The 232,238-nt window shown below is 52.5% G+C and overlaps 11 protein-coding genes, 2 long non-coding RNA genes, 1 other non-coding gene and 1 pseudogene across 29 annotated transcripts; 5 read left to right on the top strand and 10 right to left on the bottom strand.

Annotated features, from left to right (window-relative positions):
- Positions 1–21,067: 21,067 nt before the first annotated feature.
- SLC25A42 (solute carrier family 25 member 42) lies at positions 21,068–53,832 on the top strand. Of its 7 annotated transcripts, XM_044253807.1 has the most exons (10): positions 21,068–21,102; positions 28,048–28,144; positions 38,004–38,118; positions 41,710–41,815; positions 43,624–43,649; positions 44,503–44,669; positions 45,043–45,159; positions 45,776–45,927; positions 46,797–46,911; positions 47,119–47,144. In XM_044253807.1, exons 2-9 carry the CDS (start codon positions 28,083–28,085, stop codon positions 46,895–46,897), a joined length of 846 nt encoding a protein of 281 aa, XP_044109742.1. In that variant the 5' UTR covers positions 21,068–21,102; positions 28,048–28,082; the 3' UTR covers positions 46,898–46,911; positions 47,119–47,144. The 7 variants fall into 7 exon arrangements, with proteins under 7 accessions (XP_044109742.1, XP_044109743.1, XP_044109737.1 ...); XM_044253808.1 differs by lacking the exons at positions 46,797–46,911; positions 47,119–47,144 and adding an exon at positions 53,403–53,832; XM_044253802.1 differs by lacking the exon at positions 46,797–46,911 and having other exon boundaries at positions 47,119–49,430.
- LOC122909532 lies at positions 22,105–23,834 on the bottom strand. Its single transcript, XR_006385156.1, has 2 exons — positions 23,223–23,834; positions 22,105–22,536 (listed from the first exon to the last, which is right to left on the bottom strand). It is a non-coding gene; the product is annotated as an uncharacterized LOC122909532 (long non-coding RNA).
- Positions 23,200–23,308, top strand: LOC122911052. Its single transcript, XR_006385378.1, has one exon. It is a non-coding gene; the product is annotated as a U8 small nucleolar RNA (small nucleolar RNA).
- Positions 33,554–35,391, bottom strand: LOC122909533. Its single transcript, XR_006385157.1, has 2 exons — positions 35,069–35,391; positions 33,554–34,109 (listed from the first exon to the last, which is right to left on the bottom strand). It is a non-coding gene; the product is annotated as an uncharacterized LOC122909533 (long non-coding RNA).
- Positions 53,833–54,553: 721 nt separating the features above from the next.
- TMEM161A (transmembrane protein 161A) lies at positions 54,554–71,176 on the bottom strand. Of its 3 annotated transcripts, none has more exons than XM_044253799.1 (12): positions 71,146–71,176; positions 68,221–68,324; positions 67,484–67,567; positions 67,027–67,124; positions 66,760–66,916; positions 65,171–65,322; positions 56,506–56,566; positions 56,261–56,404; positions 56,031–56,144; positions 55,689–55,863; positions 55,466–55,562; positions 54,554–55,146 (listed from the first exon to the last, which is right to left on the bottom strand). In XM_044253799.1, exons 1-12 carry the CDS (start codon positions 71,146–71,148, stop codon positions 54,893–54,895), a joined length of 1,443 nt encoding a protein of 480 aa, XP_044109734.1. In that variant the 5' UTR covers positions 71,149–71,176; the 3' UTR covers positions 54,554–54,892. The 3 variants fall into 3 exon arrangements, with proteins under 3 accessions (XP_044109734.1, XP_044109735.1, XP_044109736.1); XM_044253800.1 differs by having other exon boundaries at positions 66,760–66,841; XM_044253801.1 differs by lacking the exon at positions 65,171–65,322 and having other exon boundaries at positions 66,734–66,916.
- A 4,373-nt stretch (positions 71,177–75,549) lies between these two features.
- MEF2B (myocyte enhancer factor 2B) lies at positions 75,550–87,520 on the bottom strand. The gene is made up of 9 exons (XM_044253789.1): positions 87,206–87,520; positions 79,386–79,468; positions 78,642–78,845; positions 77,540–77,674; positions 76,930–77,077; positions 76,627–76,760; positions 76,440–76,533; positions 76,152–76,263; positions 75,550–75,859 (listed from the first exon to the last, which is right to left on the bottom strand). The coding sequence occupies exons 1-9, from the start codon at positions 87,348–87,350 to the stop codon at positions 75,634–75,636; spliced, it is 1,281 nt and encodes a 426-aa protein (XP_044109724.1). The 5' UTR covers positions 87,351–87,520; the 3' UTR covers positions 75,550–75,633.
- On the bottom strand, positions 79,450–109,399 carry BORCS8 (BLOC-1 related complex subunit 8). Of its 6 annotated transcripts, none has more exons than XM_044253797.1 (6): positions 109,310–109,399; positions 106,521–106,633; positions 105,980–106,044; positions 102,287–102,397; positions 100,706–100,781; positions 79,450–79,468 (listed from the first exon to the last, which is right to left on the bottom strand). In XM_044253797.1, the coding sequence occupies exons 1-5, from the start codon at positions 109,344–109,346 to the stop codon at positions 100,748–100,750; spliced, it is 360 nt and encodes a 119-aa protein (XP_044109732.1). In that variant the 5' UTR covers positions 109,347–109,399; the 3' UTR covers positions 79,450–79,468; positions 100,706–100,747. The 6 variants fall into 6 exon arrangements, with proteins under 6 accessions (XP_044109732.1, XP_044109731.1, XP_044109729.1 ...); XM_044253796.1 differs by lacking the exon at positions 79,450–79,468 and adding an exon at positions 98,307–98,325; XM_044253794.1 differs by lacking the exon at positions 79,450–79,468 and adding an exon at positions 99,245–100,471.
- A 39-nt stretch (positions 109,400–109,438) lies between these two features.
- Positions 109,439–115,297, top strand: RFXANK (regulatory factor X associated ankyrin containing protein). 2 transcript variants are annotated; one of them, XM_044253790.1, is made up of 10 exons: positions 109,439–109,506; positions 109,755–110,353; positions 110,797–111,003; positions 112,346–112,429; positions 112,568–112,633; positions 112,843–112,943; positions 113,115–113,240; positions 113,624–113,690; positions 114,068–114,148; positions 115,076–115,297. In XM_044253790.1, exons 3-10 carry the CDS (start codon positions 110,805–110,807, stop codon positions 115,144–115,146), a joined length of 795 nt encoding a protein of 264 aa, XP_044109725.1. In that variant the 5' UTR covers positions 109,439–109,506; positions 109,755–110,353; positions 110,797–110,804; the 3' UTR covers positions 115,147–115,297. The 2 variants fall into 2 exon arrangements, with proteins under 2 accessions (XP_044109725.1, XP_044109726.1); XM_044253791.1 differs by lacking the exon at positions 114,068–114,148 and having other exon boundaries at positions 109,449–110,353.
- Positions 115,288–116,793, bottom strand: LOC122909526 (nuclear receptor 2C2 associated protein). The gene is made up of 5 exons (XM_044253792.1): positions 116,489–116,793; positions 116,225–116,315; positions 115,888–115,993; positions 115,744–115,811; positions 115,288–115,472 (listed from the first exon to the last, which is right to left on the bottom strand). Exons 1-5 carry the CDS (start codon positions 116,524–116,526, stop codon positions 115,356–115,358), a joined length of 420 nt encoding a protein of 139 aa, XP_044109727.1. The 5' UTR covers positions 116,527–116,793; the 3' UTR covers positions 115,288–115,355.
- A 5,384-nt stretch (positions 116,794–122,177) lies between these two features.
- Positions 122,178–147,898, top strand: NCAN (neurocan). The gene is made up of 15 exons (XM_044253788.1): positions 122,178–122,264; positions 127,120–127,199; positions 128,331–128,744; positions 130,689–130,863; positions 130,977–131,104; positions 131,652–131,945; positions 132,404–132,994; positions 133,189–134,664; positions 138,439–138,555; positions 139,594–139,707; positions 141,054–141,212; positions 142,213–142,295; positions 144,213–144,357; positions 145,104–145,286; positions 145,528–147,898. The coding sequence occupies exons 2-15, from the start codon at positions 127,127–127,129 to the stop codon at positions 145,671–145,673; spliced, it is 4,098 nt and encodes a 1,365-aa protein (XP_044109723.1). The 5' UTR covers positions 122,178–122,264; positions 127,120–127,126; the 3' UTR covers positions 145,674–147,898.
- Positions 147,899–152,201: 4,303 nt separating this feature from the next.
- Positions 152,202–157,941, bottom strand: HAPLN4 (hyaluronan and proteoglycan link protein 4). Its single transcript, XM_044254868.1, has 4 exons — positions 157,728–157,941; positions 157,070–157,432; positions 155,162–155,497; positions 152,202–154,752 (listed from the first exon to the last, which is right to left on the bottom strand). Exons 1-4 carry the CDS (start codon positions 157,939–157,941, stop codon positions 154,361–154,363), a joined length of 1,305 nt encoding a protein of 434 aa, XP_044110803.1. The 3' UTR covers positions 152,202–154,360.
- Positions 157,942–159,523: 1,582 nt separating this feature from the next.
- Positions 159,524–159,607, bottom strand: LOC122910929 (annotated as a pseudogene).
- A 318-nt stretch (positions 159,608–159,925) lies between these two features.
- Positions 159,926–166,700, bottom strand: TM6SF2 (transmembrane 6 superfamily member 2). The gene is made up of 10 exons (XM_044255300.1): positions 166,559–166,700; positions 164,830–164,933; positions 164,307–164,404; positions 164,136–164,239; positions 163,434–163,516; positions 162,916–163,040; positions 162,617–162,718; positions 162,213–162,305; positions 161,401–161,520; positions 159,926–160,681 (listed from the first exon to the last, which is right to left on the bottom strand). The coding sequence occupies exons 1-10, from the start codon at positions 166,651–166,653 to the stop codon at positions 160,475–160,477; spliced, it is 1,131 nt and encodes a 376-aa protein (XP_044111235.1). The 5' UTR covers positions 166,654–166,700; the 3' UTR covers positions 159,926–160,474.
- Positions 166,701–169,583: 2,883 nt separating this feature from the next.
- SUGP1 (SURP and G-patch domain containing 1) lies at positions 169,584–201,350 on the bottom strand. Its single transcript, XM_044253787.1, has 14 exons — positions 201,303–201,350; positions 199,301–199,475; positions 193,982–194,082; positions 191,785–191,985; positions 189,584–189,707; positions 188,952–189,052; positions 187,896–188,019; positions 179,650–180,005; positions 172,790–172,896; positions 171,750–171,927; positions 171,232–171,338; positions 170,253–170,398; positions 170,037–170,166; positions 169,584–169,778 (listed from the first exon to the last, which is right to left on the bottom strand). Exons 1-14 carry the CDS (start codon positions 201,334–201,336, stop codon positions 169,752–169,754), a joined length of 1,911 nt encoding a protein of 636 aa, XP_044109722.1. The 5' UTR covers positions 201,337–201,350; the 3' UTR covers positions 169,584–169,751.
- Positions 201,351–201,679: 329 nt separating this feature from the next.
- Positions 201,680–227,540, top strand: MAU2 (MAU2 sister chromatid cohesion factor). 2 transcript variants are annotated; one of them, XM_044253786.1, is made up of 19 exons: positions 201,680–201,971; positions 209,281–209,298; positions 209,702–209,767; positions 210,440–210,535; positions 211,709–211,803; positions 213,508–213,535; positions 213,833–213,988; positions 215,192–215,338; positions 215,425–215,515; positions 216,677–216,780; positions 217,334–217,411; positions 217,901–217,966; positions 219,942–220,025; positions 221,100–221,149; positions 221,324–221,401; positions 221,563–221,674; positions 222,989–223,079; positions 224,149–224,276; positions 224,657–227,540. In XM_044253786.1, the coding sequence occupies exons 1-19, from the start codon at positions 201,696–201,698 to the stop codon at positions 224,729–224,731; spliced, it is 1,839 nt and encodes a 612-aa protein (XP_044109721.1). In that variant the 5' UTR covers positions 201,680–201,695; the 3' UTR covers positions 224,732–227,540. The 2 variants fall into 2 exon arrangements, with proteins under 2 accessions (XP_044109721.1, XP_044109720.1); XM_044253785.1 differs by having other exon boundaries at positions 219,942–220,028.
- Positions 227,541–232,238: the final 4,698 nt, after the last annotated feature.

Genomic DNA, 232,238 nt, shown 5'->3' with positions numbered 1-232,238 from the left:
CCTCTGACACCAGCAAGAGGGCTAGGAGAACAGGCTTGGTGGGAGAGTTCACCAGGGACTGGAAGTATAATGAAGAATCTGCTTCCTTGCCCCTGACCAGCCCTCCCCTCTCTCCAGACACTGACAATTGGGGGAGAGAGGGTGGGGTGGGTCCGAGTTCCCATTCCAGCCAAAATCACCAAGGTGGAGTCCCAGGCCTCAGAGCTGCATGGCAGGGCCCCCTGGTGGGGTTGGACACCACTGCAGCCTAGTGCAAAGCCACCCCCAAGAGCCCAGGTGTCCCCTCACCCCAACCAGACCTGGTGCCTTGACACCCCACCCCAGCTGGGACGGTATAGAGAAGGAAGGGTCTTGGTTTCCTCTCCTACTCCCTTCCTTGGGCTCCTGAATTCATTTCCTTTTAAATCTAGTATTTTTCTCTTTTTTTGGGGGGGGGGGTATTTTGTGTTTGTTTCCCTTGCCTTCCTTTCTGTCTCTACCACTTTCCCTGTGTCTTTCTCACTGTTTCTGTGTTCCTCTTTCACCCTTGATTTTTCTGTGTCCATTCGGGCCTCCTCCCCTCTCCCATCCCTTCCCCGCCCCCTCATCCCTCGGTCTTTTCGATATGCCAAACCAATTTTGGGTCGAGTGCATTTAACGAGAACAAAACAAAAGGCTCATAACAAGAACGTTTCAGAAAAAAACAAAAAGTTTTAAAAAAATTGTTGAGTCAAAAAAACAATAAAGAAATTAAGATTTCTTGGAATGACAAGAGTGGTGTGACTCATTGTGGGGTATGAAGGGGGTGAGTGGATCTGCTTGAAGTATCCCCATGAGGCTGACACAGTGAGGAACCTGCACTGCAGCATTTCGAACCCACAGCAGAGGCCTGGTGAGTCACAGCATCATTAACATTTACAGAGAAACTTCTAAGTTCCTGGGCCTGGCTGAACACTTCAGGGGCAGTTTGTCTTTGAATCCTCATAAATGTTCTAGGGTGAAGGTTATCAGATCTCCATTTTACAGACAAGGAAACTGGTTTATAGTACCTAGATGCATGCCCAAGTCTCCCTGGGCCAGGCCATGAACATGTCAAGTCTCAGAGAAGCCCTTCAAACTGTATTTAGAGCAGAGCACAGGAACTGTATGCTGTGCCTGTCTCCTTCCAACAGCCATTACTAGACTCCCACACGTGGCTGGAATGGTGCATTTTTCTTTTCTTTCTTTCTTTTTTTTAAGATTTTATTTATTTGAAAGACCGAGAGCATGCAAAGGAAGGAGTAGGGGCAGAGAGGGAGAAGCAAACTCCCCACAGGGAGCAGGGAGCCTGATGCAGGGCTGAGAGCTCAATCCCAGGCCTCCAGGGATCGTGACCTGAGCTGGAGGCAGAAGCTTACCCACTTAACCAACTAAGCCACCCAGGCGCCCCTGCAATGTTGCATTTTCAAACACAAGCTGGAATTGCAACCTGTGTATTTCACATTCTCAAATATAGCTGCCAGTGTTCAGAGGAAAGACTTGCGAGCATCTCTCTGCACACCTCTCTGCCTTCAACATCTACATCCTGGATGCCATATTCCCCTAATTATCTTCCCACCTCTCCAGCCACTCCTTCCCAGTCCCTGCAGCTGGTTCCTTCTCATCTCCGCACTTCTTAACATCGGCAAGCCCAGCTACCTACACCCATTCCCTGGGAGATCTCGGCCTTGCAGCATGGTTTTAAATAACTATAAACTGATGGCTCCCAAACAGAGCTCCAGCTGGAACTTTTACTCGAGTTCCAAATTCATACACATCTAACTACCCACTCCACATTTCCCCCCAGGTGTCTGGTAGGACTTCAAACTTAACCTGTCCAAATCTGTCCCCCCACCTCCTCCCATAAGTTCCCCCAACTCAATTAATAGCAAGTCTATCCAGAGACTCAAGAATAATGCCCTTAGAGGTTCCCTCTTACTTTATGTCCTTGTTCAAACCCAATCCAATCTGACAGTAAATGCAATGGTAGTTCTAACTTCAAATATCCACAGCAAACTAGTTTTTACCACCTTCGTTCAAGCCACTATTATCTCACCACTGCAACAGTCCCCTAACTAGTTCCCTTGTCCGTCCTTCAGGCTTTTCTCAACACAGAAACCAGAATGATTTTGGTAAGCATCTCATCCCTCCTCTGCTCAAAATTCTCCAGTACACTCCTCCCTTGCCTAGACAAAAGGCCAAGGTCAGCCCAACATCTTGCGATGACCTGTAACACTCTACAACATCAGATTCTCATCCCCATGGCTTTCCTCTTCCCCTCCACTAGCTCTACTGGGTTCCTCACTGTACACAAACACACAGGCAGCACTGACCTCAGAGCCTTTGCACTGGCCACTCCATAGCATTCATTTATTCTCCTGCAGGGCTTATGAAACTTCGTTTCCCAAGCCACTCCATTTAAACTGTAATTGGCCACTCCAGAACCTCCTACCCCACACATCTTGCTTTTTTTTCCCCCGTAGCACTCCCATCTAGCAAACCAAGAGCTTTTTGGCTTACGTCTAGCTCCCCAACTAGAATGTAAAGTAGAATGGTCTTTTTTTTTCCCCCCTGCTGTTCCCCGGTGTCTAACATAGCATCAGACATACAGTAAGCGATCAATAAATATTTGTTAAAGGATGGAAAGCTGAAATGAGCATAAGACCCAAGTGAACCTGAGACAAGAGTTACAAATGATGGGAACTATGAATCTGCCACTTCCTCCACTGCTCTCAGTTCCCATGTGCCCCTCACTGTGCAATGCTGAGGTTTAATTTAGCAGGGTCCTAAAACCCAAGTTCAATATTTTGGCTGGTACCCAACCCAAGAAAAGGCAACCTGTGCCTATGCTGGAAGAGGAGCTGATTCTCTGGACTTAATGAGAGACACTCTGTGAGCAAGAGTGGGGACTTTAAAGGATAATTAAATGTAACTATATGTGATTTTAACTTCACGTTCTGATTTTGAAATCAAATCCCAGCATGAGAGTCTGCAACATGACCAGCTCTTTCACCTCTATGTCTTCTACTATCCCCAGCACTGCACACATCCTTTCCTGCTAGCACAATCCAGATCTGCCGTGCTGGATGCCTGTGATGCTCAGGTGGTAGCTAGGGGCACCTGTACATACTTGGGGCAACCATTTGAACATGTCTCCAACAGTAACATTTATGCTGAGATTTAGCACTTTAAAGTTCTTTCCTACATTTCATCTCATTTAATTATCATAAGGTATGTATTATTATCCCTATTTATCAAATGAGGAAACTGAAGGTAGAGTGACTAACTGGCTAACTCAAGATTACTAGGCAATTAAAAGGGTCTGCACCCTGTAGGGGCTTTCCATGTCCCAATTCAAACCTTTCAATGACAAGATGAGGCAGGTATTAACTCCATTTTACAGCTGCAGAAGCGGAAGCCCAGGAAGGTTAGAGAATGTCCATACGTTCTCTAACCTGGACCAGGCCTCCACCTTGGGTCTTCTGATCCCGGGGGCTGCTTCTAGGGATGTCCATACTCAGCTGCAATTGCCCGCTCCCCATCACTGTTCACCCATCCCACATGGCACACAATAAAGGAGGCTATCTGGTTCCCCACACCAGAGGAGATGCCCACTAACCATGCCACACTCCAACAGTCCCCATGTAGCTAGTATTAAGGCTGTCCAGAGTGGGAAGGCCTTAAGGCAGAGCAAAAGAAGATTCTCTTCAGACTCCCAAAAGACTAACGGCACTGGGGGCCTCTGTCCTTGAGAAAACTTCCTCTCCCTTATAAACTCCTGGAAAGGTCTGAGGGATCCAGGCTGAGGCTAGTCCTCCAACCCTACAACATCCACTGGCTTATTCTGCCCTTTTCTTACCTGTTCAAACATCAGTCATGGAAACCAGCAGTGAAGACAGGCCCCTGCTGGCTTCTCCTTCTCCCATTTACATCATGTTCACTTCATCAGGACTCTGCTACCAAAGCCTACTGCTACTCTTTTATATCTGTCCTGTCCCACTGTCTCCCATAGTCTTCCACCTCCATCTAAATTGATCACACCTTCTCACAACTGAAGCCCTCACAGTAACCCAACGAGTCCTCTCCTGGGAATCATTCCTAAGGAATCACACGTGCACATGAAGACTTAGCAGCATGAAGGTTCTCTGTGGTCAGGCTTCTGAGAGTGAAACACAATGAATAAAATTGCAGCATAGAAAATCATTACATAAATCATGCACACAAACCGAATGCATGTAGCCATTAAAAACAATGAAGCAGAACATTAAATGACATGGAAATACATTCAAAGGACTGTGTAAAAAGTCAGACATAAAAGACAAGGTAAAGAATGACCCCATCTTTTTTGGGGCGCCTGGGTGGCTCAGTGGGTTAAGCCGCTGCCTTCGGCTCAGGTCATGATCTCAGGGTCCTGGGATCGAGCCCCGCATCGAGCCCCGCATCGGGCTCTCTGCTCAGCAGGGAGCCTGCTTCCTCCTCTCTCTCTGCCTGCCTCTGCCTGCTTGTCATCTCTCTCTGTCAAATAAATAAATAAAATCTTAAAAAAAAAAAAAAGAATGACCCCATCTTTTTAAATATATACATATGCAAAAAGTGTATGTGTAGTTACACAAAACCGTGTGCATATGCATGCATGTGAACACATGTGTGTGTATATTGCAATTCTCTTAATCCCAAATAAACCCATTTTTGCTGGTAAACTGATAGTTTTGAGGTTAACATTACATATGTATATATATACACACATAGAATATAAAGCTATACATCAGAATATTAACGGGGTAATTTTTATTTCCTTGCAATTTTCTATTTAAAAAATTAATTCTTTTCCACAGTGTGGGCTAATAGATCAGGAAAGAAAGAACACACTAGCTCAACTTCCCAAGTAAGAATAATGTCATTGTGTGTATGAAAACATTAATAAAATTGAAGATTTCTTAAAAAAAAAAATTATTTCTTTGAACATACTACTTTATTTTTACTTATTTTTTAAGAGAGAGAGAGAATGGGGGGACAGAGGGAGAGAATCTTTTTTTTTTTTTTTTTGTGGCTTAACCCACTGAGCCACCCAGGTGCCCCGAGGGAGAGAATCTTAAACGGACTTCATACTGAGCATGGAGCCTAACATAGGGCTTGATTTCAAAACCCTGAGATCATGATCTGAGCTGAAATCAGAAGTCTGATGCTTAACTTAACAGTCTTATCAGTTAAGTCTGATGCTTAACTGACTGAGTCACCCCGGTCCCCCTGCCAATATATTACTTTTATAATAGGAAGAAGTATTTGTGTATCCTACTTTCTGTGGAATAACAAAAACCAAGAACAACAGTACCTCTGAAAGAATAAAGAACAAAGTGTTACAACTAGCCTTACAAAGGTTGGTTCTAATGTGGTAGTATTTAAGACAATGTGGTACTGGCATAGAAAGAGATGAACAGTCCTATGGAAGAGACCTGTGACTGGATGGAAACTTGCTCTAAACAGAGGCTACAAATCACTAGGGAAAGGATGGATTCATACAGAGGCTCTCAAGGGTTTTGGTCTTGGGATCCCTTTTAGACTCTTAAAAATTAATGAGCGGAGGTTGGGGTGACTAGGTGGACCACAGAAGATTTGGAGGACAGGAAAAACACTCTGAGACAGTAATGATGGCCATGTGTCACACATTTGTCCAAACCCATAGAATGTACAACACTAAGTGAACCCTAATGTAAACTACAGACTTTGGGTAATAATGATTTGTCAATCAATGACAAATGATTTGTCAAGGTAGGTTCATCAGATATAACAAATGTATACCAGCCTGGTGAGGGATCTTAATGGTGGGGAAGGCTATGCATGACAGAAGGTGGGACAGGGGGCATATGGAAAATTTTGCTATGAACTTATAACTGCTCTTACAAAAATTATTTTTTAATGAAAAAGGAAAAACATTAACTCTTAAAAAAAAAAAAAAAAGAAAGAAAACAACTGATGTCATTGAGCACCAGGGTGGCTCAATCTCTTAAGCCTCTGACTTTGGCTCAGGTCATGATTCCACAGTTCTGGGATCACGCCCCACATTGGGCTCCCCAATTAGCGGGTAGTCTGTTTCCTCTTCCTCTGTCCCTATCCCTGCTCTGCTCTCTCAAATAAATAAATAAAATCTTTTTAAAAAAATTAATGAGGGGCACCTGGGTGGCTCAGTGGGTTAAAGCCTCCGCTTTCGGCTCAGGTCGTGATCTCAGGGTCCTGGGATCGAGCCCTGCATCAGGCTCTCTGCTCGGCAGGGAGCCTGCTTCCCTCTCTCTCTCTCTGCCTGTCTCTCTGTCTACTTGAGATCTCTCTCTCTCTCTCTCTCTCTCTCTGTCAAATAAATAAATAAATAAATAAAATTAATGAGGACCCTAAAGAGCTGCTGTTTAAAGGAATAGGGATAGGGCTACTGGGTGGCTCAGATGGTTAAACATTTGCCTTTGGCTCAGGTCATGATCCCAGGGTCCTGGGATTGAGCCCCACATCGGGCTCCCTTCTTGGTTGGGAGCCTGCTTCTCCCTCTCCTCCTACTGCTCCCCCTGCTTGTGCTCTCTTGCTCTCTCTGTCAAATAAATAAAATATTTTTAAAAATAAATAAATAGATGAAGAGATAAAGATTATATCTATGTATATTTACTAAATTAGAAAATAAAACTGATGATTTTTTAAATATTTAATTCAGCTAATAAATCCATTAGATGTTAATATAAATCACTTATTTCGGGAGAATAACTATATGTTTTTAAAAACAAAGTAGTGAGGGTGCCTGGGTGGCTCAGTTACTCTGACTCTTGATTTCGGCTCAGGTTGTGGTCTCAGGGTCATGGAATTGAGTTCTGTGACAGCTCACACTCCATGCACATTTTACTTGGAATTATCTCCTCTCCCTCTGTCCCTTCCCCCACCCCTCACATGTGCACATGCTCTCTCTCTTAAAAGATTTCTTTTTTTCATTTAAAAAAAATTAAAACAAAACAAAGCAGTGAAAAGAATGGCTTTGTTTTACATTTTGTAAAGTCCCAATTGTCTGACTTAATACAAGAGACCTGGATTCTCACACAAGCTTCTGCAATTAATCTGTTACAATACGCTGTCTTGATGGAAGTACATGAAGAAAATACAGCGGCACACAGACAGATACACAACTGGAAGAGGGAGGAATGCTGTATCCTTTTCAGCTAATTGGAGATATTCTACTTTTTTACTTACACCAAAACTCAAAAACTAGTAGTATGTTCAAGTTAGTTATAATGAAGAATATGAAACTGTATCAATGAACTTTTCACACTGTTACACTGAAACCCATTGGTCTATTGGAAAATACTGATCTACTGAATTACTACATTTCATGATACAGTATTTTTAATACCTTGTTGGTATCACCACTGATCTCCTCAGAAAAATCTTTAGATATTGAGAAGTTGGGGCGCCTGGGTGGCTCAGTGGGTTAAGCCTCTGCCTTCGGCTCAGGTCATGATCCCGGTGTCCTGGGATCGAGCCCCGCTTCGGGCGCTCTGCTCGGCGGGGAGCCTGCTTTCTCCTCTCTCTGCCTGCCTCTCTGCCTACTTGTGATCCCTGTCTGTCAAGTAAATAAAATCTTTAAAAAAACAAACAACAACAACAACAAAATATTGAGACGTTGTCAGGCTTGTGGCGAATGAAAGTTTTCTCAAAGACTATTTTGCTTGAAAGCTCGAATTTTATCACTGGCAACAAACCATCAGTTGTCCTCCAAGTGACCACCTCATTTCATTCATTCTGAGAAAACACCTGTCAAATATCCTAACCGAATAACTGCAGTCTCATCCTTGCAAGTAAAAACGGTGCTCCATGAAAAAAGTCACCAGTTCCACTTCAACTCGAACAACTGTACAAGTGCCTTACCTCAACTACCACCACTCTGCAGCGCGCAATCGAGTGCTCTATGCAAACTTCCCATTTCTCCACACAGAACACTAGAAAGACTGGCTCAGGGGCTAAGTTTTAATACCGATTACTACTTTTCACTGCTTCTTCAAGGACACTCTTAAATGGAACTGTTTTAACACTGAATGTGTGGCAACAGTGAGGCATACAATGACAACTACGACTACTGCGACTACTGTCTGGGGACACCGCATGGACTCCTGCTAAAGCACAAGCAGTTTTACCCAACCGTTGCTTTTTAACAGTAGGGTACAGGACTACACAGTGCAGATGAGAAATAGAAGCAACACTGTAGAATTATTACGAAAAGAGTTTATCTCCTGGATCCACAGGGGATCACATTTCGAAAACTACTTAACGGCTCAGTAAAAGAAACTGGGAGAACTGGTTTCTGTCTGGAAAAAACTAAATCACAGTCCTACTTCACTTCATACACAAAAATGAATTCCAAGTAGATTTTTTAAAAGCTAAATATGAAAAGTAAAACTTCCAGAAGAAAACATAATAGGATGGGGCACCTGGGTGGCGCAGTTGGTTGAGTGCCCAACCTTTAGTTTCAGCTCAGGTGGTGAACTTAGAGTCATGGGATCCAGCCCTGTGTTGGACTCTGTGCTCCATGAGGAGTCTGCTTAAGATTCTCTCTCTCCCGGGTGCCTGGGTGGCTCAGTGGGTTAAGGCCTCTGCCTTCAGCTCGGGTCATGATCCCAGGGTCCTGGGATCGAGCCCTACATCGGGCTCTCTGCTCGGCGGGGAGCCTGCTTCCCCCTCTCTCTCTGCCTGCCTCTCTGCCTACTTGTGATCTCTGTCTGTCAAATAAATAAATAAAATCTTTTAAAAAAATTAAAAAAAAAAAAGATTCTCTCTCTCCCTCTCCTCTGCCTCTCCCGCTTGTACTCTCGCTCTTTCTTTCTTTCTAGAAGAAATCTTTAAAAAACAAAGAAAGAAAAAAGAAAGAAAACACAGTAGGATCTTATCAACCTCAGGGTAAAATTTCTTAAGCAAAGCACAAAAAACACAAACTGTAAGTAGATCGATTACTCTAATGACATTACCATAATAACAATAAATCCTGAACATCAAACAACACCAAACAAATGAAAAGGCAGGTATCAGATGTAAAAAGAACTTCTGCACTAATTAAGATGAAGACAATGCCACAGGAAAATGAGTAAAGATATGAAGAGGCAATTTACAGAAGACAAATGGTCAATAAATAGATACAAATAGCTGAACCTCACTACTAATCAGAAAAATGCTAACTGAAACCCCTCATGTACACCCATCAGAAAAACAAAAATGTAAAAATCTGACAGCACCAAAGGGCACCTGGGTGGCTCAGTTGGTTCTGTTGGCTTCAGCTCAGGTCATGATCCCAGAGTCCTGGGATCGAGTCCCACATGGGGCTCCCAACTCAATGGGGAGTCTTCTTCTCCCTCCTGCCTGCTGCTCTCCCTGCTTGTGCTCACTCGCTCTTAAAAAAAAAAAATTCTGACAGTACCAAGTGTTGATAAGGTCACCGAGCAATAGCAACACTACTGGTGGAGTAAGAACAGCAACCATCACATTGAAGAGCAAACTGGCAGTATCTAGAAAGGTGGATATTTCCATAACCCAGCATTTCAACTCCTAGATATGTATGCTAGGGAAACTCCTACATGTGTGCACAAGGAGACATATACAACAGGGACCGCTGAAGCCCTGTTTGTAACAGTAGAAAATGAGAAACCGCCTAAATATCAAACAAGATGTGAATGGATAAGTAAATACTGTCCAAGGAAACTTGGAGGTGTTGCCTACTCACACTGTCTAATGTGGTAGCCACCAGCCACAGGTGCATATTAAATGCACAAGATGTGACTAAGAGTGACTAGGGAATTGAAATTTCTATTTAATTTTCATTAACTGAAATCTAAATAGCCATATGTCGCTAATGGCTACCACATCAGACAGCATGGCTACAGCAGTAAAAATAAATGAATCAGAGTTACATACATGTAAATGTAGATACACTGCAAAAGCATTACATTAGACAAAAAAAAAAGTTTCAGAAGGCAATGGCTGAGACTAGAGTGCAGCAAGCAGGGTATATAGAGTGAATACTTCAGGAGGCACTCACCCTCAGGGTTGTACAGGGACAAGCTGGGCACTTGGGTGACCCCGAGAGTGAAACCTCCTTAAATTTTGGGCCGTAGATGCCTGATTCACATCACCTTGTAAGTATATATCCAGTATGTCACCATGTCAGGGGTCCCCAAGATCATCCCAGGTTCAGTGATTCACTAGGACTCACAGGATTTAGCATAGAGCCTACACACAGCTATAGCTTCTTATAGTGAAATGGTATAAAGCAAAGTCAGGCAAGGGAAAAAGCACAGGGTGTGAAGTCGAGAGGAAACCAGGCACAAGATTTCAAGAATCTTCACCTAGTGAAGTCACAAGGGATGCACTTAGTTCCTACAGGAAAGTTGTAACCACACGTGTGAACTGTGGCCCACCAGGGAAGCTAATTAGAGACTCTGCCCAGGGTATTTACTGGGAACTGGTCAAGCACCAAAATTCCAGATCCCAGAAGGAAAGGAGTATTCAACATAAATTACATTATACAGTTTAGGTACCATGAGGCACTCAAAATTTACAGGATGACAGGAAACTTCAGGAAATCCAAGTTCCTAGAGACCAGTCAAGGGCCAACCTTGCAAACAGGCCTTTCTAAAGACAGCAGTCTCATGCCTAGAATGGTAACTTTTTTGCACAGATTTCATTTATATAAAATTGTAAAACATGAAAATACTATATATTGTATATAAAGATGTACAAACATGCACAGAAAACAAACACCAGATCTAGGGTTGTGGTTACATTGGAGGAAAAAGGGAAAGGACTAGGTTTGAGACAGGAGTACACAAGACCTTTCAACTGCATCTCTAATGTTTGACTCCTTAAGCTGGGTAATAGGTAAAAATGTATTTTGTTGTAGTATTTCTTCTACCTTTCCAAATGGGTGTGCACCTGAAATATAGTAGGAAGAATAAAGACATCTCCTGCGGCGCCTGGATGGCTGGATGGCTCAGTCGGTTAAGCATCTGCCTATGGCTCAGGTCATAATTCCAGGGTCCTGGGATCCAGCCCTGCATCTGGCTCCCTGCTGAGCAGGGAATCTGCTTCTCCCTCTCCCTGCTACTCCCCCTGCTTGTGTGCCCACATGCTCTCTCTCTCAAATAAATAAATAAATAATCTTAACAACAACAAAAAAAGACTTATCTCCTTATTACTATATACTACTAACGGTTCATGTTATAGAGTGCTTTTCACATTCCAGGCACTATATTAAGCCCTTTATATCAATTTATTTTCTTAAATACACTCAGGTCAATGTGAGGCAGCAGAGATCTCTACCCTCAATCAGCTGTTAATCTACTGACCAATAATGAGAGATGAGCAGTCTAAAACCAAGTTAAGTAGTACTAGATCTGAATGCTACTAAAACAGGATGATATGATTAAGGAAGGGCTGCTTTAAACTAGAGTGGCCCAGGAAGGCTTCTTTGAGGGGATATTTGAGTTGAACCATAAATGATGACAATGAGACAGCCATGCAATTGGCTAAAGGCAGCACATTCTAGGCAGAGGGAACAGCAAGTGCAAAGCCCTGCAGCAGGAATAAACTTGGTATGTTGAAATACACTAAATAAAGCCAGCAAGGCTGGAGAGTGGTGACAAGAGGGAGGCTTGTAGATGAGGCCCCAAGAGGTCGGCTGAGGTTACCATGCAGGGCCTCCTAAGCCACAGTAAAGATCTTAGGTTTCATTCTAAGTATGATAAGCTTTTGAAGGTTTTAAGCAGCGTAATGACATGATCTGGTTTATAACGGAAGATTATTCAGCCCGCTATATGGAGTACTCATTATAGATAGAGAGCCATTTTCTTCATTAGCACCAAAGACATAATGCTTGTGGCTGATGAGCTTCTCAGCGGGTACGAAAAGGTGGGGGGTGGGGGAAAGTTCCACAATGCAAAAAGAAAACTACGAAGTTGGAATGAATAAGTGTTTAATTAAATGTCTAGAAAACATCATAGCAACTTCATCATTAAATTGAGTATTCATATAAACAACCGAATTACATTTGGAAATAATTTGAAAATTAGATTTTTTTCAGTTACAAAAATTTGCAAGTATGCCCAACGACTGCCAAGAAATCATAGCTGATCATAAATGGGGATTTTCTTGCAGCCAAATCATCTCCAAGAAAAAACTGTCAATATTTTTAACCACAAACATTTTTTTAACTTAATGTGAAATGTAGATATACAAAAAGGAAAAAAATGCCTAGCATCAAGGGGCCTTACAATTGTACCAACACTACAGAGGTGGCTGGGTAAGAAATGCTAGTGGCTTGAATAGGTGCTGTTCAGGCCTATAGTCCATGAGTCTGAACAGTGATCAGAGGACCCTTGCAAAGCCTTCTCTGAGAAAAGCATATTTGAATGCAAAGACCTGAATGCCAAGAAGGTGCCAGCCACGCCAAGAGCGGGGGGAGAAGAGGTTCTGGGTAGAGGTTCTGCGCTGGAAATGCCAGGTCAGATTTGTAAGGAACCAAAAGAGAATTTGGCCAAACGAAGCTGGGGTTAGGGCGGGGGAAGGGGGTCTAGTAGGAAACAAAGCATGTAGAGTCTCTAACACGACTTTCTTATCCGGACAACAGAAAACCACTCACATTTAAGAGTGGCTGATCCAAACTGTTTCACACCTACACCGCCCAGGAATACAGCAACCCCTTGTCACAGGGGCTCATGAACACGTGCGCGCAGTTCGTGCCCCGGCGGCAAGGCACTTTCGCCGTCAGGGAATTCTAACTGATCAACGTTTACACTGAAAACCCGACATGAAGTCGAGCTCCTGGAAAACTTGCTAAGTTGGGGACAGACGGCGTGGGCATGTGAACCTCCATTTTCAACTCTCCATTTTATGAAATCTAAAAGCCAGGCCGACTCCTTCCGATGAAAATAGAGGTGCACCCGTAAAACGCATGGGATTTCGAAGCCTTGGTACTTAGTAAAAGAATGCAAGGTACCTCGTTTGTACTTTTTATACCTATCGCATGGGGAAATAAGATCTTGGCTACACTGGGTTAAAGATAACATTAAGATTCATTTCATCGGTTTTGTTACTTTTTTTTTTTTTTTAAACGGGCTTACTAGAAAAATGTGAAGAGAGAAATGGGGCTCGCGTTCATTTTCCACTGGTCGCGGGCAGGAAGCTGAGGATGGGTCCAACGGGCGCCTGGAGTCTCCCAGGCAGGGCGCGACGGCGGGCAGACCCTGGCTACGGGATGCAGAAAAGTCTCTAATTGTATTATGCAGTCACGAGTCAAGTCCGTGAGTTTTCCACGGTCCCGTTCACGCGGCGCGGAGACGTGGCCCAGGGAGCTGAGTGGCAGAGGCCGGACTTCAAGTCCCCATAACGGCGCTGTTCACCTGAAACCTCCCAGCGGCCCTCAAGCAGGAGAGAGCGGGATTCGAACCAGGCCCGACTCCCCGGGCCCGGGCCCCGGCCCCAGCGCGCCGCGTGAGCGCTGCTCCGTCTCCCCTCGGGAGTGTGACCAACGTTCACAACGGACTCCCCCGCCGCTGGGCCTGAGGAGCCCGGAGCCCCTTAAAGAAGGTGCCGGCAACGCTCACCTGATGACAGAGGCCAAGGCGACAAACGCTCCTCCTCTCCCTCTTCACAATTCAAGCACGCCGGCGGCCGACTTCCGCTCCTCTGCGGCGAATCCCTAGCTAAGTATTCGTCTCCTCCCGCCCCGCGACCAACCCAGCCAATCACCTCTCAGAGAATCTGCCTCAGCCGGGCCGCACGCCTGCCTGCCAATCACCGCGGGCGCCAGCACCGCCCCTCCCGCCCTCTTAAGCGGGTGCCGCGCGCCACCACTAGGCGGTTGGCGGCGCTGCCCTCCGCCCGGACGCAGCTCCCGGAAGGGCGGAGCGAAGCGCGGGCCCCGCCGGTGCGGGAACCTTTGGGATTGGTCGAGAGGAGCCCCGCGCTCTGCCTCCGCCCACCCCTGCCCTAGACATCCGAGTCGGAGACGCTGGGGATTGGTTCCCGTTGGGTCCCAAGAAGCCAAGAAATGGTTCCGCCTCCTTCGCGCATCCCGGAGAGGGAGCTCCGTGGATTGGCCCGAGGAGTCCCGGCGCGCGCCGACCCGCGCCCCAGGATTGGCTGAGGGTCTGCTCGCGCCGGCTGAGAGCGTTGACGGTGATTGGCCGGAGGGTGGGGCCGGCTATTTGAAGGAGGCGCGCGGACCAAATACGCACTTCAGTCGGCCGACAGAAGAGGCGGGAGTGGCTGTGGTAACGCTACCGCGCTGACCACAGAGGACTCAGGCGCGGGCTCGGCCCCAGCTGTGGCCTCTGCCGCAGTCCGGCAAGGCGATGGCCAAGGTTTCTGTGCTGAACGTGGCGGTGCTGGAGAATCCGAGCCCTTTCCACAGCCCCTTCCGGTTCGAGATCAGCTTCGAGTGCAGTGAGGCCCTGGCGGACGGTGAGGCTGGGCCTGTGTGGAGATTCCCCCCTCCCCCCGGCCAACCCCGACCTCCCGCGTGAAACAAGCCCTTCCAGCCCTGATCTTTCTCCTTCCTTCCCGTTCAGCCCCAGCCTTTTTGTGGAGATTACCCCGGACACCCTGCGGCCAACCCGATCCCCTCCCCACGGTTATAACCGTTTCCAGCGTGGAGACCACCATCCCGCTGTTTTTTTCTGTGGAACCCCTCCTGGGCACGTATTTCCTATGTAGAGACCCCAGTCTCCATGCTTTAATGTGCAGAGACCTTCAGTCACCCCGTGTTCCCCAGGCTACCTTCCTTTTTCCCCAGCGGAGCCCCTCCGTCACCCTTTATCTCTGAAATCCCAATTCCCCGTGGTAAGACCTTACTCGCCCCGATCTCCCCATTTGTCTCCCGGTAATCCCCTACCCAACCTGCTGATATTTAAAACAATCCCACCCCCACTCACTTCTGATTGTTTTCTACCCCCAAAGCACATACCCTAGAACCTGGCTTCCCACCTCCTTAGCCTGTCCCCAATTTTCCATTCTTGGGCTCCGTCTGGGGAGGCATGACAGGTTTCCAGCTCCGGTCATTCAGGATAACTTGGTTTTCCCAGCTCCCTTTCCTCCTTCCTGTCTGCGCGCTTGGATAAACACATTCATATCTGAAGGGTGGCCTAATCAGGCAAGCATCACCCGGTTCCCACTGTCTGCCCACCAGGTCCAGCTGGCCTACTGCAGAAATTCTTTCAACCTTTTTGATGGTCTGACCCAGTCTGGGGGGTCGGTGGGTCAGGCTGAACCATGACAGTCTCTGGCTTCAAACAGTCGGCTGGGAGGTCAGAACTTTTAGTGCATCTTTTCCAAGGTGCTTTCACAGATGTACTTATTCATCTGTGTGTTATAAAGGCAGACATGGCTCTCATCTCACAGATGAGAAGACAGGACCCACAAAGAATGAAAGACCTTTCAAGTAAAGGTCTATAAAAATCGAAAATTTAAGGTTGCCCGGGGACTCTTGGCATCACTTTCAGGAGGAAGTACCCCATTAGACAGATTCTCCATTTGGTGGTTAAAGAAGAGGCAGCCTCTGAGGAGCTGGAGATTTGTGAGGTCATGGTGTGCTAACTAGCGCCTCTCAGTGGTAGGTGGGTGGTTTGTGGGGAAAAGCCAGCCACTTGGATTAGTTTGGGGTTGCCAGAATTCGAGATGTGTGTGCTTTTGGGCTGGGCCAATAGATCAGTCTCTCTCAGTTTCTCTCCCTTTTAAATTAAGGAATCTACTTGTGACTAACTATAGAATAAGCCCAGTTAAATCCTTTCTGGAACAAGGCAGGGTGTAAATAAATAATTAAAGTGTAGAATGACACTGTGGAATAAGAATTTAATTTTAAAGCCAGGAGGAAATGTAAGGAGCTAATAGGTTAAGGGATTCACAGTTCCCAGAAGGCAGGAGATCAGGTTTCAAATAGCCTGTTTGTGCTCCTTGCATTTAAAAAGGGTTGCATAGTCATTATCTAGTACGTCTATTCCTAGGAAAACCTCTGCCTGTTACTTTACTAATCTGTTTATAGACTCAGAGCAGGAAAGTCAAAAGTCAACCTGCTGGTCATTATTTTTTAATAGAGAGAAATGGAATGACTTCCCCAAGGTCGTAGAAGTAGAAGTCTTTTTTTTTTTTTTAAAGATTTTATTTATTTATTTGACAGAGAGAGATCACAAGTAGGCAGAGAGGCAGGCAGAGAGAGAGAGGGAAGCAGGCTCCCTGCTGAGCAGAGAGCCCGATGTGGGACTCGATCCCAGGACCCTGAGATCATGACCTGAGCCGAAGGCAGCGGCTTAACCCACTGAGCCACCCAGGCGCCCTAGAAGTCTTGATGCTGGGTCTATAGAAGCATTGGCACTAGAGTTTGTCTCTAAGTTGAGTCCAGACTTCTCTACCTGGGCTATGACCTGGGAAAGAAAGATTTCATCCCTTATTTTAGAAGTGGAGCATAAATAAGACTGCCCATGGAATTTATTCCCACATTGGGACACTCTCAAAAGAGAATAAAAGGGTGCTATTATTAATTACACCCAGATAATAAAGCTTTTGCTCAGAGAAATCCAAGTCAGAAAGCAAACTCTGGCCTGGAAATCCAGACTCTGGTTCTGTCCCTAGGGCTGTCCATGACTTTGACCTGCCACCTTGCTTTCTGCCTCTTCCTAGCCTTCTTCCCATGGAGCAGAAAGAATCCATTTCCTGTCTCCCAAACATGGAGGGGGCCTGGTTTTAGGAGTCTTTCAGATTCTGGAAAAATCTCAGTCTTGTTACCTTGACACTGGCAACTGAAGGTGCAACAAAAGACCCAACCCCCAATTAGTGGCTGGCTCTGTTTCCCAAAGGCTCCAAGCCCCTTTGGTTCTTTTTTCTCCTCAGCAACTGGAAATAGATGCTTCCAAGACTTCGGTCCACATTTAATACAGTAGGTGTGTTTTTCCTCTTGTATTGAGAAATTCAGCAGCAACTGTTTGAATAAGTCATGGAACCAGATGTTCTGTCCCACAGCTAACACTGGTCAAGCCAAGATTTATCTATATGATTCTGAACAAGGGCAAATAACAAACAGAAAGAAAGCCTACTAGATAGTTTTTGTTTTGTTTTAAGGCAGGAAATATCCTCCAACTAGTTCAAAACAATGAATTTTTACATGCCTTTTATCAGGTTAGTTTTGGTTTTGTTTTCGTACCTAGTGGAGGAGCATGTTGTCAACTGTTCGACTGTGAAGTTAGGGCATAAAGACAAAATTGAATATTGTCAAGTTACCCTTGAAATTGCCTAAAAAGTTAGGTACACCATGACGTGTGTGCAGCCACCTCCTTCTTCTAAAGGATGGTTATATTAAAAAATGGAGGGGTGACTGGGTGGCTCAGTTCAGCTCAGGTCATGATCTCAGGTCCTGGGATCAAGCCTCGCATCAGGCTTTCTGCTTGGCGGGGAGCCTGCGCGCCAACCACCACACCCCACCCCCCAGCCTCTCTGCCTACTTGTGATCTCTCTCTATCTCTGCCAAACAGATAAATAAAATCTTAAATAAATAAAAGTAAAAATAAGAAATGGAGCAACTTAAGTATGGTTCTGCTTAAAACACCTAACAAGTTTAAGATGATCCAGGTTATAGGTCCTTATTTTCAAGTATCTGCTGTCTTCTGCAGATGACTTTATCATCTCCTCTAACCCCTTGAGTCAGTATTTCTCTATGGTCCTCAGTCATTTGTCAGGTTTCTTTTTGGCCTCTCTTGAGGGAGTCATTGTGGCCCATTTGCCTGGCTGCTGGCCCAGTGCGTTTTCTTGGGGCAGCACCCACACCACTCTTTGTTTGGGTTTTGCCAGTGGTACTGAATACCCAGTGCCTGTGACCCTCACGGGACCTGCTCTCCTTCAGTCTCCTTTTTTTATCTTGCCCCAGCAGATTAGTTAAATGCACACATATAGGACTCCATGTTGGGGGGGGTGGGGCAAGGCTGGGAGGAAAGCTACCAAAATAGAAAGCTATGTTAGAAAGGTAAAGACAGAGTCATCTTGGTTTTTGTTCATCCAGAAACCTGTTCTGTTTAGTCGTATCACTCCTTGTCACAAAGGTAAATCAGTAAATTTAACTGGTCCCTGCAAATATTAAGAGACTGGGGGGTTTGAATCCTGGTGAGCTTTATGGTCACTATGCCACAGACCTGCTAGGGACCCTGAGTAGAAGGCCTAGGTGATGCTGCAATGGGAAAGGAAATCAGTGTATCGAGGAAGAGCATGGGGCTCAAGTGACAAACCTCCATAACTGTGGCTCAGCATAGCAGTGGCTCAGCATAGCAGTGTTTCCCCAGTTGGATGCTGTTGTGGGACACTGAACCAAGAAACAGGGCAACTTCAACAACAGTTTGCTTCCTGTGAAACTCATAGCTTGTGAAATTTCCGCCGGCTGCTGGAGCTGTAGGTTGTGTAATTTCAAAGAACCTAAAATAAGTTGCAGGTCTCCTGCCAAGGTCCCCTGTACTAGCGTGACCTTGCCCCTGATCCACTTGGACCTCCTGCAAGAGGCAGCGGTCACCGGGAATTTCCTGTGCTTGCTGGGCAGGATCCTTAAGCACTTTTCCTTTCACCTTGCTGGAACCTACTCAGGGATGAAATTCCCCCTACTGGATGGGATGCAAGCAAGTTGGGGTTCATAGGATCACCTACAATGCCACATTTGTTGACCAAGTCACTGTCCCCCAAACATCTGAGAGTAGGCATGAGTTAGTGCCGGAACTGGAAGACCTGGGGGCTGGCTGGCTCCCTCAGTGGCCTCGTCTTCCCCCTCCTGCCTGCTGGCTCTCCTACTGGATTGGAATCTGCTGCCCTGCCCCAGTTGTCGAGGGATCTATTCAGTTCGGTGGCACCGGTCCCTGTGTGTGAAAGAGGATGCTGCTTCCTATCCCAGGACCCAGTGGGCAGGGCCCTGAAGTGGCCCAATTCCCTGCTCTTCCCTCCTCAGCACGCCTCTGTCACGTGGCTCCTAATTCTACCTCTGCCATACGGTTCACCCTCAGGCTCTGAGATCTCTGAGTTTCCCCAGAGATGCAGAGTCAAGGTTGTCTGGCAAAGCTAGGCTCACGGGGAAAATTTCCCCATTAGAAGCAGAGTTTCATGCCCACTCCAGTGTTCAGGCTTGTGATGCCTGGCACTCAGTCTCCAGCAGATGTCAGGTATTCTTGAGAATAAAAATCTTTCAGTATATTAAGGATCTGTCTACGACTCACGTGAGAAGACCTTCCCCTGCCTTCATGCTGCCCAGCTATTTAAAATCCTTAATTCCCCATATCCTTACAGATCTGGAGTGGAAGATCATTTATGTTGGCTCAGCTGAGAGTGAAGAGTTTGACCAAATCCTAGACTCCGCGCTAGTTGGGCCCGTCCAAGCAGGGAGACACATGTTCATCTTTCAGGTAAGAAAGACAAGGCCTAAGGCCTTGGCACCTGGAGACATCCTCTTCTACCTGAGAGCATGCAGTGTGGTTCCAGGGTCAAAAGTTGAGGTTCAAATTCTGGCCCTGCTTTCAAGAACTCTCTGACCTCTCAGAAATACTTCACACGTTTCCCTTTTCTCCACTTCTGTGTCATAGTTGTCACCACGAGCCACTGATTCATAGTTGATTCTCATTAGTCGTGGCAGTTACGTTCTATAAGGTCGCTGCAAATGCTGCATTAGCTAATTCGTGAACACCACACCATTGCCCGTGGAAGAATACGGGGTTAGGTTCTTGCAAGTGCTATTGTCGGTATAGTATGTCAGTACATAATCTTATTTCGCGTGTTTATATTGAAAGACACCTTACTTAGTATTGTTGGCTCATTCATATTGAACTCCCTGCCAATAGCACTCTAACTCATGCCTGAACAAAGCTTATCTAACACGTACCTTCTCCATAAGCACACCATCACCTTGCACTAAGCACTATGCTTGATGGCCATTCTGAACAGCAAAGTCACCAGGGCGCCTGGGTGGCACAGTTGGTTGTGCATCTGACTCTTGGTTTTGGCTCAGGTTATGATCTCAAGATCATGGGATCAAGCCCTGCACTGGGCTTCGTGTGGTGTCTGCTTGGGATACTCTTCCCTCCTCCTCCACTTCCCCGTCTCGCTTGCCTTCTCTCTCTCTCTCTAAGATAGATAAATAAATATTTAAAAATAAATGAATATTTAAAGATACTAAAAGCAAAGGCTCTGCTCAGTCCTCACCTGCCTCCCACTCTGCTGCTCCCACCCCAGTCCCAACAACCTCATCCCATCCCCTAGCACCTCACCCACCTGTAACCAGGCCACCAGCAAGGCAAGCCCATCTGCTCTACTCCACAAGCAGGGCTGGCTTCCTGAGCATTCAGCCCATGCAGCCATACAGGGCCCAGCACCCGGTCTAATAGATTCTGCTGTCGCTGGCTAGAACTCAGTAATTTGTGAATTAAGGGATCCCATGTTTCGTTAGGTATTGGTTTCATTTTGTACCAGTTAGGTAGCTGGGCCTATCCATAACAACACACCCCAAATCTGTCTGCCTCTGTTCCTCTCCTTCCTGGTCTAAGATGCTCTCTGTGCTCCAGGGTGACTACTGTAACCGGTCCAATCTCCCTGCTCACACAATGGCCCTACTCCCATCATAACCTCTCACCCTGCCGGTCTTTACAGACCACAAGAGTGATGCAGCACTTACCTCCTGCCAAACATTCCTTCTCTTCCCCAAGCCCTTAACTGGCCCAAAAGGTCCTGGGTGGCCTAGTAGCTCCCTTGCCTTATCCTATGCCACCCTCCCCCCACTCACTAGACTCCTCAGCACCATTTACTTCCTTGTGGCACCTGGGACCGAAAACCTTACCCAATAGCCCGCCTCTACCCATCCATGACTGGCCTTGGGGGCTGCCCTTCTGTTTCATGACAACCAATCGTTGTCTTTTTCGACGCCGATTGGCCATCGTGCAGCCAATCGGGGGGTGGCGTGAACCCCTCCCGCCGCGCGCGCTTGGGAGGGGTGGTGCGCGAGGCGGAGCCGCGGTGGCCGGAGGCGGCGGTGGCGGCGGCGGCGGCGGCGGTGGTGGTGAAGGCGACTCGTCCCAGCCGGTGAGGGGGAGCAGAGGGCGCGGGGTGACGCAGGCGTCCGGGGGCCCGCGCCCCTCGGGCCGAGCCAGGGCGAGGCACTGTCTTGTCGTTGGTCCGGGGGCGGGGGCGGGGGCGGGCGAAACAGGGCGTGACAGCAGCGTCGCAGGGGTAGGGAGAGGTTAAAGCCCCCCGCCCCACACACACCCCGCGTCTGGTGCTCTTTGGGGGCCTTTCTAGCAGGATCTGAACCCTCACAGTCCGCGCACACCTGACACCATGTCCCTTCTTGTTGACACCCCCCCCCATACACCTGAGACTGTCCACCTCGCTGACATCCCCCGCGCCTCTGGGGCCGTGTCTCCAGGCGCTTGGCACAGTTGGATCTTCACACCTATACGCACTTGAGTCCGTGTCCCCACCGATATTCTCCCTCACACACCTGCCACCGCCCCCGTCCTTATGGATACCCCCAGATCACCTAAAATCCTTCCTCTGATGAGACCTCCACACCCAGATCCATGCACCCCCACCTCTGCCACTAGGCCTACACCCCCTCCACTTACGCCTGAGCCTGTGGTGCCCAGCTCGTGGCCCCCCACTCACACCTGGGCCGGTTCATATCCCCTCACTGCTTTTGCTCATGTCCAGGTCTGTGCCCCTCTCTTGCTTGCTTCCTTCCTTCAGCCACTTGGGTCAGGGCCTTCAAGTAATCTCCCCCATTCCTCCACCTGCCCTGTGCGTTTCCAGGCTTTCTCCATCACACAGCCCAGTCTATGTGCCCACCTGTACTTTCTTAAATGTGCATCTGTATTTGTGCCCCTCTCCGTAATCCTTGAACTGCAACCCATCCCACCCCCGCCCCGCACACATCCAGGTCCCCCAACATTCACCCAAGCCTAGCAATCTCAGGATATCACCCTCCCCCACCCAAAAGAAGAGCCCACCCAGATGTTATCTTTTCTTTTTTGACAGTCTGTAAAGTGATTTCCAGGCTTCCAATAATCCCTTCGGCCACGCAAAACCCATAATTATCTCCATTTTATCAGCAACAAACATAAAGAGACTTGAATTGGGGAGGCAGAGCCCATCCCTCCCTGAGCTTTGCTGACCCTTCTTTGTAGACCTTCCCCATTTTTGCCCATCTGTTGTGCTTTTCTCTGAGAGGTTGGTAGGGGAGGGGACCCCCACCTTCTCTGCAGCTGTTCCTCAGGAGTCATGACTTTGAGTCCGGAAAGACTGAGCTGGAAGGGGAGGCCCCTGATCGTTGCTGTAGCACGTGTCTCAGTGTCCCGGGCTGGGTGGGGGCGGGGACACTGCAGGGGCAGGACTTCAGCACCTTGGCTGCCTCCAGCGGCTGGGTCGCCTGGGAGGGAGTTACAGGCTTCCGGCCTCTGACCCCAGCTCTTGCAGTCCAAAGACCCTCAAGAACTCCTTGGGCTCTTAAAGTCGATAAACCTAGAGAGTAGGGAAACACTCTTCAGAGTGAGGAGAGCTAATAATATAACCACTCTGAGCCAAACTGTAAAACTGATGAGGTGCTGGGAGTAATGATCTTTCTGGAACTGTGTAAATTCCCTGGAGTATGATTTGCAAGTGTGCAGCATAGAAGGAGACAGTAGCTTTGTTGTGGAAAAGTCATAACATGGTGTGGTTTCCTGTGAAGTCTGTATAGTGCCTCACCCCCCCTGTCTCTCCTGGCAAAGATGGTGCCAGAATATGCCAGAGGGTCATGTCACCTTCACCTTCAGAAACCGAAGCCAAGGGGGTTTTCTGTCTACATTCCAAAAGTGTCATTTAAGATGTTTGTGTTTATGTATGTGCATGTGTGTGTGTGTATATATGTAGATACATACATACATGTTTATATCTGCATATACATACGTTTTATATACTACAGATGTACATATGTTACATATATACATATGCAAATATATAAACTTGGACAAAGTATTTGATTTATATGGTTAAAAAAATACAAAAGGACATACGGTGAAAACCAGGCGGGTTTGTCTGCACCCTGTACCCTTCTGGAAGCATCCATGGTCAACTTGCCCTGTTTTCTACCAGAGATAATCTATGGCTTGTATATCCCCCACCTCTTTTAAACCCCTGATAGGATCGTCGGGTAGAAAAATCCTTACCTGTTCCTCCTTCGGGAGGGCAGATCGGAACATGATGATTGGAGCTCGCATGATGCGTGATTAAACCCCTGATAGATTTACCTGAGATTCTTACCAAATGGGTGTGCCAGTTTTATAGCCAGTCGCTTGCCAACAACTGTTGGAAGTTGTCACTCATACTTTCTCCTACAAGCTGCGCTGAAATGAATAGATGGACACAGTCATGAGCAGATACGCAACGATCATGTGTGGGTTCCAGCCCAGATGCTTCCGAAACCTCCTGGTCTTCAGGGAGCTTCCTAGGAGAGGCCAGGCCAAAGGGCATGTCTATTGAAATGGTAATGTTCCTCCAGAGACTTTGTGCTGCCCTCAGTTTTCTCTCCGCTGTAAAACTGGATCGCTTGTTTCCTCTCTCAGCAGCCAGAACAGTTAACAATCAAATGTCCTGGTTTCTCCAGTCTGATAGGTAAAGCACAGCCCGAGAGATCCTTTTGAACGCCACTTCTGGGCTTTCTGTCCATCTCTTGGGTGTTCTGGCCCATGCAGTGGTGATTAAACATTATATCTCTATTCCTCTTCCCCAGTTGGACTAAAGTTCAATCCAAGGAATATTTGAGTCCCTCCTCTGTAGAGCTCTGGAGAAAACCTTGGGTTTGGCAGGGGACTGGGTTGGGTGAGGGGGGTGGGTCCATTACTTGCAAGAAAGAGACCTGGGCATTGGCCACAGTCCTGGGAGGGGAGATTTAAGATTTTGGCTGTTACTAAGTTTTTGTTTTTCCCTTTGGATCCAGCAGGAGAACTTGACTGTCAGATGAGATTGAGATAAGTCAGATATTAAATCTTTGGGGGAAAGTTGTCAGCTGTTTCCCGCCGTTAGTACCAGGTGGAGGGCATCATCAGACTGAGGCCAGGCCTTTTCCCACCTGTCCTGTTTTTGTTCTTCGGTTTTGGCAGTTAGACACTAACAAAGCTGACACTCAGCTGAAGAGATAGAACATGGCCCCCCGGCGGCCCCTCCCCGGTCACTGCGCTATTTTTAAAATACGCTTGTCAACGTTTGTTTTCTTCCCTGAGTACCTTTTGCTGCAGCTGAGTGCTTGGATTCTAGGGTCTCAACAAAGGTCAGCAGAAGCCAGGTTTTCTGTCGGAGCTGTGTCAACAGGGCGACCTGAGAGATCCAGGGAGGGGAGGAATGACCTCAGGGCCATGGGCAGGGCACCCACTGGTGCCAGGAGCATTGGCCTTAGACTCCTGTCGTGTCAGCGTCCTGGGGCTGTTGTAACAGATTACCACAAACTGGGTGGCTTCAGACAAGAGGGAGTCATTCCGCCATAGTTGTGGAGGTCAGAAGGCTAAAATCAAGGTGTTGCCAGGCGCTAGAGATGGATGGTGGTCTCCCATCCCACAAAATTCCTGTGTTGAAAGCTTATCCGAACGTGATGGCTTTAGGAGGTGGGGCCTTGAGGAGGTGATTAGGTCATGAGGGTGGAGCCCTGCTGAATGGGATCAGAGGCCTTACAAGCGGGCCCTTGCCTTTTCTGCTTGGTGAGGCACAGCAAGAAGCCATCCGTGGACCAGGGAGAGGGCTCTCAACCAGACACGTAGTCTGCTGGCACCTCGATCATGGACTTCCCAGCCTCCAGAACTGTGAGACATATTGTCTGGAAGCCACCCAGGCTATGGTCTTCTGTCACCGGCCCCAACAGACTAAGACTGCAGGGTCGCTTTCTCCCAGGGGACCTGAGGGAGAATGTCACCAGGCCCCTCTCCTGGCTTGGTGGCTGTTGGCAGTCCTCGGGGCTTTGGCTTACAGCCACGTCAACCCAGTCTCTGCCCCCATCTTCACACATCGCTCTTCCCTTTGTGTTTTTCTTCTTATAAGGAAACCCATCGTGGGATTTAGGGCCCGCCATAAATTCAGTAGGATCTCATCTCAATATCCTTAACTCATTTCACCTGCAGAGACCCTATTTCCAAATATGGTGACTTTCTGAGATTCTGGATGGCCATGAACTTGGGGAGGCACCATTTAACCCCTCCAGCTGCAAAGCCAGAATTTCTGCCAGGATGTTATTCAAAGAAGTGTGTGTTTGGCTGCCTCTGCTGTTTCAGGCAAAACGGGGCTGGGCGGTTGAAGTGGGCAGCCCCTCACTCAACCTGCCTTCTTGCTGGAAGGTGGAGGCATCTGCCCAGAGCTAGCAAGGACGCAGACGAGCGAACGTGTTGCATGTATGTTTTGCTCTTTGCCCGCCCTCAGCTTGTGCTTACTGTACTGTGAGCTTGGTCCTAGATACTCCAGTCTGTAGAAGAGTCACCAAGGGGAGAACGTAACAGGAGCCAAGATGGACGCAGGTTAGCCCGAATCCAGACCCCTGTCCCTTAGGCAAGTCACCGGTGGCACCCATGCTTTATGCTGCTGTTAGACATGGGCGTCTTTAAGACGGCCGAAACGCCACCATGGTGCCCGGAGCCTGGGCTCCAGGAATGGAACGAACTTGAAGCCTGACCATACCATTGTTCTACAGTCTGTAAATACCTGTGAGACAGAGACAGATGCAAGGAGCAGAAACACTGGGGCTCAGAAGGGTAGGGGACGGAGATGTGGATCGGTTCTCACCAAATGACCGGAGCTCTGTAATTGATGAGTTCTAGCAGAGAATTGGGATGCTAACTCAGGGAGCAGAAGGTTCTCAGAGATCTGAAAGCCAGCAGGGAGTTAGCTAGATGGCAAAGCATTGCAAGCAAAGGGAACAAGAGAGCCTGGGTATTTGGGAACACAAGGCAAAGAGTGTGAGAGGAGATTGAGGAACCTGGTCCATGGAGCCCATAACAGGCACAGGAGGGGACTCACCTCGAGGCCACTGCCAACAAGGCACGGTCACCATACCTGAGCTCAGAGCCCTTAGCAGCCCAACCCGTGCCTCCCCAGCACAGGGGACTGGGACCGGGGCAGGAGGTGACAACACCTTGTGACCAGTTGCAAGCCTGCCTTGATGAAATGTGCCCATGAAGTGCTCCCGACAGATGTCATCACCGTTATTCTATCTCTAGGTCATGTGCCTTTGCCATGGGATGAGTGGAAAAAGAGAACATACATGTTTCCATTCAGTGTTAATTAGCCATGCTGACCCAAGTCCCATCCACTCTGTAGTATGTGTCCCTACCATAAGGACAGGTTCCCAGGCCTCACTAAGCAGGCCCCAAATTAAGCCTGAGGAGGAGCTCAGGAATCCTGCACAAGTGTCCTGGGGATTCTGGGACAGGTGTTCTTAGAACTCCCTGGAGTAGCAGCCCAGAGCTGGAGGAAGATCCTCTAGCTGAAGGAGGGGAGGGACGAGGCTGGCGGGCCTGGCTTCCAGCAGACTGGACAGGCAGACAGGACCCATTACTGGTCAGGCCTTAGGCTGATCTAGCCTTGGGCTGGCAAGGGGGCATGTGGGAGCCAGGCCTTGAAGAAGGGATAGGTTTGGGGGCTGTGAGCAGCCCCTTTGGCTTGGAGCTCACGGGTCAAAGCCAAGTGTCAGCTAGCTCTGAATGTCAGTGTGGGAGATGGCGCCGCCCGTTGTGTGGGACAGGGACGCTGGCACTGGCAGAACACGTGCTTCCTAAACCATTGTCATGTGGCGGGCAGCAGGGCCCCACCAGCCAGTTTCTATTTAATGCTTTGGGGAAATGAACCTGGAGAAAGCAGGGGTGGGGCGATGCTGGACACCAGGAACTGATGCTTAGCTCTTTCAGAGGCCCTGGCATGGGGGATGCAGGCTGAATGGTGAGATCTAGGAACTGGGGAGGCCCACTCAGTAGGACCGGGTGGTGTGCAGTGGGCTCCATCCCAGCTCCGTCTGACTCCTTAGTATAAGGCGGAATGATACTTACCCACACCTGTGACCCAGCTGACCAGCGCTACCCCGGGAATAGAGTGACAGATGGAAACGGAGGCCTGGGGAGGTTTGTTTATTTATTTATTTATTTATTAAAGATTTTATTTATTTATTTATTTATTTAACAGAGGGAGAAAGAACACAAGTAGGCAGAGAGGCAGACTCCCCACTGAGCAGGGAGCCTGATGTGGGGCTGGATCCCAGGACCCTGGGATCATGACCTGAGCCAAAGGCAGACGCTTAACCAACTGAGCCACCCAGGCGCCCCCTGGGGAGGTTTAGTTTCATGCCCATGGTCACACGCCGCACCCTATCTTCCCACGACACCAGCGTGGTGTGGCTGGGAACCTATATGGTCCTACTTGGGGAAGGACATGGACAGGATAGAAGAGGTGCATTTCTGCTACCCTGTGAAAGGTACCCAAGGGGCCGGATGACAGATAGCAGAAGCCCCTGTTGGCAGGTATGTGCCTCTGCTTGCTTGCTAAGCAAGGACCCTGAACACAGCCCCAGGCATTGCCTCCCATAGACACGCCCGGAAGCCAGTGGAAAGCAGCCCCGTCTCGTGGCACAGGGAACCACAGAGTGCTCAGCATAGGCCAGAGCAACTAAGTTCTGGGAGGTGAGGCCAGGACATTTAGGAAGGGCTTTGCAGGCTGCGGAGGAGTTTGCCAGGCCCAGGGTGGGGAGAGTACAGCCAAAGCAAAACTTGGTATGTCCAAAAAATCAGTGACTTCAACCAGCAAATAATTGAGTAGATAACAAGCACTGTGCTAGGCTCCCCCTGCGAAAACCCAAGACTTTTCTGGGGATGAGGGCTTTCCACAGCTGAGAGGAGCATGAGTAGCCTTGAGTACCTTGGTTTGTTGTAGGTCATTCAAGTGCAGTTGGTAACAGGTGTCAGCAGCCCTGTGTTGAAGGGACCCAGGACAGTGATTGACAGTGAGATGTTCTGTGTCTTGCAGAGGCCAGTTTGTCTGGAAGACCCAAGTAGAAGCGAATGCAGCAGGGAGAGACGGGCAACAGCTGGTCGGGGCTGGGTCACCAGGGAACAGCCATTATGTAAGATGCTACCGCTCTCTTAACGGCAGAAGTTAATGCCCATTAACTGGAAAAGAAAACAGCCTTTATCAACAGCCAGAGAGGATGTTAATTGGCTTCCGTTTACTGAAAGATTACAGGATCCATTCCGTGATGGCTTGTAAACTCCATCAACTGTGAAGCTGCCCCCCCCACACACACACATACAGCCCAACGACGTTTGCGCAAACATTTTCTTTGTCGCCTGGAGTGGCGCACCACGCACTCACCAACAGGAATGGTGGCCCTGGCCAGGGAGCTGAGGAAGTCAGGCACACGTGTGCGTGCGTGCACATGTACCAGGATGGAGGCACACGTGGAGCTGCTGCGGGGGCGGGGGCGCTCACAGACTGGGCTGCTTAAGATCCCAGAGCCCCGGTTCCCATTTCCTAGACCATGCCATTTAGTATGTTAGCTTGTGGAATTGCACCCCCCACCCCGTCCTGCTTTGCTCTGCTTTTTGATGGGTCGTAAGATTGCTTGAACAGAAATATGATGTGAAAAATGAATTTTTGTTCACTGGGGTTGGTCTGTGACTGCTCTCTGCCCATGGCATGTGGGGTGGAGGTGGCCCCATTGCACTTGACCCCTGGTTCTTAACCCCGCTGCTGGGGAAGACTCTGGCACCTGAACCCAGTTCATGGGTGCCCCATGTGTTCCAGAGAACACACAGGGGCTGGGCCCATTGGGGCCGTTGTCCACGGTTGGACACACAGCACACGGCTGGGAGAATGTATGGGAAACACACAGGTCAGGGCCCTGGGAGGTGCTAGGGACAGAAACCCATCTCAAGCTGGCTGAACTTTGTGGGTTCTGGCACCTTCCATGTTCATTGATAGCTCCCAGGTTCTTTTGGCACCACTGGGCCCCAGGACAGCCCAGCTCAGCAGACATCCATCCCCTCCCTCCCTGAGCTTGGCTCTGTGTCAGCTGCTTTCAGGGCCTGTCTGCTTTGCTTTCCCTCCCAAGAAAAAGGGGACTTCTGACCCAGCGGCTCCCTCGACACTCCCAGTCTGGGTCTGGTGCTCCAAACTGAGGGTCACCTGGGTCACTCTGGAGTCAAGGGAAGGGTCAGCCCTCCCTTCTCCAAGGTAACAGAGGCAAAGTGGGTGGCTGCCCGCTGTGCTGTCTCCAAAAGGAGCCAGATAACCCCCCTGCACATGTGGCCTGCCTTCCAGGAGCTTAGACATCTCTGGGCTTTTGGTCATTGCCAAAATCATCAGCAGGTGTTCTTTGCAGGTGAGGAGGAAGGTGAGCAAGAGCGAGCAGTGAGTGTTGTCCCTCTGGTGCCATTAGCGTCCCCTGGGAGTTGAGAACACAGTACTTGGGCTTGCGGTCAGTTGACCTGGGAGAGGCTGCGCGGCTTGAGGGTTTTTCTTTTTTAGTGTTTAAACTTGTTTTAACTTTCGCACCGTAAAGTGAGTAACTCCTGTGTACAGCTCAAGGCATTTTCCATGCATGTTTACATGTGGAACCAGATCCAGGAGCAGAAGGTTTCAAGCCCCCAGCTGGCTCCTCGCTGAACCTTCCCTGTCCCACCTCCCACAGCCAACCCCAGTGGGATCTTTATCACCGCTGATGCTCCCTTGTCTGTGTTGGATCTTTCCGAATCGTGTCCTAGCACACATAACGTGGAACGTGCGGTCATCGGCTTGCCTTTGTGTGCAGTTGGTTGACAGCGCGTTCTCCTTCGTGTGCACCCATCACCGCCATCCCTCTCCAGAGCTGTTCTGCCTTCCCAGACTGAAACTCGGTGCCCATTAAACCCTGACTCCCCGCACCCCTCCCTCGGCCCTGGCACCCACGGTCCTAGTTTCTGTCTCTATGAATGGGAGGACTCTAGAGACCTATAAGTGGAATTAAGTGTCTGTCCTTCTGTGACTCATTCATTTCACTTCACACGATGTCCTCAAGGTTCATCCGCAGTGTGGCTCGTGTCAGAAGGTCCTTCCTCTTTACAGCTCAGTGACATGCCACTGTTCGGACAGACCACGTTGTGCGACTGTGTTTGGATCGTACTTAGACTCAGTCAGTGCTCAGTCTTTCGCGCTGGCTTCTCGCTCTCCACTGGTATGTCCGAGGTTTGTCCCTGTCGTTGTGACAGCAGCTCAGCCTTCTCTGTCGTGTGGCACCGGAGGCGTGTGACTGTGTTCACAGAAGGTGCTCGACATCCCCGTGAGACAGGCTGTACCAGCGTTCCGAGTCCCCAGATGCCGTCTCAGGGTCGCCCGCACTGAGAGAGGAGCTGGGGGAGGCGTGTGGCGGTCAGCTTGGCTGCCGTCTGGAGGTGGAAGCACCAGCAGGGGTGTTGTGGGGCGTGGGTGTTTGGTGTTCTCCCACGAGCAGAGCCTTCGATAGCCCACGTGCACTCAGCCTGCGCTGCCTCCGGCCTTGGGGAGTCCCATTTCTCACTGCTCCGGCCGCCCTGGGGAGCTCCTTCCACCACTCCCACCCTGCACGTTCCTCAGGAGGCCTTCCCAGACCCCAGGACAGACCCTGCCCTGCAACTCTCCTGCCGCAGAGCCCCACTCAGCAGCATCCCTGTGGGCCATCTGCGCACACTCCCCATGCCATCTCCCCTGCCCACTGTGCTGCCACCTCCCCAGGGTGTACCCTCTGCAGGCACATGGCTCATCGGATTCAACCCCAGAGGGGTGTCCATATTGGACCAGAGCACGCCGGTCTTCCAAGTCTCCCCTTTCTAGGACCATCCCCCCGAGTGTCAGGACAGGAGGATTCTAGAAACGCCAGCCCCCATCACAGGCTCCCAGCCTGGCCAAGGCCTGGCCTGCCCAGCAGCACCATTCCAACTTGCCGGGCTCCTCTTACTGGGAGCAGAGGAGTGAGTTCCCTTCAGTGCCCCCTGCCTGGCCTCTGGGTAACCCACAGTGCCCTGCTGAAGGCCGGGGCGGGGGGGAGGGGTCCCAAAGCCGGGGGAGCACGGTGAGCGAGTGGGGTAGAGGGATGACATGGGAGCAGCGAGGACCAGGGAGATGAGCAGCGGAGCTGGGCCTCAGGCAGAGCTTGCCCTGGTCCCTGCACTGCCCAGCCTCACCTCTGTGTCTGCTGAATCAGGCTCGGGCACCTTCACACCTGTCCTCTAGCGTCCTGGTCCAGCTCCTGCCGCTGCTGGGATCCTCTGGACTACCGCTTGTTATCTGCACAGTGTCAGTCCTCCCACTGCCCTCCTGCCCCCCACCCCCACCCCAAACCTGCCCCTCCACCTCCAGTGGGCAGAAGGGATCTCGGCCTGGGGCCAGCGTTGGAACAGCAGATCAGTAACAGAGCCTAAGTAGCCGTCCACAAGGTCATTGTGATCTGAATAAATGACTGAGGAAGTCGGTCAGTTGGGAAGAAGAGAGCACAGTCTTGGTGTAAGAATTCCTAGTCACGGATGTCGATTCTCCCTCTCCAGGAGGGGAGCTTAACCCCCCACCGACTCCCCATGGGGCGCTGGTTCCAAAGAGAAGAGTCTGGAACAGGGTCACTCAGCAGGGGGACAGATGGCCGCAGGCCCCACCTTGACCAAGAGGTCCAAGTCGGCCTCACCGGGATTAAGTCTTACTCTCAGGTCTAATGTCCTGAGGGAGGCTCAGCTCGCCTCACGGCCGGGGTCCTCCCGAGACCGCACAACCGCAGGCTCATGGGGAGAAAACACCTCAGACAGGTGGGCGTGGGGCATGAGGGAGTGGGAGTCTAAGGCAGAAGAGGGCAGCTGGGGGACTAAATGGCCAGACGGAACAAAGCCCAGAGTTGTGCGGACAGTCGTGTTGGAACAGGAGTTGTGATAGTCTCGCTGACCAGGCCCGCGCGGGCCCCCTTCACGCCCAGCACCTCGGGCCAGGCTCCCTCTTTGGTCGCCCTTCTTGGCTCTTCAGGCCGTGGCACTGGAGGGTCTCAAGAGGCCCCTGCTTCTTCTTTTTCTGTTTTATCAGATACCGCCATGGGCCACTGTCCACTGCCCCTTATTGTCCTCCACTGCCAGGGAACCAGAGCCTCAGAATCCCTGGGCGGTGTTTCACAGGAGGCCCCACGTCCTACCCACGTCCGGAAGGTAGGGCGGCCGGGGTTCCTCCCACTCAGACCTTCGGTCCGTGTTTTCAGATGTCCGTGTTTCAGAATGTGTTTCAAACGCCCAGTCTGCTGTGTGCCTCACGTGCTTAGGTTGTGTCCAGGATATTAGGTTTTTCGAATCATGCAAGGCCCAGGGTATCAACCCCAGACATGATTTCTGCGGGCTGCTTCTAGGCTTGTGGGAGCCGGCAGACCAGGGCTACCTTCCAAGTTCAAGACTGGAAGTTCTCAGGCCTTGGTCCCTCAAGGACCTCTTCCCATTCCTTCCTTCTGCCAGGTGCCAGCCCACAGCAGGGACTGCTTACCCAGTGCCCCACCTTGTCTGTCCCTGCGGGTGGCCTCACCAGCCCTTGTCTGTCTCTTCCAGGCTCCCGTCCCAGGCACAGAGCCTTGGGCCCCTTGGCTTGCAGCCCAGGAACCCATGCTGTCCCTTTAGGTGCACGACACTTCTGTGAACAGGTTGTCCGAGGTCTGGGTACAAGTTGTCCTCAGGGGATGCTTAAGGGGAGCCGGACCTTCACCCCACTTTCCCTCCCCTGCTGTTCCTTCAGGTTAAGCAAAGTCTTAAGGGGCACATGGTTCTCTAGGAGAATCATCAGGTCCTGGGTAAGGGTAAGGGCTGTCCAAGGGTAAGGGCTCCAAGGAGAAGGATATGGCCATTTGACTTTGGCTATATGCCATGTGACTTTGGAATCTGGTGTCAGGGTTGGATTTCCTTATGCCCTTGGTCTGACCCAAGTTTTTCCATGTCTCATCAGCAAGGTGGAGAAAGAAGCCAGTGACCACAACACCCCTAATTGATGGTGGCAGCGGTTACCACCGTAGTTGTCTCCAGCAGGGGAACTCGTGCTGCCTTAGTTTCCCCATCGGTAAAGCAGCACCCCTTTCGGTGGCGGAGGCTGGTCAGATTAAAGAGCACGGGAGCAGAGGGCGTTCCTAAAACTGCTGTCCTGTCATCGTGTGTAGTGTCTGCCTTCGCCCTGTTCTCAGCCCACGTGCAGAGCCACAGGTGGGCCCTGGGTGAAGGCCTCAGCCTGAGGCCCTGCAGCTGTGACCTCCAGCACCCCACTCCCAAGAGAGACCAAGGTCAGGCTCTCCCTGCCAAGAACGGTGCTGGTCTCCCCACAAACTGGGAGCCCCAGTCCCTTGCACGGGGCTCCCGTGGCTGCCAGCGCCCTTCCCCAGCCCAACACACTAAGCCCCTGGCTTGGAGGCCCCAAGTGGACAAGAAGGAGCCAGATCAGCCCCCCAGCCCCTCCACAGCCACAGGCATCTGAAGTGTGTTTCTCTGAAACCTCTGGCACATCCAGAAGCTCATGGTTTTCATAGGGCATTTTTTTCTTTAGTCTTTATTTTAGGGTGACAGAAAAGTAGCAGAAATGCTAAGAGTTCCAGTAGATGCTCCACCCAGCCACCCCCAGTGTTGGTTAGCACCGTACCGGGCACAGTCAGGTGGCAGAAAATAGGCAGCAATGCCACGTGGGAGCTCCCCTCCAGTCTGGCCGCAGGCCTCCCCAGTGCTTCCCCTAAAGGGCTCCTTCCGGTCCAGCCCCCCCCGTCACACTATCTGCTTCCTCTCCCCAACCCGTGACGGGCTCCTTGGTGCCTCCCTCATGTCCACAGACTTTGGACTTGGGCTGAGAACTGCTCGTTCGGGTGTCGCCGAGCGTCCCGTTGGTGTGGTCTGTTTGCTGCTTCCTCATGATCCTTTGGGAGGAATCCCGCCGACGCCACGGGGCATCCTTCCTGGGGCACCACATGGGGGAGGCGAGCTGTCTGTCAGCCCTGTTGGCCCTGTTCACGGGTGGTGTTGACCTTGATCACTTCGTCAAGATGGGGTCTGCTCATGAGTGACAGGCTGGGTGGCCTTCTCCTGTGGGGATGTGAGTCACGCATTCCCTCTGTTCCCCCCCCCCCCCCCGTGTCGCTTCCCTTCCAGGCCTGCACTGGCACTTACCTGTTCACCTTAGTGGCCCCGAGTCCTCATGCTCATGTATTAGGGAGCACACATTCCAAGGCATTTGCCAGACCCCCGCCCCCTCCGCAGAGAAGTGTCCCTCGGGCCTCCTTCCGTGCCCACCCCTATCTCATGCCCGTTGAGTTCCTGGCTCTGTACTTGCATACTGCCTTCACGTGGAGTTCCGTGAGCACGGTCGGGCGCCTTTCTGGTTTTCTTTGTTTTTTGTTTTTACCATATTTTAAAGATTTTAAAGTTGTTTCCTGGTGACCTGGCTGTTTCTTTGCCTTTTTTTTTTTTTCTTTTTTTTTTTTTTGGTCTTGGGTTGGTTTTTTTGTTTCTTACTGACTTGAAAGAGCAAAGAACTCTACTTCTTAGAGAAATTAGCCTTTGGTCCAAGGGACAAACTCTGAGATCTTTCCCCCCCTCGCTTCCCCAGGGCAAGGATCTCCTTTCTACCCTGTGAGCCTTGGAGAGCTGCCAGGAGGCGCTGAACCCTAGGGAGCAGTTAGCAGTCTCAGACTGCCCGCTCTACTGGGGTGGGGTGGGGGGCCAGTACACTCCCCGCTTCCCTAAAAAGGGCCCTCAGTCTTAGTGTCCTGTGGCGGCCTTAACAAGTTGCTACAAACTGGAGGCATGAGATAACACAATTTCGTCTCACCATTCTGAGGTTCAAAGTTCAAAACAGGTGCGTGTCGGAGGGGGGAGTGGGGGGGGGTACTCCCTCCCCCTCCCCCAGTCTCAGAAGGCCCCAGGGCAGGATCTTGTCTCTCCCAGTTCTGGAGACTCCCAGGGGTGCCGGCTTGTGGCCACATCACCCCAGTCTCTGCCCCCAGTCACATGGCCTTCCCATCTGTGTCTCCCCTCTGTCTTACCAGATCACGAAGGTGAGGGGATGATCCGGGATGATCTCCCTTCAAGATCCCTTCCTTAATTACATCTGCAGAGACCTTTTACCCAATCCCTTTGGAATCCAGTCACGAGTCGCAGGTGGAGATGTCTCTGGGGGAGCTCCCGTGACTTGCTTCCGGCGCGCTGTCACCTACGGTGACACAGTCTCGTAGGTCAGCACGATTCTGTGTGGGGACGCTGTTTCTGTCCACAGGCACCACACCAAGGCCCCTTCATGAGTGGTCGGCATTGAGTTTCCGCAGCAGGTCCCGGAGCCAGGCTCCTGAGGGAAGGAAGGTCCCGCGGGCTCGACAGGCAGCCCCCTCTGAGCCTGCCCAGTGAGGAGCCACCCCCACCTCCCGCCCCCACCTTGCTGGATTCTAACCGGCTGTTGCTGCCTGGGTGGCTTGGAGCGGGAGTTGGAGGGAGGGTGAGGCCACAGTGCGGGGCCACTTGAGGCCGAGACCAAAGGGCTGGATCCTTTCTCAGGAAGGCACTTTCACAAAATATGTCCACAGTAACGTGCCCACGTCCCCGACACAGCGCTGAGAAAGGCTGCACTGTCCATCGCATGCCCAGAGGTGGGCATCGTCCCCTGGGGTCCATAGCCTCGGTCCACAGCGGTCCACACCACGGGTCGGGGTGATGCGGTCTCCATGCCCCACACAAGCGGGGATGCCAGCAGCTGGCTTGAGACGTTCGCTAGGGCCTAGTATCTCCCTGTGGGGTCGTGAACAGTTTGGGATTTATATAAAAATTGGCAAAGGTACCAGCTCCCCGAGTCTCCACACACCTAACCCCTCCTACTAATGACATCTTACTTTCCTTTGGCACATCTGTCACAACTAATGAGCAGATACTGACAGGTGACTATTAATTAAAAGCTTTGGTTTATTCAGATTGCCTCGGTTTTCCCTGACGTCCTTTTCTTTTTTTTTTTTTTTTTTTTTTTTTTTTTTTTTTTTCTGACGTCCTTTTCTTGTCCCCAAATCCCACCTGACATCTAGTTGTCATGTCTCCTTGGGCTCTTCTGGGCTGAGACAGTTTCTCAGACTTTCTTGTTTTCAATGACCTTGATCGCTTTTTTTTTTTTCTTTTTCTTAAGATTTTATTTATTAATTTGACAGATAGAGATCACAAGTAGGCAGAGAGGCAGTCAGAGAGCCTGATGCGGGGCTCGATCCCAGAACTCTGAGATCATGACCTGAGCCGAAGGCAGAGGCTTAACCCACTGAGCCACCCAGGTGCCCCGACCTTGATCGCTTTGAGGAGAACTGGTCAGGTGTTTTGTAGGATGCTCCCAGCTGGGATTTGTTTCATGTTTATTTCCTGGCTCACCTGGGGTGATGGTTCAATGAGGACCACACAGATGAAGTGTTCTCCTTGTCACACCGTATCCATGGCACATGCTGTCAGCCTGACTCTTGGTGGCTATTGACCTTGATAACCTGGCCAAGGTGGCCTCTGTCCGATGTCTCTGCTGTAAAGTTACTCTCTTCCCCCTGTGGGTGCTGCACTCCTTGGAAGGAAGTCACCATGTGCAGCCCATACCCAAGGGGTGGGAAGTCACACACACACCCCTCCTCCAGAGCAGAGCAGCTACACAAATTATTTGGGATTCTTCTGCCTGGGAGATTGTCTCTTCCTATGTATTTATGTATTCAATCATCCTTTTCTTTCTTTTTTAAGATTTTATTTTTAAGTAATCTCCGCACACAGCGTGGGGCTCGAACCCACAACCCTGAGCTCAGGAGTCCCATGCTCCACCACTGAGCCAGCCAGGTGCCCCTAATCATTTACTTCTAACTGTGGGCTTGGGTTATCTATTTTATCCCTCGGGCTGTAATCCAGTACTTGTTGCTCAGGGTGTTCCAGCTTTGGTCACCGGCTGCTCTTTCCTTCCCCTCCCTCTCCCATTGTCACACCTGCAAGGGTTCGGTTCCTCCTTAGCAGCTCCGGGCGCTCCGGGCTCATTCCTGCCCGTCTTCCAAGCAGCCATTCCTCCTGGAGCCAGGGCCCATTTTAGGTAAGAATCAGCAGCAGAGGACAAGTGGAGGGGAATCCTATTTGTGCTTTCTAGGACCTTGTCCGTGAACTGCCCCCCCCCCGACTCCGGCATTGATGTAGGGTCCCTGGGAGGACCTAGAAGGCAGGAGAGGCCTTCACAGCCCACTATCGAGATGTCTGCGTCATTTGCAGCATTTTACAGGAAAGTGCCTTGATTTATTGGATAATCTTGAAGCACAGAAACAGAGACCTCAGGAACACCAGTGCAAGGTTGGCATCTTGGTGACATCCGTCCTTCATCCGTTTTTCAGTCTCTTCCTCTCCCTGTGGTTTGCTGAGCTTTGCAGGTACTTCCTCCTCGAGGTTAAATGGAGGTTTCCAGGGACGAATCCTCAAGTATGAGGACTCTTTACTTATAAGCTTGGCCAGAAAGATCAGACAAACTTACAGTAGGAAAAAATAATTTCCTAAGTGTTTCTGTGGAGAGATACTCAGGTCCAAGCTGACGAAAGCCCAGTGGGTGCTCAGGTCTAGGCAGGTGGGACCACCTCTTCCTCCTGCTGTGTGACCTTGCCAGGGTGGCTTCATGTCTCTGAGCCCATCTGCCAGGGTGGTACTAGGTTTAAAAAAAAAAAAAAAAAGCTCAGAGGCTTGTGATGATCAGATCAGAGAGCTGATGAGGAGGGCGCTTGTCAGTGATGAAGCGATCGGCTCCAGGGACCAGGGTTGGCTGGCAGGATTGCAGGTGCCCACATCCTTCCCCCGCAGGGGACGGAAGCCAGGCTGGGACGAGCGCCGAGCGCCTTGCTGGGGCAGTTCTGGCTTCAGGTGACTCAGGGATGAGTCACAGGCCTGAGGCAGGTCGGGTGGGCCTTCGTCTCACCAGGTCTCACCCTGCCGCTTCTGTCCCAGGACCAAGTCTCCTGCCGCCCAGAGCTGGCCTGGAATGGGTAATGGTGTGAAGGAGAGGACGGCGCGTGTGCGTGAGGATGCCGAGGCCATCCTGCCCTCACCCGTCAGTTCCAAGGCAAGTACCCTGCCTCCCTGATGGGCGTCTTCCTGAGGTCCCTCTTCTGTGTTCCTGCACGCCGTGGCAAATCGCACCCCCACACACACACGCGCACACACACACACTCTGAGCCGAGCTGTGTTGTTGGGAGGCCGTGGGCGGAGTGGGGCGCTGGTTGGCCACCTTCTGTTCCATTTCCAGTCCCCTTTGTGATGTGGATTCAGTCTGCCCAGCCACTCCTGGGCAGACTGGAGGCCAGAACCTCACCCAGATTGTGGCTAGGATGCCAGAAGGTGTCCTTGAACTCCTCTCCTTGCTGGGATTTGCGACCAGGAGCATGAGAGAATGAGTCACGGGGAGGGCCCGCTGCAGGGGCAGACGCTCGCACGCAGGGTGTGCTCCCAGCTCCAAGTCTCCTCTCTGAGGTTCATCTCTGAGTCCACCCTTCACTTGAAGAGAAGGGATATTCCCTTTGAAAGAAGTGGGAGCAGCCCTGTCTTTGTTCACCGAAGAGGCCAATAGGGGTTCTTGCGGCTGCACCCGAGCACAGGCTGACCCAGCCCCACGCAGAAACCCGGCTCTGGCACCCATGGGCCATTCTCAAAGTCCATGGGATCCAAGGCCGCAGCAGGGTCATCCTCCACCCACCCCACCCCCCAGCTTTCCCCAGATTCTAGATTGTTCTGGGAAGCACCAAGTGGGCAGGAGGACTGCATTGTAGGATCAGTGTATGGGGCTGGTGTTGCTGTTGCTGGGCATGGTGTGGGGGACCAAGGCCAAACCCCAGAGCAGGCACATCTGTTCCTGGTGTAGCAAAGTCCACAGGCCCTGGCAGGCCGGCTGAATCCCACCAAGCAGATGTGCCCAGCCATAGGCCCAGCATCCATCATGCACTGGGACACCGCTTGCTGGAGCTGGTTTTACTCTGCGCTGGCCAGCACGGCTGTGGTCAGTCTGATTCTCGTGGCCAGCCTGATGGGGGTAGCCTACTCTGTCAAGTCCCATGTCTTACGAAGGAGCTGTGGGGCATTCACAGCCCACATGGCTCCTATCTGGGGCTTGCCTGCTTTCTCTCTGCTGCGCTGTCTGGCTCATTCTTCACTTGAGGGTTCTCTCTGGCGGCAGGTATGAAGCCTGGCCATTCCATGATGCCTGGGCTGAGGTCCTCAAAGAATCAACTGGCTCTGGTCACTTAAGAGTCACCGGGAGCGTTGGCCAAATGCGGCGGCGGCCCCCTCTGCTGAGCACAGGGCTCGCCACATCCCCAGAGCGCCAGACCCTGAGTGAGGGTTTAAGGATGCACATTCCAGGCACGTGACCGTGAGCACCACAGGTGGCCCAGGCACCTGCCTGGTGAAGGCCACGGAAGGGGCACCTTGGCTCTGCCTCTAGTAGCAGCAGGGCACATGGACCGACCATGGATAACCCTCAGCTCACGGCGGCTCACGATGAGAACGGTGCTCACCTTGACTCCTAGAGGAGATTGGGGGCCGGCGGGGCCTCGGAGCCGGTGCAAGGAATACCACCGAACCTTCTGGTGCCTGACACCCACAGTTCACAAAGTGGGTGTAGATAGCCAGACCTCCAGAACCTTGCTGTGTGATCCAGAAAAGGCAGGGGTCCCCCAGTGACAGGCTTCTATCAGCAAGGAGGAGATGGAACCCCACAGTGAAGCTCCACCTCAGAAACTTAGAAGGGAAAACAGTGCCATGGGAAGTTGCTTCTTCCGGGAGGGGAGGTCCTGGGGACATTAAGAGAAAGGAGCTGAAGCCCTCCAGGGACAGGGCTGGGTTGCAGGGTGTCACGGCCCCGGGGAGCACCCAAACCTGGCCCCAGACAGCACGTCGGTGTGTCAGAGGTGAGGAAAGGGGGATCAGAGAGGCATTGGTCACTGAAGGCAATCAGAACAGAGCCCAGGTTCAGGCCAGGTGTGTAGACAGACTTGGAGCCCAGCCCTTTACCCCGATCCACCCACTGAGCCAAGCAAACCTGGGGAGTGGCCCTGGACCCCATCATGCCCACTCAGACCCAGGCTGCCGGTTGTACTCCCCACATGCCCTTTATCTGTGCCCTGGTCTTGCCCCTCATCTTTTCACCCTGAGCTTCTGCAGACAATGCCTCCTCTCTGGTTACAGTTAAAATGGTCTGCCTACCTTCCGTGCATCTCCATTTCTCTTTGGGTAAACACCAGCCTGCTTGCTGAGCCCACAGGCACTGTGGAGTCTAGCCCCAACCTGCCTTTCATCTCCTCCTTCCTGTGCCCCCTCCCTTTCCCTGTGTCAACCACCCTGCCTTTCTTGTGGTCCCCTGGGACCCCCAGCTTCTTCTCAGCAAAGCCCCTGGGTGTTCCATTCCTCCCCCTCTAATACAGTCTCACACACACATCCCGGTTAGCTGCACCTCAGCCCCCTACCCCCACCCCCCATTTTCTCCTGGGACCCTAAGCCCCCTCATTATGGTCATCCTAGATTGGTGACTCCACACATTTTTATTTAATTTTATCTATTTATTTATTTGTGAGAGAGAGAGAAAGAGAGAGAGTGAGCTTTATCAGGAAGATCAGAGGGAGAGGGACAAACAGACTCTGTACGGAGCCCAGAGCCCGATGCAGGGCTTGATCTCAGGACCCTGAGATCATGACCTGAACCGCAGTCAAGAGTTGAGCACCTAACTGCCTGAGCCACCCAGGTGCCCTACACATTTGTCTAAAGCTTCAGTTCATGTCTGACTCTCCCTGTGGATTAGCAGCCCCAGGGACAGTGGGGTGTTGTACACATCCCTACCCCCCATACACACACATGTGTTTCACGGCCCCTCGGGGCACCTGCTTCCTGTCAGACTCCAGGGAGTCCTGGGATCACTGACTGGCCTGCCCCGCACCGTCCTTCCTCACTGCAGAACCACGGAAGATGCGAGCCCCTCCGGTCCCCAGTGCTCCTCATGATTGCTTGGCAAGAGCTCTGTGGCCAAGCCCGCTGGGGGGACGGAGACTCCAAGCTGATGAGGGGACTTCTTGTGCGCCCCCTCGTGGGGAGCTTCGGGAAGGTGCTGCCTCTGAGGCTGGCCCAGTGATGTGGGCTGGCCGCCATCACCATCACCCTCGCCTTGGCTCACCACTGCGGACCTGATGGAACTTTGTGGAAAGGGGTCACATGGACACGGGGTCTGGTTGCCCGACCCCGTGTGGTCCTTATCCCTGGACCATAGGGGCCCTTGTCCAGCACGCACAGGCAGTAGGCACAGCCTGTGTCTCCACTTAGGGTGGAGTGACCCTTCTGTTTGGGGTCAGTCTTACTGTAGGCTGTCCCGAGAAGTTGGAAATTCATGGGACAGCCCCACCAGTGGGTCACCTCTCATGCTGATGGTCCCTGTCCCCCGGAAGCTTTTCACTATGTCCCACCCAGGTTCTGTGGCTGTTAGACTCACGACGCCTTCCTTCTGCCCCACGGTACCCCAGGCCCAGCAGGACTGTGAAGCCTGCACAGCTGTGCCTTTTACAGCCCTTGACTGGGGACAGAAGGAAGATGCTCCTGCTGGGGGAGGTCCCTAGCAGAGTCGACCCCTGTCTGTCCCTCCCTCGTGACAGACTGTGTGTGTGTTTTCTTGCAGAGTGATCACAGGCAAGTTCTCAGCTCCCTCCTGTCTGGGGCCCTGGCGGGTGCTCTTGCCAAAACAGCTGTAGCTCCCCTGGACCGAACCAAAATCATCTTCCAAGGTAATGCTTCCTGTGAGTCTTCCTGTGTGCCAGAGAGGCTTCCTGGCAGCCCCCCTCCTCTGCAGCCCCCAAATTGCACTTACAAATGGGCTTTAAAAATGCTTCTTTAAAATCCACTTAGAAACCCCGTTAGCATCCCAGGGCTGCCATCACAAAGTACCACAAACCAAGGAGCTTCCATTCCAGAGGCCAGAAGTCTGAAATCGGGGTGCCAGCAGGTCGGTTCCTATTGTGGACTCCAGGGGAGGAGCCCTCCCTGCCTCTTCCAGCGCCCCGGGCTCCAGGCATCCCTGGCCTGTGGTCGCAGCACCCCAATCTCTGCTTCCCCCCCATGTCAGTGTCCTCTCCTCTTAAAAGGATACTTGTCATTGGATTTAGGGCTCACTCCACTCCAGTATGACCTCATCTTAATAAAATTGTATCTGCAAAGACCTCGTTTTTAAGCCTTCGGTTGTACTGGGCTTAAGGGCACAGACATATCTTTTGGGGAGGCCCAGTTCAGATGACCATCACCCTCCCTCCTTGGGTTAAGCAGCCATAGGATCCCCTGAGGATGAAGCCTTTCTGTCCCACAGACAGTGACCGGTGCCTACAGGAGGGCAGGCATAAGCCGGGACCCCTGCCGTTCCGCCGTTGGGGAGGAAGAGACTGCAGATTCAAGCCAGGCCATCCCCACTTGTGCGAGCTGGTCCCTTAGCCTCCCCATGCCTCGGTTTCCTCATCCACAAAACAGGACATTCAGGGGCGCCTGGGTGGCTCAGTGGGTTAAGCCGCTGCCTTCGGCTCAGGTCATGATCTCAGGGTCCTGGGATCGAGGCCCACATCGGGCTCTCTGCTCAGCAGGGAGCCTGCTTCCACCTCTCTCTCTCTGCCTGCCTCTCTGCCTGCTTGTGATCTCTCTCTGTCAAATAAATAAATAAAATCTTTAAAAAAAAAAAAACAAAAAAAAACCCAGGACATTCATATCAGCCTCCCGAAGGCGCAAGCTGGCATGGGAAAGGGCCTTCGGCTGGGCGCCCAGCTCCCCTTGCGTCGGCAGCGTTGTTACCTGGAGCGAAGGCACAGCGTTGTGCCCTGCAGGGTTTAACACCGGTCGCATCGGTGTGCACACATGTCTGCACAGATGGGTGTGCGAGGGTGTCCTGGGAGCACAGCAGACACTCGGCAGATGCTCTGGGAGTGAGGAGAGGGAGGCTGCAGGACACGAACCCTTGTGGCCGCAGCGGCTCAGGCCCCTGCCAGCAGGGCACCAGGTGGCGTCGGGGAGCAAGGTGCAAGCGATCGAGGGTGGGAGAGGCTGGTCAGGGGCGCCATGCCCGCCCCCGGAGAAGAAAGGGCCAGCTCTGGGCAGAGAGCACACCAGGGCCTTGTTCTGAGAGGCTCAAGGCCCTCCGTCGCTCTGCACAGCTGGCAGCGAGGAGCCCTTTCCTGAAGGGGTTTGGTTGACTTGGGGTCCAGCCCGGTGCGGGGTGTAGAGTGTCAACCCCAAGAGGCACAGGCATCTGCAGAGACCCTCACTTTTCCCAGGAGTGAGGTGGCAGCTCAGTCCCCCTGCCTAGGGATAAGTCAGCATGTGGGGCTTGGGGGGTGGGGAGGTGGGCTGGGCAGGAGGTGGTGGTGCGTGGCGCAGCAGGTGAGGCGGTTCCCTGGAGGAGGGTGACCCTGCTTGGGCATGCCCCGCCCCTCGGCCCCTGGCGGGGAAGCATCCACACGGGTGGTTCTCGCTCCCTGTGCATTGGGGGTCCCGTAGACCCAGCTTTGCCCTTCACAGCTAATGGTCTCTGTTATGTTTTTGGTTTTTTTTCCAGTGTCTTCAAAGAGATTTTCTGCCAAGGTGAGCCACTAGGTCATCAACTCCTGGCTCTGGGGCCACTACTGTGTTCCCTACTAGGCTGGCAGGAGGTGATGGAGGCACAGGGCCCGGGGGTGGAGGGAGAGGCTTTACAGCGTGTTTTTTCCATCTGGTTCCTCCACAAGCCAGTTCCCCAAGCTACCAGGGGGCCACCTGTCCTGGCACCCCAAGCTCTGCCTGGGTGTAGCCCATTCTGGCAACTAACAGGAGACCCCCCCCATCCTTGGGGCGGTGGGGAGGGGACTTGGAGTTGACATTTTATTCTTTTTTTTTTTTTAATTTTATTTATTTATTAGCGAGAGAGCAAGTACAAATGCAAGAGCAGGGACGGGGGAGGGACAGGGAGAAGCAGGGAGCCCGATGTGGGGCTTGGTCCCAGGACCCCGAGATCATAACCCAAGCCAGAGGCATATGTTTAACCAACTGAGCCACCCAGGCACCCCTCCCCCCATTTAATTAATTTTTAAACAGAGGGGACATTACCTTCTTGGGGAAAGAAAAAGCGTGTCTTTAAAAGCTAGACTACCAGACCAACCGGCCACACACCCTCTGTGGGGCTGCCGTCTGCAAACCTGGCTTGCCCTGGCTCACTTTACTCCTCGTAAGGTCAGGGCAGTAGGGAGAGAGGGGTCCCCGTGCGAGGACCAGAGAATGTGGGGGAGGTAAGACGGTGGGGAGGGTTTCGCTAATGTGGGCCCCTGTCACAGCATCTGCAGAGACCCTCACTTTTCCCAGGAGTGAGGTGGCAGCTCAGTCCCCCTGCCTGGGGATAAGTCAGCATGCGGGACAAAAGAGGGTGCTTATGGGGGAATGCTGACCTTCCCCTCCCCGCCAGGAGGCCTTCCGGCTGCTGTACTTCACCTACCTCAACGAGGGCTTCTTCAGCCTGTGGCGTGGGAACTCGGCCACCATGGTGCGCGTGGTGCCCTACGCCGCCATCCAGTTCAGCGCCCACGAGGAGTACAAGCGGGTCCTGGGCCGCTACTATGGCTTCCGCGGGGAGTGAGTGCCTGCCCCCACCTGTCCCCACCCCCTGAACCCTCTTAACTCTGTCCGGTCACCCTGCCCTCCTGCCCTCCACACACTCGCCATGGCAGAAGTCCTTCCTTGAGAACCCAAGTCCCCAGAGGTCCCATGATTCCAGCTTGCCCCGCAGTGTCTGCAGGAAAGGAACTCTTCCTTCATTCGTCCGCACAAGCCATCGGGAAGGGACAGCAGCCATGGGAACCTCAAAATGACATCCACCCCAGGGACCCCACTACTCAGCCATGAGGAAGCCAGCCACTGCCCTTTGCTTGGTTCTCCCCACTGGCTGAGATCTGTGGGCACCCCGAGTCTTGAGGGGGTCTCACTTTCTCGCCTCCCCCTCTTTCAGAGCCCTGCCCCCATGGCCCCGCCTCCTTGCGGGTGCACTGGCCGGAACGACAGCTGCTTCACTGACCTACCCCCTGGACCTGGTCAGAGCCAGGATGGCCGTGACCCCAAAGGAAATGTGAGTCCGCAGGCCGGGCGGGCCGCCTGCAGCCCCTCTAGAAAGGCAGTAATTGTTCCCCTTGCCCAGGGCTCAGCTTCTGCTTACATCCCGTCTAAAGTCTGCACTTCTTTAAAAGATTTGTCCATCCATTTTTAGAGAAAGAGTAGGGTAGGGATAGGGGCAGAGGGAGAGGGAGAGTACAAGTCCCAAGCAGACTCCACACTTGAGTGTGGGGCCTGACATGGGGCTTGATCCCATGGCCCCGAGATCATGACCAGAACCGAAACCGAGATTCAGACCTTTAACCAACTGCACCACCCGGATGCCCCTGCCCCCCTCAACTCTTCGTTTTGAATTAGCACAGGTAGGTTACACATGGCCACAGTTAAAAGACAAGGGCCGCTCCCTGCAGTGATCTGGCCTGTGAAGGTGGGATATGGCCCGAGGCACCCATTTCCCCCTCCAGTGCCAAAGATTTTGCAGTGCAGTTGTGTTCCTTAAAGAAAGCAAGCACCTACACCCAGCCCCCGGCCCCCCCCCCCGATTCCGGGGGGTGGGCCAGCTGTGCATTAGCGGAGGCCAGCGGCCCCTCTCTGTGCCTGCGAGCCACCCGCCCCGTTCCTCTGTCCTGCAGGTACAGCAACATCTTTCACGTCTTTATCCGCATCTCCCGCGAAGAGGGTCTGAAGACCCTCTACCATGGCTTCACGCCCACCGTACTGGGGGTCATTCCATACGCGGGGCTCAGCTTCTTCACCTACGAGACGCTCAAGAGCCTGCACAGAGGTAAGGGGCTGGTGGGGAGGCTGCACAGGCCACACAGGCCGCGCCTCCCCGGGGCCATGCTTCCCCGGGGCCACGCAGACTCAGAGGCGGGCCACTGAGGTCCCTGCCCTGGGAGGGACAAGCTCCCGGCTAAGGTCCAGATCAGAATGGGACGGACACCAGGCCACCACGGAGGCAGCTGGACTCCCAGCCTTCCTTGCCGAGTTTTAAGACCAGCTTGGTGACATCCTGAGTGCCACCAAGAGCAGTGGCAGTCACTTGTGCCCAAAGTGTCCGGGTACAACCTAGCCAGAAGGGGAAGAGGCCTCTTGGGTGGTGGTAATTTTGGGAATTCAGAAAGCACAGAAGCGTACAGAGAACAGTATACCGCTACCCGGACCGGCTACCCCAGGCAACCAGGTGCTTGGTTTTTGTTAAAGAAAGCAAATGTTCCAGGTGAAGTGAAGGCCCCCTGTACCCGCTCCCAGCTCTGCTCCCTCTGCAGGGCCCCAGGCCGCCTCTGAGTCCATCCTGCAGTACCCGAGGCTCTGTCCCATTGGCTTTGTAAGCCGGCCTCCCCTGTTCCCAGGTTGTCGGGGATCAGCCCAACAGTGATCACAGGTGATCACCCCGGAGTGCCTCCCTGTGTGTTCTGTGTGAGCCCCAGGTTTTGGCATTTACTCCACTCCCCCCTCTACCCAGCCCCATCCCTGCGCACTCACCCACCTCGGGTGCTGGTGGAGTCCCTCACCCTCGGCCAGTGTGTGCGGTGAGGAACGCTGTCTCACGGGGCTTGCTCCTGTTAAATTTATAAGCCCATGTTTTTAAAGAACTCTGTTGTTTGGTTGCTGCCCCCCACTCCATCCTGCCCACATGTCCTGTCCTGGCAGCTGTTCGCCCTGCCTGCCCCTGTACCCTGCGGACAGTGCCCATGGAGCAGGCTGGGGGCGTGGAGAGGGCTGCCAGCCCGAACAAGAGGGATCAGATGTGAGCTCGCTCTGTGCGGTAGGACTTGGCTAAGTGATTATTTGTGCATTTCTGCCTTTCTTAAAAAGTTTTCTTCTCAAAAGGAATGGCTAGAGGGTGAGGGGGCCCGGGGCGGGAAGGCCCTGGGGAGCAGGGGGTCGGATCGTGAGCTCTGAGCTCGTGTGAGTGCCAGCTCGGGGGTCCGGCCCCCACACAATGACGCTGCCCCTCTCTGCCTGCCCGCAGAGTACAGCGGCCGCCCGCAGCCCTACCCCTTTGAGCGCATGATATTCGGGGCCTGTGCCGGCCTCATCGGGCAGTCGGCCTCATACCCGCTGGACGTGGTGCGGCGGCGCATGCAGACGGCTGGGGTCACCGGGCACCCACACTCCTCCATCGTGGGCACGCTGCAGGCTATCGTGCGGGAGGAGGGCGCTGTGCGCGGCCTCTATAAGGGCCTGAGCATGAACTGGCTCAAGGGCCCCATCGCCGTGGGCATCAGCTTCACCACCTTCGACCTCATGCAGATCCTGCTTCGGCACCTGCAGAGCTAGGGACCCGCGCGCCAGGGAGCCGGGCTTCCATGTGCGGTGGACCACCGACCCCTTGTTTCTGAGCCTGTGGGGTGAGGGTGCGCTCGATTCCACCCTGGGAACCGGGACGTCGGAGCACCTTGTAGAACAAGCTGGGGGGCCGTGTCGGGGTCCCAAAGGCAGCGGCCCTTGAAGTGCAATGTTGGGACTGGTGGGCGGGGCCTCTCGCGCTCTCCCCAGCTCTCCTCCCCAGGCGGGAGGCCCTGCTTCCTGGAGGGGTTGCCCTAAATGCCCCGAGCTGGGAGTGACCAGCGCCACCTCCTGGTGCTCTGTGACCTGGGACACAGTCCTGGTTCTAGTGACCCAATGCCCATCGGGCCTGGAGCCAGACTTCGCCTGCCCCTGTTCTTACACAGAGGAGGGAGCCCCAGGATGGACAGAGAGGCGCCAGCCTCCCAGCCCTGGTGAGGTGGGACTGGCCTCGTTTTCAGCTAGGGCTAGAAAAATAGTATCTTACCCCCCAACCCCACCCTCCACCCCCCCAAACCCACTTCCCCCGCCCACCTGTCTTGCCTTTGCCATTACTTCCCAGATGACATGACTCCTCTGTCACCAGAGCCTCCTGATCAGGAACAGGTTTCTCCGGATAGCATTATTTGGGTCTTGGACTCCGTGGCCCAAATAGGACCCCAGGAGTGGGTCATATCCTCTCTTGCCCACCCACCCGGTTTGTAATGTTCCCAGAAGGGTCGTGCATCCTCCAGCCAGCAAGGTTTGTGGAATGTCCATGGCTTTGGGCCTGAGTCCTAACCTGGAGGCATCTGCCAGGACCCAGGTCACCTCCTCTGGGCCAGGAAGCTCCCACCACTGTCCCACAGGCCTCATCACCAGAGGCCAGGCCTCAGGCCCTAACCCTCAGCCCCTAGGCACAGTGGCTCCTGGGAGGCCTGTGGCATCTGACTCGTCCCTGGCTCCCCTCCCCCCCTTAGCAGGCACTTGGCCAGGACTGGGGCAGTTTAAGGCACACAGGGTGGTCTGATTTGCATAAACATAGTGCATGGAGGTGACCCGCAGCCTTGATCCTCCCAAAGTGAGAGCCCCTGAGACATTGTGTGGCCTGGGGGTGGGCAGTCAGGGTACCCCAGGGAACCCCCAGGGAGTGGTCTCGGAGATGTTCCCTGGGGTCTGCCGGGATCACAGATGCAGAAACACCCATTTCTGAATGACCTGTGGAGTTTCTTGGTTTCTTTTGGCTTTGCTTTTCAATCAGGCTGCCCCTGGGTCTAGTCACAGTGAACCCTAACCGGCCTGATCTGGTTCCGGCAGAGAGTGACCAGAGGGTGACCGGATCAATGGGCAGCCACCCTGTGCAAAAGGGTCTGAGAGGGCGTGTTTGCCCCACGCACAGTTCCGGTCATGACTTTAATTTCTCCCTTGTGTTCTGTCCCATTTCTGTTCTTGCCTTGGACCTGCGGGTGTGAAGACCCCTCTCTCTGTCCTTCCTTGCATGTGTCCACCGGCCGGCCTGAGTCTTGTCCCCGGGGCCCACGGCTGATCTGTTGGGGGGCTTCCCACCTCCTCTGCCAGCCTTGCCCCGTGCCCAGGAGAGGCAGGAGAGGCAGGGGCCCCTCTCAGGGAGATGGGGTGGGGACCCAAGGGCCCGCTGGGGTGAGAGAAAGCAGCAGGGGCTGGGGACCACCCCAGGCAGGTGAGACCAAAGGAATGGTTAGGCGGCACCCTTCTCTGAGCCGCAGGCTGGGCCGCAGAGGGAAGGGCCCCCAGGTCCTGCTGACCCCAGTGTGCCTCCCCGAGGTGGCTCTCAGCTGACGGCCTCAGCAGCATCCCCCCAACCCCCAGCCCTGCACACAGCTGGGCCGGTGCCCTCCTCGGCCTCACCCCTCTCACCGGTGTCCATCCTGATCTGGAGTTACATTTTGATGCCATGAAGACACTTTGTTTATATATAATGTTTATATATTTTAAAGATTTGTGCCAAGAGAGTATATTTAATAAAAATTAAAATGATTTTTTTTCCTGACTATATCCTTCTTTTCTGCGACTTTTTTTTTTTAAGATTTTTTATTTATGTATTTGACAGAGATCACAAGTAGGCAGAGAGGCAGGCAGAGGGAGAGGAGGAAGCAGGCTCTGCTGAGCAGAGAGCCCGATGTGGGGCTCGATCCCAGGACCCCGAGACCGTGACCTGAGCCGAAGGCAGCGGCTCAACCCACCGAGCCACCCAGACGCCCCTCTTTTCTGCGACTTTAACCCCCGACCTCCACTCCCTGTGAACCAAAAACGGTTAGAGTTGAGGTTATTTTGACAGATTTTTTTTAATATATTCTTGAATAAACCTTTTTTTTTCCTTCTTTTTTTTTTCTTTAAAGTAGGCCCCACACCCAGTGTGGGGCTTGAACTCAAGACTCTGAAGTCAAGAGTCACATGCTCAGAGCACTCAGTGGGTTAAGCGTCCACTTCTTGGTTTGGGCTCAGGTGGTGACGTCAGGGCGGTGGGGTGGAGCCTGCTTGGGAGTCTGTCTCTACCCCTCCCTCTCCGGGGGGCGGGGGGAGTCAGAGCTCGAAAGATTGAGCCAGCTCGATACCCCTTGAATAACCCTTTTTAATGTGTTTATTATTTGAATCATTACTACATACAGGTCTTCTAGAAAATTCCCAACTGCACAGAGGGTTGCGGTGAGAAGTAGGTCCCCCTGCCAGTTCCCTCCGCTGAGGTGTCTTCTGTTACCAGTTTCTCATGTGTCCTTCCGGAGACAGCCTGTGCATGAACACTTGCCCCTTTTGAGGACAGGTGGCTTGCCACATCCCCGGTCAGCACGGGTTGCGTCCTGCTGAAGCGAGCAGGGCCGCAGAGGCCCGCTGTTTGTCCCCGGTGCCCTGCCAGTGTGCCATGTGCCAGGGGCTCCGCTCTGAAGCTGGTTTAGGAGCGAGATTGGCTGTCTGTGGGGCCCAAGGTCGAGGCCGTCAGAGGTCTCACGTCAGCCACTGAGACTTGCTTCTGCTGCAGCCCAGTTCCTGGACCAACTTGCAGGGCCGGGCCAGCCAGAGGCAGGAAGTAGGAGCCTCCACGTACCAGGGGAGGGGTGACTGGGTGAATATGTGTGCCTGGGTGGGCGCAGTCTGCAGGGTCAGCCTCGGTGGCCTGGAGCCGCTCGGCCCGCTGCTTTCTTCCAGCCGGATTTCTTACACCTTGGTCCCCACTGCGCATGGTTGATCTCATTGTTCAGCCACAGTTTGGTGTTTCCCCCAGGGTGGTGGCCTGTGATGACCTCTACCCATCCTTTATTGATGGCCGTCAGGGTTGTTCGATGACAATGTGGTGGTGGCTCCTGGGGCCCATCCAGCTTGCGTCTCACGTCCTACCGATTTCTGTCAGTCCCACCTCTCGTCCCAGCCCCTGAGCCTCGGAAGATGGGGATCAAATCCCCATTTTCCCCCAACCACCGTTGCATCCCCTAAAATACAGAGGTGGGCACATTACCCCATTTGAGCCCATAACAGCAGGGGAGATGTTTGCTAACCACTTCCAGGAAGAACGTCTAGAGGAAGAAACACCTGCACAGGCAATTGGTGGGAATGTCCTACGATCACAAGATAGGAAGAGACCCCCGGATGAAGGTGACATGCAGAAAACAGAGGAGTGGGATTATTGGTGATGTTGTCTGGGCTGCTGGATCCAGCTCTGCCTGAAGCTCTTGACTACTTCTCAATGTCTAGCTATAGGAGTGGCTTTATCCTGTCTATTGAAGGCAGTTAGGGTTGAGCTTCCTGGCATTTTCTGAAACAAATCTTGTATATGCCTCTTTGCTTCTATGCACTAGTGTGTCTACGGTTTTTCAGGAACAATTTGTTAAGAAAGGTCAGGGGGATATGTTAACTGATGCTGCCAGTGCCCCTCACTAAGTCCAGCGTTCATGGTTGCCAAAACTGCTGTGGGCCGTAAGCCCCTGCAGCCCGGTCTGAGGGCCCCTGTGAAGAAGCCCTGACACCCCAGGAGTGACCCTCAGCCAATGATTGTGGACAGCCTCTCACCAGTGGGGTGGGTCACTCAAGGGAGATCCACTGTCACCTGAGGCCCCCCCACAGGACCAAGCCCAGGTGGCCCACTTCATCACCTGTTCATCAGCACCTCCACAGGGCTCCTCCCTCCCTGTTTCATGTCTCTGGCCCCAGGGAGTCTCCCTGGGGTGGCCTCCCAGGTAAACCATGGGCCCTGAGTCATCTTTGAAGGGAATCTATCCAGGGAAGGATAGAAATGCCAGATACTTCTGCAAGGACGTGGTAGCATATTTTTTTAAAAAAAGATTTATTCATTTATTTTAGAGAGAGAGAACCTTTGCGCGTGATGGGGGGGGGGCAGAGGGAGAGTGAAAATCCCTGAGCGAGAACCCACTGAGTCGAGCCAGATCCCAGGACTCTGAGACCAAGATCTGAGCCAAAACCAAGAGTTGGGCACTTCACTGACTGAGCCACCCAGGCACCCCGATGGGAGCCTTTCTTTGTACCTCATAGCCTCACTGTCTTGAGTTTCCTGTGGCCGCCATAACAAAGTACCCCAGACTGGGGGCTTAAAACCAATTTATTCCCTTCATAGTTCTGGAGACCAGAAGTCCAAAATCAAGATGGCAGCGGGTTTGATTCCTTCGAGGCCATGAGGGAAGGGTCTGTTCAGGCCTCTTGGCTTGCAGCTGACCAGACGGCTGTGTCTTCACCTTGCCTTCCTTCTGGGCATGTCTGTAGCTAATTTTTCTTTCTTTTTTTTTTTTTTAAAGATTTTATTTTATTTAATTGTCAGAGAGAGAGAGAGAGAGAGCGAGCACAGGCAGGCAGAGAGGCAGGCAGAGGCAGAGGGAGAAGCAGGCTCCCCGCTGAGCAAGGAGCCCGACGCGGGACTCGATCCCAGGACGCCGGGATCATGACCCAAGCCGAAGGCAGCTGCCTAACCAACTGAGCCACCCAGGCGTCCCTCTAATTTTTCTTATAATGAAGAAAAGGGGGAAGGAAAAAAGCAAATTTCCTCTTATAAGTCTATCAGTCCTGTTGGATCAGGGCCCATCTTATGACCTTATTTGAACCTGATCACCTCTTTAAAGCCTCAGTAACCACATATAGTCCTATCCTGAGATCCTAGGGGTTAGGACCTGCACATAGAATTTGGGGAGAACATACTTCAGCGCCTCCCCTCGGTAAAAGCCAGCCACCAGCCTTGTGGATCTTTACAATTCTACAGGGAAGCCCCAGGACGTCTAGGGCCTGGGTGTTGACCAGGCAGCAACAGGGATAGAGACAGCAAGGTCAGAAGGCTCGAGGGCTTGACCAGATGGAGGCCGGACCAGGGACCCGGACCAGAGTGGTTCAGAGGTGTGAACTGTGTGAATGCATCTGGGGTTCTGCTTCTGATTTGCTTTGTCATTTCTTTCCACTGGTTTTTTTCCTTTGCTCACTTCCTGGAGTTCAAAGTTTGACTTGTCATTGGGTTTCTTTCTTCTTCTTCTTCTTTTTTTTTTTTTTTTGTAAGATTTTATTTATTTGTTTGAGCCACAGAGAGCACAAGCAGGGAGACCAGCAGAGGGAGAAGCAGACTTCCCACTGAGCAGGGAGCCTGACGAGAGGCTCAATCCCAGGACCCCAGGATCGCGACCTGAGCTCCTCCAGGCACCCCGATACCTTGTTTCTTGTAACACAGGGCTTCTGACATCCGGGCTCCTCAGGGTGCTGAGCAACATCCTTGGCCTCCACCCTGTCCCCTCTTGGTCGTGACAACCAAAACTGTCTCTGGAAAGTCTCCAGACACTGACTAGTGTCCCTTGTGGGCAGACTCATCCCCTCCTTTGCAAAGCGCTGATGTGCGGTGATGACCACTGAAGCCAGGTAACAGTTGTGTAACACTTCTGAAAACAGAATCCTGACCACCCACTTCTAGCTTCCCTATTTTTCCCTGATTGTGGTTCAACTTTCTTTTTTTTTTTTTTTTTTCAGTTGTGAAATGTGTCCCAAAGTCTGTGGTTTAACGCTCGGCGGTGAGAGCCAGTGGCCATCGGGAGTTCTTCCTGCCTTGGCCGGCCTGTGGGCCCCACACCCCTTGTACCTGCTGTCCTTGCTTTTCTCTAGGCCATTCTGCCTTCCTGTGTGTCCCTGATCCATAGGGTGTTGCACTCTGAGGGCAGAGAGCACGCATGGCCCTGGCTGAGCAAGCAAAGGGCTGGGGGGCCAGACGCACCAACGCCGCTGGCTAACGCTGTAGGGATGAGAAAGGACTGTCCCAGTGGGATCCAGGCACCGGTTTCGGGGACTCCTGAGGTGCCGGCCACAGTGCAAAACAGGCAGAACTAGGAGACAAACTCCATCATCTCCTGATTCCAGGTGTGACCTGTCCTGGCACGGAGCTGGTCTTCATTCTGGAACTTTCCAGACACATGCCTTGGGATGGGGCTCTTGTCCCGCAGCACCTGGAAGCTTGTGGTCCTGGGGATTGCCATCGCCTGGTCCCATCAGGGTCTCCCTCTGCTCCAGTGTCTCTTCCCAGAAGTCTCTTTCTTTGGGAGATCTTCTGAGCTGGTTCTCTGATTTCCTTTGTCCCCCATCCTTTGTTTTCCATCTTTTTTTTTTTTAAAGATTTTATTTATTTATCAGAGAGAGAGAGAGGGAGAGAGCGAGCACAGGCAGACAGAATGGCAGCAGAGGCAGAGGGAGAAGCAGGCTCCCTGCCGAGCAAGGAGCCCGATGTGGGACTGGATCCCAGGACGCCGAGATCATGACCCGAGCCGAAGGCAGCTGCTTAACCAACTGAGCCACCCAGGGGTCCCTGTTTTCCATCTTTTATCATTTTGTTCCACCTGCAAGATTTCTAAAGCTTCATCTGTCATCTCCATCTCCCTCCTTTCTCATTCTTGAGTCCCCTCCCTTCACTCTCCCCTGCCGAGGCCCAACCCTTCCCCCCTCCCCGTTCTCCTTCTCTCCTGACTTGTGGCATCTCCTCTCAACTGTGTTGCATTTCTTCTCTCCCCTTCACTTCTTGCTTCCAGGCTTTTGCTTACTGTCAGTGTCGCCCTGTGCTCTCCCCTGTTATCCCCTTCTCTCAGCACCAAATGCCAACACGGAGAAAGCTGCCTTCCAGACCACTCCAATCCTGACAGTAAAAATCAGCCTGTTCTTTTATTTGTTCAGAAGAATGACCCCCCCACACACACCTCTGCCTCAAATTTGGGGGGGGGGCGGAGCATGCAGTCCGAGAACAAAGACCCTGGGATCCTCTGCCCCTGGGCCCAGGGCAATAGTTTTGCGGCAGAAGCACGGGATCCGAGGGGCCAGGGCTCAGGCACTGCGGTGAAGTGGGCGGGCACAGCAGGTGCTGCGGGGACTCCCGGGCCCACCTGGCACCTGAGGACACTGAGGCACACACGGAGGAGGCGGCCCTTAGCCGCTGGCTCAGGCCCGGACCTTGGGGCCCCGGGGGCCTCTGCAGGTGGCTAGGAGCCCGCCAGGTGCCGGTGGAAGTAGAGGCCGAAGAGGCTGGAGAGCAGTTGGCAGGCTGCTGTCCACCAGATGAGGAAGGTGAGGACGGCGCGGAGGAATAGAGGCGTGAGTAAGCTGCCCAGCGCCCCAGCGATCCGGGCCGCGGTCTGCTGAGCCTCGTCCTCCCCGAGGCCCACCAGGCGGTCGCGGGCTGAGGACGCGTTGGGGGACAGCGTGGGGACCGATCCCGGCCCCCAGGAGTAGCCGCCTGTGCGGAGAAGAGGGTGGAGGGAGGGAGGGGTAGAAGTACAGGCGCGGTTTGATTTCTGGGACCCTCCCCCAGCCACAGGCTTCACCTCTTACCCCAGCCCCCAGCCCCAACTCTTTATCTCCTGCCCCCCCACCCCAACTTCGGCCCGCCTCCTACTCGCCCCTCCTCCGGGCCCTCCAGGCTCCGCCCCCGCTTATTGCCAAGTCCCGCCCCGCCGCCACCTTGCTCCCTTTCAGCCGCGCGGTGCTTCGCTCCCCCGCCGCCCGCACCTCCACGCACCCGGCTCCGACCCTACGCGCCCCGAGCCGCTTCTCACCCAGCGTCTTGAGCAGCAGCGTGCAGCTGAGGGTGAGAATGAGCGGCGTCAGGTACTGCAGGCTCACCACCGTCACGTAGCAGTAGACGCGCACCACCTAGGGGGCCGGTAGCAGGGACTACGTGGGGGAGGGGGCTTTCTCGGCTTCCGGTAACCCTAAGCCTCAGGGACCGGGATCCCTGCCCTGAACCCCAGGTCCCCTCCCAACCTTCGGTGCCCATACCCGCCTCTGGATCTCACGGGCCTCTATGCGGCCGGCCTCCCGCCGCAGCTGCTCCACGCGGGCCTTGGCCAGGCACAGGTAGGCCTGCAGGTGAGGCCTGGTCACAGCCAGCCTTAGCAGGCACAAGGCCACCAGCACCCAGAGGCGCAGGGAGTCGAAGGCTGAGTCTGACAGCCTGTGGGGAGGGAAGTGAGGGGACTAGGGAAGCCTCCCCTGCTCCAGGATCACCCCCAGGAACCAAGGCTTCTCCCTGAGCCTCAGAGACTGGGCTACACAGCACTGACGCTACCCCCCTACCCTCACCCCCCCCCACACCCCGTCCAGGCACCACCGGATGCGCACAGGGGGAGGGGCACCTCCCCCAGGGGTGCCTGGTGCAGGAAGTCCCGTGCAATGGGCTTGGTCCAGAGCCACAGGATGATCAGAGGGGACACGAAGCTGGTATGCAGAAGGAACCTAGGGATAAGGGCACAGAGGAGTGAGGCCTGGGCACCCACCATCCCCCAGCCTCTCCTTTAGATTCCCACCTCCACCCGCCCGCCCCACCCCCCAGTCTGGCACTCTGCATTAACTGCAGCATGGGCCTGTCCTCCGACATGGTCAGTGCATCCAGGTGTGTCTGGGCCAGCCGCAGGCCTGGAAAGGTGAGGAAGGCACCCAGCATGGATCCCACGAATGCCAGCCCTATGCGGACGCCCAGCTTGGCCAAAGGGAGCCTGGGGAAGAAGAGAAGGGGCGGGAGGCCCCAAAGCCCGTTAGCACCACCCACCTAAAAGTCCCAGCCAGCCCTTGCCCCACCTCACTTCCCAGGACTCACGCCCAGTCCCAGCCCTGCGTCTTCAGAAGTGGCTCCAAGTTCTGGGTCATACTGGCCAGGCCTGGGGAAGACAAGGAGAGAGCAGTGTCTAGTAGACCCATGGAGACTCACTGTCTGCTCTGCCCCCATCCCAGACAGACTTTTGCTCCACTGGTAGGAATGTATCCATGGGAGCCAGCCCTGGGCCAGGCAAAAGGAAAACTTTATTGTGTTCTGGTTATGTGCATTTTTTGGTTTTGTTTTAAAGAACAAGAAAATGTATCAGGCAGACACCCTTGACTGGACTGGGCGAAAGAATGGTGGGGAGGGGGGACCACTGAGTCTGAGTTTCTGGGACTGTACCAGGAATCTGGAGGTGCATGAAGGACTCCCATAGGAGAAAGCCAAAATCCTTGAAAGAATCCTCAGTTCAGGCCCTCAGATTTTCCGCAGAGTAAAAGCAAATAAAAATGAGCTTACAACCCAAATCACCAAACACACCACTGAACAAATCACCATAAAGCGGCGGGGGGGGGGGTAGTTTAGACCCTACAGACTATAGAATCTTTGCAGGTGTTATTATGTGTGAAATTACTAAGGAAAATAACAGGTGGAATCACAGAACAGGCAACATGAGGCTACCTTAGATGACCAGATATATCTGCCAAGGAACCAGTTAAGCTCATCCAAAGGGAAAATACAATTATTGAAACGATAGGTTGTTAAATGGCATATTCAAAACAGCCAAAGAAAGAATGAATGAATTGGATCTGAAGAAATCACTCAGATTCCAACTCAGAAAGATAAAAAGGTAGGAAATGTGAAGGGAGATTAAGAGATAAAGAAGACAGAATAGAGAGTCCAGCATAAGTCAAATAAGAGCCCCAGAGAGAGAAGGAAGAGAGGATAAAGGAGGAGAGGGGATTTGGAAGTTGGAAAGACTGTGGAATGAATGACACACACAAAGTATATCAAACCAGAGTAATACAAAGAAATCCATACCTAGACACCGTAGTGAAACTGGAATACCAAAAACAAAGAGATCGCAAAGCAGCCAGGGATTTAAGACAGATCACCTATAGAGGAAAGACAATTAGACTGGCAGCCAATGTCAACAGCAACCACAGAAAAAGAACAAAAAGAAGGTGAAATGGTAAGATGGTAGAAACAATGCCAAATATGTCAGTAATCATAATAAATGTAAGCGGATTAAACTTTGAAGTTAAATGACACAGACTGTCAGACTTGAAACTATCTCGCTGTGTGTTTTTTAAGAGACATAACTCAATACAAGATCCCTGTAAGTTGGAAAAAAAAAAAGGATGTTAAAAAGATGTGACAAATACTAATCAAAAGAAAGATGGTGGGCGCCTGGGTGGCTCAGTGGGTTAAGCCGCTGCCTTCGGCTCAGGTCATGATCTCAGGGTCCTGGGATCGAGGCCCGCATTGGGCTCTCTGCTCGGCAGGGAGCCTGCTTCCTCCTCTCTGCCTGCCTCTTTGCCTGCTTGTGATCTCTCTCTGTCAAATAAATAAATAAAATCTTTAAAAAAAAAAAAGAAAGATGGTATTTTATATTTGAGAGTTGCTATGAGTATATCTTAAAAGTTTTCATTGTAAGGAAAAATAGTTGTATGTGTAAAAAAGGAAGTTAAGCAGATTTATTGTGATTGTTTTGTAATACATACAAATATTGAATCATTATATTGTGTATCTGATACTAACAATGTTGTATGTCAATTATATCTCAACTTCAAAAAAAAAAGCTGAAAGACTATATTATTACCAGATAAACTAGTGTAAGACAGAAGTATTAGAATCAGAAGTGGTTAATATACTATGATAAAATGGTTGATTCAGGGACGCCTGGGTGGCGCAGTTGGTTGAACGACTGCCTCCGGCTCAGGGCGTGATCCTGGAGTCCCGGGATCGAGTCCCACATCAGGCTCCCAGCTCCATGGGGAGTCTGCTTCGCTCTCTGACCTTCTCCTCGCTCATTCTCTCTCTCACTGTCTCTCTCTCTCAAATAAATAAAATAAAATCTTTAAAATAAAAAAAAAAATGGTTGATTCACCAGGTATATACAGAAATTCTACACTTGTAAATACCTTGTCAATTAGCCACAAAACATATAAAGAAAACACTGACTGGGGTGCCTGGGTGGCTCAGTCATTTAAGCATCTGACTCTTGATTTCAGCTCAGGTCATGATTTTAGGGTTGTGAGATTGGGCCCTGCACCAGGCTCAGCACTGGGCATGGAGCTTGCTTGGGATTCTCTCTCTTCTTTTGCCCCTTGCCCCCTCTAAAAAAAAAGAGAGAGAGAGAGAGAGAGAAAGGGAAAGAAAGAACGAACGAAAGAAAGAAAAATCATAATGGAAACTTTAAAATACAAAGAACTGTGTGATAATGAAGATTACAAATCAAAACTTAAAGTGGGACTTAGTAAAATATTTATAGCCTTCCATGCTAGAAATGCTAGAAAGAGAAATAGAAGAAGCTGAAAATTAATGAGCTAAATAGCCAACTAAGAAATTGGAAACAAGAAAAAGAAGGCTACCAGAATAATGCTAGAAAATCCAGAGGTCCTAGCCACACAAGAGAGAAAGACTGGAAAAGATAAGAGAAAAACCAAAAGAACCCACAATTCACTAAAAATACAATTGTACAGCAAGGTTGTCCCATGGAAAAACACTCAGTTTCATCCCTATTTCATAAGACAGTAGTGAACTACCAGGAGTTTAAGGGTTTATGCGAGAGGCAAAATTGAAATATCATGTCGGAAAATTTAAAATATCTTTCTGATTGTAGGGAAGAGAGGGGAATATCTTCAAGACAAAAATCAACTAAAATAAGGAACTGCTATTCATCAGAAGAAACCAGAGGTGAGGGCTGCAGCTATATTCAGTGGCTGAGCCCAAAACAGTGGTGTATTCATGTGCAGAGAATAATGCAAATGACGCTAAATGAATCTAGGTCAAGAGCATTAGAGGATTCTTCCTCTAGGAATCCTCATTAGAGGAATCTTCCAATCATTCTGCAGGTTTGGAATTTTTCAAAATAAAACATTTGAGGACAATTTTTTTTAAAAGATTTTATTTATTTGACAGACAGAGATAACAATTAGGCAGAGAGGCAGGCAGAGAGAGAGAGGAAGGGAAGCAGACTCCCTGCCGAGCAGAGAGCCCAATGCAGGGCTCGATCCCAGGACCCTGGGATCATGACCTGAGCTGAAAGCAGAGGCTTTAACCCACAGAGCCACCCAGGCGCCCCTTGAGGACAATTTTTTTAAGATTTTATTTTTAAGCAATCTCTACACCCAACACAGGACTTGAACTCACAACCCCGAGATCAAGAGTTGCATGCTCCACCCACTGAGCCAGACAGGTGCTCCACAATTTTTTTAAGACGAAAAAAAAAAAAAAAAAACCCACAAAGAAAGTAAAAAGCCATGCCACAGATTTGAAGACACACTCCCCATCCCCCACTTTAACTTCTTTAAAATTGAAATACACATGACCATTGATGACATGCACTAGTCTAAGTAACAAGTGTTTTTAATCTTTTTTCTGCGGTTCCAGAAATAATGATGTGTCATATTTCATAGAAGGAAGTATGCGCCACACATGTAACAAAGGATCAATTCCTATGGTATATAAAGAAACTCTACAAATCAACAAGAAAAAAAATAATAAAGATACACAGCCCAGAAAAGCTTCATAAAACATTGGATTCAGTGATGATGTCTTAGATCTGGCACCAAAAGTATGAGCAACAAAAGAAAATATAGACCAGTTGGACTCATGAGAATTAAAACATTTTGTACATCAAAAGATACTACCAATGGAGTGAAAAGGCAACCCACAGAATGGGAAAAATATTTGCAAATCATATATCTGATAAGGGATGAATATCCCAAATATATATACAGAACTCCTAAAACTCATCACCCCCCCAAAAAAAAAAAACAACAAAAAACCCAGGTTCAAAAATAGGCAAAGGGGGCATCTAGCTGGCTTAGTTGGTGGAACGTGTGACTCTTGATCTCAGAGTTGTAAGTTTGAGCCACAAGTTGGGTGTAGAGATTACTTGAAAATAAAATCTTTGAAAAAGAAAAAAAAAATAGACAAAGGAGTTAATAGATAATTTCTCCAAAGAAGATATACAGATGACCAACAAGAATAAGAAGATGGGGGCGCCTAGGTGGCTCAGTGGGTTAAGCCGCTGCTTTCGGCTCAGGTCATGATCTCAGAGTCCTGGGATCGAGTCCCGCATCGGGCTCTCTGCTCAGCAGGGAGCCTGCTTCCTCCTCTCTCTCTCTCTGCCTGCCTCTCTGCCTACTTGTGATCTCTTTCTGTCAAATAAATAAATAAAATCTTTAAAAAAAAAAAATAAGAAGAAGATGGGCTCAGGGGTGCCTGGGTAGCTCAGTGGGTTGAGCCTCTGCCTTCACTTCAGGTCATGATCTCAGGGTCCTGGAATCCAGCCCCACATCGGGCTCTCTGCTCGGTGGGGTGCCTGCTTCCCTTCTCTGCCTGCCTCTCTGCCTACTTGTGATCTCCCTTTCTGTTAAAAAAAAAAAAAGAAAGAAAGAAAGATGTGCTCAACATCACTCATCATTAGGCAAATACAAATAAAAACCACAATGAGATACCACTTCACACCCACTAGGATGGTCACTCTTAAGGAAAAAGAAAAGGAAGATAACACATGTTGTTGAGGATGTGGGGAAGTTGGAAATCTTGTGCACGGCTGGTAGGAATACAAAATGGTGCAGCCACCCAAGAAAACAAATTTGTTGACTCCTCAAAAAATTAAATAGAGAATTACTACATAATCCGGCAATTCCACCTCTGGATCTGTACCCAAAAGAATTAAAAGCGGGGACCTGTACACCCATGTTCATAGCAACACTATTCGCATCAGCTGAAACACAGGAGCAACAAAAATGTCCACCAATACATAAATGGGTGAGCAGAATGGGAAACACTATTCCTGCCAACGGAACACTATTCAGTGTTAAAAAGGGAGGAAATTTGAAGGCAGCGTGGATGAACCTTAAGGATATTATGCTGAATGAAATAAGCCAGGACAGGGCGCCTGGGTGGCTCAGGGAGCCTCTGCCTTCAGCTCAGGTCATGATCCCAAGGTCCTGGGATTGATCCCCATATCAGGCTCTCTGCTTAGCAGGAAGCCTGCTTCCTTCTCTCTCTCTCACTCTCTGCCTGCCTCTCTGTCTACTTGTGATCTCTGTCAAATAAATAAACCAAATCTTAAAAAAAAAAAAAAAAGGAAATAGGCCAGCACTGAAAGACAGCTATTGCATGATTGCCCTCATATGACGTGTCTAGGGTGGCTGGATTCCTAGAGACAGAAAGTAAGATGGCGGGCGCCAGGGGCTGGGGTGGGGGGAAATGGAGAGTCAGTGTTTAATGGGGACAGAGTTTCAGATTCGCAAGATGAAAAGGGTGGGGAACAGATGGTGGTGATGGTCACACGACAAGGTGAATGTGCTTAATGCCACTGAAATGGACTCTTAAAGACAATTAAAATAATAAATGGTATGTGTATTTTACCACAATAAAAAAAAAATGGAGGGAAAAACACATACCACCTCAAAGAAAAATGGGCAACAAACATGAACAGGCTCTTCAAAGAAGAGGAAACGAGAATCTTAACTAGACAGACAGGAAAAGCTGCTCAGCCTCCCAGGTAATCGGAGAAATGCACGTGAAGACCACTAAAGGCATCATTTCCCACCACTAGATGGACGAAAATCAAGCACTTCCCATAGACCTCAACTCACTTACAGCTGACCATGTCCCTGTAAGGTTCACCACCTTACAAGCAGGGAGGTGAGGCAAGGGGCTCGTGCAACTTCACCCATACTTGCCCAGGGTGGCTGGGACTGAGTCCGGGGGTCCACCCTCGGAAGCCCCGGCTGCATGGCTGGTGGGCATGGGAGAGAACTCTGGAAATGCCGAGGCACCATCTTATGAAGGTGAACACATCCCCCTTGTCCCCAGATCCCGTGCCCAAAAGAAATGCCTGCACATGCAGACAAAGAAAGGTACAAGAATGTTCCCTATAGCAACTGTGAAAAAAGCTCAAACCTGGAAACCACCTAGATGTCCAGCAACAGGACACCGGACAAATAAAGACAAGGGGCCTCACAACAGAGCGCCATTCATCTGTGTGAAGAGAGAAACGAAAGCTGCCCAGACCAACAGGGCCTCGTTCTGTAAACAATATCAAAAAGACTGGAAAGCACCAGCTGGCAGGTACATACTGGCTGACGCCACCCCAACAGCAAGCAAACTACGATGAATTCTTTAGGGACAGAAACATATGTGATGAATGGGGAGCCTGGGTGGCTCAGTGGGTTAAGCCGCTGCCTTTGGCTCAGGTCATGATCTCAGGGTCCTGGGATCGAGTCCCGCATCGGGCTCTCTGCTCAGCAGGGAGCCTACTTCCTCCTCTCTCTCTCTGCCTGCCTCTCTGCCTACTTGTCATCTCTGTCAAATAAATAAATAAAATCTTTAAAAAAAAAAAAGAATCCGACTCTTGGTCTCAGCTTGGGTCTTGAGTTCAGGATTGTGAAGTTTAAACCTTCCATTGGGCTCCACACTGGGCATGGAACCTACTTTAAAAAAAAAAAGGCAAAAAATGATAAACACAAGTATTGAGAGACTAGTTGGGGCTGTGAGTAAAAGAGGAAAGTGGGAGGATTGGAAAGAAGCACCAGAGACATGCAAGAACATTGGGAAGGTTCTAGTTCTCATTTAAGAAGTGAGGTTGTGGGATGCCTGGGTGGCTCAGTTGGTTAAGCAACTACCTTCAGTTCAGGTCAAGATCCTGGAATCCCAGGATTGAGTCCTGCAGGGGGCTCCTCCCTGCTCGGGAGAGAGTCTGCTTCTCCCTCTGACCTCTCCCCTCATATTCTCTCTCTTTCTCTCAAATAAATAAGTAAAACCTTAAAAAAATGAGTCTGTTACATTATTATTTTGCTTTGTAATTTACATATACCTGTTCTATACACATGCATATATATCAAACATTATATAATTTTAAAAACTGAAAAGCAGGGAGAATTGGTGAAGATAAAGGTCGAGGAGCACAGCAAGGCTGTGCACAGCAGAGTGAGTATTTTGATCTTTATCCAAAGACCACTAGAGTCTGGCATCAGGCAGAGAAGTGATATGATCCAGATTATATCTTTGAAAGATCATCCAAAGAGTAGAGAAAGTCAAAAGAAAAATGGGAAACTAAGAAAAAATATTTGCAACAACTATCACACACAAAAACTAATGTCTCTAATATATAAAGAGCTCCTACATATCAATAAAAGGGTCACTAGAAAACTGGGCAAAAGAACAGACCTTTCTGGAAGGCAGATAGAAATGACTTTTCCACCTCGGAAAAGATGCTCAACCTCGCCTACGTTTCACCCATCAGGTTACCCAAGACAAAAAAAAGTCCAAGGAAACACATTGGAGAGAATATGGGGAAGTAGGCACTTCGTTAATCTTTTCCTAAATGGCAATTTACAACACTATTGAAATTACAAATGCACTTACTTGCACAGGGTTGCCTTCCCATATGACTATGGGCTATGGGCTACGGGCTATTCCCATATGACACTGTTGTAACACAACATGGTTTTGAACAATAACATTTAATAGTGAAAGACTTAGATGTCCAGAAGTAGGGGACTGGTTAAATAATCATGAAACCTCGGGGCGCCTGGGTGGCTCAGTGGGTTAAGCCTCTGCCATCAGCTCAGTTCATGATCTCAGGGTCCTAGGATCGAGCCCCGCATCAGGCTCTCTGCTCAACGGGGAGCCTGCTTCCTCCTCTCTCTCTGCCTGCCTCTCTGCCTACTTGTGGTCTCTGTCTGTCAAATAAATAAATAAAGTCTTTTAAAAAAATCATGAAACCTCCATAAAATGAAATACTATGCGGGTGTTATAAAAAAAAAACCACACACACCACAAGCCCACCCACACTGTATGTTGTGTCAAGGGACAATCTCCAAATTGATGCTTTTTAAGGAAAAAAGGTGTAGAGCCATCAACACTACTGTTTTATGGGGATAAAGGAAAGTGGCCTCCCAGTTTTCCTCTTGGAAAGAGAGCCAACGTGGGTGATTTTTACTCTATGTATATCCTCTTGTACTTTGTGAACGCTGCGCCATTTACCCATTTCCTTCACCAAATTAAATTAGAATGGGGAAGTATGAAATCATTTCGGCTGCCTTGGAGAAGGGCAGAGGCGGGGAACAGAAGTGCCCTTCGAAGAACTACAGCTACAGGGGGCGCCTGGGGGGCTCAGTGGGTTAAAGCCTCTGCCTTCAGCTCAGGTCATGATCTCAGGGTCCTGGGATCGAGCCCCGCAGGGGGCTCTCTGCTCAGCGGGGAGACTGCTTCCCTTCCTCTCTCTGCCTGCTTCTCTGCCTACTTGTGATCTGTCTGTCAAATAAATAATAAAAAATAAAATAAAATCTTAACTACAGCTACGGGCCGCCATCAGAGGCAGCGAGACTGGACATCCTCTTACCCTAAAGCCCCAGGAGACCCCAGGACAGGAAGCAGCCCTAGAGACTACTCAGGCCCAAGGAGGCCCCCTCCCTTCACCTGTCCTGTGCTTCCTTGAGGGAGTGATGGGCATGGTGACCCCAAACGTTGCGCGTACCTGGCTCCAGGCCCAGCTCGAGAGTCTCCTCCTGGACCACCTGCACCAGCATGGCCAGGAGCAGGAAGAGGAAGGCAAAGGTGAGGCAGACAGAGCGTTCGCCCCCCTCCTCTGCACTGAAGTACAACCGGGTCACCATCAGGAACATCTTGCTGGGGGCAGGGCTAAGGAAGCCCGAAGCAGCTAGGGTGCCCCCTCCCCACTCCCCCACTCCCAGCCAGGGGTTCCCCCAACTGCAGAACCCACACACCAGCACTGGAGTCTGGCGTCTCGGGGAGCAAGGCGGTGACCCAGGAGAAGAGCGAGCCACCGAACAAGTTGAAGACAAGAGGTCCAGTGCGGCTCACGCCTATGTCCGCAGGCTTGGGGTGTGGGTGGGTGGCAGGTGTGCCTGGGCCTCCAGTTCGGCCTCAGCACACGACCTGTGGCCATTTCTTTCTTTCCTTTTTAAAAAACATTTATTTTAGAGAGAGAGAGAGAGCGCACGCGAGTGGTGGGGAGGAGCAGGGGAGGAGGGTGTGGGAGAGGGAAAGAATGTCAGGCAGACTCCATGTCAAGCTTGGAGCCCCAGGCAGGGGCCTCCATCCCAAGACACTGACACCATGATCCCAGCTGAAACCAAGAGTTGGGCACTCAACCAGGCACCCCCCACCCCCACCCCATGGCCATTTTTCCCTGAAAGAGCTAGCAAGTCCGTTTCTTCAGGAGGTCTGGCCTCCCTGACCCACCTAGTCCGGCTGCATTTGCAGCAGGGGAATTTCCGGTTCCTCTGAGAAGCTCTCAGAGATAAAAGGGCTGTCTGTATCCCGAATCTGCCCCGAAAGAGACCCATGGGGCTTTCCAGAACAAGTTTGGGCTTCAAGATGGACTTTTCTGCACAAACCCATTCCATGAGCGCATTTTCTCAGACTTGGGTCCTCAGTGTCACAGGTTTGCCTCTGCTCCCGGAGCAGCTTCATAAAAAAAACACAGCAGAGGGAGGCTGGGTGGCTCTGTGGGGTTAAGATCCCAGGGTCCTGGAATCGAGCCCCACATCGGGCTCCCTGCTCAGCAGGAAGCCAGTTTTTCCCTCTCCTTCTCCCTCTGCCTGCCACTCTCCCTGCTTGTTCTCTCTCTCTCTCAATGTCAAATAAATAAATAAATAAATCTTTTTTTTTTTTTTTAATTTAAAAAAAAAGGGAAAAAAAAAAAAAAGCAGAGGGGACATCTCTTTTCCTGTCCCTGTATCTGGGCCGATGACTTGCTTTGACCAAGAGAAGGGACAGGGATGGGGGTGGGCCAACTTCCTGCAAAGCCTCAGGAGGCTGGCAGCACCCCTTCCTCCTTGCTGGTGTTTCTGCTGCAAGGAGGAAGCCTGGCTTACCCTGCTGGAGGGTGGGACCCCTCAGAGCAGAGATAAGGCTGTGGCCCAGGAGCAGATCAAATAGAATAGTGGCCGTTTTACTCCACCACCCAGCTCTGGGGAGTTTTGTGGGACAGCAGCTGGTAACTGATATACCAATTTCGGGACAGGGGGGAAGGAAAGCTCCAGCCCGGCTCCCACATGCCTCCCGCCTCCCTGACCGTTTCGGCAGCCTGAGGAAGGATACACGGAGAAGGCGACGGTGAGCAGGCACCAGAACACAGCGATGTTGGTCTCTTTGGCCGGGCCCAGCACATAGTAGTAGGCCTCTGTGAAGACATACACGCCGCACGAGTACACGGCGAAGTCCACGAACCACTGGTACTCCAGGAAGAAGCGCAGGACTGCGGGGAGTCTGCGGCTCAGTCCGCAGCCCCGCGCAGGACACCCCCTCACCAATCCCCCCGGGGTGTAGGCTGAGGCTGGGATGCTGGGGACCCAGCTGGACGGTTACCGAGGGCATCAACCGCTGTGAGGGGGCAGGTCTCCAGCTGGAAAGGGGCATCTCGGGGCACAGACAAGGGCTTTTCTTCACTATAGCCATTGGCCCACCTGTTGGGGGAGGGGGGAGGCGGTAAGGAGAGGAGGAGTGTCAGACCAGCATCCTCTGTTCTCTCCTCCCCAGCCAGACATGGCAGCCCTCCCCACACCAGTCTGGAAGGTTCCACTGTGCCATCCTCGGAACACAGGAGGAGCTGACTTGGGAGGTGCCTTCTCCCCAGCCGGGGTCTCGGCACACCTGGGTGCGGAGGCCACCTGCTCACAGGGCTGGCCCAGAGCAAACTGTCAGCTAGAGGCAACCAAGGAATGACACGGACATCTTCTTAACCTGGGGTGTCCACCACTCTCCTCGGTGCCCAGAACTGCACCTGGAAGGGAAGCTGTTCCCCTAAGTCTGGGGCCTCACTCACCGCTCCTTCCTGCCTCTGGGCCTCGGTGGCTTTCCCTCCAGGGCCCGAAGCTCTTCCTCAGTAGGGTGCTTGTATCGGAAGAGACTGAGGGCAAAGACGGGAAGTCAGGAAAGGTCCAGCATGGCAATGAATCCTCAAACCCAGGACTGGTGTCAGGGGGGAGACCTGGACCCAAAATGCATGGGGATAGGATAGGCAGGGGCTATGCAAAACCAGGGGAACGCCTGGGGGAGTGGGCTGGGGGCTTGCTGGGGGGAACGCCGTGAGCAGCTCTGGGGAGATGGCAGGGTGGTGGGGAGTCCCGGACACCCCTGAATCTGCCGGCTATCTCTTCTGGTGGAGCAGGCGTGTGCCTTGTCCTGAAGGGAAAGTTCAGTTTCCACTAGGTCTCAGAAAGGGTCCGAGATCCCAACAGGGACAAAAAGCACTGCAGGAAACAGATCTACAGCGAGAGTAGTGTGGAAGGGGGTTTAGATTCCAGGAAGGCAGGAGTGGGGGAAAGCAGCTGCTCTTCCCAGTGTGGAAATGTGGTCTCGCGGGTGTGGACACCTGTCAAAACGGATCCAACTGTGTGCTTCAAATATCTGCAGTTTATTGTATGTCAGTTATATCTCAATAAGGTTGTTTTTTAAAAACTAAATACACTTTGGAGGGCGCAAGGCAGGGATGGGAGGAAGCCGAGGGGGCGGGGCCCGGTGGGGGCTCCTCCCACCGCCCGGGGCGGGGCTGCGGCTCACCTGCCGTTGCAGAGCAGCCAGCGTGCGAAGGAGCAGTGCGGTGCCAGCCTGTGCATGAGGGTGGCGGTGAGCAGCGTCACCACCAGCTGCACTCCCAGGACCGCCTGGGGGGAGGGGACACGAAGGGCAGTGCCTGCCAGGAGGTCACAAGCTCACTGCCTCAGAACTCAGGCTATTTATAGAGAGGCTGGGGCCAGGTTGGAGAGGGTGGGCGTCCTGGGTTCCAGCTGAGTCTTGAAGGAGGGTCCTATGGTGGACTCAGACTCAACTGGGGGAGCCCCTGCTGTGTGTGGATTCCCGCACTCCCTACCACCCCCACCTAGCTGCGGGGTAGGGTGGTGGAGAGCTCACGCTGGGGTTCGCTTCTGGCCTTTGCTATGGATTTCAGGTATTCATCTCCCTGAGGCCTCAGTTTCCCCATCTGGAAATGAGGTGCTGCCTATTTTGTTTCATGTACTGTCGAGACCACTATCCGGACCTACAAGGAGCACAGCCAGTGAAAGAGGCTCCCCCTCCGTAGTTCCCCCTGGCAGCTCCGCGTCCCTCTTTCCCACCGGAAATTATCCTCATGATTCCATCGCCCTCTCCTTCTCCCTCCCTTTGTAACCAACCTCCTTGAAAAGCCTATTTCTGGCCACTACCAGTCTCAGGACAAAAGACTTACACATATGAAGGGGATGGCTTTTTAAATTAGGAATTTCTCACTAAGTTCTACATAACAAAGTTTTTACCAATTCATAACACGTTTTTGTATATTAATTTTAAAACGTTTTAGAAGAAATGCTTTTGGTAATCAGTCTGAAGCTGGGTTTTCCTGCTTGAATGCAGTAAATACCAATTTGGTATCAGTAATTATGCAATTATATAAAATTATGTGCTCAGGAGTGCTGTCGACTAGTATTATGATATTATAATTAACAACTAAAATGAAATAAAGATTACTTTAATATTAAAATTAATTATTAAAATTATCCTTTTAATCAGGCAAGACTACGCTGACTTCAGTAGGAAAAGCTCTAATGGGATGGGTATCAGGCCAACACAGTAATTCAGAACCACTGCTGAGAAATCCATCATTAAGATAACTAACAGGATATTTTCTCTATGCCTATAACTTGTAAACCAGAAACATTCTCTCAGTAATGAGGTCAGGGCCCCAACTTTCTGGTCATTAAATCTCACTGCCCACTCTCCCTAACTCCCAAGTGCTGGCTGGCTAGGGGTCACTAAAGACCGTGGGGACAAGCACAGTCAGGGAGCCCCAAGATCAGTGAAGCGGGCCTCTCGGAGGGCCGCGGCTCCGCCTACGATCCTCTCCAGTCCTTTCCCGTGCCACCCCCAGCCTCCCATCCCCGACTCTGCAGACATCAGATCCTGGGGCTCCCCTAATGATTTTCCTCTTCCCTCTGTGGCCTCCACCCTGTGACTCAATCTCCTGCTAGGTTTTTAACCACCTACGGCCCTGCACGACCCCAACACAGCGGCACCTCTAGCCTGCACCTCTATGCGTAGCGCGCAGACCATCTAGGTCTCTAAAGGCCCCAGTACCCGCCCCTAACTCCCCGCGGACACAGCACTCGGCCCTTTCCGGCGAGTGGTGAGGTCAGTCAACATCCAAATCCTTTTTGCAGCCTGCAACTCTTGGCGGGCCCAACTCAAGACACCCTGCCTCTCACTGGCCGGCTTTCTCCGTAGCCCTCTCTGCGTCAATTCACTGGGGTCTCAGAGGCCCTCCCAGACCCCTGGCCTCTCCACTGCAGATACCTATCACGCTCTGACACCTCCCAGGGAGGAGACCATTGTTCAAGCTTCCGTCCCAGCACCTGGGACAGGCAGGAGGGAGAGAAGACTTAGGAGAAGCAGGGAGGAAGGGAAGAAGGGAAGGAAGACAAGCTTCCCTTCACCTGAAGCTCCTGAGGTCTGTCCAGGGATATATTTCAAGCCCCGCCCCCCAGCAGCCTCAGGTCTTGTCCCGCCTCTGCAGATTTCCAAAGATACCTGGAGCCTCCCATCAGCTCACGTCCCTTTCCTGCTCAGTCTTTCCCTGGACCTACAATCTGAGAATAGGAGACTCCTGCTACCTGCTAACACCAATAAGGCTTTCCTCCATCCTGTTCTCGAGAACCCTTCCGATTATCTCCCATTCCTTCCCGCACCCAGGCCTGGAACCATGTCCACTTTTCAGGTTCAAGCGCACTTCCAACGCCCCTCCTTGGGGAATCCTCCACGCAGGGTCCGGTCGTCCTCAGGGGCCCCTCCTCTGCCCAGGTCGAACATTTAGGGTTTGGGAGTTCCCGCTCTCGCCCCGCATCAGCCCGACCCACCCACAGTGGCCAGGCTAAGTCTGAAGAATAAACTCAATAGGTTGGACCCAGGACTGCGTGAGACCTGAAGCTTCCGACTGTGCTGTCTCCGATTCTGGGACCCTCGCCCGCCCCAAAGCCACCCAGATCCCCTTGGCTTGGCTTCTCCTCTCAGGGCTCTCCCTGGCCCTTCCACACACCTAAATCCACGCAGCTGCCCTCATGCTTCCGCAGGACCCATGTCGCCAGCCTGGGCTCCAACGGGACCCCCAAATTCCCCAGCGAGGATCTGTGCGTTCCCCAGTCCCCTTCGCGGGGTTGTGATCCCTCGGCAGGACCTCAGGCCCCTAGAGGGCCCTCAGAGATCTTGCAAAATTCCCGAACGCTTGGAAGCCTCCAATTCTTTAGGCAGAATCCCCAACCCCCACATAGGTCCTGCAGGGAGACTGAACCCAGAGAGGGGCACATGGCCCTCAGCGCGACCCAGAGTCCCTCAGAGTTCCCAATCCCCACAAAGGGATCCCAGTCCCCTCGGTGTTTCCCTGGACCCCCTCAGCTGGATCTCCTGCCCCTCAGTCAAGCCCCCCACCCACCCACACCATGCCGCTGGCTGCCGGCTCACCATGTCGCCGGCGGGAGCGCGGTCCGCTGACCTGAAGCTCCGGGCGGCTCTCGGGAATCCAGCCAATCAGAGCCCGACCTTTCTGACAAACAGCCCGTAGGACCAATTGTCAGGCTGTAGCTGGAGCAAACCACGAGGGACACGAGGTCGCTCGCGTTGCATGCTGGAAATTGTAGTTCGAAGACCCAGGGCAAGATCAGGCACCCGTGGAGTCAGGACTCTCTGGTACCCTGTGTGGCTGCCCTCTCTTGAGATTTAGTCTCCGAGCCTCTGCACCCACCTCGCAGGTCTGAGACAAATTCACTCTCCCGCTGGAGAGTTCTGAGTGTGGAACTGTGTGAACTCCCCTGATCAAGAGCATTTGCTGGCTCCCACTGACTGGACTCCCAAGTGCTCATAGTCTCATAGTAAAGTCTCTGCCTGATTTCAGTCGGCCGCCAGCATATTGTATACACTAGAATACAGCTTGCCACTGGCCATGCTATCTGCAAATGCTATCTTTCATCTTAGAATACCTCCTTTCTCAATCTTTCTCATTTAGCAAAGCCTTATTCATTTCTATAAGTCAGGACTCTGAATGAACACACACACACACACGCACACACACACACACACACCCCAACTCAAATGGGCTCCAGCAAAAAAAGGGAAAATTTTGTGACAAAGAACTCTAAAAGCATAGTGAGCTTCAGGCATGGCTAGATCAAGGACAAAAAAAAAGTCAGTCTCTAGAATCCAATATATTGTGTTTTGAGGCTTGGAGGAAAGGGCTTCTAGCATAGGTACTTAAGTTTTTATGGATAAGTGTGTCTACTTGAGTGTGGACATATATGTGGGTATGATGAGATGTCTGAGCTGTTTTTCTTTTTTTAACTTTTTAAAAGTTTTTTTTAAAAGATTTTATTTGACAAAGATAGAGAGATCACAAGTAGGTAGAGCAGCAGGCAGAGAGAGAGGGGGAAGCACGCTCGCCACTGAGCAGCAAGACCAATGCAGGGCTTGATCCCAGGACCCTGAGATCATGACCTGAGTCGAAGGCAGAGGCTTAACCCATTGAGCCACCCAGATGCCCCTCCTTTATTTTATTTTATTTTATTTTATTTTTTTTGAGAGAGAGAGGGAGAGCAAGTGAGAGAGAGAGCTTGAACTGGGGGGAGGGGCAGAGGGAGAGAAACAAGCAGACTCCCCGCTGAGCAGGGAGCCCAATGTGGGGGCTCAACCCCAGGATCCTAGGATCATGACCTGAGCCAAAGGCAGTCACTTAACTGAGTCACCCAGGCACCCTAGATGTCTGAGGATTTTTATGGGGCCTGTGAGAGGGGCCTATATAGTTGATTGCCTTGTCTCTGTGGGTGTTATTGGTTTTTTAGATTTTTTTTTTTTTGACAGGCAGAGATCACAAGTAGGCAGAGGGAGAGTGGGAAGCAGGCTCCCCGTTGAGCAGAGAGCCTGATGCTGGGCTCAATCCCAGGACCCTGGGATCATGACCTGAGCTGAAAGCAGAGGCTTTAACCCACTGAGCCACCCAAGCGCCCCTCTGTGGGCGTTTTTGTCTTTGTTTATGAGCACATGTGGATGTCTGTTTGCAGGGGATTCACTGTAGTTTTGGTCCTGTGAACTCAGAGAGTGTCCTATGGAGAGAAGATGGGTGATAGCTTTGGTGAGGGGCACTGGGATTTCCCTGGACCAACACGGTTCTGTGAGCCAATCTATGAATCCACGAGGGATTCAAGGAAGCTGGGATTTCGGAAGGGTGTCAGAGAAGGGGACCAAGAAAGAAAGGAGGGACATTTGCTGCAGGTCCTCCGAATACCAGGCTGGGAGGGGTTGCTGACACTTGTGCTCCTTCCAGTAGGTTGAAGTGGCAGGACGATTGTCTCCATTTCATTGACGAAGACACTGAGGCTCTGGGAGGCCCGAATCTCTACATGACACCTTGACCTCTCCTCCTGGACCCAGGGCTTACGAGTTTAGGTGTCCCAGAGGCGCCCATGTGGTGAACCACGGGAAATTCACACAGGCCGTCCTGATCTTCCCTCCAGCAGCTCCCCATCCTCCACAAGCTCTGGAGTTGACCTTGACTCCTCTCTCACCCATACGTGATCTGTCAGACCCTCCTGATGATGGTTCCACCTTCCAAGCGTAGCCAGTCTCACCAGCCCCATGACCTCCACCCAATCAACTTATCCCCACCGCAGTCCCCAGCTCCCCGATCTCTGGCTTCCACCCCCACACCTCACCTCACCACCCCCCACAGTCTATTTTTCCCAGAACAGCTTGAGGACACCTCTTAACACTTAAGCCAGACAATGTCCCTCCTTTGTTCTAAAATGGACACTCCTTACTCTCTACTCTACATTGGACGTGCATGTTATCTGTTCCACACTGGACACTCCTTGTTCTCTGTTCTCCACTGGGTGAATACACATTCCCTGTCCTGCACTGGGTACTCCATGTTCCCTGATCCCTCACTAGACACTACCTATGTCTGTCTGTATTAACCTCCCAGCTTCCCTGACTACACTGAAGTCCACACTCTCATTCCACCATCTCTGTGTATGATGCTCTGGAAAATGCATCTCTCAGGTTTCCGATTCCCGTGACTGCATTTGTGCCACAATTCCCATGATGCTTTCAGCCAGTGACTGAGCTCCTGGGAGACTCAGGTTCCCTCTGATGGTGACAATGGCTCCAACTGACATCACCATGGTGTCCTTAGAAAGGCTGGCAGAGGACACTTTCACACAACCCTCACTGTTCCCCACCCTTCTCGGGAAGAGCCAGCAGGTACAGAGCTGGAGTCTGGAAAAAGGTGTTTTCAGAAGCCAGGAGCCTGCTGCTCACTGACCTCTTGTTACCCAGGAGACCCCAAGCTGTACAGTATAATTATACATGTGCAGGCAATATGTGACACAGTCCTTTCTGAGTCCCCAGGCTCAGACCCTGAAAACATGTGGTGAAGCCCCTGGAAGGCAAGAAGGATTTTATCTTTTAATTACTTTTTTTTTTTTTTTAAACTTTTGAGCAGGGAGTACTTTTAAGCAAAGCTCGCTCTTGGGCGCCGCCTAATGGACGATGGCGAAAGTGCACTCTCCCAAGATGGGCATGCAGAACCACACCCACCCGCCCATGCCCCCCAACCCCGAGTCTTTGAAATCAGCCCATATTTTTAGGAACCCGACACGGGGTACTTAACCTGTGGGCACTGACTTCAGGGGCTGGCCTGGCTTCCTGTTCCCCGTGAAGGTGAGATCCAGAGGCTAAGAAGGGACCCTCTCCAGCCTTGCCTCCATTTTATCCAGACAAGGCTTGGGACAGGAAATATTTCTAGGGGTGGGGATCAGAGCAAGAGACATGGTGGTCCACAGGGGCAGACAGAGTGAAGGGGTGGGAGCAGCTCAGGAGCTCGGAAAGGTCAGGGATTAGATCTGAGTGCTATAAACATCCCACGAGACAACCTCGGGGATGACTGGACGGGAGAACTAGACGGAGCTCCTTCTGGTTCCTGGACACCCATCTGCGCTCAGGATACCCGCCAGAGTGGGAGGAGTTTGTGCCCCTCACCCCCCACAAGAGTGGGTAAATAAGCGCCCGGCTCCCTCCTGCCTCTGGCGGATCGAAATTGCTGGGTCCAGGGATCAAGGGATATGCCCATTAAAAGATGAATCGTGGTGGCGGGGGGGAGGGAGGTTGGGGTACCAGGTGGTGGGTATTATAGAGGGCACGGATTGTATGGAGCACTGGGTGTGGTAAAAAAATAATGAATACTGTTTTTCTGAAAATAAATAAATTGAAAAAAAACGATGAATCGTGTGGTGACCGCTCCCAGCCGGCAGGTAGGTAGCGCAACGTTCAAGACTCCCAACTACTTGCTGCAAGCGATCGCAACCCAGCCTGGAAACTTGCCCTTGAGCACACGACTGGACACCCCCAGAGGCTAGTAGCCCAGCCTCTAGCCCGTGGAGTGGAAGCCCTATAGGTGCGCACTCTAAGCGCCCCCCCCCAGCCCCCGCTGCCCAGTGGACCCAGGGACGGAAGAGGCGGGCAGCGATGCCCACGGAGTCACCTGCTCGCTGGCGCCCCCTGCAGGGCTCCTCTCTGTCACATCCCTACCCCTCAACTGCCTTCCTCCGGGATACCCACCTTGGAATCCTAGTCTCAGGATAGGATTCTGGAAGGGGGTACCCCAAACCGAGAAAAGGCAAGACTGAGATTTCTTGGGAACAGATGGGAGGACCCGCATGTGGTGGTGGCTCTGAGCAGCGACAGCTAGTTTCGTCCATGGACACCATGAGCGTTTTATTGGTGGATACACACACAGGAAAGGGAGAAGGGAGCCCCCCGACCGTGGATCCGAACTCCAGGCCCTCACTTTGGAAGGACGTAACTGCTGGCTCTTCTCTAACGAGGCGGGGAGGGAGACTGGGACCCCACGTGCCCTCACCCAGCCCTGCGTGGGAGGAAGGACTGGTGTCATCCCTGGGTCCACTATCGAGCCCAGCCGTCGGCTGTGGGCAGCCGGCGCAGGGGGGGCCCGGGCCGTAGGGGCTCTGCCAGGGGCCGTGACAGGAGCAAGGGATAGGGGAAAGTCTTGGGAAAGTCGCCGGGGCCCCCGGGGGCCGGCGACAGGCGTTCGGACTTGATGCTGACTGGGGGGGTCGGCGGGGAGGCGCCACGGGCGGGGGGACCCTCCTCACTCAGGCTACGGCTCCCACTGCAGGGAGAGACAGAGAAAGAGAAGGAGGGCTGTGAGCTCAGCAAGGAAGGGAGGGAAGCCAGGGAGGTGGTATGGCAAAGGCTCGGCAGGAGGACCTTGGGAAAGGAGGGGGTGGCAGTCCCTCTTGGGGTTTCCAAAATAACCACTCATCCCACCAAGAACAGACGGCAGGGGCTGAGTGTAGAACCATGAGTGGCCACCAGAGGTCAGCAGTGGCTAGGGCTTGGGAAGACTTGGAGGGGCCACACAGCTAGGGAGGGGAGAAAGGAGGGACAGTTGGGGCACTTACCTGGGCTGGGGTGGGGCGGCTGGGGGCCCATCACCCCTCGAATGCTGCCAGGGGGCCAGGGTGGGGGGCTGCAGCAGGCCAGGGGGCGGAGGGGGGTCTCCCAGACCAAATTCTGGAGGGTAGGAGGAAAAAACCGAGGCCTTGACCTCAGGGAGAGCCTTGCCCAAGCTTTTCCCATCCCACCAGCCAGTTTTCAGTTCTGGTGGATGGGGAAATGTTGACCCTTACCCCCAGAAGTCAAGTGTATGGATATCTCCCAGGGCAGGGTACAATTGGGGGGGTGTATACCTGGGGGACCTGCCGGGAGGAAGGGGAAACTCCCGAGTGGGGGTCCTGGAGCTGTGGCGGAGCATGGACTCTGTAGGCTACCGTAGAGGCCTCTCTGTGGGGAGACAGGGTCAAGTGGAAACTGAGGCCCACACCCACGCCATCCTGCCCTCCCCCATCAGCCCTGCCACACTTCCCCCTCACTCACTGAGGTGCTCAGTCCCCCTCGGGCCCCCGCCAGGCTTCCAGGCAGGTCCGGCCTCCGCCCGTCCGCTGCTAAGTACAGGGGCGGTGGTGTCTTGCTGGCAAGGTGGCTCGTTGAGAAGAGAGGGTGTGCCAGGCCTGAGGAGCAGGAAACCCCCGAGAGAGGGCATGTGGCCACGTCATCGAATGAAGTCTGAGGTCCAGAGGTAATACACACAGACAAGCAGGGCCTGAACCAAGATCCCCCTTACAGGCCCCCCTGGGATTCCCGCCCCCTTTTTCCCCAGGGTCTATGATCCATGCTCACCTGGGGGCCCAGCTTTGGGGGCTGCTGGCCGGAAAGGGGATGGGCGGCTCTGGGCAGGAAGGGCCTCCCCAAGCCCACTTGAGTCGCAGCCTGGGGGAGGCAGGGCCCCATATACCATGTCCGGGCTGGGCATCGTAGGGGCTGCAGGCTGAGGGCAGAGAGGATGGGATTGGTTGGAAGAACATGGAGATAAGGACATCAAATCCAAGACAGAAAACCAGGGGCTAGCCTCTGCCTCCTGAAACCCTTGCTATACTTCTTTCTGGCTCCTTCCACAAGATGGAAGGAACCTGTGTTTGGTGCTGTCACTCCTCAACAGCTAGGCCCAGAGCTGAGGCTTCTTATTCAGCATGGTGTTGACACTGAGGGGGCTTCCCAGGGTGTTTGATGAATCAAAGAAATAAAGAAGGAAGGAAACGGCTGTCCACTGAACCCTTATTCATCCTTCAAAGCCCCAACTATAATGCCAACTCCTCCAGGAAGCCTTCCCATTCTACCTAGGCAGAGACCAGCTCCCTAACTCTAGGTCCCTGTCTCAGTCTCAGTCTTGACCATTTGGGCCTAGGAGGTGAGGGAGGGCCCCATCATCGTGGTGCGGGAAGTCACTTACATAGAGCCGGGGCCGGGGCAAGGCTGGGTCACCCCCGTCACCTGCCAACCTCCGCAGCTTCTCTCCTGGCCCGTCAGGCCCTTCATCTGGCTCCAGCTCTGGTCCATCGAGGCCCACACCCCTCCTCTTCAGTGTCTGTAGAGAGGGGAGAAAATACGGTGACCCTCCCCTCCCCCATCCTAGCCAGGGAACCTGGTTCTTTGGGAGAGGGAGGAGACCTACCCCCCCACCTCTGTGGGTGGACCCGCTGGAGTGCAGGCAAATCCCATTGACCAAAAACCCCGGTGAGTTATCATCTAGCAAATTCCAAATGTGTGTGACAAAGGGACTGTCCTGCCCTGGGACCAGAGAGGCCCAGGTCACACAGTGGGGGCCGGGATCCACCAGCCCTGCTGGCGCTGTCCTAACTCTCCTCCTGAATATGACCCTGGTGCCTCCATTCCACGCTTGAGCATAGCCTCCACGCCCCGCGTGCGACAGGTGTTTCGTAAATGTTGGAGGACAACTTTCTAGGCTTTCCTGAGCTGCCTCCCCCTGGACCTGCACACTCCTGGACCCCTGCCTCTTCTCTGACCACTCCTCCCCACCCTCCTGAAACATTAAGGGGGCTCCACGCACAGCCCTAGGCCTGCTGGTCTTTCCGTCTCTGTAACTTCGGCTTCCCATCTTGGGAAAAGATTCCCATTTCCAAAGGGAAGTGATCTCGCCCATCCTGGATGGCGGGTGTGGGGGATGAATCACCTGGCATCAGGCTGCCTCTTTCTCCTGGGGACACAGCAGCTCAGACAAAAATACTCCTGGCCCTCAGTGAGGTCTCCCTTGCTTCGATGTGCCCTTTATTCTGTTTCTGCCCTCGCCAAACAGGGGACAGGATTTAGTGAGATGAGCTGTGTGCAGGGCAGGCCATGGAGCCCTCGATGCCCGGTGGTAGGTGTTTTTATCTCTACAGTGGGGGCAGATGCTCCTTGGAGGGACCCCACATGACCTCAAACCTTTTACCAGCAGCAAAGCTAGATTGCAACACTGGTCTTTTGTGCCAACCCGGAGTCCCTAGGCCCGGAGCTGGACATCAGGGTGCTGGGGAGGAGGGCCCCAGGGGTACCTCGAGGATGTCGGTGTTGGTGCGGCTCTCGTGGGGCTCGCTGTACTCCGTGTACTTCAGGAGCACGCGGTCCATGTCTGTGCTGGCGTACTGGAAGAGGCGATTGGCGCTGTTGAAGATGATGAGGGCGATCTCACAGTCACAGAGCACGCTCAGCTCATACGCCTTCTTCATCAGCCCGAACTTCCGCTTCGTAAATGTCACCTGGAGCCGGGACCCACAGGCAGGGCGGGAGGAGACATGGATTGGGGGTGGCAAGGAGGAGAGGGAGGGGCCAACTGTTCCCCGATCATGCCTCAAGATTCTGTCGGGCTTTGTGCATACTGTCCGTTCTGACTATACTGCTCCCCCACTTTCCACTTCTCAACTGGGAAAACTCCTATTGGTGCTTCAAAACCTAGCCTGAATATCCTCTCCTTTGGGAAGTTTTCCTGGGCCTCCAGGACAGGGCCCACATTCCCTCTTTGGGCTTCCTCCGTTCTGTGCCTCCCTCTGCACCAGCCCTCTGAGTTGGGTGGGTTTGTGTCAAGTGTCATCTCTCCTATGACTGGGGGTCCCGTCATCAGGGAGAATAAATGAATAAATCAGCATGAAAATGAGCAAATGTTATATCTCAAACCCCAGACACCACCTCAAGGCTCCCCATTCCCTCGCAGTTCCCCCAAATGGACAGGCCTTTGCCCAGGCTCGGTCCAGTGCCAAGAACAACTTTCTCCCAGCCGCTTTTCCACCCAGTGAACTCACCTGCCGATTCCTTTGGTCCAGAATGCGTGAGATCTGGATTTTTTTCCTCCCCATTGTGCCAGGCTGGGTGGAGTGACCTTGGCCTTGGGGAGAAGGAAAAGAGAACAGAGTGGGTGGGTGGAAAGTGAGACCAGGTACCCAGCCTCCCTTCTGTCTTCCACCTGCCCCTGCCAAGCACTGAGAAGGGAGATGATGGGGGAATATCAAGGCAGTGTGGCCGTCCCACAGTCCCCACTCAACCAACCCCAGATGCAGCAGATGCTCAGTGAATTCCACATGAAGAGAAGACTAACCGAGGGCAAAGGATCGGGATATAGATGCCCCACACTTGGCCCTAAAATGAAACAAGCTGGTAATTGTGGGACCTTGGGGGACCTTGACCTTCCTAAGCCCCTCGGTGTGTGCAATGGCTTAACAGCGTCACGCACAGCCCAGTGTTGTTGGAAGATGAAATGAGCTAGCCCATGGGAAATATTCACATCCACCCAGCATACAGCAGGTGCCACATATGTGCTGCTATTATGAATACTGGCAACAGCCTAAAAGCCCTTGATGGGCCACGTTGGATGGACATCTGATGCCCATACCTGGTGGCGCTCGGGAAACATTGCTCACTGAATGACTAATCTCGAGCCACTGGAAAAAACAAAAACAAAAACAAAAACAAAAACCCGCATAGCGGACACTGGGAAGCCATTCAATCCTATAACAGCTCCCCAACAAGCAAGATCGAGGGCAGTGGTTCCAAGAAAACGTGTTTAAAAATTGCATCGAGGGGCGCCTGGGTGGCTCGGTGGATTAAAGCCTCTGCCTTCGGCTCAGGTCATGGTCCCAGGGTCCTGGGATCGAGCCCCGCATCGGGCTCTCTGCTCAGTGAGGAGCCTGCTTCCTCCTTTCTCCTCTCTCTCCGCCTGCCTCTCTGCCTGCTTGTGGTCTCTGTCTGTCAAGTGAATAAATAAAATCTTTTAAAAAAAATTGCATCGAGAGTAGAAAAAACACTAGAAGGAAATGAGCAAGATAAGAGTCACTGCTGGGTGGAGATTTATGGGTGAAGTTTCCCCCCTTTTTAAAAAAATTTAGATGCAATTCCCACCACCTGAAATTCACCAGTTTAAAGTGTGCAATTCAGTAGCATGGAGTGTGTTCACAACATTGCACAAACACCACCTCCAGCTAGCTCCTGAAAGTTTCCATCCCCCCAAAAGGAGAACCCATGCATATTAGCAGCCACTCCCTATCCTCCCTCCCCAGCCCCTGGCAACCATGGCTCTGCAGTCTCTATGGACTGGTGCATGCTAGATGTTTCATAAATGAAATCGTACAATGTGTGAACTTTGGCCTTTTTTTCCCTCCCTTTTCGATTACCTGAATTTTCTAACTTTCCCCTCTCAGTGATTATAGATTACATTCATTTAAAAAGAATTGGGGGCACCTGGGTGGCTCAGTGGGTTGAGCCTCTGCCTTCAGCTCAGGTCATGATCTCAGGGTCCTGGGATCGAACCCCACATAGGGCTCTCTGCTCAATGGGGAGCCTGCTTCCCCCTTTCTCTCTGCCTGCCTCTCTGCCTACTTGTGATCTTTCTCTGTTAAGTAAAGAAATAAAAAATCTTAAAAAAAAATAAAATAGAAAGAATTGGGGCCCTGGGTGGCTCAGTCAGTTAAGCATCGCCTTTGGTTCAGGTCATGATCCCAGAGTCCTGGAATCAAGTTCACCTCAGGCTTCCTGCTCAGCAGAAAGCCTGTTTCTCCTTCTGCCCCTCACCCTGCTTGTTCTCTCTCTCAAATAAATTTTAAAAAATATATTTAAAAAAATTAAAAGAATAACAGGAGGATACCTGGGTGGCTCAGTCTGTGGAGCCTCTGAGTCTTTTTCTTTCCCCTCTCTTTTAAAGATTCCATTCATTTATTTGACAGAGAGAGGGAAAGCCCAAGCAGGGTGAGCCGCTGGCAGAGGGAGAGGGAGAAGCAGGCCCTCCACAAAGCGGAGAGCTGGATGGGGGACTCGATCCCAGGCCTCTGGGATCATGACCTGAGCCGAAGGCAGACACTTAACTGACTGAGCCACCCAGGCGCCCTAAGCACCTGACTCTTGATTTCAGCTTGGGTTCTGATCTCAGAGTCCTGGGATCAAGACCTTCGGGGCAGGACAGGGGCGGTAGGTGGGGGGCAGGTGGTTGCGCTTAGCAGGGAGTCTGCTTGAGAATTCTCTCTCCTTCTCCTTCTGCCTCTCCCCTCACAATGGATAAATGAATCTTAAAAAAAAAAAAAAAACATAAACAAGGGGCGCCTGGGTGACTCAGTGGGTTAAAGCCTCTGCCTTAGGCTCTGGTCTTGATCTCAAGGTCTTGGGATCGAGCCCTGTATCGGGCTCTCTGCTCAGCAGGGAGCCTGCTTCCCTTCCTCTCTCTCTGCCTGCCTCTCTGCCTACTTGTGATCTCTGTCTGTCAAATAAATAAATACAATCTTTAAAAAAATACATAAACAAGAATAACAGGTTGGAGTAGGTCCCTAAAAGGACCTCAAGCATAGAGCTCACACTGGAATTTAAACCTGAGGTCGGCTAGAGAGAAATGCTGCACCCTTCTCACGAGGACCTCCCTAGAAGAGTGCTCAAGGGTGAGAAGGGAGAGCTCGTGGAGGGCAACATGTCCCCAGGACAGGCGACATGGTAGGCTCCAGGCCTTCCCCAGCTCTCCCCATGCCGGGCTTCTTGGAATGAAGGAGTCCCATTGCCGGTTGTAGAGCACACCTCCCACCACACGGACAGCCTCCCCAAGACATCCAAGACCCCTTCCACCACGTCTCCGACCACATGACCTCCTGGCACTTCTCCTGTCACAGGTGACTGAGGCTTTAGGCGGGTGGCCTGCTCTGGGTCAGGCGGGCCTGCTGGCAGATCCCAGACAGCCTCTGACCCACGGGGCAATCCTCAGCAAGGCAGGCCTCTCCCTAGGCCTCAGTGTGCTGGTCTGGGTATGAAAGGGGTTGGGTATGAAATACAAAGCACCTGACATGAGGCCTGGGAATGAGCTCTTGGGAAGTGGAGGAAAACATAGGTCCATCTCCAGGAGCAACCATACCTGCTTCCCAGACTCCCCCCAAGGGTCTGCCCCTCACTGTCCCAGAGTCCCAGGCCCAGGCCTGTTAGACACTGTCATATTTGGCTTGCTGTGTGATCCCAGGTGTGCCCTCTACTCTCTCTGGTCTGGGTCTCTGAGCAGTCACAACCAGGCAGAGCCAGGACCCACGGGAACCCCAGCCCTGGCCCCCCAGCTCCAGCTCAACTTGCTAAATTTAACTTCCCAGGCTAATTTTACTCCCTGGCCGGAATCGGGTGCGTTCCCACGGCTGGGACGTGTTGCCCCAGCCCTGACAGGTCCCTGGGGACAGAAGGGGGGCACTGGTCCGGAGGTCCTGGTGCCAAGGTGACTCCGGAAATGCCCCCGTGCCTGGGGTCCCATGGGAACATGGGACTCAGACATGAATCTCCGGGCCTGGCAGATCTGAATCTGGACCTTTCTCAGTCTGTCCCCAGTTTAGACAAGGACATCCTGGCTAGGGCAGGGTTCACATAATGAGGGAGATCCATGAGCCAAAGGCTGGGGCGGTGGGTCTCTTTGAACTGAGACCCAAGAGCCAAGACAGGAAGTGAGTTCCAGGTAGAAGGAGGGGCAGGTGCAAAGGCCCTGAGGAAGGGCGAGACATGGTAATGAGGCTAGAGCAAGGTGGCCAGGGGTAGAGGCCGCAGAGATCACTCTGGGTCCTCTGATCTATGGGGAGGACTATGCGTTTTGGTCTAAGTGACAGAGAACTATGAGAGGATTTTGAGCAAAAAGGGATGGGGTTTTGATTCATCATTTATGAGCTTAGCCACAGCCGCCATGGGGAGCAGGACTGTTGGGGGCCGGTTGAGAGAAGACAGGAGACTTGAGGGGAGACCAGAGCTGTGTCCATCAGTGGTGAGACTAGGGGTGATACCCTCTCTGTTCTAGGCCTACAGCATACACTTTAAGTCACTGTACTCCAGGAGTCTTTGGTTCCTCCTGAAGCCACCAGATCCTCTGCCATCTCTGGGGCCAGGCCTGACAGATGCAGAAGGGCTCATGCAGGGGCTTGACTCTTCTGACCTTCAATGACTTTGGAACCCCAACCCTCACCCAAGAACTGTAGTCATCCCCAGTTCTGGCCCTTGAGTTATCTACCCAACATACAGCTCTGATCATACCCCCTTCCTGCTCACACACGCTTCATGGCTCTCCTCTGTCCTCAGGAGAAGTTTCTAGTCCCCAGCCTGGCATTTGAGGCCCTGCCCCAATCAGCCCCTGCCCATCTTAATCTACCTTCAGCAAAATGACTCTGCCTGGAAAGCTCTTTTATTTTTTTTCACTTGGCCAACTCCTATTCACACTTCAAAACCTGGCTCAAAAAATTCATTCCTCTAGGAATCCTTCCCTGCCTTTACTCTGGACTCCTACAGCTCCCAAACTTCCCCTCCAGTTTTGACCCCATGGGACCAGGGGTGTGTATATCCAGCTCTGTCTCCCTCAGACTGGAAGACCCGCAGGCCCAGATTTAGTGAATGGAGCAGGTCAAGAGAGACTCTGAAGTCCCCCCAGCCTCCCTCAACAACTTCCTCTCAGACTCCCCCAGCTGACTCCCTACCCAGAAATACATGGGCATGCAAATCCAGTCACTCAGCGTTGACCTGTCTCAGGCCCAGGTGTGAAGGGCCAGCCAAGGAATGCGGAGGCGAAGGCCCAGGGTGTGCATATATATTTGTACTCACATGCAAATCCCCACCGAGCCGCAGACAGACCCGGTGGCCTGTTCTCCAGATGTTGGCGTGATCAGAACTGCTGGGGGGAGGTGGCAGCACATGCTGAATGTGCCAGGCACGAGGGGGGAGGCCTCTTCTGTGCACACATCCCCCTCTCCACCCTCATGACAGCCAGCTAGGAGGCAGAGAGCTCGTGGCATCTGCCCAGCAGAAAAGCAAAGAGATGGACCCATTGACCCAAGAAAGGAGCAGCAAAGAAGGGCCAGGAGAAATCCAAGAGGGCATCTCAGAGGAGGAAGCATGTGGTTGGGCCTTGATGGACAGGTTGAATGGGGGTCTGAGCAGATGGGAAGGGGGTGGGCATTTGAAGCCAAGAGTCTGGCACCTGCCTACCCTTTTCTTCATACCCTCATTCTTAGCATGTAGGAAGTATCAACCATGTGCCAACCCCTGCGATAAGCTGATCACAGAAGAAGTAGAAAGTTTAAGTAGACCAATGACCATAGAAGATTAGAAAAGTGACTCAAGACCTACCATTAAAAGGACAGCAGGCAGGCCTACATGGTTTTATGGCTTTTATCAAACCTCAAAGGAGAGGGAAACACAATGTTATTGAAACTAACTCAGACCACTGCAAGCAATGAGAATTGCCCAAGTCATTTTTATGAAAAATCCTGTATGTCAGAATCCAACTAAGTCCAGAAAGAGATGTACGAACCATGAAAGGGGCAATGGGAATCAGGGATTTCAGGAAAGACCTCTCTGAAGAAGTGAGATTGGAACTGAGAGCTGAAGCACAAGAGAGACATCGAAGCAAGGGAAGAGCCAGTCATGCGAAGACAGCCTGGGGTGAGGTGGGGGGGAGGGGGCACGGGTAGGGGTAGGGGGAGGGGGGAAGGGTGGGGAAAGGGTGGGATGGGGGAGGGTGTTTCTGGCAGGGGGATCTCCAAGGGTAAAAGTCCGAAGCAATCAAGAGTTTGGTATTTTATTTTTATTTTTTAAGATTTTATTTATTTGTCAGAGTGAGAAAAGCACAAGCAGGAGGAGCAGCAGGCAGAGGGAGAAGGAGAAGCAGGCTCTCCGCTGAGCGAGAAGGCTGATAGAGGACTCCATCCCCAGATCCTGGGATCATGACCTGAGCCAAAGGCAGATGCTTAACTGACTGAGCCACCCAGGCATCCCAGGACTTTAGTTTTAAGTTTTAAAGCATTTTTTTTTAAAGTAGGAGTTTTTTTAAAAAGTTTTTTTTTAAAGCATTTTTAAAAGATTTTTAAAATTTATGTATTTGACAGACAGAGATCACAAATAGGCAGAGAGGCAGGCAGAGAGGTGGGGTGGGGGAGCAGGCTCCCTGCTGAGCAGAGAGCCCAATGCGGGGCTTGATGCGGGGCTCAATGCCCGGACCCTGAGATCATGACCTGAGCCGAAGGCAGAGGCTTAACCCACTGAGCCACCCAGGCGCCCCTGGAGTTTGGCATTTTAAAAGAAATCACAGAAGACTCTATGGCTGGACAGCATGACAGTGGGAAGAAGGGAGAAGGATGAAGCATGCCGGTGGGGAAGATTGTGAGGGTCAGATCGCATAGGGCCACAGTGAAGACAGTGGGCTTTACTCAGAGGTCAACGAGAGGCCGTGGGGAGTTTGGGGGGCAGGGCGGTCGGGATATAATTTTAAAGTTTGAAAAATCCCCTTGCACTCTCTTACCTGGCCGGTGGGAGGGGGAAGAGGTGGAGCCACTCTGGAAATCTATCTGGTGTCTACTAGTAAATATCCGTCTTCCCTATGACAAAGCAGTCTCTTTGCTCAGTATTCACCCAAGAGAAATGGGTCCATATTTTACCCAAGGACACAGATAAGAATGTTTTCAGGAGCTCATTTCATCCTTGCCCCGAGCTGGAACCCACCCAGATGCCCTCCCTGGGAGAATCGGCTACTACTCTCCACTAGACTCCGCGATGCACGACTACGAAGCCCAGTAAAAGGAAGCATTCCCGCTCCGTGCGACCGCATTGTGGACCTCCCAGATGGCGGGCCCTCCCCACAGTGCTGGATGAGACAGCGGAGACACACCGTGTAATCCCATTTACATGAAGTTCCAGAAGAGGCAAAATTTCCTTACAGTAATGAGGGTCAGCTCAGTGGCCATGCCGGGCAGGTGCTGTGGCACGGCTGCAGGAGTTGCCGGGGCCGCTAGCTCCCTGGCCCAGAGTCCAGGCACTCAGACGTGCTTAGTTTGTGCAGAAGTGTTAGCCCTACTCTGATGACTGGTGTCTTTTTCTCTCCATGATGTATCTCAATTGAAAGGTTTTTTTTTAAATTATTATTATTACTAAAGCGTCACCCGGGGTGCCTGGGTGGCTCAGTGGGTGGAGCCTCTGCCTTTGGCTCAGGTCATGATCCCAGGGTTCTGGGATCAAGCCCCGCATCGAGCTCTCTGCTCAGCGGGGAGCCTGCTTCCACCTCCCCCTCTGCCTGCCTTTCTGCCTACTTGTGATCTCTGTCAAATAAATAAATAAAATCTTTAAAAAAAATAATAAATAATAAAAAGCTTCCCCTGTTCAAGGATGCCGTGGGGAGTAGCATCTGAGAAGGAGGAAAGTGACGGAGAGGCTGGGGCAGGTGTCCAGGTGGGAAGGAGAGGCCTGAACTGGGACAGGCGTTGGGGGGTGGGGCAGAAGCAGAAGAAACCTTTGTCAGGGAAAAGGCCCGGATGCACTGGTGGCATCTATGAGGGCTGGGAGAAGAGCCCGGCTCCCAGGCCTCAGCACTGTGCAGGCAAAGAACTGAGAAGACACAGGACGGTTCCATGAGTGCCTAGAGCACCATAAACTCTCTTCAGCTGTCCCTGTGGTCACTAAGACAATCAACACACATGTCTGGGGTCCTTCAGGCCATAGCACGTCACCTCTTTGACTTGGTGAGGCCTTTTAGCACCTTGGTGATGGAGATACGGGAGCTGGAAAGAATACCACCATTGGCATTCTTGCCCCCACTGACCCTTTACCATGGTGCACTCCCTGTCTGAGGACTCAGTTTTCTCACCTGTAAATGGGGGTGAGACTCCTTCTCCCCCACCAGCTGGGGAGGGCGGGGTGGTGGATGGCTCTGCTGACCTTGTCTTCTGGCCCTTCCAGAAGCCAGAAGGAAGAAGGGCCGGGCCTTGGAGCTGGGGGCGCTGAGTCAGCATGCCATCTTGGAAGACCACAGTGACACATACAGCGACAGGCTGGGTGACATCAAGCCCCCATAAAATGGGTCACAGAATTCTGACCTCAAAGGCCTTGTGGGGAGGGTTTGAGAGAAAAGACCAGGAGCCAGTCAAGTTCCCCTTCTTGGCTCCCAGTGGGGCATAAATGGGGGGACAAGTGGCACAGTCACGCTGCCCGACCCCGGAGCCCGGAGGCCACAGCTTGGCGGAGCACCCGGACACGGGACAGGAGGGGAGGAAAGGAGAAGTGAGAGGCAGGTGGGTGGCGGTGGGGGGGGGGAGGGCCCACGGGGACTGGCGAAGCGGGGAGGGGGCGCTGCTCCTGGGCGGCCACAGCGAATCAGGCCTGGAGCCCCGCCTCACGCAACCCAGCAGCTGGTTTCATCACCTGTTCCCCAAGTACCTCATTACAGGAGACAGGAAGAGCCCCTTGGAAAGCTGGGACCCTCCCCCTCCCCTCTCTTGAGGGCTCAAGCAATTCTGACCCCAGCTGCCAGCGACCCTCCCCTCCCCAGCAGAGGCCCTGGGCCTGCCTCCTACCCTGGGGGCCTGGGGAGATGGTGCTCCAAGTGTGGGGGGGGCCTCTGTGGATGACCTAGGGGCTGATTCAGCCCACAGTAGTCCCCGAGGGCAGGTGGGCTCTGGCAGTGACTCTGGTGTGGCCAAACTTCTGTGGGCCTCAGTTTCCTCCACCAGGAAATGGGAGAGTTGGGGCTACCTTGCTGAGCTGGGGTGGGGAGCGGAGGAGGGGGCTGCTGGGGCTTCCGAGTAGGTCCTCTATAGATACTGGTTCCCTCCTTCCCCTGTGCAACCAGCTTTCATGGTCACATGGTCACCTCTGCTTGGTCCTGAGAGGTACCCAGATCTGAGCAAGGGCCCTGGGCAGACTAGGCAGGGGGGCTGAGGAATAGGGGGACAAGGAGAAAGCCCATTCCTCAAATGGACAGATGCAGGTAGGGAGATGCCCCAAACACATGCAGAGCCCCTCAAAATCCACAGAGATCTCCTGGACACAGGTATCACCCTCGAACACAAAAAAGTCCCTCCATACAAAAGTCCCCAGAAGACATGCGGCTCCAAATACACAGGGACCCCCTTAAGCCCAGGCAGCTTTCCAAACACACATATCCCCAAACACTCAGAACATGTTGCACGTGCAGACCCCCAAGTACATTCAGACCTCTCCAGACGCTGAGCCCCCAACACATTCTAATTCCCCAAATGCACACAGACTCCCCAATACACGCAGACACCCCCCAGCATACCATGCCCCCCCAAAACATGCATGCTTCTTGTCTGTTTCCTTTAGAGCCGCAGACACAGGTAGGGCTCCCAGCCCTGCGGTGGTAACAATGCCCAACCCACCGGCTTCTAGAAGCACAGTGGTCAGCAGCTCCAGGGGAGGGTGGGGGGCTGGGAGTCTGTGGGAAGTGAGCATCTAAGGGGGGTCACATATCTGGAAGCCTCATGCGGCTCTGAATCCCAGAAACTGAGAATGTTCCAGTTGGAGAAGGCCCCTCAGGGCCCCTTGTCCATGAGGCCCTCTGATATTCATGGGGAAACTGAGGCCCAGTGGGGTCCCTCAGACCTCCCCTCCCAAGGTCTGCTCCTAGGAGGCCATGTGCTGAGAAGCCAGGACTGTGGCTGTGAACCTGGCCAGACCACAGTGTTATAATTCTCAGCTCCACGGCACATTCACTGCCTGATGTGCTTCGAGCCTTAGTTTCCCCATTTGTACTCTGAGTCCCTGGGAGCCCCCCCAGTGCCCACCCACCTGTCCCTCCTCTTTAGAAAGGCCTCATCTACCAGCAAATTCCCAGTACCCCTTCTGCCCCTTTTCGGGCATCTGACACATTTCCACCACCAGGCCTTTGCCCAGGCTGGGCTTTTTCCTGGGCCCACCACCCTTGCCAGGCTTGCCCAGGTCCAAGGAGCTGCTCCATGTCTTTTAAGGCCAGGCAGAAATCCCTTTTTCTGGAGGCGTCCCTTTTCCCAGGGGACAGTCACCTCTCCCTGAGGCCCTCGGCCCCACTGGAACCTTTCTCTGTTTCTTTGCTACTTTCTTTGAGGCTCATGCTGCCCCACTCGGATGTCCGCTCAGTGAGGGCAGGGACGGAGCCCTCCCCGCCCAGTGCCCGGCACACAGTAGGCCCCCAGTCACCCTTCCTTGAGTGGATGAGCAAACTGCTTAATCAACAGAAACATGGACAACTGGTTCAGTTTTCTTTCAAAGGCTCCGTGGCCACTAAAATAAATTTGCACCCTGCCCCCTTCCAGCTGGAGACTCTGCTCTAAACAGCCACTAGCACAAGAGCCAAGTGAGCGGTGCTCATGTTCCTCTCAGGCCCAGGGACTGGCCCTCCGTAGGTGTCAGTGTCCATCCAGGAAGGAAATCTTGTCCCTCATCTGGCAAGAAGGCCAAATTCTTTGACACAGCCACCGCAGAGAGAAGCCCACTACCCCATCACACCTTCCTGACGGGTTTGGGACCCTGACACTTGGATCTGGGAGAGCCTTTACATTCAGAACCCAACCCTGCTGTCCCAGGTTGGAGTCCAGGGCCACCCAAGGCACCCCGTGATGTCCCCTGAGCCTTAGGGGCAACTGCAGGGACGGCCCAAGATTTCTCTCTCTTTGTTCCAGAGAAAGATCTCCCCATGGGACCCCAGAAATTCATCCCCTGAGGCCAGGGCCTCCCTGCTTGGGAAATTAGCACATCTGTCAGCGCTGGGCAGAAGGGACTCAGCCCATAGCCACGCAGACCCAAGACATAGCCATCCAAAGATGGGATCTTTGGGCATCCCTGGCCCCCACTCTCTTCCCCCAGAAATGTCTGAGAGTACACCAAGGGCAGGGGACACAGCGACAGGGAGTGGACAGATCAAGCCCAGTGGGAGCGGGGAACAACAGACACATAATTATGGCAGAGACAGAGGCCTTCAGGGAAGAAATTCAACAGGGGGAAGCAGGAGGGGTGGGTGGCAGGGGAGGGAGCTGCTTTGGACAGAGGGGTCAGAAGGGCCTTTCTGAAAAGGGGGCCCTCAAGGACTGGAAGACACCAGCCAAGTTGGGATGTGGGGGAGAGACCACCTGGTGGACGAAATGGCAGGTGCAAAGGACCTGAGGTGGTCAGCTGCTGGTCAGCTTCCAGGTGCAGGGCAGCCAGTGTGACTAAAGCAGGGGGGAGCCGATGGAGACAGAGGAGGGCATAGAGGCCACATGGGGCCTCAGGGGTGGGGATGAGAAGGTGGACTAGAGAGCAATGGGGAGCCACGGAGGGTGCACAAGGAGGTAAGAACTGTGGTCTGATTCAAGGTTTTCAAAAGACACCATGTCTGTTGTGGGGAGAAGTCCTACTGGCGCAGGAGGCCAGGACAGCATTTTGTGGAAGACAGGGAGGCTGTGGGTGTGGGCAGTGGACAGGAGCAGTCCTGTGTCCACAGCCTGTGACTCCCTATGCCAACCGGCCTCAACTGCTCAGTGCTGAGGGCCCTGCCTTGATTCTGGCTGAACCTGGACCTGGAGGAGAGCAAGCCAGGAAAGCAGATAGCTTTGAGGCCTCCTAGGCCCTGGTAGAGGGTGGGGTGGGGATGGGCCCAAAAGGGGCTCACAGGGATTTCCACTTGGTCACAGTTTGGATGGTACCTCCTATTATTGAGTGACTACTGTTTGCCCAGGCCTTCGTGCCACTTCATTTACACACAGAACCTGCCTGACCCACAAATAGCCCAGTGAAGCGGAGATCACTGTCCCCATTTTATACAAAAGGAAGCAGTTTTCTCCGGGCCACATAGCGAGACCCCCACAGATTCTCACTCTAGCCTTGGCTTGTGCCCCAGAGCTGTTCTGCCGCACTCCCAAATCCCCACACTTGCATAGTCTGGGAAGTGGGCCTGAGGCCTCATTGGGGTCCAAGACACTCATTCTTGGGCCTGGGGCTGGTGACAGGGCAGCCTCATAGCTCCCAAGATGCAGGCCTAGGGAGACCCCCTTTTTCGGGGGTTGGGAAACAGGACCCAACCTGTGTGTGCACCCCACAGGGATTTAAGGGCAAGAACTGGGTTGAGCTCTCTGACCCCGAATGGGACCCCAGTGTATGATAAATGCTCTGAAAAATAACATCTGTCTTCAGGTGTCTATGTTCCTCAAATCTTCTAGAAGGCTAGACCCCAAAGATTTCTACAAGCATTGCATCTGAGTTGGGGTGACAAATGATTTTAATTCCCTTTCCCCCCTTAATTTGCATTTTCCAGATGTCTGCCTGGTTGGCTAATGATTTAACAAAATAAATCATTAGTTGGAGGTGGGATGTAAAACTGAGCTCAAAGCTCAGATCACGGGGGCAGCTACAGAGCTCAGGGAGGTGCAGGGATCTCTCTGAAGTCACACAGAGAGGGGAGAGAGAAGACTAGGCCCTCATTCCTGGTTCTGTTCTCTCTGGATGGCAGAACGGCAGCCTTGAGCCCATACTTTCTCTGGGGGGGCTGTATGTCTCCATCTAGCCTCAGTCTTCCCTCCTGCAAAGTGGGCACTTTAGACCAGATAAACAGCCTCCAGCTCCTGCAGGTGAGATCCCCACACCGCCCCCCAGGCCCTCAATGTTCTAAAATTTCATTCCCTGGAAGTCAAGATTCACTCCTAGACTCAGACAGGCAGTGGGAGGCAGACACGGGGACAGTAGGGAGGAAGGCCGACTTCTCCCAAAGCCCCTTTGATTTGCAATCAAACCCTACACACTTGTCCTTCCCAGTCTAAATACTGCTTTGAACCCAGTTTCTGTCACCCCAATAGTCTGAGAGCTCTCATGACTGGATGTCAAATATCCAAATGTCCTGACCTTCCCGGGTGAGTCTTTTGGGGCAGGCCAGACATGGCCTCAGCTATTTCGGACTTCTCAAGTCTGCAACAAAGGGACCGAGGACAGCCAGGTAATCAGTCAGCCAAGTCTGCAGCCCCGGACCCTGGGAGAGGTGCAGGAGGTGCAGGGCACGCGGGTAGGGGTAGCATGACTGCGAAGGTAACAGAGCCACCAGCTTGTCATGTGCTGACAACCTCAGAGGGCTGTGACTATTGTTCCTGTACCCATCTCCCCGATGGGGAAACTGAGACACAGGGAAGCAGGTGATCCAGGCAGCTGTGCCGCTCCCCCCACCCCTACAGGGCTCCACACCTCCTATCCTGCCCCCAAGCTTCACAGGCACCTCGTGGGCCCACCTGAGGCCCCCACACTCACAGCCTGAAGCTCGAACAAGGGTCCTGGCAGTCACATGCAGGTGCGGGGCAGTAACACACAAGGGCACAGCCACAGCAGAGAGGCATGGGGTTGTGTACAAGGGCCCGGAGGATGTGCAAAAGGGATGCATTCCCGGAGAGGGGCACAGTCCAGCTCACAGACCAGACACACAACTCACAGACACGTAACAGGGGCCCAGGGCCCCACAACTTTGGACACGCAATTTTGTAAATTACATCAAAACCCTCAGACACGTGCCCCTTGGACACACAACCTCTCAGAAACACAACCCTTGGACTCGCAACCCTTTGGACACACCCCTCCCTTGGAACACAACCCTCATATTCACACCCTTTGGCCATAACCGCTCAGGACTCACAACATTTCAGACTCACATCCCGGGACGCACAGCTCTTAGACACACACAACTCTCCAATGCACAGCAGCACACTCGGACTTCCAAACCCCCCTAACCACAGGTGCTGTTCAGGTGACACCGCACAAACCACGGCCTGACGTGACACGCACCTGCTGGGCCCGGGGCCCTCTGGACGCTCGCGGACGGGTCTGGCAGCCGCAGCAAGACGCTAGGCGCGCGGGGCGGCCACAGGTGCCTTCAGAATGGGCGGCCGCGCCCCCGCGGGAGCTGATTGGGTGGGGTGGTGTACATTTGCATATGGACCGTGATGGGCGGGCACTTGGGTGTGGCCCCGCCCAGGGAGTTCTGGGGACCGGATTCAGACCCCGGAAGACGCTGAAATGAGGAGGGCATATAATGAAGAAAGGGGACCAGGGCGGGGGCTGGATCAGACCCGCGAGACTTCCCCCGCCCTCACTGGGGGCCCTGACCTTGCTACTGTGACCCTGACGCTAATTCGGACCTGGTCTCTAGTTCGGATCACTGCTAATTCCAACCCTAGACTTATTCTAAACTGAGTGAAATACAATTTGGACCGGAGACCCTGAAGGCTCCAGGGGTGGTGCCTGGAAGCCACCATTGATCCTTGCTCTCACCCAAATGGAAGGACTGCAGAAAGTTGATTCTGGGGTCCCCGATGAGGTGTCCCTGTAGCCGGATGCTTGCTTGCTTCCTGTGTCCCCACAGGAGGGCAACAGACCCCTCTGGCTGCTGGGTGCCGGCCTTCACTAGAAAGGCCAGCTGTGTGCAGTGGGTGTGGCTTCCAGAACCAGACCCCAGCCCAGAACCCTGCATCCACTTCCTCCCTGGGATCCCAGCACCACCTAGCAGAGGTCCAGACCCAAGGAAATCAGAACAGGACTGGTGAGAGAATCAGTGTGGATAGAATTACAGAATGAAGATGATATTGGACTGTGTAGTCCTAGAGAAACCACTGGTCTGGAGAAGGCAGAGCTGCCACACACACTGACCACCCCCCCTCCCAAGCTCTGGGGAGTCAGGACTGGGCCAGAGGGGCCAGGGAGGGCTTCCCAGAAAGGGGGGCATTTTATTGGGCCTCAAAGCATGAATAGGAGTTTGCCATTGGGAGAAGGGTTTTCCAAGAGGCAACAGCACTTGCAAAAGTGTGGAGGCAGAGAGCAGAGTGTTCTTTGGTGGGGGAGATGAGGTAGATGAAGCCAGAGCAATAGGAAGCAGCAGACTGGGCTGGGCACACAAAGAGAGGCTGGGAGATGGAGAGGAGGGGGAGGGATTTGGGGGGGATTTGGGGTAGATAAAGTGGGAGAGCAGGTGGGTTGCAATGGCTGCCTAGTATCCACCTTCTTGGAAGATAGCAGGAGATAGCTAGACTCCTGTACTCTGTGGGGAGCAAGCAGAGATGTCAGTGTGTGTGGGACACTGAGGCAGGGAACTGGGGTTCTGGAAGGCCTCTCCCCAAACTTCAATCTACCCATCTGTGACATGGGCAGTTTGGATCCTTAGTCTGGGCAAAGCTTTCATCTTTAGACATAAGCTAGGGTTCACACTGTCAAAGGAACATAGGGACCAGGGGTCCTGTCTCTGCCCCATTGGGCTGCCCCACAATGCTCCACACCAAATGCTCAGATGTCCCAAGAACACACCAGAGCCCAGGCTAGGATGGGGGCTTCTGCCTTGGCTCCAAAGCACAGAACAAGGCTTGGGGAGCGTGGAGGTGGCTGGGGAGCCCCGGGCCCCCCGAGGGCTGCTCTGTTTACCCGTGGCTGCCCGCCCGCCTCTGATGCAACAGGCAGGCTCTGGTTACGTGAGGGCAGCAGCTGGAGTAGCTCTGGGAACAGCCAGAGTGTGTCGGGAAGGGTCTGCCTGATTTGAGCTGGCTGGGTCTACCCCCATGCATCCCACCCACTGCCCCCTCCCACCACAAGGGCTCCCTCCCATGTTCCTGCCCCTGCTCCCCCCCCCCACTCTGTTCCACTCCCCCTTCCTATTCTGGCCAGTCCCACCTTCTACCATTCATACTGTTTCCTCTAACAGCCTCTCCTTTTTGTCTTTACTCCAGTTCCTTCCCCCATCACTGGTTGTGTCATCCCCCGTGAACCTTCGTCCCCCATCAGGGCAGTCAAAGTCTCGACCTCAAAAAAAAAAAAAAAAAAAGGGGCGCCTGGGTGGCTCAGTGGGTTAAGCTGCTGCCTTCAGCTCAGGTCATGATCTCAGGGTCCTGGGATCGAGTCCCACATCGGGCTCTCTGCTCAGCAGGGAGCCTGCTTCCTCCTCTCTCTCTCTACCTGCCTCTCTGCCTACTTGTAATCTCTCTCTGTCAAATAAATAAATAAAATCTTAAAAAAAAAAAAAAAAGTCTCGACCTCAGCCTTTTCAGATGAGGGGACACCCTTGGTTGCTGGGGGGGAGAAGGGAGTACAAAGGGTCATAGAGGGGAATTTGGGCAGGGGCCTGGAGAATGGGGGATGCAGGGAGATGGAGGTAGGGGTGAGAAGATAGGATGGAGGTGGAAAAACCGCCTCTCCCTCTTCCAGATCCTCTCCCACAATGTCAGGATGCGGTGGCTTTGAAGGACCCGCCATGGCAAGTATAGTGTGACCCAGTAGATACGCCCAGGGTTAGAGAGCCTGGGTCCCGACCACAGGTCTGGTTTCCACTCACCGCATGACCTCAAGCTGGTCACTGCACCATGAGCCTGTTTGCTCATGTGAAAAATGGGGACGATAGCAGCCCCTCCTCCTAGAGGCTGGAATCATTTCGAGGCCTGCCTTCAATGCCCCCTCCTCCCATTTGGGGTTCCTCTACCCCCATTCCTCCTCCCAGCCCAGCGCTGACCCAGGCAGTTGGGGATGTCTGTGTGTGACTGGGTTTCCCCCATTGTGGAGGCTCCTCCAGGACAGATCCTGTGTGGGGTCACACCAAAAGGGTGTCTCCAAGGGTTTCCTGAAGAACTAAAGGACCTGGAGAGGGTCTGAGCGATGGAGGCGCATGAGGACCAAGCTTGAGGCATGGTAAGACCTTGCTGGGGGATGTGGCTGAACTAGGAAGGAATTTCCTAGGGGTAGGGCCCTCTGGGAGTATAGAGCAGGCCTGAAATAAAAAACAGAACTTAGACTGGGGCTAAGGACAAAAAGCCAAAACTGAAGTCTGATTCCCATCCTGATCACTGTGGGCCAACTAGGGGCAAGCCACTGCTCTCTCATGCCTCCTTTTACCACATCCACAGATCTGAGAGCCTGGGGTGGCCTCACAATTCACCCAGACCTGAAATTCTTTTCGGGTCATCCCTACCCTCATGGGTTCTAGATTCTAGCTTGAATGCCCCATGGCACAGGTTGCTCACTGCCTCTCTCCTAGCTACCCCCACCTCCCATCTCTGCGAGCAAATCCTACTGAATCGGGTTTGGGAATGCCCATACCTCCACCTTGGCAAGGAGGGGAAACTGCGAGCACAGCCCAAGAGCACATAGGGGTTGGTGCGAGGTTCTGCTGGGTAATCCGGCCTCATGGAACCCTAATTCACTTTCTGAAAAATGGGAGCGAGGACGTATGGGGTGAAAAAGTAAAGAGGATCACAACATATCCACCAGGAACAGCCAAGAAAGGGGATGGCCACTTGGGAGGCCCAGGGGCCTAACCAAGTCTTTGCCTCTTGCGCCTCCTGGTGGCCAAGCGGGTGTGGACATTCTCTAGGTGGGAAGTGAGAGAGGGACATGCAAATGAAATGCAAATAAACCAGGGACATAGGGAGCCCCCAGGCAGGGAGTGGAAGGGGTCATCAGCCCAGTCCTGCTCTTTGAATGGAGAAGACTATTTATTAATCACTAGGGGAGATCGCACAGAGGGACCGTGGATGATGGGGAGCCCTGGGAGGGTCTGGGGGACCCCACGGCTACGCCCGCCTAGTTCACAACACGGGAATAGTCCACAGCAGCCCCTGGAGTATATGCAATGAACTCATTTGGCTGTCCGTCTGACCCCTAGGTCTGAAAGGGCTGGGCTTTCTTGCTCACCAGGGCATCCCCTGGGCACGGCCTGGCCCACAGAGGGCAGTCAAGGTTGGCTGGACAAATGGGTGCTTGATGGACAGGTAGAAGGACAGCTGGACAAGAAGTGGCTTCAGAGTGGGCCAACAGAGGGCGAGTGACTCTGGGGGTGCCACACCAGTCAAGGCCATTAATGGGATGGCCCTAAGGATCCTCCTTCGCCGCCAAAATGAGCTGGGGGCAGCAGGGAGGCAGGATGGCAAAATGAGGCCCCTAATACACCCCAGAAAGGAGAGGGCAGCAGGGAGGCAGGATGGCGAAATGAGGCCCCTAATACACCCCAGAAAGGAGACAGAACTGACCCATTTCCTGGCATGGGAGGCAGTCCTTCTTCCACACCTCCTGTGTTCATGAACCCTGTCCTAGGCCCTCAGGCTCTTCCACAACACTGACACCCCACCAGGACCCTCTCCCCCTTAGGGTGCCCCGATCCTTGCCACCCCTCTCTTCCAACCACCCACACCACCAAGGGAGGTGTGGGGATCCTCTCAGAGCAGCAGGTGTGGGACCAACCCAGACTCCACCCCACAAACGACTCCATTCTGATCTCCCCAATATGTGGTGCTGGACTGCACCAGTACACAGCTGGCCTCGATGGGGGACAAACTGTGCCATGACCTTCCAGCCTTGACATTCATAGCAGTCAGTGTGGGCTCTTCTGTAGTCAGCAGAAATGGACTCGGAGCAATTTTGGCGAATATATTAAGCTGCAGACTAATGAAACTGAAGAATCAAGTTTTGCTAGTGTCGGGTACAGCTGGGTCCAAGACCCCGTGAGTGTTCTTGGTCTGCCATCTGCCTAGCTCAACGACCCTCACGAAAGATGGTGACTTTCCCATGCTTCCCAGCAAAATTCCTGGGTAAGACCTCTCACCGGGTCACACGCTCATGTCCACCCCATCACAGTGACCTGGGAGATGGAGGCTCTGATTGGCCAGGCCAGTGTCCCATGGCCACCCCTGTTAATTGAAGGTGGCTTTTCCATATGGTCTGAGTCTGGGGTAGGCATTTCTGCTCAAGACAGAATGTGGGCCACGCATGCAGGCACATAAACGTCCGCCTCAGCCTGCAGAGACAGTCCAGGCCAGTTTTCCTTGTCCAGGTGGAAAAAGGGAGGACCGGAGAGACCCAGCTCTAGGGTCCAGGTCACACAGCATCTCAGTGACAGGGCTGGGACTAAGCCAGACTGGAGTCCGCTGACCTTGTACAGCTCATGCCACCTCTGGAAGGCTCTTTTTCCATTTGTACTTGTAGGTGACACCTGCCTTACAGGGCTGCCTGAGGATGAAGGATGAAAAGATGAGCCTTTCGGGGCACCTGGGTGGCTCAGTGGGTTAAGCCACTGCCTTCGGCTTAGGTCATGATCTCAGGGTCCTGGGATCGAGTCCCACATCGGGCTTTCTGCTCAGCAGGGAGCCTGCTTCCTCCTCTCTCTCTCTGCCTGCCTCTCTGCCTACTTGTGATCTCTCTCTGTCAAATAAATAAATAAAATCTTAAAAAAAAAAGAAAAGATGAGCCTTCCAAAAGCCCCAGCATGGTGCCAGGCACACAGTGGGTGGTTGATTAGGTTTAACAGGATGGCAGTTACTGGTCTGCGGGCCTGTGGCCATGACCGTGTCCCTGATTGATGGGGGGCATGTAGAAGTCCAGGAGCAGCAAAGCCTTGTCTCTAGACATTCACAGAGGGCCCCCAGAGGCTCTGGGCAGAAGAGGAATGTGCTGGCCACACTTGCTTGGTTTTTAGTCCCTGCCAGATCCCAGACTTGTGTCCAGAGGCCCAGCTCTAGTTGGGCTGAAGGGCGAGGGTTAGGGAGAGAGGGAGGCCCTCAGGGCTGCACGGACACCCAGATGAGACAGCACCTGAGGCAGGAGCTTGGGTGGGACTGGGAGAAGTGAAACCCAGGGCTTGGAGGGTCTGGATATGACTCCCACTTCTGGTCAAGGGCAGTGACCCCGCCTCACTTGTCCGGAGCCTGTTTCCTCTTCTGTAAAAGGGAACCGTGCCTACAGGCCCAGGACTGGAAAGGCAGGTGAAGTCAGAGGCCAGGGGAGACTAAAACTTGATGCTATAAAGGTCACGAACCACCCTGTGGGGAGCGGTGCTGGGGGAAAAGTGGGGATGGAAGGCTCTGTGAGGGCCAATGGGCAGCAACTCGAAGAGGAAGGGACCAGGGTCTGCAGGGACCAGGCAGGATCAGAAGGAGCCACAGATCATTTTATTCCGAAGGGCCTGTAGCAGCAGAGGGATGGCAGGTGACACAGGGTGTTGGAAGGGCAGTAGCCTTGAGGCTGGGTGGTGGGGGAGGGGCACCGGGGCAAAGAGATGGGAGGGGAGAGAGAAGGTGATGTGTGAACCCAGGGCTGGCGGGCAACCTGGTACAGGGCCCTGGGTGGGCTGCTGAGCCTCTGGGCAGCCCCTCTGGCTCCAGGCCCTCCCAGATGCCCCCTAGGCGATCCCACGGCTGGCAGAAGTCCTCAGTACCCCCAGACAGAGAGCTAAACCTGGTATTCATTGAGTACTCTGACTGCATAGGCATAAGCTCTGCTGCCTCTTAGGTCTGGGAAGGGGCTGTTGCTCGGGGGCTGGGAAGGCCCCGTTGCACCCATGCCTCCCCAACCCTCCGAGAGGGCCTCTGAAGCCCAGTGTGCCATCACCGTGGCTAGCAAATGATCAGGGCTTTAAGAGATACAAGAGTTGAGGGCTAGAAAGTCCCTCAGAGGCCTCCCATCTGCCGGGGTCTGTCCTCCATGGGCAAAGAATAGCATGCAGCTGGCCTTGACCAATGGGACATTCACAAGGGGAAGCAAGAAGATGCTGGATGAACACAGGTACACTGGGGCTGCCCTCTTGGCACCTGGTCTCCAGAGAAGCCTGGGCAGGCCTGCCAGGGAGGCTGGGCACAGGAGAACTGGAGCCCCAGCAGCTGATAGCACTGGCTGATGTTCAGACGTGTGAGCAAGGCCACCTCTGACTGGGCAGCCCCATCGAACTCCGAGAGTGTCAGATGGTGGCCTCTGGCTAAACCCCGCCAAACTGCCCAGCAGACCCAGCCCACGCTGCAGAACTGTGAGCAGCCAGATGACTGGTGTGTTGGCCGCTAAGCTCTGGGATAGCTTGTCACGCAGCAGCAGCTGACGGTTACAACACATGGAACTGGGCAGCAGCGCCCTCTGCTGCCTGATGAACCACTCTGACAGAAGGGAACAGCAGAGACCAGAGAGGGGAGGGACCTCCTCAGGGTCACTCAGCAGGTCGGCAGTGGAGCAGAGATTCCTGAGCTGGGTGGGTAATGGCCATGCTGGGCTCTGCCTGAGAGAACAGCGTGAGTAAAGCAGACAGCTGGCATGTGGCAGGCTAGGAGAAACATGGGAACCCCTTTCTGTCTTGGCAGGTGTGACGTGGGGTGGAGACAGGGCCTGTGGTCTGGAGAAGGGACAGGAAGTTGGCAGAAAGGGCATGAGGGAGAAAGGCTGATGACATCCGGAGCAGCAGAGGCCTCAAGGTTCCTACGACCCTGAAGCCTTGCACTGAGGAAAGCATCATACCAGCCCCAGGGAGAAAGCCCCAGCGGTTAGACAAGCGGGTCCCTTCTGGGACACAGACAGGGTGGATTAGTTCAGAACACGGAGGAGGCTCACGATCCCACTTGTCACTGACCTGAGTCAGAGGGGCTGAAGCACCTCCAAGTCTCTTCTGGGATCAGGCTGAGGAGGGCAGGGGTGGTTCCTCAGGGCTGGAACAAAACATGTGCAGTGTCCCTGAGGCCAAGGTCAGAGGCCCTTGGGCCTGCTCAGTCAGGCTGGAGATGGGCCTGGGTCACCCTCTAGTCCCCTAAGACCCCCGGCCACAGCCTTCAGGGAATCCTCTGTAACCATGGGCCCAGCCACCGACTTCAGAGGTCACGGCGGGGACTCACGCAGGCCCGGGCCCATCAAAGCCACAGGGCCTGCTCAGGGAAGCGGCAGCAGCACCTCAGTGGCTCTGGCCTCTTTCGGATGCACCTGCATCTTCAGAGCAGCAGGCACAAGCAAGGCCTTCGAAAGCACTCAGCGGACCATGAGTGAAGAGTCAGAGCCATGGCCCTCTGCAGCCCTACTGTGTCCAGGGCGCCGTGTGTGACACCACACAGTACACTCATCTGGACGGCTGTCACTGCCCTGCAGCAGAAGGAACTCAGAGACACGCACGTGGGACTAACTCAGAGCCGCAAGCCCCTTCTCACAACACATCCTCGGGGCTTTTTTGTTTTTGACAATTCTTGTGTCTCGGTTCTCAGCAGCAGTGATGCAGATTTTTTTTCCTTCTTTCTTTTTTTTTTTTTTTAAAGATTTTATTTATTTATTTGACAGAGAGAAATCACAAGTAGATGGAGAGGCAGGCAGAGAGAGAGAGAGGGAAGCAGGCTCCCCGCTGAGCAGAGAGCCCGATGCGGGACTCGATCCCAGGACCCTGAGATCATGACCCGAGCCGAAGGCAGCGGCCCAACCCACTGAGCCACCCAGGCGCCCTTTTTCCTTCTTTCTAAATGTCTGGTGGGGGACAGGCACGCCAGAGCCCCAAACTGCAAGGGCCAGACACACCTCAAAGTCGAGCTCCAGTTCACGGCACATGCCCGGGGGTTCAAATGCATGTTTATTATGTTAGCATGACAATGAAAACAAAAACTCTTTTCCCTGGTGCAAGGACTTGAGGCCATCTGGTCCCAGGTCTGAAGCCTCCTTCAGCTCCGGGGCCCCTGCCCACCCCAAGGGCTCCCCCTTGTTTCCACGTTCCTGCCACACCCACCTCCTAGCCCTTCCTCCAACACCAGCCCCAGGACCTCTGGCCTCACCCCTATCAAAACTGGAGCACCCTCCCCGCTGCACCTCTGCACAATCTGCAGGCCTCTGCTCCCACCTCCCTTTCCTTCCTGCAGGCATGTGAAGTGTTCTCATCTGTTCTGTGTTTACACAGTCGCTGTGTGCCTCCCCGTGAGACCACGAGCACGCAGTGTTGGTCACTGCCGTGTCCCCCATCCCCAGCCCGGGGCTGGGCCCACAGCAGAGCTCAGGACTAGGAGCTGAGTGGCTGAACGGTCCCCGCTACAGATGCCGAAGGACAGGAAGAAGCCACCAGACACCGTGAGATGAGGAAAACGAGCTGTCAGAGAAGCGAGAAGCGGCAGTTCCCGGCTGAGCAGCAAAGGTCCTCACAGCGAGGAGGCTGAGGGCAGCAGGAGCAGGCGGTCCCCGGAGCTACCTGTGGCCCTGCGCAGTGGCGTTCATGTGGTCCCGGATGCTGATGGCCTGTTTGAGAAGACCCTCCACGCTGCGGAAGTAGAGGCTGCTGTCCACCAGGTTCTTCACGGCGCTGAAACGGGAGGACGGACCAGTCGGTGCCACGCCTGCCTTACCCTCCGCGTCCCAGGTGTATCCTCCCTACCGAAGGCTTGTGGGGGGCCCACATGGGCTCAGGGCTCAGCAGATACCCTGCGGATTCAGGCACCTCCTCCCTGAGGGCTCATCGTGGCCTTCAAGTTTCAACTGCCCTGCCCTGCCTAGACGGCATCCATCCAATAGAACACATGATGGGTAGATGCAACTTTTACGTTTTTATTTATTTATTCACTTAAGTCATCTCTACACCCAGCATGGGGCTCAAACTCATGACCCTGAGATCAATGGTCGCAGGCTCTTCTGACGGAGGCAGCCAGGTGCCCTGAGATGCACCTTTTACATGCCTGCTGCCAGGTCCCCTAATGGTTTCGTTTGTTTGGCTGAAGATTTTATTTATTTATTTGTTTATTTATTTATTTTAAAGATTTTATTTATTTATTTCACAGAGATAGGCAGAGAGGCAGGCAGAGAGAGAGGAGGAAGCAGGCTCCCTGCTGAGCAGAGAGCCTGATGCGGGGCTCGATCCCAGGGATCCAGGGACCCCAGGATCATGACCTGAGCCGAAGGCAGAGGCTTTAACCCACTGAGCCACCCAGGTGCTCCAAGATTTTATTTATTTGAGAGAAAGAGCGCACGCGCTTGAGAGCGAGCAAGTGCACAAGTAGGGGGAATGGCAGAGGGAGAGAGAGAAGCAGGCTTCCACTGAGCAAACAGCCTGACTTGGGGCTCGATCCCAAGATCCCAGGATCATGACCTGAGCCAAAGGGAGATGCTTAACCGACTGAGCCCCCCAACCGAGCCCCCCAGCCACCCCAGATCACCTAATGTTTTGAAGAAGCTATAAGCCTGTAAAGATGGCCTCAAAGACATCTTGGCTGGTTTTCCTCTCAGATAATCTATTCCTGCCTCTGAAGAAAGCTTTATCAACTCAACTATGAAAAGCTCTGGAGGTTGAGTTTGGAGGGAACTAGAATAATTCACCACCAAAAGGGGGTGGGAGGGCACTATGGCAAAGCTGTGCTAACCTCATGTTGGTACCACACTGAGGAATGTCTAAGGAAGTTGGCCCTACTGAAAGTACTGTAGGAAAATATTTACCAGGCCACTCACGGCCTTGCTGATGCCAGCAAGTCACCAGCATAACAGCTGCAGGAAAAATGAAAAGTGTCTTTTTAAAGCTCTTCTATTAAAGACAAAGAAATCACTCCCACTTGTTATCAGTCAGGAATCTGCTGGAAAATGGCCAGGAGATCAAAGCCAGGGGTGGGGTGGCGGGTGGCAGGGGTGAAGGGAGGTCTGGGGGGGAGGGGAGGAGCCTTGGCCGCTAACCCGCTGTTAGCTTGCTCATCTTAGCACCACCAAACGCGCGGTCAGCTCTAGGATTTGCCCACCTTGATGAAAAAACTTTCCATTGTTAAGTTCCCTATGGAATAGTTTACCCCAATTCGGTAACTTTAAATTTCACACCGTTAACACTGTGTAAAGCATTCTGAACAACTAGAAGATAAGGGCTCTTTGACGTCCCTAAAGGAAACCTGGTCCCTTAGCAGACAGAAATTTGCCTCTCCCTCAAGAGAAGCACTCAGAGTACTCCTGCCTCCTGTCTAGCTCAGCATGGCCCGGTGGAACTTTCTGGAACATCTTTATCCACTGACTTGGCTGCTAAGCAGTTAAAATATGATTATGTGAGACAGAAGGACTGAATCTTTTATTTCATTTTGCTGCATTAAAATCTGAGTGTGAACAGTCCCCCACAGCCCAGACTCCCATGCTAGATGGGGCGGCTAGAAGAACCGGGACAAAGTACAGATTCTGGTGTCTTCTTCCTCGCGGCTGTCCAGGAGCGGTCTGGCAGCTCCTCTACTTCTTTACTACTCTTCCTTGAGCTAATCAAGGAGGGTGTTTGAGGTCATCAGCCTCAAGAAGATGCCATCTGTCTGGGCTGCCTTCTGTCCCAGCGGAGGAGTCCAGGCTGCTAATGGCAGAACACACAGCTCAGTGCCCCTGGCAGCAGGACTGCCTGTCAAGGAGCCTTCGCCCACACAACAGGAACAGGCAGGCCAAGCCCGTGGTGCCACAGATGAGAACGGCTGGCGTTTCTGGCCTCCACCAAAATGACATAGCCAGCACAAGGGACAAGCAGCACTTCTAAACAAAACTGCCGGGCTCCCGAGGCAGACAGAACAAGCCAGGCCATGACACATATTCAGGGGAACCAACAGAAGAGCGGGAGGCGAGACCTGCAAAGGAGCAAGGATGACAAGGAACGCTGCCTGCTGGTTTTGGCTCTCTCACACATCCTTCCCTTGGGAAGGGGGCAGGGATCTGAAGATTTAGCCAAAGCTAAACACAAAATAGGAAGAATGAGATTCAGTGGTCCACCCACGTTCACAGCAGCGCTCTCCACAGAAGCTAGTGCATGGGCGCCACCCGGAAGTCCACTGCCAGACACCGATGACGTGGTGCCTCCACGCAGTGGGATGGCACTTGGCCTTCAAGAGGAAGGCTGACACATGGGTAGACCCGGGGGACAGCACATGGAGGGACAGGAGAGGACATGAAAAGACAAATCCTGGAAGGTTCTATTTATGTGAGGTCCCTTGAATGGCCAGATTCATAACCAGGAAACAGAATGGTGGGGGCCAGGGGCTAGGAGAGAGGGGAAGGGGAGTTAGGGTTGAACGAGGAGTTTCAGATTTGCAAGATGAAAAAAATTCTGGAAATGGACGATGGGGACAGCATTATGAATGTATTTAATACCACTGAACTGTACACTTAAAAATGATAGAGGTGACACATTTTGTGTGTATGTTACACAGTAAAAAAAACTGGAGGAGCGCCTCGCTGGCTCACTAAGTGGAACCTGGGGCTCTTGATCTCAGGGTTGTGAGTTCAAGCCCCACACTGGGTGTGGAGCCTACTTAAAAGTTTAAAAAAAAATTGGAAAGAAATAAAAATTTAAGGGGCACCTGGGTGGCTCAGTCTGCTAAGCATCTGCCTTCAGCTCAGGTCATGATCCCAGAGTCCTGGCACCAAGCCCCATACTGGGCTCCCTGCTCAGCAGGGAACCTGTTTTTCCCTTTCCACCTGCCCCCCATCCCCACTTGTGCTCTCTCTCTCTCAAATAAATAAGGAAATCTTTAAAAAATAAGTAAATAAAAATAAAAATTTAAAAATAAACAGCCATATTTGTGCTTTGGCTCTCCCCCCAAGCTGCTGCTCACCCCACTAGCCAGTCTGTGGTCCTGGCTGTGGCAGGGAAATGCCCCTTGAGGCCTTGGCTCCCTGGCCCAGGTAGCACCTCCCTGAAACCGTTACCACCCTGTGCCACATGGGGAGGGAGGCCATGTGGATCGTGGAGATGGTGAGAAGAACCTGCCTGGGCTGGAATCCGCTGTGTAGCCAGGTAAGCCGAGATCTACATGCCCCAACTCAGGTGCATTCAACAGGGCAAGATTCACTGGGCGGGGGGTGGCTGTGATGTGCCTGAATGCCCAAGAGCTGACCCTGGGGCACAGTGGGACCAGCCGGGGAGTGGGGAGGCCACCTCGCTCACCTGCAGGCATACTCCACTGTGTAAATGGCTCCCTGGCTCTGCTCCTCCCACCGCTGCATGTCGGCCTGTGGGGGATGGGAAGCTGTTAACAAGAGGGCTCCCACCTCCATCCTCCTAGTTCTCTGGGATGGAGCGCCTGATCACCCATCACCATGGCCACAGAGACCAGCCCCCTCCATCCCGATCTTTCCTCCTACAGATCCCCCGCCCCACCAATCTGGGCTTTCTGTGAACACCTGGCTACCGTGCTTCGGGGCCTTTGCTCTGGCTGTTCCCTCTGCCCAGCACACCTTTCCCTCGGGTCCATGTGCAGCCGCCTCCTCCTTTCTCACCACACAGGTCACAACTAATGCACATCCTGCTGCCCTCTTCTTCCAAGTCTGTCCACCCAAGGCCCCAACCTGTCTCAGTGACCCTTTGCCTCCTTGCCGGTGTCCCAGCCTTTACTCCACCCCCAACAGCCCCTGCTCCACAGAGCAGGTCTCAGCTCATGACATGAGGACTCTCAGGGAGGACAGGGACAGGAGCAACCGGGGCTCACCTTGTGCTGGGCAAGCTCGGGCAGAGAGCGGCGCACATGCTCCTGCAGCCGGTATAGGGCCACGGATGGCTCGTTGGCCAGGACATAGACGCTCTCAGTGAACTTGTCTGTGACTGGATCGGGAATCGACAGTTGGGGGTAGGAGTTGATGGGGCCGGGGGGGTGGTGGTGGTGGCATAACAAGGGGAAGGGTAGGGAGACACAAGGAGACAAAGCATAAGACTCTTGACTGCTTAATTCATGAATCCAGCTAGAGCAGGGACTGTCCAGGAGCTGGGTCACCTGTGGCCCCAGGGATAGGTAGAAGGAGATGGTCACAAAACGGCCTCAATTAATCATGATGCTAACCCATCCGGGGCACTCACGATCCTTCCCCTCCCAAGCCTGCTTCTGTCCACTTGGACCCCCTCACATTCCTTGTATCCCAAGGAACGAATCTGAGATTCTTCTTCGAGGAACCCACCAGTTACTGAATCTGAAAATGCCTAGATGCTCAGATCCCTGGATGGCCTTCAGTCATGACTGACCATGAAAGGGTATTAAATCATGTCCCATGCCTTCTGCTGGGACAATGTATAACTCATCCTTCTGAGTCCTTCTGAAGGATCAGGCTGAGAATTTTACCTGACAGCACTCCTTGCTCAGCTTCCTCCCTATCCTGTTTCCCCCTTCCCTCATCCCTTCTTACACTACACCACACCCACTGGTCTGGGTTTGGCCACCACCCACCTGGATACCAGGTTCAGTCAGCTCCTCCCTGGTCTCCCAGCTCCCCCTCTGCCAACAGTCTGATCGCCACACAACAGATGGAGTGAGCATCTAATGAACATATCAAGTATGTCCCTCCCTTGTCTGAAATCCTCCATGGCTCCCATACGCCACAGCAGAAAATCACCCAACTTACCATGATCCATAAGGCTCTGTATATTCTGCCTGCGGTTGCCCTCCCTGCCCTCCCCAACCTCTACCCATGGCACAGTGGCCTCCTGGAACACAAAGTGTTCCTTGACCATGCCAGGACTGTCCAAAAGAACTTTCAGAGATGATAGAAAGGTTCTATAATCTATAATTGTCCAATAATGTAGCCACCAGGCATAATATGGCTACTGAGCACTTGAAATGTGGTTAATATGACTCACAAACTGAATCTTATTTTATTATTTTTTTTACATTTTAATTCCAGTATAGATCACATACAGTTTTATATTAGTTTCAGGTGTACTAATGCAGTGATTCAATAATTCTATACATTACTTGGTGCTCACCCTATGAAGTTTAAATTTTACCTAATTTCAGCTAAATTAAATACCCACAAATACTGTGTGACCAGGAGTTGCTGTATTGCTGCACAGCTCTAAACACTGCCACCTCGGCGCCTCTGCATCTGTTGTTCTGCCACTGACTCGCCCTTCCCTCACTGACCTCTTTTCACCCCTTCTGTCTCAGATCAAATGTCACCTTCTGGGCACGGCCTTCCCTGATCAGCAAGCTTAATCTGATGTCCCTTCCACCTCATTCTCAACCTCAGAACCTTGCTCATTTTCTTACTCTTAAATTCTCATTCTTTATTAGGTTATATGTTTACAAAAAAAAAAAAAAAATCAAAGCTTGGACTCTGGAGGGCAGGGGCTTCTCATCTGTAAAATGGAATAATAGCACCCACCTTGAGGTTTGTTACACACATGGGCCCCTTGCTATAGACCAGCATAGTGCTATAGATGAGAGAGAACCCTGATGGGGGGTGAGGGGCGCAGTCAAGGAAGGCTCTGCATGAATCTGGCTAGTGGAAGTCCGTCTAGCTCACTACTGCCCTCAGAAGGGCAAAGCCCATCCTGCCATCTCCAAACTTGGAGTCCTCCTTTTGAAATCTTCCTAGCCCTCCTCGTTTTGAAAATGAGAACAGCTTACCCTTCGGTGTCCTTGCAAATGAAATGTACTTGTGTCTTCTAAATAATTAATTAGAAAACAAACGTGTGTAGGGGCGCCTGGGTGGCTCAATGGGGTAAGACTGCCTTCGGCTAGGGTCATGATCTCAGGGTCGGGATACAGCACCGCATCCGGCTCTCTGCTCAGAGGGGAGCCTGCTTCCCCGTTTCTCTGCCTGCCTCTCTGCCTACTTGTGATCTGTCAAATAAATAAATAAAATCTTTTTAAAAAATTAAAAATAAAAAGGGTGTAAGAAAATACCAAAAACCTTTGTGACTTAAAAATCGTTTTTGGCGGGGCGCCTGTGTGGCTCAGTGGGTTATAGCCTCTGCCTTCGGCTTGGGTCATGGTCCCGGGGTCCTGGGATCAAGCCCCACATCTGGGCTCTCTGCTCAGCAGGGAGCCTGATTCCTCCTCTCTCTGCCTCCCTCTCTGCCTACTTGTGATCTCTCTGTCAAATAAATAAATAAAATATTTATTTAAAAAATCGTTTTTGGCACTTGGTAATTTGTAAACGCGTGACTCACAAATATTTTAATGTAAAGCTAGACAAAAGTGTAAATGCATTAGGGAATAATACGCACGACTGCCAAGTCCCAGGCGTTCTTCCAATGCATTACAAATACCAGGTCACTTAATTCTCACAACAGACCTATGCGGGGCCAGGAAAGACTGCTATACACCCCATTTTACAGATGACAAGACCGAGGGACGGAGACTTTCTAAAGGTTTTAAAACTAGTCATCGGCCAAGCCAGGATTCAATGGTAGTTCAATCAGTTCCCCTGCATGCTCCCTCCAAGCCACTGCCCCCTTCTTCCTCTGTCGGGTCCCCCTGCTGCCCAGCCCAGGGCTCCGCACCACCTTTCTTTCCCTTGAGCTGCATCTCCGGTTCCTCCATAGCTACCGCGGACCGTTCCGAAGACCGGAAGCGGAAATCGGGCGCTGGGGAAGAATACTTAAACCTCCCCCCCGTGAAACCAGACGCTGTGCCACTCTAGTTCCGGCGTCAATTGGCCTGCCTTCTCCACTCCTCCCTGTAGCCAGGCTGGAAAGAAGCCGTGAGTGAGAGACTGGGGAAGGAGGCACACCGGTGGGCGGGTGAGGAAGGGGCGGAAACCCTCTGAAGCTCCAGAAGGGACACGCAGACAGGGAGGGGCAAGGGTACCCTCCCTTCCCGAATTCCCTTTTCCGGAGGCAGACGGATTGGGGAAACGCTCCAGACACTGCCCACTTCGGGCTGTGTAAACGGTCTTTCTGTATCCCTTCTGCTGCCATCAGATTCTTACAAATGCTCTTAAGCCCCCAGGACGCAAGGAGGGCATTGTTGTGGACGGGTGCAATGGTGTGTCGCCCCTTTAAATCCCTGACGCCCCGACTGCTCCCCGCCCACCGCCTTCCGACCGGAGAAAGCCCCACCCATCCGGCCTCAACTGGAGCCTAGAGACTTGCTCCGGAAAAACCTGTGGGCGGAGCTGGGAAAGAGTGACGGAAGACTGGCGCAATGAAATCCTCGGAGCCCTCTGAGGCTCCACCCATCCCTCCTGACCCGGCCGGGCTCCCTCCGGAGTTGCCAGAGCAAGAACGCGCAAGCGCAACAGCAAGGCTCGGGGCCCCAGCGGAAACCACGCCCCTCCCTTAAACCTTAAAGGGCCAGAAGCAGCTTCTGCTCTCGCCTTTAGGCACTTTTGGGGAGGCAGGGTGCGCAGGCGCAGTGGGGGAACTCTGGGGTGGGGGTAGCGGTCGTGTATCAAGTTGCTGCCTGTCCCGGCAGAAGAAACGGGGACGCTGAGGGTCCAGGCTCTAGCTTGCTCCCTCCAGTTGGAGGAGAAAAGTTTGTGAATTGGGCCCCCAAGTTTTGGGGGACCCGGCCTTGCGGCGTGAAGTGACAGAGGAGGCTCGTTAGAGGTGAGTGGACCTCTTGGATCTGTTTGGGAGGGGCCGGTGGGGATGGGACCAATCACATCTTTGTTGAACATTCACTCATTCCGGGGACACCCCCCCAAATAACTACAGGGAATGTTTATTAAGCTCTGCCCGTGTGTCAGTCCCCCAGCTTAGCTGTTTACAAGCATGATTTTGACATCACTTCCCTATTTTATTGAGGAAACTGAGGCTCAGATAAGTTAAATCATGTGCCGGGGCCTATAAGTGGAGGGATTCGGACCCAGAGAGTTGACCCCATTTTAAATTAGGCATGTTATATGTGGCCTGGTTGGGGGTAGGATGGAGGAGTGGACCTGAAAGGAGTTTAGCCACCCTCGCTGTGCAAGGCTGGGTATGCTGTAGGTGCCTACTGATTAGGAGTTGTTGATAAGTATTGTTCTCTCCCCTTTTGATGCTTCTTCCAGCTTCTCCCATGGAGCCCACCCAGCGTGCAGAAGACCATGCAGAAGACCGCGGTGTGACCCAGCAGCTTCCTATCCCCGAATTTGGGGACCCTGAAGATCCTGGGGATGAGGCTCCTGATGGCTCAGACACTGTGGTGCTCAGTCTTTTCCCCTGCACTCTGGAGCCCGGGAATCCTGAACCGGACGCTGGTGCCTCCTCACCTCAGGGTAGGTGGGATATTTCCCCTGGACTCCTTCCGCCTCTAGGATGCAAGGACAGTGGAATGTCAGGCCCCAGATAGGACCTCTGTCTTTGTGTTTCTCTACCTAGCATGTGTCTTCCTTCTCCACCCAGTGAGAGATTGCTTTTATATGTACATAGACACACACACATACATGAATATATATGTATATAGGATGCTTAAATCCACGTAACATAAAAGTTACTATTTTAAGGAGACTTGCAAACAATTCAGTGGTAGTAAGTACTTTCACAGTGTGGATAATCCCCCCTCTATCTCTTGTTACAGACCATTTCCATCATCCCAAAAGGAAACCCTATTCCCATTAGTAGTCACCCTCCATCCTGCCTCCTCTGTCAACCACTAATCCACTTTCTGTCTCTAGGGACTTGCCTCTTCTGGACATTTCATATAAATGAATCATACATGTCTTTTGTGTCTCACTTCTTTTGCTCAGCATGATGGTTTTCTGTTTTAAGTTTTGTTTATCTAATCTCTACCTGGGGCTCGAACCCACAAGCCCGAGATCAAGAGTCACGTGCTCCTCCAACCGAGCCAGCCAGGCAGCCCTCAGCATGGTTTTTTTTTTAAATTTTATTGTCTTTTTTATTTTTTTCCTTTTTTTTTTTTCTTTTTTTCCAACTCAGCATGGTTTTTGAGGTTCGTTCGCATTACAGCATGTCAGTGTTTCATTCCTTTTTCTGACCTGATAACAGTCAGTTCCAGACCACATTCTGTTTATCCGTTCACCCACTGATGGACAGTAGGGTTGCTCCTCTTTTGGCGACCGTGACTACCGTTGCTGTACACATTGGCGTACAAGTTTTTGTCTGAGCCGTTGATTTCAGCTCTTAGGGGTAGATACCTAGAAGTGGAATTGCTGGGTCAGATGGTGATTCTGTTGACCCTGCAGAGGACCCAAGGACTTCTTTGGACTGGAATCCTTGAACACATTGAATTCAGTACCTCTTGGGGCCTTGGTCCCTGCTTCTCACACCTCTTCCCAGCGCTGGTTTCTTCAACTGACCCAGCTCTCCGTTGGTATCCCCTCCTCGGAGTGGCCTTCCCTGACCACCTTGTCTAAAAGGGACTCACCCCCTGCCCTCCCCTCTTTCCGTTCTCTTCTACCTCTTTTTCATAGCTCCTGAACACCTATTTCTCTATTCTGTCCCCTCCTTGAGGGCAGGGACTATCTCATCTGCCCAGAACATCACCAGGTGGAGAGGAGAAAGGCTCATCTGGGTATCCAGGAGGGCAGACTGAGTGAACAATGGTGTGAGGCACTGTCTTTGGTAGCTGAAAACTGAGGCCCTTCCTCTCTGTTCCAGGCGGCAGCTCCCTGAAGCATTCCACAACCCTCACCAACCGGCAACGGGGGAATGAGGTTTCTGCCCTGCCGGCCACCCTGGACTGTAAGTGGGCCTGTAGTCCCTCAGCCTCCCTAAGTAGTAGGAATAGTGGGGGCTGAGGGGAGCAACTTCGGGTGGGGTAAACGGAGGCACGGAGTGGGGACAGGACGGGTGAGGACTCTGCCTCTCTCTGGCCTCTAGCCCTGTCCATCCACCAGCTTGCAGCCCAGGGGGAGCTGAGCCAGCTAAAGGAACATCTGAGGAAAGGTGTGTGTCCACATGAGCCCGCTGGTGTGTCTATACCTGTCTTGACCACATGTGCTGGGGTAGGCATGTGGGTACTGAAAGGACCTGAATGTCCGCATGTGTAACTCCCACTCCCATCTGACCCCAGCCACCCGCCCTGTCCCTGCTCCCGCCACACTAGGGAGAGTGGGCAGGGGTGCATCCCAGTGGTACCACCCCCCTCCTGCCAGGCGACAACCTCATCAACAAGCCGGACGAGCATGGCTTCACCCCCCTCATCTGGGCCTCTGCCTTTGGAGAAATCGAGACTGTGCGCTTCTTGCTCGAGTGGGTGCGTCCCAGCCCAGCTCAGGGCTTCCCAGAGACTGGAGGGTGGGCTGGGGTCTGAGCCTGCTGGTGCCCTGTCTGTAAGATGGGGCGGTGATAGGTACTCCAGGATTCCAGGGCATGCCCCCACCCATCCCATCACCACTCCCTCTGCTCCCCGCTACCACCACTGCAGGGTGCTGACCCCCATATCCTGGCCAAGGAGCGGGAAAGTGCCCTGTCACTGGCCAGCATGGGAGGCTACACAGACATCGTAGGGCTGCTACTGGAGCGTGATGTGGACATCAACATCTACGACTGGGTGAGGCACTGCCCACCAGCCCTGGGCACCTTGCAGGGTACCAGGCCTATTCTAGGTGTTTAGAACACAAGACAGACTCATCCGTAACCTCGCAGAGCTCCTAGCTCGGGGGGAAGGAAGACAACACGTAAACAGTCAGCTGAATTACAGTGAATAACACTGTAATAGCAGACACACAGGCAACTCCAGGAGCCCAGAAGTAGCCTATATAGCAAAGGGAAGTCAAGGAGGGCTTCCTGGAAGAAGGGGTATCTAAGCTGAGACCCAAAGGGAGGAATTAGACCAGGTGATGAGTAGGAGGAGGAACCACATTAAATTAGAGGGTTGGGGGTGTTGTGCAAAACTGGAAAAGACAGAATGTTGGTTGCCCTTGTCCTTGACAGAATGGAGGGACACCACTGCTGTACGCCGTGCGTGGGAACCATGTGAAGTGCGTAGAAGCCTTGCTGGGTAAGTGGGAGTAACAGCTGGCCCCACAGGAATCCTGAGGTCCAGGGAGGGGTCCAAGCTGATTGAACAGCTCTTAGAATGAGTGATCATGATTTGCTTTTCCCAGGGGACTGATTTGGGAACAGGAGATGGTGGGATAGTATGGGGGTCTGGCTGACCAGGTTGAACACCCATTCCCTCTGTGCCTCAGGGACCCTGGAAGTGGGGATGCTGTTGGCCACATTCTTTGGAGAGCCCAGGTTCTCATCCAGGCCCACATGGGCAAACAGCAGGCCTGTGGCTGTCCTGTGAGGGATCCCTGGACTTCCCAAGTCACCATGCCCCATTCTGGGCTCCCAGTACCCCCGCCTTCCCGTAGCACCTGCTTTGCTTTGCAGCCCGAGGAGCTGATCTCACCACTGAGGCTGACTCTGGCTATACCCCAATGGATCTTGCCGTAGCCCTAGGATATCGGAAAGGTCAGCCTGAGAAATGGGGTGGTAACAGTGTGCTGTAGGCAGGATGACCGTAGAGGGGTACACAGGCCATCTCTCTTAGATATGTCAGATGCTAGCAGTGAGAGCATTCATGTTAGCAAACATCTAGCGCCACTGTGTACCTGGCCCGGGCACGTGCAGGAGGCTGACATGGGTCAGCGACTGGGTTCATCATGGAATACACACAGGCGCCGGGAGGCCCACAGGAAGCCCTGGCCCAGCCCCATGATAGATGGGAGGTGGGAAGGGCTGACGGGAGGGAAGATGGTGTCCTGGCTGGAGAAACAGTACATGCAGAGCCCTGGCAGGATGAGAATACCAAGGAAGGGCTGGGCCACAAGGCACAGGCTCACCGAGGCCAGCCCTCTCCATGGCAGGAGGTGGGTGTGAGCAGGACCATAGGCAGACCCCAGTGTGATTTTCTACTTCCCCATTCAGCTTCGCCATCTCCAAAATGGAGAGAGTCTAATAGAACCAACCCCTTGGGGTCAATGAGGGATTCCTTTGAGATTTATCCCATTTGGGACAGAAATCATTCCTCATGGTCCTTCTCATCCTTTAGTAAAAGTCACAAGTCACCAATTTTGTTTGGTAAAGATTATTTTTAAGACCCTAAAAAGCATCCCAAAGTGCATTTCTACAAACCATGGGGAAGTTGAGTTTCCTGGCTTGGGTGCCTCAGTTTTCCCAGCTGTACTCTGCGAAGAAGAGTGTGGATTTCCCTATGTATGAAGTAGATCCTCCATCCATGGCCCAGGGCTTGGAGATCCCTGTTTGTCCCCTGAGAGGCAGGTGCAGTTCTCACGGTGGGAAAACCCAGCTCATCCCCCAGGAAAGTGTATAATTTGGCCGGTGCCTCTGCAGCCTCCACTGGACTTATGGGCCACATCTCCCCCGTCCTGTTTCCAGTGCAACAGGTTATTGAGAACCACATCCTCAAACTCTTCCAGAGCAACCTGGTGCCCGCAGATCCTGAGTGAAGACTGCCTGCTGGGCACTCAGATACTCAGGGAACAAAATAAGTTGACCCAGAGCTGGGGAAACCCAGAACTGGCTTCAAAGGCAGCTCCTGGACGGACAGCGGGAGGGGATCCTTCCCAAGAGGAACCAATAAACCTTCTGTGTGCGTAACTTGAAGGGCTTCACTGCGCTTCCCCAGGGGCCTCCTGGAGAAGTCAGCTACCGGGTCTCACACCCTCTCCCCCAGCACCCGCAGGTGGTAGATGACAACTCGGCCAAAAAAGTCAGTGGCGTCCTCAAGGGTCACCTTCAGCTGGTCCACCTCAGCAGCTGGCACAGGGAAGGTGTGAGCCAAGCAGTCAAGGGAGATAGGTAGCTCATTGTTTCCCATCTGTCAGGCCCAGCTTAGACATGACCAGTGTGCCACAGGACCCAGCACATTCTGAGCCCCTCTGAAGCTTTCACACAGAACAGGGTACCACCAGCTCATTTTACAGATGAAGCAGTGGAGGCCCAGAACCCACTTACTGAAGGTAATACACCACGGTCCATAGCTTTCAGAAGCACAGACCACCCCCCATCCCCCCACCTTGCCACCCGAGGCCCAGGCAGGATATCTGGAGGGAGTTGTTGTCCTCGGGATAGAAGTCCACAATCTTGCTAAGAGCCTCACTTCCCTGGGAGCCTGCAGCAGAGAAAGGGGTAGGCTGTGAGGCTGGGGTGTCCCTCCCAAACCCCCACCTTCCAGAGCCTTCCAGTACCTTCTAGGTGGCCCCGGCGACTGGAGAAGCCCCCCTGGAACTGGATCTGCAGCTGGAAGACACGGATGCGCTGGGGAAACTCTAGTATCACCCACTGGGAGGGGCCCTGGAAGGAGACAGGGAAACTGAGGCTCACAATCACTTGCTCAGAGCCCTGCTATTCCGTCCCATTCACAGTCTATGGTGGGGTGGGATGGGGGGCGGAGCGTTGGCACACCTTCCCTCCTTGGCCAGCTTGACTCCCCAGCGGGAGTGCTCCTTAGTTCTCAAATACTCCTTAGTTCTCCGTGAATCTGATTCACGGGAGGGGTGGCGTCCCCAGGAAGAGGTGCCTCACCTGGTCCGAGTTCCAGCACGTCTCCTCATTCTGGTCGAACAGATGCTTCTTTCCAAACTGCCGGGTATCGCGATTCAGCACTGAACTTACCCTGGAGGCACCAGAATACGGGAGAAATGAGGGACTGAACGCGACACCGAGGCCCGCCCCCTCCTCACCCCTCCAACTTTGGCGCTTGAGTCCCCTGTTGACCGAGCTGGGTCCGCTCGGTCAACGCTGGACTCAAGGGCCACGCCCGCCGCTGCCCCAACCCTAGGTTCTCACCTGCTCACTGTCTCTGGACAAACCAAAGAGTGGGTCATCTCGACTCCACAAAGCCTCGCAGGTCTCTGAGCTGACTTCAGCCGGTGTGCGAATCCCGGCGCCAACGCAGCCACGGCGGCACGACCTTCACACCCGATTCTGCAAAGGTTTCAAAGAAACTGCCAGTGACCCGAGGCCGGAGTTTCACAGCAGGGTTAAGAAAGGGAAACAGGTTTCATGTGGGTTTCGGGAGGTTGCTCCGGCTCGGAGGCTCCGTTTCTCTGCCAACAGCTCGGAGAACCCAAGCGAGACCCGGAACCACGAGGACACCGCGCAGGCGCAGTGTGACTCAGACCCGCCCAGCCTGCGCTCCCGGGGCAGGATGTAATCTGAGCCCCGCCCCTCCGTGCCCGCCTCTTAAAGGGTTACTATCCAGCGATTAAGTTTCCGTTGGAGCTGGAGGAAGAAGGCGGGCATCTAAAACATTGTGTGCTGAGTGTGTGGGGTTCGCAGTCTCTGGTGCCTGTGCGTATAGCGCACTGGTTTTGGAGTCTGAGAGACTTACTATAATGATGTCTCCCTACCCGGGGAGGTCTGCCAAATCCATTCTGTAACTGCTAAGGCTGCCTCGCACCTCACTGCCTCCCAGGGACCAAAGGAAGAGCCGAAAAAGAGACCACGATGTTGCCTGTACAGCGAGTCTTCATCAACCTCCCGTGTTCCAGATGGAACACAGGCTTAGCCTCCAAATCTTTCTTTCCAGTAAATGCTGCCTGGGACAGGCTTCACGGAGCAGGGCATGTGAAGTGGGTTTTGAAGGATGAACAGGGGTTTGCGAAACCAGATTGCACAACTGCTAAAGATTTGGCTCACTGATTTACTAAATGACTTGATCCCTACTGCTCAGCTCCGTGCTGGGTGGTGCTGGGGACTGTGAAAGGCCTTGGTTCCAGCCCACCACCTGAGGGGCCCCCGATTTGGGTAAGACACAGCTAGACACACTCACCCCCAGACTCATGTGGCGAGGGCTGAACAAGAAAGAGAATAGGGCTGGGAGACCAGGGGTTCTACCTGGAGGGAGGGCTTTCTGGGAGAGGGGATATTGTGTCTGTACTTTAATGGGTGGGCAGGAATTTATCAGGGTAAGAAAAATGGGGTTAGATTTGTCCAGGCGGGAGAACAGCATAACTAAAGGCCCGGTTGGGTGAAAGACCATGATTTTAGATAAAATATATGGAGCAAGATCCTGGGCCTGAAGGTGTTTGGGAAAAGGCAGGACACTGTCCTTGCTGCATGAATGGAAGGTTCTGAGACAGATCAGCCATTGGCAGGAGGCTGCAGGTTCCTGGCTTTAGCTGAATGGTCTAGAATCCAGCCCCTTTCTTCAAGGCCTAGGGGAATGGTTCTCTTGGCATCCTGCTAGCATCGTCCCAAGTCCACTCCAGGAGAGGGGGCTGGCTGGGAAACTGGGGCACCAGTGGAAGAGCTGCCCCATCAGCCCCTGCCTGCCAGGACTTCCTGCATTCAGTCATGGCCTGGTGCCATCTAGACCCGGCTCTCTTTGTCTCAGGGCTGGGGCCAAGACTGCGGGTGGCAGAATAGACCTCCTTACTCCCAGAGGAAGGTGGGAAGAGCATGGATCCTGGAGCGTCCAGATTTGGTTCGAATCCTGGGTGGGTCACTCACTCACTGGCCATGTGATCTTGGACAACTATGTTGACCTCTCTGAGCCTCAATTTCCTCATCTGTAAAATGGAGGGAATTCTATTTATAGGACTGCTGGAGAATTCAGTGGATTCTATTGGCTGACACATAACAAAGTGGCCAGCCCATCCTGTTAAGAGCCCATCCTGTGTTTGACTTGAAGTCACATTCTGTCTCTGTCCACTGGTTCATTAAACCTTCTGTATGGGTCCATATCACCTCCATTTTACAGCTGAGGATACAGCCAGTATCTCCCAGGGAGGATATGCATGGCCCTAGGGCCCTGCACACCACTCTTGGTCTTGGCATGGAGCCACCTTGCCCATTGGGATGAGGCCAGCTCAGTACCCTCTTCCAGCCTCCTCACCCCACTGGCGCCTGGGCATGAAAGAACCTCCTGTTTCTCCAGGGAATTAGCAGCTCTAAGCTCCCAGCAGGGCAGCCAAAAGTGGCCCATTCATTTGCCTGGTGAGAAGAAACTAGCCACTCCCTCCCTCCTCACCCAGAGGATGGGGCTGAGGAAGCTCTGGAAGAGCCAGGAGCTGCCACTCCAGTTCACCGAGGGAAACTAAGGCACAGAAAAGCAAAGTCATTTGGCTAAGGTCCTCCAGGGGGACCAAGATTCAAACCTGTCTGGCTCTGGAGGTCTTTTCCCCCTGGATTGGGTTTTGCGTTTGTCAAGAGAGGAAACAGGCTCAGAGAGGGTCAGGTATTTGCTGAAGTCACACAGCCAGTTTGGGTCAGCAAGGGTCTCTCTCTGGGGATGCAGCCCCACCCGTTGCAAAAAAAAAAAACAACCAGGTCCAACTTCCCATGTGTTTGTCACAGCAGAGCTGGGTAGGAAAAGTTCTTCAGAAAGCGTCAAGCCTTGGTTTCCCCCTGGGGGATAAGTGTAATGATTGCTTCAAGGCCCCAGCCTAGAGAGTCTGTGGGGGTGAGGGTGACCTTTCCCAGCCCAGCAGGCCCCAGTGGGGCAGGTCCAGGTATGACTTATCTGCCAGGGTCTGCCTGGTCCCGACAAGGCCCACCTTAGAAGAGACATGCACATTAGCTACCGGCTGGACTTGTCAGTCCTAGCGAGGTGCGAGCCTGGGAACCTGGGAACCTGGAGAAGTGGAGGTGACAGTAGGAGTGGGAGGGGGTGGCCGGGTGTGTTGAATGGTGAGCACAATTGGCTGGGCTCTGAGATGGATCTTGGGCGGACTATATGTCTCTGTGCAGGTACCGGGGGGCCCAGGGATTTTCGTTGGGTGTTGGCTGTCTGGAGGTGCACCCTTGACTATAAACAGGGTTAGAGGTGAGCCATGTGGGACAAATGTGGGCTGTTGGTGGCTGCCGGCAAGGCAAAGGGGCAGTAGGTATGAACGGCGGAGCGTGTATTTGAGCGTGAAGGGGCTAGAGGTGTGGCTGGGATCGCAGCTATGAGTTTGGTTGTGTAACACAAGTGACTTGCGTGTGACCAAATGAGGTCATACATGGTTGGTGTGACATATATGTGGCCTTGTCTCATGTGGTTCTATATAACCCACCCGTGCTGTCACAGTGTGTCTGGGATGTGATGTGGGTTAAGGGTTTGTTGGTGACATTGTGTGACACATGTGAACGGGACTGCTTGTGTCAATTCTGAGTCACCTTGGGTATGTTAAGAAGCACTTTGGAGTACTGTCCACCCCTGAGAACCAGCTCTCCTGGAAGCTCCGACCTCCTGGCTCCTGCTCTTGCCCACCAGCCCCCTTGCCAGTTTCCTCCCCCAACTTCGCTCCAGCCCCTGGCCTGGGCCCCAGTGTGGGGGTACAGAGAAGGCACTCAGGGCTGGCAGGGGTGGATCACCCAATCCCAGTGCAGGCCTATAAATAGTTCTTTGAGCCCAGCAGATTCCCAGGCAAGGTTGCCTCATTCAAGCCCCCAGCAACAGCCCACCCCTCCCACCTCCCCTGGGCCGCAGGCCAGCCCCTCTAAGCTCAGTCCTGGCACTGGCCAGGGGGACATGGGGGTAGGGAGGAAGGGGTGTAGAGAGGTGGGGGCAGTCAGGGGCGAGGGTCAACTTGGCTCTGAGGCCATGAACCTGGGCTCCCACTTGGCCTGTATCCATATTGTACAACCTTAAGCAGATGGTCCCACGCCTCTGAGCCTCAGTTTCTCCAACTGGAAAATGGGCAACAGCCCAACAGCAGCCCCCATCTTATGTGTTTACTTCCCACTTCATTCTCTTAGCAATCCAGTAAGACCGGGACTCTTCTTAATTTTCCTTCTTTTAGATAAGATAATTGAGGCACAGAAAGACGAAATGGCCGGCCCAGAGTCACTCTCTTCGGAGTGGAATAGAGACGTGTTTTTTTGTTTGTTTGTTTGTTTTTTAAAGATTTTATTTATTTATTTGACAGAGAGAAATCACAAGTAGATGGAGAGGCAGGCAGAGAGAGAGAAGCAGGCTTCCTGCTGAGCAGAGAGCCCGACGCGGGCCTCGATCCCAGGACCCTGAGATCATGACCTGAGCCGAAGGCAGCGGCTTAACCCACTGAGCCACCCAGGCGCCCAATAGAGACGTTTTGAACCCTGAACTTGTGGAGGCAAAGCTGCTTGGATCCCTTGCATGTTGCACAATCACACCCAGACCCCCGACCGCCCCACCAAATGCTGCCACGATCACCCCATACACCAGCATGTCAGCCACAGACACTGATCTCATCATGATCCCTGACCTCCACCTCTCTCCTCTGTGATGAGGACTGAAGAGTAAGCGTCCCTTCCCAGTGTGTCACTCTGACCCCTAGGGCGGTTACTCGCCCACTCCTGGACCAGAAGACTGGGGCCACATGCACGAGACATGGACCCATTCCGATGCCTTGAGGCAACATTGCTCCCTGAGATTCTTCTTCAACCTTCACTCATTTCCATCCCCTCTTTGCTCTTTGGTAATATTGTCAAAACTATCTTGTCACCTATTTGTCTGTCCCCCCATCGGCGTGCACACACACGTGGGATAGGGGGAATTTACCATTTTCAGGTGTACAATTCAGTAGCATTAGTTATGTGCCTGATGGAGCAACGATCACCACTATCTTGTTCTAGAACACTTTCATCATCCCAAAAGGAAATCGGCACCCATTTGCAGTCATTCTCCATTGCCCTTCCCCCAACCCCTGGTAACCGCTAATCTACTTCCTGTCTCTGGATTTGTCTGTTCTAAACATACCATATAAGTTGAACCATACTATGGTCTTTTGTGTCCGGTTTCTTTCACTCAGCATGCTTTCAAGATTCATCCATGATGTAGTGTGTAGCAGCGCTCCTTCCCTTTTTATGGCTGAATAATATTTCTTTGTAATGGATCTGGACTTCTTAAGGTTGAAGTCTTCCTGCGAAGACTTGCCCAAAGCAAAAGCATTCCTGTGATAACAGTATCTGCACATGCGCTATGCATGCCCACTGGATCAAGGAACGAATGAAAGAATGATACATTCAGGCTGCAGCTGATGGAAACAGCTGCGGGGTGTGACAAGCCTGGGCTCCAGCGCTGCGAGTCTCTCACCAACTATGTGACCCAGGGATATTCCTATCCTCTCTGAGCCTGAGCTTCCTCTCTACACGGGAGATAAAACAGCAACTGTAGCCAAAACTGCTTCAGGTGTGAGCCCTGGAAAGTCAGGCAGACCAGGGTTGGAATCCCAGCTCTGCCTTTCCTCTCCGCGCTAAGGCAGGAGCTACTTCGGCTCCCTGGGGCTCAGTTTGCACATCTGTAAGATGGGACAGACCCCACCATGGGGAGTCTGGGAATATTTAATGTGAGTCCTGGGGCACATGAGCGAATGGGCAGGAAATCAGACGCAGTCTTCCCTTGGGTGGGGTGTGAGGTGACAGAGGTGGGGAGGGGGGCTTTAGGTAGGTGGAGCCCCCGCTCTCGCGCAGTCGGAGGCCTCCGGCAGGCAGGGGCGCATGCGCAGAGCAGCCCCGCGGCCCCTTTATAAGCGCTGAAGCGGCTCTGGGGCGAGCGGAGCGCAGGGCGCAGGGGCTGGACCCCGCGCGAGCAAGGCGAGCGGAGCGTCCTTTGTGCCGCGCGACCGCCCCGGGATGCGTCCGAGCTAGGAGTCAGGTGGGGGGGGTCCGTCGTGGGGAGGGGGCCGCGTTGGGGGAGAGGTCCTCTGGATTAGAGATTGGGGAGGGGGCCTGGGATCAGAGAGAAGCCCCCAGAAAAGGGGGTTTGAGCGGGGGGGAGGGGAAACCCAGGTTGGGGAGAGAACGCAAACTGGGAGGGCGCTTGGGAATATCAGGGGGACTTGGATTTGGGGGTCAATCCCCGGCTTGGGAATGCGGAGACAATCCCAAGGTGGGGAGGGGGCAGGACTGGGGGTGGGTCTCAGAAGTGGGGAGGGGACACTGGGAACCAAGGCTAAGGGAGGGCACCCTGACTTTAGAGAGAAGAAGGGGACACCCAGATGCTATATGGGGGCTCCAGAACTGGGCATCCTAGTGTCTGAGACGAGACACCCCAGGATTTTAAGTGGGGATTCCCAATTTGCAGATGAATGGAGGAATCCAGGCTGGACTGCAGCAGGGAGGGGGCTCCTCCAGATTAGCCTGAGTATGATGAAAGGGGGCCTTTCCTGAGTATGAACCGCCACAGGAAAGGGGCACCCTACAGGCTCCCTCTCCTTTTGGCCCAGGTCCTGTCACAACATCCTGATTCAGGGAGGAGGCTCTGGGGGGCTCCTTCCCAAGGTGGTCCCTGTTGTTCCGTCAGATCTAGAGTTGGGGTGGTGTCCCTTCTCTCAGGGAGCACACTGGGTCTCCCAGGTGAATGCTAGGTGTGAGTCAACAAAAGCCCCCAGTTAGGATCCCCAAGACCCGTGAGGGGCACCCAGTCCCAAGAGGGGGGCCCGCTCCCAGCACCTCCACATCTGACCGTGTCCTCATAGAGAGACACAGACTCTTGCCTCACCCCTTTAGTTCAGTCTGCCTACAGAGATGCTTGTAGAAGTCCTGGCTTGGTTTGGGGGCATAGACACTAGAAAGTAGGGGACTGGGACCCCAGGCCCAGCCTAGGGAGGAGCGACCCCCATTTCTGTGCGCGGGGCTTTGTTCCTCTCAGCAGCATTAATGGGAGACAGCCAGGATGAAGAGAGGGTTGGCGCTGGGCCCCAGCGGGGGATGTGGGGGAAGGGCAGAGAGGGAGGGGTGGGCAGATCGTGGGACCTCAGAACCCAGCACCTTCGCTGGCTCAGGGACATTCCCAGATGGAAGGTGCCCCCCGCCCCAGGAGGTGGGGTGTGTGTGTGTGTGTCTGTGTGTGTGTGTGTCTACCCCATGCTGAGAGAGGTTGTGTGCCCATGGAGGGTCTGGGGTCCTCTGTGACTCTAACGTGACTGAGATTGTGTCTTTGTCAGGAAACTTATGCCAGGGGCCACATCACCAGGTGGCAAAATGATGTGTGCCCACCAGTCACCAAGGCCACATTTATCCAGCCTGGTCTGTGCCAGGGGCTGGCATCACCATGTGTGAGTGTGTGTGAGGAACTGTGTCTGCTGGTATGGCCTCATCGAGGGGTTTATGTGGAGAGCCTGAGACTGTGGGTGTGTGTCTTTGTGCAGAAGACGTGCTGCCTGCCTTGTAAGTGCCCATATTGTCTCTCTTTGTTAATGTCACTGTGAATCCGAGTGTGCGTGTGTGTCTCCCAGGCTCTGAGTCTGGGGTATGTGGCTGCATGTACAGAAAGGGGGTCCTCTCCTTGTGATTGGTGGTGTGGACTCTGAGCATGGGGGGGTGTAAGATATGGTCTTTGTGCAGAGTTGGGGAGCTAACGGGGAGACATTGGGGTTCAGGTTCCCAAGGGGCAGCCTGAGTTGGTTTATTGAGCCTGGCTTCCGTTCTCCTCTGAGGAGTTCTACGGTCATGGCCATGCTCACGAATATGCCCAGACTCCAAGGCTAGAAACACACATGTGCTCATGGCCCCTGCAGAGGGGCACTTAGACCCACACACCCAGAGACCACAGTGGGTCTCCTATGCTCCATGCAGTGCACAGAGTGGCTGCAGACCCATGCACACATCCATACATCACAGGGCACAAGTTCATATCCTTGCCTGGACACAGCATCCCAATGTGCATCTAGGCACACACAAAAACGCCTGCTGGCAATCTCACCCACATTCAGTCCCCACTAAGACAAGAGGTGGGTATGAGGGAAGGATAGACACACACACACACACACACACACACACACACACTCCTTCCGGGCCGCCCCTCCTCCAAGGCCCCACAAGCCCCTGTTTGCATATGCATGAGGCTTGTGCATTATTCATGAGGGGACGAGCCCCAGACAGCTGTGTAAATGCTCACCTCTGGCTGCTCTGGGGAGGAGGTATTTTAAGAAAAGAGGTGTGGGTGTGTGAGGGTGCAAGTGGAGGGAACAGAGTGCATCTGGGAGGGCATGTGTGCACGTGGGAGGGTGCACCTGAAACTGTCACTGTTTGGATCACCTCTGTACATTTGCATGTGTACATGAGGCTTTGTATACAAAAAGCTGATTTTTAATTTGACATTTCTAGCACGTCACAAGTCTTAGCTTGTTCCATCCTCACCATAACCCTATGAGGTACATGCTGGGTGATCCCCATTTTACAGGTGGGGAGACTGAGGATGATGAAGCAGCCTGTTTAAGGGGTCATACAATGTATGAAAAGTAGAGGCAGAGCTTTTTTTTTTTTTTTTAAGATTTTATTTATTTATCGGGGGGGGGAGAGCGAGCACAGGCAGGCAGAATGGCAGGCAGAGGCAGAGGGAGAAGCAGGCTCCCTGCCGAGCAAGGAGCCCGATGTGGGACTCGATCCCAGGACGCTGGGATCATGACCTGAGCCGAAGGCAGCTGCTTAACCAACTGAGCCACCCAGGTGTCCCGAGAGCTTTTTTTTTTTTTTTTTTTTTTCCTACTTAATCTCTACACCCAGTGTGGGGCTTGAACTCATGACCCCAAATCAAGAGTCACATGCTCCTCCAACTGAACTAGCCAGGCAGCCCTGGATGTAATCTGTGCTTTTAATCATACTGTGTGTGTGTGTGTGTGTGTGTGTGTGTGTTGTGTGTATTCTCTGAACTCACCCCCTCCTAAAGTCGTCTTGGGGCAGGTGCAGCCCAGAGTCCTGCCCCACCCTCTAATACCTTGCCAAGCCTAGAACAGCCATTAGGGGACGTCACACTTATTCAAGGTTCCAAGGTGGAGAAATGAGGACAGCCTGGAATGGAGAGAGAAGTTGCTGAGATTTACGGGTTGGTAGTTGGGAACACCATCCTGGGGTCTGGACTGTGCAGCCTTAGGCAAACTGCTGTCCTCTCTGGGCTAGAGGTGCTGCCAGAGGAAGGCAAGGAGGCTAAGTGGCAGTGTCCCCTCATTGCCGCCCCAGAGTTCAGCACCACGGATAGGTCCCTGGCTGGCCTCCCAGTAGGGCTTCTGGGATCTGGGAAAGGTCGTTGGGGATGGGACCAGCTGTCCTCCACAGCCCCCATTCTGGCTCTATCTACACTCCCTTTCTCGGGGCTATCCTTTTATTGGGGTAAGGGTGCAAAAGCTGGGTTTATAAAGTGTGCTTTAACTTGCCATCTGTCCCCATCTCCTGAGCCCCAGCCCCAGTGAGGGGAGAGGTACAGAGGGTTGGAACACATTGGGGAGGGACTACCTCCCCAGGGTTTCTAGTCTCTGGAAGGATGTGAAACCCGGGAGGGCACTGCTGTGTCCCAGTGCCTGGTTTGGGCCTTATGGTTGGCACTCAGTAATTGCCCACTCAATAATTGCCCTCCCGGTTGTGGCCGGGAGGGCCACAACCCCTGGAGAAGGCCGGACCCATAACTGGAGTTTCTCTGTGGACCTAGGAGGCAGCTTCACTAGGTGGTATGAAGACAGAAAGAGATTGGGGTGGGCAGGGGTGAGGCCCCTTCCTCCAGCTGGGACTTGGCAGCTTCTCAAAAATCTCAGAAACCAAGAATAGAATCTTGGCGACAACCAAATCCTGGAATTGAAGCTGAGAATCGTGTCAGTCAGCAAACCAGATTAAAGGCTGGCATGGAGGCCAGCCTACTGCCAGGACTGGGGACCCCAGGCAGACTGGGACTGACTGCTGCCCTTTAGGAAACCCTAGTCTTATGGGTGAGGCGAACCTGAAAAATGAGATTTCGATCTTGGCTGTGTTAATGTCAATAATAATAATAACAACAGCTCAGGGGAGGCTGGTGGTGTAATTGGAAGAGCATGTGGCTTTTGATCTCACGGTCATGAGTTTGAGTCTCAGGTTGGGTGTAGAAATCACCTAAATAAATAATTTTTTAAAATAATAATAACAACAGCTCAAGTTTACTCCTTCATGTGAGGCAGTTCTAGGCATTTTATTTATTTATTAGACAGAGAGAGCTAGTGAGTGCACAAGCAAGGGGAATGGCAGGGAGAGGAGAAGCAGGCTCCCCACAAAGTAGGGAACTAAATGTGTGGCCTGATTCTAGGACCCTGGGATCATGACCTGAGCTGAAGGCAGATGCTTAACTGACTGAGCCACCCAGTTCTGGACATTTGATATGTATCAACTGTATTTATGCATCTGTTCCTTCCAACTACCTGATGTTATCCCTGTCTAACCTACAAAGAAACCAAGGCACAGAGAAGCTCATCTGCTTTCTCCAGGTCACACAGCAAAGAACAGGCAGAGAGATAACCCCAACTCTGATTCACTCCAGCACGCATGCTTCTGACTGTGAGACTTGTTTGTTGGGATTCTAAAGTCAGCTGGTCTTGGGCTTAGATCCTAGATCAACCCTTGCTTGCTGACTGTGTGACCTTCAGTGACACACTAGCTGCTCTGAGCCCCAGTTTCCAGATGTGTAGAGTGGGGGGACTTGGTCCTTCCACACTGTCTCGGAAGGTTACACTCACTCCCATTTCACCTCTCTCTCCATCTTGTTCCAGGTCCAGGATGGGGGCCACATCTGTCTGGGCCTCGGGCCTCCTGATGTTCCAGATGCTGCTGTTTGTGGCTGGGGAACAGAGTGAGTGGGCTTGTGGGGTGGGAGAGGTTGGTTTCCGGGGTACTGACAAGATGGGGAAGCTTTTTAACTCTAGAGCCTTTTCCTGCTGGCTCTCTGGCTTGGTCTGGAGAATAAAATGAGAATAGATGAAAAAGGTCTTTGAACAGTCAAAAGCGAACAAGACACCTGAGAGGTTATTTTTAGTCATTGCCAGCGGAGGCTGGAGGTTCCTGCCTCTCACTGTTTTGCTGAGATGAGCTGGAGAGAGAGGGGAAAAAAAAAAAAAAGATGAGAATAGTGTAGAGATTGATTAGTGATGCCTGCCAAGGGTGGGGCAATTGAAATAAGGCATGTGTAACTCTCCTTGGCATCTCCCCAGTGGTGGTTAAAAGCCCAGCCGTTAGAAATGCCTCCTGATTGGTTCTGTGGTCTTAGGCAAGTACAATGATGTGTCTGAGACTCAGTTTCCTCAACTCCCCTGAAACATAATGAGACATGGCTACCTCGGCCTATGGTTATGAAAATTAAATGAACTGATTGCTATGTATAGAGTGTCCATTATCTAGAAGGTACTCCACAAACACAAACATTTCCTTTCTCATGGCTGCCTCTTCCTTAACTTTTGGAGCAACTGTGACTCAGAGAAGGACAGTGACTTTCCCATGGCCGTACAGTGAGCAGTGACAGAGAGTCAAACCCCTGGCAGCCAAGATCTGGTTTTGGAGTGGAGGCAGAACTATGAAGGGATCTGACCCTATTACATCTCTTCTGCTCACAGATCTGTGCACTTCACAGATCCGCTGACTATATTATGACGTTATATTTTATTTTTTTTTAAGATTTTATTTATTTATTTGACAGAGAGAGATCACAAGTAGGCAGAGAGGCAGGCAGAGAGAGAGAGAGAGAGGGAAGCAGGCTCCCTGCTGAGCAGAGAGCCCGATGTGGGACTCGATCCCAGGACCCTGAGATCATGACCTGAGCTGAAGGCAGTGGCTTAACCCACTGAGCCACCCAGGCACCCCTATTATGACGTTTTAGGCAACCTACTCTTTCTGGCTTCAGTCTCTCCATCCATAAAGTGAGGGAAATAACGTTCTCTGATAGTCCTTGTCTTTGAGTCCTGTCCTCTTTCCATGTTCTCCACTCCAGGCACACAGGACACCACTGCTGCTGCCTCTGCCACCATCGACAAGGGGCTCCACATGCAGAAAGTGGGGTCGGGGTTGGTTCGGGCCGCGCTGGCTGAGCTGGTAGCCTTGCCCTGTCTCTTCACCCTGCGGCCACGGCCAGGTACAGCCCGAGAAGCCCCTCGGATCAAGTGGACCAAGGTGCGGGCTGCATCGGGCCAGCGTCAGGACTTGCCCATCCTGGTGGCCAAGGACAACGTGGTTCGAGTGGCCAAGGGCTGGCAGGGACGCGTGTCCCTGCCTGCTTACCCACGGCGCCGGGCCAACGCAACGCTGCTACTGGGACCGCTGAGGGCCAGCGACTCTGGGCTCTATCGCTGCCAGGTGGTGAGGGGCATCGAGGATGAGCAGGACCTAGTGCCCCTGGAGGTGACAGGTCAGTTGAGGGCAGGGGAGAGGACAAGGCTGGGAGGGGGGCTGAGCCTGAAGCTCATCCACAGAATGTCACTTTAGAGATCACTCCTTGAACAATGATTCTCTTTTGAGTCTTCTGATAACATCCCAAAGAAAATCTTCTCCAGGACTACCCTTTCTATCACACTTCTCTCTTAGCTAAGAGAGAGCAGCTTCTGGCTCAGTCTCTTGTGGACCATAGTATTTTATAGGCTTTTATAACTTGAAGTCCCTTCCATGGTTACCTACTTTCCCATAAGACAGAGTATATTGACTTTCTATTTGAAATAGGAATACAGATTTGCTTTTACAATAAATTTATGTTTTTAATACAATAAAATAAATTTATGTTTTAAAGAGTGAGGTTTTCTTTCTAAAGTCAATTGAAAAATATCTTAAGTAAATAACAGTCCTCAAATACCTGTTTAACCCACTCCAGTATTAAATTCCTTCTGTTGAAATATCCTGTGCTTCTTTTCCTAACTGATCAAGGTGAACAAAACAAAAAAAATTTCTTGATTATTAAAGCAAAGTCCTAGAACAGGGTGTGGCACAGTTGATGCGTTAAAAAGGTAATTGACAAAGGACTCAAAGGACTCAGTGAATGCGTGTTGTGTGGAAAATATCCTGTGGATGCTTGCTGGGAAGTTGATTTCCCTTAACCTTTGTTGGCCATGGGCAAGTCCCTGCACCCCCAGTCTTCCCCCACCCAACAGTGTCTCACTGCATATTTTATGCGGTCAGCCAACTATTCCTTTTCCAAGACCTTGCTGCTCAAAACTGATAAAGCTTGAAGGAAACTGGTAAATGAGGAAGGAAGTAATTCCACCTCTAGGCTTGTTCAATCGATCCATTCAATGAAACATTTATTGAGCACCTACCATATGCTAGTCTGGTGCTGGGGATAGAATCATAACTGAGATGCAGCTGTTGCCTTCTAGGGCCTCTGATAAAAGAGAATAAAATGTTTCATTCCTTTGTTTTGCTCAGATATTTCATCCCTAAATCAAAATTTCAGTCACAGTGAACCCATGTCACCTCCTCCAGGAAGTCTTCCATGACTCCATTTCCAGGCTGAGCAATAAACACTTGATCTCCCATTGTCATCTTCCATAGCTTCCTCTATCAATACATATATTTAATCCCCCCCCTTTTTTAAGATTTTGTTTATTTCTTTGACAGAGAGAGAGACAGAACGGGAGAGGGAACACAAGCAGGGGGAGCGGGAGAGGGAGAAGCAGGCTTCCTGGCGAGCAGGGAGCCTGATGTGGGGCTCCATCCCAGGACACTGGAATCATGACCTGAGCTGAAGGCAGACACTTAACAACTGAGCCACCCAGGCGCCCCTTAAGATTTTATTTTTAAGTAATTTTCATACACAGTGTGGGGCTTGAACTCACAACCCCGAGGTCGAGTTGCCTGCTCAACCAGCTGAGACAGCCAGGTGCCAGGATGTACTTATATCTTAAAAGGCAGAATTTCTCGCATTCTTTTCCATGCCTCCTGTCACTCCCAGGGTCTAAACCTTGCCATGGAGAGTGCTATCTTTGAAGCCAGACCATCCCAGATACAAATTTTGGCTGTGCCTCACACGGGCCATATGGAACTGGACATGTCCCTCAGCCTTTCTTAGCCTCAGTTTTCTCCTCTGGAAATGGGGCTAATCATGGTGTTATAAGATTTCAATGAAAAAAGCTTATAAATGCTTATTACATGGTAAACCTTTGACAAACTGTAGCCCTTTATGGCCATTTTTATCAGTTTCCCTATCTAAAAATGGGGGCCTATCATTCTGGCATGGTATAGGGCAGTATGGGGGGGCAGGTCTCTTATTATCAAACTAGGGGAAGGGGCATTCTGCAAGAGGGAGGTCTATTCTTGAAGATCCCAGCATAAATCAGCCTCTGTCCTGGATGTTCTCCCACAGGTGTTGTGTTCCACTACCGGGCAGCTCAGGATCGCTATGCACTGACGTTCGCAGAGGCCCAGGAGGCCTGCCGTCTCAGCTCGGCCACCATTGCAGCCCCACGGCACCTACAGGCCGCCTTTGAAGATGGCTTTGACAACTGTGATGCCGGGTGGCTCTCTGACCGCACCGTTCGGTGAGGGGGCACACAGGGTCAGGGGACATGGAGACCAAGACCCTGGGGAAAGATGGTCATGGGGGAGCCCCAGGCTCACAAATTTGACAGGGACCCCCTCCTTGTCTTGTCAGGTATCCCATCACCCAGTCCCGTCCTGGTTGCTATGGCGACCGTAGCAGCCTTCCAGGGGTGAGGAGCTATGGGAGGCGCGACCCACGGGAACTCTACGATGTGTATTGCTTTGCCCGTGAGCTGGGGGGTAAGTCTGGGCCTGGCAGGACACCCCCACTCCACTTCCTGGAGCTCTGGTTACCTCCCTAACCCCCATGCTTCGCTAAATCCTTGCCTAGCTCTCATCCTTCTCTAAACCTGCAGCCAGTATCTGAACTCACCCTTTTCTGAGCTTTCCTACCCTCCCTCAGCCCCTCTCCTTCCCTGTGTCCCTTCCCTCTCTCTGAGACCCTGTCCCTTTTCTGAGCCTCTCCTTCTCCCTGGCCCTCTCCCTCTTCCTACTGTCCTCTTCCTCTCTGAGCGCCCCCTCACCAAGCCCCTCCATTTCTCTGAAACCCAGCACCCTCAAGGACCTGAGTTACCCTGTTTGTAAAAAGAAGTTAAGGCCCTTCTCTTAGCACTGCATGAGAGGTAAAGACTTAGACGGGTCAGGGTGAGCACAGTTGTGGCTGTCCCCGCCTGGTTTAGCCATCACCCAAACCCGACCAGGCTGGGGTTTAGAGTGGGACCCCCTTCCTGGGCTCTGGGGAAAGATCCTCCCGGCCGGGATGACGTTGGACGGGGCCTTCCCGCAGGTGAGGTCTTCTACGTGGGCCCGGCCCGCCGCCTGACACTGGCCGGCGCACGTGCCCAGTGCCGCCGCCAGGGCGCCGTGCTAGCCTCGGTGGGACAGCTGCACCTGGCCTGGCACGAGGGCCTGGACCAGTGCGACCCGGGCTGGCTGGCCGACGGCAGCGTGCGCTATCCGATCCAGACGCCGCGCCGGCGCTGCGGGGGCCCAGCCCCGGGTGTGCGCACCGTCTACCGTTTCGCCAACCGCACCGGCTTCCCAGCGCCCGGAGAACGCTTCGATGCCTACTGCTTCCGAGGTGCGTTTAAGGGCCCCGCCCCGAGGTGACACAGCCAGGTCAAGGCCACGCCCCTGGGAGTTTTGCCTTCTAGTGGAGGCGGAGCCCAGATGGAGGAGAGACCCTTGGAAATGAGCTCTGTGATGCTCCATCGCAGGGTGAAGGCCTGACCGACCTTGACAGTGGGTCCTAGCCTGAACAGTAGGGGTGATAATTTCGCATCTCCCTCTCTCAGTCTGGGGGAATCCCAGAAACCACTCAGAAGTTTCAGACAGAGGGGCACAGAGAGACAGATACACAGGTCTGTGCCGCGTCTCAGTCTGGGGGAATCCCAGAAACCACTCAGAAGTTTCAGACAGAGGGGCACAGAGAGACAGATACACAGGTCTGTGCCGCAGCATGCTGGAATGGGCGTAGATTTCAGGTAGATTTCAGCCAGCCCCTGGACCTGACACAACCTTTTTGGCTTTCTCCCACAGCTCATCACCCTACACCTCATCAACACGGAGACTCAGAGACCCCCTCATCTGGGGATGAAGGGGAGATTCTGTCAGCAGAAGGGCCCCCAACCCAAGAACTGGAGCCCAGCATGGGGGAAGAGGTGGTCACCCCCGACTTCCAGGATCCTGTAGTGTCCAGTGGGGAAGAAGAGCCTCTGATCCTGGCAGGGAAACAGGAGTCTCAGGAGACCCCCAGCCCTGCCTCTGGAGGTTTCACACTAGCCTCAAGGCCCCCCCTGGAGACTGAAGAAGTGTGGCTGAGCACAGTGGGCCCCAGCCCTAGCGGCCCTAGCACTGCAGTGGGCATACACACGGAGGCCACTCCTACTGGCCCCATACCCAGGAGGAGGGGACGCTTTAAAGGGTTAAATGGGCGCCACTTCCAGCAGCAGGAACCCCAGCAAGGCCTAGAGATGGGGCTTGAGGACGGCACCCAGCCCCCGACCCCAGAGGCTGCTGGGAATCACGTGGAGCCTCTGCTGGCCACAGGAGCCACAGAAGCCTCAGGGAAGACGCAGAGCCAAAGCCCCTGGGCCGTGCTGACTAATGAAGTGGATGGGCCTGAAGCTGGTGAGTGGGGTTCAAGGAGGAGGTGGGACCTGCTGGGGGGCGGTCTGAGGGGGACGTAGGAAGAGGCTCTATATCCCAGCTGGGGCCCCCGGCCTCACCAAGCCTCAGAAGCCCCCTCTTCCTTGGGCCAAGGGGACTCAACAGAAGGTACCACTGAGATATAATTCGAATTACTCTTGTTAATATTGTTTCAGGTTTCCCTGGTGGCAGGAACCCCCCAGACCCCTGGCTGTGGCCCCCAACTGCTGTACCACCTAGCATCCCAGGCCCCAGCAGTGTCCTTGGCCTGAAGCTAGAGGAAGCCAAGGGCCCCAGTGTGAGGCCAGCCATTCCTGACCTGCCCTGGTCCTCCTCAGAGGCCACTGCCCTGGCACCCAGCCCCTCAGAAAGCCCCAGCACTGCCTCCTGGGGAGTGTCCCCTATGGTCTCTTCCCCAGACTTCCCTGTCATGGCCATGCTTCGTGCCCCGAAACTGTGGCTACATTCACACCCTACGCCCCTCCCCACGCAGGCCGACAGGGTCAAGGGGCAGAGTGAGGTCATGGCCACTGGTCCACCCTCTCCTGCCTCAGAGACTGAGGCTGTCCCCCAGGACCCCATTCACCCAGAGGAGCATTCCCTGTCCCTCTCAGTCCCGACAGGACAGAGTAGAGAGACTGCATCCCCGACAGTCGGCAGCTACCAAGCGGGACGTCCAGTAGCTTCTTCGCAGACAGCCACAGACACGCAAGCCGGAGCCAGTCCTGACCATCCCAGGACAGACTTTGGAGAAATGGGGGAGAGCCACCCTACTGGGTTCAGCAAAACTGAGCTCCCCAGATCCAGTCCACAAGCTTCTGTGGACAGGAATGTGGCAGAAGATTTCTATCCTGCCAAGATAGCCACTGAGCCCACAGGAGTGAGAGACATCTCGGGGTCTGAGTCTGGGGTCTTCAGCCCAGTGGAAAGCCCCAGTTCCAGTTCTCAGGCCATCATGGACGAGGCACAGGCCACGTGGCCCTCACTGCACACTGACGGGCTGGACTCCCTCTCCCCATCGGCGCCCTCAGGGGGCCCCAGAGTTGTCTTGATTCCTGGGGTCACCCCAAGTTCGGAGCCTTGGGCCCCTATAAATGGAGAAGCCATGTTGGAGCCCACAGATTCCACAACCACACTGGATCCCAGTGATGCTGATGGGATTTGGGAACCTGGATCCCACGTAGTTGAGGGAGCCAAAAGCCCTACCTTGAGCCCTCAAGTGGCTGTGGATTCAAGCATGGCAATGTCCCCCTGGTCCCTGGACCAGGGGGACAAGGTTGGGGTCCTGGCCAAATCCACAGTGGTCTCCTCAAGCTCCCAACCCCATCCAGAGCCAGAGGGTCAGATGGTGACCCCGGGAACACCGGGAGCCTTGGCCCCTTCACATGAGGGCAGCCCCCCAGAGGAGCTGGTTTTTCCTTCTTGGGCACCAACGGCAGCCAGCGTGGACAAGCCTGCCTCAGTTTCCTCAGGAGCGCCTACAGTGCCGGGGGACTCCCCCAGCACCCTTCTGCCTGCCTCCCTGGGCCCAGAGGAATTTGAGCTGGAGGTACTGGCAGGGAGCCCAGGTGTGGAGGGCTTCTGGGAAGAGGCAGCGAGTGGAGAAGACCCGACCCTGCCAGGGACCCCTACAAATGGGAGTGCAGAGGAGGGTGAGTTCAAAGCTTGTGACATCATCTAGCCCACCGTGGTCATGGCTGAGGGGCAAGAGGCCGGGGAGCTCAGCACTGGGAAGGGAGGGTTATTCCCGGGGACCCAGCGAGGTGACGTGGCAGGAAGGGCTTTTTGTTCAAGTGGGAATTGCAAGTGGGATTCAGTGGTGCGGATCGTGGGGGCCCTTGAGCCACAGGGAAAATGGGTACTGGGAAGAGGCAGGAGGGGTGGGCATCACCCCCACTTTATAGAGTCCAAAATAAGACTTAGGGAAGTATGTCTGCTTCCTAGTGAGTAGCCAGACTTCAGTCAGAGCCTGAGTCTATGGCAGCCTTAACCTCTCTCTATCTGGGGGAGTCCAGAGAAAGTCAAATGCCTGGTTCTCCTGGGCCTCGTCGGCCCGCCACCTCAGCTAGCAAATGCTGGCTTTTTTTTTTTTTTTTCCCTTTTTGGTTAATTGAGGTTTTAAAAAAAAAAGCAGCAGCAGCTAACTAAAAGACACTTTTTCTGAGTTGCAAAACACTCTTATTAACACAACTGGTTTTACACTTGCTCCTTTTTTTGAAGGCCAAGTGTGGCCGTGCTGCAAATAGCAGAAGCATCTTCCACCATCCCCCGCCCTGGTCACCCCTGGGCGGTGTCCAGGATGGCATCTCCTTTTCTCGGATGCCCAAGAGGCAAGTGGACTCTGGGCAGGGGCACAAGCCTCCGTAAAGGCTGGGGCTTATCAGCGCTTCTTGCTTGCTTGGCTTGTTCTGGGGACTTTTTTTTTTTTTTTTAACCCTTCTTTTTGGGATCAGTTGATTTTTTTAAAAAAAATTTTATTTATTTATTTGACAGAGAGAGAGATCTCAAAGAGGCAGAGAAGCATGCGGGGGGGATGGGGAGTAGGCTCCCTGCTAAGCAGAAAGCCTGATGTGGGGCTCAATCCCAGGACCCTGGGATCGTGACCTGAGCTGAAGGCAGAGGCTTAACCCACTGAACCACCCAGGCCCCCCTTGTTCTGAGGTCTTTACTGGAATCAGCTTGCTCCATCCTTATAATGTCCGTGTGGAACAAGTCTTAGCATGATCCACTTTACAGATGGAGAGACTGAGGCACAGGGAAGTCAGTGGCTTCAGCCGAATCATGCCACTGAGGAGAGCGTAAATGCTAAGATTTGAATGAAGGCCATTGGACAATAGTGTGTCCCAGACACTAGGTCGCATGGTGCATATTTCATTGGTATCAGAAACAAACACCCGAGGTCTTGGGGAAGGGGTGAGCTCACCCAGGGAAGGAGCAGAGAAGAGACTGGTGGCGGGGGATAGGCAGACTGAAGGAGGCTCAAAGCCAGAGGAGCTAGAGAAGGGGTTGCTCAGAGAGGCAGAAGGGGAAAATCATGGGTAGGGGTGCTCAGGAAAGGGCTTTGGTGGAGCCCCAAGACCATAGTTGCGTCTGTCTTGGACTCTGCTGGGTTCTTGGCTCCAGACTGAAGCCAGTGGCAGCCTGGGTAGAGGGAGGCAGCCAACGCTGGGGGAGACCCAAGCGCCTACCCACCCGCCTGCTTGTAGCAGAAATGCTAATGAAGCCAAAAATAAACGCAGCACCAGTGTGCGACTGAGTCACCGCCAGCCCGTGGGTAGGTGTCGGCAGCTCGGGGCACCTGGCGGGGCTCACGCGTCCCAGCGCCCGGCAGCCCCATGCATGTGCACACACGTGCTGGGATGGTAACAGGGACGGATCCATCCAGCCACAGGCCCCTCTGGCCATCCACGGGGGCACATGCCACCACCCCGCGGACTAGCATGGGTGTCTGTGAGTGACAGAAGGGCCAGCAGCTACTTGCATTCAGTTAACAAGCAATTAGTGAGTGCTGTGTTTCAGGCCCCATCTGGAGACCAAGTCCCTTGTCCCCTAGAAGCTGACGTTCTGGGGCAGCATTCTAGAACTTTAAAATGATAGAAACGTTCCAGAGCTGTGCTGTCTAACATGGTAGCAACCAGCCACGTGGGCTTACTGAGTCCTTGCAATGTGGTTCGTGTGACTGAGAAACTGTGTTTTTACTTTTATTCCATTTTAATTTGAACTTGAATAACTATATGTGGCTGCCATGTGGAGCATCAGTGTTCTGGGGGAAGACACAGACCAGTAATGATGACCCCAGTAGATAAGCAAATTATATGGGAGGTTAGAAAGTGATATGGGCAAAAGAGAAAAATAAAGCAAAGGGTGGGGTATCCCAGTGGGAGTTTTCTCGTAGTGGAAAGGGGGAGTCAGAAAGACCTCTCCAACCACATGAAATCTGAACAAGCCGGAAGAGGGTGAGGCAGAGCCGTGCAGAGATCGAGAGGAAGAGCATTCCAGGCGGAGGGAATAAACTGGACAAAGGCAGACCCCTGCCTGACATGTAGTAGGAACAGCAAGGCTAGTGTGGCTGGAACAGAATGAGCGAGGGGAAGAAAGGAGGAGGTGGGGCAGGGAGAGGTTGGGAAAAATCACACAGAGTCCTGTGGGCTGCAGTGAGGACTTTGGCTTTTCCTCTGAGGGTAATGGGGAGCCATGGAGGGACCTAGGCAGAGGAGGGATGTGACCTGACTCAGGTTACATAGGTTCTCTCTGGCGACTATGGGGAGAACAGCCTATGGAGGGGGACAGCAGAGATTCAGACCAGGGAGGAAGCCAACTGGTTATTACCATCTCGGTTTCTTGGGAGGCCTTGGACCAGGAAAAACGGAAGCAAATTCTAGATTTTAGGGGCCAGAGAGAGGCCCTTAAACTTCCAGAACGTTGGAGGCCAGACTTGGTTCTCGTACTGTTCTGCTGTGTGACTTTAAGCCAGGCCCGCTCTTCTCTGGGTGATGCCTCTAGTGTCTGCAGTAGAAGATGGGTGATTGGCCTGGAAGGATGCCAATTCTTGCTCTGCCCCTATCAGACCCATGGGTGGAAACCACCCACCAAGGCATCTGGGCCTCAGAGAGGCCAAGGGGAGACTCAGCTGCCTCCAGGGAAACCTAGCTGATGGGGGGAAATGGTGGGTGAGGGAGACAAGGACGCATATTCCTCACTGCCCCATGAGTGCCCAGTCCAATGCTGAGACTCTTCAAGATGCCTCAGGTTGATATAGACAGAGCCAGACAAGACATTATGGTCGTGACTGGGAGAGGGATGAATTGTTTTGATTTCTATCTTGTAGATGAGGCAACTGAAATTCAGAGAAGTAATTTGTCCAGGATCCCTAGTGAGTGGCAGAGCCAAGGATTAAACTAACCTCTCTGATTCCAGAGCTCGTGGTTAGAACTACTATAATCCACCACCTCTCTGCAGTAAAACCACTGAGGTTGCATCAAAAAAGATTGAGCCACCAGAATGAGGGAGGTGATGATTCCCACTATTGCCAGTGCTGCTTATACCCCACTTGGAACTTTATGTCCACCTCTGTACTCCAAACTGGGAGAATTACGATGACCATTAGGGCAAGCCTTGAAGAGAGGGACAGGTCAGGGAGACACTTAAACCCACATTCCAGGATACTTCCAAAAAGAAGCTTCAGGAAGCCCATTCTCATTCAGTCAGTGTGCATAAGCAGAGTGGCCCACTGATGCTCTGGGCAGTTCCTGAGGGGAGTAAGCTCCTCATCACAGGAGCATGCAAGAGGAGATCGGTAGCTGCCTACTGGAAGTTATAGAGGGGACTCCCTGGAGAGGGTTTTTTGGGATTCTTAGGTCTGGCTTCTGGGAAAGCAGGCAACATGGTGGCCTACCTCCTCTCCACACTGCCTGTCCACTCTGCAGCTGCCTTGGATCCGTGCGAGAACAACCCTTGCCTGCATGGGGGCACCTGTAAGGCCAACGGTACCATGTACGGTTGTAGCTGTGACCAGGGCTTCGCCGGGGAGAACTGTGAGATTGGTGAGTGCCCCAGACTCAGGATGGGAACCTAGACTTGCTTGAATCCAAGGCCTGGGGTCTACTCCAGCGGACATCCCCAGGAGGACTCAGGGATAAAAAAAAGGCTGACTTCAGAAGCTCCCTTCCCCTCCCCATCTCCTCGGAGCCAATAAATCAGCCCCAATTTGCTGAACCAGCACCAAACAGCTGAGCTCTTGTCCTGGGGACCAAGGCTCAGGTGTGCTGCCTCCCATATACTATCCAGCAGGGATGAGAGGGGAAGATAAACAATAAGGCTCGGACTCCTCCCAGATCCGAGGGGGCCCTTCTGAGCCCGAAAGCTCAACACAGGAAATAGGAAAAATTACGAAATTTTAACAACAAATATAAATGCTATCAGTCTTGACCTCTGCGCACTACCTCATTGACTTCACAACCACACTAAGTACAGAATTATAACAATAAACATAAGCAGTGTGATTCCTTGAACTCTTTTACCAACCCTCCGCTTACAATCACCCTTGAGAAGGTGCTCTTTTCATCACCACTTTGCAAAAATTAGAGTCCCAGGGAGGGGACGTGACTTGCCCAAGGTATACAAATCCCGGGCGCTGTCTACACAGGAGTTGTTAGGAGAGCTCAAATGATAGCTAGGTCCACCTACAAACAGCGTGCTGCCTCGGCGCGTGTCCTTGCAAATGCTCTGGATCTCGGTTTCCCTAAGTTCTGCATTTTGGAAAGACCCTCCATCTTTAACATTCTGTGAGTCTGGTTGCCAGAGCATGACTTTCACTGTTCCGAAGTCCAGTGGAACATTCCACACACCCTGGCCCTCAGCTGGCACAGTGGCATCTGCTCTCATTAATGCTAATTCATGTTAATGGCGTAGGGTTCCTCCCCTTGACCTCCAGAGTCCTTGGGCCAGCTGTGCAGACCACACCATTGGTTCTCTCTGGCCCAGGACGGATGGTAGGATCATGACCTCATCTTCTGCCTGGTTCCTTATGGGGCCTGGGAGCCAAGGGGAGCCCGACCTCTGACTCTGTCCCACCTCTCCAGATATTGATGACTGCGTCTCCAGCCCCTGTGAGAACGGAGGCACCTGCATTGACGAGGTGAACACATTCGTCTGCCTTTGCCTCCCCAGCTATGGGGGCAGCCTCTGCGAGAAAGGTGAGTCTCTCCCAAGACCCTGGAAATAGTACCAAGGAGTGGGTTTGGTGGTTGGGCCACGCATGCCCCTCCCGTGCTTTAGGTCTCCATCTCTGCTTCTGTGGCCATGGGTCGAACAGATGACCAGTTGTCGTTTGGGGATGAAACTCACATAACATAGAATTAACCTTAGAGTGTACAATTCAGTGGCATTCGGTACATTCACAGTGTTGTGCAATGACCACCTCTAGCCATTTCCAAGACATTTTTGTCACCCTGAAAGGGAATCCTGTATCCATGAGCAGTCACTCCTCATCCTCCTCTCTCAGCCCCTGGGAGGCACGGATCTCCTTTCTGTCTCTATGGATCTGCCTGTTCTAGACGTTTCATATAAATGGAATCCCACATGTGTGTCATTTTGTGTCTGCCTTCTTTCGCTCACATGTTTTCAAAACGTATCTACATTGTCGTGTGACTCAGGGCTCCATTCCTTTTTATGGCTGAGTAATATTCCATTGTAGGGATCGGCCACATTCTCCTTATCTGTTCATCACTTAGTAGCTGTTTGGGTTGTTCCCCTCCTTGTGGTTAATGTGAAGAGTGCCACTGTGAGCATTCATGTGTAAGTTTTTGTTTAGACACCAGTTTCCTTTCCTCTCACCTCATTCTTTTTGGTTATACCTGGCTGGAATGGCTGGGTCACAGGGCAATGCTGTGTTCAATGTTTGGAGGAACTGCTAGGCTGTTTCCCGCAATGGCTGCCCCCATTTTACATTCCCACTGGCAGTGTACGAGAGTGCCAGTTTCTCCACATCCTCGCCAACACTTGGTGTTTCCCTTTTTTTAAATTTATTTATTTATTTATTTATTTTAGCCCTCCTAGTGGGAGTGAGGTGGTGTCCCATGATGATTCTGATTTGCATTTCCTAATGGCTAATGATGTTGAGCATCTTTTTATGTGTTTATTGGCCATTTGTGTAGCTCTTTGGGAAAAATATCTATCTGAGCCTTTTGGCAGGAGAGAAATTTTAGGACGTCCTGAGATCCATTTCCCGAGTTCCCCGGGGCCACACAGAGTGTGCGGGCCAATCAGAGAAGGAGACGTCAGGGTTGGGATGAGAGGGGTGGGTGTAAAGATCTCCAGTTGACTCTCTTCCTGCAACAGAGAAGTGAATATGGGAGGGGAGAGATGACCAGGGTGGGGGGAGGGCAGAGCCTCTGGGGGATGGGGACAGGAAGAGGGGTGATCTGGCCCCACAGTAACCTTGGGTTTTGTCCTCTCTCTGGTGCACTGGCTGTGCTCATGGCCAGGAGGGCGGGGCTTGGCCCAAGGCCAGTTTCCCTCACACTCCCATCCCACCTCCCAGACACGGAGGGCTGTGACCACGGCTGGCACAAGTTCCAAGGCCACTGCTACCGCTACTTCGCCCATCGACGGGCGTGGGAGGACGCCGAGAGGGACTGCCGCCGCCGGGCTGGCCATCTGACCAGCATCCACTCACCTGAGGAACACAGCTTCATTAACAGTAGGGACACTGGGGTGGGCAGGGTGGCCCTTGCTGTCCCTTTGCCAGGGCATCCCCTAGGATCCTGAAGACACTACCTTTCTGAAGCTATGTGCATTCATGCCGGCCCTGGCCCCTTGAATTCACATGTCCATTTATCCACTCGCCATTCCATTTATTCCCTTCATTCATTCATTCACCAAAAATTTACTGAGTATGTGCTGGCACCGTTCCAGGCGCTGGGACACAACGGTGAGTGAGGCACAGATTGTCCTGTCTTCGGGGATTGACGTTCTTGCGGGGGCTATTGGCAAACAAGTAAATATCTAATTAAATAAGTCTATACTATAATTTAGCTGGTCCTGAGTGCACAAATGACAAAACAGAGCCAGGGGAAAGAGGGCAATGAAGAGGCATCTGTGATGTGGGGGATGAAATGAGGACGGAGCTCTGCAGAAATCTAGAAAAAGAGCGTTGCATCAATTAAATCTGGCATTTATTGATTTATTCATTATCCCCATGCCATTCGCTCATCCATCCAATTATTTGCATTTCCCCCATCCCCTCCCCTGTTAATTCCTTCATTTGTTCATTCCCTGGTTCCCTCGTTGTTGTTGTTTGCCCCTCCATCGTAATCAAACACACGCTTTTCCTCATTGACAGTGTGACTAATGCCCTCACTCGTTCCCCTGCCTGCCCTGTCCGACCCCACTGCTGGTTCTCCCATCCCTTACTCTCCTTTTCTGCAAAGATCTGACGCGTCTCTGTTTATTCCTTCTTCTGGCTGTTTGTTTAAGCCACAGATCATGGCAAGACTGGAGCTTAATCCCGGCTTTTTTCATGCTTCCCTCCCCCTCCCACTCTCATCTGTGTGGGAAGAGAGGGAGCAGGAGCGAGCCCACACAGAGGCTGGGGGAAGGGCTGGGCTCCTCCCTTCCCACACCTTCCACCACTCCTCCAGCCCACATCCCAGGCTGGGGGAGGGGTGGGCACCCAGCCCTCAGGATGCCCCACCTCGCAGGCTTTGGGCGTGAAAACACGTGGATCGGCCTGAATGACAGGATCGTGGAGAGGGATTTCCAGTGGACGGACAACACGGGGCTGGTGAGTGGCAGAAGCCAGTCCTTGGGTCTCCCTAGGACAGTGGGATGGGTAGGAGCTACGTGGGCTCTGTGCTCTGGCCTGACTTTACCCTCTTGTGCAGATCCACCAGAGGTCCTTATAGCTCTGAGATTCTCAAGTTGGTTGGCAAAGGAGCTTCAGCAAAGCCCCAGATAGCCCTTGACTTCCCAGCCCTGTAAACATCTGGTCTACCCAGTGGCTAAAGTTAGAAACCTAGGAGCGGGGCCTGAGGCCTCCTCTTGCTCACGACCCTGTCCTCGAGCCATGGACTCTAAGATATGCCGACTGCCCTACAGCCTCTCTTATCACTCACTGGGACCCCTCCAGCAGCCCCCCAACCATCCCCAACACACTCGCTACCCACACTCCTGCCCCTCCACCTGGCAGCCAGGAGAACTTTTTGAACAATTGTGGTGAAGTTCACATAACATAAAATTAATCATTTTAAAGCTTCCTTTTTTACATTTTTTATTTAAGTCATCACACCCAGTGTGGGGGCTGGAACTCATGACCCGGAGAGCAAGCGTCGCATGCTCTTCCGACAGATCCAGCCAGCTGCCCCCCAAATCGATCATTTTAAAATGTATAAATCAGTAGTATTTAGTACCTTCACAGTGTTATGCAATTGTGACCTCGGTCTGGTTGGAGAATGTTTTCATCACCCCAAATAGAAAACCTATATACACGGGGACCTTCTAAAAGTCACACATCAGATCACGATTCTCCCTGCTTCGAGTCCTCTCAGACTCTCTATTGTTCTCAAGATAAAAGGCCACCTCTTCCTGCTGTGGAAAACAGTCTGGCGGTCCCTTAAAAAGTTAGTCACATGAGATTACCACATGACCCAGAAACTTCACTCCTAGGGAGACACCCCAAAGAAGTGAAAGCAGGTACTCAAACAGACGTTTGGACCCTCATGTGCACGACAATACTATTTACAATAGCCAAAAGATGGAAACAATCAAATGTCCGTCAGCAGATGAATGGGTGAACAAAATGCCGTCCATCCATATGATGAACACTGTTTGGATACTAAGCGAAGACCTGGTACTATGAGGATGAAACTTGAAAATAGTATGCTTAATGAAACAAGCGAGGCATAAAAAGGCCACATACTGTATGACGTATGATTCTATTTACGTGAAATATCTAGAACAGGCAAATTCATAGAGACAGAACATAGATCAATGGTTGCCTGGGGCTTGGGACAGGGCCGAATGGGGAGTGATTGCCAATAGGACAGAGTTTCTGTCTGAAGGGATGACAAAATCCTGGGGACAGATAGTGATGAGAGTTGTACAATGTTGTGAATCGTATTAATACCAATGAAATGGACACTTAAAAATGGATAAAATGGTAAATTTTATGTGATACGTAGTATACTCAGTTTAAAAGAATCCATCTCCTCTACTGCAAAAACTGGCCCTTGGTCCCCTACTGACCACACCCCAACGCCATCTAACGGCTCCTGCCCACTGGCCTCCGTTCTGTTCCTCAAACAGGATAAGCTCTGTCCTGCCTCTGGGCCTTTGCACTAGCTCTTCTCTCTGCTTGGAATTCTGTTCCCTGCCATTTCTGTCCTTGAGTCTTCAGCTATCCCCTTGCCTCCTCAGGGAATCCCTCTGGGACCTTTGTTCAGCTATTCATGTAACAGTGACCGATGTGGAAAACAGACTGTCAGGGAGAAAGGAAGGAGGTAGGAGGGCTGAGGAAGAGGGCACTGCTGCCTCGTGGCCAAAGGAGGGGTGACTCCGAGTGCAGCAGAGACCACTGTTAGGCAGAGTGGTGCCCATTGTGTAAATCGAAACACTGAGTCCTTAAAGTTTGAATGGTCTGGCCAGGGGAGTCCTGCGCTAGGCAGTGACAGAGCCTGAGTCCCTCTCTTCCCTATTCCCGCAGCAATATGAGAACTGGCGGGAGAACCAGCCTGACAATTTCTTCGCGGGCGGGGAGGACTGTGTGGTGATGGTTGCGCATGAGAGCGGCCGCTGGAACGACGTTCCCTGCAACTACAACCTCCCATACGTCTGTAAGAAGGGAACAGGTAGGCTGCTACTTGCCCCACCGCTTCGCTCCTGCCTCTCACACTCACTGGTTCCTTGTTTTATTTCCGTTTTTGTAAGTATAAGTCAGCCCTGCCCACTTTTCACTACAACACTGTGTGAGAGTGACCATTTTTTCCCACTTTGGCCAACTCCGTGTGTTCTCCAACTTTTTGTTCTGTGTTCATCTGAGAGGGGAAAAAATAGTATCTACTTGTTATGGTCGTTTGCATGTCTTTAAGCATGAGAATAACCAGCTGTTCCTATGTCAATAAGCTATTTGTATGTGTTTATTTTTCTAGGAAAATAGTTCATCTCCTTTGCATAACTTTCTGTAGGCATGTTGGTCTTGTTGATTTGTAAGAGCTCTTTACATATTAGGAGAACACTTGGAAGCATTCTCATGTCCACCTACCTCTGATACTTTTGTTTATTCTTACCTGTGTTTCTTTGCCAGTTTTTGTGTCCTTTCTTCTTTTCATTTCCACAGGTTTATTCTTGTCTCCCACCTCCTTCTCTGCCATCATGCGTAAGAACTGAGGAGGGTGGGATGTGTCCAGGAGGTTTCTGTCCCTAAGGAGCTCCTGGTTTGGATAGAGGAGACAGACACAGTCACATCCAGCTGGAGAAGTCACAGCTGGGCAAAGGGCAGGATTTTGCTGAGGGGTGTATTATACCCCAAAAGAGAGGAAACCAGTTCAGCCCCAATTGTGGCCACTTCCCTAACTGGTGGTTCCTCTGTCTCCAGTGCTTTGTGGTCCCCCTCCGGCAGTGCAGAATGCCTCACCCATTGGTGCTCGCAAGGCCAAGTATAATGTCCATGCCACTGTACGGTACCAGTGTGATGAAGGATTTACCCAGCACCATGTGGCCATAATTCGATGCCGGAGCAATGGCAAGTGGGACCAGCCCCAAATCGTCTGTACCAAACGTAAGTGGCTGTCCCCAGACACCCCAACACAGGTCTCCAGCCATTTGTAGTCTCCAATCACAACATCTTATTACTACACATGTTGATCTGCCTGATAATACAGCCCTGCAGATAAGTGGGAACTTACCAGCCCACCTGGTGTTTCCTTCATTTCTCCTCCGCCTGGAAAGGCTCGCTGCATCAGGCCACCCTCCTCTCACCACCTCTTGCCACTTCCTTGTCCTCCCTCATTTCCCCGCAGCCAGACGGTCCCATCGGATGCGGCGACACCATCACCACCACCAGCACCAGCACGGGCATCGCCACCACAAATCACGCAAAGAGCGCAGAAAACACAAGAAACACCCAGTGGAGGACTGGGAGAAGGAAGAAGGGAATTTCTGCTGAGAAACCAGGCAAAAGGAAGCACAACCCCCTTCCCACACCTTCTCTGGAGGCTTCACCTGGGGAGACAGAGCCCAGAGAAAAACAAGAGGGTCTGGAAGCCCCTGTGCTCCAAACCACATCCCACCCCCATAACCCTTTGTAAAAAACGACTCTCTCCTCTTTCTTATATACACAAGGTCCACTTGGCAGGCAAAGCCAGGTATCTGAAAGGTCAGTTCTAGTCAGGCTGAACTCTGGGAGCATCTCCCAGTGGAGGGAAGCACAATCAGCAAAGATCATTCTTTGCACTGGTTAAGTCTTTTGTTGGTGAGGCTGACTACCAGTTGTTGAACTGAGGCTTTGATGAGGGTGCAAAGGTATATATTTGGATTCACACTAAGGAATTGTTTATCACATCAGACATGCAGGCTTAGTAAACCATCAGATGTCCTAAATGTGGGCTGGAGCTTTTAATTAAGGTCGTTGCCTTTGGAAGTTGAAAGTTGAACTTGACAGCTGCTCTTCCTCCACCCTGGACTTCAGCCCAAGTTCCGTCTTTGGTCTTGGGAGATAAATGGAGTGTGGAACGCCAACGTACTGAATTTTAGGAATGTTTTAGAACAACCTCCTCTGTGCCCTCAGAGTTAGGGGTCAGGATAGTCAGAGCAATATATGGGCAATGGAGGGAAGGTGTATTGTTTACCCTCCCAGGTCGAGTCCAATGCTGAGATTTGGTGGTTCTGTATGTGTGGTGAATCTCTCTCACACACACAGAAGAGAGGATGTTTAGGGCTTGATGAGCCCAGATTTCTTCCCCCTCCATCTCTCAGGGAGACAAAGAACCTCCTTCCTGGACCAAGGAGGTGCCAAGTTTTCTAGCTCAGTGCCCATACCCATCCCTCAAGAGACATCAGTAGTGCCCCTGCCCTGGGTCCCACTCCTATTCCTACCCCATCCCTGTCTCCATTCATTGCCTGGCGGACTAGAAATGCTTAAAACTTGAAGTAGTGACATCTACCTGCAGTCATGTTGTAGAGAAATGCACAGTGTTAAAACCGAAACACACACATACACGCGCGCGCGCACACACACACACACACACACATTTTTCTCTCATTGTTTAAAAAAATCTTTTAAGTGGGAAAGAACTGACTGAATCTGTTCCCCCCAAATCTGCAACCTGTAAAAGAACTTCCCAGGCCAAAGGCCAGGATTCAGCTCCCTGATCTTTGGCAGGAAAACCCACACCTTATCCTCCATGTTTTGTCCACTCTCAACTCCTCTACTCTGGGCAAAATCTGTGGATTTGTGTTAAAAACCACAGTGGAGAATGGTCCTGTGCAGGAAAGAAAAATAAGCAAACATATGGTCCAAGGGTTCCATAGAGAAAGAAACGTGTTCATTGAGCCTCTATTCCTCCTGGGAAATAATACTGTGGGGTCTATACTGAGCTAAAGAGACACACTCTCTCCTTGAATCTTCTCAACAGCCCGGTGATTTTGGAACCATTATTTTCCCATTTTATACATGACAAAACTGAGGCTCAGGTAAGAAAAATGCACTGGTTTGAAGTCACAGCCAAGATGGGAGCAAGGATTTGGTCCATCCACTGTGACTCCAAACACTGCCCTTTACTTTGGGGGAAAGGGTTGAAATGTAATCGCACTCTCTCACATACATGGCAGACTTAGGATAAGACTGAGAAGTGCAAACTAGACCCTTGACCTTGACCATGGTTGTCAGTCTTCCCTGCTATAGACATTATCCACTGTTCCACCTTATTGTCATAGAGAAAGCCCAGGGATGTACATTTGCCTTCTTGCTTTGATAACTTTTTTGGTTTAAAAATATAATAATACATCTTCAGTAATTCATGTCATAAAATAATTTTCCTTTTGGGGGTGGTGCTGGGATGCAACTTTTTTTGGGGGGGGTGTCTTGGTTTATGCTCCCTGCCCTTGACCCCTTTAGTTCCTTGCTCTGCCTCCCTCCCAGCTCCGTGGTGGGAGGGGGCTCTGGTCTTTTCTAAAGTGGGTGGTTTGTCTTTTAGTCTTTCCCTTTGGGATGTACGTGTGTGTTTGCGTGTGCCGCGTGTGTGGCATGCGTGTGAGTGTGTGTGCGTGTGAACAGCTTCAGGTTCTGCTGGTTTTGCTGTGAGCTGCAGTGTTCTGTGGGTCTGTGGTATCTGACACTGTGGACATTAATGTACTTCTTGGACATTTTAATAAAATTTTTTAATAGTTCAACCTGCCTGTCACCTCCTGGGACCTTTCTTCATTTATTCACTCAGCGAGTACTTACTGAGCAACCGTTATGAGCCGTGTACTGTGCTGGGAGCTGGGGAGACAACGGTGAACAAGACAGACATGGCCCCTGGGAGGTGGTCAAGGAAGGCTTCCTAGAGGAGGTGAATGGAATCTAAAGGAGGAACAGTATTTACTAGATGAGAAGAGGAAGAAAGGAAGACAATTTCAGGCAGAGGGAAGAGCAAAGGCAAACATCCTCTTGCAGAAAGGACATCGATTATTTGAGAAACAGCAAGGAATCAACAGTGGCTGGAGGAGAGTGGTAGAGGTAGATAGTAGAAGGAAATGGGGTCAGAGATGCAGAAGATGGACAACTCGGGATCATAGAGGCTATAGTGAGGAGTTTAGGTTTTATTTAAAAAGCAATAGTGCGGGTGCCTGGGTGGCTCAGTGAGTTAAGCCGCTGCCTTCGGCTCAGGTCATGATCTCAGGGTCCTGGGATCGAGTCCCGCATCGGGCTCTCTGCTCAGCAGGGAGCCTGCTTCCTCCTTTCTCTCTCTGCCTGCCTCTCTGCCTATTTGTGATCTCTGTCAAATAAATAAAATCTTAAAAAATAAATAAATAAATAAATAAATAAATAAAATAAAAAGCAATAGTGGCAGGGGCGCCTGGATGGTTAAGCGTCTGCCTTCGGCTTGGGTCATGATCTTGGGGTCTTGGAATGGAGCCCCACATAGGCTCCTTGCTTGGGGTGGAGGGGGGACCCTGTTTCTCCCTCTGCCTGCTGCTCTTCCTGCTTGTGCCCTCTCTGTCAGATAAATAAATAAAATATATTTTTAAAAAAAGATTGAAAAGAAAAAACAACAGTGGCACAACAGTGACAAAAACAAAACAAAACAAAAAGCAAAGCAAAACAAAAAACAAAGTCAAAAGGCAAATGCCAAACTTGGGAACAATTTTTCAAATCAGAGATAGTGGACTTGTCTTAATACATAAAGAGCTCCTACAAACTAATGGGGAAAAAAACCCAAATAATCCAATAGCCAAATAGGCAAAGTATATGAATAAAACATTGCCGGGAAAGAAAATACAGATGCTCTTAAACTACAACGTATACTCAATAGAATAATACACATTTTGCAAGGACACCAGGATGAACAAAGAGCACATTTATTTTTTTAAAAAGATTTTATTTATTCATTTGACAGTGAGAGACACGTGAGAAAGGGAACACAAGCAGGGGGAGTGGAAGAGGAGAAGCAGGCTTCCTGCCAGGCAGGGTGCCTGATGCAGGACTTGATCCCAGGACTCTGGGATTATCACCTGAGCTGAAGGCAGACGCTTAATGACTGAGCCACCCAGGAACCCCAAGAAGAGCACATTTATTTATTTATTTATTTATTTATTTATTTATTATTTATTTATAAAGATTTTATTTATTTATTTGACACACAGAGAGAGATCATAAGTAGGCAGAGAGGCAGGCAGAGAGAGAAGGGGAAGCAGGCTCCCCACCGAGCAGAGAGCCCGACGACGCGGGGCTCGATCCCAGGACCCTGAGATCATGACCTGAGCCGAAGACAGAGGCTTAACCCACAGAGCCACCCAGGAGCCCCAAGAAGAGCATATTTAAAAAGAGAATCAAATCTAACAAGAGAGGGGACTTGCATTGATCAACAATGACAACACACTCGAACTGTGAATGATTTATGACTTCCACCCACCTGCACCTAAGGTCAACATGGGGGATGTTTGCTCAGGCTCACACATAATAAGAGAATTGCACGTGACAACCACAATGAAATTTTTTTTTAACCTATCAAGTTGGCTAAAGTAAAAATTGTTAACACACGATGCTGATTAGGATGTGTGGAAAGAGGCAGGTACAACTATTACTGGTGGGGTCTAAGTTGTCCCCGCCTCTAAGAAGAGCTGGAGAGTGCTATCAAAATGGCAAGATTCACTCCTTGATTAAACAACTTCTAATGTCATCCCCCAATTATGCTAGAATTTGTGTGAGGTGAGGCGGGTACTTATTAGTAACATCAAAATAGGAAAATCTAAACATCCGCCATTAGGAGACGGGCTATCAAATTATGGCGCATCCAAGCAATGAATGCTCCGGCCGACCTTCAAAATAATGTGTGGGTAGGGCGCCTGGGTGGCTCAGTAGGTTAAAGCCGCTGCCTTTGGCTCAGGTCATGATCCCGGGGTCCTAGGATCAAGGCCCACGTCAGGCTCCCTGCTCTACGGGGAGACTGCTTCCTCCTCTCTCTCTGCCTGCCTCTCTGCCTACTTGTGATCTCTGTCTGTCAAATAAATAAATAAATAAATAAATAAAATCTTAAAAAAAAAAAAAAGGAATGTGGGAGTGGGGGATCTTGATATGGTGATTGAAACTATCTCCAAAGTAAAATACTAAGTAAAAGGAGAGTGACTTGAAAAGTATACAAGGCACATGGATGTTCATAGCAGCATTAGTCACAATCACCAAAAAGGTGGAAAAACCCAAATGTCCATTAACTGATAAGTGAATAAACAGAACAGGGCATATACGTGACACAGAATATTATTCAGCCATAAAAAGGAATGAAGTCTTGATACACATCACAACATGAGCCTTAGAAACATTATGCTGAGTGAAAGAAGCCAGACACAAAAGGACACATATTATAAGACTCCATTTATTTTTTTATTTAGAGTGAGAGCAAGTGGCGGGGTGGGGGAAGGAGCAGAGGGAGAAAGAGAGAATCTCAAGCAGGCTCCACGCCCAGCTTGGAGCCAATGCAGGGTTCCATACCACCACCCAAAAATAATATCAGAGCAGAGAATCAAGAGTCAAACAAAGCAAACAAAACCCAAAAAATCCTAAAGAGTGAGCCACTCAGGTGTCCCTATATGATTCTATTTATGTGAATCAAGAATAGGCAAAACTAGAGAGACAGAAAGTAGGTAAGCAACTGCCAGGGGAGAGGGTAGGAAAAAATGGGGGTGCGTTTGCTTAATGGGTATGGTGTTTCCTTTGGGGATGATAAAAATGTCTTGGAACTAGATAGGTAATCTCCAACAGTGTGAACTGTGTAAATGCCATTTGTGTAAAAATGGGGGAAAATACATAAGCATGTTTGCTTGAATGAACACAGCATCTCTTGGAAGGGTTTGTAAGAAACTTTGGATGTCTCTGGACAGTGGACTGGGAGGTGTTGGATGGGAAAGAGCGATTTTTCGGAATATCTGGCGTCAGGAAGGTTTCTGTCCGGGTTGCCATCCCTTAGCTCTCCTTCAGGGGGGCCCTGGAGACCTCCACTCCAACAATGCAGCAACTCCAGCAGAACGAAGGTTCCTGTGGCACAACTGGTTCACCAAAATCCCAGGGACTCAGTGGCACGGTCCCCCTGCCTCTCTCTCCCTCCTTGGACCAATCAGGTTTTCCCAAGGAATTGTGGCCAGCACTCACTGGCTAAACTAGAAAGGAGTGGTGACAGCCCCTCCAACTCTCCTTGTACCAGCGGTGGTTAGAAAGTTACATATTGACGGGGGGGGGGGGAGTTACGTATTCACGGGAAAACTAGAAAACTGGAACCACGGAAGGGAGAAAAAATGCCAGCGGGGAAAAGGCGGGATTCTAGAAATCCCATGACTCATGCCTGGAAATATGCCCCCTACCATTCGTAATCAAGGAAGGGAAGAACCCAGATGGAGCCTAAGACCATCCAACCAAGGAGCTGGGTGCTGCCTTCAGATGAGTGGTTTGAGTCTCTGGAAGTTCTGTCACATCTGGTACTGAAGGATGAGAGGTAAGTTAACATCAACTATCTCACGGGTACAGCTTAATCACTTTTACACTTTTTCCTCTTCTCCCTTTGCTTGTATCCCAGAAAGTTACAATGTTTCTCGTCCACGATGCCCCCCACCCACACTCCACCCCCGCACCAGGGAAAATTTGCAATCTCTCTGCCTTCCTGGTGCAAGAAGTTTCCATCCAGTTTTGCACACTTTGTGCCTGGGGGATTGAGAGGGACCACTTGGTGTGTCATCGACCCAGTCAGGCCAGGGCTGAAAGGGGCTGGACACATGGGGGGAGGGGATGATGCATGGAAGAGAATGAAGGCAGAAAGAGGGAAGGCAGAGGGGGGGACATTGGGGAGTGAGGATGGTCCTGAGGAATGAGGGGGATGCCTCCCAATCAAATCAGCACCACACACACCCCCAGCTGGGAAACATTTTGTCCACCAAAGTGCATTTATGAAGCAATTAGCCACCAGCTGTCCCATTTTCTCATTCATCCAAAACCAAACAAACAAACAAACAAACACTTTTTTAATTGAGCCCCTGCTGTATGCTTTGCACTCACTGGGATCTCAGAACAGCTCTGGTACAGAGGAGGAAAACAGGCTTGTCACTTGGTCACAGAGGCAGGATTCGAACCCGAGCCCACCAGATTCCCAAACTCACAGATGGGTTTCCTCAAGATGGATGTGACAATAAGGTGGTGGGGGAGGGGTCCAGGAAGGCCCTCTGTGCTACTCCAGGGAAGACCTTGGAGCTGAGGTCTGCCATGGCTGGGGTGGTTTTGTTCATGGACCGTCTCTCCTGAGCTGGTTCTCAACACCAGGAGCGGGAGGGGTGTCTGGCTAACTTCTTAGCACAAATTGCCCTTTAGAATCTGGAGCTCACTGTGGATTTTGATGCTTAAAAACATTCCATCTCTCCTGGATCCCTAAGAAGTGGAATGTGAGGGCCGGGGGCAGTTAGAGGAGAGAGGAGCTCTGTGAGAATGGAGCTGTGGTCTCAGAAGGGAAGGGGGGAGCCGAGTACTTGCACAGGATAAAGGGCCAGGCCTGCCAGTCATTTGGCTCATCTGTATGGCAGCAATGCCAACACCTGGGGGTTGCAAGGGTTTCTCGTGCACTGTTGTCTGGGATAGAGTTAGCGTGCAAACGGAGGGTGTCCAGCAGCTCCAGAAGTCCAGCCATATCTAGGGATGCTGCCCGGGGGGCTGGGCCTATCTGGTTAAGGGCAGACATGAAGCCCTAAGGGGTGCAGTTCCGGCCCCCAGTAAGAAGTTCCTGAGAGCTGGAGTGGGTTGTCATGGGGATTACACTGACAGTCTCTATGGCAATAGTTTGGTGGGGCGGGGCCCTGCTGACCTGGGAAAGCCTAGAGGGAAAGGTGTTCTGTGACCTCAGACACCAGAGTTTGGTCTCCATGGCAATAGCTATGGGGTTTCAGCAGCTTGGAGGCAGAGTTTGAAGGGTGGCAAGGAGCTGGGGTGCACTGGGGCAGCCTGTTCCCATGGTGAGAGCTGGAGAACTGAATGTTGGGTCACTCTCGGACAGTTGGGGGAGGAAATGGTCTTCAGGGCTGTTGGTAAGAATGGGGACATTCAGAAGTAGAGTTGTAGCTCTCTGGAATCCCGGAGGTGAGATGGGAAACGTGTGGTATCCATGGTTACAGCTGGATACAGGCACTAGCTCCATGGGTGTGACTGATGAGGGAAGGGCTGTATGACTAGGTTGCAGGTAGAAGTTGGGCTGGTCGCCTTGGTAACAATGGGAGTGGGACAGCTCGTCTCCATAGTGAGTGACATGGATCCTATGGATCCCTGGGCCCAGGGGATGGTCTCTTTGTTGACAGTTGGGAAAGAGGCCGTCCATCAGATGGGAGCGGGTTTTCTCCGTCCAAAGAGATACCTGAGGGCTGGGGCACGGCCACCAGTCATGCGAGCCAGCTGGGGCATATCATTCTGTTTTAGTGGTGACAGACAAGGCTTGTCTCCCCTGAAACTGGAAGGGTGGGGGTGTTCAGGGTGACCTGGGAACATGGCCTGTTAATCGGCAAACTTCAAGGGATTCACAGGGGGAAGGCAGCAGAATGGGAATACCCAATTTCCAGATCACCACAGGGTAGAGGACAGAAGCCCAGTTTCCATGTGACCACGGGGCCTGATCACCTGGTGAACTCCGAGGTTTCTTTACGTAGGAGGGGGAGGAGGGTTCAGGGTCCAGATGACGATAAGGGAACAGTCTTCAGTCTCCAGGGAGATGCAGAGGGCCTGAGGCCACTCTCCAGATAATCCTGGGGGTCCAGCCTCCAGGAGACCGCGAAGGGGGGTGGTTCTGTCTGTTTTCAAGTAACCTCGGGAGGCGTGGCCAATCTTAGGAGACCTCAAGGTTTGTTGGCCTCCAGGGGTCTTCAGGGTACATGGCCCATCTCCTGGGGAAGTCGAGGGAGGAGGGAGATCCACTGTCCAGGAGAGGTGAGGGCTTGATCAGTCTCCCGGAACTGGCAGTCTATGAGGACCCCAGGAAGGGCAGCCAGGGGTCAAAGACCACAGAAGACCTGGTCAGCCTGCCGGGTACCGCAGGAGGCGTGGCCAGTCTCCAGTCACGTGGTCCGTTTCCAAGAAACCGCAGAGCACTCGGCCAGCCGCCAAGCACCCAAACCAACTGCGCCCGGGGCCTAGACGCGCAGCGGGGTCCAAGCGGCCGGGTCGCGCGCGCCTCCGGCCCAGCCGCCGCCTCCGGCCCAGCCCCAGCCCCAGCCGCCGGGTGCGGGGTCCGGCGCGCCGGGTGCACGGTAGCAGTAGACGCCAAAGAGCCGGCGCGTGGCGTCTGGGAAGCCCAGGCTGCGAACGCCGGGTCGGCGGCCGCCGCAGCGCGCGCGCGGATTCACGATAGGGTAGCGCGCGCTCCCGTCGGCCAGCCAGCCCGCGGTGCAGCGGTCCAGCAGCTGCAGCTTCCACGCAGCGAACAGCTGTCCCACCTTGGCCACGGCCGCGCCGCGCGCCGCGCACGCACGCGCTGCTCCCGAGAAGGGCACAGGCCGCAGCGGCTTCAGGAAGAACACACGCCCTGCAGTGGAGTGGGGGAGAGTGGTTAAGGCCACTCCCGGCATCTGGCCTCCTCCGGGTTCAGAACGCTTCCCACCCCCGACGTGCCTGCCACCCAGAATCCCAGCCACAGGATTCAGGAACACCCTCTCTCCTGCAGTCCTGGACCCCAGCCGTGTCCAGGATAGTGTTGGTGCCAGGCGATGCGTGATTGCTGCGCCATGGCAGTCCGGGGGTGGGATATCCTGGTCTGGACCTCCGAGGACCAGAGTAGATAGACGGGTTAAGAGCAGGAAACTGAGAGGGTGGGAAAGAGACTGAGAGAGAGGGGGACTGGGGAGAGGGTTCTATGGGGGTGGGCCCTCACTGGCGGGGCGGACCCCGAGCCTGTGGAGGGCGGGGTCTCCTTCCTAGGGGCGGGGCCTACACACCCGGGAGGTTGGACGTGAAGCAGAAGGCGTCGTAACGTTCTTCGGCATTGTGGCGGTAGCCGTAGTTGCGCACGCCCCCGGAGGCGGTGCCGCCGCCGGTCCCGGCGCTCCCGGCTCCGCCCAGGCCGCCGCAAGGCTCCCGGGGCTGGCTCACCGGGTACTGCACGGACCCGTCTCGAAGCCAGCCTGCGTTGCACCAGTCCAGGCCGTCGCGCCAGGCCGCGTGCAGCTGCTCTGCCGACGCCAGGATGCCGTCCTGCTCAGCGCAGGCGCGCTGCGCCTCCGTGAAGGTCAGCTTGTAGCGGCCTCCACGGGGGTGGTAAGGGAAGACAACTCCTAGGAGGACGTACGTAGGGGGTTCAGCTGGGGAATCCCAGCCCACCCCTACCCACCTAACATTTGGGGTGCTGCGTGACTCTTCAACCTAGACTTTCCACTCCATCCCTCACTCTGGACGTAGACCTGACCACGCTATTCGCTATTCGCAACCTCACAACCCCTTGTGATTCCCTTTGCCTTAAGTCTGGGATTCATTTAATCCTCCCTCTTAAGTTACTTAATCTTAACTATTCCCTTTCCACCACGGGAGATCTGTTTATGTACTTCCCATTTCTTCCATCTGCTGAACTCCTATTCATCCTTCACAACCCAGCCCCCACAACCTTTCTCCCTTCAATCTTCACTGCTTCTGACATTCCCCCAGTACTGGGAGCTTCACGCTGGTCAAGCCCTGAGCTGATGGAGCTGGGAATGTTTGTGTCCAGTGCTGACTCCTCCACAGGGAGCCCCTGAAAGTATGACCTTGGGCAAAGACCTCTTTGATCCCCAGAATTGTCCAGGGCAGTTCCCACTGGTTTCTCTTCCATCTTCAGTTCTTATAACTTGCCCTCATTGGACCCACAGTCAACTCACTTCAACAGCATTGTGTGTGTGTGTGCTTGAGGGGCAGACCTTGGAGGGGCAGATGGATCTTTCAGCAGACACAGGGAGGAGCAAACAGGGGCCAAGTGGACACCTGGAGCATGAAGACCGAAGCTTGAGTCCTAACTACGTCGCTCACATGTACCTCAAGCAAGGTCTAACCTCTCTGAGTCTGTTGCTCATCTGTTGGTAATAGCACCTCCCTCAAAGTTTTTGGGAAAATTAAACAAGAGATTCTTTTATTTTGGACAATAAGGAAACCTCCTGCTGTTATTGCTGTTATTTGTTATTGTTGGGAGGTACAGCAAGTGAGGGCTCTGAAATCTCTTCTAGAAGCTTCTCAGATGGACTGAGGAAGGCAAACAACAGGTGGGAGAGAATTTTTCAGGTAGAAACCCCACCTCCCAGGTCCATAGTCAGCCAATCAGAGCATCCCATCTCCCAGTCACAGTACTTGGTTTATGGATGGGCACATGACTCAACCTGGGCCAATGAGGAACAACTCTGGGACTCCAGCTAGCACTGTGAGGAAATTTATTGCCAAGTTGGAGGATGGAAGCCTGGCACTACTTTCTGGATCCATCACGGGAAACCTGCCCGAAGAAAGCCCACTTAGGGAAAGAGAACTGAGAGAGGAATTCCTGACATGGTATGAGTGGATGTCCCTGGATCTCAGCCCTAAGGGTTTCCCAAAGTCCTTACTATTGGCATTTTAGACTGGTTCCTTCTTTGCTGTGGAGGGCTGTTCTGCGCCTTGCAGGATGTACTGCAGCCTCCCTGCCCTCTGCCCACTAGATGCCATCAGCAACCCATTTCTAGACATGGCCAGTGACCTTGGAGAGCAAATTCATCTCAGATCAGAACCATTACCCTACCCTACCAAGCCTCAAATTCTTTAAGGCCAACTTGATTTGGTTTCTGTCCTTTGCAATATTTCCCCCTCTTCTCTCTTAGAAACATGCTTTATTCCGTCCACCAGCTGGTTACCTTCCAGGTCTAGCTTGACCATGCCAGTGTCATCTTCCAGCTCATTGGTGACCTCGCATTCATAGCGCCCATAATCCTGCAGCGTAACGTTTCGGAGAACCAGGGAGGCATCCCCGGGTCCGTCGCCCTGCAGCTCGGCACGCCCACGGTAGCTGCCAAATGCTCGGTGCTGGGGGCCCAGGGCCACGAAGACGTCAGCAAAGGCCAGTGGGTCCACCACCTTGGTCCACTTCAGACGGACGCCGTCGTGGTCGTGGGCAGCTGCCTCATAGTGGTAGCGGCAGGGCAGGACGATGGTGCCACCCCTGTGACTGACCACCTGCCCAGGCGCCGTCTGCACCACCACCGAGCCAGACTCACCCTCTGCGGGAGGGCCAAGCACGGTTCAGAAGAGGTCCCAGGGGGCGGGGTGAGGAACCGGGGGAAGGGGATCCCGTGAAAGTGTTGTGGGAGAAGGCTTGAGCGCAGGTCAGGGGATCGTAAGGTTAAAGGAGATCAGTAAAGGGAACTGCGACTCAGAGGGGGAGGGGCGAGGGTGGAGGACTGTAACCGCTAGGAAGGCTCCATGCCCTACCCCCTATATCCTTCCTGCATCCAGGCAATTACATTCGGCCACTGCTCCTGCGGGGCAAGACCAGCTTCCGCTATCCAGACTCACCGAGCACGTGCACGACCTTCTTGCGTCCGCGCTGCGCCCCTGCGGGGACCGTGAGCAGCAGGACTCCCCAGGCCGCTGCCCAGAGCGCGCCGGGACCGAGGGCCGCCCGAGGACACACCTGGGGGCACAGGGAACTCAGTCCAGCCTCCTGGACTTTGCCTGTCGTAGGACTAGACCCCTGACCTTCCTTCCTCACGGCCAGGACTTCTCGCATGCCCAGGTCCCCACCCAGGCCAGGGTCCCAGGGTCTCTCTCAAGGAGAAGGCTAGCAGACCCTCCCAGCCCTCACCCCCTGTCCCCCGCACTCTCCCCGGACTTCACACCCCAGCTCCTACGCAAAGCCCACGCCTCTGGGCTCACCTGAGCTCAGTCCAGCGCCAGCAACCCGCCAGATCCCGTAACCCCAACACCGGCCGCTCGGAGCTCCGCCCCCTTCTCAGGCCAGCCCCGGCAGGGATCAGGAGGGAGGGGGGAGGAGCTGGAGCCGCGGCAGCGGCAAGGTTATCAGTGCGCCAGGAGACTGCAGCAAACCGGCCGGTCGCGGTGTGCGGACGGCGGGGGGAGGCGGTGGGACGCGAGGGGTAGAGCCACAGAGATGTAGAGACACGGGGAGAGGGCGAGGAAAAGGAAAGAGACAGAAAACCAGGAAGAGATCGGGGTGGAGAGGTACAGACTCAGAGAAGGGTATGGAAAGATGGAGAGACAGACTGAAAGAGAGAGCAAAGAAAGCAAGAGGGGGAAAGAGAAAGAAGAGGGGGCTTGGAGGTAGGGAGAGACGGAGACTCAGAGGAAAAGAAAAGGGACCAGGAAGACAAAAGGAGGGAGAGAAAAGTAGGGAGAGGTAGAGAGGGATATAAAATGAGAGGCAGAGTTCGAGAAACAGAGATACAAGAGGGTGAGAGAAGGAAGGGATGGGAGAGACAGAGCGGAGAGAGACTGAGAAGAGGGATCCGGAGGGACGTAGATTAAGACACGGAGCGAGACATAATCCCAGAGGGGGACCTACACGGACCCGCGCCCGCGCCCCACTCACCATCTTGCCGGTGCGGCCCCCGCCGAGCGGCCCCTACGCGCCGGGACTGCGCTCCCCGCACACCCAGAAAGGACTGGGCCAGTTCCTTCGGGCGGCGCAATCCCGGCGTCTGCCTGCAAGGGGAGGAGGGAGGCGGATGGGGGTGCGGGGAGGAGCTTTAAAGGCGACGCGGCGACGCGCGCTCCGCGAAGAAACCCGGGCGCGGGCGGAGGAAGGGCCACACTGGACAGTGAATGCAGGACCACGTCGCTGATTCTGCTGGCTGATCTTGGGCGGGCAAAGGAACCTCTGGGCGTCAGTTTAACTTTAAGATAGAGGAGGGGGGCCCTGACGGTCTTCCATCTAGGATGCCCACGGTGAGCCAGAGGTCTGAGTAACCTGGGAAAGGGGCTTGGCTTGCATGTCACAGTTTTCCCATTTGTCACTTGATGGCCATCGCCGGGTCCTGGGCTCTGACACCCAAAGGTGCTCACTCTGTGGGGTGGGGCCCCACAATTGTCACACACTCTGCAGAGGGAACCTGCAGCAACAAGTCCAAATCTGACTGTGCCTCTCACCTGCTGCAGGACCTTAGAAGAGAGGCTTGGTCTCTCTGAGCCTCAGTTTCCACCTCTGGGAAATGGGAGTGTTGGTTCCTTGGTGAAGATCAAGTATGTCTTGGTTAGACATACTATAGGGGCCTAATGTCGGTAGGAGCGGGAGCAGGGGAGACTGATCAAGCCCCTGACCCACTCTGCGGCTGACTCATACCAAAACCTGGCCTTTCACTCAAGTTCAAAAATCCAATTAGCAATAATCGCGCCTCGGATAAACCTCATTGGCTACGATACTGCCACTGCGCAAAGCTCAAGTTCAAAAATCCAATCAGGAAAAAAAAATGTGCCTTTCTCCCACCCCCTTGGCAGCTTCCTCAGCCTCAGTTTCCCCAAAATATGAGCCAACCATACAATAGAGGCAGGGTTATAGGGCCCATGGTTGGATAGGCTAGGCTGGCACGAAGTCTTGAGCTCAGCTGCATCTAGGAGCCATGACCTCCAACGAGGACCCTGACTGCCTACAGGCTCAGTCTCCCCATCTGGAATATAGGGTGAGACCCAGCATGTAGCACTTGAGTTTGGCCCTTGGTGATGGTATATGGTAGGTGCTTAATAACTGTGCCATGCCATCATTTATTATAATTTATTGTCAGAGCTTGGATTTTGGATGTTTCTCTCCTGATCGTGACTTCAGACAGGTCTTTGGACCTCTCTGAGCCTCCGTTTTTCCCATCTGGAAGATGGAGCTGTACACACCAACCAGAGGCCGACTTCTGCTAGCCAGTACCTCCAGCTTCAATGGTCATGCTGGCAGCGATGGTAGGCCCCCAGAGAAGCAATCCCTCACCTCTGAATCCTGAAACACTCAAGCAGCAGCAATACTGGGGCTTTAAAAGTTTTGTGGGGTTTTTTTGTTTTTTGTTGTTTTGTTTTGTTTTTTACTAAAAGGATCCATGTGAGTATGATAGGTAAACTCTGGCGTAGAGCAGTCTGTGTGGGATTGGAATACTGTGACAGCTGAGGGTCCCTGGGTGTCCCACCCCGTGCGCTGGGCTTATACCACCATAGCCAGGACCGAAGACACCTGGAGATATACTTCCTGACTCTAAGAGACCCAGCCCACCCTTCCCGGGGCAGGGCTCTTTGGGCATGAAAACACAGTCTTCCTCTCTGCTCTCTCAGTCCTCCTTCTTGTGGTGGGCCAGGGGACCAGGGGGCGGGTGCAGGAAGAAGGCAGGCCGCCACAGGCATCGGAAGGCCAGCAGCTGGGGACCCAGCGCGTACAGCAGGTTGCTCCCGAAGAAGCAGGCCCAGGCGTCATCAGGCACGCGGTAGGTGAAGGGTGTGCGCACGTGCATCGAGGCCCCCATGTGCGAGAACTGTGCCTAGTGGCCACATAAGGAGGTATAGGTCAGGGGTCAGGAAAGAACAAGGCCCAGCATCCCTAATATCCCACCCTAGGGAGCCCAGAGGGTCCCTGTCCCTCTCACTGGCTGCTGACCTGTCTCCCCTCTCTAGTCCATCTGTCTGCCTCTAAATAACACTGTCACCACATTTCCTGTGCCCTTGTCTGGGAGCCTCTTCCCAGCTGTCTAACCGGAACTATCTTCACTCTTTCTGTGAGGCCCGTCCTGTTTCCCATCTCCTTGATGTGGGTCCAGCTTCTCCTCCTGCTCTTCCCTACCCTAGGTAGCCTCTTGTGCCTTTGACTCTCTCTCGGCGTTGTGGCTGTGCTAAACCACCGTTCCCCTCTGTGTCTTTATGCTGTTCCCATTCCTGCAATGCTCTTCCTTACCTAGAGAACTCATACCCATACATCAAAGCCCAGCTCCTAGGCTCACTCTCCTAGGCAATCTTCCCCTTCTGCAATTGCACTCAGCCCCTAGTCTTGACTCTCCCCAGTTCTGACCTCACGGGGTCGGGAGTGTTAGTGTTAGGTCCTTTCTCCCCAAGACGAGGGAATCCTAAGGTACGAAGTTGTGACCGGGGCCTCTTAGAGGCTCAGTAACCCCCCTGCCCAGGGAGAGCATGAAAGGAAACTGAGGGGAGGCAGGAACTTTCTTCCCTACAGACCCCACCCCTCTGCCCCCACACCCCACCACACCTGGCCAACAGCTCCAGCAAACACCAAGGCCCAGTCAGGCAGCCAAGAGCAGCCAGGGAAGATGAGGCCATAGACAGCCAGGCCATAGAAGGGCAGCACGTAGAACATGTACACCAGCATCTGTGGGGGACACAACCCATAGGATGAGCAGTAGCTGCCTCCCTGAGCCCCCTGAGGCAGAGGCCCCCAGGGAGGATCCGGCCAACCTCAGACCCTGCCCAGGATTGGGGGGGGGCTCTCTGAACATCACAACCCTGTGCACACTGCTCCTCAATTTCCCTTGACCCACCCCCACCCCTGGCCACATGCACACACACTCACTGAGCCCACCCATGTTACTCCAGAAGTGGCATATGACCTGAGCCTGGCCAACTGGACCACTCCAGGCCCGCCGGCCACAATGACCAGCGACAGGATGCACCTGTTATTCAGTGATGATGGCATGCGGGCCAATCAGAGCCTGTCTGAGATTTGTGCTTAAGCTCTGGAGAAATAATCGCTCACATTCCTCTGGGGTGGCTAAGTAGGGCAGATGGAGGCCTGCTGCTGCCCAAGGCTGTCTCTGCAATCCCACAAAGTGACTCCCTGGGAGTGGAGTCCATGCAAAGAAAACAGAGCCCTGAGACAGAGTTATCCTCGGCACCTAGATCCAGCCATACTTGAAGACCATATCTGTCTTCATTGGAAGACAGACATTTTTGGGAGGACAACAGATTGACTTTTGTGTTTCTGGTACCTGCTTCCAAGAGGGCTTGCTAGGCCTCTACCCCTTGCAGAACCATATGGCCCTCGTTTCCCATGTGTCTTCTCACCTGCACCTTCGGATAGGCCACAGGGTCCCGTAGGTATGGCTCATACTGATAGATGTACACAAAGCATGCATCTGTGGGGCAGTCAAGCACCACCTGGGGCAGACAGACAAACCAACAACCCACCTCAAATATTTTTCCCACAAGAAACCTTCTCCACCCTCCCAGGTGGGTCCCCTATCCCTTGCTCTGGCTTCCCCTAGCCTTGGTTCTTTCACTTTGGCTAGGAAGGTTACAGGGAATGGGGATTTGTCATGGACAGACATGGATCAGACTGGATGAAGAACTTCCCGGATGATCAGACAGGCAAGCAGTGGTCTTTTCGCTTTGGTTAAAGGAAGATGATTGATGGGGACAGGAAAGGGAGCTGGGGCAGAAGAAAAGTAGGCTGACCACTGCAGACTCACCAGGCCCCGAAAGAGGGTGAAGAACCCGGCGAGGGTGAGGTATATGACAAGGGCCAAGTCTACTGGACGTCGCAGGATACCCTTGCTTTGTTCTTCCTGTACCTGCCCCATGGGAGAGAGACAGCATGAGAAGTCTGGTATCCAACAGGCACTTGATAAAGGTTCATCTCTTCTTTCCTAATGGCCAAGGAGATCCTTCCAAAAAGTTAATGTTTTTGACCAGAAGCAATTCTAATGGGGGTCAGAGGGAGCATTCAGGCACGTTGGCACAATGAACTGTCCGGGGGCAAGGCACTTACCACATTGGGGGCATAGCAGGTTGGTGCCCGGGCCTGGTTGAAGACCCTCACACCAGCCCAGCATGGGACTAGCACACAGGGAATGGCAAGGAAGAAGGCAGGTCTGATCTCTGAGCTGTATTTACCTGTCATGGTAGGAGAGAGGGGGTGTCACTCAGGGAGGATCCCCCAGGCCTGGCCAGACCCATAGGTGAGTCACACCAGAATCCCTGGTTGGAAGCAGTAATTCATGAATGCAGTCCTTTTTCAAGCTCCAAAACCTCTGGCTCCCCAGGGCTCATCAGATGGTGTCCAGACCCCTCAGCCTGGCCTGACTCAATTTATTTTCTGGATATGGCTTCTTTCTCTCAACTGTTCTTTGCTTCTCCTGAATACATCTTGTGTATCTCTCTAGCTCAGCCATCCCCACATACTGGGCTGCCTCTCCCCTCTACTTCCCAAGACCTACCTATGAACCTTCTAGCGCAGGACAGTAACCCAGCCTGAGGAGGCGGGATCCTTCAAAGTCAAGTCCTTACCAAGGATGTTTCCTGGGAGGAACACCAAGACGCTCATGACGAAAGATCCCAGCCAGTACAGTCCAAGGTTCCTGTATCTCTTCCTGTGAGGGAGGATGGAGGGGTGACCAACAGACGCCTGTTCCTGTCTCAGAGCCCTAGCCAGGGCCCAGGGTCCACCCTTGGCTCCCCAGCTCTGGGTACCTCCCATTTTTGTCCAGGACAGAAGGGACAACAGGGAGGTGAATGAGGGACTGAACAGATTATCTAAGGACACAAATGGTTGCTTAGGCACAGGAGTGTACAAGAGAGCTGACTACCACTTACACCTTGGCATTCTTTTTTTTTTTTTTTAAAGATTTTATTTATTTATTTGACAGACATAGATCACAAGTAGGCAGAGAGGCAGGCAGAGAGAGAGGGAGGAAAGCAGGCTCCCCGCTGAGCAGAGAGCCCGATATGGGGCTCGATCCCAGGACCCTGAGATCATGACCTGAGCAGAAGGCAGAGGCTTAACCCACTGAGCCACCCAGACGCCCCTACACCTTGGCATTCTGGAACCTTCTCCGGGTTACTCCTGGCTGGAGCCCTAGAGAGGACTCATGATTTCCCTTACAGACACTGCTGACTGCACCCAAACTTGGGACCCCACCTGAGGACTTGATCTCCAGGGTCCAGGTGGCACACCACCCCCACCCCAAACTCTAACCCTGCCCCATGCACCTTCTGCGGATGGCACCAGCCATGGCCAAGTAGAGGAGGTAGTGAACGGTGCCATCCCAGTAGCAGATGAAGACTCCGTGTGCGGTGCGCAAATAAGGCTCTCCCTGCCAGGGCAGATCAGGGCTCAGTTGGGCCGCAGGGCAGGAGGCAACCCAGGCGACCCCTACGTACCTCTTTAGTAAAGAATTCCATGAAGCCCCCCGCGTAGCCATCTTCCTGGAGAGCAATGAGGAGATCCACCACCGAGGTGAAGGAGAAGACAGCGAACACTGCGGGGAGAGTGGGCGGAGCCTGTCCCGGGTGTGGGCGGGGCCTGAGGCAGCTAGTCTGGGACCCAGAGTAGAGGCAAGGAACCACACCCAACTGCTCCCAGTTGCCGCTTCACAGGTCACATGACCCACAGCCCTGTTGAGGAGGTACAGTCCTGCCTTTGGGAGGCCTCAGGCTGAGAACGCACTGACCCTACCCTGAGGAAATCCCAAAGTGATGAGGAACAATGGTCTTTCAGGGGCTCCCAGTCTGATGGGAAGAGACAGTCCTGCTCTCAGGAGCCCCAGGCCTGAAGGGGAAAGCCCCCTGAGGTTCCCCAACCAATGTGATTTCTCCAGTGTCTTTGAGGTTCTCCAGCCTGATGGGAGCCCTTCAAGGGGATGGAGGAGGCCCCCACTCACACAGTTCTCTCTGACTGACTCACCAGCATAGAGTGGGTCATAGTAGATCTCGCCGGGGGACAAACTGTAGATAGCCACAAAAAGCAGGCCCAGGATCAGGGCACTCATCAATGCCAGCCCCAGGGGGCTGTGGAGAGGGAAAACAAGTCAGAGAGGCCAGGCTCAATACTGAGGCCCACCCACCCTGGTGAGGGCAAAAGCAGATTCCAGGATGCTTCAGATGTCGAGACTGAGGTGTCTTTCAATCCAGGAATCTCGTTACCTGCAACTGCTCTTTTCTATCACTAGGTTGTTACCTGAGCTGTTTCTCCCTCCTGGAACCCCCCTCTAGAAGTCTCTTCCACTTGGCAAACTCCTACTCTTACTCTGTGGCCTATCTTTCATGGCTTCTCCTCCAGGAAGCCCTCCCTGACTCCTTAGAAAGAATCACTGCCCTACTTGGGCCAAGTACAGAGAGGGCATCAGTCAACTCTTTCTGACTATACAATCCATCCCGTGTTCAACTCAATTTGCTCTCAGTCATTCAACACCACCAAGCCCCTCTGTAGCCAGACCCACCTCCCAAGCCTGCAAGGTCTCTAATGCTCAGCCCTGTACACCTCACTTTCTGAAGCTCCTGACTCCTCCCAGCTGAAGTCCAAATGCTTCTGTGAACCACACCCCACCCCTGCCCTGATCTGTCCCATCAACCAGATAAGACAGGTCAACCAGCTGCATAGATAAGAAATAGAAGTCAGGTTGGAAGCCTCCAACAACAGGTGGGCAGAGTGGGTGGGTGGGAAAGCTATCCAGGGTCCCACACTCCCCTACACGTTCTCCACGCTCCTACCTTCTCATGGACCCCTCTGACACCTAAGATTCCCATCCTGGTCCCATCTGACCAACAATGACAATTATAGTAATCAGATAAGACCATGCAAGTCTTTGCACACAGTTTATAATCCTTAACTCTACCTATGAGCCAAGGTCGAGGATTCTGTTCATTATACACTGAAGAAACTCAGGCTCCCAGAAGCAACCTGACTCACCCAGGATCCAGGGGGAATGGAGCCAAGTATTTGTACCCAAGGAGCCAACCCCACAGTCAAGACTCCCTCTACCCCATGTCTTGAGTGGAGCTAGGTCTGGGAGTATGAGGGGCCTATAGATGCCCAGTACCCAGTGGCAGGATCCACAAGCCTGGGGTCTAGGGTTAGGAAGAAGGGAGGTCACAGCATGTAGGCGAAACTGAGGCTAAAGACAGGGTGGGCCAAACCTTAGCAGAATAAAGTCTCAGGCCTGAGACAGGCAATGGAGGGGCTATCTGCTAGGGGTGGTAGAACAGAACGCAAGTCCGAGTGTGCCTGTGTCAAGAGCTGGGTCATCAGGCCCTTATCTGGGTCGATACTTTGACCTTTGGTAACTTTGGAGCTGGGCACATCCCTGGGAAACTGCAGAAACCCTCCAAAACTCTGTCCTGTGTATGGGGGGGGGGGGCTCTCCTTCTCAAACTTTCTCCTCAAATCCTAAACGTCCCCGGAGCGACCCCACCCCCACCACACAGCCCGCTGGCGGCAGAGAGGGACTTCAGGTTGCATGGAGCTGGGGTAGTTCCGGCCTGGGTCCCTTTCTCCCGGCGGGAGCTGCGCAGGGGTTCCGGGCTCCGAGCAGCCAGGCTTGCCGCCCGCGCATCGTCCCTCCCAGCCACTGCCAACCCGGCCCCGCAGCCCGGCCCCCCTCCCCGGGGCTGGCCTGGCCCCTCCCCTCACGCACTGCGAGAGCGCCGAGACGTGGTTAAGCGCGTAGGACAAGGGGAGGGCGCCGAGCGACAGAGCCGCGATCTTGCCGGCCAGCGGCGGGATGTCCATAGTGGCGGCGGCCGGACCCCGGCTCGGTTGCCGCGCGGCCTCCGGGGCGCTCGACTCTTCTGCGGCAGCGCGTCTGGGTTCGGGGGTTGCCAGGGCCCCGGTCCGGCCCCGCCCCACCCCACCCCGCCCCGCCCTGCGCAAAGGTCGCCCCCAGCTGTGCCTTGGTTCCGCAGCCTAGCCTAGCGGTGACTGTGCCCTGCGCTCCCGGGGAGCCTCCGAGGCCCGTCCCCCTGGAAGCGGTCCCTTTCCCCAGCCCTCCCTTCCCCGCGTCACCGTCACTGGACTCAGCTTGGGACTCAGCTTGGTTTCAGTGGACTTCCCGGCCGACCGGCCGTCCAGCCGCGGCTTCACTATTAAAGTCTAAAACTCCGTGTTGCCCGATGCTACCGCTCTTGAGGCGTGGGACTGCAACCTGGAGGCCCTGGGCCAGATATTTCAAGCTAGGGGAATTTGTTCTCCAGGCCTCCTTCTGTACTTCTGCTTTCTCCGTCCTAAGCCACCTGTGTACCTACCTCGACTCTAAAGGGGACCCTTTTAAATGCCACATTCCCGAGACCTCCCTCCTTGTAGGATGAAGGGGACATTGGAGGCTTTCCACGCGGATGGAGGAACCTCAGTCACTTGGACACAAAGAGTTCCCTTCAGGTCCCTTGGATTTGAGTGTTCAGGCAGTGGCCACACACATTTAAACACGTGGCGGGGTGTAAAGCTTTGGGTGAGTCTGGGGATCATCTCAAGGCAGGCAGCCAAGGTCATGGTTGGGTGGGGGGGGAGGTCTCTTGAAGGACTGTGTGCTGTGTTCCTTCCATATAGCCTGGGCACCTTGTGGGCAGCTGAAGCTGTGCCCCTGCTCAGTGGGTGGTGTCCAAGGGAGAGAATCCAAAGGGTGGGTTTAGATTAGGCGTGGATTGCTAGTGGATTGGTGAGTTTGGAACAGTGTGTCTGGCAGAGAGACTAGCAAGTTCAGGCCTGAGGCTGAGGTGTGGTGAGGGGGTTTCAGAGAGTCAGAGCTGAGGGAGGATTCTGAACAGCCTGTAGGAGGCTGGGCTGGGTCCACCGGAAGACGCAAATGGTATTGGTGGTGGTGGTGGGGGGTGGCACCAAGGAGGGAACTATAGTTGGGTGGGGAGAGAATAAGGAAGCAGTGGTTTCCAAGCTGTTTTGGACTCTGACCCATGTGGTACTCATAGCTCCTGGAAAACAGTAAGCAGGTACCCACTCCGTACCTGTCCTTGGGGGGCCCACAGTCTGTGGGGGGGGGGAGAGTCATCCTTTTTCCATGCACCTCCTTGTCCTTGTGCCAGCTGGGTCCTTTCTCTGAGCCTGGGCAACAAGATGATCTTCAGGCCACAGACCTGACAGTGCCCACCCAGTTGTCCATTGCCCATGGGTTAAGTTCAGGTTCCTCTGGGCTGACCTGAGGCTCCAGTCTTGTTTCTTTGACTTTTCCCAACTCTAGCGGTGCCAACACCCCCCAGGCTTCCTGTCTGCAAAATGGATCCTCTAGTATTTCCTCACTCCTTAAAGCAGATCCCAATGTCCCCTCCTCCACGTAGCCCTCTCTGCCACCCCAGCCCTGCTCCTCCTGCTGCAAGGCCAGGGCTGTCTGATCCAGCTGTCTAACAACCCGGCCTTGTATCTGTGTCTGGGATGTGCCTGTACATGCACACCGAATTTGGGGGCCATTTTCCAACTTTCCACTTGCCTGGGGGTAAAGTCCATGGGCTGAGTCTGGAGAGCCTCCAGGTCCCTAATTCAACTGAAGGGTGACCTTCACCTAGACAGCAAGGTGCCTGGGACCAAGGCCTAGGGTCCCCATCGCTGGAACCTCTGGCTGCCCAGAGCTACTCTTGTGCTCAAGCCCTGGGACCACAGGACAGCCGGCACACATGGGAACGTCAACCCTTGCCTTGCTCTGGGCACAGCATCTACGGAGGGAACAGAGTGGCATATGTCTTCCCAGCCTGGGCTCTGCTGCTGAGACTCACAGTCCCTGGATGCCCCTGTTCCCCACACTCCCCAGGCTGCCGCCAAGACAGCAACCCAATTCCTCTTCACATTTATCAGTCTCAGGTTCACCACCACGGACACGATACGACAGACTGGCTGCCCCAGGGCACGAAGCCTATCCATCCGGTTCACACAGTTGGTGCTGCTTACTAAATGACTGTGAGAATGCAGACTGGCCCAGAAGCCCAACTCCAGGTGGAGTCTTCAAGCCCATGAGCCCACAGGGGTTAAGCAAGACCCACGAGGCACATGTGTGGGCAGATGGGTGGGTTGTGGGGATCCTTCAGGTCTCCAAGCCATACTTGAAGGGTGGCTATCAGATTCCTAGGACCCCACCCAAGCTGCTCACTCAGCAGCTACAACTGACCCCAGGTGGTCTTGGCACAGATGTTCAGCTCAGGCTCTGGCGATGTGGGGAGTACTTGGTATGCTGCATCTGTCCACAGAGTGGACATGAGCCCCAGAGAGTCCCGTGTCCATCCACTGAAAGGATCCAGGGCAGCTGGGGTGGCTTGGGCTACAGCTGTCGCTGGCTAGCTTCAAGGAGTGGCTGTCAGCGCCACCTGCTGGTGAGGTGATTGGTACAGGTGTGTCCTGGGTCCAGCGAACCCGCAGATCTGAGGAGGGTTGGGCCCTGTCTGGGGACCCCTTCCACCCTAAGCCCTGCACACAGTGCCACACTAGGAGGTCCCTGGTGCCCCTGGTCCAGGTGCAGCCAGGGCTTGGCTGGTCAGCCACCAGTCCCTCTCAGAGGATCTGTGGATCCTCCCCTCAACTCCAAGCCAGGCTGGTGGGGGAGGGGCCCACAGACACAGGTCTAGATGGTTCTCATATTTTTCAGGCACTACGGAGCTTTCCCAGTGGCATCCCAGCCCCATCTGCGCAGCCCAGCCCCGCTGCTAAGGAAACAGAGGGGCTTCTGGTGATGGCAAAACCAGGCTTCCCTGGTAGGCAAGCACTGGAACTTTAATACACGGCACGACATTCGAGACAATGGGAGGGGCAGGCAGAAATGCAGGCCAGAACATTCCACAGTCCAGGGATGGTCAGTCGTTTGGAAAATACATTTGTGTGTTTTTCCAGAATACTCAGTAGTAAGGCCGTCTGGGGTTGTTCTGTGGGAGGCAAAGAAGATAAAAAGGAGAGGGGGTCAATGCTAAAGACAGCAGTTTCCCTTGCCCAGAACGTTCCAGGGACAGCTGAGCCCACATCCTCCAGAGCAGAGGGCAGGTGGAAAGGTGGGGAGTCGCCAGTGAGACCTGGCCTAGTTGGACTGTGAAAGGAGAGACAGCTCTGTCACCAGCACCGCCGCCCCCTGCTGAGATTCTGGGCAACCCAGCCAGGAGTCACAAGGGGGCTGGGGACACACGCACCAGGGGGTTGGGCCGGAAGCGGTAGGCCAGCATCATCCTCTTTCGGAAAGCCTCATACTCATCATCCTCCTTGGAGAGCTCAGCTGGCCGGTCGATGCCAAAGCCTGCTCCATCTACTGTGGTGGTGCCTCTGCAGGGGGGCAGGGGGATGACAGGGCCAAGTGAGCAGAGGGCCAGGCTGCTGGCAGCATGAGAAGCGGCAGGGGGCGCACTCACTTGTTCACCGGGTTCTTGATGCCCTGGCCCTCTGAGCCCAGCCCGTCGCCCTCCTTCCAGCCCATTTTCATCAGCATCTGGTAACCAATGTTCTCCACCGTCAGCTTGAACTCCTTGTACTCTGAGTAGTCAGGTTCTCGGCCTTCCTGCAGGGCAAGGAGGTACCTGTCATCCACCAGGGTTGCAACTGTCCCAGGTCCCAGCCCTGGCCAGAACACCACCACGTCCCACCAGCAATGGCCTCACTGGACGCTGGGACCTCCTGCTCATCTGAAGCCTCTGTACCAGGTCAGATTCCTTGAGAACAAACCAAAATGCTCCTTCTCAGGGTCCCAAGGGCCAGACTTTGTACCAAGCTGCCTGGTGGCCAAGTCAACAAGGGCAAGGAGACGGGTCACACAGGCCTCACCCACCACGGGAAAGATTAATGGTTCATCAGCAAAGAGAAGTCCTAGGTTCTGAGGGCAATTCTTTACACAGAATGCTAAAAAGATGAGGTCAATAAGTTATTGACGAGGTTATGCGGTACAAAACAGTTTTACAAAAATCCCCCAAAAGATGACAAGGGATGTGCCCCATCAGGCAGACTCTCCTCAGAAGCACAATGACAGCATGGGAGGAATGTGAATTCCTCTTCTGGAGAAGCCAGTCCATAGGGCCTTCTGCCTGAGAAACGCTTTGCCTGTAAACTGCACTTAATTGGCTCCACTGAAAGCAGATTTTCCCGGAAGCCCTGGGAGATATTTCTAAAGCAGCAGCTGAGCTGCTTTCTGCTAATTCTCTCCACAGACGGTGTCTATCATCAACAGATGCCTCCTGAGGCAAGAGGGCCCAGCTCCCCCTGTGAATGGGGAGGGGGGGCTTGAGGCTGCCTCAGACGCCTGCCTCGTGAGGCTAACAGGAGGGGCTGGGCCACTAGCCTGGCTGCCTGCCAGCCTGACCATAGCCCCTGCTGGTCCCGGGGACCTTCCCAGCTCACCTTCAGGGCCTTGAAGGTTTCCATGAACTTCTCCAGCTCATCTGGAGGCAGGAAGTCTCCGATAAAGTGCTTGCCACGGCCCATCTTTGTCAGCTGCTCGGCCCACTCTGCCCAGAGAAGCGGGGGGAAGTGAGAGAAAGGAAGAGGCAGGGAGCAGGCTGGGTGGCCCCACAGCACAGATGTGAGTCTTGGGTGGGGGGCAGGGACTCAGGTCCCAGGGGAATGAGGTGGCTGGTTGAGGCCCCGACCCAAACCCTGCTCCTCCAGGGAGCCCTTCTAAGTGCCATGTTCAAACAGCAGTGACAGCTTAGAGAATTCCTCTTTTTTCCACCGAGCGGAGGCAGAGAAGCCAGGAGTCTCTGGCTCCAGACCGTACAAGTTGCACAGGTGGCTTAAGGCCCCAGATGGAGCCTCTAGCTGCCTTCCCGGGCAGGCTTCCTGAGCCTGCGGTGCCAAGGGCACGGCTTCACCCAGAGACCCCGGCCCTCACCCCACCCGCAATGTGCTCCCCGGCGCACCCCGAGTCTTGTCCATCTCCATGCGCCGCAGCTGATGTTCCCAGGTGCCCAGCTCGCTGTCCACCTCCTCGTCACTGTCATAGCCGTGCTGGTGCTGCTGCAGGGCCTTCTCCCACAAAAGCTGCATGTCCTGCATCGCACGCTTGTGCTGCATGATCATGTCATACATCTGCTGCATCTGTGGGCGACACATGCTGGTGAGTGGGGCCTGGGACTGCACGTGCAGGTGGCTAACCCCTCTGCCTTCCCTGCACGTGCCAGGTGCCCTCACCCGTCCCACATCCCTCCCTCCCCAGGGCAGGCACAGGAGCAGGGCTCGGAGCAAGTACTCAGGAAGACACAAGGTCCCGCATCAGGGCGTACCCCGCCTTCCCTGAACACCTGTGTGGAGCAGGGAGGCCCCCTCTCTGCTGCACCGAGTCTGGCCCGGAACCCAGCACATCACAGGCCCCCTTGCTGTGAACCAAGCGAACGCACCACAGGCCCCTGACCATGGAAGGGCTGAGGGAGAGGCAACGCAGCTGCTGGCCCGAAGGAGGTGACTGGAGTTGAGTGTCCCCAAGGACCAACAGACAGGTGCCCGCAGCTCCCCAGGAAAGCAGCAGAGAGGCCAACTCAGCCCTTAGCCCAATCAAAGCCCAACACCAACTGAGCATTTGTCCCATTGATTCGGGCACCCAGGTCTGTCCTGTCCTGGATGCCGGGGGGCACTGGAAGGAAAACTAAGTGGAGACTACCTAGTCAGGAAAAGCCCACAAGCATGCTGGGAGTAGCTGCACAGCACCAGCCTCAGGGGCTGCCCAGGCAGTGGGAGGCGGCCTCAGCTCTGGGTCCAGCGCAGGCTGGGGAGGGTCCCTGGGAGGCAGAATGCCGCTGACAGGGCCCTGTCTGCACAAAGACCTCTCTCCTGACTGTGGGCTCCACCCAGCAGAGGGAGGCTTGGAAAGAACAGCACACGACCATTGACAACTGTGAGATGACGCGGGGGCAGTATGCCACGAGCCCCGCCGGAGCCTGCCTGTTCTGCCCCACAGACTTACCTCCTGTTGCTCCTTCAGCTGCTTCTTCTGGGCATCTGACAGCTCTGTGACACCCACCAGACCTACGGGCTTCCCTTTCTCATAGCCAAGCCCCTTGAGGTCCTGAACTGGAAACAAGACACAGGCTGGTCAGCCATCGATGCACAGGTCCAGACCTGCTCCTGCATGTGGCACAGTGTCCAGGCACGTGACCTCTCCAGGCAGGCGCTATAGCCCCATGTTGCAGATGATGACATCAGAACTTACAGGTCAAGGGCCTCACTCAAGGTCACATGTCTGATGGGTGACAGGATGGGGACTTTGCAAAGGCAGAGACATGAGAGCCAAGATAGCCTGTGCCTGTGTGTGTGACAAACTGACTCTTGGAAATAGCCCTGCAGGGAACAGACACCCAGCATAGACACACAAGGGTTCAGAGTCTGGCATAAGTCTCGGCTATGTAGTTGTTAGCTCCTTCCGGGGAGGCAGCCGACCATCCTCAAAGCAACTGACATTTAGTTTGGCTTCAGCTTCGGAGTTTGACTAGAGCCAGCAACACTAATGCACATGAAGATGCTGTGACGGCCCCATCTGGGTGGCGGAAACCACCACCCCTCAGGCGACAGCTTCCTGGGGGAGAAGATGGGCAGACGGGGTACAGAGGCCCTCCTGGTACATGCAAAGAACCAGGTCCTCCCAGAACACCAGGGTTGAGGCCTTGCCTGCCAGAACCACCCACAAGTGCTCCTTGAGCCCATGTTTATACCCTAATACCTTCTAGAAGGTCTGTGTGGGAGTCCTGTGAACAGGGCAAGGTAGGCAAGGTTTGAGCAGCCTGCTGTGTGCTTGCAGCATGCCCATCGTCCCTCTCCTTGGGCCCCTTTACCAGCAAGCAACCAGGTGGGGACTACTCAACCTCCCCTTGGGACAATGTGGACCAGTGGGCCTTAAACCTGGACATGAGCCCTTGGAGCCTGTGCCTGCACACTAGACCACACAGGGAGGCTTCCTCACCAGCTGGGAGATGGGCCAGGCTTCAGGGATATGAGTTCTGAACCGCAAGGCACACACACGGCAGAAGAGCACTCACGGCTGAGCACCCTCCATTACTGTGGGCCCTGGAGTTGGACACTTGATGGCAATCTGACCCGAGACACCCTCAACCCTGGGGAGTGATGCTATCTAGAACCCTAGGGAGTAGTAGAATCTTCACTAGCTTTTCTCCTTGGACTAAAACACCATCCTCAAAGCTGGACGGTCAAGGCCAAAAGGCCAGCCATGTAACTTGGGTGAGCTGCCTTCCCTCTTGGCCCACCCTTGCACAAGAAACGTAGGTGTCAGCACCAGGGCGCAAAGGCCTCCTCGGCATACTTGTGCGTCCGGGGGTGAGGGCTGTGGAGACGGTTCCACCTTCGGGGCAGGCTGTGTGGAGGGCAGTGAGCCAGAGGCCATGAGAAAGGCTCTCTCACTCACTCACTCTCTCCTGCAGAATGGGATGGCAATAGACTCCCCGCCCTGGTGGGTTTGTCGTAGAAAAGGAGAAATGAGACCACATGCTCTGGCCACCTCTGAAACTGTCAAGGAGGTGGACGTTGGAGTGGATTGTGCAAAACTGACTGTGGCAATCACGGGGCCTATCATCATGTATTTCCTGAGCTTTCTATGACAAGAATGGATCCAAGTACTTTAAAGCTTAAGGGAGATAACAGGCTCCATCTGTATGCTGTCACAGGAAACTCGCTTTAGATACAAAGTCACTAATAAGTTCAAAGTGAAAGGATAGAAAAATATACTCTGTGCAAACAGTAACCAACAGCCAGCTGGGATGGCCTTACCAGCATCAGACAAAACAGACTTCTAGCCAAAAAGGTTACAAGAGACAAAGAAGGAGGTTCTATGTTGGTAAAAAATTTGAAACAGAAAAATGATGTAACAAGTATATAGCAAAATTGACAAAACTGAGGAGAGAAATACACAGTTCTACAATAACCACTAGAGGCTTCAATGACCCATTTTTTAAAGGGACAGGGTATCTAGATAGAAAATCAATAAGGATATAGAAGATTAAACACTACAACCAGGGGGACCTAACGATGCACACAGAACATGCAAACCAACAACGGCAGAATACAGTGCACATGGAACATTCCCCACGACAGACTACCTGTTAGGCTCCAAAAACGGGTTTTAATACATTTTAAAAGACTGAAATCATTACAAGTACTTTTTCTGATCACAATGGAATAAAACTAGAGATCAGGAACAGAGGGAAAATTGGAAAACTCACAAATAGGTGGAAATTAAACAACATACTCTTAAACAATCAATGGGCCAAAGAAGAAATCACCAAGAGAGATAAGAAAATATTTAAGAGATGAATGAACACAAAAGCTTGAGAGCAAAACAGGTGGGAATGAACAAAAGCAGTGCTACAAGAGAAACGTAGAGCTGTAACTGCACATAATTGAAAAGAATGATCTCTAACCAATAACCTAACTGTATACTTTAAAGGACTAGAAAAAGAAAAGCAAACTCATTCCAGAGCTAGCAGAGGGAAGGAAATAAAGATCAGAATGAAGATATAAGAAGTAGGGAAGAGAAATACAGAAAATCCACGATTTGGTTTTTTGAAAAGATCAACCAAAGTGACATACCTTTAGACAGACTGCCTAAGGAAAAACATGAGAAAAGACTCACTAAAATTAGAAATGAAAGAGGGGATATTACGAATGACATTACAGAAATAAAAAGGAACTGTAAAAGATTACGATGAACACCTGTTAAGCCAACAACTTGGATAACATGGATGAAGTGAACCAATTCCTAGAAACGTATAAACCACCAAAACTAACTCAAGAAGAGAAAACCTGGGGCACCTGGATGGCTCAGTAGGTTAAGGCTCTGCCTTCAGCTCTGGTCGTGATCTCAGGGTCTTGGGTTCGAGCCCGGTGTCGGGCTTTCTGCTCAGCGGGAAGCCTGCTTGCCCCTCTCTCTGCCTGCCTCTCTGCCTACTTGTGATCTCTCTCTCTGTGTCAAATAAATAAATAAAATCTTAAAAAAAAAAAAAAGAAAGAAAGAAAGAGAAAATCTAAACAGACTTTTATCAAGTAAGGAGACTGAATCAGCAATCAAAAGCCTTCCAATGAACAAAAGCCCAGAACCAGATGGCATTACTGGTGAATTCCAACCATTTATTACTAATATTTTATTCTTCATTTGAGAGAGAGAGAGAAAACACAGAGGGAGAATGAGAGGAAGAAGCAGACTCCCTGCCGAGCAGAGAGCCCTACACAGGTCTCTATTCCAGGACCCTGAGATCCTGACCTGAGCCGAAGGCAGACACTTAACCGACTGAGCCACCCAGGTGCCCCGAATTCTACGAACCATTTACATATTTATTTATTTATTTATTTCTACCAACCTTTTTTTTTTTTTTTAAAAGATTTTATTTATTTGAGAGAGAGAGAGTGAGCAAGCATGAGAAGTGGAGGGTAGGAGGGAGAAGCAGACACCAAACCGAGCAGGGAGCCCGAGGCAGGACTCGATCCTGGGACTCTGGGATCCTGACCTGACCTAAAGGCAGTCACCCAACCAACTGAGCCACCCAGGCACCCTATAGGAACCATTTAAAAGAACAATTAATGTTAATAATTCTTAAACTCTTCCAAAAAAGTGGAGGGAATATTTCCTCATTCCATAACACTAGTATTACTCTGATACCAAAAGCAGACAAGGACACCACAAGAAAACTACAGAACAACATTCCTTATGCATATAGATGCAGACATCCGCAACAAAATACCAGCACACTGGATACAGCAGCATGTTAAAAGGATTATTCACTATGAGCAAGTGGGGTTTATCCCAGAAATGCAAGGGTGGTTTAAACAGAATTCTGGTGCCAATGTGTATGTGGGAGGGTCACCCACACAACAAGCAATTCTCAGATGCCTGCTGGGTGTCCAATAGGTCAACTCGGTTCTAGCACTATTCACCAGGAGGTAGCACTGGATTCCATGGGTTAAGGGGTCAGTCTTTTAAGACTGCTCCCTCCACCCCGGCCACCTTTAGCCACCAGCTACAGGCCCAGGTCATCACATATGCTACTGGCTAGCTGCAGATCAGACTTTCCAGCGATCCCCTCCTGGGTTCAATTAGTTTGCTATACTGACTCACAGAACTCAGAAAAACACTTTACTTACCGGATTACTGCCTTACTTACATTACATATCATGCATGGAAATAACTTAGTAAGGCCAGATGGAAAAGATGCCCTGGGCAAAGTATGGGGAAAGCGGCCAGAGCTTCTATGCTCTGAGTGTGCCATTCTCTCTAAACCTCCACGTGTGCAACCTGGAAGCTCTCTGAACCCTGTGTCTTCGAGTTTTGTGGAGGCTTCGGTGCACAGGCATGGTTGATGAAATCGCTAGCTGCCGTTGACTGATTCAACCTCCAGCCCCTCTCCCCTCCCTGGAAACTAGAGGGTGGGATGTAAAGTTCTAGCCCTCCGTTCATGGTCAGTTCCCCGGGCAACCAGCCCCCATCCTTAGGTGCTTTCCAAAAGTCACCTCAGTAATGTAAACCCAGTTGCGGTGGAAAGGGGCTTATTATAAACAACAAGACCCCCATTTCACCTTTATGGCTCTGAAGCATTTTCATGAACTGAGGACGGAGACCAAATAATACAACAAAAGATGCTCCCACTGCTCTTATCACTCAGGAAATTCCAAAGGTTTTGGGAGGAACTGTGAGCCAGGAACTGTGAACAAAGACCAAATACATATGAGAAATATTATTTTGGTCATCTCAATGGCCAAATATGTATTTCTAGTAAATCACAATGTCACATGGCTCAATATGAGAAAATTAACCAATGTAATATACCACATTAACAGACTGAAGAAAAAAACCCATGCAATCATTTCAACTGATACAAAGCATGTGACAAAATCCAATACCACTTCATGGTAAAAACATTCAATGAACTAGGAACGGAAAGAACACATCAACATGATAAACACATAGCTAACATCATATTCAATAATGAAAAACTGAAAACATACCCCTTAAGATCAAAATAAGACAAGGATGCCCATTTTCCCCACCTCCATTCAACTTAGTACTAGAAGTGCTAACCAGAGCAATCAAGCAAGAAAAAGAAATAAGAGGCATCCCACTTGGAAAGCAAGAAGTATCTCTTGTTGCACATGACATCATCATAATTATACATACGGAAAAACCTAAAGAATCCATCAAAAGATTGTCAGAGCTAATAAGTGAATTCAGTGAAGTTGGAGGATCCAACATGAACATGCAAAAATCAGTTGTATTTCTATACATTAGCAACAAACAATCCTAAATGAAAATTTAAAAAGCAATTCTGTTTACAATAGCATCCAAAAAAAAAAAAAATCACTTCGAAACAAATTTAACCAGGGAAGTATGAGACATGTACAATGAAAACCACATACCATGTTGAAAGAAATTAAAGAAGATCTAGATAAACACAAAGACATCTGTGTTCACAGTCTGGAAGACTGGTTGTTGTTGCTGTTGTTGTAAGGAAGACGTAAATATTGTTAACATTATCGTGTCCATACTATCCAAAACAATCTACAGACTCAAGGCAATCCCTATCAAAATCCCAACAGTGTTTTTGCAGAAATGGAGAAGCCCATCTGAAAATTCAAGATCCTCAACAGCTAAAGCTTGAGGAAGAAGGACAAAGTTGGAAGACCGACTTACTACAAAGCTATGGTAATCAAAACAGCTGATCCTGACCTAAGGACAGACTTACAAACCAGCAGGACAGAAAAGAGAGCCCAGAAATAAACCCTTACATCTAAGGACAACTGAGATTTGACAAAGGCATCAAGACCATCCAATAGGGAAAGAAAAGTCTCTTCAACAAATGGTGCTGGGAAAACCGGATCTCCACATGCAAGAGAATAAAGTTGAATCCTTAGCTTACATCACATATAAAAATTGCTTCAAGATAGATCAAAGACCCAAAACTAAAAAAACTCAGAACATAGGGGCAAATCCTCACGACCTTGAACTTAGCTACGGTTTCACAAATGAAACCAAAAGCTCAGACAATGAAAGAAAAAATAAATTGAACTTAGTCAAAATTTCAAAAACGTTTGTGCATCAAAGGACACTAACCATCAAGAGACTAAAAAGACAATCCACAGAATGAGAGGCTGTATTTGCAAACCATGTATCTGAATAGGGGGTCAACGTCCAGAATATATAAAGAACTCTTACAACTCAACAACAAAGACAACACAATTTAAAAGTGGGCAAAGGACTTAAATGGGCATTTCTCCAAATACGCTACACAAATGACCAATTAGCACATGAAAATATGCTCAACACCATGAGACATTAGGGAAATGCAATTCCAAACTACAGAGGGACACCACTTCACACCTGCTAGGATGGCATTATCAAAAGGGAAGAACGTGGAGAAATGGGAACCTCTGGGCGCCGCTGGTGGAACTAGCAAATGGTGCAGCTGCTGCAGAAAATGGTTTGGCGGTTCCGTAAAAAGTGAAACCGAATGATGGTATGACCCAGTGATTGCACTCCTAGGTAGGGGCAAGAGAATCAAAATCAGGGACGCACACAGTACTTGGAGACCAACATTCACAACAGCACTATTCGAAGCTGCTGAACCCAGCTGGACAACCCACATGTCCATCAACCGGTGAACGGATAAACAAAGTATAGTTCCATCCGTGAAAATGGGGAGTATTATTTAGCCATTAAGAAAGAATGAAACTCTGACACATGCCACGGCACAGATGAAGTGTGGAAACGTTCCCTCAGTGAAGGAGCCAGGCTGTCCTGACAGAGGTGGGGGAAGGGGGTCAGCCCACCTGACAGAGGTGAGGGAGAGGCGTCTACATCCCTCTGTACCAGCTCGGCGGGTGGGAGTTCCACCTTGTCCTCTTCGGGCCCCCACCGGCTCTTTCGCTTCTTTTTCACAGTGGCTGTGGTGGCTGGCTTCCCGGGGGCGGCTGGAGCTGGGGTGACTGCAGGCGAGGGGGCAGATGAGGCAGGGCAGGCAGCAGCTGGGGACAAGGACACCGAGGGGTTCTCAGGAGGGGATTTGCGTTTCAGGCTGAGGTCGGGTGCCACGACAGTGCCTGCGGGGCCAGCCTTAGCTTTCCGGAACTCTTCCAGCTTCTGGCGGTAGTATTTGTACCCTTGGCTGTTGGGTTCATATAGAAAGCTGCAAAGGAGAGTTGGAGGGGGGGGGCACACTGTCAGCTGGGCCCAAGCCCCCTGCCTGACTCTGGGCAGGAGCAGCTTGGGCCTTGTGCACACGTGCCCAGGTAAGCCAGGGTCATAGGAGGGTCAAGGTCTCCACCATGACCTCCTGCACTGCCAAGCTTCAGTGGCTGCTGTCTTGGGTGGTTCAAGCTAGAGGAATAGCACGGCAGGCTAGCAGCTTGTTACCATGTCATTCCTGCGAGCCACCTGTCACTCCCAAGTCCTGGTACCGGCACTATCAGGCACCCATCACAACGTAATTGACCCCCTGCTTCGAAGGACAAGGGGTGGGCTCTGTCAGACCTTTCCCAGGCTCTGTGGGGTTTCTTCCCCTGCTGTTCTAGATGAGCACTCTGGTACCTTCAAACCAAGAAATCCTGAGTTGGGAGAGATACCTGGTGCTCAAAAGGGCAGGGTTTGTCCCAAACCTGACGGCCCGACACATCTGTGCTTCTCTCCGATGTACCCTGAGAGGCGTCAATAGCAAATGAGCCAAGACAGAAACACTGAACATCAGAATGGACAGGGACTGGACTCCAACTGAAGGGCAAAAGCCCCACACCTCACTGGAAGTTGAGGTCCCCTTGGTCTCTCCCTATCAATTCCAGTCCCAAGTGTGAAGCATGTGGGGCTGGGTTCAGAGCTGGCAGAAACTATGGCTCCCTCTGCACCTGCCCAGCATGTCTCATCTCAGTTTATGCACATCTTGAGCTGACAGTTCCACCTCTGTGGTCCACACCAGAGCGAAGAGTCACAGCTCAGTCACAGCACGGGTTACACAGGATTCCACATGGAGGGGCCAGACCTGCACTCATGGACTTGGAGTCTGTGGTCACAGCATAATGCTGTGCTGTGAAAGCTACGTGCAGGCTCAAGGATGCTATAAATTCTTTTCATACAAGAAAGACAGCAGAAAGAAGCATCATAGACTGTTTCTATGTGTCTACATGAGAGCCAGGAAGGGGCAGAAGGACCCCAGCCCAGCTAACATCAGTACCTAAGGTGGGACAGAAGGGCAGGGAGATGGTGACATCCCCTCTGTCTTCCTTTGTACTTCTTCGCCCTAGAGGTAGACAATGTGAACAGATGTACTTCTATTAAAGAAACAGAGTGTGATGCCTGGTTGGCTCAGTCAGCAGAGCATGTGACTCATGATCTTGGGATGGTGGGTTCGAGCCCCATGTTGGGTGTAGAGATTACTTAAAAATAAAATCTTAAAAAAAAAAAAAGAAGGAAAGAAGGAAAATGAGTAAGTAATAACCTTTCAAAAACTGAAAGCACTAGGCCTAGGCGTTCACTGGTGAATTCTACCAAATATTTAAGGAAGAAATTACATCAATTCTCTATAATCCCTTTCAGAGGATAGAAGAGAGAATACTTCCTAACTCATCAATTACCCTAATACCAAAACCAAAGATATCACAAGAAAACTACAGACCAGGATCTCTCATGAACATAGATGTAAAAATTCTCAACCAAGTATTAGCAAACCAAATCCACAAATGTATAACAAGAATTATAGGAGGACGGGGGGAGCAGACAACATATGTGAAGATTAAAAGGTACAAACTTCCAGTCATAAATAAGTCAGGGGGATGAAAAATACAGCATAGGAAATACAGTCAATAATATTGTAATAACTTTGTATGGTGACACGTGGTAACTACACTTCTCATCGTGAGCATTTCGTGATATTAGCTGTCTAATCACTATGTTGTATACCTGAAACTACGTTATTATGTGTCAACCATACTTCAACTAAATTTTTTTTTAATTTTTAAAGAATTACACACAGTGGATTTATTGCAGGCATGCAAAGCTGGTTTAACGTTAAAAAAAAAAAAAAAAAAGCAACCCATCATTATCAACAGGCTGAAAAAGTTCAATCACATAATCCTATCAATAGCCGCAGAAAAACTCTTTGACGAAATCCAATACCCGTTCATGATAAAAACAGCAAACTAGAAACATGAGAGAGAGAACTTTCCCAACTTGGTAACGAGTATCTACCAAAAATCCTACAGCTAATATCATACTTAATAGGGAGAAAACCAGAAGGTTTCCCACTAAGAATGGAAACAAGGCCAGAATATCCTATCCCACCAATGAGTTTCAACACTGTCCTAGAAGTCTTAGCTAATGTAATAAAAGAAGGTAAGAACAAGTACATTAAGAAAGGAGAAACAAGGGCGCCTGGGTGGCTCAGTGGGTTAAGCCACTGCCTTCGGCTCGGGTCATGATCTCAGGGTCCTGGGATCGAGTCCCACATCGGGCTCTCTGCTCAGCAGGGAGCCTGCTTCCTTCTCTCTCTCTCTCTCTGCCAGCCTCTCTGCTTACCTGTGATCTCTCTCTCTGTCAAATAAATAAATAAAATATTAAAAAAACAAAAAAAAGAAAGGAGAAACAAAACTGTCTGTTCACAAATAACATGAGCATCTATATAGAAAAAAGCTAATGAAAAAACTCCTGGAACTAACAGGTGATTGTAACAAGGCTGCAGGATACAAGGTTAGTATACAAAAGTCCCCTGTTTTCCTATACCCCAGCAATGAACAAGTGGATTTGAAATTAAAAACACAATACCATTTACACAACAAAATGTAGTTCTTAGGTGTAAGTCTACAAAATATGAACAGATTCTATATAAAAAAAACTACACAACTCTGAGGAAATGCGTTCAAAACTAAAAAACTTGAGAGATATTCTTTAACAGTAAATAGGAAAACTCAGTATTATCAAGATGTTGCTTCTTTCCCACTTGATTTATAGATTCAATGCCATTTGAGTCAAAATCCCAACAAGTTATTTTGTGGACACTGATTCTAAAGGGTATATAGGCATAAAAGACCTGAAACAGCCAACACAATATTGAACAAGAACAAAGTTGGAAGACTGACATGACCAGATTTCAAGGCTTACTGTCTGTATAGTATCAGGGCAGTGAGGTATTCGTGAGAGAATAGACAAACAGATCAACAGAACAGACAAAGAGCCCAGAAATAAACCCATATAAACATGGCCAACTGATCTTTGACAAAGAGGCAAAGGCAGTCCAATGGAGCAAAGACATTCTTTTCCAAAAAAGAATGGATCTGGACAACTACATGCAAGAAAATAAAAAAAGAATCTAGACACAGACCTCACACCCTTCATAAAAATTAACTAAAATGGATCATAGACCTAAATGTAAAATGCAAGGCTATAGGGCTTCTAGAAGGTAACAGAGGAGAAAACTTAGATGACCTCATGGATGGTGATGACTTTTCTGATACACTCAAGGTACAATCATGAAACTGATAAGCTGGACTTAATAAAAAAAAAAATTGGGGGGGGCGCCTGGGTAGCTCAGTGGGTTAAAGCCTCTGCCTTCAGCTCAGGTCATGATCCCAGGGTTCTGGGATCAAGCCCTGCATCAGGCTCTCTGCTCAGCAGGGAGCCTGCTTCCTCCTCTCTCTCTGCCCGCCTCTCTGCCTACCGTGATCTCTGTCAAATAAATAAAATCTTTTAAAAAAATTTTTAAAAATGTTTTTAAAGATTTTATTTATTTTACAGAGAGAAAGAACACAAGCAGTTGGAGTGGCAGACAGAAGGAGAAGAAGGAGCCTCCCCACTGAGCAGAAAGCCCAACATGGGGCTTGATCCCAGGACCCCAGGATCATGACTGAACTGAAGGCAGACACTCAACTGACTGAGCCACCCAGGCACCCCTAAGATTGAAAACTTCTGCTCTTCAAAAGATATCATCAAGAGAAGACACACCATTGACTGGGAAATAATATTTTCAAAAGTCACATCTGATAAAGGATTATGATCCAAAATATACAAAGAACTCTTAAAACTCAACAATAACAAATAACCCAATTAAAACATGGACTGATGATTTTAACATACACTTCACCAAAGAAGATACACAGATGGCAAATAAGCATACGAAAAGATCTTCCACATCATATGTCATCAAGCAAATGCAAATTAAAACAACACTGAGATACCACTACACATGTATTAGAATGGCCAAAATCCAGAACACTGAGAACATCAAACGTTGGCAAGCATGTGGAGCAACACGAACCCTCACTCACTACAGAGGGAAATGCAAATGATACAGCCACTTTGGAAGACAGTTTGGCAGTTTCTTGCAAAACTAAACATACCACACGATCCAGCAATCACGTTTCTTGGTATTTTACCCAAGAGTTGAAAACTTATGTCCACACAAAAACCTGAACACAGATGTTTATAGCAGTTTCCTTCACAATCGCCAAAATCTGGAAGCAACCAAGATGCTCTGCTGTAGCTAGATGGAAAAACAGACTATGGGACATCCAGACAGTGGAATATTACTCAGTGCTTAAAAGAAATGAACTGTCAAGCCATATAAAGACGTGGAACGGGGCGCCTGGGTGGCTCAGTGGATTAAGCCGCTGCCTTCGGCTCAGGTCATGATCCCAGTGTCCTGGGATCGAGTCTCGCATCGGGCTCTCTGCTCAGCAGGGAGCCTGCTTCCCCTTCTATCTCTGCCTGACTCTCTGCCTACTTGTGATCTCTCTCTCTGTCAAATAAATAAATAAATAAATAAATCTTAAAAAAAAAAAAAAAGACGTGGAACAATCAGTCTTAAATGAGTATTACTAAGCAAAAGAAGCCAATCTGAAAAGACTACATACTATATGACGCCAATTACACAACATTTTGGGAAAGGCAAACATGGAATCGGTAAAAAGATCAGTTGCCAGGAGTTGAGAAGGAAGAAGGGATGAATTATGTGGAACACAGGTGACTTTGGGGCAGTAAGAATACTTTATATGACGCCATGATAATGGATATGTGCATTGGTTCAAATTTGCAGAAGGTACAAGACCAAGAGTGAACTCTAACGTAAACTGCGGACTTTGGGGGATCATGATGTATCAGTGTAGGCGCATCGATTACTGTTCTGGTGCGGAATACTGATAACAGGGCAGGATGTGCACATGTACAGGCAGGGACACATGAGAAATCTCTCTCTGTACCTTCCCTTCAATTTTGCTGTGAACTTAAAACTGCTCTAAAAAAAAAAAAAAGAAAGAAATGACATCTTAAAAAAAAGTTAAGAGACAAAAGTGAAAAAATTTTCAAGGAGGGAAGGGAACAGTTGGCTGGATGTGAAAAAAGAACCTGGCAACCAGAAAGGGTCGGATATGGATTTAAGGCTATGGTGGGATACAGATCTGGTTTCTGTATTCAGATTTAAAAGATTTTTCAACTTGACAGCATAAGGGTTTCCTGTTAAAATGGCATGGAGTGTGGTGGTGAAGGCACCTCCTCCCACCAGTCTCTGCCTCAGTTTCCTCCCCTGTAAGAGGCCAGCAATGGGGCTTGAAAAGAACAACATGGCTCGCCCAGGTGACAGGTTGAGTGGCACGTGTCTCATGGGCGATGCTGTGCTCACTGCTCCAACCTTCATCTAACATGCCTTCTGATGGCCATGAGCCCACTGAGGGGTGCAGTCATTAAGAATTTAGCCCACAGAGGGGTGCCTGGGTGGCTCAGAGGGTTAAAGCCTCTATCTTCGGCTCAGGTCCTGGTCCCAGGGTCCTGGGATTGAGCCCCATATCCAGCTCTCTGCTGGGGGAGGGGGGGGGCTGCTTCCCACCCCCCCCCCGCCTGCCTCTCTGCCTACTTGTAATCTGTCTGTCAAATAAATAAATAAAATCTTAAAAAAAAAGAAAAAAAAAAAAGAATTTAGCCCCACTGAGGCTCGACATTCAATTTGTGCCTCATATTTCAAGACTACAGATGATGCTGTATTTAACATTATTTCTGGGGATGGAATCGCAGAAGTGGGATGGCTGGTTGAAGGAATGGGTGTTTCCAGTTTCTTTATAGAATCAGTCATTGTTACAGATTGTTTCCCAAAACACAGAGCCACCGGGGTGTGCCTGGTCTGTGTGAGAAATCAGGAGGGCATGGAAGGGCCAAGAGAGGCAAACACAGGAGCTGCTCCTGTTACATTCAGAGGTGAAGGAAGCTGCCTCACACCTGCCTCCATGCAGAGATTAAACAGATCACGCTGCTCACCTTTGGCCCCTTCCCCATCAGGGACCCCAGGCTCTGCCCTTGCCCTGGCACCCCTTCTTCCCTCTGGCCTCATCAGAGTAACACCCAATGAGCTGGGCGACCACCAGTGAATTCCCACAGAGGACCCAGAGCTGCCTGTGTTGAGAGTGTCTCTTGAGTTCTGACCCCTGGGAGGGTGCTGCTGGGGCCTGGACCTCTCCGACCAAGGAGAGCAGGCTGGGCTTGCAGCCTTGACAGAAATCCATAACCCTGCCCGCCTTACCTGCCATAGATTTTTTCATAGTCAGTCCTACTTATGACAAGTGACAGTAAATTAAGTGTCCTTAGTTAGGTAAATACCTTACTTAGGTAAATAGAATTTTTAAAAAAATGCAATGACTTAAAATATTAAGTCAATGCTGGTTTGGGTGGTGCAGAGTGCTCGCCAGCATCACGATGTGTGAAGAGATCTCAGGTGGATCTCTAGGCCAGGCAGACCCCTCTCTTGAACTCCGGACCCAAACATCCCACTGCCCCCACAAGGGCTCCTGGCTGCCCAGGTATCATGTACACAGATCCCTGAATTCCCCAGCAGCGGTTCCCCTGCCCTTATCCACTGAGTCACTGACCCTTGGCCCTTCCTCCCCTACTCCCCAAGGTTCTACCCGCACGGTTCCCCCAACCTCAATGTTTCTCTTCTGCTGGTCTGCTTTGACCTGGTGTGTCTGACCCCATCCCTGCCCTTATAACTACGGCCAGTGCCCCTGGAAGCAGAGTTTACCCTGTCACTCTCTATGCAGACTCTCCAGAGGCTGTCAGTGAACACCTGCCCTCTGGGACCTGGCCCTGCCTGGCTCCGAGGCCCAGAGCCCACGCGCACTGATGCTTGCCCTGCATGCCAGCCACACTGGCGCAGCACTTGGATTTCTGCTTCTTCCCTCCTGCTTCCTTTGTCCTGAGTCCACAGTGGCATCTAGAGCCACTGACTCAACTAGCCCAGACTGCTGCTCCCGGACTTTTTGTTACATATGCCATCATACCTCCTCGCTTCTCCAGTCAGAATTTGTGTTATTCATGGCCAAAAACATCCTCACGGGGCATCACCCCCACACCGACTTGAGCATCCACCTCCTAAGCCCCCGCTGGTCCCTACCAAGCAGCAGTGACTGCCCAGCCCCCACTCCAATGCCCTGCCCCCAAGGAACCTCCCCCAGCAAAGAGGTGCTGAACCCACAGCACGAATGAACAGGTAAACACACACCCAGCCTGAGGGCTGGGATGTGGCTGCATGTCTGGAGACAGCTGGGAAGCCAGGCTGCTTGTCCCAGGCCCTCCATGGAACCTGTGTACAGGCTGACGGTTTCCACTTCACAGAGCCTAAGGTACCCCATTCCAACTTCGCTGCCATTCCCTCACTGGAAAGGTCTGACCCTACAAATGCACAAAGTGAACAACACTTCTGGGAGTTTCTGCCCAAGACCCTGGCCTGCTCCTAGCCTAGGCTGCCATCTTTGGTACAAAGGGAGCCTGGGGAGCTCCAGAGACTTTCTCCATGAGGCACACTGAAAACAGAACACCCCAAGGGTCCCCGCATGCCTGCCTCAGAGATGATTTAGGCTCGGACAAGTAGTTGCTCATCGTTGCCCATGCAGGTGGCAGAGCTGGGCTTGGGGGTCAGAGCTCCTGGGCCTGACCCTGCCACCTTCTGACTGTGGGACTCTTGACGTGTCAAGCCCACTGGGGGCAGGGGGTAGTGGTGCTGTGATCAGTGTGTGGGGGGGGTCATCTCCTTGTTTAGTTCCCCTCTCACCTGAACGCCTGGTTCTCGCGGTTGTTCTGGAGAGCAATGGTTTCCACTTCTGGACCCCCGTCCGCTATGAACCTGGCCAACTTTTCTGCAAGGTTCTTGGCCTCTTCGTCCTCTGGGGGTGAAACTTTAAGCAGGCTGTCAGTACTGAGCTCAACTCACCACACCCAACAGCCTAATTTCTGCTAAGAACCCCATGGGCAACAAGAGGGGTTTATTTTAGGAACAATGCAAAGAAAAACAGGCAAATGGGAATCAGATTACTGCACTGGGACCAAATACCAGAGTTAATATTACAATATTATCTTGAGCCCCTGCCCCCACCCTGCACCCTGCCCCTTCCCACCCCATAGATCATAGAACAGAACGTGAGAGAAGGTCTGGAGCCAGGCCGCAGGGGAGATGGGAGCCCCACCTCAGTCTTTCTGCCATCCAGGTCACACACAGAAGTGGGCCTGGCCCTCCTCTCCTGGGGAGAAGGCGCAGGAGGACAGAGGGCGGCGGGGAGACAGACAAACATATTGACCTCTGTCGCCTGTGTTTGGCCTGAACATCAGTGCGCCTGCCACCCACCACAATCTGGCTGAGATTTTACTTCATGATGGCTGGAGACCAGCTAGCATCTCCCCCTCCCCTGATACATACCCCAACAGAAGCTCCCCAGCCAAGATCCTGGCTGTCCTCTATCCCCCTCCCCAAGTGTCATGCACATTTGTCTTTATGTCCTCTGTGCCAGAGAGGCAGCAGGAGCTCATTAACATTTATTTAAATGACCAAGAACCAACAGACAAGCATTCCACCCCTTTGCACCCTATACATGCACAGAGCAGTGCTCTTGAACATAACAATGACCTTGACCTTGGCCCTCAGACTCTTGCGGCCCACCACTGGTGAAGGGGGCAATGCCATCCCCAGCGTGACCCTGGCTGCCTGAGAAGGCATAGACCTGGGCCCTAGGCACCACCCCATGCACCAGAGCCTCCCAGAACCCCATTTCCAAATGGGATGTGATTTGTCCACACATCTTCCCAGAACCTCCCAACCCCTCCACCCACTTACCTTTCTGAGAGGATGCCTGCAACTTTTGTGCCTCCTTTCTTATCTCAGCCACCTTCTTTCTGTAGTAGAGGAATTCCCTGCTATTCTTATCATGCAAAAACCTGGGGAGAAGTTTCGAAAAACAGACAGAATGGTGAGCAGCGGGATGGGCTGACCCAAGCAGCTTCTGAAGAATGTTGTACAAAAGCAAGCTGGTGGGGTTCCTGGGTGGCTCAGTTGGTTAAGCATCTGCCTTCGGCTCAGGTCATGATCCCAGAGTCCTGGGATGGAGCCCCACGTCGGACTCCCTGCCCAGCAGGGAGTCTGTTTCTCCCTCTCCCTCTGCCCCTCTGCCCACTTGTACTCTCTCAAATAAATAAAATCTTAAAAACATTAAAAACAAAAACAAAACAAATGCAGTCTGGTGAGCAGAGACACCTTGATGGTGTCTCTAAGACTAAGCCTCCGCATCATACCGGAGCCCCTGTGGCCTCTGATGTAAGTACTTGGAAACTCAGACCAGTCCGGCCCACACGAGCAAGCCCCCAGCCCCGACTAGCCTCAGTAACCAGTAGGGTTTTACAAGAGCGAACGTACTACTGTGTGTCAAGAATATTAAGTAGTGGTGGCCTTCCCCTCCCAGAAATACTTACGAAAACGCCGGGTTATCCTTGTAGTTCTCCATAGCTACTTTTTCTAACTCGGGGCCTCCTTCTGCCACAAAGCGGGCCAATTTCTCTATCACTTTCCGAGTCTCGGCTCCCTCTGGGGGTGAAACTTTAAGGAGGCTGTCAGTACTGGGGTTCAACTCACACACCCCACAGTCAACAGGCACACTCTCTCTATGGACCACAACGACAGAGGGGTGGGGGAGAAGAGGGTGAAATGCGGGAGGTTGTCGGGTGTCCTGGGTCCAAGCACAAAGCACTGTGACGAGGGGGGAGGCCGTCTAAACAGTCTTCGTGAGATACACTGGGCGGGAGAGAAGTGTGGGAGCCTCTGGGAGACCAGGCTGATCCCCAGGCTTGGAGAGAGACGTGAGAAAACATAGCCAGTCTCCCCCTTTTTTCTGAAATGCTTCATTCTTTTTATTCACCAGGGTTCAGTTTAACAAACTGGTTTCCTGTCACCCTTCAAAGATGACAGATTCCTTTTTAAAGTATCATTACAAACTCTGACTTAAACACATTGAGTGAGTTTCAATCCATTTTAAACATATCAGGTGGGTTTCAATCCACTGCAATTAACGTCATCACAGAAGCTCAATTGTCCCCTCTGCGGCTGGTAGAGCCTCTTCAAGCTGGCTCCCGAGGCCTTTGGGCCTGACCCCAGGAGTCTCTGATGGCCTCCTCGCTATCTGCTGGGACAAGGTGCTCCAGGGTCATCTCATACACTTCCTGACCAGACCCAGAGCCAGCCATTTCTCCAAGAAGTCCTGGTGTCCATGAGGGAGGAAGTGTGTTTCCAGACCACCATCTGGGTGCCAGGGGCGCTCACAGCAACAGGCTTAATCATTACCTCAGGGTCTTTACAGTGAACAGAGCTACAGAAATGTTCTTTTTGTAGTTTTATTAGCCTCCCCTTTGATCCGCGTGGAACTTGTTTTTGTATTTTATTGCTGGCCTGTTCCCGAGGCATCTCTCGGCCAATTTATAACTCCTGTTCCTTTTATGAGAACTCCCAGAAGAAATTTCTCCCTGCCGCTGCCTAGGAATGTTCACTGCTCTCAGCAAGGGGCTAGACACCAAACCTGCAGCCAGACTTATTCCTCTTATTGCTTTGGCTGCCAGGAAGCTGCAGGATGGGAGGTCAGGGACCTGGAGCCTGAGGAGAACCCTCAAGAGATCCCAAGGACTTTCTGTAGCCACCTTTCCCCCTAGCCTTACACTCTTCCTGACTGCCTGGTCATGACACTGACCTGCTTGCCATTTACAGGCACAGGTGCTCTTCCAAAGCCACAATAGCAACCTGTAAGAGGCCTCAATGACCTTGAGACACTCACTGCTCCCTGCAAAGCGTTGCTTCCCAGCAGGGTGCTGTCAGAGCTGCTGTGATGCCTCAGGAAAGAGCCCCCTCCCTGGCTCCATCCTGACAATGAATGGCCCCTGATCTGCTCAGATGCATGGCCACAAGCCAGGACCCTCCCTGAGAGTAACAAGTCTGAAGGCTGTCACAGTATAACTATATGGTTCCTTCAATCTGTCAGCCTGGCTGGGGCAGAGATGGCCCAGGTCTCCACACAGCTCAGGAGGCACTGAAGCCTTGTTCCGAATGCAGATGGAGTCAGACACAATGGGAGTGCTGCCATCGCCACGCCCCACCCTCCTACACGATATGGCCTAGACTGGCTTTCCAAGAAAAATGACCATCCTTCCCCTGGACAGGAGAGCATGTCCTCCAACCTGTGGGCTTGCACCTCTGGCCCAAACTGGTGGGGACAACAACCCATGATGAGAAGAGGCGTGTGGTTCTCAGAGGGCTCAGGAAGCACACACCCAGACAGGGCAAGCAGGGAAGCTCCTCCTCTCATGTTGGGACAAGGAGAGACATAACTGAATGCTCCTCTGAGAAGGCCACAGCCCTGGCTGCAGACCAGCCCACATGGGTGGAGGATGGTTCCCACGGCTCCCAGAACAAAGTCCACAGTCTATAGCCCCTCCACACTTCCCTTTCACTGCTCCCCACACCCTTTCTTCTCTCCCCCCAAGCCTGGAGAGTCCCATGCTGGCCCTCGGCTTAGCCTGGGGGGCTGGTGCCTCCCCCCCACTAGCCACACCTTCCCCACTGACCACGGGTCCCACCCATGGAGCTGGAGGGCAGTGGTCAAAGTAAGGTGGCAGCTCCTGCACCCTACCTTTGATCTCCAGCCACTGCTCGTAGTCTTCCTCCTCATCCTCATCAGGAGACTGGAAGACACTTGGGCGGCTGGCCACGGGCAACTGCTTGGCGTGCACATAGTTCTTCACCTGGCCTGGCGGGCTGCTGATGAGCGGGGGCCTCTTCCCGGTACGTGGGGGGACTCGAGTGGGGGCGCTGGGCGTGCTAGGTGGGGCATCTTGGCACAGAAAGAAAGACACCCATGCTCAAGGTCTGAGACGCACATTTCCCCATCTTCTCTCCTAACACGTAGGCGAGAGTGCATTAAGTAGGGCTGAGTCCTTGGCTTCCAGCATGGTGACTGGCAGGGGGTGGGCACCAAGAGAGGACGCCATCCTCATTTTATAGAAGAGGACACTAAGGCTCAGAGAAGAATGACTTGTCACCGTCACTCAGCCTGGAACAGAAAGGCTGGGCTCTGCAGGCAGCAGCTCTGGCAGAAGACACCCTAACATTTGCGCCCAAGGATGTGCCAGCTCCGCTGGGTCAGGCCTGAATTCCCACACCTGGCCATGACCATTCCTTCTGCCAGTGGCAAGCTGGAGACAGCCTACTCGGGGCTTTTCAAACACAGCTTCTGGCCTAAGATCCTTCAGTGAAGGGCTGAAATTCTCCCTCCCTATCTGTGGATGATTTCGTCTTAGGTTAGTTAGGTTAGGTTTCTTAGCTATTTCCTAGAAAGACTGACAAAGACTGAAGGTCAGCTGTTTTGCCAGCATCTTTCTTACACTAAAAGTAAGCTGACTGAGGGGGCATCTGGATGGTTCAGTCAGTTAATGATCTGACTCTTGATTTTGGCTCAGGTCATGATCTCGGGGTCTTGATATCTGGTGCCACTACAGGCTACCCACTTGGCAGGGAGTCTGCTTAAGATTCTATCTCCCTCTTTCCCTACCCCCACCCATGCAGGCACTCTCTCTAAAATAAATGAATCTTTTATAAAAAACAAAATTAGGGGGCATCTGGGTGGCTCCATCAGTTAAGCAACGGCTTTTAGCTCAGGTCACAATCCCAGGGTCCTAGGATTGAGCCCCACATTAGGCTCCCTACTCAGTGCGGAGTCTGCTTCTCCTTCTGCCTCACCCACTCTCTCTAATGAATAAATAAAATCTTAAAAAAAAAAAAAAATTAAGCTGGGGTGCCTGGGTGGCTCAGTCAGTTAAACACCTGCCTTCAGCTCAGGTCATGATCTCAGGGCCCCGTGTAGGGCTCCCTGCTCAGCTCCTCCCCCCTATTCCTGCATGCTCTCTCTGAAATAAAAATAAATAAAATTTTTAAGAAATTAAGCTGACTGGTAAACTGTACAACCACAGATATGGGGGGGACTCCCTGTAGTGAGGGATTCTCACACCTCACATGTCCCATGGAGCTCCCATGGACCAGGTGGCCCTCCCACCTATGGATGGGGTCCCATCCCTCAAACTAAGTTGCTGCCCTAACCCATGATGTGAACCCACAGACCTGATGTTGGTCTGTAAACCTCAGGGGAGTTTCCCTGGTGTAATCTGAAACTGGCCCCTATACTCAGAGAGCAGGAAGAGACCACAGAAAAAGGAAGGCCACTCCAGGCTTGTAAGTAGCTGTAATAAGCAAAAGGAACTTGCACATGAGGCTTGTCTTGGGCGGCAGCAAAATGAATGGATCCCTGCACCCGCCCACCAAATCTTGAAAGTTTATAGAGACCTCCAGTGGGTTCAGTCACATATACTCACAGATGTTCTCAATACCACAGCACTCTCTCAAGACTATGTGCTTGGAGTAGCTTCCAGGAGTGGGAAAAACAAGGGGAGCCCGCATTTCAAGCACAGGGGAGGAGGCAAGGGGCCGCTGAGTGCCAGCCAGGGTCCAGCTCACTGGCCAACTGGAGGGCACATCTTTTCCATGACATTCCTCAACACCCGGGGCGTTTTTAGTCAGGCCCCTGACTGCTGGACTGAAACCTGGCTTATCTGTCTCTGTTCCTTTAGGGTAAGCACTTTGAAGGATGGGTCTATGCTCTCCACTTGGTCAGGTACTGTAGGATGAACAGAATTCATCCCAATCAATACGGGATCAGAGGAATAAGTGTGAGGCAGGGCCTGCTATTACTGTGATGCCTAGGGACCCTCAGAGGAGAGAGCCAGCAGGGCGAGTCGCAGCAGAGGGAGACTCAGGAAATGGGTGGGGGCACTCACCTGTGCTGGTCTGCGCCTTCTGCAACTTCAGAAACTGCTGCAAGAAGCTGCCATCATTAGCAAACTTGTTGGAAACGGAAGAGTTGTGTGCATTTGCAATTCTAGACCCAAGACAGAGGACAGAGATCGTGAGCCACAGAGGAGGGGCAGGGGTCTGTCTCTCCCATCTCAGCCCCACACCCACCCCACATTCTCACCTAGTGGGACCCAAAACCCTCCCCCAGAGAGTGGGGACTACTAAGTGCACAGAGCAGCCTTCATAGTAAAATGGAATAATGTTGCTCCAGTCAAAGCGATACGATCTATATTGACAGCTCAGAAGCACCTGCCCCGCCCACATAGCACCTGTGTCCTTGTTAACTATTTGGGCTGTTCCTGGCTCCCATGTCTGTCTTCTCAGCTAGATATCAGAGATTTCCAAGGCAAGGCCTGTGTGTCTATACCCACATGTCACTGCAGTTCGGGGCCTGAGCCAGATGGCGCTTCTGTGGGTATCACCGGTGCACACCAAAACACCCAAAGCAATCATTTGGTAGAAGAATTAAAGGAGAATTTTGTATTCTTACTATTTTTACACTGTCTTTGGTTTGCAAAAGTTATGCTTAAACATCTATTTTCAACAAGTCAGCAATAAAACAAACTCAGGAGCCCAAATATTTAATTCAAATTCATTTTTCCTGATCATAAAGGCGAGGGAGGTTTATTATGGAGCAAACAGGAACGCAGGAAAATGGAAAGCAAAGGGAAACATCCAGAAGAGTCTCTTCCCTAAGAACAGCCATTATTAACTCTTTAGTGTATTTCTTTTATTTGTCCCCTAATTAGAAGGAAATAAGGCTACAATCATAGTATATATCCTACTTCTTCCGGTTTCTACTATTAACATACCACTCTGCCCCAAACCTCAGAAATTGCTCATATATGTTGCTTTCAAGGCCACACAACCCTCTAACTTTTGTTATTAGTTATTACAATTACTAATACTTGTGTAATTGTTACATATTACATATCTTACTATTACAACATAATTATCATTGTTACAGTGACACATCCAATAATTGGTAAAGGCTCAGGGAGTCCACAGGCCTAGAGTTTTTCCTTCAAAATTAAATTTTATTCTTCTAAAAATTGTAAAATTCTGAAAAGTCTTATTCTTTTAAAAATCTGCTATAATGAATTAAAAATGGAAACAACAAGTAGCACTAGTTAAATAAATCACAGGACTTCCATTGGGCAGATGAAGCAGCCCTGAAAACCAAAAATTCTAGAGATAAAGCAATAAAGTGCAACATTAAATGAAAAAAAAAAAAGGATATAAAACTACAGGGGTGGTTAAGAATCCCACTCTTTCTTTCCTTTTTTTTAAATTTCTTTTTAAAACTTTTTTTTTTAAAAGATTTTATTTATTTGACAGAGAGAGAAATCACAAGTAGGCAGAGAATCAGGCAGAGAGAGAGGGGGAAGCAGGCTCCCTGCTGAGCAGAAAGCCCGATGCGGGGCTTGATCACAGGACACTGAGATCATGACCTGAGCCGAAGGCAGCGACTTAATCCACTGAGCCACCCAGGCGCCCCAAGACTCCCACTCTTGACTGCTGCTTAGGTCATCGTCTCAGGGTGAGACTGAGCCCGACATCATTCTCTGTACTGAGCACGGAGGCTGCTTAAGATTCTTTCTCTCCCTCCCCATCTCCCCCTACCCTTCCAATGCCACCCCCAAAGAAAACCAGACAACAACTACAATACAGCCTTATTTATGTAAAAAAATTTTTTGAATTAAAATTGTTAGGGGCGCTTGGGTGGCTTAGTTGGTTAAGCAGCTGCCTTGGGACAGAGCCCCACATCCGGCTTCTTGCTCAGCGGGAAGTCTCCTTCTCCCGTCTGCCACTCTGCCTGCTTGTGCTTGCTCTCTCCTCCCCCACTGTGTCAAATTAAAAAAAAAAAATTGTTAGGAAAAAACATAAAGAGGTGCCTGGGTGGCTCAGTCATCAAGAATCTGCCTTTGGCTCAGGTCATGATCCCAGGGTCCTGGAATTGAGCCCCACATCAGGCTCCCTGCTCAGCAGGAAGGCTGCTTCTCCCTTTCTCTCTCCCCAAGCTTATGTTCCCTCTCTCACTATGTCTCTCTCTGTCAAATAAATAAATAAAATCTTCAAAGAAAGAAAGAGAGGGAGAAAGAAAGAAAAACCCATTGATGGGTGTCTGGGTGGCTCAGTCAGTTAAGCATCTGCCTTTGGGGCCCCTGCTCACGGGGAGCCTGCTCCTCCCTCCGCCCCTCCCCTTTGCTCATGCTCTGTTGCTCTCTCTCTCTCACAAATCTTAAAAAAAAGGAAAAAAAAAACCAACAAAATGCTAACAGCACTGTTTCTGGGTTGCAGCGTTATAATTCATTTTGGTTTTGCCTCGCTTTCCTCTCCCTCAGTTTCCATAAAGTCTGCCACATATACGTAAAGTTGTGTGTGTGTTTTTTTTTTTTTTTGAAGATTTACTTTTTTTTTTTCTTTTTAAAGATTTTATTTATCCATTTGACAGAGAGAGAGAGATCACACGTAGGCAGAGAGGCAGGCAGAGAGAGAGAGAGGAGGAAGCAGGCTCCCTGCTGAGCAGAGAGCCCGATGCGGGACTCGATCCCAGGACCCTGAGATCATGACCGGAGCCGAAGGCAGCGGCTTAACCCACTGAGCCACCCAGGCGCCCACTTTTTTTTTTTTTTAAAGATTTTATTTATTTGTCAGACAAAGAGAGTAGGCAGAGGGAGAAGCAGACTCCCAGCTTAGCAGGGAGCCCGACACAGGGTTGGATCCCAGGACTCTGGGATCATGACCTAAGCCGAAGGCAGACACTTAACCGACTGAGCCACCCAGCATCCCAAGATTTATTTTTTAGAGAGAGAAAGAGCCCACGCAAGCACAGCAGGGAAGGACAGAAGGAGAGGGAGAGAGTGTGTCAAGTGGACTCCGTGCCAAGCATGGAGCCCGATGTGGGGCTTGATCCCACAACCCTGAGATCACCCACAACCTGAGTCAAAACCAAGAGTTGGACACTCAATGGCCTGCACCACCCAGGTACCCCTGTAAAGTTTTTTTTTCCCCCCATACAAAGGAGAAGGTTCTGCTGACCCTGCCCTTGTCCTCATACCATGAATATCTTCCTCAAGAGGTATGGAAAGAAGGTGGAGACAATGAAACTCAAGAAAACACCTTGGGGCAGCAGCAAGCAGCAATGAATCCCTCTTGAAAACCACCCATTAACAGGTGGTAAGAGATATTACGCAGCCTTTAAAAATTCTGGCTCCTGATAAAAGGATAAATAACACATGATCCATCCACACAGCAGAATATTATTTGGCCATGAAAAGGAATGAAGTCCTGACGCTTTCTAAAAAGTGAACCTTGAAAGCATCCTGTCCAGTGAAAGAAGCCAGACATAAAAGGCCAAATGTTTAAAATATGTAGGACAGATCAATCTACAAAGACGGTAAAGTAGGGGCTGGCATGGGCTGGGGAAGGAGGAAATAGGGAGTGAATGCAAATGGATACTGAGTTTCGTTTTGGGATGACACAAATGTTCTAGAACTACATATTGGTGATGGTTGCATGACATCGTGAATTTACCAAAAAATCACTAAATTGTATAGTTTAAAAGACCAGGGGCACCTAGGTGGCTCAGTGGGTTAAAGCCTCCGCCTTCAGCTCAGGTCATGATCCCAGGGTCCTGGGATGGAGCCCCGCATCCGGCTCTCTGCTCTGCAGGGAGCCTGCCTTCCTTCCTCTCTCTGCCTGCCTCTCTGCCTACTTGTGATCTATCTGTCAAATAAATAAATAAAATCTTAAAAAAAAAAAAAGACCACTTTTATGACATATTAATTATATCTTAGTAAGAATAAAACTTAAAAACTATAATGGTTCTAAAGAGTTGCGATCCAGGGAAAGGTTTTCTTTTAAAAAGTTGAGGGGTATGGGATGCCTGGGTGGCTCAGTCATTAAGTGTCTACTTTCAGCTCAGGTCATGAGCCCAGAATCCTGGCATCAAGCCCCACATTGGGCTCCCTGCTCGGCAGGAAGCCGGCTTCTCCCTCTCCCACTCCCTCTGCTTGCGTTCCCTCTCTCACCGTGTCTCTCTCTGTCAAATAAATAAATAAAATCTTTTAAAAATAAATAAAATAAAAAGTTGAGGGGGAAGTAGCACATGAAATGGATCATAACTTTGTGAAACAAAGCAAAGACACGAGGTAGGGTTAGGGTTAGCAAAATGGTTGCCTTGAGGCAACTTGAATGTTTATTTCTTCAGTGAGAAATTCTAACACTTGTTGTTCTAGGCTTTTACAGTTAAATAAATAACCTTATTTCCAAAGCTAACTGTATCATGCATCCACCTGCCTGATGCTGGTGCTGGGATCCAGGAGACCTACTTGGAAGCATGTCTATAGATCTCTCCCATCTTGTGCAAGTCCTTCTATAACCCTAGGGTAAGAGCCACAAGCCCACTGACTGACGGATCACTCCATATCCAGTCCCCACATTCATCTCCATATCCAGTCCCCACATTCATCTGGGTTCCTGTTAAGAATAAGGTCTAAGTCCTGCCCTCAATGACATGCCACAGATTCTTAGAAAAGGTGGAAGCTGAGACAGCTCGGTAGAGGGTTTAACATACTCCATGCTTCAGACCCCAGAGGAAGGGGCCTGTCTCTCTGACAATCTGTCAATCTCCACCCTAAAATTCTTGGATCTCGTCATTCTAATTACACCACCCCTGCTCAAAACTCTTGGGTGCCCTGAGCATTTCTCGTCCTCCTGCTTGGCTATGAAACAACTTTGATGCAACAGCTTGAGCCACCTGACACACGACGGCTCTCTTTCCTTCCTGCCTTCTACTAGATAGGTCTTTCCCTGCTTCCTCAGTGGGCTGGCTCTGAGAACGGAGAGCCTCTGCTGGGCCCCCACAGTGGCTCCTGCACTGGGGAACACACTGCCTCATGATACCCACTGGCAGCTCGGGGGGAGAACTGGCACCCTCTTCGTTAGCAGACCATGAGCCCCAAAAGGGTAGAGATGGGAGTCTGGGGTTTTGTTCCCTGGCCCCTAGCCCACAGCTGGTCAGCAGTAAATAACTGGTGAATATAGGCAGGCCATCTTCTGAGCTCCCACACAACACCTGTTTCTCTCTTGCCACCTGAGCCTTCTGAAACAGAGCATCTGTGTCACTCCTTGCATCACCAGGTTGTGGCCAGGTGCTAGAATACCCAGACTGCCCTTGAACACAAAACCGTCTGCCAGTGACCCTCTAAGACCCCAGCCCAGCTGCAGGGGGAACTTACTCGCCAGGATGTGGGGGCTGAGGGCTGATGACCACCTGATTCTGCTTGGCTTTCTGCTCCATTTTGGCTTCAATTTCACGTTTCTTCTGAGCAATGAGCTCCTCCTGGTGAAGGATGTTCATGTTCATTTTTCCAGACTTGGGAGGAGCAACCCCAAACCACCGGTTAGCCTTTCCTGAGGAGAAAAACTCGGATCAGAAATCATCTTTGCTCCACATACATGTATAGCGGCTGCTACAGGAGCAGCCCAGTTGTGGCTGCCTGCACCAACTGACATTCAAATGTCAACTTCTTGATTTATTCCATGAATATTTACTTAGCTAATGTACCAGGTGCTCAGCTCAACCAGAGAAGGGATCTCTGCCAATGTGGGTCTCACCTTGGGCAAAGAAGGCAATAGACTTACACCCAAAAAGCTGCTGTAAAATTGTAGTAAGAGCTCTTTGCTAGAAACCAAAAAAAGGGATTAGAAGAATGATAGATGAGCACCTATACAGCTAGGGCAGCCAGAAAATAACTGATAGAAGAGAAGACATTTAAGTTGAAACCAGAAAGATAAAGGGCCAGCCTCCTGAAAAGCCACCTGGGGAGCTATCTGGGCAGAATAAGCAGTTGCAAAAACCTAAAGCATGAGGTGCTAGGTGGCCCAATAGTCAAGCGGCGGCCTTCAGCTCAGGTCATGATCCCAGGGTCCTGGAATCGAACTCCGCATCAGGCTCCCCACTCAGCAGGAAGCCTGCTTCTCCCTCTCCCACTCCCCCTGCTTCTGTTACATCTCTCTCTGTGTCTCTCTCTGTCAAATAAATTTTAAAAATCTTAAAAAAACACACACAAAAAAACCTAAGGCAAAAAGAAGCCTGGTATATGCAAGGACCAGCAAGGGCCCTCTGTGGCCAGAGCAGACTGTTTAAGGAATGGAAGTGGGGGGTGCAAGATGGAGGAGTCTAGGTTTTACTTTAAGGGCTCTATGGAGGAACAGAGAAGTATTAAGCTGACAAACAGTATTTTAAAGATAATTCTGGATACTAATTGTAGAGTGCATGGTGGCAGCAAGAAGACCAACAAGGAGGCTTGGATGGTGTCTTGGAGGATGATGGGGTCTTCAGATGAAGGTGGGAAGTGTAAAGATGGAGAAGACACCTCAAGGGTTCCTCATGGGACTCAGACTAAAATCCAAATTCTGAAAGTTGATTTTCAGGGCTCTGTCAGAAAAGACTCCCCTCTTCAGCTCTGCCCTCCAGGCCTTCCCATAGCTGCCATCTTCTCATCTCAAATGCCTTCTGCCTAAAAGGCCTTCCTTCACCACCCAATATCAGCAGCCTCCACCACCATTCTCTCACATCATTATAACCTGTGTCTTTGTAAATACTTCCTCTGGGTGCATTGTCTGACGGCCCAGTAGAAAATAACCTTCAGGAAAGTAGAACCCTTTTGGATTACCACTGCATCCCCAGCGCCTAGCATAGTGCCTAGCACAGTATTTGCTGAATGAATGCATCCCAGTCTTGGTGGGGGGGGGGGGATAGGGCTTGTAGAGAGGGAAGGGAAAGACTCGTGGTAAAGTAGGAGGCTCAAAAGACCGAGAAAGTGTGTAGAGACGGTGCTAGAGCAGTTCCAAAAAGCAGCTTTTTAGCAAAGTGGACACAGGCCAGACCACGGTTGTTACGAACAGAGGGGCGCAGGACAGCCCAAGGTTGCTGCTGTTTCGGGGAACAGAGCTCTGAACAGTCCTGAAGGCGATTATTCGGGAAAGGGAGAGCAGAACCGACCCAGGGGCGGCCTTTATGGAACACCAGGAGCACACAGCAAACCCGACGGTGAGGGCAGCAACTGGGTCTGGGGTCTCGGGAGACGGGGAAGATGCAGAAGCCTCCGCTTTCGGACGCCCTAGGGACTGAGGCGAGGAGCCCGTGGGTCCGGGCAGACCCGATGGGAAGACAAAACCGCGACGCTTAGCCCCGCTGACCCAGGCGGGCGCTTCAAGGGAGGCGGGGGCTGTTACCTGCAACATCCCGGTTGTCCATCTTGAGACTCATACAATCCCACAATGCTCCGGTTCCACTTGAAAAGGCTTGTTATAGTGCGCATGGCCTGATGGGAAATGTAGTCCGTGTCCCTCAAGCACGTCCGGCCACTGAGTTGATACCTGGGGTCCTTCCCCAAGAAAAACAAACCCCAGCCTATTTGCAATGTTTGTTCTCAGTGCCGTGGACCACAGGGCACCGACTTTTCGCACACTTCCCCGGAGCCGCGGCCACTCCAAAGACGAACTACATGTTCCAGAATGCTTTATTAGGCAGCTATCGCGAGAGACGTGAGAAGGGTTTCCCCGGCCCCGCCCCGCGCGCCTGCTTCCGCCTCCCTGTGGCGGCGGCTTGTTGTTGTGGAGGCCAAAATGGCGGCTCAAGCGGCGGCGGCGGCCCAGGCGGCGGCGGCCCAGGCAGCGCAGGCGGAGGCGGCCGAGTCGTGGTACCTGGCGCTTCTGGGCTTCGCCGAGCACTTCCGAACTTCCAGTCCTCCCAAGATCCGCTTGTGTGTGCACTGCCTGCAGGCCGTGTTCCCCTTCAAGCCCCCGCAGCGCATCGAGGCCCGCACGCACTTGCAGCTCGGTTCCGTGCTCTACCACCACACCAAGAACAGCGAGCAGGCGCGCAGCCACCTGGAGAAGGCGGTGAGCGCAGACCCGGCCGCGAGGGAGGAGGCGCGGGCTCTTTTCGGGGCCTGGCCTGACGCACTGCGACCCCAGCGGGCAGGGGCCGCCTGGCCTCTCTTCGGGGACCTGGGGCGCGACTTCGGCATAGGCAGCAGGACCCCGAAACCGCCAGCCTCTCAGAGACCCCAAGGGCCTCTCTCTGTACCTTACTTAATGTCTTTGGTGACAGGCAGGGTCCCAGGACCCCGCTCAGGGTACTCGAGAGTTGTCTCTTATCAGGAGCAACAAGGTCCCCAGATTCTTCAGGATTTCAGGAGCATATCATCTGTTGGCGCCTTAGGGAAGGCCACCAGATCGGCCAGTGGGATCTGCAGCTTCCAGCTCCTCAGGGCTCAGCCCCTGGAGCTTCAGCCTGAACGCTCCCTCCTGACGTGACTCAGGATAGGAGAGGGTCATGGTGACAGTACAAGCATCCCTTGAGAATCTGAAGTTTGGGCTCTCAGGAAATCTAAGAAGGGCTTCTCTCCCTGGACCTGGAAGTCTGTTAAGTGTCTGGAGGGTATTGTGCCCCAATCACTGATGCAGGGTGTCACAGGTGTCAGACTGAGGCTTAGAGAGAAGAGGTTAAAATTCTCTAAGGCAGGACTGACGGGGGCCTAGGTTCCAGGACCACTTGGTTCGGTGGGGTGGAATGGGGGGTGATCTCCAAGCCCCTGCTGTCTCTGTATCCCTGGTGACTTCTCCTCCTCCAATCATTCATTCCTCTCTCCCCTTCAGAAGAGAGACCCCATCTCCCCCAACTTGACTTGTGGGATCTTGGTGCTTAAAAGGATGTGGGAAAGTGGCTATCATTGTGACCCTTCTGCCCTTGGTGTTGTTTCTTGTCACAGCAACATTGTGCTCCCATCAGACCAGGCCCCCATTTGCCATTTATCCAGCTTTATTTGACTTAACTGATTTCTTAAAAAGAATCAACTTAAGTTTTTGAAATGTATTGATCTGAGGTAAATCCCAGCCCACCGTGGCCAATAGTGAGTTGCCTTTGGGAGGATATCAAATGTTTGTTTTGCAGAATGTAGAGTTGGAAGGGGTCTTTAGTCCTTGCTTGATCACCTTCCTTGTTTTAGGAGTGAGGCAGTAGGGGTCCTGAGAGATGAAGTGATTTGCCTAAAGCTACACATCAAGTTATTAACAAAAGTGGCTCAAACCTAGGCTCAGGATCTCCAGCTTCAATGCCTAGACAATAAGTCATTATTGTTTTTATGAATTTTTTAATCCCTTTTATTCATTCAGCAGATATTTATTCAGCTCATACCAGGTGCTAAGCTCTATTCTAGGTGCTGTAGATCAGTGATGACTAAAATAGTCCCTGTTAATGTGAGCTTAGGTTTTCATGTGAAAGAGACAAATACTAAATATGTAGTAAAAGGGAAGGCCATGATAGAAGAATCATGGAAAATATGGTCCAGGGTGAAAAGATGGTGCTTTTTTTTGGCAAAGGTAGTGAAATCTATTTGTAAGAGTGACACTTGAGCAGGCCTGAATGGGATGGAGAAAGCAAACCTGGAAAATGACGCAAGGTGTCAGGTCGATCCCAAGGAATGCCTGAGCTGTGACCAGTTGGTGTACAGTCTCTCCTAGGCAGTGATGAGGGAGAGATCAGATGAAGCTCCAGACTCTGCTGGGTGTGGGCATGCTGGAGGCTGACTGCTCTGGCCTGGTAGCCCTGTGCTTTCAGTGAAGAGTGGTTCTGAATCTCTCCCTTCTCTGGCTTCACAATATATCCTTTCCTCCCCTCCCTCGTCTTGAGGGTCATTCAGTCTTTTTCTAGCAGTGGTTCCTATTTGCTGTGTATATTGTCCCATTTTGCCCACCCAGTGCTGTAGAGTTCGGAAGCAGCCATGCCTCAGATTGCTTCTTTGTAGCCACTGGGCTTTTGGACCCCATAATTTAATCTCTTATGTTTGTGAAATGTCTTCCCTTGATTTTACCGAACCTTGAATCTTGTGGGGTTTCCCACAGAGCCACAAGGTCCCCTCTGTGCTCACACTAATGTTATACTTGGAAATCCCTTCCTTTCTGTCAGTTGCATCCGCAGCTAGGAATTTGTCCAGATTTCAGTTAAAGTGCTGTTCTCAGTGCTGTTTTTCTTCTGCAGTTGTATGTAATCTTCCATTGTGTTGCAACACAAGTATGTTTCTTGAATCTTCCTTCTTTGTTAGTCTTTTGATTTTCGCCCAATCAGGCTGCTTTCAACTTTTATTGGTTCCTTTCCCACACTCACTCAACAAAAAAATTGTTAATATTTTCTACTTTTAGAAGTGTTTTGTTTCTAGTCCTGAAGAGCAAATGGCCAAAAGCGTTCCAATTTCTTTTTAGGGAGCCAAACTAAAGTATCAAAAAGCATTTTTTTTTCTTTGAAATAAACTCTACCTCCAACATGGGACGCTAATCTCATGATGTGAAATCAATAGTTGCATGTTCTACTTTTTTTTTTTTTTTTTTTTTTTTTACGTAAATGATTCTTAAGTGTTTTGTGACTATTTTCTTTTTTTTTTTTTTACGTAAATGATTCTTAAGTGTTTTGTGACTATTTTCTCCTGGATCATTCCTTGTGCTGTTCTTTTCTGAACTAATTTTCTGTAACTTATGAGTGTTCTAGGTAAAACTTTTAATGGGTCTCTGAACTTAGTATCACATTTGGCTTCCCTGTTATTTTCATGTCTTTTTTGTTTTTCTCTCTGGAGAAATCCCCAGCCTCCTTAGTAAGCACTTTTTTTTTGTTTTTTAAGATTTTTATTTATTTATTTGACACACAGAGAGAAATCACAGGTAGGTAGAGAGGCAGGCAGAGAGAGAGGGGGAAGTAGGCTCCCCGCTGAGCAGAGAGCCTGATGTGGGGCTGAATCCCAGGACCCGGAGATCATGACCTGAGCCGAAGGCAGAGGCTTAACCCACTGAGCCACCCAGGTGCCCCAGTAACCACTTTTTTACATATAAGGCTTGATTGTTTACCCTCTGTTTGCCTTCTGTCAGTGTCTATCTGCCTCAGCCACATTTGTAAACATTGTAGAAGGAATATATTAAAGTATATAATATATTTGGGGTGTGCCTGGATGGCTCAGTTGGTTAAGCTTCTGCCTTCCGCTCAGGTCATTATCCTGGATTCCCAGGATGAAGCCCCATATCAGGGTCCCTGCTTAGTGGGGAGTCTGCTTCTCCCTCTCCCTCAGCACCTCCCCGCCCTTGTGCCCCTCTCTCGCTCACTCTCTCTCTCTCAAATAAATAAAATCTTAAAAAAAAAAAAGAATAATCTTTATACTTACCAATCAGCTTCAGCAGTTCTACCAACTTTGAAAGAATTATCTGTTAAGTGTTTCTATCAGAGTTATGAGGGATATTTCTCCATTGGCTCAACAGCTTTCTCTGAGGTCAAAGCTGTTGGTCTCTCTGGTTGCCTCTGTAGGCCTTTGGCTCTCCTGCTGGCTTCTTCATTCCCTGGGTCTGCTCAGCAACTCAGTAGCTGTTGTGGCGCATGGCTGGACGCTCCACCTGAGAGTCTCTCCTTTTAGATTATGGTTTTGGCAATGGTGTGTGTGTGTGTCATCAGAATTCTTGGCTGCTCTGGGACTCCTGGAGTAAATAGTTCATGGTTGTAAGAGATGTCGCTTTACTCAGAAATCTCTCGGCTAGCGAATTTGTGAAGCTCTTCTTCTGTAGCTTCTTTCATATTGTGTTCCTTTTCATTTCGTTTTCACCTTGGCTTTTCTCTTGCTGCATACCTGTGCCTGTGTGCATTTTCAATCTTCTCTTGCCTTATTGTCACACTGTGGTTCCAGCAGACAGTTCCGTTGTAGTCATTTGCACTCCTCCATGGAATCAAGAGAACCTGAGTGTCTGTACTAAGATGTATATCTATACCCTGTAAACTAAACTTTTGATCACATTCCTCTTGATCCCTTGGCCTAGAAAATGCATCATCATCTTAGATGCATCATCATCTTAGATTTCGCGAATTTGAAAGCCACAGAGGGGGAAGCGCTACTTTGCTGCAGTGAATTGTTCTCAATTTTCTATAATCCAGGTTGTCTTCCTTTATACACTGGTTTCTTTGACGGGGGTATCCTTGTTGGTGCCACGTTTGCTTTCTCTTTGGGTTTGGAATGGAGCTGCTTATCAGTGGTGGTTTTGCTCCCTGACTTAGAAAGCAGCTCCCAACTGTGCCATCCAGATGCTTTTTAATTCCTCTTCCAGATTTAACCTGAGAATCTCTGGTTTACTTTCTCAGCAAATGATTAAAAGCTTCCCTTTCTCCTCTGAAAGCCCGAAAGGGCTGAGTTCTGGGCCTTTCATCGACAGGTGTGGCTGGAGCAGATCTTTAATTGCTCAGCATCATGTCCTGCCAAATTCCATGCCCCATCGCTGGGAGCAAACCTTGTGCAGAAGCTGCATCTGCAGAACTTGGCATTAAGCATTTTCAGGCAAGAGTGATCCATGCTTCCTCCTGTTTTCATTTCTATTTTCTTCACTAACTCTCTGAGCCTCCCCTGACTTCAGGATGTGAAATCTGTCTAGGAACCATCCCTTCACGGTTCCACCAACTCACCCCTCTGCCTCCCCTCCAACCCCTGATTTCTTCCTGTTCCTGTTTGGAACCTTCTACATGCCAGGCTCCACGTGTGGCCTTCTGAGGGACACTATCTCATTGGATCCCCGAACAAACCCATGAGGTAGGGACCACTTCCAACTTGCTGCTGACAGGGGCTTTCTCATAGTCAAGGTCACACAGCAGAAGGAGGCAGGCTGGCTCCTAAGTGCTGTGCTTGCATCCGAAAGGAGTTGTGGTTAATAACTATTTCTGCACATTTTGGTGGTTTTAAAGACCTGATTTTAAAAACAACAATTATTTTGATTTTGAGGCACAAGGAGCCTTGATGGTCTTCCAGGCATGAGAGATGGGCTCATTCAAGCCCACCACCCCTCAGGGCTTGTGCTGGCGCTGTGGTGACCCTTACTTCCCCCTAAGAACCCCAAGGTAACCCCAGGAACTTCTCGAGGGTTAGTTTGTATCCCTGCCCCACAGCTGCAGGCTGCCCAGTAGTGGTGAGCTCTCGCTTTGGCTTCTTTCCCATCAGGAAGAAGGAGACATTAAAGCTATTTTTTAGCGTTGCGCAGTAAAACCGTACAGATCAGGTGGCAACTTTGAATAAAGTAGTCACCTTAGGTAAGGTGTTCTATATATCTAATTGTGAGATCTATTTTCTGATGTGTCCATATTTCTCCTTTGTGTATTTATGTTGCAGGTGTTACAAAGATACAGAAGTGAAGTCTTTTGTCTGTCTGACTGACAGTCCTGGGAAAGTGACTGACTTGCCCTGACACAGGACCAGTCTTGCAGCTCTCCCGGCCCAACCCTATCTCCAATCACACAGTTTCCTCCACTGGTTTCCCTTCCTCCAGCTGGTGGTCTTTGGGAGCTTCTCTCCCTGCACTGAACTTCACTGTGGGGATGGGTGGTTTCAGTAGAAAAGCACACCCTGGGGTGCCTGGGTGGCTCAGTGGGTTAAAGCCTCTGCCTTCGGCTCAGGTCATGATCCCAGGGTCCTGGGATCAAGCCCCGAGTCGGGCTCTCTGCTCAGCGGGGAGCCTTCTTCCCCCACCTCTCTCTGCCTACCTCTCTGCCTACTTGTGATCTCTCTCTCTGTCAAATAAGTAAAATCTTAAAGGAAAAAAAGAAAAGAAAAGAAAAGCACACCCTGACTTATCTATATACGGGCTCCATTGACATCACTGATGTGGCTGAACCTGGTCCTGCCTCCCCCCCCCAGAGACCCTGAACCCCTCCTGTCCCTGCCACAGTGGGGCTTTGGGAGCGGACACTTAGGCAGGCTGCAGAGTGCCTTTTGCCTGGGCCCTGCATGTGTGCACGTTTGTGTGTGTCTGTCAGGAGCCCCATGGTGTGGAGGTTTTGAGCTCTGTTTCTCTCTCCCTCTCCCACAGCGCCCCCTCTTGGCCCACCTATGTTTTGCAGGCAGCTGATCTCCGGCAGCTCTAAGGCTCTCGCTGCCTCTATGACTTTCTGAGCCACCATTCACCCTTGGCCCAGAGGCATCTCTAGCCCTAAGACCAGCAGCCCCACGGCCCCTCTTCCTCCCTTCACATTCTCTTTGCTGCCTCTAGGTACTTTTAAAACCCAGGTCTGATAGGGTGCTTCTGTTTTATGCCTCTGACTAAGAAAGGCCCTGGAAGTGATATTGGGACATTCTCACCCATCGGCAGTGCTCCCACATGCATGGCACAGAGATCCATCAGGCCTTCCAACCGAACCTTCCTTGACCTCTGCCTTTTTCGTGGGCTTTCCTCTGCCCCGAGTACCTCCTACTCCCTCTTTGCCTAGGGACAACTGCCCCCCTCACTTTCTACACCCTCGCCTTTCAAGGCCCAGCCCCAAGCATCATACCCCACACACACACTGTTCTCCCACAGAACATGGTGAGTCAGGGTCTTCTGTTCAGCTCCAGATCTTCCTGCCAGCAATTGGCAAGGCTCTGTGAATGTCTGTAGGCTGAGTAGATGGGCCAGAACAGTGTCTGGCGTATGCTTGGGTTCTAGGTGGTCAGACAGAGCATGGTTGGTGTACTTCATGTGGTGGACTGGCCCATACACGTCCTGACCATCACCTCCTGTTGGAACGTGGAGCTGCAGAGCACAGCAGTCCCCAAGCGGGAGCATGTTATTTGAACCCTGTGCTGATGTGTGTGCCGGCAGATGGTAGGACAGGGTCCTAGAGCTGTCCCTGCCACCATCTGGCCATATTTACCCACAGCAGTCCTTCTCAGAGCACTCCCACCTCCACTCTGAGGCTAGCTTTGCTCAATTCCAAACATCTTTTAAATGTCACTTCTCTAGGAAGGACTGACACCTCCCGATCCACTTTCCAGTTGCAGTTGATTCCTGTGTCATGATTTGCTGACTGTCCATGTACTGCAGTGAGTGGTACACGGGGGCTCTCAGCACTCGTCCTCCTGAAGCATCTCTGCTGTGATAGGAGGGGGCTCTGAATCTGACTTGGGGGGCTAGCAGGACAGAAAACTCCTGTCTGTAAGGAATCCCACAGGTACTCATTCTGTCTCCCCCAGGTGCACTCTGGTGATGGGATTGCAGGGAAAGTGAGCCCACCCTTTCAGGCCAAGCAGTCCATCTTCCCACTTAACTGAACACCTACAGCTTTTGGTGATAGGACAACCTGTGTAAACCCCGAAGTGGGCCAGTAAGCGGGCATCCAGTATTTGGCTGAGAATTAATCCTTTTTTCTTTTTCTTTTCAGTGGTTGATATCACAGCAAGTATCCTTTTCTTATTGGTACCATATCTGTTAAAGAAAGCTCCATTGCGGGAGGCGGAGGTTGGAAGCAAAGATTTTGTTGTAAATTTGAATCCCCCCATGAAGCACCCCAAAGTTTTAGGCTTTGCCTAGCCGAAGAATGCCTTCTTGGATGTGTCTCCCCTTACAGACCAGCATCCTGTCCCTGGTTACCAGCCATTCTCCTGCCTGTGCCCTGTCATCTAGCTCTGCACCCAGCTGGTACCAAACATAGAGGTTGCTAGAAGAGTAGGTGAACTTGACATATCCGAGCAGGCAGGGGTCCTCCTGTCCCACCAGCCTCTACCGTGTAAAAACTCCAAGTTGTAGCCCTTTTGAACTGATCTCTTTGCCATGTCTCTGCTTCCTTAACTGGGTGTTACTAGATCCAACAGTTTGAAGATGTTAAATTTGAAGCAGCAAGTCTCTTGTCTGAGTTATACTGTCAAGAGGTAAGAGCACATGAAGGTTTCTGAAAGCAAAGTGACTCTCCCTGTAGCAAAGGCACAACGGCAGATTGGGGCTCTCAGAAGTGGACTCCCTTCTGGCTTTTACTACTTCCCCTTTTTTACCTCCCATGCCCTGGAATAGAGCATCCATGGGTCATCACTTGCTATGAAGGCCAGCAAAATCTTTCCATCAAAGACTGTTGAAAAATAGCTGTGTTCCTAGGTTCTGGACGATTCATTTCTAAACAAATCCATAAGCCTTCTTAACCTGGTTCCTAATCTCAAGCACAGCTGAAAATCACCTTTCCTTTCTTTAAGCAGCCACACGTGAGGCTCCCTGGGCAGCAGGGAGTGCCTGCTTCATCTCCCTGGCCCCTCTCTGGTTGCAGAACAGGAAAGATGGCAATTTGTTGTCTAATTTGACTGTTCAAGACTTTCGGTTAAAGCTACTTTCAGTTTAGTTGAATGTGAAGTTATTTTAAGAGTAATGCAAAACTTCTCAGCCAGTGAGTCCAATAAAATCTTCTCTTTTATTAATAAAGTAATTTGGCAACCCACAAATCCTTTGGTGAGCGTGAACAGGAGTGGCCTTCTGGTGCCGCAGCTGTTCCATAAGGAATCCAGCTTGCTTGCCGGCTTGTTTTTTCCTTCCCAAACTTGACTGCTTCCTTTCAGAATTCTGTAGACGCAGCAAAGCCACTGCTGCGGAAAGCGATCCAGATCTCACAGCAGACTCCATACTGGCACTGCCGCCTGCTCTTCCAGCTCGCTGTGAGTACCTCGGGCCTAGCCAAGAAGGATGGGTGCTCAGCAGGAGCCCTGACCTTGGAGCAGGCCCTCCCAAGTACAAATAATAAACTCCAGGACACACTGGCCCTCCTTAGGCTGCTGCACGGAATGGGTGGGGGACAGAGATGTTTCTTTTACCTGATAACCAGCCTCTGTCCTCTGCAAGACACCCCCCACCCCAGGCAGCACCCAGGGTGATGGTGGGAGTGTCCATCCCCATGGGGGCTGACACAGGGCCTTGTCTTCATGTTCTCCTCCCTTCTGGTGCTTCCTTTGGCCTGTGTTCTTGTAAATTTGGGGAGCATTTCCTGCCAGTGACCCACTGTGTTTTATTATAAGAGTTGACCTAAGAGTCCAGGGGACTGCCCTTTGGATCATGAGTGTCTTAAGTCAAGCCCAGGCTCCATGTAGGTCCCCTGCCTCACCTCCCTTCAGCTCTGCAGACATAGTGCTCTGACACACTCCAGGGGTAGTGGCCTTTCTAGGCTGGGTCTTCCTGGCCACAGTGGAGAGGCCTGCCAGCTGGGGGTCAGGATGGGGACAGGTATGCTCTACTGTGAGGGATACCTCTTTTGTTCTGGGCTCTGCCCACACCTCCCCCCTCATTGGCTGGCCTCCAGTCTCTTCTGTCTCAGATCCAGCCTGCCTACCAAGCTGCTCTTGCCCACACTCCATGACAACCCTGTCACCTGCCTGTGCAGCCAGACTGTGAGTCACCTGCCTTGGTCCCTGCAGGGGCTGACACCCTCTGACCAAGACCCGGCACCTGCACTTACTTTTGAACCTGTTGAGCCTTTCCTGTTCGCAGTGTCTTATCCCGGAGGGAGTCCCTCCTCACTTGGGGCCCCTCTGGGTGCCTCCCCTGTGACTAGCCCCCAAAGGCAGTGACACACTCACAAAGTATTGGGGGTCTGTGCCCCTAAGAGTTAACTCTTGCCTCTGTGAGCCATCATCGTCTATACCGTAGACTAGACGAGGTAGCGTTCTCCGCCCAAAATAATTAACGTGATGAGATGATTTGGTTGATTTAGCTCAAAACTGACACTGAAACAATTTGGTAGGTGTGTGGGGAGGTTCAATTTTAAGTCACCGGCAGAGCACTAAGGTCAGGTACTAGGTACTGTAAAGCAAATATCATTATTCTCTCCTTTCTAGCAACTGCACACACTTGAGAAGGACCTGGTGTCAGCCTGCGACCTCCTGGGCGTGGGGGCTGAGTACGCTCGGGTGGTGGGATCCGAGTACACACGGTAGGCACCCTCTCTCCACACCCCTCTCCCTCTTACTTGGAGACGGCCTGGCTGTCTGGTCCCGGGCAGCAAAGAACATTGGCACTTTGGCTTGAAACGGGGATCACTTTTGCACAGAGTAAAAACCACGAGGATGAAAGCAACACCTGATGTCCCTTGCCCTGTTGGTTTGTGGAGTTGGAGGGGAGAGTGGACTGGAGGGGAGGGCAGCCTGCATTCTCGGGGCTTGCATGGATCTAGTGTCTCGTAAGATAAAAAGTGCTCATATGATGTGCTGGGCTCGTTCCTTGGAGGCACAGACGCAGGAGTGGTGCCCCCAGAGGGCAAGCATGGTGTGCTTGGCAGTGCCTGCGGGCAGCCCCGGCGTCCCCGCTCAGGGGACACTGAGGAGCTTTAGATGTACAATAGGAGATCGAGGAAATGGACTTTTGTATAGAAGAGGGGACATGAGTTCATGTTACCTACAGAACTGCTTAGACCGAGGTCTGGAGACTGGTGCGCTGTGGTCAGGAGTCAGAGGGCACTGGTGCTTCACTGTGTACCCTCTGTAAAGGCCTCCTCCAGTCTACATCTTTTTTTTTCTCCCCCTTAAAGAGCTCTGCAGTAGACAGGCCCCAGGCTCCAGTGCTCTTATTCTGTTGTATGCTTTAGGGTTCTGGAACATTTTGTTTCACAGGGGCTGATCTGAGCCCATGGAGTTGTTGGGAAAAAACTGTTCCCCGACTCCGTTCTCTGAACTTGAGACTTGAAAGTGCCCACTGGAGTTACTCAGTGTCCTCCAGGCTGTCCTGGACTCTTGGCCACCCTGCCCTGAGACCGTGGCTGTCACACACTCTGGTCCACATTCCTGGCCTTTCCTGCCCACTTTGTGCTGTAGCTGTCACTGGGTTCCTGGCACCACTCAGGCCCCACAGGGCATGGGGGCAGCTGAACACTACACATGTTCGCTAGAGAGTGTCTCCTGCCAGGTCTCTGTGCCACTGAGGACAGGCGGCCTGGGTGGGCTCCAGCAGAGCATAGCAGCTGCAGATCATTTGGCCCAGAACCTCTGACCACAGACATAGGGTGCTAACATGTGACACCGTGGGAACCTTGATAGAAAGTTCCCAGCCTTACATTTCGATGGCCATGAGGTAACAACGGAGAATGACGTGGTGGCCTAGAGCATAGACATCTGTTATGTGTGACTGACCTCCCCACCTCACCCAGTCTCCTCACCCAGAAGATGGGGAGAATGGCACCTGCTTGATGGGAGTGTCTGTCATAGCACACAGGCACTCTCTAAAGACTGGTGGAACAGAAACTTTGCTTTTGAACAAACTGGGGGCAGTGGGCTCTGCTCAGCCACAAGGACTCCGGAAAGTAGCAGCGCCGGCCTCCCAGCAGTGCTTGCCCAGTACTATCCGCTGACAAGGAGCCCCTCTACTCTGTCCACCAGGCTGGGTTCGTGGCACACTTGCCATTCTGTACTCCGCTCCTCCACACTTTCTCAGCCCGTTTATGCCTTCTGGGCTTTTGAACCTTATGAACACCTAGCCAGGCAAAAAAGAGATCAGACAGGGTGAAGTAGAACAGCCTATGAGACAGACCTCACTGGAGACCACCAGGGACTGCTGCACATTGCGTCCCTGTGAACATTGGGGTGGGACGGTCTTCCTGGGAGGTACCAGGACCTCACAGACTGACTCACCCTCTCTTTTCTAGGGCTCTATTCCTGCTCAGCAAAGGAATGGTAAGTCAAGGCTGGGTGAGGTGGGGCTGGGTGAGGACTTGAGGCCGGGCCCCACTCACATGCTGCAGTGTAGCCTCTTAGGGTCCCTGACCCTCATACACAGCAGGCTGTAGCAAGGGTGAGGCTCTGGTGCCCGTGCCGGGTTCAGAATGAAACTCTGATTCCAGGGATTTGTGCTAAGGAAGAAGCAGCCCCGGGTTAGTTTTGTGCTCTCTCTGTACGGTGCTGGTGCTCCCCTGGAGGGGGGCAGATCTGGGCACCAAGAGGTGCTCCCAGCACCCATGCATCCCTCCCCAGCTGCTGCTGATGGAGCGCAAGTTACAGGAAGTGCACCCGCTGCTGACCCTCTGTGGACAGATAGTTGAGAACTGGCAAGGGAACCCCATCCAGAAGGAGTCTCTGCGTGTCTTCTTCCTGGTCCTCCAGGTGACCCACTACTTGGATGCCGGGCAGGTATGTAGGGCCTCCCACCCAAGGACTGTTGGGGAATGGGCAGGCTGTGAGCGGGCTTTAGGCCAAGATGTCACTTCTGCTGTTGCCTCCTATCACTGGCCACGTGATATGTCTATCATTAGGGGCTCAGCCTTACCTACACACCTTGTCATGGTCTGGTACGAGTGCTTTGTCCCCATGGGCAGAGGGCACTGGAGAATGGGGGTCTCCTTGTCCTAGCATCATGGAGGGGGTAGTGGTGGCACAGATACGTGCTCAGAGCGTGGATGGCTGAAGGCATCTCAGGGCAGTTTGTGGAATCCATGAGAATACAGTGAGCATTGTGGCCCGGTGCCTGGCCCAGAGCAGGTGCTCTGGCCGTGTCTGATCACCATCCCCCAGCTGGTGACAGCTTTACGGAGTTTGAGAAGGGACTGACAAGATCAGCTGTATCTAGATGTAGACCGTAATCCCCGTGGGGCTGAGCAGCAGGTGCTTCTGTGTGTGCAAGAGCACCGCAGCCTTTTGGGGATGCCACTGCATCCAACTTCCCCTGCCCTGGCCTAGTGACCAGCCACAGGCAGGACCTCTCTGGTGTGCGGGGAGGCCACGGGTAGAGCCTAGTGGGTATCTGATTGGTAAGGGGCCTCCTCTGTTCCCCCATCTGCACCCAGCTGTGCTTGTTGGGCTAAGCACCACACTCGACACACAGGAGTATAGAGCAAACTCTCGTGCTGAGCTGATGGCTGCAGAGGTAGCCTAGGGGGGCCTTGGGACAGGGCTTCCCAGTATAGAGAGGCAAGTCTGTACAAACCATGGCACCTACGGGACTCCCAGGGAGTTGCTTTATACCCTCAGGATAACCAGCAGCCCCAGCCCTACTTTCCTCTCCTGGGGTCACTACAGCAAAGAAGGAACATGGCTCTAGTAGGGTCTTCTCTCAGGCCTTGGGATTTGACCCAAAAGTGGGTGGTGGCGAAGTCTCGGTCCCCCAAATGACCTCCCTGGCCCTACCCTGTGCCCCAAGAGCCGGCTGACCCATCAGGGGATGGGCCTTCTGTAGGCAGTGAGCATAGCAGGAGCTCCTGGGAGGAAGGGCCTGAGAGGTGACTGGACAGGCAGGACGTGGCTAGCTGCCCCCATGGGGGCCTCGTATCCTAAGGGGCCTGGCCCTGGTGGGAGTCGGCAGCCCGTCAGCTTCGTGGCGCCGCTCTCCCACTGCAGGTGAAGAGTGTGAAGCCATGCTTGAAGCAGCTGCAGCAGTGCATCCAGACCATCTCCACACTGCACGATGATGAAATCCTGCCCAGCAACCCCGCTGACCTCTTCCACTGGCTGCCCAAGGAGCACATGTGTGTGCTCGTCTACCTGGTGAGTCTCCAGGGGACGGGGGCCACGGCGGCTGCAGCGGGGAGAGGAGGATCACAGTGACCACCACTGTCTGGTCTTGTCGCCAGGTGACCGTGATGCACTCCATGCAGGCTGGCTACCTGGAGAAAGCACAGAAGTACACAGACAAAGCGCTCATGCAGCTGGAGAAGCTCAAGAGTAAGTCTCCGCGGGACTGGACTCTACTTGGCCGGTCATGTAGTCACAGCGCCCCCTGGTGGGTGGCCTGAGTACCACTTCTTGTTCTGACCTGAAAAACCCGGAATGACAGCAGCCTTGAGCAGTCACCATGAATCCCCCACCCTGTGGGTCTTATTAACCCAGTTGGAAGATGGGAGCAGTCTCGGGTTGGAGCAGACCGGGCCAAGCCTAGGCTTGATCCTCAATCCCAGGCCAGAAATGCTCTTGTGCCATGTCTGTCCTATCCCCTCACTGCTCAAGATCACTATGAGGGTTAGTGGGTTCCAAGCTGGGCCTGTTGGGACAGCAGTGCTCAGTTGAAACAGATGGTGGCTGCTTTTGCAGTTTGTTCTCAGTGCTGTGACATGGATCACGCCGGGTGAGGCTGGGATTGGAACTCAGATGTCCCGGACTAGCAACAGGTCTTCTGGAGGTCGTGGGTTCTTCCTGGAAGCTCAGCTAATCCATCCTGTGGGACCAGGGACCTTTAATTAGTAGGAACGCAGAGCCGCCCGTGTCCCTGGCTGGCTCGGCACCCCTGATAATCCTGTGCCCTCATCAGTGCTGCTGGGGGTGGAGCCTTCAGAACTAGAGAACCGAAGCCCACGGGGATGGTGGTTCTCTCCCTCCAGATGAGCTGGGAAAGGGCTGTGGGCGCCGTCTGGCTCCAGTATGAGGACAGCCTCTCAGGGAGCCAAGAGCTGGGTTCCCTCACTGCTGCCTGGGGCCTGTTGCTCATTTGCACTCTCCTGGGCTCCTGCAGCATTTCTAGAACCCACTGCATGCAGAGCGCTGTGGAGCATGTCCCTGGGTCATAGTAGAGTGAGGATGGAAGGCGGATCTCTCCAGGGATTTCTTCCTCTTAGAACGCTCTGGTCACTAAAACCTGGCTCTGGGCCTGTCTTCCTACCTGGATAGGGAGATGAACCCCTCACTCTAGGGTGCAGTGAGCACCGACAGAGGTGACAGAGCTGGTGCTGAGCTCGTGCCCTGCAGAGCAAATGGGCTTAGGCCTGGGTAGCCAGGGGCCCAGTGTGGCAGGAGGTGGGAGGACACAGAGTCCTGAGGAGGCTCTGTGTCCATCTCCTTGGGTCTCCTCTAGCTGCGCATTGAGTGCTCACCCCCGCCTCTCGCCCCCAGTGCTTGACTGCAGCCCCATCCTGTCCTCCTTCCAAGTCATCCTGCTCGAGCACATCATCATGTGCAGGCTTGTCACGGGACATAAGGCCACCGCGCTGCAGGAGGTAATGCTGCCAGAGGCCACGTGCGTGGGTGGGAGAGCTGTTGGAGCTGGCCAGGTCTCAGAAGTCATCCGTGGGAAAGTGTAAATTTGCCCAGTGTGTGGCAGCAGAACATCTGAATCTTGTCATTTCACTGTACTTTGTTAGGTCATGGCCCCGATGGATGTGACAAATCAGTGCTCCTTCTCTAAAAGTTTGCATGCCCCAAGAACACAGGGTCTGAGGATTTGGGGTTCCCTGGCAGTGATCCTAGTATTCCTCCTGCCCCAATCCATACTCTCTGATGTTTACGTTCTTGAGAGAGTGAGGGGGGCCCCTGAGTAGGGGTAAGGTGCTGTACGGCTGAGACCCATGTTAGAAAAGGAGGGTGAAGTGGGAGTAATGGACAAGGGTTGTTGTTCTTAAGGAGGTCAGGGCTGCACTTGGCCCTTGTGACAGATGCATCTGCTGGGACTTTGTGGCACACCTGTCAGCTTTAGGGGTCTCCCGAAGGCCACTGGGACACCAGGTGCCACCATAGAGACCGCGTGACGGTGAGCGTGCTCTTTCCTGGCAGATCTCCCAGGTCTGCCAGCTGTGCCAGCAGTCCCCCCGGCTCTTCTCCAACCACGCGGCACAGCTGCACACACTGCTGGTAAGTGCCCGGGCCTGCCCACCCCCAGCCCCCTTCCAGCAAGAAATCCCATGACAGCTGCCCCAGGCAGGACCCAGAATGGTTCCAGTGGGCCGTATTCTTTTTTTTTTTTAAGATTTTATTTATTTATTTGACAGAGATCACAAGTAGGCAGAGAGGCAGGCAGAGAGAGAGAGGAGGAAGCAGGCTCCCCGCTGAGCAGAGAGCCCAATGTGGGGCTCGATCCCAGGACTCTGGGGCCATGACCTGAGCCGAAGGCAGCGGCTTAACCCACTGAGCCACCCAGGCGCCCCAGTGGGCCGTATTCTGATAAGCATCTGAAGTTGGAGTGGAGTTGGGTCCCGGGAGGAGGGAATCATTAAGCATGCCATCTCTATGCGCCTTTGCGGGAGTAAAGCGCAGAGGTAGCCAGCTCAGCAGTCACTTGTCGAGTCGTGCAGCCCTGGGCAGTCTGCGTGGCCTCAAGCCCTCCATGCCTCCTCCTTCTAGGGCCTGTACTGCGTCTCCGTCAACTGCATGGACAATGCAGAAGCCCAGTTTACCACAGCCCTGCGGGTAAGGTGCCGGCCCTCACTGCAAGGGGCGGGCGGTGCCTCTCAGTGAGGAGCCGGGCACGGTCTGTGAGGAGGACAACCTCTGCACAAAACCGTGCTTGGTGGGTGACTCTGCAGCATTCAGCCTGACGCCAGCCGTGGCAGTGACGTGCCGTTTATCCAGGCCTTTCTGCGGCAAGGCCAGCGCTGGCAGCACAGTATAACGAGGGATAGCTTTGGGCAAGGAGGCCTTTGGCCAGCCTGGGGTGGGGTGAACCTGGAGGGCCGCCGTCAGGGAGAGCCTGGTGCCCACTGGTGCCACGACCTGTTCAGCCGCTTTCACTCCCAGTTCCCAGCCTTCCTGATAACCTGCGGGTTGGTGTTGGCTCCTGTTATAGCTGAAGATGCAGTCCCTCGGCAGGGCTCTGGGGCTCCCTGGAGCCACCCCCGCAGCCGTACTGGGTCTGCTCTCACACTGCGGCAGGCTGATTGCCCCAGAGGGTCATAAAGGAGCTCTGCTGGGGCGACGTTCTCACCTCAGACAGGATCGCAACAGGCCCAGGGAGGAAGCTGGTGCGTCCCCCTAGACAGGGCCACCCCAGGCACGGGAGGAGTTGATAGCCCGGGGCCAGGTCTCTGTTCTGCCTGTCTTGTTCCAGGACCAGATAAGCACACCCCCACCTTGGCCTTGATGTCCCCACAGGAAAAGGAGGCTGGCAACACCTCCCCCCCACCAGGGTCCTGAGGGGGGCACAAGCAGAGGTGGGCGGGGGGGTGCAGTTTGCACTCTGTCAGATGAGGAGTTCTGCTCTGTCCCCTTGTGCTACTCTCCAGATCTCTTTGCTCCTGGGGTTGGGTTCAGCAGCATTACTGCTCTTCTGAGACGTTCCGTGTGGCTCTGGATACTGCCAGCCCCGCCGTTGGTCTTGACAACACGGAAGAGCCTCTGGCAGCATGCCAGAGTCTGAAGAGTGGGCAGGGACCCACTCGCATGGCCTTCTGAGCCTCTTTGTCCTTGCCTACTCCTCTGGGCCCTGGGAGGCTCACACTGCTGGCTGCAGTGGTACGGGGACACCCACACACGGCTGCCGTATTCCCTGTAGTTACCCCATGGCTGTGAGCCTCCCCATCTCAACGTGCCCCAAGGGGCTGCTGCTGCTGCTGCTGCTTTGATGGTGTGCGCCTCAGGGGAGGCGTTCTTCCCACACGGCACTCCTACAGGCCACGTGGGAAGTGGTGCGGCCAGGATACATGCTCAGACCCCGGGCCTAGACACGTGCTCTTCCTGAGGTCCTACAGCAAACTAGAGCATGTTGCTCGCAGCAGAAGACCTCCTGGGCCCCCTCAGTGCATGCCGGGGTCCGGGGGAGTGGGGGCTGCATTTCCTAGGCAGCCCCAGCCTCCTGCACTGCTGTGCTCACTCCGCCCTGCTGGGAACCAGGATCCGGATATTGCTCGGGCTGTTCAAATTGGTCTCTTGCTGGACCGTCCTCATTTCCCGAGAACTGAGGACAGCGGTCCACCCACCAGCAGCTATGAGCAGCATCTGTGGTGCCCAAAAACCTCTGTTACCCTCCTGGCAGCGGCCTTCCCAGGGCCAGCCCGGGCCTCTGCTGTGTCAGCCCACCCTGGGGTCGCAGGGGTCACTGCTTGTGGTGTGAAGGGAGGGGCTCTCTGGGTCTCAGTCTTGGGAAACAAGCAGAAAAGAGACTGAAGTGTAGTGTGTTCTCAGGGCAGGATCAGGGGCAGCTGATTTTCCTTTTCTGTTTCCTAAGTTTCTCCTATTGTAAAGGACAGTTTTACAGTAAAGAGAGCTAACAGCTCTATGTTTCTGGGGTCTGGGAGGCAGGTTGGGGGATCTGTCTGAAAGGAAAGAATAAGCATGATTCCAGATTAGCTGCCCTGGAGGATTGGGTGGCTCAGCTGCCACTGAGTGGCCTCAATGTGATGGGGTTCTGCCCGGCCTGGCCCTCTAATGCCCATGTGTCCCGTTCTAGCTCACCAACCACCAGGAGCTATGGGCCTTCATCGTGACCAATCTGGCGAGTGTGTATATACGGGAAGGAAATAGACACCAAGAGGTAGTAGGTGACATGCTTCATGTTTGGTATCTTTTCAACTCTTACTCGGGGCGGTGGGGTTGGGGTGGTCCTGGGTACCAGCCGATCTCAGCAGCCCCAAAGTTTCACCTTCCAGCAGGGATTGTCCTTGGAGGACAGGTGCTTCACACCAGGTTCCCTGTGCAACCCTCAGCCCTACGAGTCCCTTCAGCCCTGGGCATCCCCTCAGCCCTAGGGTTATCCACTCCCAGCCCTAGCCTCCTGCCTCCAGAGTATCAAGATTTAGTTGCCGTTCCACCTCCTTTCGTTTTATCTTTAGTCTAGAGAAAGGTTAGCCAATTGGATGCATTGGGCTCCGGGGAGCAGAAGGCCCAGCCTTGTCTGCTCCAGCAGTTAGCATTTAGGGCAGTGTCATCTAGGGCTAGGAGTGGGTTCTGTGTGTCACACTTGATGGGTCATGGGAGAGCTTGTCTTCCGTGTGTCCTTTGCCTTCCCAGTGTCTGCCTCCTGGAGGTGCTGTGGGGACACTGGAAGCAGCTTCAGCTCACTTTAGCCATGTCCTTTACTCCTCCTTCCTCCTTGGCAGCCAGAGGAGACCTAGAACGTCAGTTCTGTGGCTGCCTATCAGAGCCTCCCAGGATTCCTGCACCTCCAGATAAACCCCCGGCCCACAAGACCCGTGTGGGCCGGTCTTCCCACCGCGCTCCGCCGCACTGGGCTCTTCTGACCATACAAAGGCTGAGACTGAGCCACTGCCCTGACCGCCCAGCCCCCTCTGATGTGGGGCAGGCTAAGGCCGTGAGGACCCCAACCTTAACTCCCCACACTGGAGGCCATGATTGCCATCAGGTGGCGGTGGGGGGTGCTTAGGAAGTAAACAGCTCCATGCAGTCTCTTTAGTGCCCAAACTTGTCCTCGAAGGTCCTGACCCCACTCCCCACTCAGGTTACTCAGGCATGGGATTCGGGGTGAGGGCGTGGTACGCTCCGGTTGGGAAGATGCAAGCAGCCCTAGTCAAATTTAGTGGTGAATTTGAGGCTGAATTTTCCTGTGTTTCAAAATGCAAAACGATCCTAACTGACATTTCTGCCACAGCTGTACAGTTTGTTGGAAAGGATCAATCCGGACCATAGCTTCCCTGTCAGGTAGGCGGCCCAAGAGCTGAGGTCCGGTTTAGTTGCTCACGGGGTGGCGCCGGTGCTCATGGGACCCATCTGCCCTGTGTCCCCGATGCCTCTCGCCCCTCTCTTCTCACTCCCCTTTGGAAGCCTGCTGCACTCACAAAAATGCCTCCAAAGTGTGCCCGTCTCTCTTGTCAGCTCACACTGCCTGCGAGCAGCAGCTTTCTACGTGCGCGGACTCTTCTCCTTCTTCCAGGGACGATACAATGAGGCCAAGTGAGTACGGGGAGAGGACAGGCTGCCCCTGCCTGGCGCCTCCGGGGCTGGCCCTCGGTGGTTTTGCTCCCTGACAGTATGTGCTCAGGTCCTTGAGGTGGCTGCAGCCTCTTCCTACTGATAAGGCGTCCGATGGGCCTTCAGCATCTGTTCTCACGCAGGCGATTTCTTCGAGAAACTCTGAAGATGTCCAATGCAGAGGACCTGAACCGGCTCACAGCCTGCTCCCTTGTGCTCCTGGGCCACATCTTCTATGTGCTGGGGAACCACAGAGTGAGTGCCCGGGGCTGGGCCGAGAGGGGACCAGCGCGGTGCCTGTGTACCACCAGCTAGCGGCAGTTTGTATCCTGTGCCCCTCCGTGACCTTATCTCAGTAACCTCCCCACTGCTCCATGAGGCCTCTCCTGGCAGCTTCCAGACAGAGGTCCAACCCCAGGCCTCGAGGAGAAGAGTAGTTTTTCGTGTTCTGTTGAGCATTCTGAGGTCTTGGAAAGACTTTATTCAATTCTGAAAAGCTTGGAGACCCACCTGGAGCTCATCCTTGGGGTGCCTGCTGTGGGGCGTGTGAAGTCACTGCGCTTTTGTGTTTTGAACACAGTCCTGCCTGTGTTGAAGCTAGGCCTCGGGAGCTGGTTTGGAGGGTTTACAAATCTCTTGGCTACGTGCGAGTATCTGCCAGTGGCTGCTGCACTGGGAGTTCTTCCCTGTCTGTCACCTTGAATCCTGCATCCAGGCCAGCAGAGCTTGTTGTCCCCAGGTTGAGCAGGGTCGGAACAGTGCCGCCAGTCTTCATGGGGTCAGGAATGGGTGTTGAGGTCCCCCCGCCCCCTCTCAGCACATCCTAAGGATTAAGGGGGGCAGCATTATGAAGTCACACAGTTGGGGTTGGAGAGTTAGCATGCCCTGGTGTCCCACAGCACCACATGTCAGGTAGCCTCCCATGAAAGTGGGCTTGTATATAGAAGAGACACCGCCCTGCCTCTTCTCCTATCTGTTCAGCCCTCCTCACCCCCACCAGGGCAGACTGCTTCCTCCTCCCAGGCCCCGCCCTGGGGTCTCTGAATGTGCTTTTTTTTTTTTTTTTTTTTTTTATTTGACAGACAAAGATCACAAGTAGGCAGAGAGGCAGGCAGAGAGAGAGGAAGGGAAGCAGGCTCCCTGCTGGGCAGAGATCCCGATGTGGGGCTCGATCCCAGGACTCTGGGGCCATGACCTGAGCCGAAGGCAGTGGCTTTAACCCACTGAGCCACCCAGGCGCCCCTGAATGTGCATTTCTAACCAGCTTCTGTTCTGGGTCCAGAGCTGACTACCTCTGATGTTCTGGTTAGAGACAAAGGCACGTAGACTCGTGCAGGGCCAGCAGTGCCCCCATGAGAGCGGAAGAGCGGGTGCAGTTCATTTTCTCCTGTGGCGGTTGAAGAGTACATCAGAGGAGGTCATTTGAGATGGGCTCTGGAGTAGGAGTAGGAGCCTTCCAGGCAGCAGCAGGAGGGCACAGCCTGGGCTGGGGGTGGTGGGTGGGTGCTGGGCTGTCCCTGCCACTGGCCCCATCCCCCACGCCCTTCCCTGGCTGCTCTCGGTCAACAGGAGAGTAACAACATGGTGGTGCCTGCCATGCAACTGGCCAGCAAGATCCCAGACATGTCCGTGCAGCTGTGGTCCTCAGCCCTGCTGAGAGGTGAGTACAACGGCCAGCCCTGCCCAGGCATCAGGGCTGTTGGGAGCCTGAATCTGAAAGAGCTCGGGTAAGCCCTGATGAACTTGTGCCCAGACTGGGCCTCTGCATGCCACACTCCCAGTTCTAGCATATGCTCAGGTGCCACGGCAGGCCCCATTTGGGGGCAGTAGACACTAGGCTTATTCATGACATCAGCTCCACACAGGAGCGGTCCGCCCTCTCTACAAGGCCATTTCTTGGAGTCTGGGCAAAGAAGTGGGCTGTGAGTCCTAGCCCCCGCCCTCAGTCTTCCTCTCCGTGAATGGCTGTGGCAGTCGTCCCTATTGAACAGTACTGGCCAGGACACTCTGGGTGTCCAGGAGGCTCTCAGCAGTTGTCAGTGTCGTTACTGCTAATCCCTTCTTTAGATTGGACTATTAAAATCCAGCATCTTTTTTTTTCTTTTTTTTTTAAGATTTTATTTATTTGAGAAAGAAGCAGCATGAGCAGGGGGAGAGGGAGAAGCAGACTCCCTGCTAAGCAGGCAGCCCTGTGCAGGGCTGGATCCCAGGACCCTGGGATCATGACCTGAGTCGAAGGCAGATGCTTAACCAAGAGCCACCCAGGCGCCCCTAAAGTCCAGAGTCTTGCCGAGGGCTCTGGGGAGGAGGCAGAAGGTGTGCAGTGGGGTTGTGGGCCCATGCAGTGTCTCTGCTTCCGGAGTGGATATTGGGTACTCTGCTCTGGTGAGTGTCTTTGTGCCTGGGACTTGGCCAGGACCCCCCCAGGAGGGCCAGTGTCCACAGGGCGCAGCCCTGAGGCTCTCATTGCCCAGCCGACCCTTGTGTCACCCACACTGCTCACCCACCTCCAAGAATGTGACTCAGGAGCTCAGGGGAACATGTGTGAGCGCTGTTGGCAGTGGGCTTTGCTGACCCTGAGACAGGCATGGCTTAGGGCAGGTGGCATGCCAGATACACAAGAACTCTCTCGCAGGGTGGGCTTTGACCTTAGGGCTCTACCCACGTCCAAGGGGAAGACGTGGGGCAGGGCAAGGTGGATCCACCCTATGTATGTGTCCCACCCTTAGACCTGAACAAGGCCTGTGGGAATGCCATGGACGCCCATGAAGCCGCCCAGATGCACCAGAACTTCTCCCAGCAACTGCTCCAGGACCACATTGAAGCCTGCAGTCTCCCTGAACACAACCTCATCACGGTATAGGACCTGGGTTTGGGGAGGTAAAATGGGGGTACTGGGTGACTCCTCAGCGCCTGCTCATTTGCCTTGCGACCTCCAGGGGGTACATTCCCTGAGAAGGGAAGTACACGCTTGGCTGTCATCTCCTTGCGTGTCTCCAACAATCCCTAGCTCAGCTTAGACTCAGGGGCCCCCTCGGATGGGGGAGGTGGCATCAGTCCCCAAGTGGGTGATACATGGTGCTTTCTGGGGCCCCACTGACTCAGGTGTGGAGGACAGAGGGCCCTGGCGGGGCATTCAGCCCAAAGAGAGCAGCAGTCCAGAGCAGACACGCAGCCTGGCACAGCTCTGCTCCTTCTTAGGAAAGACCTCACCTGTGTGTTCTCTGCCCTCTGCAGTGGACGGACGGCCCACCCCCCGTGCAGTTCCAAGCTCAGAATGGACCCAATACGAGCCTGGCCAGCCTCCTGTGAGGCTCCTGAAGGGAGCTGCCCAGCTTCTCAGGGCCTCTGTGGGGCCCGGTGTATCCCCTACTTCCATCCAGACGGCTCTTGAGCTTTCCTTGGAGGTGTGCTGGAGTGGGTGTCCCCAGGCCTCTTTTCTGACTGTCTTCAGAGCTTCCAGGTCCCCAGGCAGTGTGCCGGGCTGATTCCGCCCTCCCAGGAAGGGCTGGCCAGCCACTCCCACCATGTAACAAGACCCCAGTGCTGAGGCTTGCAGGTGGGATGTTGGAGCCAACTTTCCAGAGCCATCCTTTAAAGTGGACTTGAATTGCCAGTTCTGCTTCCACGTCTGAGTCACGCCTTCAAGGGAGCGTGTCTGGGCGGGGAGTGGGGTGCCAGTTGCCAGGGTGGGTGGTACCGCTGGTGCATTGCCACGTGACTTCCGTCGCCTGGGCCCCTGTGCCTGGCTGGAGTGTTTCCTCTGTTCACAGCAGCTTCCAGAGCCCAGAGGCAAAACGCCAGTTTCTGCCCCAGAATGGGAGGGAAGAAGTGATGGCGCATGTCAGGGACAAAAATGCACATCCTACCATAACACTTTCCCAGCTTGCCTTTCTGCCCAGTGTCCCCCCATCTGACAGCCAGGGCCTCTGGTTCGAAATCCTGGAGAATCCAGGAACTCGGCTTCCAAAACATCTGCACCTTGACTGGAGTCCGTATCCAGCCATGGAGGTGCACGTTCTTGTAGACACGGGTGTGCACATGTGTGCGTGTGTGTGTAGTGATTCATGGAGCTGGGGCGGGGGACTGAGACTCCTGTTGGCGCCAGCCTCCTTCCCCCATCAGCATCCATACTGCTGGGCAGGAAGCAGAGGAAAAGGGAGGGGACCCTCCTCAGCCCAACTCAGGGTGCCTGAACGAAGAAGGGGCTTGCTTCCTGGCAGCTCTGTGGCCTCCTCAGCAGAGGACATTCGCAGAGCCTGGTCCCTCATGCTGCTCTCAGGAGGAAGGATGAGGAGACCTACCCACCTTGGGTCTTGGGACAGCATTGAAAGCTCTCCCTGAGCTGGACCCCAGGAGGCTCTACCAGGCCCAGACAACCATGCTTGGTTCTTTGTGCTCCTCTTGGATAACTGAGGGAGTGCCCCCGTGGTGATGGGGGCATTGGGGGCAGTGGAGGTTACCACCTCCTCCAGCTTCCAGTGCCTGGGAGCATCCCCCCACAGAGGAGTGGTGAGTGGTCTTGCTAGTCAGGTGGCTTGTTAGTTTGCATCTTGTTATCCTTACACTGTGAGGGCTGCTTTTCAAAGCCTCAGTGTCTGACAGAAGGAACACTGGGATCACTCAGGTCAGCTGCTCAGGCCCTGAGGCCTGAGTGTGCCTTAGCCACAAGCAGGGCTGTCAGCAGACCTCCCTGCGTAGGGCCAGTGCCCTTCCCAGGCCAGCATCCGGCCACTGGGGGCCAGCGACAGGCATGCAAAGTGAGCTGCTGATTGGAGGCATGGGCTGGCCAGGGCTTGTCAGAAGAGGACCCACCATCTGTGTGGCATCCTGGGTCACCCAGGAGAGCCTAGCACTGTCCTGTGCTGCTCAGGGCCACCTTCTTGGCTGACCCCGCCCTCCCCGGGCCTGTGAGGCCTACAGAGGAGGGTGTGACATGTGGCCTGTCTTCCTCCCCCGCTCAAGGGTATCCCCTAGGCCCTCCCTTCCATCCACGGGACAGAGCCCCCCTCCCCTTGCCACAAGCTGCCCCTACTGGCCTAGACCCCGCACCGCCTGACCTCTCCAGACCCTCATTACTTCGATCACGCTGTGCATCATGTTTGTCTCTGCATATTTATTTAAGCCTTTCTTTGCTTCTAGGGCATTTTTTATGTAGAGCAGTTGAAATAAGAACCTCAAAACTTAACATCTGTCCTGATGTTAAAGTGCTTTTAGTGACCACTCTGTTATCTATGTTCATGTAAAGTTAAGGATAAGTTTTTATGTTTACAGCTAAAAATTCAGTACTCGATATTTAATATTCACTCTAGCTTTATGGAAGCCAAACCGGGTGTACATGCATTTCTGCATGTGCAAGCTTTGAACCTCCCCTTCCCCGTAGCATCTTCTGGTTACATAAAGCTGTCATAAGTACCTTCCTGCAAGTCCAAATTGAGTGCCTCACAGTTTCTCACTCAGTCATCAGAATTTAAGACAGGCAGCAAGTGAGCCCCCAGGGAGACCTTACATAGTGTCATAACTAAGTGTTTAGGAAGACCAGATTAAAAACTCCAAGCCTTTCAGTGTACAGCAATGCAAGGGAGCAGCAGAAAGATCCCTGTTGGCAGGTAAATTACTGAAAGCTATTCTGACTCTCGTATGTTCCTCCCACCTCCTCCTGGGGTCCTCAGGGCCTGTAGGTTTGGGGGACTGGGCTGGGAGAGCCCAGGTTCGCTGGCACGCATGCGCACACCACTGCCTCCCCCGTGCTGGGTGTTTGCAGTCATCCATGGGTGAAGCGAGGGTCCTCTCCCTGGGGTAAGCACTCCACACCCCATTGTTGGGAACACTGGCAAGGAAATCAGAAAAGGGCTGCCTGGTGCAGTGGGTAAATTTGTTGATTGCATTGTCTCTGTTTTGTTAAGGGTTTTTAATAAGTATGTTTGGCATAATGTCTTTTAATGGGTTTGTAATATCTATGGTTTTAGCAGCCTGTAACTTCAGCTGGTGCTTTTAATCAGGAAAAAAAATTTTGTAAATACAAAACATTGTTTAAAAGACATAACCATAGAACATAGATTCCCGTTTGTGGATTTCTTTTCCTATATATTCAAAGTAAAATAATTTGCAGGAGCCATCACTCGCATTGTCTTTATCGCGTTGTCCCTTGTGTGCACCACTCCAGAGACAGCTTTTGCCCTCTTCCCAGGGCAGTGGGGGGCCGCTTGGTGAGTGGGCATCAGGGAGTTCTGCAGACCGACAGAGCCCAGGCCCCAGACTGGAGGACCTGGTAGAAACCTGAGTCCTCTCCTCTACTGATGATGTTCCTCCAGAACAGCCTCGCCTGGAGGAGAGTGGACCCCTAGGACCTCAAACATTTGGCCCACAGCTGCCTGTTCCTCCCTGGCCCTCGCCCCAGACACGCTTGCTCACCTAGTGTCCTATTTCCTGTGTTCCTAGAAAACACATCAGCCAGCCTCCATGTGCCTAGGGTGGTTTGGTTTTTGTGGGTTGTTTTTTTTTTTTTCTTTTTGACATGAAAGTCACAAAAAATTAACCATTTAATGTGTACAGTTCAGTGGCACTAAATACCTTCACAATGTACAACCAACACGTGTCTAGTTCAGCACATTTTCATCAGCTCAAAAGGAAACCCTGTCCCCATTAACGGTCAGTTCCACTCACCTTCTCTCCAGCCCCTGGCAGCCTCTATTCTGCTCTCAGGCTCCGATTTGCCTGTTCTGGACACGCCATAAATGGGATCATATGTGTGGCCTTTCAGGTCTAGCTTCTCTCGCTCGACGTGACTTGAAGGTTCATCGACCTAGCACAAATCGGAATTTCATTCCCGAAAGCTGAATAACGTTACACTCTGTAGACGGACCAACTTGCTTACGGGTTCCTCCACTGGTGGGCGTTTGGGTTGCTGCTTCCTTTTAACTGTTGTGAGTAGTGCTGCCATTGTGAATGTACCCCTACACATTTTTGTTTAAACGTGTTTTCAATTCTCTTGGGTTGTGCCTTGTTTTTAAGGTGCAGAGATGGTGCCTGGCGGCCACCCACCCTTCGTCAAGGCCCTCGTGTTGCTCTCATCACTGTGCCCCTCACGACACCAACGTGCTCTCAACTGCCGACTAATAGGGGCATGTCTGAGCTCTCCTTTGGGCCATGCTCCTGAGGCAGAACTACTGGCCACTGGGTGTATCAGGGATTCCATAGGCCCTTCCAGGAAGAACCCCTAACACAGTGATCCCACCCCCGCCCTATACCCAACAACCCAGTCATAAATGGCTTCGTCATGGGGTGGACTGCCGGCCCTATTGGTATGGACATCATTCTTCCCACCTTAAGTTTCACAGCCTTTCTGCAAGAATCACATCCTGAGCCTACCCAACCAGAGCACAGCCACAAATCCACCATGTGACAAGCCACTCACCAGCAGGCATGTGGCCACCAGCTGGGATCATGTGTGGCTAGTAAGCCAGTCCCGAGATGGCCATTGTTTCACAGGAAGTAGGCTCATTTGGGTGCTGCAGAACAATGCCCTGGTTGAATTAATCAGCAGTTTCAGAAAACTTTCCACGAATTGCCAAATCTTAATGAACAAAGAGTGGGTGTTGGAGTCATGGGTTTTGGGGAATGTCTTGGGTAAAGCCAAGCAGATTCCTTTCAGCAGGACTGGTCAGCACAAATGGACACGGTATGGAGAAGCTCTGCGGGTGTGCAGGACACACTCAGGAAGTGGGTGACGAACACAGGAAGTAGTCACAGGATGGGGGGGACAGGAGTGGGCCTTGTAGAGGCCAGCGGGTGGCCAGGGCAGCTGGCCCAAGCACTGAGTGGCTGTCCTTCACACACACACCCCCATCCTCAGAAATCTCCACCCATTTCTGGCTATCTCCACTGCCCCTCCCCAAGTCCCGGCCACATCTCCCACCTGGATGTTGTCCAACCTCCTCCCTGAATGGTCCCAGAACACTCTGTATGCTTGCTCCCACGTCTCTGCCTGCCAGGGGCCCTCTCCCCGCGGCTTCTCTGCTCAGAAGCCCAGCATCAGCCAGGAATGTCCTGGCCCAGGCCTGGCACATGCTGGCAGTTCCAGGGGACAGCCCAGGAGGAAGAACAGACAAACAGTTCTGGTAGACGCCTCCGTGGACACCTGCCTATGTTGTCTGCAGGTGGCAGCACACTCCGTCGCTGAGCCTGCCCCCCCCCCGCCCCGGAAATGCTAACAGGACCCTACTGTACTGCAAGGGAGTGTGAACTTCACAGCCCCAGGCCAATGGGCACTGGGGGTCCTGAAAATGATCACAGTGTGTATTGGCTTCATTTGACCTAGCCGAGCCCGTTAGACTGACATTTTTCCACAAAGAAGGCTACTCAGGGAGAGGCAGGCAGTCTTGCCTCTGTGGTCCTGTCTGTCCAGCACCTGGCATGGCTTCCTTGATTTGAACCACACTGAGACAACCCCAGTCAGTTCAGACGTGCCAACTGGACACAAGAGGCTGAGGGGCTTACTGGGGTCAGAGGAGGGTTGGGTGTCTCCTGAGGTCAAGGAACAGAGGTGGGGGGGTGGCGCAAGGGAGCTGGACTCTGAGGGCCACAGGGACTCTACTCCCTCATCCCCTATCCTCTCCAGGGTCTGCTGCTGGTCCCCAGAGAGCCGGGGAGGAGGAGGACTGCTGAAGAATTCAAAAATTCATTTCACCCCCAGGTCATGCTCACATTCTGAGATTACAATGCAATTGGTTGGGAAAAGGAAAGAAAGATTCATTTCTATGCTAATCTGATTTCCTTAGCACTTTGATATTTTGGGTACCTTTTTTGAGGACCAGAAAATAGATAAAGGGACTATTACAGTGGTACTTTATGAAAAATACCATACTCCCGATGAATTACAGCTGCTACGATATATGGCATTTTTAAAATCATAGCATTTTTACACTCATTTAGAAGTTTGTGGGAGAGAGATTGGCACCATTTGCCCCATCCTTGTCGTATATATTCCAGACAGCCCTCTGAAACACAGCTCTCTAGAGATGGGCCACTTTGTCCGCGTGCGTTTGTTTTGTGTTGAATGTCATTTCCAACCCCGATTCCGCACTTAGTGTCTGCACAACACGGAGTTGAGGTTCCACCAGCAGTTAGTCACACTCTGTCCAGAGTGAGCGTGTGGCCCTGATAAAACTCTGCTACTTTCGAGTTCTGCACACACATGCTCCCCTAAAGGGTTAAGTACAAACTGCTCAGAAGTAAGACTTTGAACCGGAAGTGTATCTCCTACTCCGTCTTCATCTGCATGTGTCACCAGTTGCTGTGGACAGCTCGGCCTGCTCCATCCTCGGCCACCAGGGGGCGCGGCGGCTCGGGCAGAGTTCCCACCAGATTGGGCCGACGGGACTCCTGGGCAGGATGGGCTGAAAGTTGCCAGTCCCCACCCAGTGCGGCCTGGCCTTGTCCTCATTCGCAGGGATGTGGAAAAACCTTCACCGCAGAGTGTCTCAGTTCCTCTCCTGTATTACGTGGGAGAGGAGATGCTGATCTCCCAAGTGTTAGGGCTACAACACTGCCTCCTTTGCTTGCCAAACAGCTATTTTGCACCTACTGGATGCTCAACATTGGGAACACAGTGGGAGCCATTTCTGGCAAAGTCCCTACCCGCAGGGAGTGGACATTCTACCAGGAGTCTGACCACGGGCCTCAAGTAAGAGTGAGCCATGCCCCACTAGTGAGATGAGACCAGCGCACTGTAGGATGAGAAATCAGGAACAGGTGGGGGACACTGTAACAGGACAGAGGGGAGACCTCCCTCAGCCAGCCAGTCAGAACTAGATGGATGTTTCAACTTCTGCTATGTAGCTGCCAAGACTGTGGGAAGGGGATGGGCTGGCCCTGGTGTCTGGCTCTTCAAGAGGACACTGGGTGGGCATGGGAGCTGCCAGCCCTCCGGTGGCATTCTGGAGGCCAGGGGCTGCCACACAACACCTTGAGTACCGCTGATGCCTGGGTCAGGTCTGGGAGACATGAATGGGTGGGGAAAGTGGCTGAGCCCCCAATTCCAGAAGAGGGATCAAATCCCTGGATCTCCTCAGGTCCTTCTCCCCGCGCCACACTCAGGCCAATATCCCAAAAACAAACTGGGTGATGGTGGTGCAAACAGGGCTAGATGTGCAGAGGAGTGTGGGTCAAACAGTGGCAATGACAAAGATGGGGTCATTACCCCCTTGTGTAATATGAACTCCCATCGGCAGGTGACCAGGGGTAGGGGCACTCCTGAAATCACCACAAACCTACCAGATGCTTCAGAGCCAGGTCCCTGATCTGAGGACTCCTACCACACTGCTTCCTGAGCTACCCCCTCCCCAGGAAAAGGGAATTCATCTCTTAAAGGACTTTTTCCTGCCTCCAGAACATTCCCCTGTCTTCTGGTGCCAGCAGAAGGAAGTCCCAGCTGGGCCACACCCAAATCCCTCATTCACAGGATCTGTTTCTCTCTCGGCATCTAGTTCTCCTCAGACCCAAAAGCTTAAGGAGATTATTTTTCAGGGATTATTTACCCCTCCCTGACTGTGTCCTGAAATGGCCACAGGCCACACTTGTGGTTGGCCTGGCTGTGGGATAGCCACATGCCTAGACTCCAGAGCGCAAAGCTGGGTGGACTTTGCACACAGAGATGCCACGGCAGTCTCCACTCAGTCACTGGGATGGGAAGAGCAACCCATGGCCATATCATCTCTCTCTGGATTCTTCCAACCTTCACACCTAGCCTTGGGCCTCACAGCAAGTGAGGGCAGTGGATGAGTGTTGGACATGCTCCCCTCCCTTCTCTTAACTCCCA

This window comes from Neovison vison, chromosome 6, assembly GCF_020171115.1.
Source record: "Neovison vison isolate M4711 chromosome 6, ASM_NN_V1, whole genome shotgun sequence".
Classification (NCBI taxonomy): domain Eukaryota; kingdom Metazoa; phylum Chordata; class Mammalia; order Carnivora; family Mustelidae; genus Neogale; species Neogale vison.
This window is presented reverse-complemented; position numbering and strand designations above follow the sequence as displayed.

Bases quoted from the DNA above. Each gene is read 5' to 3' on its own strand.
- SLC25A42 (XM_044253802.1), top strand. From the start codon at position 28,083: ATGCAGCAGGGAGAGACGGGCAACAGCTGGTCGGGGCTGGGTCACCAG. The intron at 43,650-44,502 runs GTGAGCCACTAG...CCTCCCCGCCAG, and splicing joins CAAAGAGATTTTCTGCCAAG to GAGGCCTTCCGGCTGCTGTA. The intron at 45,160-45,775 runs GTGAGTCCGCAG...TCTGTCCTGCAG, and splicing joins GCCGTGACCCCAAAGGAAAT to GTACAGCAACATCTTTCACG.
- TM6SF2 (XM_044255300.1), bottom strand. From the start codon at position 166,653: ATGGACATCCCGCCGCTGGCCGGCAAGATCGCGGCTCTGTCGCTCGGC. The intron at 164,240-164,306 runs GTACGTAGGGGT...CTGCCCTGGCAG, and splicing joins TGGAATTCTTTACTAAAGAG to GGAGAGCCTTATTTGCGCAC. The intron at 162,306-162,616 runs GTGAGTCTGCAG...TGTCTGCCCCAG, and splicing joins TCACCCTCTTTCGGGGCCTG to GTGGTGCTTGACTGCCCCAC.
- NCAN (XM_044253788.1), top strand. From the start codon at position 127,127: ATGGGGGCCACATCTGTCTGGGCCTCGGGCCTCCTGATGTTCCAGATG. The intron at 131,946-132,403 runs GTGCGTTTAAGG...TTTCTCCCACAG, and splicing joins CGATGCCTACTGCTTCCGAG to CTCATCACCCTACACCTCAT. The intron at 144,358-145,103 runs GTAGGCTGCTAC...CTCTGTCTCCAG, and splicing joins CGTCTGTAAGAAGGGAACAG to TGCTTTGTGGTCCCCCTCCG.
- HAPLN4 (XM_044254868.1), bottom strand. From the start codon at position 157,941: ATGCGAGAAGTCCTGGCCGTGAGGAAGGAAGGTCAGGGGTCTAGTCCT. The intron at 157,433-157,727 runs GTGAGTCTGGAT...GCCCTCCCGCAG, and splicing joins GAAGGTCGTGCACGTGCTCG to AGGGTGAGTCTGGCTCGGTG. The intron at 154,753-155,161 runs GTGTGTAGGCCC...ACTCCACTGCAG, and splicing joins CTTCACGTCCAACCTCCCGG to GGCGTGTGTTCTTCCTGAAG.
- BORCS8 (XM_044253797.1), bottom strand. From the start codon at position 109,346: ATGGAGGAACCGGAGATGCAGCTCAAGGGAAAGAAAG. The intron at 106,045-106,520 runs GTGAGCCCCGGT...CATCCCCCACAG, and splicing joins CCGAGCTTGCCCAGCACAAG to GCCGACATGCAGCGGTGGGA. The intron at 102,398-105,979 runs GTGAGCGAGGTG...CTCCCGTTTCAG, and splicing joins ACAGTGGAGTATGCCTGCAG to CGCCGTGAAGAACCTGGTGG.
- TMEM161A (XM_044253799.1), bottom strand. The intron at 67,125-67,483 runs GTGAGTGAGGCC...CTCCCCCAACAG, and splicing joins CCCAGAGGCAGGAAGGAGCG to GTGGGCCAATGGCTATAGTG. The intron at 55,864-56,030 runs GTGCGCATCCGG...CCCTCCCCACAG, and splicing joins GGGGAGGTGCCCCTCCCCCT to GCTGTCAGACTCAGCCTTCG.
- MEF2B (XM_044253789.1), bottom strand. From the start codon at position 87,350: ATGCTGACTCAGCGCCCCCAGCTCCAAGGCCCGGCCCTTCTTCCTTCT. The intron at 79,469-87,205 runs GTGAGAAAACTG...CTTCTCCCCAAG, and splicing joins AGTCTCACCCCCATTTACAG to GCCAAGGTCACTCCACCCAG. The intron at 75,860-76,151 runs GTAAGTGCCCCA...CTCTCCCTGCAG, and splicing joins GCCGCCCCACCCCAGCCCAG to TGGGAGCCGTAGCCTGAGTG.
- MAU2 (XM_044253785.1), top strand. From the start codon at position 201,696: ATGGCGGCTCAAGCGGCGGCGGCGGCCCAGGCGGCGGCGGCCCAGGCA. The intron at 213,989-215,191 runs GTATGTAGGGCC...CTCCCACTGCAG, and splicing joins ACTACTTGGATGCCGGGCAG to GTGAAGAGTGTGAAGCCATG. The intron at 215,516-216,676 runs GTAAGTCTCCGC...TCTCGCCCCCAG, and splicing joins GCAGCTGGAGAAGCTCAAGA to TGCTTGACTGCAGCCCCATC.
- LOC122909526 (XM_044253792.1), bottom strand. From the start codon at position 116,526: ATGACCCACTCTTTGGTTTGTCCAGAGACAGTGAGCAG. The intron at 116,316-116,488 runs GTGAGAACCTAG...TGGTGCCTCCAG, and splicing joins TGTCCAGAGACAGTGAGCAG to GGTAAGTTCAGTGCTGAATC. The intron at 115,473-115,743 runs ATATCCTGCCTG...TGCTTGGCTCAC, and splicing joins AGGACAACAACTCCCTCCAG to ACCTTCCCTGTGCCAGCTGC.
- SUGP1 (XM_044253787.1), bottom strand. From the start codon at position 201,336: ATGAGTCTCAAGATGGACAACCGGGATGTTGCAG. The intron at 199,476-201,302 runs GTAACAGCCCCC...TTTTCTCCTCAG, and splicing joins GGACAACCGGGATGTTGCAG to GAAAGGCTAACCGGTGGTTT. The intron at 171,928-172,789 runs GTAAGTCTGTGG...TGTCGCCCACAG, and splicing joins AGCTGAAGGAGCAACAGGAG to ATGCAGCAGATGTATGACAT.
- RFXANK (XM_044253790.1), top strand. From the start codon at position 110,805: ATGGAGCCCACCCAGCGTGCAGAAGACCATGCAGAAGACCGCGGTGTG. The intron at 111,004-112,345 runs GTAGGTGGGATA...TCTCTGTTCCAG, and splicing joins TGGTGCCTCCTCACCTCAGG to GCGGCAGCTCCCTGAAGCAT. The intron at 112,944-113,114 runs GTGCGTCCCAGC...CCACCACTGCAG, and splicing joins TGCGCTTCTTGCTCGAGTGG to GGTGCTGACCCCCATATCCT.